Source organism: Kogia breviceps, chromosome 5 (genome assembly GCF_026419965.1).
Source record: "Kogia breviceps isolate mKogBre1 chromosome 5, mKogBre1 haplotype 1, whole genome shotgun sequence".
Lineage (NCBI taxonomy): Eukaryota > Metazoa > Chordata > Mammalia > Artiodactyla > Physeteridae > Kogia > Kogia breviceps.
The window spans coordinates 92,007,824-92,264,740 of record NC_081314.1 but is presented as its reverse complement, the minus strand read 5'-3'; the positions used below and the strand labels follow the sequence as shown (position 1 = coordinate 92,264,740).

Sequence of the window (256,917 nt, the reverse complement as noted above, 5' to 3'; positions counted from 1 at the left end):
AAAACTTTGGCAGGCACTTTTCCTTTGTTGGTATGCAAATTTTATTATTGGCCCACTTCTAATTTTGTTTTTAAAAGTTACAGACTCAACATCAATAAAATACCTGATTATAGTATATTAGATGAAGACCCTCTCAGCTTTGTCTCGCACATACTGGAATTAGTTGCACAGGCCTGCGATTCCCCAAATGAGCTGTGCATGAAATGTACACAGTCTTGTCACCCATGCTTTTCCAAGCTTCACCCTCAGCACTTCAGCTATTTGTACTAGGCTTAGGCTCAGTCCTACTTACATTCATGTTCTCATTTGACCAAGACCTCTGGCCCATGTTACTCTGAGTGGTCACCAAATGCCCAGAAACAGAATAATGTGGAGATTATGTGTTGTGCGTACAAGGAATAAATAAAAGTGGACCTACAGTTTCTGTTGGCAATGAAGATTTCAATATTTTCCTCATTCCTAATTCTTTTTAATAGAGTATCTGAGGCCACTTAGTTTTGGTCAGTTTTTCTTTTTGCCCTATCCCCTACAGAAATAATGAATTGAGGTGAAAGTCCTGCTTATGAATTTAGCAGAAATCAAATTAATTCTAAGTAATTATTCATTTCATATAGTTGAATGTTAGAACAGGTAATTAGGGATAATTATATTTCTATTCAAGTTATCATAGCAAGTGAAGAACATAGTCATAGTCAGAATTTTCTGCCTGTGTTTTTAGTTATTGTGTAGTAAATCTATTGTGTAGTACTTTGGTTGGCTTTGATAAGCACCATTTCCAGTCACTTCCATTTGGTTTTAATAAAAAACAACATAATGTAGACAGGGCTGTGTCCAAACATAAGCGAAGCAGGTATAACCTGCGTGGTGAAAGTGCAATCATTCTACCAGTCTGACTCAATTTCTGAACATACACTTGGGCTGAGACATTGCCCCTATGACAGTGGAACTGTTGCATTATATATGAACCCTTTAATATCTAATCACAATTTATCATATTACAGCTGGGTTAGAAACAGTCTATTTAGCACAGAAACTAAGAACAGGCATTTCAGAGATGCATAGACCTGGGTTTCTATCCCAACTAGAGCATGCCCTGGCCATGTGATCTTAGGCAAACTAATATCTCTAAGTATATAGGATACAGGACTAATAATACCTACTATGAAGGGTTATTGAGAAGTCCAAACAAGAAAATATATGGAAAGCATCTATCACAGAGCCTGGCACATAGTAAATACTCGAGTAACTATTAGTTACTCGAGTATTAATATTTAATACTAGAGTGGGGACTTTGCACCCGCCCCCTCCAAAGAGCACCCAGCACAGCCTCTTCTACACGGGTGACTGCTAACCATTGTGTCTACTGGTCAATGATTTGACAGACACCAATTAATGAGAGAGAAAGCAGATACATTCAGACAGTGAAAGAGCAAGTTGCACATTGCTTAGAGAGTAGGATTCATACCACTGGTGGTCTGCAAAATGATGTAAGGTGGAAAGTGGCCACATCCTAATAGCATTAATATCGTTAATCACTTAACCATTCTGATTAGTTGAGGCGAAAGTCTCAGCTTAGTGACAAAAATCTCTTTGACCCTTGTTTGTTCAGCAAAAACAAAAAAGATAATAGTATCTAGGGAACGTCAAATATCCTTTTGTATTGTATTTATCTTTTGGTTACCTTCTCTCTGTAGCAAAGTGATCCAGGGTTTTTCAAGAGTGATATAAAATTTCCTTTCAAAATAAATTTCAGTTAAAAAAAAATACTAGAAATACCCTTAAGGAGCTTACAGAAGAGCAGGGATAGGAAAAATAACTAAGCATGCAATTACAATACAGTGTGATAAGTGATACGAAAAGGTAGAAGAGATGACATACTGGCTTAAAAGTTTTCCAATGTAAGTAACCTTGACTAATAAATAGCAGTTAACCTCGCTGGGTGGAGGTGTGGGTGCAAAGGTGGGCATTTCTGTGATAAAGCACAGACACAAAAAAGAGCAAACGTAGATATGCAGATAGTTCAGTATGGCTGGAGCACAGACATACAGGGAATAAAGACTCAGTTAACAGACTGGAGAGATAGGCAGGACCTGATCTCAAGAGGTCTTATAACCCATTCTAGGAGATTTGGACTTTATCCTGAGGACAATGGTGAGCCAATGAACATTTTCAGCACATTTACATTTTAGAAAGATAATACTTGCTGTAATGTTGACATTGGTTTTGAGAAAAGATGAATTAAGCAGAGCTAACCTGATTCCTTTATAGCAGACTCCTCAGAGCCTCTGTTAATACATACTGTGAATTTGTGAGAGAATTATATAGCATAAAGCCCTTTCCAAACCTAAAAAATTTTAAAAATAATAATAAATTTAAGTTTTTTTAAAGAGTCCACTGTGAAGAAGCTATGGAAATGACCTATGTTTACAATCCTTTCCAGGCTGAAAATGATTGCAATTGACTCTACCACACTTTTGCTGAGAATTGGGTTTGGCTGGGCTCTTTCTGAACATCTTTACTATATAAATAAATACACAAATAAACTACTATTTGAGATGGGGAATCACCTCTTTTTTTCATACGGGAACTTTCTTCGTGTTTCCTGCAGAAGGTCCGCACTCAGACCATCTTCTCTCCCTGTTGTCCGGGCAGCAGTTTAAACTTGGGGGAAAGAGGTCCTGGAGTCACTCGGTCCCACAGATGGCTGTACCCGGTTAGCACACAATGCAGAGAGAAAACCCCTTTCCTCCAGCTTCGAAAATGACTCCTTTTCTGTGACTCCCTGAGGCTGGGATGCTTGGATGTCCTGGATTTTTCTTGTGTGTGTGTGTGTGTGTGTGTGTGTGTGTGTGTGTTTCCCCAAAGGAATTCTTCTTGATCAGCAGCATGTTCTTTGTTTACCCCTCTGCTAATCTGCTCACTATGACTAAAGGAGTGTTATTATCTTTAAGACTTGAAACCTTTCGTTCTCAGAGAGAGTGGAGGGTTGCAAGGGAGGGACGGTGGCCAAAGCCCATGTGCCTCAAACCTCACCCGGGATGGCCTGGACAAGTGCCAGTAAAACAAAGTGCTGGTCAGCCCAGGGTGTTTGCACAGCTGGGCAGTGTTTGGGGACAGCATGGGTGGGGAAGGGGGACACAGAAGTGTCAGACTCTGTCCAGTAGCATAATGCCATTGAGAGAAGCCTTAGGCAGAAAGCAGATGGATTTAATCTAAGGGGACTGCGGTCTAAAGACTTTCCTGCCTCCATCCCCAGTGCGTGCGTTCTCAGTCAGGGTCCAGAGAGTTTCATTTCTAGATCTCTGTGAAATATAGGACATTAGATTGCCTTTTACAAAAGCGTCCCCCACCAGCAACTTTGTGAGTGTAGAACTAACTTGCCAGACATGGTGGGGAAGCTTCGGCGGGCGTGGTGGAATGCTTTAGTAGAGCCAGAATGCACATGCACTGAAACAACACACAAAATTTTCGATGTATATGCACTTTTTCCAGGTAGAGGATCCACAGCTTTCATCAAGGAATCTATGATGCTAAAAGATTATATACCATTGCCTTTCAAGTGCCCATGAGAACGAATGATCATTTCAATGTTGTTAAGCTAGCAGAGATGGCTAATTTAGGCTAGCACTAGAAAGCCTTGGTCCTTCCTATGACAGCAAAACTAACTAAATTAAGACTCACGCATTTGTTCACTAAAAGTGCTCTCTTTCAAGACGTAAGATTGGATAGAACAAGATAAAAAGGAACAGACTAAGCCAAGTCCAAAGGATCCTAAGAGATAGTTAGATGAGCTCTAGCAAGACAGGAGGGTGGGAAAGCCAGAGCAGCCAGGCCCACTGGCAGACACGGAGAGATGACTGAGCACGAGGCACAGATCTGAGCACAAGTTCAGAGGCAGATGGGTACATCGGAGCCTCCCCAGAGAAGGGCAACCAGGAGAGTGAAGAAGCCGGAAGTCACGTCTCATGAGAAAGCAGGAATGTTGGGTTTAGAAAAGATTGAGAGAAAGGTGACAGGGATATTTATGACTGAGATTTTAGAATCTTATGATTCTAAAGGGACCAAAGATTGGAAGGGACCAAAGAACATTTGTGCCATTGCTCATGTTACACGAGAGGAAACAAAACCAGAGAGGACTGCCTGGCCTAAGGCGGAGCTGACACTCGAATTTGGTCTCTGAGTCCCTTTCCATCATTTCCAGCTGCCTCCCTGAGTGCCCGATGTGCAGGAAAGAACTAGAACTTATGCGCTGCCATTTCAGGAAGGTAGATCACGGCTTCATAAAAAGCATTCGTATGTAGAATGGGACACTGAGTGAGCTAGTGAACTCACCATCATAAAGAGTATTTCTGAGACAGTGTATATTAGTTTCCTATTGCTGTTATAACAAAGTAACCACAAACAATGGCTTACAACAGCACAAAGTTATTATCTTTCCAGTCTGGAGCCAGAAGTCTAAAATGGGCCAGCAGGGCTGTGTTCCTTCAAGAGCCCCTAGAGGAGAATCCATTTCTTTGCCTTTAATTTCTAGAAGCCAACTCCCTGCATCTTCAAAGCCAGCAGTGTAGCATCTTCAATCTCCCTCTAACTCTGGTTCTGTCATCTCATCTTCTTTGATTCTAACCTCTTAGGAGGACCCTTGTGATCCATTAGTCCCACCTGGATGATCCAGGATAATTTTCCATCTCAAAATCCTTAACTTGATCACATATGCAAAGTCTTATTTACCAGATAAGGTGGCTTATTCACAGGCTCTGGGGATGAGGACATGGACATCTCTGGGGGCTCTTAGTCAGCCTGCCATAGAGTGGACCCTGAAAGGTACGTTCACACTGATACTGAGTTTAAAGCAGGCCTGACTTCAAATCCTGGTTCCAGCACCTATTCATTGCCCAACAATTACCCCTTTGAGCCTCTGTCCCCTCATCCACAAAAAAGAATAAAATCTCAAGGTTATCATTGTGAGGGTTTGTGGCAATATATATAAAATGCCTAACATAGAGTGCACCCTCAGTAAGTGGCAGCCATATTTGTTCAAGGAACTTCCAGATGATTCCCACCAGACAGGAATTCCGTAGAAGACATTCCATTATTAAGTTCTATCAGATTTCATAAAGTGGCCTCCAAATTCTCTTCCGAGATTGCTAAAATAAAAGGGAATGAAGTAAAGGGGATTTTTCTCCCAGATATAACTGTGTTGTCTACTTCACAGATCCAGAGGCCAGCTAATTGCTTTTCTGGGTTGTCAATAGCTAACAGACCCTGCTTTTTGCCCCCTGTGGTACTGCTATCTGATTGTGTCACCTAGATCTCTGGTTGGGTTTGAGCAGGATCGACAGCCTGACCTGGTGTGTAATGATTGGCCAGACCAGGCAGCTGAGACCAGCACGGGCTCCCGCCTTCACATCTGTCAACATACCTGGCTGCAAGCAAATTGCTGCCCGTGACCACGGTGTGCAGGAGCCAGAGAGACCGGGAAAGGAAACAGAGGGGAACATCTCAATTTCACGCTTGGGGAAAAAGTAGAAGCCTGTGTCGATGCTTCTTCCGAACATCCCAAAATCTTCAGCAAGGACAGTCTCAGGCCACCCCTGCTGAACCAGGAAGGAAGCTGAGGGAAGAATCCAGATCAAGAAGCAGCAATCAAGGTAGGTGATCTGTCTGGTCACAGGCCCTTCTCTGGAGATCACAAAGCAAGCACTTGACCCAACCCTGCAGCCAGCAGTCTCGGATGATATTCTGCTGAAGGAGGTGTGGTCAATGTGGGCGTAAGTCCGGGCAAATCAAATCATTTGTCCTCCAACGTGCTCTGAAAGTGGGTTGTATTTTTCTTCCAGCTTCTCTCTCCCTTGAAAGTTGCTGCTGTTCTTCTACATATTTCGTTTTAAAAAACTCTTTCATTATAAAAAAATCCTATTTGTAATGTGTTGAAATTCTTCCATCGGGCGTGGCTCTGCAAACATGGCTTTGTTCCAGAATTTCATTTGCATGAATTCCTTTCACTTTCAAAATGCACCAAAGAGGACAGTTTGCAATTATTCTGAGGAACACACAGTCCATGCAGAGGCTGTAAACCTCAAAAGACAGGATATCCCAGGAAACCATGTGCATTTTTCTGCTTTGGAACCTAGGGAGTTAAAAGTCTTGAAATTGCTGGAGCAGAATCAAGCCTATTTACCTAAGCTTTTCACCCCAGGCAGCAGGTCAATCATTTACTGGTGCCAGGCTCTTTCCTACCTTTGGTGGAGGACCACTAAAGCCCTTGCCTGTTTCTCTCTAAAGAATGGGCACAAGGAAACTTAGAAGATATATTTCCCTGAAGCCATAGCCTGTATTCTCTCCAGACCAGAGTACATTTTTACCCTGCCCAGAGTAGTAAATGCCACAGGGTCCTTCCCAGCTCGATAATAAATGTGAGCAAGACTCACACACAAACTGGATATCTGATCAGGCATAAGAGCTCATGACTTTGGAGAGACTTCTCCTGCTGCTGGAAGTCGATAGGGAAGAAATAGACTAGCTCTAGAATAAGTTATTATTCTAGGGGGGGATTGAGGTTGTTACATAATCCTCAAAAAACATGGAATTTTCCCCTCCAAGTCTACACATTCCAGAAATATGTTATTCTCAGTGAACATGATCCACTCTTCTTTAGGCCTGAATGTAAGTCCTCTAGAAACATTGTCATATTGTCACAGCATATGTCTGTCAGGTCTGTGCAGTGGTTCCTGTTTTTTTATAATTATTAGAAGCCTGGTGGTAGGGAGGCCCTATTTTTCTGAACTCCCTTTAGGGAAGGGGCTGGGCCATGTATTTGACTTGGTAATGTTTGACACTATTTTGGGGGGCTGTGTTGGGTCTTCGTTTCCACGTGTGGGCTTTTCTCTAGTTGCAAAGAGAGGGGACTACTCTTTGCTGTGGTGCATGGGCTTCTCATTGTGGTGGCTTCTCTTGTTGCAGAGCACAGGCTCTAGGCGCATGGACTTCAGTAGTTGTGGCACATGGGTTCAGTAGTTATGGCTCGTTGGCTCTAGAGCGCAGGCTCAGTAGTGGCACACGGGCTTAGTTGCTCCGTGGCAAGTGCAATCTTCCCGGACCAGGGCTTGAACCCATGTCCCCTGCATTGGCAGGCAGATTCTTAACCACTGTGACACCAGAGAAGTCCCAATATTTGACACTATTTTTGTCAATCATTGATGGAACTGAAGTGACTCCCCTCTGGTGAGGTTTGTGGCTGGAAGTTTTAAATGGCTCCGGCAGTCAACTAGAGGCAGGAGTTGAGGCCCAGACAACTGGGAGTGTTGAGAGTGCAGCCCAGACACAAACCCCATGTGTGATTTTCGATGAATCTGGGGCTAATTCCCAGGAATGTGGTGAAGAATTATGAGAAACTGATAGATTTCTGTGACAATATTAAGCTCAGTAAAATGGTAAGTGTGTATCTGGCTGGTTTCCAGAGAATTCTTGGAGATAGCGATGGAGGTGGTTTTGAAGAGGGGGAAGGGTATCAATGCATTCAAATGCATTGGCCAGATTTAACCACAGTCCTGTAGGCTGTCTGTCCCACACTAGGTCTTACCTATCCTTTCTGTGCAGCTTCTGGCTCGAGGCCAAAACTCTGGTGGCCCTTTGAACATATACCCAGCTTTTCTTCCCTCTTCACGCATATTGGATGTTAGGTGGAGGGAGATTATTCTTGAGACCGACTAGACTAGATAGACAGTATTATTCCTTTTACATGTCAGGAAGTTAGAACTCAGAAGGTAACTAATTTGCCCAAGTTCACTCAGTCAGAGGCTGAGCCAGGATTCTACTCATTTCTGCCTCATTCCCAACCCATTGGCTTTCCCAAGTGGCCATGGAATTAAGCACATGCAGGAGCTTAAATTGGGTGGTAGGTGGGAATGTCACTGAGGAAAGCAAGGCTGACTAACAAAGTCAGTGGTTCTCCACTGGCCCTTGGATGTGCCATGCCCTGGGCCAGTTGGGTACCACCATAACCAAAAGGCCAGCATTGACTAAATTGGACCTTCTTTGAGGGGAGGTAAGGGGAGGAGTGGGTGAGGAGCAAAGGGAAGTGTTCCCAATTCCAGAGGTAGCAGTCACTGGGGTCTTCCCAGTCCTGAATATTTCCTAAGGAAACCCAGGCAATTCTCAGGCTAGATCTCTGCCCCATTCCCTTCCAGAGATTCATGAGCCCCAACTAAAATACAACATCTGCACTATTTCCAGGGAAAAATGACACCCTCTCAATCTTTCTCTGAAAACTGAAGAATTTAATTACTGTTTCACTTCACCTCAGCTAATATCCACTCATCTAAATCCAATGGATTTGGACAGAAAGACGCTTGCACTATTTTTCAGATTCATTCTAAAAATTCCATGAGCTGTCTGGCAGACATTCCAAAGCAGCCACAATTCCTGAGCATTCCCAAGATCAAGATAGAATGCCATCGTGAAATGTGGTTGGCTAAACAACTTTGAACAAAGAGTTTCTTCTTTTTTACTGACCCACCTCATACATACCTAAGAGTGTGATAGCAAAGGTATTACAAACAAGGATTGCATCACCACGTCTACTGAGTGCCCTTTTTTATACAGCTGGCCCCGCATGAACTCTACTCAAATGCTATCATTTTTGTTAACTTAGGATAAACAGGATAAATAAATGTTTTGTTAACATTAGGATAAAGAGAAAAGTTGAAGCTGAAATATAAGGATGAATAACAATCCAGTGCTTCTTAGGACCCGGAATTGAACTATTGCTTTTTTGTCCTCATTTCTTTTTCATTTAAGCCCTATAAGAAATTTACAATACTTGCTCAAGTCACAGAGCTAGTGAGATGAAAGTGAAATTTGAGTTGGAGCCTATCTGACTCCAAAGCCCATGTTGTCTACAATCCGGGAAAAATACTCACCCAACAGTATCTATACTATTTGTATTTTAAGTGTAAAAGACTAAGGAGTCCTTTCTAAATTATTTGCTTGGATCCTCAGAGTATATATTTATGACACCACCACCCTCATGGTATCCTTGATCCTATACAGGTATAAAAATCAATATCACAGTGGTTTTCCTCTCCTCCAGGAAAGTAACCACAAAACACACACACTCCAGGAAAAGTAACCACAACACACACACACACACACACACACACACACACGCACACGCACACGCACACACACGCACACGCACAAACAACTGCCCACAGGTTAGCACATTTATCCCTTTCTGAAACCGCAAGAGCAAATTGTTTTTCTCTCCTGGTTCACAAACATTGTTCAGTTTGTTTGATTTTACTGTGACATACAAACAAATTTTTTTTGCATTATACCAGGATTTTTTTGATGTTTATTTCTGTCTTTGAGAAAGCTAAGTATGTCAAAACTTTCCAGTATGGTTTTATTTAATCTTCATAAGAGCCCTGTAAGAGAAGTGTCATTTTCTGATGATGGCCTTTGAAATAAGGAACCTGAGACTCATTCAAGGTGAGTGTCCTTCTCAATATCACTCAGCTGGCACGTCCCAGAGGGTTTGGGACTCCAAATTCTTTGCTCTTTTTTTCTAATACACAAACAATTCTCTGGATTCCTAGGGCTTACAAATGATAAGAATGGGACACACAGCTATTTTCAGAAATTAAAAGTGCCGGATGACTACACAGTCTGTTCTCAGGCTACAGAGACCCGCTCAGATAGTGACTGCTTTGGGCTGGGATTCTATGAGGTCAGTATGCTGATGTTGTTACTCTAATTAGATTTTCATTGAGTACTGGAAATGAAGACACTAATTGTTACTTAACAAAATCTGCCTCAAAGGCAAAAACTTTTAAACCCACAAGCCCACAAGCAAAATAAGATCTCAAAGAAATTCTTGCTTGGAGAAATCAGTGGTAACAAATCACTGTCCCCTAATCTATTCCATGCCTGGGGACAGTGTATGTGAATAGGGCTTACAGAGCCCCCGTGGTGTCTCTTGATATACACAAGTCCTCTCTTGGTTAACTCTGTAACCAGATGAATGTCTCATGAGTCAAGCAGTTGCCAAATAGTAGGAAACCTAAGGAGGTTGAGAATCCATCCTAGATGTAGTCCCAATACCTATAGAAGCCAACTAAAGTTACAGGAGGAGTTCTTGTGCCCTATGAATTCCGTTTGTCTTAAAAGGCTATGAGGAGTCAGAAAGCCCTGCATCAGCCGTGAATCTGGGTGAGGACTAATCATTTTTTTACTCCTAATGCTTTACTGGGAACTGCACATGGTCGGTCACCTGAGTCTCCATCCCATGTGGCAGTCTTGTTGTCTGCGTCCTTGCCTTGGGGTTAATACACATCTTCATCACAACTTTTATCCTCATTTCTGTGACCTCAGAGGCTCTAAGGTTATTGGTGCCGGAGAACCTATAAACTTTGGGCAATGAGAAAACAGAAGGAAACTTCTGCCCCTGCCCTGCACCAGCTTGAAAATTATTTCCCTCCTTTCTACAGTTCCAAGGTCAAGTTTCCCTTGGGAGCAGCTAAGAAACTAAAGGTCACAAAAGCTGGCAATTCACCATGACTTGGAGGGCTTCCCAGAAAGCAAAAGGAAAATGAGATTGTTTTCACATAAGACCTCTGTATTTGGAGGACAGGATTCAAACAGTTTGAATTTGCAGTTTCACTGTGCACTTAGGTAACCCCCATAAAGTCCAGTGTTAGTTTTTTTTTTTTTTTCCTAAAGCCAAAGCAATATCAAAAACCCTTCCTGCAGAGAACTCTAACTAGGCAGAATTCTTTTTTTATCATCGCTGGGCTGATGTTTTCAAGGATTCATTTCTTAAAATAAGCCTTATATGGTGCATTTAGCTGGACCTCTTATTTCTGGATAATGATGGCTGTCATCCATGGGACCTGCTTTGTGGTGCTCTCATTAGATTTCACAAGGTAAGCAGCTGGAAACTTGTGGTTAGTATGTGAGCAGGTAGCAAGAAGAGAGAAAACCCAAAGGCCAACCAGAGATGTTGCAGAAAGCAGGCTTCTCTTTGACCAAAGGAAAACTCAATTCAAAGGAGATGCAACCTCAAGTTCAAACATACGTATTCCACAAAATTGAGCTCTGCTTCCTAGACAGGAATCCCGAATATAGGCAAGAACCAATGGCTAGACTTCCCCAAACATGACTGTTCTCTACCAAAATTCATCTCTTTTTGTTTTTCTTTGGAGAATGGAAGTGCCCCTGAGAAGAGGTATTATTAGAGAATGTAGCTGTGTTGGTAACTTGCAATCCAACAAATAGAACATAAAACATGGCCCAATGTAGGCATCTCGATCCTGACTCCACCAGTGTCTTGCTCTGCACCTTGGTGCCGGTTTCTAAAGTTCTTGCTGGTGACTCAGTTTCAACTCTTTACCATCTGCATCCTTCTTGTAAAGAACCACAAACATTTGTTAACAGGTCATCTTCACTTCTGTAATAGTCACCCACTGTTTCCCAGAAAAATGTTAGGTGCTATTTTTGAAACAGGATGAAATAATCTTAGAGGTCTTAAACTTATCAAGTGAGCCAAACCACAGCCTCCATGGAGTCCCCTGTTTGGGTCTCTTTGTGTGTATAAATACACTTCTAATTATTTGTAGAGTACTCTGATGATTACAAGTTCTCAATAAATATTCCTTGGTGATAATAAATTAGTAATTGACTGTAAATTGAGTAGAAAAAGTGATTTATTTTTTTAAAAAAGACTTTGGAATTTCCAGGGATGACTGGCAAACTAGAAGTACATCTCTGACCTCCTGCCCCTCCCTAACCCACCTCCGCTGCCTGCCCAGGTTTGCTCATCCATTGCTAACTGGGTACCTGTGCTCATGTCCCTTCCTGTAAGCTTCATGAAAGGCTATTTTTAATGAAGAGAAAGGCATAACGAGGAAGAAGAATGCATCAAAGATCTTCCCCGAGGCCCCAAACTGAAAGGGCAGTTTTCTTTAGAGAGGCTCTAACTTCGCTCTTATATTCTGCAGAGATGAATGATCATCAGGATGACGGACAGAATTATGACGTTCCATTCCAAGCACTGATATTTTTTTATTTTTAACCTCAGGTTATTTTACTCTGCTCTCCTTTTCCTATAAAAAGGAAAGAATAATGTTGCTCACTGTGACATTGTACGAGAGAAAGCTGCCCAGGGCAGTACTGTTCAAAGGAAACTGCTAATTGCACCAAGCACCAAGGCATGACGGGAAGTTCTCATAAAGAAAATGTGTAGCATCCTGGCACACACCAGTTCACTTCCTCGCCGCAGACCATGCCCAGGGAGCTCTAAGGCCCTGAAGAGCCACTCTCATAAGTAATGACAAAGAACCTCTGGTCCAACAAGAAAAGCACTCAAAGAAATTGGGCATCAGTGGTCTGATGTTTCAGCAGCAGTCAGAGACTGCATCATCTTGCTGCCCATTTTTGTTCCCTTTTAAAGATGAGGGGGGCTTCCCTGGTGGCGCAGTGGTTGAGAATCCGCCTGCCGATGCAGGGGTCACGGGTTCGTGCCCCGGTCCGGGAAGATCCCACATGCCGCGCAGCGGCTGGGCCCGTGAGCCATGGCCGCTGAGCCTGCGCGTCCGGAGCCTGTGCTCCGCAACGGGAGAGACCACAACGGTGAGAGGTCCGTGTACCACAAAAACCAAAAAAATAAAAATAAATTTAAAAAAAAATAAAGATGAGGGAGGGAAAGACAACATTAATTATAATCCCTAAGGGTTATCTGGCAATTTTCCAGGTGATGAGGGAATGGCTTGAATTCAGTCAGAATAGGCCAATTTCCTGGCAGCATCCTCAAGTGACTTTCTATTGTACTCAGCAAAAATCTTACTGAGTTTTCACATTTCTCAGTCTTGATTCTATTCCTAATATCTAATTGACTTCTTAGGTAGTCTTTTGGGGAGAGGGGTGTGTAACACAATAAATAATGCTTACCTGATAGTCTACCTACTGGCTACACTTACTATCTAGAAGCCACAAAACAAACCACGGAAAGTCACCCTTGGGTTGCCCACCATATACATTCAACTAAGGCAGGTTAGGAAGAGAATAGACTTATGATTCAACCATGAACTACCTTTTAGTGATGCCAGAGAACCAAAATGGTCTATGGTTCCACCAATCATTATCAGTGTCAAATTTTAGCTCAATGTAGACCTCAATGTACTCCCATCAAGTTAAAAAAAAAACAAAAACAGGCAAGGTGCTGAAAAAATATGGGACAATTGCATATATTCTCTAATGTTAATGAACAAGTGGCCAAACACCAGTTGGCACCTTCATAGCTTTTTTTTTTTTTTTTTTCGGTACGCAGGCCTCTCACTGTTGTGGCCTCTGCCGTTGCGGAGCACAGGCTCCGGACGCGCAGGCTCAGCGGCCATGGCTCACGGGCCCAGCCACTCTGCGGCATGTGGGATCTTCCCAGACCGGGGCACGAACCCGTGTCCCCTGCATCGGCAGGCGGATTCTCAACCACTGCGCCACCAGGGAAGCCCTTCATAGCTTTTTTTACAGGGTCAGTGAGCACACCTTGCTTCTTGAATTGAACTGAATTCCTAATATTGAACTATATTCTCTAGCCCTGCCAGTTTTCTAGCAGGAGGAAAAGTGTTTCAGAGCATGAGGCAATATGGAACTCTGTTTTCCTACTTTCAGAAAGCCATGTGGCCACATATACACTTACCTCTAGTCCTCATTCTGCCCCATGAGTATCCCATCTGTGCCTGAGAGTCTGCTAGACAGTGAAGGTAAGGAGGGGCATAGCCAGCAGAGACTTTCCAGAAGATGCAGGAACTGTTCCTGATAATCCTGTTTTTCACTGTGCATTACCTGAAAGGGAAAAGGCAACATTTTGAACAGAGGAGACTTTCATGCCATAAATCATCAGGCATTCGTAGGCACCAAGTGTTTCACTGTAATTGCAGTGGAACAAAAATAATTTACAAGTTGTGTGTGTGTGTGTGTGTGTGTGTGTGTGTGTGTGTGTGTGTGTGTACAATGTATGGAAAGAATTTTAATATGAGAAAGGCATTAGGTCAATTTTGTGAAAAGACAAATCTTTTGTCTGGTCTATTTCTCAGTGTGGGTTCCACAAAATCTAGATACTTGCCTAATTTCTGGAATTAATTAGCAAATGTCTGTCCAAATCATGGGCCTTAAAGACTTCTATTGATAGCACACCCCTTTCTTTAAAATTGCTACAACGCATTTTGATCATTTTTAGAAAAGGCAAACTACAAGAACCTTTGACATGTAAAAACTTCTTTTGAGATATCTAAATGAATGTCAGGGTCAGTTAATAATACTGGACTTCTGATGTCTTCAAGTAACTCTTGGCATGCTGAAGTTTATATCCCATTACCATCTTATTTTACATGATCTTATAAGTAAGATTAACTAATGAAATTCAAGTAAACTGATAGATTGATACAGTGGCCTGAGCATTATTTGGCTACATGTACACTTAGCCCACTCTCCAGACATATTTTTTTCTTCTACAGGCACTCTGATTATGTCTTGATCTTTGGCTGTTCTCCAGAGAGGAGAGTCACAATATTTCTCCTTTAAACCACTATCTGATACACCTCCAACTGGGATACCACTATTTTCACATGCATTTATCTCAGAAACTATGAGTTCCCACTTGACCCAAGCCAAGGTCATTATGGCATGTTAGAATCAAATATTTTCCATTGTTCTATCATAGATCCAATAAAAAGATATTTGTGGAGTGCCTAATGTACACTTGACACTGTGCTAAGCACTACAGATACAGAGATGAGTAGCTCACAGTTTTGCCCAGAGAAGACCAGCATCTCGTAGAGTAGATGAACTAGTGAAGGAGCCAAGGCAGCATGGTGTGAAGCTGTAAGGACAGTCAGTGACAACTGAACACAACCCAGAAAAGTTCTAGATAGCTGCTCAGGAAGACTTTCAGAGGAGTTGAGGTCCAAGTGATGTTTTAAAGAAAAGGAATTAGAATTTGCATCCTTCTTTGTTAAGAATTCAGACTTTGAAGAGAAAGCTGCCTCCTTTCCAGAATTTGTCTGAATATCTTAAAGAAGAGAAAGTACAGGAGTGGAGACAGTTGTGGTAGGCATGGCTGAGCAAGTTTTGATTGCACAGAGAAGGAAGGTAAGAGGGTCCAGAGGGAGCCTTCTCATTAAAAGATAAGAACTAGAACTTTGGGCTTCCCTGGTGGCGCAGTGGTTGAGAATCCGCCTGCCGATGCAGGGGACACGGGTTCGTGCCCCGGTCCGGGAAGATCCCACATGCCGCGGAGCGGCTGGGCCCGTGAGCCATGGCCGCTGAGCCTGCGCGTTCGGAGCCTGTGCTCCGCAATGGGAGAAGCCACTACAGTGAGGCCCGCATACCACAAAAAAAAAAAAAAAAAAAAACTAGAACTTTACCCTGTACCTAATTCTCAGCTCTTGAACCTGGAGCCTTAACTTAGAAATCATTCTGTGAGGTCCAGGCCCCACGTGCTCTCACTAACCCTGGGGACTTTTGCCTGGTGAACAGTAGTGTTATAAATCTGAGCTCTACTGAGTTATGATTTGAACTTCATTTATCCTGGGAGCAACTTTTAGGAAGAACAAAGAGCCAAGCACTGTAGAAATGGCAGTGAGGATTATGACATCAGCAAGCAGGCACCATTTAGGAAGCTCAGGGTTAAAGAATAGGGATGACCCACCTGGCACCCAGCCCAACAGCCTCCATTAACATCCAAATCCAACTCTGACTTGAATACCACACATTTTAAGCAGGATACAAGCCGGAAGGGCAAGCTTAGTAGCTTTCACCCTAGCCTGGTTGGAAATCCTTCTTAAGTTGGCTTAGGTAAATATTTAGTATGTAAGTGAAAACTTTTACCATCTTAAACAATCTGGCCTGTTTCCTGAAGTTGGGCCAAGAGATTGTTGAGTTGTCAGATTCTTTTAGAAACTCAGATTATAAATCAAACTTCTGATGGACCAACTTTCATGTTGGTTTCATTCTTTCATCCACTGAAATAAAGAATGTAAGTAAAAGCTAATTAGAGTAGATTTGATTACATAAATACTTATGTATACTTATCCCAGTTGAAAGTTGGGCAGAAAATGAATTGGCAATTCACAAAAGAAGAAAGGCAAATGACCTATAATCATATGAAGAGCTGTTTAGCCACACCAGAAAAGAAATAAAAGTAAATTTAAACAGTGAGATAACATTTCCATTTTATAAGATTGGAAAAAATTGGGTAACACCAGGTATCAGAGAGCGTGGGAAACAGGCACATTCACACACTGCGATGGTGGAAGTGTGAATTGTTGCAACCACTTTTTTAAAAATAAAATTTATTTATTTATTTTTGGCTGCATTGGGTGTTCATTGCTATGCGTGGGCTTTCTCTAGTTGCAGTGAGTGGGGCCTACTCTTCGTTGCAGTGCACGGGCTTCTCATTGCAGTGGCTTCTCTTGTTGCGGAGCACAGGCTCTAGGCACACGGGTTTCAGTAGTTGTAGCATGCGGGCTCAGTAGTTGTGGTTCGTGGGCTCCAGAGCGCAGGCTCAGCAGCTGTGGTGCACAGGTCCAGCTGCTCTGCGGCGTATGGGCTTCCCAGACCAGGGTTTGAACCCACGTCCCTTGCATTGGCAGGCAGACCCTCAACCACTGCGCCACCAGGAAAGCCCTGCAACTTCTTTCTTAAGTGCAGCTTGTCAAACTATATAAAGATTTTTAACGAGGGTAACTTGTGACTTAGCAAATCCACTTCTAGAAGTTATTTTTAGACAATAATAGAAGAGTGCATTGAAATTTTCCCATAGTGCACAGATATTTCTGTAAGATATTTTTATAGAAGCAAATTTTAAAAATCAGCCTAAGTGTTTATCAGAGAGGGGTTGGATAAACACACGCACATACACACTCACACACGAGGATACTGTCCAGCCATTTAAAATTATGAGATCCGTCCAGCAGCAGTGGTAGAGCTTGAACTCTGTCACCAATAGATCTATGTTTACATTTTAACTCTACCAGTTACTGGCCTACCAGGGACTTAAGGCAAGTCATTTGACCTCTGTAAGTCTTGGTTGTCATCTTTAAAAATGGCGATAATATTAGTTCCTATGTTCCTATGTCTTAAGATTGAGGTGAATTAGATGAGAGTATGAAAGTAAAGCTCCTAGCACATCACCTAACACACAATAAACACAGAATTCTTAGTGACTAAGCCTCTTGATTCAATACTGTCACTTCTGTACAAAATGGCAAACTAGACCCAAAATTCTGCCTGTTGATCTTCCCAATACTTTATTGAAATAAATGTATTTTTTAAAAAGTATAAACTAATAACAGAGAAGACACTATTAAAAAAAACAGTCTGAATAAGAACGTTCCCTTAATGATTAAAATTATTGTTGTTATTCAAAACCAATAGGCATACTAGAAAATAATGTTAAAGAAACTTTTCAAAATTTAGAGCAAAATGACATGAGTGGAGAGTAATAAAAAGGATTATTAAATATAATAATAAAAATTACAATAGCCAACATATACTAAGAGCACTAGAATATGTGCCAGGTGCTGATTTACATCCATTATTTCAATCAGTCTTCCCAACAAACTTATGAAGTAGCTAGGGATATTATTCCCTCTTGATACTTGGAGAGGTTAAAGCATCAAGAAATTAAGGAATTAGCCCCCAGCCACATGGCTAGTATATGGCAGATTTAGGGTATGCACTCAGCCAGTGTGACTCTGTGCTGGATTGTCTCTTTCACCTCGGCATCTCTGCCACACCTGCTAAAGACTTCTCTGCATCACAAAGAAGTGGAAACTACATTTCCCAGAGTTTCAGATTAGAGCCTGGAGCGGATAACTGTGATTTGGAAGGTAGAAGAGAAGAGGCCATTATTCCCCAGAACAATGGAGACAGCTGCAGGAAGATGTAGGGGCAGAAGGTGCCTATGAGGTTTGAAGCAGCTTCAAGGTGAGCATCTGGAGAATCACACATGTTGGGATTGCAGACTGAGCTAGTCAGTGACAGTTCAAGAAACTTTCACTCTCTGGCCTTTCCAATGATTATTCCTTGTATTGAAACACTTCCTACTGGGAACACACAGAAAGGCTTTTGTTTTGCCGACCAAACGCTGACTGATAAAGGTTCCGAATACTGAGATCCAATCCAGGAAGTCCCATATGTAATTCACAGGTGTCTCAGAAACAACACAGAAAATTGAAAGGAAGGAATTACCAAAAACAACCTTAGTACTCAAAAATTACAATGCTTAGATTAAAAGAGCTCATGTTCAGCTAAATGAATTAAAAAGAAAAGCAAACAACTAGGCAGTCTTATGATATTTTAGAATTCTGAAGATTAAAAATCATAAGAACTTTCAGAGAGGAAAAAGAGTAACCTACAAGGAATGTAACTTAAACTGACTTCTGACTTCTCATCAACATCACTGTATGACATAAGGCAATTGCTAACAGCTATAAGAGGAAATCGACAGTAACACAGTAATAGTGGGGGATATTAACACCTCACTTACACCAATGAACAGATCATCCAAAATGAAAATAAATAAGGAAAGAGAAGCTTTAAATGACACAATACACCAGATAGATTTAATTGATATTTATAGGACATTCCATCCAAAAACAGCAGATTACGCTTTCTTCTCAAATGCGCACAGAACATTCTCCAGGATAGATCACATCTTGGGTCACAAATCAAGCCTCAGTAAATTTAAGAAAATTGAAAGCATATCAAGCATCTTTTCTGACCACAATGCTATGAGATTAGAAATGAATTAAAGGGAAAAAAAACGTAAAAAACACAAACACATGGAGACTAAACAATACATTATTAAATAACAAAGAGATCACTGGAGAAATCAAAGAGGAAATCAAAAAATTCCTAGAGACAAATGACAACGAAAACACGATGATCCAAAACTTTGGGATGCAGCAAAAGCAGTTCTAAGAGGGAAGTTTATAGCTATACAAGCATACCTCAAGAAACAAGAAAAATCTCAAATAAACAATCTAACCTTATACATGAAGGAACTAGAGAAAGAAGAACAAACAAAACCCAAAGTTAACAGAAGGAAAGAAATCATAAAGATCAGAGCAGAAATAAATGAAATAGAAACAAAGAAAACAATAACAAAGATCAATAAAACTAAAAGCTGGTTCTTTGAGAAGATAAACAAAATTGATAAAACATTAACCAGATTCATCAAGAAAAAGAGAGAGAGTACTCAAATCAATAAAATTAGAAATGAAAAAGAAGTTACAACAGATACTGAAGAAATACAAAGCATCCTAAGAGACTACTACACGCAACTCTATGCCAATAAAATGGACAACCTGGAAGAAAAGAACAAATTCTTAGAAAGGTATAACCTTCCAAGACTGAACCAGGAAAAAATAGAAAATATGAACAGACCAATCACAAGGAATGAAATTGAAACTGTGATTTAAAATCTTCCAACAAACAAAAGTCTAGGACCAGATGGCTTCACAGGTGAATTCTATCAAACATTTAGACAAGAGCTAACACCCATCCTTCTCAAACTCTTCCAAAAATTTGTGGAGGAAGGAACACTCCCAAACTCATTTTATGAGGCCACCATCACCCTGATACCCAAACCAGACAAAGATACTACAAAAAAAGAAAATTACAGACCAATATCACTGATGAATATAGATGTAAAAATCCTCAACAAAATACTAGCAAACAGAATCCAACAACACATTAAAAGGATCATATACCATGATCAAGTGGGATTTATCCCAGGGATGCAAGGATTCTTCAATATATGCAAATCAATTAGTGTGATACACCATATTAACAAATTGAAGAATAAAACCCATATGATCATCTCAATAGATGCAGAAAAAGCTTTTGACAAAATTCAACAGCCATTTATGATAAAAAGTCTCCAGAAAGTGGGCATAGAGGGAACAAACCTCAGCATAATAAAGGCCATATGCAACAAACCCACAGCAAACATCATTCTCAATGGTGAAAAACTGAAAGCATTTCCTCTAAGATCAGGAACAAGACAAGGATGTACACTCTCACCATTATTATTCAACATAGTTTTGGAAGTCCTAGCCTTGACAATCAGAGAAGAAAAAGAAATAAAAGGAACACAAATTGGAAAAGGAGAAGTCAAACTCTCACTGTTTGCAGATGACATGATACTATACATAGAGAATCCTAAAGATGCCACCAGAAAACTACTAGAGCTAACCAGTGAATTTGGTAAAGTTGCAGGATACAAAATTAATGCACAGAAATCTCTTGCATTCCTATACACTAATGATGAAAAATATGAAAGAGAAATTAAAGAAACAATCCCATTTACCATTGCAACAAAAAGAATAAAATACCTAGGAATAAACCTACCTAGGGAGACAAAAGGCCTGTATGCAGAAAACTGTGACATTGATAAAAGAAATTAAAGATGATACAAACAGATGGAGAGATATACCATGTTCTTGGATTGGAAGAATCAATATTGTGAAAATGACTATACTACCCAAAGCAATCTACAGATTCAATGCAATTCCTATCAAATTACCAATGGCATTTTTTGCAGAACTAGAACAAATAATCATAAAATTTGTGTGGAGGCACAAAAGACCCCAAATAGCCAAAGCAATCTTGAGGGAAAAAATCAGAGCTGGAGGAATCAGACTCCTTGTCTTCAGACTATACTACAAAGCTACTATACTACAAAGCTGCTCAACATCACTAATTATTAGAGAAATGCAAATCAAAACTACAATGAGATATCACCTCACCCCAGTTAGAATGGGTATCATCAGAAAATCTACAAACAACTAATGCTGGAGAGGGTGTGGAGAAAAAGGAACCCTCTTGCACTGTTGGTGGAATGTAAATTGATACAGCCACTATGGAGAACAGTATGGAAGTTCCTTAAAAAACTAAAAATAGAATTACCATATGATCCAGCAATCCCACTACTGGGCATATACCCAGAGAAAACCATAATTCAAAAAGACATGCACCCCAATGTTCATTGCAGCACTATTTACAATAGCCAGGTCATGGAAGCAACCTAAATGCCCATCGACAGCCAAATAGATAAAGAAGATGTGGTACATATACACAATGGAATATTACTCAGCCATAAAAAGGAACAAAATTGGGTCATTTGTGGCGATGTGGATGGATCTAGAGAGTGTCACAGAGAGTGAAGTAAGTCAGAAAGAGAAAAACAAATATTGTATATTAACTTATATATGTGGAACCTGGAAAAATGGTGCAGATGAACTGGTTTGCAGGGCAGAAATTGAGACACAGATGTAGAGAACAAATGTATGGACACTAAGGGGGGAAAGCGGCAGGGATTGGGGGTGGTGGTGTGATGAATTTGGCCATTGGGATTGACATGTATACACTGATGTGTATAAAATTGATGACTAATAAGAACCTGCTGTATGAAAAATAAATAAAATAAAATTAAAAATAAATAAATAACTAAATAAAACTCCTGTGCAATTTTACAAAAAAATCACTGTATGATATTTGAAGATGTTGGAGAAATGCCTTCAAATTTCCGAGGAGACATGATTTCAACCTGGAATTCTATACCCAACCAAACTATAAGTTAGGGTTAGAGCTGGAATTCTATACCCAACCAAACTATAAATTAGGGTTAGAGCTGGAATTCTATACCCAACCAAACTATAAATCAGGACTCTTTCTGGTAGATAAGGACTCTGAAATGTTAACTTCTATGCACAATTTTTTTTTTTTTTTTTTTTTTTTTTGCGGTATGCGGGCCTCTCACTGCTGTGGCCTCTCCCGTTGCGGAGCACAGGCTCTGGACGCACAGGCCCAGCGGCCATGGCTCACGGGCTTAGTCGCTCCGTGGCATGTGGGATCTTCCCGGACCAGGGCACGAACCCGTGTCCCCTGCATCGGCAGGTGGATCCTCAACCACTGCGCCACCAGGGAAGCCCCACAATTTTTTTAACAAGGGCAATACCTTAGTTCACTTGATAAACTTTCTGCATCATGCAAGGCGATAATGTTTAATCATTTTACTACTATGAGTTTATTTCCATGAATATTAAAAAGCTGGAGCATAGCAAGCTCTTACATTCATGTATGTTATTTAGAACAAAGGTATTTTAGGTATTTACATATGAAAACTTTTAAAAAATATATAATATATGAATACGGCAGGATTGTGATGATAGCACATGAATGACTGACATTTTGCTAAAGTAAATGACTTAATGTCTTATCTCTTCCAAATATACTTAGATTTTAAAAGAAAAGACTTAAAGAACACTGCAGACCAAAAGCAAGAACTCATCAGCCACAGCAATGCCAGGGCAGAAGACCCCAGGGACCATTATTTGGTGACCCACCCCTGAAGGTGGCTGAGTTTCCATTGCTTAGATTCCATATCCATTGCCCTCCCCACGGAAGTTTCTGACTCTTTTGGGTACCCAGGTAACCCCTCCTGCAGGGAAGAGAATGTGAGGACCAGTTAAACCGAGTGTTCTCATTTGCCCACAAGTTCCATTTCTCCTTATAAAGTAATGCATTTAGCAATATGACTTACTTGCCAATATCTTTATTTTTACCTCCTCCTATTTCCCTCTACTTTTTTAATCTTCTTAGATTGCATCTTTCTGTGTAATCTCAAATCTCATTTGGAGTGAGGAAACGTTTATCTAAATAATACTAGTCACACTAATCTCAGTTTCTTGTGAGATTCACAGCCTCCAGAGCCAGATCACCTATGGGCACATGGACACACTGGAGCTTCTAGTCCTATAGTCAGGGTTCTTGGTGCCACAAACAGACAGTAACTTTGAAGCTCTAAGCAGGAAAGGAATCTATTGGAAGTATGTCAGATAGTTCACAGAATGGCTAGGAAGGCTGGAGAGAAGCACAGGGAGGAAACAGAGGAGGCAAAACAGAGCCAAGATGGCTCCCCAGGACAGTCTGTTCAAGATGCTGACACTGGTGTTGTCACCACACAAGCCCGCTACAGTTCCACCAGCCGCACCTGGTCTCTACCTTCCATCAGAGGCACCGCCCATAATCTCTAAAGGCCCTGGACATTTGCATTCCTCAGTGAAGACTCAAAGTCTCTGGCAAATGTAGCTGATAGCCTGAGCTGCCTGTGCTCTAGAGAAGGAAACCTCTGGCCCTTTGGGCCTGGGTCTCCTTACAGAAATGCCCTGACATAGGAAGCAGGGCAGGCAAACATCAGGAAAGTCCAGTTCACTTGGTGACCTTCTGTGGTTCTATCAGAGCAGCCTTCCATGCTCCTCTTTATTGTTACCTCATTGCTCTCATTAAACTGAGCAATTTGCAAATCAGGATATTTATGTTGGATTAATTAATTATATATATAATTATATATAAAAATTATATATAAATATATAATTATATATATATTTATATATATTTATATATTTATAATTATATATATATAATTAATTATATTTACATAATATGTACTTTCTATTTCTTTCAAAGTCAGACTTTAAACATAAGTTTCTCATTTAAAATTTTACTGTCTTTTTATTTGTACTTCTAAATAAACCTGGACAAGGCTGAGGAGTCTTCCCTGTTAAATTCTATTGGGACTTAAGTTGCACATTACCTGTGAGTTTCTTTCATTTAAAAAAATCCATTCTGAGGATAAATTCAGAGAGGCTGAATGGTCTAATAAAACCAACCATAAACAGTGTAAGATGCTTATTTTATGAATTCTTGAAGATTTTAAACTGTGATGGTACAAATACACTGAACTGCTTAACTTAAGAACCCAATAGATGTCGCTGGTAAATTCTGGTAAAAAAACAATCTGTGGGGAAACAAACACATCTGATTTAGTGATGTATGAAATATTATGTCAGTAAGTATAAAAAATAATTAATGTCAACTGTTGATATTCTTTGTACTAAATTATATTCCTAAGCAAGATTTTTATGTTTTATTGGGTCTGACTTCACACTGCCCTATTACAATAACATTCCCAATGTCTAGTTTAGTCTCCTTTACATTTACAACATCCTGGAGGGTGGTGGTGTTAAATTTAATTTGTCAACCTATGTTAATTTTACAAGGATCCAGATCAAACTGCTGTATAAACAAGAACTGCCTTGCAGAGGCTTTTTGGCAATATGGCTGGAGAAGTCACAGCTGAACTAAAAAATATGCCGCCGGGGTATTTTTCAATTTTTCCCCCTATGATTTTAATGGCTCAAATGAAAGAGCTGTTTTGCTTTAACAATAGAGTCCTTGTTGAAAGTCCTTTAAAGAGCTGTTCTACCACCCTGAAACAGTCTAATGAAGCCATTAATATAACAAAGATATCAATAGTTGCTAAACCAAAGAATACACTTCCATCTCACAGTAGAAATTAAAGGTGATGTTTTTTCAGCTTGTAGCTTGATTCCCAGTTTAAAGAAACCCTGTCCATTAGACTTTTTTTTTTTTTTTTTTTTTTTTGCAGAGAAACATCATTAATCTGTGAGACTTACTACAATGGGATATTATATTCCTCAACAGAGGCTGTTATTGAAACTGCATATTATCAAGACAGCTGTCCGATTAAGTTTTTATAAAGGATTAGGGGGTTATATGAGTACCTAACAGCTGCACCAGATAGACTAATACTAGGGTTCCCGAATCATATGCTTCTTGGTATATGGAATGAAAAGATATATTCTTTACCATTGCAGTGAGATATTAATATTTAAAGGGAAAATTAAATTAGAAACAAAACCTCGGGCTTCCCTGGTGGCGCAGTGGTTGAGAGTACACCTGCCGATGCAGGGGACACAGGTTCGTGCCCCGGTCTGGGAAGATTCCACATGCCGCGGAGCGGCTGGGCCTGTGAGCCATGGCTGCTGAGCCTGCGCGTCAGGAGCCTGTGCTCCGCAAGGGGAAAGGCCACAACAGTGAGAGGCCCACTTACCGCAAAAAAAAAAAAAAAAAAAAAAAAGAAACAAAACGTCATTTCTCTGAGTGCAAAGTATTGTGTGAATACAAATGAAGGATCAACAGAAGTATATAAAATGTAGTCCCTCCTCTTAAGGAGTCCACCATAGTCTCAGTAGGCATGAAAAATTTTGAAACATTAAAATATAATTAAAAGGACTTCCTTGGTGGTGCAGTGGTTAAGAATCTGCCTGCCAATGCAGGAGACATGGGTTCAATCCCTGGTTGGGAAGATTCCATATGCCGTGGAGCAGCTAAGACCGTGTGCCACAACTACTGAGCCTGCGCTCTAGAGCCTGCGAGCCATAACTACTGAGCCCACGTGCCACAACTACTGAAGCGTGCCTAGAGCCCATGCTCTTCGACAAGAGAAGCCACCGCAATAAGAAGCCTGTGTATCATAATGAAGAGTAGCCTCTACTTGCTGCAACTAGAGAAAGCCCGTGTGCAGCAACAAAGACCCAATGCAGCCAAAATTAAAATAAATAATAAATATATATATATATATATATATATATATATATATATATATATAATGTGTATAATTAAAGATTTAAGTTTGAGGCATTGAAGAAGTTAGTGCATGAGGAACTGCTGAACGGGTTAAAGAAGGGCCAGAGGTTAAAGAAAAGAGTTGATGGAATTTATCAACCAAGACCTCTGAGAAAAGCCATCAGGATTGTCTGAAGAGTAATCTGTTAAAGTTCGAAGAGACCTGGGAGATCACCTCCTATTCCAGTGCTTCCTAGACTTATCTGTTGAAAAGAATCATATGAGAAACCCCCTAAAAATGAAATTCCTGGTCTTTCCCTCAAGCCTATTGAATCAGATATGCAAGGGAATATATGAGCCCTCTCTTACATATATTTAAATAATTTTAAACTGGCTCAGAGAGCCCAAGAACTGTTTGTTTGTATTTTTGTTACTTTATTTGTTTTTTTAAAATGCCTCAGGTGGTTATTTTCAACTGGGAAGTTTGGGAAAAACTGTTCTAAGTCAACCTTGTGATCTCAGAAAGTGAAACATTAAACAAATACCAAACGTAAGAAAAAAAAATAAAAGCAGATGGAGACACAGATGTATACGTGAGTGTGTGTGTGTATATGTGTGTGTGTGTGCTTGTGTGTGTAAGACAAATAGTAACCCCCTTGGGATTACACAAGAAGAGAAAACTTGCACAAGGTCCAGGGCCAAAGAGCTCTGGCCCCAGTGTCTTTCACATAATAGACCCTCAAGAAATACTTTGTGCTGGCCGAATTGAAAATGAAGCAAGGAACAAAGCAAGCTGTAACCCTCAAGCATTTCATGACCTATTTATTACCACCCTATGTTCAATTCATTTTGTAAAACCTCTGGTTGGAGACACAGACCGTGAATCTTAACGAGTCTCTTATGGATTGTGTAGCAAGACTGGGTCGAAACATTCAGTGCCCAGGAAACATTTAAACACCAAGGAGGTAAAGAGATTTTGCTGCAAGGAGGTAGAAAGTTGAAATTTAAGGAAAGGAGACTCTGAGCTGCATCTCAGAGAACATATCCAGATGCTTATTAGATTGTGGTAGATTTTGCTAAAGCATGTGATAGAATGAATTGTTCACAAAATAATTTTAAACTGGCTTAGAGGACCTTGAAGAAAATTACTTAAAACTAGCTCAAGCCCTCAGCAAACCACAGAAACATAAACCACCCTATGGGGGATAATCTCCCTGTGGCAGGGAGGAATGGATGACCTAATGCTTCTCCACCAGCTCCCACCCTCACCGCCTTCATGCCCTGGTTCTCTCTGCATTCCTCTAGTCGGTGGGAGTTTCTAAAGTTTAGTGTGTAGATATGTATGTGCATTTTTTTTACCAAAGAAGTGCCTGTACTCATGTCCTAACACATTCTAAAATTCTAGCATCCTCTTTACCCACAGAATCCCCACTTGTTTAATATTGAATTGGGGAGGCACATCAATAAGAAGTTGATTTACAAAACAAATAGATAATGTTATGACATTAATAGTTTATTTCTTGACTTTATGAGCATATATATTTTAAATACCAGAATCAGAGTTTACTAGAAACATCAAATTGTCATTAGATTCTTTTCTAATAATATATTCCAAATGCATTTTTTACTCTGGGTATAGCTTGAATAATCCATGGCTTGACATTTTTCAAAGGATTGAATCCGTAGGATGGGTGAGTAAACAATCATGATGAAACCATGAGAATGGTTTTGTAATCTACTAGACACCGGTGAGACTGATGCAACAACCTGCATTTTTCCAATGGGTCTTATCAATGTGGGGCCTGCCAGGGCCATCTTTAGGTTGTAAGCATCACGCATGATGCCAGGAGTAAGTCTGCAGAGTTCACGGTGAAGTTCAAGGAAGAAAGAAAAGGGAAAACTTACACTTTTCAGAGCTGATTGGAGTTAAAATGTAATTTTACATATCTATTTATTATATATTTGTCTCATATATGAGTATATATATATATATAGGCAGCAGGGAATATTTTTTTTAACATGTAAGTTTACTGTTTGAACCAACTGAGTTTAAGATGGCAAATAATAATAATAATAATAATAATAACAGCTACTAAATGCCAACATTAAACATTATCCAAACCACTCTTCATAGCAACTCTATGTGGTGATTATTTTATCCCGAATTTATAGAGAAGGAAAGTAGTCTCAAAGAGGTTAACTTACTTGTCCAAGGGCACACTGATAGTAAGAAATAAAGTCAGACACTGGACTTGGATTTATCTCTCTCCAAAATTGTTAATCAAAATTTTATGTTGAGATGAAATATTTATTGTTGGTTCACAAGAGCAACAACATGCAATTTGTAACACAAGGATCTTTAGGGGCAGAGAACTTGGTGTATCTGTCAAACAGGAAAGGGCAGAGGAAGTCCCAGTTTTGTCATTCTCCCTTATTGAATTTATTCTGCAGCCATGACATTTCTGTAAATGGATCTCAGGAGAGGCATTGCTAAGCAGAGTCTCCACTTCCACTAGGTCAGGGTTTAATACCCATAACACATCTTGCCTTCATTTGTGTGTTGCTAACTCATGCTCATGACTTAAATTCTTCAGTATGTCTGCAGTGAATTAAAATAAGGCCAGATAGCAACACAAAGTGCTGAGCAAAACTCTCTTGAAACTCAAAAACAGTTTCTGGAAACAGAAACTATGTTCACATTTTAAAAATTCTTATTTTACCTTATTTGGAGATTTAAGATGGACTCCAGAGACCCCTCCAACCAGAACATAATGTTAGTAAATCTTTGTTGAGATAAAAGAAAATGTCCTTCTACCCCAAAGATGCTAAATACAGGTCACATCAACAACCACTGTTTCCATTTTTTGGCAAAGCTGAATAAAATTTCTCACTATTTTTGAATTAGGAAAAGTAGCATCTCAGATAACAAGAAAGGCTTTTGTAACAAACTAGCAAACTCGGAGTAATCTTAATTGAAAGTTATGTTTAAAAGGGGGATTTTGTTGGACTGGAGACCCATTTTACACCAGTCTCTGGAGAAAGAACTAGGGGGAAGAAAACCTTTCCCATTTTCTTGCTTCTGAGATCTGCGTTCAGTTTTCGTTTTCCCACTGAGAGCCACGTGGGACCCCTGAGCCTGGGAGGCAGACAAAGTCTGAGTCAGAGCTTACACTAACAACTGAAGCAGTGATTTTCCCCATTTTCAGCTTTAGTGGCTTCACCCTCTGTCACGAATTTTAGGTGGGGTGGGGAGGAGAGAGGAGGACAGGGCACCACTTGCTGGTACATAGCAGCACTATTCGGAACCCTCAAAACTAAGCACATTTGGAGACCCAGCCCCAATTCTGCAATTGTTCAATTCAACCTGGAACCACGGTTTTATTAAACCTTATTTTGCTCCTCTGGCATAACGGTAACTTGAAGCTAATCATCCAGACTGGAAAATGAGCAAGTGGTGCCAAAATCGGAAGGGGCTATGCATACACATGGGAGGGGATAAAGCTGAAAGTCTCCTCATGCACATCGATTCAGAAAGGAATGGACACTGTTTTTGAAATGTATCATACACGATGGGATGCGAGTAAATCCTTCATCCTAAAAAGGACAGAAACCCAGAAGGGAATGACTGGGGAGAGTGAGTCACCAGCAGCTGTTAAGAATCATAGACCTCTATTCCTGATTTAACTCTCTCCTTTATCTACCCCAGAGGCCAGTGGCTCTCAAACTTTAGCTGCATCAGAATCAGCTTGCCGACTTGTTAAAACACGGAGCGCTGAACCCCACCCTCATAGTTTCTGATTTCAACAGATCTGGGCAGGGGCAGAGAATTTACATTTCTTGCAAATTTCCTGGTGATGCTGATGCTGCTAGTTGAGGATACTGAACTATAAGAACCACTGCCGCAGGCAATACCCATTTCAGAATTGAGCCTAAGGGACCAAGACCAGTTTACCTACCCGGAAAACCATCCCAACTTTTTTTTTTTTTTTGCGGTACGCGGGCCTCTCACTGTTGTGGCCTCTCCCGTTGCGGAGCACAGGCTCCGGACGCACAGGCTCAGCGGCCATGGCTCACGGGCCCAGCCGCTCCGCGGCATGTGGGATCTTCCCAGACCGGGGCACGAACCCACGTCCCCTGCATCGGCAGGCAGACTCTCAACCACTGCGCCACCAGGGAAGCCCCCAACATTTCTTAAAAATAGGTGCTTCCATGTTAACCTGAAAGGGGCACTACTAAAAAATAGGATGAGAGGGTCAACGGAACACACTGTCAATCAAGTGATGTCCCCTATCCCACGCAACAGATTCAGCTCAGGACCAGAGCAGTGTGGCCCAAGGATGGCCTGTCCTTGGGGAGGCAGGATAAGGTATCCGTTCACTGGAGCCAGACTAGACTTAAATTTGAGACCCAACTTCATCACTTAAGGTTATGAGCTTGTTCAAGTCAGTCCTTTAGCTTTTCTAAACTGTAGTTTCCTTGGATACAAAACTAGAAAAATAATACCACTGATCTCATCGAGTGGTGAGAATTAAATGAGATAATGCTTAGAAAGCTTTAACACTGTGGCTCATGCATAATAAGGCTTCAGTAAATGCTAGTGATAAGTATTGTTTAATAATATTATAGCTAGCATTATCATATCATCATTCATACCATTTTTACTACTCTCAACAAATTCTGAGGTGTTTATCTCATCTTCCAATATTGGAAGTCACTGAGAAATTACCTCTCTTGCCCAAGGGCATTTTAGGGAGGTCTCTGAAGTTATGCCCCGTGATGCTGCTGCCATCATCATCATCCTAATCCCAGACGTCTATGTGTGATCTGATCCAGACCCTCTGGACAGCCTTCCCTGAGAACCTGGCCATACTCCTCTCAGGATTAAAGGAAGAGGTATTATTTCTTCAGGCCCTCCCGGGGTTTCTCTCTGCCTTTTTTGGCCCACATACCACTGTATGTAGTTTGTGTCTGAAATGGAAAATTTCTGTAACACAATACCCAGCTCTGATCCCCACAGACTCTCAAGTCTTTTTTTTTTTTTGGTTTGGGTTAAAATATGACTTCATGTGCAAAAAGAAGCCTCACTTCCCAGTGCTCTCAGCAGATACAGAAGCATCACAGATTCAAAACCTTCTGGTTCCTAAGAATTCTAAAGAATTAATTTCACTTTTCTGAAAAAGCAGAGCAATAACTGAGTGACAAGAGAAGTGGGAAAATTAAAACTACCTTCTCTTTGGATGCAGGATATATCACTCTGCAAGCCCAACTTCTCTTCCTGTGCCCCTCAGCCAGCACCCCACAGGCACCCCCAAGGAAAGACAGGAGAGCATAGCTGCCCTGGGATTTATGACCTTGCCTGAAACTGGGTATGTTGGCCAAGCAGGCAATGGAAACCAAGGACTTAGAGGTTTCTCTCATTGACTCACTAGCACTCTTCTCTCCTAGAGTGTCAACTCTTCACAAACTCTGTCAAATGCAAGCCCGGACCAGTCTAAACAGGACAGCGGGTTTTCTGATAAGTCACTGAGCGACTTATCTCTTTGACCACCTACTCTAGTCTTCAGTGGCCTGCACAGGTTCTGGAGCCCAATCTCCTGGCTTTGATTTCCAGCTCTGCCCCTTACCAGCACGCTGGGTGACTTTGGGCCAGGTTCTCAACCTCTCCATGTCTTCATCATCCATAAATGGGGCTTGACTCTACATTGTAAACTTTTACAAGGGATTAGTTATTTAATAAATTATGAAGTCCTAAATTATTAGGACAGTTCCTGGCACATACTAAGCTCCACATATGTTACTATTATTACTGTTACTACTGCTACTGCAAGTAAAGGAACAGTTAGGGTTATATTTGCTCTAGAAAACATAATGTCTAAATAGGAAGCAGTTTGGTGTTCTGGTAACTGGCACAACTCTGGAGTCAGACAGATCGGAGTTGGCCACCAACATTGCTATTTAAGTTGTGTGACCTTGGGCAAGTTATGAACGTAGTGGAAATCCAATTTTCTTTTTATAAAATAGAAATAATGACACCTACCTCAGAGGGTTACTGGGAGGATTCAGTGAAGCAATGTTTGAGAAGCACTTGGCCATTCGTTGGCAGCCAGGAAACGGTACTTATTATATTGTAAACTGGTCACAGGAACAAAGAAACCCTTTAACTTCGGAACCACTTACAACCTCCCTACTTGATACAACTGACTAAAATAATTCCAACATCTAAGATTCTTACCAAAAAAAAAAAAAAAAAATATATATATATATATATATATATATATATATATGTCAAAGAATGTAGGGTAAAATGGTCTTTTGTACATTTTTCTGTCTCTGGTGGTAAACTTGGTTAGCTGTCTGGTTTTAGAAGTTACTCATCACCCCCATCCCCAGCCTAGCCTCTTTCTTATCAATCCAATTTTTGTCCCTGCCTATGCATGCTGATAGGGGATTTTGCCGGGTTTCATAAGAGCACTATGATGAAAGTACTCCCCGAACCTTCAGACTCCAACCTCCAGATGATGTGAACTTCTTATGTGTTGAAATGAAGGCACTTGAGGCATCACAGGCAGGGCAGTAGCATCGCTCAATTCTAGGGGGCAGTACTCCTACCACACTGTATTAAAACTGTGCTCCAAGAATGCCTTTAACAGAAAATAGAACAGAATGGGCGCCGCCCACAGTTGTGCAACAGGATAGCTCTGACCCCAAAGTGCAGGAAATAAGGCCCACTTGCTCAGACTTGGGCTCTACCCGCCCTTCCCCCTTACTTTTCATGAGTCAGACTCAGTCTTCCAAACCTTAATTTATCCTTGCTGAGTGATAACGTGTTAATCCCCTGGTGATATAATCAAGAGGAGTTGCAGAATCACCGATTCTGAGAGTTGAAAGGCCTACACAAGTCATCAGGCCAACTCCCTCCTGTGCCCCAGAGGAACGAGCCGGTGCAGTTCTGGTTTGCCTTTTGTCAATAGGAAAAAATAATCTCTGGCAATGGCTTCCAAGGAGCATTAGTGTTTAATAACCCCTGGTTCTCCCTGAAGGATGGTGGGGGAAATGCACAGGCACAAAGCCTCTTCGCCCTTGGCTCCCTCCATCAGCACCTGTGCTTGAAGCACCTGAAGGTGACTAACGGGTTTCCTGAAGAGATGGAAGAATGCAGTGATGTTGGCACTCAAGGTGCAGTGAGCAAAAAATGGATGAACCCAAATACCAATGGAAAGTCATGACTCCAGGAACGCCAACAAAGAGGCTGTTTTTGTGCTTTTATACTTTCCCTTCCCCCATCTTACTTCTTCCACGACAGTATTATAGACAGAGCTCTTTAGAGCTAAAAGCCACCCATGAAATAATCTGGTCCTAAAGCCCTCTGTTTTCAGATGAGGAAATGAGTCCCAGATGTCAGGCAGTACAAAGCATCCAGGAAAGACGATCGATCTAGAAATCACTTATGCCTTCAGCTGCCTTTAGAAGGAGAGAGAAATGTATTGAGGTCAGAGTAAGTGGTTTTGTAAACTCTATTATATAGATGAAGAAGTTACGGCTCAAAAGGGAATGGCGATGCATCTTCTTTCCTGCTTCTTAGACATCTCTGCCAGGTTGGGTTGGACAATCTATGGAGGCATGAGGACTTGAGCTAACCAGAGCCAGCTCCCGGAGAATTAAAGCTGGTAGGTCGGTGGGAAGACAAGAACCCACTGGTTGAATCTTGAGGGGGAAGGGATCCCATCTCTAATCAGTCGTGTAGAATCCACTTAACACTTCCCTGCTGTTTCTTTTTCTGCAAACACACACACACACACACACACACACACACACACACACACACACACACACACACTGCAGATGGGAAGAACACAAGTCTGGAGCCAGAACACCAGGTTTTTAAATTTAATACCTGTGTCATCTTTCTCAATTTCACATTTTCTTCTGTAAATTAAGGATCATTTTAATGTCTTTCTCATGACACTGTTGTATAGAGCAAACAAAGTAATGAAGCATAACTGCTTTGCAAACCATGAAGCAGTGATTCTTAAATAATTTGGTTCAAGAACCTTCTTAAAAATTTGATGAATGCTAAAGACCCTCACCAAAATTCCCACACGTAGATACAAAATTTTGCAAATAATTTCAGGGGGGTTCACAGAGCGTCTGAAGACCCCCACTTACCACCCACTCTAAAAGTGCTCACCAAATATGGAATATTCCATCCTGGACAAGTACAGCATTTTCCTTGGCATAAACTAGGAAGAGGCATTTGTTTATTCGATAAACCCATACTGGGCTCTTAGTAGGTACTGGGGGCTTCAGGGGCACAGATATCCTGTATTAAAGCAAAGAAGTCCCTTCACATGTATTGTATCAACTAAGAAGTTCACCTCTGGACTTCCCTGGTGGTCCAGTGGTTAGGACGTAGGCCTGTGTTGTGGGCCTGTGTTCCCCTTGGTTGGGGAACTAAATCTCCTGCAAGGCACGTGACAAAAAAGAAAAATGAAGAAGGTCACCTCACTAAGGTATCTGACCTCAAAGCTCCCATCTGGTTATTCTGGTTAGATTGAGGGTAGTGGTCACCTCTGTTATGAGACAGAGAAATCATATACCAAAAAGTCAAGGGACTTCTAAACAATTTTAAAAAATTGAAGCATAGCTGATTTATTATATAATTATTATTATATTATTATATATTAATAATATAATTAGTTTCAGGTATACAGCATGGCAATTCATATATATATATATATATATATTCTTTTTCAGATTCTTTTCTCTTGTAGATTATTACAAAATACTGAGTATAGCTCCCTGTGCTATACACAAGGGACTTTTCCCAGGTCTATGAAGGTGTTCTTTTACCCAGGACTGAATGCACCAAAAGATTTGGGTGCAGATAAGCAGAGGAAAGCTGTGTTCAGTTTTGGGTAAAGCACAACTCCTCATGGTTCTGGGGTCTCCTGGTCTGATTCCCCTCATGCTAGTGAAAGGGTATCTGTAATCATTTGTCATTTTCCCACATTCTACAAAATACACCTCTTGTAGATTTTTGCTGCCAGACTAGCACATCAAATATTTCTGGTGACATAACTCAAAATCAGAAACAGGCATTTTCACTATGAGCAGAGTGCTTTTTTGTTTTGATTTTTTTTTTTTTTTGCTTCTAAATTCCTGCAGTCCGGGGTTTAAATCACTCTACCACTTTCTAGTTTGGTGAAGCATAAAAAACATATTTTCCCTATCTGAAAATGAGGATGATAATTGTGACTCCATTTAGTTGTTGTGAAATTCAATGACTTCTTTCAGATAAAACGCTCAGAACTGTGGCTGGCACTTAGTGAAAGCTCAGCAAATGGTAACGATGATCATTTTCATTGGTCCCATCCTCAACAGCTATATCCTTCGCTTTGTCACAGACCCATTGATTTTACCAGCAATGGGAAATATATTTTGTTGTCACTGCTATTCTCCAAGAATCATTTTTTAATATGGCTACTAATTTGTCTGTAGAGACGTTAATTTTTGTAATGACTTAGACCTGATTTTTTTTTAAGCTCCAGATTGAGAGGTATAAAAATTGGGTTGCATAGGGGAAGCGGGTGGCATTTGGGAAGAGCTGCTGGGAGGCACTAAAGGGTGAGGATCAGAAGGTAAATTAGAAAAGGAGAATCAGAAAGAGAGATGGGGGCTTCCCTAGTGGCGCTAGTGGTTGAGAGTCCACCTGCCGATGCAGGGGACATGGGTTCGTGTCCCGGTCCGGGAAGATCCCACATGCCGCGGAGCGGCTGGGCCCGTGAGCCATGGCCGCTGGGCCTGCGCGTCCGGAGCCTGTGCTCCGCAACGGGAGAGGCCACAACGGTGAGAGGCCCGCGTACTGCAAAAAAAAAAGAAAAAGAAAGAGAGATGATTGACCATATGGGGAGTGCCTGAAAAAAAATTTGGAAGAAGTGAGAGCAGCAAGTGAGTACACTGTCCCCTATTAGAAAGGACTTAGGGAAATAATTTGTGTTAATAATCTGAGTAATGTCCAAGGCAAGTTATCTCATTTAGTTTTAGGGGATTATGACTGGAAACTGGGTTGCAGGAATACAATAGAATTTCTGTATGGAGGAGAATTAGGAAATGACGCTATGTGTTGAGGAGAACTAAGGGATTTTAACATAAAACCTTGTTGAGTCAACCTGGATTCAATGGCTGAGTTACCTACGTGTATATATAGCTTGTAACAATTGTTTTTCCACATTGAAGTCAGTTTATTATTTTCTATAAATAGCAGACTCAGGTTATGATGCATTTGTAGAGGAAGACAGTGTTAAGAGACAGTTGGTGAGAGATCTGGTGCTAAAAAGATGACCTGAAGAGGACCCTTCCCTCTCTTAGACTAAGCCCTAAGCCATGAATGAAAACAATGGGACTCATCGGCCGCAAGAATTTGGGGACAGTTGGAGAGATCTGGAGACCACGTGTCCACCCATCAGCTAGCCCGTCAGTCCCCACCTCAGCACCCTCTGATCTGGCCACAAATACATGAATCACCGTCACTGCAATGTTAAGGGACCATGCTGAGTAAAGGTCCATACAACTGCCAGGGATTTAAATATCTTCCTGCGAACCCTCATCACTCCAAGCCACCTACATTCCTAGAGTTTGCTCTGTCTTGCCGGCTTATTTTGCATTGTCTAGCTGGGCCTACGTGCAGAGATCCTCAGAGACAATACTTAGATTCATGACTGGAATGCTTCAGCATACCATCCAACTAACTCCCACTCTCATTTTTGCTGGAGGAAGAGATTCACAAATGCCCAAGAAGCCCTCTGGCCGCCAATGAGCAATTTCTCGAGTATTTAATTATGCACCAATGAAAACAATGCCTTCAGTGAATGGCTGTCTCCCTTTCACCTCTGACCCATGGTCAGACATGCAGCCGTGAGTGTTGCCAGATGGAAATTGTGAGTGAAGATCCACATGTAACAGCACTTTTATTTATGACCCAAGGGCATCACTCATCAGTAACCCTGTGGGTTGGACTTTTGTTTAGTACATAAGAGACCTCAATGTTTTGTGTGAAACCCTATATGTTTGGATGTGGCTTGGTCTGTGGAAGAGAGAAAAATGTGTTCCCCCTAAGTTCCTTTAAGCACCCAGGCGAAAAGGAGGATGGGGAAGCCAGTCCAAGTTCTTAGGGCCTAGTGGTCTGGGAGGGAACCCAATGCCCAAAGAAACATTTTCACCTCAGTCCAAAGCCTTCCTTGGCCAAGTTGTTAGACACCATCCTCTCCACATATTCTAACATCCCAGAGATTATAAAGACAAGCCCTTTTACCTCACAAGCCACTGAGACCAAATTTCATCATCTGCCTATCCCCAATCTGAATATTTTGTAGCTCTAGATCAAGCTTTTGTTGGAGTCTCTTCAATATATTCCCAAACAAAACAGCCAAAGCGCTGATGGCATGCTGAAGCATGTTCAAGCGTGTTTAGGGGCCAGGGATGTTAGAGAATTGGCTTCTTCACCTTCAAGATGTCCCAGGTTGCAAACGCACTTGTGAAAACTGTAGAGAAGGTCTTAGGATCCTGGATGTGCAACACTGTCTACAACCTGCTGATTTATTTTTTTTTCCACGTTGGTTATTTATTTTAAATATAGTAGTGTATACATATCAATCCCAAGCTCCCTAACTGCTTTAGAAAGTTTCCCGTCCACCCACTGTGTTTTGTTCCATCTTGAAGCTGTATGATTTTTAGCCTCTCTGTTCAGTAAGTGTTTGGGCAGATGGATGAGAATTGATGAAACACAGATGGTTTAGAGAGACAGAGATTAAGAACCCTGCTGGGTTGGGTATATTTGACTAGTGATTACCACAGTATTTCAGCAGTTTAGAAGATAAAGATAAATTCACCCATAAAATCTATTGTTGAATTTTAGCTACTTTATTTTTTAGCCTCTCATATAAGTTCACAAAATTTACTTCACTTTCCAGTATTCCTATGTAGTACTTTAGAGAAAGGAGAAGAATCATCAATTCATAAGCGGAAAACTGAGGTAATGAGAAAGACAGACCAGAGCCGTACAGCTGAAAATCACTGGTTGTGTCCAGAGGCCCATGTTTCCCTCAGTAGAAGGTGCTTCCTCTGGGAAAGGTTCCATTACATCAACAATGTATTTATCCAGATACCAGGCTCCTTTGGGATGTAGAAACTCTGTCTGGGGAAGCATTTATCATCCCTCAGCAAGTATTTAGATCTTTGTTTACAAATCACTTTTTCTCCTATTTTCCCAGTGTGTGTGTATATGTGTAGGTACCCTTTTCCTCAGCGATTACCAATCAGTGAGAATTTGTAAATTTAGTCTGACAATTATTTGTTACTATTTTTAATGCAAATATTAAGTGGTTGCCCTCTGAGACTCTGACTTTCATGCTATATTTTCTTTCCAGAAATAACAATTCTTTTGGCTCAGGCACACCACACACACACACACACACACACACACACACACACACTCACCAGGTTATAAGACCAAAGGAACACACTTAGGAAAATGTTGTACAGTGTACAAGATACTTTAGCTTATGCTATTATAGGACTACTATGAGAGGGCTCATGTTAGTGTACCCGTTTCACAAATGGGAAAACTTATTCAAAGATATGAAGTGATTTGTCAATATTATATGGTTCTTGTATCATAAAGATGGAATTGGAAACGAAGAGTGAAAATCTGACATCTCAACCCAGGAACTTGCCAGTTTATGCTGTAAGGCTCCTTCTGGGAGACTAGCAAAGGGAGGCAATGATAAAAATCCCAGTCCCCGTGGGCTAGTCAAGGATCTGATCATCTACAGAGAGGAGAACAAAAAAATAATTGGTACGAATCCAGTAAGCTGGAGCAAAGGCTAGTTGAGGGGGCTTTAGTGGGGGTGAGCCAAGAAATGGAGCCCAACAGCCTCAGGGCACCAAGAACCTTCCCCCAAGTCCCCTCACACACCTGTGTACAATGGTCCCTTTTTTGATGGCAGTTCTGGTACAGCTCAAACCACTCAAACCAGTATCTGGGCAATCCAGGGCCTTGAGAAAGAAGATGCTGTGTCGAGGTAAATGTATTAGTTTCCTAGGGCTGCTGTACAAAGGGTTACAGACTGGGGGGCTTAAACAACAGAAAAATTTGTCTCACAGTTCTTGAGGCTAAAATTTCAAGATCAAGGTTCCGGCAGGTTGGTTCCTTCTGAGCGCTGTGAGGGAGAATCCTTTCCATGCCTCTCTCCTTGGTTTCCAGTGGTTTGCTGGTAATCTTTGGTGCTCCTTGGCCTATAGTGCATCGCCCTGATCTCTGTCTTCATCTTCATATCTTCATCTGCATCTTCACACTTCCTGGGTGCAAGTCTGTCTCTTTGTCCAAATGCCTCCTTTTATAATGACACCAGTCACATTGGATTAGGGTTCACCCTAGCAGTCTCATTTTAACTTGATCATCGGCAAAAAGCCTGTTCCCAAATAACCCATTTCCACAGGTACTGGGAATTAGGGCTTCAACATCTTTGCGGGGGATGTAATTCAATTCATAACAGAAAGAAAATGTTTCTTCTTGGAAAGCATCTCCTAAACCAAAAAGTCATCCTTAAATTTGGTTTCACCTACCTCAAACATAATGATTATCTTAATGAATATCTTACATAATGAAAACATATCTTTTTTATAAAGAAAATTTTTTTCTGTTAGGTCTTTTTTTTACTTTGTACATTTAACAAATGACCCTTTGAATTTGGTATAGAATATCCTCACCACCACCACCCCCAAGAAAGATAAATGCTCTACTAAAATAGAAGGCTATCATCATTATGAGAATTTATTCTCTCTTACTTGAACTATGAACTTCCATCTATTCATATTACCAAGAACAAGAAATATATTTAAAATGGCTCAAAATCTATGATATTATTATAATTGTTATTGTTATCATTTAAAAAGAGACTCTGGTCAGAAGGAAAGTCTTTTCCTATGTGATATTGGAAAGTTCTACAAGTTGTATCTTCAAAAGGATTTAATTTTATATTTCTGATATATTTTTTAAAAAATAAATTATCTTTATACTTTTTAAGGTAAAAGAATTTTTTTTTAAAGGGGAAAGAGGAAAAGAAAAGGAGAAGAAGGAGGAAAAGTAAACCCATGAAAGCCTGTAGCATATAAATGACGAAGCCTACAGGTTTCTGTGACTGTGGGTTCACCCCAAAGCTAGTGGATTTTTAAAGCTCTGCCAGCTGTCTGCGCTCTGGGTTGATAAGTAACAAGATTAGCCGTGTCCTAGCCAGACACTGGGAGTGTCATTCTTCTTATAAAGTTTGCGCCAGGGACGCAGCCAAGTCTAAACTCCCTTTTTTCATCTGTGTCAGCATTTTTCTTGGTTCAAATTCACAGGTAAAAATTCCCTCAAGAGAATATCCAAGGTTGCTTTCTTCATCAAAGGCCTTACCTCTACCCGAGAACTTACCTGTTTGTCTTGCAGGTCCACATGCTTCAGGGAAAGACAGGATATCATAAATGAAACACCTCCCAGACCCCCTCCCTCACGATCTCTTCAGATGCGCCACAGTTCTGCCCCCTGAAGGAGGGCTGGGGTGTATAAGGAATGTAGTTTGGGTTTTCTCCAGGGAGACATGAGAACTCTAAGATGAGGCCAAGAACCCTTTCTCTATCCACTCCCACTCATGCCAGTCAGACACTTCTGATTCCCAGCATATTTTTCCTGGGTTTAAACATAGACGCAAACAATGCAGTAAACAGGTAAGAAGCTGCCTTTTTGCTGCAAGGATTGAATTTGCAAAGGTATGAGAAGAGTCCTTGGTGAAGGAGACCAGGAAATTCAATGTTCTTGACAGCGTTAATCAAAGTACAGTCTGAGAACTACTTTTAGCAGAATCACCTGCAAAACTTGTTCATAAAAATTTACAAGGTTTCCCAGGCTCTGCTCCAAACCAAAATAATCAAAAATTCTTGGAGTGGGAACTCAGGAATCTTATTTTTATCAAGCTTCCCAGGTGCTTTCAACTCACATTAAAGTATGAAAAACACTTCATGGGCTTCCCTGGTGGTGCAGTGGTTGAGAATCCGCCTGCCAATGCAGGGGACACGGGTTCGTGCCCCGGTCCAGGAAGATCCCACATGTCGCAGAGCGGCTGGGCCTGTGAGCCATGGCTGCTGAGCCTGCGCGTCAGGAGCCTGTGCTCTGCAAAGAGAGAGGCCACAACAGTGAGAGGCCCACGTACCACAAAACAAAACAAAACAAAACAAAAAAAAACCACTTCATGACCCCAATGCACGTGAGGACAGCCAAGGGTTCTGTGCATGTGGATTCCAATATGTACCTGAGGGTCCCTTATAGACCGATAAAATCAGTCTTTCCAAGAAAGTTGCATTTTAGACAGGATTTTCCTTGACTCCTGAAATCTCTGCAAAGTGTTTTTCTGTACCTTTGTGTTTTCTGCCTCACTTCTAATATCATCTGTGCCATTGAATTACCATGATCAATTTACATGAATTTCTCTTGCAGGCAGAGACAGTGACTTATTATCTTTATGTCTTTATATATCCCTTGCTTGGCAGAGTGCCTGCTTAATAAAACTCTGTTGATTAAATATATAAACCTAGCTGCTTTACCCATCAGGAAACTAGCAAGCAAAAAGTTTATGCTTGTTCTTAATAAGCTATTGAGTTGTTTTTTTTACAGTATAGGTTTAATATCAAGCCAGGTCTGATTGGACCTTTAGCTTTATTCCTAATATCCTATAACAGAATTTTATCACAAATGCTGCCACCAACATCTCTTGAGTTGGAAACTTGTTTACGTGCCCTCTTTTCTTCTCACTCCTCATTGGAAAAGCTATGCTGATATTGGGTAGCTCAAAGGAGCCAAACTGGCCTAATTAGAGAAAAAGGTCCCAATGGTGTTTAGTTTATATATACAGTCATCCCTAGGTATCCTCTGAGGGAGTGGTTCCAGGTCCCCCTCAGATAACCAAAATCCATGGATGTTCAAGTTCCTTTCATAAAATGGTGTAGTATTTGCACATAACCCACACACATCCTCCCATATACTTTAAACCATCTCTAGATTACTTGTAGTACCTAATACAATGTAAAAGCTATATAAATAGTTGCTGGTGTGCAGCAAGTTCAAGTTTGCTTTTTGGAACTTTCTGGAATTTTTTTCAAATATTTTTGACCCAGGGTTGTGTGAGTCCACGGATGGGGAACCCACAGATATGGAGGGCCGACTGTATCCAGTACAAAAGTGACCCCTCCATTTAGCCAAGGTCTAGGAACGCCAGTTCCATGGCACCCGGCACCATGATGGTGCCGTCCTTTGCGTGCTGTTGTTCCAAGTGCACAAGGACTACAGACCCAGCAGAGAAGAGAAAGCCAGTGCCTGGGAGAGCGACCCCATTGTTAATTCTGCTCCCTCCCTGCTGAGTGCTCCTGAAGCTCTCAGGTAGGGTCTGGGAGAGGCTGAGGCATCTGGGTGCTGTGCTGCAAGAATGCATTTCACACTAGGTGTTTCGCCCAACGTGTTGTTAGGCTGCAGAGTTACCCTCTGACTAGTGACCCTTCAGGGATGGTTTAGTGGCTTAGGAAATTAATAAAGTCAGAAAGAAACAAATAAATTTGATCAAAACTTATGAGGCTAATCAACACTCTAGCTCCAGGAAATCGATGGAGATCGGACAGGAAAATGCTGGGGATGAAAGCGCTGAGTGGCTTGGCACATCTGGTTCGAGATGTGCTGACTAAAGAAGTGCCAGGACTAGAAATGTGAGAAGAAATACGGGGTCCTGGGAAAGGGCACTGGCGCCAGGGCTTGGGGTGGTTTTCGTGGGTTTTTTTTTTTTCCTGTTTTCATCCCCCCAAAATAAAAAGCTGAACTAAAGCTGACTTGAAATAATTTTAGTCATGTGGATATCCTAACTCTGGCACATTCTTTATCATGTTAACTTCTTTTTATTTCAAAGAACATTCAATTTACTAGGCCCAAACTTCATAGTGTTTTTAATTTAAACAGAGGGTTTTGCCAAACCTAGCCCTAAGAGAAATATTTTCATTATCCAGCTCTTTTATCAACTCCACAGCTCGGGTGTGGTTTCATTCCCCTGCTGGCCTTCCCTCTGTGCTGCTAGGAAACCAAACACGATGGCCATGAAATGGGAAAATACTCTCGATGGATTGGCTTCCACCTGCATGTGATGTGAGAGACGCACCGTAAGGAACGAGTTGCCGAAACAGGAGGACCAAATTAAAATTTATATTTAATAGTGTTATTGATCTCGGAGAGACAGCAGTGAGCAGTCCGGAAGAGAGATCTTAGTTCCCTGCCCAGGAATTGGACCTGGGTAGCCTGGATGAAAACCAGGAATCCTAACCACTAGACCCCCAGGGGCTGGAGGCCAGAAGCAAAGTGGCCCTGGCTCTTTCCCCCCGTTTGAAAGCAAGAATGTTTCAAGGAGGCAAAAATTGTAAAAACAGGTACAAAGTTTATTATTAAAGGCACAACACAATGTATGGGAAAGCACACAGAGAAGCAGTTTGCTTATTTAAGACAAAAGCAAGGCAGAAATACACACCCAGAGAAGATTGCGGGCGTCCTGAATGAGGAACGCAGTAAAGAGGTGATTTAAATCACTCATATAGGGCAGTCCTTCTGGGTCTTTGTCTACATTTGGCCAATTATCTTGTTTCTTTTTTTACACCTGACTGGTCCCAGGACCCTTCCCAACTTTTTTGCTAGGATGGATCCCACCCCAGAGACCTGTGGGTTCATGTCCACACTTATTATGCGTGGCACCCCCCTCCCTTTTTGACCCTCAAGGAGACTTCCTGCACATGTGCAGACAAGGAAGTTTTCCTTGACCTCTTTACTTCAGCAGAGCTCAGCTTCTGCCACTAGCTCTGTCCTTGGAGTGTCTGGGTGAGGACAGAGGCTTCAATTTTACTCCATTTGACAAACACCAGCTGTCCAGCCCAGGGGCTCACCTATGTCCTACCTCATTATGTGTGATATAAAGAAAATATGAGGGTTTTATCATAAGAACTCCTAATAATGATGATAATTATAGCTATCAGTTATTGAGCACTGACTATTGCAGGGCGCTACTCTGGTGACTTTATAGACATATGTTCCTCCTAACAGCCTTATCAGTGGACATCATCATCATCATCATTTATAAATGAAAACAAAGAGCAGACAGATCAAAGGGAGATGGCTTGACCTATCATTTGCCGGATGCATTATTGGTTCACACACTTAAAAAACAAACATTAAGAACGCTGGTCTTGGGCTTCCCTGGTGGCGCAGTGGTTGTGAGTCCGCCTGCCGATGCAGGGGACACGGGTTCGTGCCCCGGTCCGGGAAGATCCCACATGCCGCAGAGTGGCTGGACCCGTGAGCCACGGCCGCTGAGCCTGCGCGTCCGGAGCCTGTGCTCCTCAACGGGAGAGGCCACAACAGTGAGTGAGAGGCCCGCGTACAGCAAAAAAAGAACGCTGATCTAATATATTTAGTCAAGGCAGTTTCCTCCCATGGATTAAAAAGGTGAGTAACCATGGAAGAAAATCATAGAAGGGCATGTAGATGATAATTTGGGAAGACTAGTGAGTCACGAAGTAAGAGTGGGAAAATGCAGAGTATGGATGCTGAAGGTGTGATCTGAATTTGATACAGCTCAAAGCACTCTGATAGCAGAAAATGTGTTAGAAAAGGAGTTTGGAAACCCTTACATGATAGCTAATCCAGATTTTTGGCAGCCTCACCCAGATTGTCTCCTAATGTACAGTTTTTTAATGTTATGCAATTCAGGTGCATGGAATCTGGTTTATTTGGAAGGTTAAATAAAAAGGAGAGTAGAGCAATCAAGAAAGGTAATTATAGAATTGGATGTGATGAAACTTTGGCTTGAAATTTAACCCAGAGAATAATTATTTTAGATATGTTTTTCTCTACTGTATAAATTAACACAATTGGTAGATTTTTCTACAGTTGCATTTACTTTTATACTTTGTTGCTAAATTAATGAGAACCTAGAATTTGCATTGAGTTTATGGAAATGAGTACTCATTTCTCAATTAAAGTATTTAAGTATGCCTCATTGCTTTGCTGTAAAATTAGCCCTGAAGAGCCACTAATGCAAGCTTTGGGACAAATTTAGCTCTTTTTCAGAGATACTGAGCTCCTCCACAGCAATGCCGAAGGCAAGAGATCTTTAAGCATAGTGTACAGCACAGAGCAAGCCCCTGGGCTGATGCTTATGAATAACTGGAATGAGAAATCCTGATAACTGCTATTTGAGAAGGTGTTCTTGAAGAATAGGCCTTCTTTAATTGTGGACTGGGGAATTACCTATATACTTGGAGTATACTGGATCTGTGCAGGAATCCCCTTTACTATGTAAACATTCCTGAGTCCTCCTATTCTAAGTCTCTCTTTGTCATTTAAGAGGGACTAAGGGAGAGGAAAGGAAGCAGGAAAAGGAAGATAGAAAAGCAATTAGTATGGTGCAAAGGACAACATTTCCATTTATGGAAAGTCCCTTTCTACTCTTGTAACGTATTTCCAAAGTATTTATGATTTATGGGCTCTGATATCTATTTTATAAACTAAGTATTAATTTACTATCTGAGTGCACATTCCTACAATTATGCCTCACTCTCCAAGTTGATCCAGTGGGGATCTCCCACAGCATCCCAAAAGTCCGGCTTCCTGAGGGTAAATCTTTCTTTGCCAAAATACTAAATCAACTGCACCCTATCTTAGAAAACTGAAAAATGTGAAGGAAGGAATCTGTAATGATTCATACACCTGGATGCAGAGCTCAAAGAATCTAGGCCAGCATAGGAGTACAAAGTAGGCACAGTTAACCCTCGAAATTGCATATAACTTTCACCTTCCCATAGTCCTGGGGAAGTTTAACAATATGCATTTCCTTTGGATTTGGCAGCTGGCCCTGGAGCCAGTGGTAATTATTATGCTTGCTCCTTTCCAGTCTTTCTCAGGAAGAGAAGATAGAAATATATTCTGTACGAAGATACTTAGGCTGAAGACACTTAAGTACAGGAATACCTCCGAGATATTTCGGGTTTGATTCCAGACCAATGCCATAAAGTGAACATCTCAATAAAGTGAGTCTCACGAATTTTTTGGTTTCCCAATGCATACAAAAGTTATGCTTACACTCTATTGTAGTCTACTAAGTGTGCAATAGTGAAACTGTGCAACCCAGGTTGGGACTTGAACCCACAGTCTTTTAACTGAGATTACACACCTGGTCTCAGGACTTAAGGAAGCTCAGGTTCCTGGTGTCTCATCACAAAAAGAATTCATTGAGAGACAAAGTGATGGGCAAGAAGTGCATTTATTTAGAGAGGAAACACTCCACAGACAGAGTGTGGGCCATCTCAGAAGGCAAGATGCCCCGAAACATAGGGTGGTTAGTTTTTTTTTTTGGGGGGGGGGAGTTGGTTAGTTTTTATGGGCTGGATAATTTCATAGGCTAGTGAGTGGGAAGATTATCCAAATTATTTCAGGGAAGGGGCAGAGATTTCCAGGAATTGGGCCACAGCCCAATTTTATGGTTAGGCTCAGAACTGTCATGGCATTGGTGGATGTGTTATTTAGCATATGCTAATGTATTATAATTAGCATATGATGAGGCTCAAGGTCCCCTGGAAGTCAAATATTCTGCCATCTTGGACCTAGTTGGTTCTAACCAGTTTTTGTCATGTCCTATGGCTCTCTCATTTTTTTTTTTTTAAACAATCTTAGTTTTGTGTGTTTTTTAAAAAAATGTATTTATTTATTTATTTATGGCTGTGTTGGGTCTTCGTTTCTGTGCGAGGGCTTTCTCTAGTTGTGGCAAGCGGAGGCCACTCTTCATCGCGGTGCGCGGGTCTCTCACTGTCGCAGCCTTTCTCGTTGCGGAGCACAGGCTCCAGACGCGCAGGCTCAGCGGCCATGGCTCACGGGCCCAGCCGCTCCTCAGCATGTGGGATCTTCCTGGACCAGGGCACAAACCCATGTCCCCTGCATCGGCAGGCATACTCTCAACCACTGCGCCACTAGGGAAGCCCTCTCTCATTCTTTTAAAGGTTGTTCCCTGCCCCCTTCCCTCCTGTTTCAATAGTGTCTCAAAAAACGTACATACCTTAATTTAAAAATGCCTTATTGCTAAAAAATGCTAACCATCATCGGAACCTTCAGTGAATCATAATCTTTTTGCTGGTGGAAGGTTTGAAATTCTATGAGAATTACCAAAACATGACATAGAGACATGCAGTGAGCAAATAGTCTTGGAAAAATGCTGTATATAGACTTGCTCCATGCAGGGTTGTCACGAACCTTCAATTTGTAAAGAAAAAAACCACAGTATCTGTGAAGCACAATAAAACGAGGTATGCCTGTATACTGCTAAGGAAATAGAAGATAGACTCTTAGCCTTAAAGAGCTTATGGTCAAGCTAAGAAAATTTGGAAAGACTGTACAGTTTAAGAGCCAAAAGAAGAAAAGCCACGAAGCAGCATAAAAAAGAGAAGACAGAAAGGTAAGCCAAGAAGCAGTCACATGCGATGACACAGGAAGCTCAGACAGAAGGGCTTTATGAGAAGCAGCAGTATTTGCCACAGGAAGTCCTGAGAAAACGAGTCCTCTATGAAGACGGTGGTTCTTGCTAGTGGAAGAGACCTCTACTGTACAATACTAATAAGGAATTAATGATTAAAATTGAACCATTATGATGTCCTAAATAAGGATTTATGCTTATTTCTTTTCTTTCTTTCTTTTTACCTTATAAAACAATCCAAAACATGCAGAATATAATTTGAGTATTTCTTTCCTCTTGTTTTCTAACAAAGGGACATTTAGTACAGTATCATAAATCAGACCAGTCCTCTCTCAAATGCAAATATTTAGGAGAACAAAGAGGTCAGAGGCACTTTGGTTCCAGATTACTAAAACAGTTCTTTCGTTCTCTGTTCATCTTTATGTGATTTCCTTCAATTATGTGCCACATTTCTTTTTTCTTCAAAAGGATGCTGGCTTGTGGTACGCCCCCCTCACCCCGCCGTATGCATCGTATTCAAAACGTGTTGTTTGATGCCATCTGTTTAACACAATAGAACAGAAATAGGAGTCCTATCACATCATCTGATCCCCCTCCAAAGAAATATATGGCACTATTCGACTGGGCAAAAGTCACGGGTGCTAAATCCTTCAACTAGTTTCAGATGTGAAACATGTGTTTTTACCCAAGTACAAATGTTACATGTTCTTCGACATCATTGCTCTCCCTTTTTCCTGGTAAATAGACTGGCTTTTGGCAAATCCAGACAACTTGACAAGCCTTAGAAAGTATATTTTATAAGCATAGGAGTCAGCACAATCTTGTGGAGAGCTCTGGGTTTGCCTTCCATCACACAACCAACCCACTTCCTTGAAGGAGTCATATAACCTCTCATTTTGAAAATAGGTATACTGTTATGGATTGAATGATGTCCCCCCCAAAATTCGTATGTTGAAATCCTAACTCACAATATCTCCTAGTGTGACTTCATTTAGAGATAGGATCTTAACAAATGCAATCAAGTTAAAATGAGATTATTAGGGTGGGCCCAAGTTGATGTGACTGATGTCCTTATAGAATGGGGAAATTTAGGCACAGACCCACATACAGAAAAAACACCAAGTGAACATAAATATGGCTGTCTACAAGCCAAGGAGAGAAGGATGGGATAAATCCTTCCCTCACAGCCCCTTAAGAAGGAAACAATTTTGCCAACTCCTTAATTTCAGAATTCTACCTCCACAGCAGTGAGCCAGTAAATTTCTGTTGTTCAAACCACACAGTTTGTGGCACTTTGCCATGAGAGCTCTAGCCAACTAATACCGATAGTATTATAGATCCACTTCACTGGGCTGTATTAAGGATTCTAGAAAATATGTCAAATGTCCAATCCAGCTTCAGGGCTCTGAAGTTGCCCTTCCTAGAACACTGTATTTGACCAGTTTCAGTGAAATTAGGAGACAATTCATGGTCTCATGTGAAATGTGCTTCAGCTCTCATTATGGTGTCCGTGGCCTTAAAATACCTTGTACAGAGCATCTCTACTTACTACCCAGGGCTCAAGACAGGCCAGTTTGGTCCTGAGAAACCCAAAGATCCATTCTGAACACCTAAGAAAACATAACAATTTTGTAGGCAATACCTGGGCATAAACTGGAACTGAGGAATCTATGGAGATCATGCTTTCTCTTCGGTTCTTTTCAGCCATTAGATCCATTCTCCTTTCCCTATACTTTTCTTTTGCTCACACAGAGGTCCTCAGTGACTCACTTTATCTTCCATGGTGTCCATTAGGTCACTCATGCAGCCTCTCTTTGGCTACTGTTCCAATAGTGGTTCTCATACTTTAGTGGCATCAGAATCACTTGACTGGGTCTATAAAATTCAGATTACCAAGGCTTATTCCCAGAGTTTCTGATTCAGTAGGTCTGGGGAAGCACTAACAAGTTTCTAAAAGATACTCACGCTGTTGGTCTAGTGACCACACTTTGAGAACCACTGTTATATACTATGACATTTCTGCTTCAGTTTTCACTGATTACTTATCTACAAGCTTTCAGGTTCCCAAAGTCTGTAATCTTAAAAAAGATCTGACTCAGATCCTCCTTTGCTTATATATTGAAATACCCCTTCTGTAAATGTTATATGTGGAGCCAGGAGTCAAGGACTCTGACATGTGTCTAGTGTAAAATGTGGGCTAAAATTTATTTATAAGTCAGATATTTCTCACAGTCAGTTCAAATGTTAGCGTCACTAGAAACTATAACATCTCAGAATCATGTTGAAGAATGTCATGCTAAAGGAGAAACACGTTTTTAGTTCTAACTTGGGTTGCCTCTCATCTCATAGAGATTCTTCAGGTAAAATCATGACTCGTAGCTATGACTGCAAGGGAATGGGCCTGACTGAAGCAATGGCAACAGAAGTTGAGACAAAAATCTATAATGAATGTTGATAAATGTTTTTATATGTGGGTATATTAATTGAGTGTTAATCAAGAATTATCTGTGTTCTCACAAATAGATTATCTGTCTGTTTCCCTACACATACTGAATCTTGGTTTCTGCCCTGGGTCAGGCATAGAGCTATAACACATAATAGCTGCTTGTAAGAATTTGATCAATGAATGAGTGATTATCCTCCTTTACATTTGTGTAGTTACTTAGAATCTTTCCACTGGTATTATCTCTGTCATCGTCATAACGTATGGAATTTGCTCTGAAGTCATTTTTCAGTTTTTATGATTCAAGCTGACATTCCTGTGGCACAGTGACAGTGATATCACAAGTAAATAAAAGTCTAATTCTTAAAAAAATTTCAAAATAACTTCTTATTTCTGAAGAATTATAAAGGAAATCTACTGATCATGGTGATCACTTCTTTTAAATCTCCTTTTCTCTCTCCACCTGCTTTCCTCAGACTGAAACCTCTTTTGACACTCCCAGGAAAACTTCTTTCCAGCAGCTCCAACCCAGATGGAGCCCCATCCTTTTCTATCTTTCCCCTTTTCTTCCAAATTTTGTAAAAAATTCCTTATCAAGGGCCCTCCTAAGACAGGGTTGCCAGAAGAGTTTGGAATACTCATGGTTTGCCCCAGTACTGAACTTAATTTGGGGGGTTCATCAGGTCTTCCCAATGACAACAGCCTCTTCCCAAGAGCCCATTCTTCTGGGAGACTTTGCTTCTACTTTTGAAGTATTTTTGTCAAGTCACAACTGAATCTCTCCTTTGTGGACAGTCACAAACAGATCAGCCTCATGTGGATGGTAGAAATGATCAGTAATCTTCCAAATATGTTTCAATTTAAAAGCAAGAATTTTCTTCAGCTTCTGTTATGCAGAGACATTCCTTTCTCCCTACACTCTCAACTCTCAAATTCGTAAGTATAGAAGTTTTGAGGGTTTGTTTTTTAATTTAGAAAAGAATCAAGAGAACTTTGCAAGCTTTTCTTAAGTAGTTCAAATACTCCCTTTAGTGCAGAGGAAATACAGTCCTCTGTATTTGAAGTCTGAGGTGGCAGCTGTAGACCGAGACAGTATGTCCTCTAGCACAAAACTACTCTGGTCAAAGAGCTATGGTGCAACCTGCCTATTTTGAATTTATTAAACAAGGGAAGAATGACTTAGTTCTATCTCCCTCAGGCAAAAGCTCTGTTTACTCATTTAGTATCTCAGGAATGGGACAAGATCCGAGGACCAGGACCAAGATATGGTGAGAGGATTTGAAGGAGAGAGACAAATTATAAAGATAAAACTCACTATTAGCATCCAAGTGACAATAATAATAGAATTTGGAGATAGGCAATGACTGCCTTTGCACTTGATAACAAATGTCCAGATTTCTACTTAGGTAAATATGGAACCTCTTATTCTAAGTTAAATGGTCAGTCTTGGAAAGAAAGCCAAGTTCCCGGCAACTGTGTCAAACATTGAGCTAGTCCATACCTCTTGTTCCCCTGTGGGTAAAAGGAGAGATGCTCTGTGCCTGCATGAGTCCCCAGAAATTGTGAACACTCTTTGAGCTCAAGAGCTCAAGTTCAAGCTTTTATAGTCAATTGATTTTGTTAAGTTTTTGTTCTTATTATTCTTAAATCTAGAATGCTCTCCACCCTCCTTTTCACCAAAGCAAATTCTTGCCTATCTTTTTGGCTTTAGTTTAAACATCATTTATGCCAGACAGCCCTGCCCTGGTGCTCCCTACTCTCCTTTAAACTAGGTGACCTCCTGTTGGAGCCTCTGTAGCACCAAGTATTGATCCTGGCAGACTATTATGACACGTCTGTTCCTGCTCAGGGATTGTCTGTCTTTCTGATCAATGGTAAATTCCATGAAGGCAATGACTCTCTACTTTCTGCGCCATTTTATTTTATTTTATTTTTTTATTGGAGTATATTTGCTTTACACAATGATTCTGCTGTACAGCAAAGTGAATCAATATATATATATCCACTCTTTTTAGATTTCCTTCCCATTTAGGTCACCACAGATCATTGAGTAGAGTTCCCTGTGCTATGCAGTAGGTTCCCATTAGTTATCTATTTTATACATAGTAATGTATATATGTCAGTCCCAATCTCCCAATTTGTCCCACCCCTTCCTTCTTCCCTTGGTAACCATAAGTTTGTTCTCTACATCTGTGACTGTCTTTCTGCTTTGCAGATAAGCTCATCTGTACCATTTTTCTAGATCACATATAAGTGATATTATAGAATATTTGTTTACCTCTTTCTGACCTACTTCATCCTGTACGACAATCACTAAGTCCATCCACATCTCTGCAAATGGCACTGTTTTGTTCCTTTTTATTGGCTGAGATATGGTACATATGTACAATGGAATATTACTCTGCACCATTTTAAACAAGTGCTTAGCACATTTAAGACGATATCTAGAGATTTGTTCTTGTTCTCAGCCTATTCAGAGAGAAGGGAAATTTTGAAATATTTCTATAGACAGTGTCCTTTTTTAAGGCTATCTATTTATCTACATATTTTTTCATGTTATTACATAGTTTGAATTAATCTTTACAAACTAACTTTGTGCTACATATACTTTTGTCTTACTTCCAGTTTTGTTTTTCATTTTTCTTCTTAGTTCCTATCTGCTTTCCCCTCTTCTGTCCCCAGTGGCTATTCCAGAATAGCACTTTCTAAAATTCCAATGCACTCTGGTCTTCAGAATTTGAGAATTCTTGCTTTACATGTTTATTTCTAGAAAACTGTGTTTGCGGGAGTTCTGAGGTCTGTGGCTTCAGCATCAAGGTCATGGGAAAATCCTTACTGTTCAAGAGGAGATTCCTGGAGCCTTCCAATGAATATGTGCAAATCCTCTACTGAGTAATAGTAGAAGAGCTAACTCTTGATCACGGTTGCTTAGAATACTTCTCCCTGAAATGGAACAACTCAACAGGCAGTTACATCCAAAATGTCCTCTTTGTTTTGGAAATTTACTTCTACTTTTCTTAGTAGTGACAAATTCTTTAAAAGGAAAGAATAGAAGGAGCATTGCTAGGAAGGAACTGAAGCAGGAGCAAGATTAGGAGAGAACACAAAACATCTCCTTTAAGTGTGTTCAAGTCTTTGGGTACAGATTATTCTGAACAAACTTGCAGACCAATCAGGGAACTCCCAGGGAGAGAAAATGTTTGAGAGAAACATGTATAACTATGAATATACCTGCTTTCCAGAGACAGAAAAGTGTCCTTCTGATTTAGAGATTAATAAGCTTGCTGTTGATCTTTAGCAAGATTCTAGAATTGAACATTAAATCACCAATTTGTGGGCATTCGGGTCAGAATATCTTGGCTTGGTCCCAAAGGAGTTGGTTAAAATTAAGTTTTGTCAGACTGAAAACACTACATCAGGTGAATACCAAAGAGGAATTCAATTTTTATTTCAGTAAAGCTTTTGATAAAAGTTTGTTATCATATCATTAAGAACCAGAAGGTAAACTGAGGCCTATATGAAAACACAGTGGGGTAGATTCAGAGCTGATTGGACAAATCTATTAAAGGGAATTATTTAGTGGATCCACGTCCTTTGGAAGGAATAGTCTCTCTGGCATGTCATAGCGCTCACCCTGCCTGGTATCATGTTGATGATGATTTAGTTGACATTTTTTAAAACTGCCAAAAGCACCAAGTTGGGAGAGAAAATGTGTTGATTAATAAAATCAAGATCAAGATTGAGATATATTTTAACTGGTAATAAATTTAATTGTCAACATTCCACAAACTTATGATTAAGGACACATGTCTGAACAGGAATTTTTATTAATCAAGTATTTTATAGGATGATTTAGAAAAATCAGAAAATACAAACAAGCAAATGGAAGAAAAAACTTTCAGTGTGGTAGTCATCAGAAAATTTGCAAAAACTGCAGCTCTTTCCAAGCTCATTGGTAAGATGACACTTCTTTACTCCCTTTGAAGTGAGACAAGGCCTTGTGATTTTCTTTCAATAAAACAGCAGAAGTGTCATGCAGTGTGTTCAAGTTGTCCTATCCTTTATTCCTGCCTCAGTGACAATGAAAGCTTCTGGAGCCTCCATCTGCCTGTGTCTTTAAGTGGGTATGATGAGCAGGCCCCCTCTCATAGCCTGCGTTGGTAGGTAGCATGAGCAAGAACTAATCTTTTGTTGTTGAGATTTGGGTGTTGTATTAAGTCACTGAGATTTGGGATTGTTTGTTACTGCAACAAAACCTAACCTATTTTACTGATAAAACTAGTATTTCTGAACAAAAAGATGAGAAGAGATGTGTTTGCGGTGTGTTTATTTCCAGTACAATTTTAGTATGTATGTATCGTACACACATAAACTATAAAAATGTCACCACTCTAATTTGTAACATACTGGTTCACTTCATTAAATTGTGAGGTAAATATATTTCTATAACATCAATTTTATAACTTTGGACATAGAACTCATTATTCAACCAATCCCCTACTGTTAGAACTTAATTTTTTCCTATTATATGATAATTAATGCTATAATGACACTCTATCACATCTTTAATATTTTATTTAGGATAAATTTAAGAGAGTGGTATCATAGGAAGAAAGGTTGGGCTTCCCTCGTGGCACAGTGGTTAAGAATCCTCCTGCCAATGCAAGGGACATGGGTTCGAGCCTTGGTCCAGGAAGATCCCACATGGCAAGGAGCAACTAAGCCCATGCGCCACAACTACTGAGCCTACATGCTGCAACTACTGAAGCCCACATGCCTAAAACCCATGCTCCACAACAAGAGAAGCCACCACAATGAGAAGCACGTGCACCACAGCAAAGAGTAGCCCTCACTCACCACAACTAGAGAAAGCCTGGGCTCAGCAATGAAGACCCAATGCAGACAAAAATAAATAAAAATAAAATAAGTAAATTTATAAAAAACAGCAGAAAGGTTATTGCTTTATTGGGCTTTTATTATCATTTTCAAATTATCCTAAAATAACTACTACAAACATATAGTCCCACCAATTGTGTGTGAGAAACTCAATTTCACCAAATATTTTTCTACATAGGATATTGGTTATTTTTATTTTTACCAGTCTAATTTTGCCCACACTTTTGGTAGCTAGTTTGTTTGAACCTTTCTTCACATGCTTTTGGGCCGTTTTATTTCTTTGTTATTCAATTATTCATGGACTTTTTCTTTTGTTTATTTTAGTTGATTCACAAGATGTTATTTGATACTAAGTCTATTAACCCCATCATATTTTTTGCAAACATATTTCTCAGTTTTCTGTTTTTTAATATTATTTATGATTTTTTCCATATTAAAGTTATAAATTTTAGTTAACAAAATATAGCAATCTTTTCTATGTGACATGTCTTGGAAGTCAAACTTAAAATATCTTCTCAAATCTCCAAATAAAATACAATATTTTTCTCTAGTACTTTTATTATTTTTTTATATGTACATTTTTAATCCATCTGGAATTTATTTATGAATATCGAATATAATAAGAATCTTTCCTTCCCCACTCAAAAAAAGACCTGGAGTTTTTAACTGACATAAAACACAACAAGAAGCAAGTAGTGAGGCAGGACAAACAGATTAATGCAATTTTAAACTTCCTTAACAAAAATCCAGGGCACACAAAAAAGGAAGTCAGTTCTACTGCATTCTGTATCCATTAGACTGCATCTAAAATATTTAGTTTTGGGTTTTACATCTAAACTGGGATATTGGCAAATTGGAGGATAATCAGAGAAGGGCCAACAGAATGACAGAGGTCTGGAAACACTGGTTTTAGAAGAATAATTCAAGGAATGCTTTGCTTGGAGAAGAGATTCTTGTTGATGATGAAAATTATATTCAGATTTAGGAACAACTGCCATGAAGAATATAGATTCATTCTGTGTAGTTCTAGATGTCAGCATTTGTTGCATTAAAATGTATAGCAATGCTTACTTCACTTAAATAAAAGGAAGAATTTTGTGTCCATTAGATCTGTTCAAAAATAAGGTACTGACATTCCCACTACTAAAGGATTTCAAACAATGACTAAATGTCATTCTATCAGGAAGTTTGTAGAGGAGATCCTTTCCTGGATTGGACAAAAAATCTCTAAGGCCTTCCCCAAATCTAAGATTTTACCATTCTGGACTATGTTTGACCTGCCTGAAGAAAATGGCCTAATAAGTAACCCTTATGCCTTTCAGAAATTTAGGCCTGAGTTCTGAAAATGACTTAAGTTGAGAAGATAAGACAGAGCATCAGTTGAAAAGCAGGAGCATTAACTTTGGGCATTTGTGTACCAGCTCAGACCTCACCACCCAGTAATAAGCAATAGAACTTTAGGCAAATAACTTATCTTGCCTGGGGTACAGTTTGTCATTCTAAAATGAGTGAAGTGAAGGAAGATATCGTTATGAGATAATCTAAAGATCTCATCAAAGTCTAAGATGCTATAATTCCATGTTTAATAAATAGGTGGAATAAACTACATAACCAGGTTTCCAAATAGAAACCCAGATGCCTATTCTAATAAACCTCAATCCTTTCAATGCCTTATCTTATTGAGAGCCGCTACAAGCAGATCCAGAGGTTAAATCCAAGATTCATACATTCATTATTAATCAAAATTTTTAAGAATCTATTGTGTACCAGGCACTACACTACTTACCAGAGATTCAAACATGATTAAAATGAAGTCTGCATTCTCAGACCTCACAGTTTAGTAGTGATGAGAGCCTAGTAGACTAACAATTACAATACGATGTGATAATTTTGTGGAGTGTCTTTAAGTGCCATAGGTTCAAAGACATGCATCTTCTAGGAAGTCTGTAAACAGTAGGTCTAGACAGTGTCTAAACACTCTTCCAGCTGTACATCTTGCACATGCTTCTGAATCAGAAGACTAGCTTGCCATACCCACCTCACCAGGGCTAACCAGTAGTTGTGTAAAGACAGATGCTGAGCAATGCCTCCAAGGCTCAAGTCAAAGACTCAAGCACAACTGCCTGTTTAAGATTAAAGATGCCTCTGGAGTCTCAATCAAGCAAACCATAAACAGCCTCTTTATATCCCTCCTGACAATGACCTTCTGTGGACATTTTCCATACTGCTGGCTCATCTAAGATTTCATAGTATGGTATAAATAAAACTCAAAAGGACATCTTTTCTATGCTTTAGCAACCTGATCAGTAAAGGCACATTTTGTTTTAGGGAAGAGTCTAATGATACCTCTGTGGTTATATTGGCAAAGTGTACTGATACAAGAGATGTCTGGGCTGTGGCTTGTCTAGTACCTAAAGTTGACCTTTGAAGAGATAGTTATATGATCTGCCTCTTAGAGCCTATAAACTATTGGGGCAGGATTCTCACATTATATTTTGTATAGCACTAAGCCCTCAGACTCCCACATTATGAAACTCCAGGTTTTGTCTCATTAGGAATAACCTGGCAGTACCTGATTAAGAACAGAGGAAGAGAAAATACATCAACTGACAGAACAGAACATTTCAACAGGATCCTGACACATGTGATTTCTTCTCCCACTACTAGTTTTCAAATAAAAACACAACCCCAGGTATGCAGCAGCTCAGGGAAAAAAGCTCATCTTAGAATAGTGGTATCAGAATCACCTGGAGGGCTTATTAAAACATGGAATGCTGACTCACAACCCAGAGTTTGTGATTCACATAGGTCTGAGGTGGTACCTAAGAATTTGTATTTCTGTAAGTTCCAGGTGATGCTGCTGCGGCTGGTATAGGGACCAAGCTTTGAGAACCACTGCCTTAGAAGATAGCTGATACTTGACAAATGCTCTCCCATCTCAAAGAACTTCCCAAGACAAGCCAGGCCTCTATGTCTACTATGGGTCTCCCTAGAGAGATCTCTCAGAAATGCAATAAGGAAAAGAATGGAAGTAAACAGTCTTAAGAGTTTTCCTGGGGCCAGAAGAAAAGATATGAATAGATCAATGACGTTTGATGTATGGTGTAAGTGGATAGCATCCACAAGAGGTGGAACCAACAACCTCATATCAATCAACATGGAGAAGACAAGGACACAAACCGTCAGGATATCATACTTCAGACTGTGGCTGTTTCTCCCATTCCTCAGGAATATCCTAGTCCTCTTGTTTTCTTGTTGTTTATGATGACTACTGGAGCTGAGCTCTTGGGCCTTTAAGTACTCCATGTATAACCTGAGAAACTCCAAGAAATTCTCTTTGTTATTATTTTTTCATTGAAGTATAGTTGATATATAATACTATATTAGTTACAGGTGTATGGTATACTGATTCACAGTTTTTAAAGGTTATACTCCATTTATAGTTATTATAAAATATTGTTGGGGCTTCCCTGGTGGCGCAGTGGTTGAGAGTCCGCCTGCCGATGCAGGAGACACAGGTTCATGCCCTGGTCCGGGAGGATCCCACGTGCCGTGGAGCGGCTGAGCCCGTGAGCCATGGCCGCTGGGCCTGCGCGTCCGGAGCCTGTGCTCCGCAGCGGGAGAGGCCACAGCAGTGAGAGGCCCGCATACTGCAAAAATAAAAAAAAATTTAAAAAAAAATTAAAAAATAAAATAAAATAAAATAAAATATTGTTGTACAATTTATCTTTGTAGCTTACTTTATACCTAATAGTTTGTACTTCTTAATCCCCTACCCCTGACTTGCCCCTCCCCCCTTCCCTCTCCCCACTGGTAACCACTAGTTTGTTCTCTATACTACCTGTGTGTCTGCTTCTTTTCTGTTATATTCACTAGTTGTTATTTTTTTAGATTCCAAATATAAGTGATATCATCAGTATTTGTCTTTCTCTGTCTGACTTATTTCACTTAGCATAATGCCCTCCAAGTCCATCCGTGTTGCTGCAAATGGCAAAATTTCATTTTTTTTTATGGCTGAGTAGTATTCAATTGTCTATATATACCACATCTTCTTTATCCATTCACCCGTGGATGGAAACCTAGGTTGCTTTCATATCTTAAGAAATTCTTATCTTTGTGATTTCAAGTTCCTCAAGGTGGATGTGTTGTCTATTTAAACAGCTCAATAGTTCACCAGTGTGGGTATTTATTATATTCTCTATAGCATGCTATGCTATCAGAATTTCTTTAGAGAGCAGTTAATTTAAAATCAAGTGATCCCTATAAGTGAAAGATTCTTCTTTATCTTTGGATACTTTCTTGGGTTTCCAAGGCTGGAAGTAAGGGCTCTCCTCACAGTGTCATCCACAGACCCTTCCTGACTTGTCATGGTGTGTGACTGTGGCCAAGCATATGCCGCTGATTAAAGCACTTTCAAGCTGGAATTGTAGTGCTCCGTTTGCTTGTATCCATTTCCAAAAACATGGCTGGCAGCTTGGGCTGATCCTGGACTTTCCCTTGTTCTCTGGACCTTGCTTCTGGCCCTGCCATTTCCCTTCTGGTCCACCTCACCTCAAAGAAGATGTAGGCCCCCATGGGAGAAAGGGGAGGCATTCCACAGACACAACTAAGAAGAAAGTGCCACCCCAGGGTAGAACCACTGGCTGCCCACCCAGGCTATTTTGGGGTGGATCCAACCCTACTGCTTATTTCTCTAAAATAAAACATCCAGTTAAATGTACACCAAATTCTTCTTTTTCTATGATCTTTAAATAAACATAGGCTTTGTAGGCCCCCAAAATAAACCTTTGAGAATAAAGAGGTAATTTTTTTCTAAGTATATTAGAAATAGATGGTTAGGAGTCTTCTAATCTGGCAAAGATAGAAAGTGGACCAAGACTCTTGGTCACAAATAGGCTTCTCACTTAAACCAATATGATCACCTCATGCATTCTGACCCGAGCAGTTCACTGGTTTCCAGGAAGACAGTTGGTCAGATATTTTAGCCTTAGATGTGGTTAAAGAACAAGAGAAAGGACCTTAGGCAAAGAAACCAGCAGAGAGAGAATCACTATGCTTTTTTTCTTTTTAATATAATTTCAAAACTGTGATTTGGATAGCTGTTATTTTGTGTCTTTTGAAAGCCATGGGGATAGATCTGTGTGACTCTCCTCCTCCGACAGAAAACTGAAACTGACATCCAGATAGATTTTGGCCAGGTCAGAGGTAGAACTCAAATTCGTAGGCATTAGTCCTGCTATTTAATGTCAAGGTCTTCATCTTCTAAAGCTTAGAAAGAAGTTCAAGAAGAGAAAATATATGTCACTATTATTTTGAGTGACATTAATTTGATACTCCCTAAAATATTTACTTGACTCTTCTCTTGTTTACTTCTCCACTCTAGCTACCTATTATTCTTTCTCTCTAAAAATGACTGAGGTAAGGTGGTAAAATTGGAATGCATAAACCTACCACATAGGGATGCTTTAAAGATTAAAAGGATAACCTACGAGAAAGCACCCAGCAGACAGATAGTAGATGCTCAATAGAGAACTCCTTCTTTCCTCGTTGGCAGAGAGAAAGCATCGCAAGATCATGAGCAAAGAAGTGTTGTTATGAGAGCTACATTAGGTTCTTCCCTTCATTGGAGTCAAATTGGTGAGAAAGGAGCATCAAGGTTTACACATCAAATCTGTCTGTGACTCTTTTGCAGACTAACTCTATTTTCCCCAACCATCACTGCAGGTTTTAGAACAAAGCACTGAACAAAGCAATGCTCCTCACAACCAAAGAGGGTTCTGCTAAACAAAACAGGCTAAACAACAACTTTGAACATAGTTCAAGGTTCTATCAGATTCCTGGCATCAGATTAGGAGTTCCTTTGAAGAAAAGATTGCTGTCTTCAATAGAACTCCTTACTAGCCCTTTCTTAGAGGGTGTAATAATACACTTTCTATTGGAACTAGGTAGTCATTTGGTCAACCAACAATTAAGGAAACAGCATTCATATTAGGTTACACAATCAGCATATATCTTCCTGTCTGGATGATTTTAAAGGCTATAAAGAACAAAATAGTTTTGCTCTAAGTACATATAAGTATATTCTCCATAAAAAAAGAGAAAGAATTAAATGCCCTACCATATACACATGAGAAGCCATGTCTTATAGTGAATGAGAGTGCAGCTTTGGGTTCAGATGGTCCTGAGTTCAAATTTCTTTACTAGGTTTGTGGACTTGGGAAAGTTATTTGACCTTTCTGAGTTGCAGTTTTCTCATCCATAAAATGGAAATGATAATAGCTTACCTGGTAGGGTTGTTAAAAATTGCATGAGGTAATGTGAATTATGTACTTATTATGCATACAGTGTCTGACCCTATAGGGGCTCCATCAATAAACAATGGTTAATATATTGGTGATGATTACTAATTGTGCCAAGATTGGCCAAGCTACCGTCACAGAGGCTATGTGCCTTGAGTGTTTTTGTTTGACACTTACCTTTAGCCAACTGAGCAATATAAGACAGAGTCCCCAAAAGTTCTTGGGAACAATGACCTCTTTGATGATCACCACCACCATATTGTGAAGTCTATGATCTGGCCAGTCAGAGTCTATCCAGCCAAGGCCACTTCAGAACTTTGGATTGGAGTTCCATCACTGGAATAGCTGCTGTGGTGTCTCCATGAGCTTGAGGAGCTTAATGGGGTTGGGCGGGGAGGTGGGTTGTGGGCAGGAGGCTTCAAACTTCCCTGGATCTTACCATTGCCTCAGAGGTGTTTCAGCTGAGTCAACCACCAGGAGGTGGAAGCCTAGCCTCCTAGTGTTTATTCACAACCAGAAATAGGCCATAACCCAGGTTTTCATAATTCTGAAAACCTTGTACCATAGCCTGAGTATTCAGCTTCCCCCATCAAAAATAAAGACAACTCTCCATCTAGAGACTGGCCAAGCAAGAAACTCCTTCTATTGTAGGAAATGGGGACTCACTCTGTTGCCCTTTGACTCCAGGCAGGCTCTGAATGTCTCCTTTCTAAATAGACTTATTCAAACTCCTCAGGTAAATGTCTCTCCTCTGACAAGGAGCCAAGCGTTCGAAGTCCTTGAAAAGTTTAGTATTTACCTTCCAGAAGTTTCTAATCTCCATAATAGTCTCTTCACATCCTCTTCACAGCATTTAAGGTGTTAGGACTTTCTCAATGGATTGCTGAGTGATTGCAATTAAGGAGACAGACTTTGACAGTAAACTAATTTATGTTTGTGGCCACCTAAGCCATGTTTTTTTTTTTTTTTTTAACATCTTTATTGGAGTATAACTGTTTTACAATAGTGTGTTAGTTTCTCCTTTATGACAAAGTGAATCAGTTATACATATACATATGTTCCCAAATCTCTTCCCTCTTGCATCACCCTCCCTCCCACCCTCCCTATCCCACCCCTCTAGGTGGTCACAAAGCACAGAGCTGATCTCCCTGTGCTATGCGGCAGCTTCCCACTAGCTATCTAATTTACATTTGGTAGTGTATATATGTCCCTGCCACTCTCTCACTTCATCACAGCCATGGTGTTTTGATAAAGAGAGATAACTACTCGTGGATGCAGTAGAAACTTTCGTTTGGTGAGGTGAGCATAGTATAAGAAAAGCTGCCTCTCCAGGGCACTCTGGATAAAATGACATATAATGAAAGCAAAAATAACAGAACAGCTTCCAGACCAAATAGTCCTCTGCTATGACAGGATTTGTTTTTTCGTTTGGTTTGCTTCTTTTCACTTGTAGATAGATAAACAAACAAACATTGTAAGAAAGCACAATCATATAGAGAAGCAAACTAAACAAACGTTTCCTAGGAATCCACGAATATTAATGCTGTAAAATACAACCTCTTGGTCTCTTTATATATACAGTTAATCTTAGATGACTGCTTAATAATCCATTTTATGAATGTACCACAATCATTTAACCAAGGCTGAATTGTCAATATTTGGATAGTTTCCAGATTTTCAGTATTACAAAAACACTTTGATGAATGACATAGTCGATAAATATTTGTTCTTAGTCAGTATCCTTTCCTTACAATAAGTTCCAAGATATTGCATTTGTTGAGTGAAAGGCTCTGCACAGGATTTTGTTCACATGAAGAAGGCTGCTCTGAACATTCCATGCAGGACTCCTATGGAATAGATGCAACATATGTCTCCTGGGAGTGGACTTTCCAGGTCTTGGATAAAGGACCATATGGCTCAGTTTTCCCAGGCAGTCCCAGTTAATTTCTGCTGACCCAGGGACTCACCCTTTTAGTGACCCTTTTTATTCTCAAAAGTGTCTTGGTTGGGGCTTCCCTGATGGCTCAGTGGTTAAGAATCTGCCTGGCAATGCAGAGGACACGGGTTTGAGTCCTGGTCCGGGAAGATCCCACATGCCGCAGAGCAACTAAGCCCGTGAGCCACAACTACTGAGCCTGCGCTCTAGAGCTCACAAGCCACAACTACTGAGCCCACGTGCCACAACTACTGAAGCCCATGCACCTAGAGCCCATGCTCTGCAACAAGAGAAGCCACCGCAATGAGAAGCCCACCCACCGCAACGAAGAGTAGCCCCCTCTTGCCGCAACTAGAGAAAGCCTGCGCGCAGCAACGAAGACCCAACGCAACCATAAATAAATAAATAAATTAATTATTTTTTTAAAAATGTCTTGGTTTAGGCAATGTATAGATAGTCATCCTAGTCATAGGGTAGATGAATGCTTTCCTTTTAGAGATAATGAAAAACTGTTCCCCAAATTGTTGCACCCACTCAAACTGCCCCAATAATGTAAAAGTGACGCTCTGGATCCACAGCCTCTCTGACACCTGGTCCTGTCAGACTTTTTCATGTTTTTCAATCAAATGGTTGTAAAATCCTATTTTATTAAAATCATGATTTACATGTCCTGATCTTTGTTGATGTTATATACCATTTCATATTTTTGCTAGCCATATATATATATATTTTTTTTTTCTTCCTTTCCTTCGAAATGCCTGTTTATACCTATTGACTACTTTCTATTCTGATGTTTGGGTTGAGCCAACAAAAACTGAACACAACCCAAATGCCTATCAAAAGGAGAGGACATGAATGAGCTGTGCTGTATACAATGTGGTATAATTCAGCAGCCAAAATGAGTTCATCAAAGTATCATGCGACACTATGGATATCTTAGCAATATATTATTAAATTAAAAGATAATTTTGTGGGCTTCCCTGCTGGCGCAGTGGTTGAGAGTCCTCCTGCCGATGCAGGGGACACAGGTTCGTGCCCCGGTCTGGGTGGATCCCACATGCCGCGGAGTGGCTGGGCCCGTGAGCCATGGCCGCTGAGCCTGCGCGTCCGGAGCCTGTGCTCCGCAACGGGCGAGGCCACAACAGTGAGAGGCCCGCGTACCACATAAAAAATAAAAAAATTTTGTAAATATTAAATACACATATTTACATATGTATATATACACATATATACCAAAAATAAAATTTTAGAAATACGAATGCTCCCAAAAAATCTGTATAAAAGAGAAAACATTTATATGATGATGAATAAGAGATTCAGGTTACCTCAGAGAGGAGGGAAGCAATAGGATGAAATCCAGAGACCTTATGGTTATTAAGTCAGTTATCATCAAGATAAGAGCATTTGTTTAGGGTGGTGCATTCTAAGGATTTATCACAAATAAACAAGGAAGTAAACAAACAAAAGAAGACCATGTTTATGTAATGAGTCAAGATTACCATTAATTCGTCTCCAATGAGGATAGGGGAGGAAATGCAAATTTTAAGGTCATATAGAAATATTACCAGATCTGCCCTCAAGAAAGATTAAACAATTTATATTCCCACCAAAATGTATGAGTGCCTATTTCACAGTGCCCTGAATTATTCTGTAATGCTAAAGCGATTGGATTGAATGCACCCGGGCCACGGTGTATGGAATGAAATGGGAACCTCTGTCCCCAATCCCCTAATGGTGAGGCATTTGGTCCACCTTTACCGGTCTCATCTTTGCTGAAAGCCTGCCTATTTTGGTCTGCTGCTGGAAGATGGGATGTGAAGTGCGGCCTATATAGCACTGGGCTGAGGGGTGGAACCATACGAAATGTCTCTATTACCATTGTTTTTAGTGACTCCCAGATGTGAAGAGAACCACCTGCTCCCCAGCTGTTTCCTTGCTTACTCCAGCCACAGCCCCCTTTCAGCAACATTTTCTCCAAATGTATTTGCCAGTACTATTCTAAAAATGGCCTGCTGTCCATCACTAACATCATTAACAGTAGCAACTAATGTCTGGTTTTTGTTTAAGATGCCAGAAGTGTCAGGTATATAAATAAGAATACATATACTTGTATTTACCTATTAATTTTTAAATCAGATAAATATGCTTAGGCCTCTGCCCTCCAGTCATGAGACATTGCATCTCAGCAAAGTTTAAGAGCCCCTTTCCCTCCCAAAGATGGTAGGAGAATAGAAATGGCTGAAAAGGAGATGGTACTCTAACTAGAAAATTTAATCGATCGCTGAAGTGCACATGGTCCAAGCTCGTGTCCATGTGCATGTAGTTGCCTCTATGGAAAGTGGAGCTGGGGACCTATTGTTGAGGCTCATCGCACTGGCCTCCACAAGGACTTCCATCAAAGATCTGTCCATCTTCAGTGAGCCCCATGAGAGCAGAACTTGGCCCCCATCATATCTATTTGAAATAAAATATGTATTCAATAAAATCACTCACCTCCACACACCTTCAAGTCTTGGGAGATCCCAGTCTCCTTCCCACCCACACCGCCCCCTCCAAACCTTGGAGCTCCTCTCCCTCTTGGATTATCCTTCAGGCTGCCTCAGTTTGCCTGGTTGTAAAGGCCTGTTTATCTGAGGGGTTATCTTTCGGTCTTTCCAGAGTCTTCTAGAGTAGTGAATACAAAGTAAACTGATATCTTACAAAAAATTCCAGAGGTTTATGACATTGTCCTAGTGAACATATCCTCAAAGTATGTCAAAAATCTACCACTTCTCTCCAGCTCCTTTGCTGTCACCTAATTCAAGCCACCATCATTCTTATGTGGATGGTTACAACAAATATAAACAAATCTCCTTTGTTTTCTTCAGATGTATTCTCCACAGAGCAGCCAGTGGGAGATTTTAAAAACACAAATTGGATTGTGTTACAGCCTTAGTTGGTAAGATATGAAACAGTAAGAATAATAAAGTATTCAAATTTAAAATCCTAATCAAGGACAAGGCCTATAAGCCATCCAGCCTTATTCCCTGCTGCTCTTCTCTAGGTGCTAGACACAAACAGTTTTGTTTTTCTTTCTTTCCTGTTTTTAAACTGTCCCTGGCTCTTCACTACCACAGGCTTAGTCTATCCCTCTGCCTGAAATCTTTTCCTGTCTACCTCCTGCTTATGCCTTGGGTCTTAGCTAAATGCTACTTCCTCAGAGATGTCTTTCATTGATTTCAAAATCTAAATGAGTGATCCTGTTTTCATTTCTCCTTATACCCTTTATTATCCTTCCTGGTAGTTTCACAATTCATCATTATCTACAGGTTGGCCCTGACCACGTATTTCTAGTGCTTAACGAATAGTAGACACTGAAGAAATTAATGAATGAAAGAGAAAGATATGCAACCTTGAGTGGCTTAAGTTCTACTTAGGCAGACACACACACACACACACACACACACACACACACACACACACACACACAGTAGTTACAGTAGATATGGATTATTCAACAACCCCACCCTCTCCTAATTCTCGGTTCAGAAACTGAGTAACAAGAGGCCCAACCCAACCATTGTTACAGCCTTTCTGTTTCATATTACTGTTGACTGACATACTTGCAAGCAATTCAATCCATGTGCAAGGATTCCATGAGACAGTCAGTCATGAGACAAAGGCAAAAATGCCTTAGTTCTATATTTGCTACAATCTGTGCCATTTTTCATCCTTCCTATCTGTGGCTTTTTTTTCTGATGCATGGGAGACCACTATAAATCTGGCAAATATACTTACAAACTGGAATAATAGGAACATATGCCAGGAATAAATATATATTTACTTCCAAGCAGAAAGTGAGCAATATTTGTCCTTGCACTTAATCAACTTTAAGAAGAACCAGCCTCTTGGGGGACATCCTGCAATCTTTCCCCTTTCACCAAGTCTCCTCCATAACACCACTCCACCCCTACCCCCCAATTCTTCACTTTGGTGAAGCAGAAAATTTCAGCTGGTCTTTAAAAGTATACAGACTGATTAGAAATTATTTTCCTGAAAACTAGGAATTACTCTGTTAAAAAAAAAAAGTCGTACCCATTGGAAAATGTTTCTAAAAACAGTTCTAGGACAAGAATAAACAAGAATATTTGTAGTTGCCTCTAAGTCATTAAGTTGGTAACTGAATTAGTTTTTCCTTCATATCACATCAGAGAGACTTCAAGCAGTCTCACCGCTGGGAATTTATCCTGTGGATGCATTCCTATGTGAAGATATTCATTGTGCTTTCATGTAATTTCCCAAAATTGAAAACAACATAAATGTTTATCAGAAAGGGTTGTTTTAATCACCCATGTCCAATCTATGAAATATAATACTATACACTCCTGAAAAAGAATAAGGGGGATCTACAAGTACTAACATGGGAGAAGGGCTAAGAAATACTATTAATGAAAATGCAAAGGACAAACTATGCATAAATAGAATCCTATTTGTACAAAAATAAAATTATATAATACACTATTCAGAAAGCATTTCTAGAAGGATATTCAAGAAACTTTTATTGCAGATATTTTTGGGAAATGAAAGTGTGGCTTGGGGTGAAGAGAACTTTTACTTTTTAAATTTTATACTCTTCTGTACCTTTTGATTATCTTTTAATCATGAATGGGTATTACTCTTTGTTATTAGATTCTTTTACTATTACACATATATCAGTTTAAAGCTAGAGTGCTTTTAGATTGAAGTTACTTGGGAAAATGCCCTGGCTTCTTTTCTCACTGTGTATATTCAGTTTCTGTATCCCAGTTACAGTTGTGGGCTATGCATTGCCTTAGCTTGCCCCATTTCTAATAATATTATGTGCTGGCAAGTCTGAATTTTCATTTCTGCTACTGGACTCTTTAATCCTGCTTATTTTAAGAAACACTTTCAGGTTTCTTTACAGAAATCTGTTAAAATAGTGATTTTAAGGTTCCTTCTAAATTTAAGTTCAAAATCAAAATTGTATGGGATCCTTAGTCTTTCAGCTAATCATTCATTTAACCTACCTTTATGGACATAGCATTGCATATGTAGCATTTTGCAAGTTACAAGTTGATTAAGACAAAGTACCTGATTTTAAGGAGCGTGAAATGAAATGGGAGAGATAGAAACTAGTTTTACTCTATATAACCTGTTCCAAAAAGTTCTTAATGCAAAGGCGGAGTGGGACACAGAAGAAAAGTTATTAAATTACACTGGATCAAGGAAGATTTCTAGGAAAACATAGCAATTAAGATGAATCTCAAGGGCTTCCCTGGTGGCGCAATGGTTAAGAATCTGCCTGCTAATGCAGGGGACGCGGGTTTAAGCCCTGGTCCAGGAGGATCCCACATGCCACGAAGCAACTGGGCCCGTGAGCCACAACTACTGAGTGTGCGTCTGGAGCCTGTGCTCCGCAACAAGAGAGGCCGCGATAGTGAGAGGCCCGCGCACCGCGATGAAGAGTGGCCCCCGCTCGCCGCAACTGGAGAAAAGCCCTCGCACAGAAACGAAGACCCAACACAGCCAAAAATAAATAAATAATTTAAAAAAAAAAAAAAAAGATGAATCTCAAAAAAAATAAAGTAATAGTTGGTACAACGCCACTACCTTCACTAGAACATTTTACGTGACCTGGAATTAGACAATTTTAGACGTAGAGGTGACCTTAAAAGAATATGAAGTCTAACCCTCCTATTTTAAAAATGAAGAAACATTATTTTTTAAAACAAGCCCTGGGGTTTCAGATTAAGTGATCAGTACAGAGTAGACATTCCTTCCCTCCAGGACCAGCTACATAATTTACAAGACACCTTGTTCAAAATGATTAAGAATTTCAAGACAACTACAACAAAGCATTAAATCAAGCATGTGCCCTTCTGAGCACGGGGCCTTGTGTAACTACCACATGGTCCTCAGGCCAGCAATGCAGGCCTCACTCCCTCCTCTTACCTAAGTTCCTAGAAGGCTCTAGAGTCAGAATGTAAATAAGAACGCAGACCTCCTCAGGCCCTGTTTCATGCCCTGTGCTCTTCAGATTTAGAACAAATACCAATTCAACTGGAAATGCCAATATCATGTATAGAGGATAATGCATTTTAAATTTTTCCTGTGCACAATTGTACAATTGTGTTAAGAAATGTATAAAATCACATTGCAGCAGTTGCTCAAATAGCTAAATAATCCAGGCCTTTAAGCAATGGAATGGGTCATGAATTCTGCCTTCCACTTTTTCATTTTTGCGTATTATAAAAAACAGATGAATTTATAATGCTGCTTTTAAAAAATGATTACTATAAGAAAAAACCCTACAGAATAAGGAAAAGCATGCTTCTAACAAGGCTGATGGTATACTCAACCCTTACCTATATAGACAAACACTTCTCAAAATTAAAAAAATTAAAAATAATCAATTAACCTAAAGTTTTTTTAACTGAGGGGATAGGAAAGTCTTATAATGATTTGTCTATATAAATGAATAAATGTGTGCCTTCATTTATTCATGTAATAAACATGAATAAACATGAATCAATGCGCCAAGAGCCTGGGACAAAGCTAGTTCACAATAGGTGTTCACTAAAAGTGAGTGATGACAGATGAATGAGTGACTAAATAAAGAACCACAGCGGAATGTTATTTGGCCACAAAAAGGAATGAAGTACTGACACATGTTACAACTTGGATGAAACTACAAAATATTATGCAGTGTAAAAGAAATCAGACATAAAAGGCCACATATTGTATGATTTGTTTATATAAAATGCCCAGAATAGGCAAGTCTATAGATGCAGAGAGTAGATTAGTGGTTGTCAGGGGCTGGGAAGAGGAAGGAATGGGGAGTGACTGCTTATGGGTATGGGTGGTTTGGGTTTTTTAATATGATTAAACGGTTCTGAAATTAGAATGTGTTGATGGTTGCACAACTCTGTGAGTATACTAAAAACTATTTAATTGTACAGTTTAAAAAGGGTGGATACTATCATATGTAAATTACAGCTCAATTTAAAAAAATTTTTTAAAGAACTAGACCAAGATGGAGAGAGTGACTAACTTGATAAAGATCAAATATTCCGTAAGGGACTTCCTTGATGGCACAGTGGTTAAGAATCCTCCTGCCTGTGCAGGGGACACGGGTTCGAGTCCTGGTCCAGGAAGATCCCACATGCCACGGAGCAACTAAGCCTGTGTGCCACAACTACTGAGCCTGAGCACTAGAGCCACAAGCCACAACTACTGAGCCCATGTGCCACAACTACTGAAGCCCATGTGCCTAGAGCTCGGGCTCCGCAACAAGAGAAGCCACCACAATGAGAAGCCCACGCACTGCATGAAGAGTAGTCCCCCTCACCACAACTAAAGAAAGCCCGCACGCAGCAATGCAGACCCAACAGAGCCACACACACACACACACACACACACACACACACACACACACACACACACAAATTCAGTTAGTGGAATTCTGAGTCTAACATCAAGACTTCTGGCTCCTACCTAGGGCATTTCCCAGTCTATCAAGCTACCACCCAGAAATTTGCAGAGCACCACTAGTTCTCTCTCAGGTGCCATAGACATGAGACTTACACACAGGAACCACATGGACCAAGGTGTTAACCCAGTGGAGGCTGCACTCTGACTCCAGAAGCTCTGGCCTGTGAGTGGTGTAGCACAAAGCAGAGAGAAAGAATGAGGGGAGAGCTCCTTCCAAGAGGTTCCTCATTTTCTCTCCGTCTTCCTTGATATCTCCCCAGAGGCCCTTGTATCTCAGGTCTTGCTTGAGAATCCAGAATAACTAGCAATATCCCTATGGGGACTCTGCTGTATTCCGTGATATCTTAGAATATTCATTTCCTGTTTTCTCAAGTCTAATTTATTTCTAGGCTAGCATAGAGCAAGATGACCCATAACCTCTTGTGAACGCTTGATGTTTATCCTTCAGGACATATGTTAAGCCTATTAATTTGGCTAATAATAAAATGACAACAATCACAGCTTGTCCTTGCTTGTGGGTTATGTGTGACAGTTTCCTAAGGTTTCTTTTATTTTGTACATGCCTTTATATGTTACAACAGAGTGAGGCAAGCATCATCCACTGTCTCTCTTTTAAAGCAAAGGAAATAAACATAGCACTAAAACCTCCATCTCTTAACTCCTAGTTTATTTTTCTCTCTTCTTTCCTACCAAGGGGATCAAGCAGAATTTCTTACGCTTAGTATTTTTGCCTAAAGGTTGGAGTGAATTATAAGGGAGGTAGGTGATAGGGACATGTGGTTTCTGTCCTCTCAAGAAAAGTTGAACGTTATGGTCCTGCTCCCAAAATAGACAATCAATCATAGTTAAAATGGCAACATGTCACTGGAAAAGGAAAGGAAAAGCAAATATATAAAATAAAGCAGATATGTAGTATCAGGTAGCACCAAGGAGATGAAAGATTTAACTCTACATGTGTGTAAGAGGTTTTATACAAAAAATTGTATACTTACCTCGAGGCCCAAAAGAAAAAGCAGAAATGTTGTCTACATGTTCATTGTTGTTACATAGCCATCTCTCTAATTTTGAAATCAGCAGTCATTCCTTGATGCATGTGTTATCTGGGAGTGGAATTTAGGAGAACATAGAGAACAAAAGGTCTGCCTTCAAACTGTGAAGCAGAAATAACAGGCAACTAGCCAAAATTTACGTGATTCTTCAACTTTTGGTCAGGATTGGAGTGCCTCTCCCTCACTGACCAATATGGAATGGAATGTAAGGTTGTGACTAACGGGTTCTCTGCAATCCTGAGATTAGTTCTGTTCTAACCAAATCCCCTGGATTCCTCTTAGCACCAATCTATTGAGCCTCCCTGGGGACCATCCCTCACCCACTCACAGAACTCCGGGGGTATCTCAGTGACAGTGCCACCCCCCCCCACCTGCTAGTCAGCCTTCACTCAGGCACTTGAACCAATTTTCAGTGAACTCAGAATAATTGAATGGGACACCATCCCACCCACCAGCAACCAGTGTCTGTCCTGTGGAGTGTAGGAAATGACGGGTTTGAAATCCAACAAACTCAGGACTTTATCTCAACTCTGCTTTGTAACCTATGTAAAACTTGAAAGTGTTCATCTCATTGGACCATCATTTCCTCATCTACAATAATGAAGATGTCAGTATCCTTCTTTAGAAGCGTTGTTTTAAAAGAAAATGAGATAAAGAACAAAACGTTCACTTTACAAGTATTTCTTAACAAATCTTAGATTCCTTCCTTCCTTTTCCAAAGCTAATGACTTCAGTCAGGACAAGCAGTATCTTGAGAGTAGGAAGGTTCTGAGGGATCAATCCCAGAATACATGAATACATGTATTCATTAGAAGGCATTTGACTTAATTAATTCCCTGAAACTCTTTACATGGACTTTCTTGTCCTCTGTCTACTCCAGTGTTTCTAAACCTTTTGTTCATTACCACACCAGTAAAGAGCCTTTATAGATAATTTTTTAAATCTTCTCTCTCCCATGAAGTTTAATAGCACAAATATACGATTATACTTGATTATGTATCACATGTATATCTGTGTTTTTTACATAGAAAGAGCAAATTTTTTCACCCGCCCCCCAAGAACCAATTTTTATTCCCTTGGGGGTGATATTGACTCCATTGAGGATAGATGGCCTATTCTATAAAACTGAGGATTTATGAGGAGATATTTCTTAAAGATTGTGGAGGAAGACAATGTTGGATTCTATTTTGGAGCACTCTTCCCTTCATCATCTCATAACTATTAGAAGTACGAGAGAGTTAGCCAAGTTTTAGCAGATTTATTATTTCCTATGATTAGCCACCAGGGTCCAGGTCAACATGTCAGAAATAAAGAAAGAAGCCTGGGGTTCAAGAAATTAAATGCTGCTAGGCCCTAACCCTCTGATGTGTTCTTCCCCACTCAGGATATTGTGACATGCCATCTGCAGCTTGAGTACACAGATACTACGGCTAAACCTCCAAAAATTCATCCCATGTCGGTTAACTAAATGGTTTTAACTCTACTCTATGAAGATGTCCAGACTCTGCCCCATTTTAAACTTTGATTCCCCACTTAAAATTACAACTGATACCACTTTCATCTTAGTGCAAATAATTGAAGTTTTTCTGGGGGAACTTTCCTAAACTGCAGCCTTTATTTGAATTTTTAAAATAATTCTGAGGACAATTGGTAAGACTTTATTTGTACACTAAGCTTCTACAAAGTAGGGCACATTTCTTATTTTTTTGAGAAAAACCTCAAAATCTTGTAATAAAAAATTTTAATGAGAAATGGAATTTTGTCACTGTAAATAATAGAGCAATACCAAATTTAGTCAAATTCAAGGTAATAATATAAAAATTAATAAAATAGAACACTACTAAGTGTTGGGGAGACTGAAGCAACTGAAACTCTCATACACTCACTGCTGGTGGAAATCAAAATGATACAACCACTTTGAAAAACAGTTGGGCATTTTCTTAACAAGTTAAATATACACTTACCATGTTATCCAATGAATCCTAGTTATGATATTTGCCCAAGAGAAATGACAATATAAGTCCACATATGATTTGCACACAAATGTTTATAGCAGCTTTGTTCATAAATAACCAGGAACAAACTGTGATATAGTCATACAATGTAACACTACTCCGCAATAAAAAGAACGAATTACTGATAAATGCAACAACATAGGTGAATCTCAGAAACAATATGCTGAGTGAAAGAAGCCAAACACAAAAGAGTACACATTATCTGATTCCATTTTTGTGGAACTCTGTTAAAGATGAATCTAATGCATAGTGGCAGAAAACCAATCTGAGGTGCCTGGGGCAGGGTTGGTGAGTAGAGGGTAACTGGGAAGGACACAAGGGAACTTTTGTGGGGGGATGGAAATATTTTATATCTCGCTTGTAATAGTGGTTACCTAGATGGTTACCTTTGTCAAGGGTTATCAACTTAAAATGGGTGCATTAAAAATGTAGGCCAAAATAATAAAGATACAGCAGTGAAAGTTACCAATGTGAAACTGCCACAAATAGTATTTGTGGTATAAGTCCCAGCACCATTTTCTATAGCTTGATGGAGACGTAATTTACATACCATTTCTCCCATTGTAAGTGTATAGATAGATGACTTTTAGTAAATGTATAGTTATGCAGCTATCACCACAGTCCAGTTTAGAACACACCTATCACACCAAAAAGCTCCCTTGTACCTCTTTCCCAATCCATCCTCTCTCCCACCCCAGCCCCAGGCAACCACCAAAGCATTCTCTGTATACCTTTGCCTTTTCTAGAAATTTCATATAAATGGAATTTTATATAACACAAACTGTAGTCTTGTGTGATTGGGTTCTTTTTTGTGTTCTTTTATTGTTTCTTTCCCTTTTTTGTTTTCTTAAGAAGAGGAAACTCAAGTCCAGAGTGAGCATGGGACTTGTCTGAAATGTTAGTAGCAGACCCAGGACAAGAGCCCACATTTGCTGATTCTTAGTCCAGGACCTTTCCATGATGCCATGCTATTGCCAGAATACAGGGTTTTCCAGGATAGAAAAAACCTTGGTGCAGGAGGTCAGATCTGCTGTTATCTCATGCTCTGTAATTGAAGCAAATAGCAGCTTCTCTAAGGCTAAATTATCTGTATATAAAATGAGGATAACAAAATCTAATGCATAACTCTGTCATGAGGAATAAATTAAGTGTACAAAGTGCAGAAGACAGGGCCAAGCAAATATTAAAAAGTTAATAAATGATCATTATTGTTGACTAGAAAATCATTAAAGCACATTCCATCTTGAGAAAAAGGACCTAGGGAGGGAAAGTAATGCAAGTTGTAACTGAAAATTAGGGTTTAAGCCTTGACTTATATAAAAGAAAAATGAATTCCACAGATCAAAGGCAGTGCCAGTAAAACTAAGAATAAGTTGCTAAATGTAGTTAACTGAAACGTTGCTTTACTTCCTTAGTAGGAAGAACATTTTATGAATAATCCCTTTTTTTTTTTTTTTTTTTGGCCTGATGTTATGCCTAACTCAATAGTTCTCAGTCCTGGCTGCACATAAGAATCACCTGGGTAGTGTTAAAAACTGCCAGCGCCTGGGTCCTAGCCCAAAACTTCTGAGCTGTCTGGGCATTGGGGATTTTAAAGGTTCCCCTGGCAATGTTAATATATAGCCATTGTGAAAAAGCTGTGGCCAAACTAAGAATCTGATTTATTTCCTGTGATTTAGGGAACCGTTTCAAAATAGTGGATTAAACAGTCTCTAGAGTGTACCACTTCTAACACCTCAGGATGAGGCAAACCACAGAGCCTTCCTGCCCCCATCCAGGTGTTCCATCCACAAATGATCTTTCTCAATTTTCTAAGCAGAGTTGGAGGTTTGGGCAATCAAGTGTGAAGGCTTTGTATGAGTGACATTAGCTATTTCTGCTCAAAAAGGGGAGGCTGTCCTCTGCCTCCACCTCCACTGCCACTTTTCTTTTCACTCTTCAGTCAGAACTGGGTTTTAACACATATTCCTAAGCAATATGTGTGCATCTTGCATGCGTAACTATTATAAGGGGACAAAATCTGCCTGGACTATTGCTCTAATTTAAAAGCTCTAAATACCCAGAAAGCCTGGAGAAGTCCTCTACCCTCTCTGGTCTCCAAGTATTTATTTATAAAATGAATGGAGTTCAAGTTATGAACTCTAAGGTGTTTTCCAGTTACTGTGATTCAATGGTTGTAATTATCACAGCTAATACAATAAGAGCAAATTCTTCATTTACGGTCCCGTTTACGACTCGGTTGCTAGTACTGAACAACTCCTAAAGTGAGGGTTTAGATTTCTGTTAAAATCATTCGCACATACACATAAGTGATATATTTGATCTCTGAGTAGTATATTTAAATTACATTTCCCAAGAAAGACAATGGCTCAGCACATAATTTCCAGAAGGAACTGACAGATGTAATGGAGGAAATGCTACATTAATAAATTATTATCCCTGACAGATAACATAATGACAGAACCCTAATTGATGTACTAATTGGTCAACTACAATATTGCAAAGTTGTGATATGACATTAATCATTACCTGGTGAAAAGATTAAGAGCCTTTGTGTGATGCTGCATCTTCCTAGGTAAATCACTAATAAATCCACATAAACCAGAAGTACCAGAAGAAAGCTTTTGCTATGGAATTGAAGGACAGTTTGTTTAAAGAAAGGAAAACAACTCAAAATAGTAAAGTAAATATTTTCCTCTGCCTTTGGGTGACCTTACGCTCAACCTCTTTCCTTGTGAGAATGCTGTCTCCAAGCCTGTGGTTTTGTGGCATGTCAGTAATTCTGGAGAGCCTCTCTGTAGTTTGGCAATAGGCCACTTCCCAGCCACACTGGCCTGATTTCCTCCTCTTCTCTCCACAAAAACCTGTATACTCACTAGCTTCCTCCTTTCTTAAGATAGATTCTCTTTCTTTAATGCCAATATCAGCTCATTGCCCCTGAAATAACTTTAACAAGATTCCTCTTCCTAATTTCTAAGGCACAGCCTGGCAGGTCTCCCAGTTATAGAGAAACTGCTTTTGTGTGGTACGAGGTTAAAAGAAAGGAGGGTCAGTGACATAACTTATCTGCAGTAAGAGTCACCTTAAGTTCATTGGTTTAGTCACTTGTAGAGGTTTGAGGATAACAGGTAATTAAAGAAAGTATACAAATCCAAGAGGTTAGATACTGCCCTAAGAATATAAGGTAAAATTTCACTTATATAAGATAAGTAAGTTCTAGATATCTGCTGTATAACCCTATGCCTGTAGTTAACAAACCTTATTGTACACTTTAAAAATTTTAGGAGGTTTGAAAAAAAGAATGTAATATGGCACAACTCAGTGCATCGTGTCATGGCTGGCAAGTGCAGAGAACCCAGTGGTGTGTCACTGTCCCACTGCCAGGATGTCTCAAACAGGGACTGCACACACCAAACAAAGAGATGGGAAACACGTGTTCCAGAAGAGGGTCTATCTGGGGCCAGACTTCTGTGTTTCCCCGTGCATTTCTGAAACCAGACCTCTTCTTCATGACTGCCTTAATCTGCTCCGGCTGCTGTAACAAATACCATAGACCCAGTGGTTCACACAACAGATATTTATTTCTCGCAGTTCCGGAGGCCGGCAAGTCTGAGATCAGGAGGCCAGCACAGGGGGTCTCTGGTGAGAGCCCTCCTCCCGCTTTGCAGACAGCTCCCCTCACTGCATGCTCAGGTTGTGGGGAGGGAGAGCAAGGAAGACGGGCTCTCTTCCTGTTCTTGCAAGGCCACCAGTCCTCTTAGGGCTTAACCCATATGACCGCCTTTAACCTTAACTACCTATAGAATCCCATCTCCAAATACAGTGACACTGAGGATGAAGGCTTCAACAGATGAGTTTGGGGGAACACAATTCAGTCTGTAGCATGACCCAGCAACCCACACAGAATATCCCCAAAAGCTAAACTCACGTTCACTCTTTAGAGTAACATTTCACAAATGCCTTATTTTTGATAACAGAATGCTTTATCCAAAATAAATTTTTACAAAGATATCCAGGATATAATAAATAAATAAATAAATAAATAAATGGAGTAGCGCCCACCTTATCTTAGGGGGTAGATTCCAAGACCCCCAGGGGATGCCTAAAACCATGGATAGTGCTGAACCCTATAAATACTGTTTTTTTCTATACATACATACCTATGAAAAAGTTTAATTTATAGATTAGGCACCATAAGAGAGTAACAACAATAACTAGTAATAAAATAGAGCAATTATAAAATATACTATAATCAGTGTTATGTGAATGTGGTCTCTCTCCATCAAAATATCTTATTATGTAAATTTGATGCCATTTTCCTTATAACTAAGCACTTAACCACGCACTGTGGCTGTAACTTTTGCAGTTTGAGGTGCGACAGCAAAACTAGCACAAACTTCTTTTTCCTTCTTCGCAGTTTCACAGATAGAAGACCCATTCTTGCTGTAGATCTTAGCAACCCTAGTATATGACTTTTTTTTCTTATTAAGTCAAGAACTTCTGCATTTTCACTTAAAGGAAGAACTTTACAGCTTCTCTTTGGCATGGCCGAATTGCCAGATCGCTGTGCCTTTTGAGCTGTGGGACCATTATGAAGGAAAATAAGGGTTACTTGAACACAAGCATTGCAGTGCTGCGATAGTCAATCTGATAACCAGATAGCTAATAAGTAACTACCAGGCTAGAATATGCTGGACAAAGGGATGATTCACATCCCAGGCAGGACAGAGTGGGATAGCGTGAGATTCCATCACACTACTCAGAATGGCATGCAATTTACAACTTATGAATTGTTTGTTTCTGGAATTAAGCGGGTGACCTCAGGAAAGTAAAACGGCGAGTAACTGAAACCTTGGATAAGGGGGGACTACTGTAAATAAATAATGTACTGGAAGGTGAGGTTGGAAAATGTTTTCAACCTGTGTAGATGTGGACATTTGTTTTGGCACCAAAGCAGCTCTATGAGAAAACACATAGGAGATTTCTAGGAGCTGCTATCCTGGGCAAATAGCTCAAGGGGCACATACCTTGAAACCCCCAGGGGAAATTTCTTCATTGCTATCACACAGGAGAATCTGTAAAAGCAGCTGTACCTCTGTGGTTATCATGCAACATAGTGCAGCCAACATGACCCTGACTGCATGAAGAGAATCTGCCAGAGGGTGTCTCATCCTGAGTCATCAGGGTATTTGGCAGGGGGATTTAAGCAACTGGTCTAGCAAGTTAAAGCCTCTTGCAAGAATGTACACCCTTTAGGATCTTACTGATAAAATCAAAGTACCTGCAAAACTGGAAGCTTTACAAACAGGATGTAATTTTTGCTGTAGGAGAGTCCAGGTCTTTTCATCAAATCATTAAGCAAATGTCTTAGACTGGGATCAGGGGAACTCTGGTCTCATCTATATTTTGCCACCACTGAGCTTTGTTGGAGAAGTGGCCCAGTTTCCTGATGAGTAAATAAAGAGGTGAATTAGGCCAGTGAGCCTCAAACTTTAATGTATATAAGAATTAGCTGGGGCTTCCCAGGTGGTGCAGTGGTTGAGAATCCGCCTGCCAATGCAGGAGACACGGGTTTGTGCCCTGGTCTGGGAAGATCCCACATGGCGCGGAGCGGCTGGGCCCGTGAGCCATGGCCGCTGAGCCTGCGAGTACGGAACCTGCGCTCCGCAACAGGAGAGGCCACAGCAGTGAGGGGCCCGTGTACCACAAAAAAAAAAAAAAAAAAAAAAAAAAGAATCAACTGGACAGTTTATTTTAAATGTAGGCTTTCTGACCTGTAGCTCCCCCCGCAAAATCTGATTCTGTTATTCTGTGGCAACAGGAATTTGCTTTATTTACTGATAGCCTGTTGATTGTGATACAATCAAGATGCCCCCCTACACCCACACACTTTAAGAAAACACTGATGATCTTTAAAATCCTCTGCCTTTCATAGCCTATAAATCTGTGTTTCTCAGGTTCATGCTAGCAAAGTGTGGTATTAGGCCTACATTCCTGACCTTCTATCTGCATCAGAATTATTAAAAACAAGCATCTTTTGTTTACTCTAAACACATTGGACCACACCATTGTGATAAAGCCCAGGAGACAGAGGAAGTAATGATACCTGAGCAGCTTTCATTTTTGCAACCTTCATCCTGTGAAGGCTGGTGATTTTCCACTTTCATTTTTATGTTCAAAATGATGCCCCAAGGGAAAAGACTTGGACTATTCCTTTAGCACTATCTGCTCTCTTCTTTCTCACTCTACCACCAGCCATGTCCCTGTGAGGTCTTAGAACCTGAATTCCAGTCCTCAAATAAGACACTACGGTCTCCCTGCTGTCCATTATGTCCAATTCCATTTCCAAGATCACTAGTGTGTTTCAGGCCAGATAGGTTTTTTTTTTTTTAACATTCTATCCTCTTCTAGGACATTCCAAGTCATTTAGAACATCATTTGTATGTCTAGGGCATATTTCTGTGATCAGTATTTCTTTTTCAGTTAATATGAATAGAACTTAAGATCATTTTCTTGAAGGGAGGGATGGTACACATGGGTTGTGTCTTTATGAAAAGACACAGTGAGCACAGAAGCTAGTACCTTGTGAGGAAAGTACTCTGGAAGAGGAATGGAGAAGGACAGCATAAATGCATGGTGTCTGAGTTGTGTAAAGAAACCAAAATTCAATCAGTGATCCGTGGATGGACCAGGGAACTGATTTTTTTTTTTCATAATCCAAGGTTTATGGATTATGGAGCTGCTCAATTTTAGATGGAATCAGTCAAGGAGGGAGAAATAAGGACTTCATTAGGGCATCCTCAGTTGGTCTCTTCCACTCTATGAACCCATCTCTAGGCTTAGGATAAGAGTTCACTTACTATGGGTCATCCTCGGAGGGTCACTTGCTGCCTGGTTTTACCCCCACTATACTTTTGTTTTTTTCTTTGCAGTACGCGGGCCTCTCACTGTTGTGGCCTCTCCCGTTGCGGAGCACAGGCTCCGGACGCGCAGGCTCAGCGGCCATGGCTCACGGGCCCAGCCGCTCCGCGTCATGTGGGATCTTTCCGGACCGGGGCACGAACCCGTGTCCCCTGCATCTGCAGGCGGACTCTCAACCACTGCGCCACCAGGGAAGCCCCTACCCCCACTATTCTAAGCAACTCCACGGAGACAGGTCCCTGAGGAAAGGATTCAGACTGGGGATCCATCAAATACCAGTTGCCTTTGACCTTCTGGAGAGAAAGTTAATGAATATAGCTTAGAGTCAAACAAATTAATTTTTTACATTTTCTGTTTGTTTTTAAGTTGTGTTCCAAAAACTTAGAGAGACTGGTGGGAGGGAAACTAGTCGGGCAGCCTTCGGAGCCCTAATACAGAAGTGAAGCCTAAAACCAGGAGGAAAACAGTACAAAGACTGGCAGGAACTTCTCTAATAGCCTTACCACACTGCTTTGTGAAATATATAACTATCACTCATTAGACTGGGAGCATCTCTACAGGACAGACCTAGTCTTCAATGATATAAGTCTAGCAGAGAGCTTTGGTACATAGTAGTTTGTAGCAGATTCAAGTGAAAGGACTCCTGCTGGATGGAAATTTTCTGCTCAAGTATTTTAAAAGTGTGCAAGACATTTTTGGTGTTTCGGCAACTCAGAAATTTTGGAATCTTTCAACATTAAATATGATGAGAGAGATATGAGCTGGAAATGGGTTTTTGGAGCTTGTTAGCATATTGGTGGTGACTGAAATCATGACAGTTGATAAAATTGCACTCTATGCATCCCTCACAGACACCTTACCCGTGCTATTGTTGTCTGCAAAGAACTTCTCCTCCTATAGACCTTCCCCTGGTCTGGTTCACTTTTACTATTCATTGTTCAGGTCTCAGCTTAAACTGCCCTCTGTCTCCACCTGTGCCCTTGGCGTATGGTCTCATAGCCTCCTCTTTCACAGCTCCCATTGCACCATTGTTATTACTTATTTAATATTCCCAATTAGACTCTAAACTCCCTAAGGGCAGGAATAGGGTTCACAGTGGTATCCCCACCATCTGACCTAGTCTTATAGTAGCCAGCAGTCAGTCAATGAATGGATAAGTAAATGAGCGAATGACATGCAGCATGTTGTTGTAACCCATGAACATTCACCTAAGAGGCACATGGACCAGGCCTTTCTGGGCAAGCCATGAGGAGAGGTGAGAACTGGTGAGAAGAGAGAAAACATCAACCAGCTGTGGCTCGGACCAGGAGAATAACATAATGGAAGTGAGAGACTCAGAGAACATGTGGGAGAAGGAGGTGAAGTTAATCTATCCAAAGGGGTCCACACATGGGTTGGGCTTGGTCATCACTGGCTTAGGAAGTGGGTGAGGCTAGTCTAAAGCTTGGAGACACCCTTGCTAAATAGGACATTACAGCACTCAGATGTCTGCTCATTGTGTTTATAAGAGTGATCTCATCAACACGTGTGCTTTTTTATCTCCTCCTATTTGAATGACCCTCTATCCCGTGGAAGGAACTGTTGAGCCACATCCCCTCGGTTTGAAAGGGGTGCAGCTCATATAACTGAGATGAGAGGAAGCCAAGCTAAGCCTGCCTTCCCTGCCCAATTATGATGCTTCTATTAAAAATAGAGCTAATTATTCAAACAGCTACCTAAATACAAATTAATCACTAAATACAAATTAATCACAGCTACCTAAATACAAATTAATCACTAAATACAAATTAATTTGTATAAATTAATCATTTATACAAATAAATGCTTCTATTAAAAATAGAGCTAATTATTCAAACAGCTACCTAAATACAAATTAATCATTAATCTCTTTATGATCATTTCTAAAATGATCATAAAGAGAGACAGTTATGTAACTTTGGACAAATTACTTTATCGCTCGGAATCTTAGTTTCCTTATCTGTGACACTGGAATTGCAGCACTTACCTTTGGGCTGATAGGAAGCTCAAATAGATAATATTTGCAGCAATTTACAGTAAACTTTAAGGAAATACAAATACCTCAGCATACTGTGATAACCCTCTCACTAAACATTGACTCTTCTATTCCAAACATTAACCTAAACTGTGTTTTCCTTCAGATCTCCATAGAATATAACCTATTACTTTATCCTGAACATTTTTTATTTCAAGAAGCCTTACAGATTGGTATACATTGGCACCTGGATACCTTGAGTCCGTTGAGACATTCCTCTTTAGCCTAATTCTTCTCACGGTAGTAAAAGATAGCTTTTGAAGCTCACTTAAAAGGCAAGACCATATTTGTCCAGAATTCCACCTCTCAATTCCTGTTTCTTTCTTCCCCTGCAGCATCCCTTAGACCTACACTCAGAGCACCAGTTCCATCCCTGCCATCTGACTCCCTCCTGCTACCAACTGCCAAATTGGAACCTACTTTTCCCTTCTCCTGGGTTTTTCAGGGTATCATTCTTCTATCTCTTACATCAGAATCACTAGCTCCCTCACACCAGACCTTCCAACTCAAAGTCTGTAGGAGTGAGATTGGGAATTCAAATTTTAACAAGCTCCTTAGATGATACTTAGGCAGACAGCTTGAGAATCCTGGCCTTAAACCATGGGCAGCATTTCTGTGGGCTGAGAAAAGTACCTGGGGGTCTTAGAGCAGGCCTCTGCTTTTACCACTTTTCAAGCCCCGTTAGAATGTATGTGCATCTTTTCCCATTGCCTGAAAAATACCCTGACTGGATCAACTTTAAACCTGTTTTGAACTTTGAAAAACCTAGCGCAGATACTTGTACCTAATCAAGTGTAACTGTAGTAACTTGTGATGAGTTTAAAGCTTAACTAACCAGTACTTCAAGTTAATAGGTAATAGGCTCACATCAATGATTCCCAAAAGGTAAGGCACTTGCTGGTGACAGTGGGAGAGAGGATGTTAAATGGCACACTCATGTAGTATGAAATAACAATGAGTCTCAAAGTGAGATTCTTTTCGATTCTCTTTCAACATTTCTGATTACATCAAGGAATAAGTCTCAGAACAGTGCTAGGTGTCTTTTAGAACTTCCCAATCTGTTTTTTTTTAATAAAGAGAGCATAGGTTTTAGGCTACAATTTTCTCGAGCAACAATATTTAACTAGAATGGAATGAATTTCATGACTTTCTGTGTATTTTTATTCTTTCCTTTGATTTATTTTATACAATGATATAAAACTTCCTTTTGTTAATTTAAATATTAAACAATAACTTGATTTAAAGAAAAATAATGGTCTAGGTAATATATGATATGGCAAAAATCATGAAGGTACAAATGAATGACTAAGTTTTAGAAAAACTGTCTAGTATCTAGTTCTAGATAAAGAGCTATGAGCAGGTTAGAGCAATCCTTAGAGTAAGATTAAAAAACAGATTTTTGTATTGTGTCCCACGATACTGAGTTTGGTCCATCGGTGTCTTATGTGCTTTTATACACGAGAGCAGCAGTTCATTTAGCATTCCTTGGATGCATGATATGAATGAGGTTCCATACCAGCTGTCTTATACGTATGGTGGGGGAGACAAAAGACCTCCTCCTTTTTCTAGGGACCATATGTAAAAAGGCAAACCCCAAGAGCTGTTTATTGATTAAGGGCGTGAGCTACTTTTACTGCTTATTAGTTTGGGACAATTACATATACATAATACATACATACATATGTACATATATATTTAAATATATACATATATTTGTAAACTAAGCACAATGCCCAACACACAGAAAGTGCTTAATATGGACTTGTTATTCCATTGTTACTAAGAATTAGCATAGTTGCTGCTCTTTACCATTTTTTAGTACTAGAAGTGAATCACTGAATCATTTAGTACTAGAAGTGAATCATTCTGAGGATGTTTAACCCTTTAGAACTCCTTAGTTCCCAACCAGGGATTGAACCGGGCCCTTGGCAGTGAAAGCACTGAGTCCTAATCACTGGACTGCCAGGGAACTCCCTATACCCACATTTTAATTCTTTACTCTTCAAATTAGGCTGAAGAACAACTTTGATCCCTTGACCAAAATTCATTTCCCATATTTTCTAGCATTTATATTGTGTCTTCCCCAAATCTTATCTCATACTCCATTATATTTAGGACCATGATTCCCCTGGTAGAGGGAGCCCAGCATTAAGAATAGGCTCAGAATATCTGGACTCCTGGGGACCTTGTCTTCTCAAATTTTATAGACACACTAATAATAACACTGTTTAGCTGACTGAGTTATAAGAATTGATTCAGAATGAGTAGAAAGGATAGTGAATTTTGTCCAATTTATTAGGAATGTCTCTTAGGGGAGAATATAGGCTGGTAATAGATTATTTAAGTTAGTAAGTACACAACAAACTGAGTTTTATAGACCATTAGGCCTTTATTCCTTCTCTGATGAGCTATGGTGCCTTATTTTTATTTGGTGATTTTTTTCTCATTTTATACAGTAATGTTCATCTCTGAGATTGAGCTCTTGTGTAAAAGCTTTCGATGGAAAGTGTGCCTCCTGTTAGTACAAGCTGACTCATAGAAATGGGCTTTGGGAAGCCAGTCTTGCTTGAAAAGAAGTAAGAAAATCAACTGTGTGTTTGTGTTTCTCTTCTGTAAAGTATCAGAAAGAAGTGTAGTGGCCTTGCAAATGGAGATATAGTAGCGCCCCCCCTTTTTTTGCCACATGGTGCAGAATGTGGGATCTTAGTTCCCCAACCAGGGATTGAACCCATACTCCCTGCATTGGGAGTGTGAAGTCTTAACCACTGGACTGCCAGGGAAGTCCCTTGGAAGCTATATATTAAATAAATGATATAATCTACTTTCTAAACTCAGTACAAATACATTCACAATATATGGTCACATAGTTTTTTGGTTTTTTTTTTCTTGCTGTACGCTGGCTGCTCACTGTTGTGGCCTCTCCTGTTGCGGAGCACAGGCTCCAGACGCGCAGGCCCAGCGGCCATGGCTCACGGGCCCAGCCGCTCCGCGTCATGTGGGATCTTCCCGGACCGGGGCACGAACCCGCGTTCCCTGCATCAGCAGGCGGGCTCGCAACCACTGCGCCACCAGGGAAGCCCGGTCACATAGTTTTGTTTGTTTTCTTTTGTTTCTTGTTTTACCCTCTCCCCCAATGTGGGCTCTTGGTTACTGAGTCCATTTTCTCCCATTAGCATCAACTCTCAAGTCTCCTACTTCACTCCGTTATCCAAGAACTCTAGGGGTTGACTTTAGCCCAGGTGGGTTAGTCTTGCTTCTACTTCTCAGGTAAGAGTCTCATTGGACAACTACAGCCAGGTCTTTTCAATATCATACACTTTCACTGTTGAAGGTGGGTCCTACAGAGTCTAACATCTCTTTGTAGTAATGGCCTTGCTAGCTGGAGCTTTGCTAGTGCTACAGTGGTACCCAATAGTAAGGCTCCAAAGTTGTAGCTCTTATGTCATATTCCACAAAGCTGACACTAGTCCAGACTAGCTGAATTGCAAGGAAATTCTGGCATCAGCAACATGCTGTGCCACATCCTTCCTATACATCTTGAACTTTGGTCACTAGACTAGATGCTTTCTTTCCTTAAAGCTAGTTTTATTTTACAGAGCTTGTTGCATTTCCCTTCCAATGTACATTTCAATGTTCATGTCCATCCTAGTTCACAATAAAAAATCTTTTTAACTTCAGGGATGTAGAATTTCAACTCATTCTTCTGCAAGAGAATCTGTAAAATCCAGGTTAGATAACCCATCTGAATTCAAGGCTGCATAATCTTTCATGTATTATCATCTGAAGTGGAAGACCGATCTGTATCCTTAATGTATGGCATAGCCAGAGATGTCCCACTACACTGACTGCTTCCCATCTAAGGGACACTGGGTACAGGAGAATTTCATTTCAAAATCTAGTTTGTTTCTTTGTTCTTTCTTGGAGAATTTATGTAGTAGGGAATTTTGAGAACCTGCCTAAAATGTCCAAAAAGCCAAAGTGGGTGTCCTAGAAACATAATTAGTACTTTCTTTATGGACATACTATAATTCCTTTCAGGAAACAAACCCACTATTTTCTCAACCCTTATGTTGTTTATCCTTTAGAATATACCCCACTATCATACCATAGCTCATTCTGATTTTCTTTTATCTGTGTACCTCAAAGATAAATAAACCTCACTGGGGTCTGTGAATTTAATTCTCAAGATGCATCCATATTTCTCAAATTATTGAGCTGGAAACCAAGCAAGGTTGGTGAGGGCTCAGACCTCATTTAGCAACCACATCTGTCATGGCATGAAGTGTGTCTCAGGCCTTAGTGATTATGAAACTTTGCAGAAAAGCAGTGTCCAAGTAGAAGGTCTAACCAAAAGAAACTTGGACTAAGGTCAAACCATCCTTGCCCTAGTGGCTTGAGGTTGTTCCTCTATGTTTTTCTTGGGCTCTCTAGAGGAGTCTGACCGTATTCTTCTGCCTCTAACAGCTACATGTAGAATCAGAGTTGGCAGGGAACTGAGTGATCAGCTAGTCTAAAGCTTTATTTGAGTCACAAATTCCTTTACTGTTTTAATGATTGACACAGATGGCCAAGAGTACAAGTAAATACCCCATGTCTAAACATTTAAAAGTTAAAAACAAAGCTAAAAAGGGTTAAGAACAAATTCCAGAGTCAGGTAAGATTTCTGCCTTCAGAACTTAAGAGCCAAAATATGCTAGTTCAGAGAGTAAAATTCCAGAACCAGAGTTTGTACCAAGATAGTTCTCCTTCCCTGGAGACCTCCTTCCCTGAAGTTCTGAAGTCCTCCTTCCCTGGACACCTCAAAGAAAGTCTTCTTTTCGGTCTTACGTGGGTCCTATTTTAGGATCTCCAATGATTCTGAGCTTCTAGTGGAATTCTGAACCAAATCAGGTCTGCCTTCAGCAACTCTCCCAAGATAGGACCCAGAGAAACACATATCCTGCCACCTTGGTGAATTTCACATGCCTTTTCCAAGCCAGGCAAGACTCAGAACTTCTAAGACCCAAGACACTGGGCCAAGGAGCCCAACAGAGTGACTCTTCCAAGTTTCCAAAGGAAGATGTGTAAAGACTCTGCATTAGGCTTCTCCAGAGAAATAGAATATTTGGAAATTAAATATACATATACATGGGGCCCAGCCCTGCCCGCACCTTGCCTCCCAAAAGCACAGTTGTGGGGCTGCCTGGGGAATGCCCACCACAGTGCTCTCTCAGGAAACATGCACTGCAAAGAGTCCCAGAACAGGGTTGTCACAGGTTCAGGGAGGGGGCCTGTGGGCCGGTGGTGGAGTTGAGTACCAGTGTGACTGATGTCTATATCACCAGCCAGGTGGGCAAAGTACCATGAAGGAACAGCCACTGGCTTCAAGGGCTCCAACTCATGGCTGGCTGGTTGGTCCTTGAAGAGGAACATGGAATAAATATATATGATTTATTTTATCATAAAGTAATAAATATATACAATTTATTTTAAGGAATTGGCTCATGTGATTATAGAGGCTAGAAAATTCAAAATCTGCAGGGTAAGCATGCTGGCTGGAGACCCAGGGAAGAAATGATGTTGCAGCTCAAGTCCACAGGCAATCTGCTGGCAGAATTTCCTCGTCTTCAGGGGAAGTCTGTCTTTTTTCTCTTAAGGTCTCCAACTGATTAGATGAGGCCCACCAACATTATTGAGAGTAAGCTGCTTTACTCAAAATCTACTCATTTAAATGTTAATCTCTTCTTAAAAAAACACCTTCATGGTATAAGGAGCATTTCCTGAAATTGAAAAGATGTGGATGGGCATGTCTCAAAGCACAAAGAGAACTGAAGAACTTGCAGATATTTGAAAACAAAAACAAAAACAAAAACACCTTCACATCAACATCCAGACTAGTGTTAACCAAATATGTGGATACTGTAGCCTACCCAAATTGAAGCAAAATTAACCACCATAGGCTCCATGACAACAAATCTGTTCTTAGATACAACTGCAGTAATGATTCTAAAAATAAGACCTTGTTTGCCAAGTGCTATTACATTCTTTAAAGTTGTATTTGAACATGTCCATCTTACTACTTTACCTAGGAAAATATCAGTAAACCTAGAGGAGGCCCAGTAAGCTGCCTAATGGTCAAAACCTCTAGATTTTATTTCCATTCTACTGCTGGCAGGCAAAAATGTCAGTACTGAAAAGACATATAACTTCCATGGGCTAACAGTTTTACTAGGCATGACCACATTTCCACAGGAAGAGTTTGAATTTCAGTTGTCAGGAAATCCTATATTTGGCAAATTGAGGTGATATGTCAAGCCCCATAAATAAAAGCAGGCCAGGTTACTTAAACTGTACTGATTACCTTTCCAGTCCCCAATTTTTTTTTTTTTTTTTTTTTTTTTTGGTACACGGGCCTCTCACTGTCGTGGCCTCTCCCGTTGCGGAGCACAGGCTCTGGGCGCACAGGCTCAGTGGCCACGGCTTACGGGCCCAGCCGCTCCATAGTATGTGGGATCCTCCCGGACCGGGGCACGAACCCGTGTCCCCTGCATCGGCAGGCGGACTCTCAACCACTGAGCCACCAGGGAAGCCCTAGTCCCCACTTTTTGAAGACAGAACCTTAAGCAGTAAAGTTAGATATTAGTTTCTCACATGGTGCTTGTCTCTATTTCTTTTGTACTTTACACTAGAGAGGGAAAAATAGTATCTCCCCCCATATATATATATATATATATATATATATATATATATAAAATGGGTGGAGAAACATTTTTTTCTATCTATATAAATAATCTGGATTCACTAAGGATTTTAAGAATCCAGATGAAATTTACCATGCTTTATAAACACTCAAATTAGTAGTCACAGGGACTATGCCATCCATTCAATCAATATATACTAACCAAAGAAGAAAAGAGAGAGTTATAAGATGCAAAGTAGGAATATTAAACATAATAATAATAGCATGGATTCAATACCAACTGTATATGTCAAATACTGCCAGACACATTATGTATACATTATTTCTAGTTCTAAATACAAGGCAATAAATGTCATTTCTCCCAATTTAAAGGTAAGATTAAGATTCAGAAAATTTGAATGACCTGCTTGAGGTACACTGAAAACAAGTTGTTCTGCCAGGATTCAAGCAGCTACTATCTTTGCGGAAAAGTGAAAGCCAGATGTAGAAATGATGCCTCTCAGACTTCTCTCAATTCCAGGAGTGTCAGGAAACGCAAGAACTTTCAGCAGACATATAAAGTAGCATCGATTCTCAGAGCTGAAAATCCCTTTGAGCAGTTTCCAGGCCACCTCAAGTTTCTGGAATTTTCTCAGTTCATCTTAAAGAATGGGAATTTATCAAACTGCAGTGAAAATCCAATGAGAAAGACCAAAGTCAAGGTACAGAACATTTTCCTATGAGCTCTAGGAAAGATTGGCAAGTTGCAGAAGAGGAAGCCTGAGGGATCAAGTTGATGACCTGAGCTCTTTTCTTACTCTTATCTCTCTTCCTTGGTCCAAATCAGTGACAGGAACCAATACAAAAAGTCACCAAAACTTTTCTTCATTTATTCTTTCCTTCATTAATTGATCACATACTACATACCAGGAAAAGCACTACAAATAGGAGATGAAAGATACAGTCCCTGTGTCTTGAGGGACTTGCTGTCTAGCCCTGGAGAAAAACAAATATGCACATAATTAAAATATACCTGGTTAAGTAATACAACAGATTTATGTAATGGATAGTGTGAGACCATAGGAAGGGCATCAAGGGAGCAAGCAATTTACTTCCCTGGAAGGAATCTCAGAAATAGTTGTTGTGTCAGATGGTTGAAGGAGCAGCAGTAGTTGTATTAATAGCATATGGGCTGGGCTTACCTGGTGGCGCAGTGGTTGAGAGTCTGCCTGCCGATGCAGGGGACACAGGTTCGTGCCCCGGTCCGGGAAGATCCCACATGCCGTGGAGCAGCTGGGTCTGTGAGCCATGGCCGCTGAGCCTGCGCGTCCGGAGCCTGTGCTCCGCAACAGGAGAGGCCACAGCAGTGAGAGGCCCGCGTACCGCAAAAAATATATATATATAGCTATGGCCTCACCAGGTGATGCTGGGGTGCTCAAATGGTGTAACTTCCAAAGTAGTCTGTGACCAGGTGGCCTCAGGGACCAGGAGGAAGACGGGAGTTGAGATAGATCCTGATCATCTCTTCTGGGCCAGAATTCTTGGTTTAAAGAGCTACAATTCCAACAGTTCCCATGGGTGAGGTGGGAATAAGTGTTCTGTAGTTTGCACCCCATTTGCTTGACCCCAGGCTGGTACGCCTGGTAGGTTCTTATGTTTTTAGAGAGTCCAACTCAACTCAGAAATTTCAAATACAGCAGTGCCATATTGCAATGCTTGCAGAAAAGGTATTTATCATGGATTGAATTGTGGAATTGTGTGTCTGTAGATAAAACAGAGTTTAAGACAGATAATCACTGATCTCAAGTGTCCTCTGTAAAGTAGTCAATCGCTATAACATCTAGAACTGCATGAAGATCTTTCACTAGGATTAACTCCACACTGACCAAAGTCTGCCAGGCTTTCATAAACCTAGCAAAGGCTAGCTGTCTATTTACATCTGCTCAGACAGATACATTCACGGTAAACTTATTGGAGACAAATGTAAAATCACGATCAGTATGCATGAATTTTTGGGATCTGTAGAATGGCCTAGTCATCATTATGTAATAGAGAATGTGTACTGGGTTCACTTACCATTAATGGGTGTAAAGAAAACGTCTTCTTGATTTCTCTCTCTGTGACTGGCCTGATGTTCCTCACCAGCCCCCTTTCCTCTGGGTAGCAGTGTGCATGGGTATAGTGTAGTGGGTGCGTGTGCGTGTGCGTGTGCGTGTGAGTGTGTGTGTGGTGAGCTGGCAGGGTGAGGTAGGAAAGTGGGTAGAGATTTATGTCAACCCAGTAGTCTCATCTGTCTCTTTAAGTAACTTATTTTCAGCTTGGATTACTCTCAAAAATGTTCAGTCTTTCAGAGCCCCATTTCCTCTTCTTTTAATAGCCAAGATGACATCTGAGTATAGACGTGTAGCTCAAGGTAATTAAAGGAGGCATGGTTCTAGGAGCTATGCTGTGCTGCCTGGATCTTCTATGGTGGCTGATCTCAGCTGCTCCCTGGACTGACAGTTTTTTGGGCATCTGCTGCTGAAGGCCGCATCTGATGTACTTCATAATTTATGGTGGGTTTTCTCAGTTCATCTGGGCCCAGGAATTTCTCCTGATGACTCAATCCTTCCTTAGTCGCCAGTGATGCTACATGTCCCACCTGAGGTCTGACTGTTCTTCCCTAAAGATTCCCAGGTCGGGTGTTTTGTTCTATAGCCCCAGCTCCATGGCCATTTTGCCCTAACTTGGTGATTTTCAGCAAAATTTCCCCACCCCTCCCAGCGCAAGTGGGGGCTTTAGAGTCCGGCCATGCCACTTGGGAACAAAGCTAAATTCCAAGCCTGTCTCTATCTAATCTGCCCCATTTTTACTTTCATGTGACCACCTATTAAGGGTTGAATTGTGTCCCACCCAAAAAGATATTTGAAGTCCTGACCCTCAGTATCTCAGAATGTGATCTTTTTGGGAAATAGGGTTGTTGCAGATGTGATTACTTAAGTTAAGATGAGGTCACGCAGGAGTAGGCTGGGCCCTTAATCCAACATGACTAGTGTCCTTCTAAGAAGAGACACAGAGACACAAGTGTGTGAGGGGAGGAGGCCATGTGACGACAGAGGTGGAGATTGAAATGCTGCAGCTGGAAGCCAACGAACAAATGTCAAGGCTTGCCAGCAACTGCCGGAACCTAGCAATAAGCAATGAAGTTTCTCCTGTGCAGGTTTCAGAGGGAGCATGGCCCTGCCAATGCCTTGATTTTGGACTTCTAGCCTCCAGAACTGTGAGACAATAAATACCTATTGTTTTAAGAAAAAAGCATGTATCCCTGATTGCAGCTGGCGGCTGTCTTGCAGTTATGAGGACAATTGTCCTTAGGATGAAGCCTGTGTTCAACAGAGCTCAGAGATGAAATGCATCTGAGTCCATGAACTGATGCTCACTTATCCGAGTCAATGCCTTTCTGTGTGGTTTAAACTACTTTGACAGACTTGCAGTTGAGAGTATCCTAAAAGATTCAAACTTTAGTGGACATTTTAGAGTATGTACAATATGCTGGGAAAAGCCACAGATCAGCATAACTTTTTTAGTCATCGATGCATAAATTTATTCTGCCTGGATGTTCTTGGAACCATGGAAAATTTGTTCCTTATATTTCTATTTCTAGTTACATCACCTTTCTGTAGCATATCCTGATAGACTCATCTGCTCACACTAAGAACTTAACATTCAATGCATGAGTTCAAAGAATGGCTATTCCATGGTGTACTCCAGAGAAGAAGGCTTTTTAGCTTTAACATTATCAAAAATGTGTAAGTGCTAGAACAGAAATACCAAAAAGGAAAAGACTTGCTTAAGCCCACAAATTTCCATAATCTAGGTAATTGTCACAAACACAGGTCAGTGTAGAACAATTCCACCAACATACAAAAGGCTGAGATTTTCTCTGATATGCTGGACCCAGAGTCTTAACTCTGTCAATACATTTCTACTTTAATAATATATGAAGATTCTTATACCATGAAAAGGGGAGATCTGTAGGGAGACATTAAGATGTTAGTTTCAAAAGATTCTCATCTTTTAGAATGTTTTTCTTTCTTTTTTGGGGGGGTGGGGGGGCTGCACTGCATAGCATGCAGGATCTTAGTTCCCCAACCAGGGATTTAACCCGTGCCCTCTGCAATGGAAGTGTGGAGTCTTAACCTCTGGACCTCTCACCAGGAAGGTCCTAGAACTCTTAATGAAGCCAGGTGTAGTGGGAAATGCTTGTAGTAAAGTTAGATAAATAAGCATTTTCCATGGGATGGATACACAAACCACATTTCTTTGTAAATAACCCCTGAAATGAAGATTTTTTTGTACTTGAATATTCTCAATTTTTAACTCATTTAAATCATTAGTCTATAAGAGAGCTGGAAAAGGAAAGGAAGGTTGAAATATAAGCAATTAGCTTCTCTTTGGTAGTTTTAAGAAGTTTAATTTAGGAAAGAGTTTTCTGGAATGAAATCTGGGTTATCTTTATCTTTGCCATCTCTCCTTAGTACGTTTATTATTACTATATTTTATATTATATATTATAATATTTATATTATTACTATATTTAATTATTATTACTACATTAAAACTTAATACTTGATTGTCTTATTAAATAGTCTTTATTTATTTATTTATTTTTTTTTTTTTGTGGTACGCGGGCCTCCCACTGTTGTGGTCTCTCCCGCCGCGGAGCACAGGCTCCGGACACGCAGGCCCAGCGGCCATGGCTCACGGGCCCAGCCGCTCCGCGGCACACGGGATCCTCCCGGACCCGGGCACGAACCCGTGTCCCCCGCATCGGCAGGCGGACTCCCAACCACTGCGCCACCAGGGAAGCCCTAAATAGTCTTTAAATAAAGCCTCAAAACTAAGCCAGGCAGGTAAAACTTTCAACATGGTATTTGCTGGACTTATCCAATTATTCAAAGGGATAAACCTGGCACATTAGGAATAAATTTACTCACACACTCTTTATTCATGTCCAGAAAGTGTAGTCTTCTGAGGCATTTGGGTAAATTTAAATGCCTGCGCCATTTTTCCTTCCTTTGCCTAAGCATTGTGGAATCTTGGCAGCTAAAACAAGAATTGGATGCTACATTTTCTCTCAAATTGTTAGAGTCAGAACACAAGAAAGCGTGATAAAAGTAGAACAAAGGGGAACTCCTTAAAGCCCAACAGTAATGCTGTAATTTTGCTCCATTGCCAGGGGAGGAATGCAGGAACTCTGCCATCCACAGTCTTGGCAGTTCTGAGCAGGGAGGTGTGGTCACGTCATGTGGTGAGGAGGTGGGGGTGGGGGCAGGGAGTGAAGATTAGAGGAACCAGAACCCTCACCCTCTGGGAGAGAAGGCCTATCATTGGGAGCAAGGCAGGCTACATATCTGCAATTTCTAATTGTAGGCCTGATTCCAGCCAGAACTTGCTGGGTGGTTTGGAATCACCCTTGTAACTATTACAAGTCCATTCACCAAGAATGACAAGTTGTTCATTATGGTCCTTTGAGGTTTCTGTTTAAAACTGGGAGGTTTGGGATAAGTAATGCTAACATAAATGTTGAAGCACTCACAATCCTGGATAAATAGATAACTAACTTATTTATCTATGCTAATGCGAAGTGAATGTAAAGCAACACAACCACTTTCACCTTATCAACAACATGGGTGGGGGAAAAAAACGAATCTGAAGATTTCCAAGGAATAAAACTAGTAAATGTAAGGTAGTACAATGATTTAATTTAATTAATTTGATGCTTGGGCCCATACAGTGTACTTCCTTTGTTTTCTTTCACTGGATTTATTTATTCTGAAAGCAGATATTGAGGACCTCTGTACAATGGACTGAGCTGTGCTCTGCACGAGCAAATCTGAATGAGTTACTGATTATAATCCTCCATACTCTTAAAAGGAGTAGTGCATAACACATGCTAAATACTTAGTACTTTTTGAATGTTGAATGAATAATCCATAGCAAAAGATAAACCAGAAATCACTTCACCTACAATATTTTAATAATATTTTACAAAATATTTTCTTATTTACTTAAAATTAACATTAAAATTCATTCTGTATATATCTGTTTGATGGTAAGGTGAAGACATTTGACTGTTAAAATTTGGTCAAGAAAACACTAAATCAGTAATCAATGTACAAATAAAGAGCAATATATTTTGTGATTTCAAAGTATATCACAAACAATTTTCTTGAGCATGATTCTGTTAAATGAGAATGAGCTTCTCTGGACTGAACTGAAGGTTGACCTAAGGATCCTGTTAGAACTCTAGTGAGACACTGCATAAGAAAGTGCTTGGTAAAGTGCTATGAAACTTCAAAGAGCACAGGGTCATCAGAATGGAAGCTGAAGTCAGACAGGCTGGAAACTGTCAGATAGTCCCAGGTCTGCTGCTGGCTGTCTGTACACCCTGGAGCAAGTTATTTTACCCCTGAAGCCTTAGTTTTCTCATACATAAAATGCAAAAGAATACTATCTACCTTATGCATTTTTAGTGACTACAAAGTGAGCTAATGCACAGAAACATTTTAGCCCAGTGGCAGTTCATAGCAAGAACTTAACATTAGCAATCACCATCTTCTTTTTCTTCATCATCATCATCACCAGAGCTCTTACTGCTCATCCTACAAAATGTCAAGATTGCCAAAAAAAAAAAAAAGGAAAGGTAAAACAAAAGTAAGCAAAAGTGCTGCTAAATCACATTCTTAGAGTCTCTCGCCTAGAACAATCGGCAAATTGGTCTCTCCAGGCTTGTCCTCCTCAGACAGATCTTCCCAGCTATCAAAGTGTCCTTATGGACAGAAACCTGACCATATCACTCCTTTAATCTCTTTCACAGTTGCCTGTTACCCACGGGGCAGAGTCTAGGGGTTTTTTTGTTGTTGGTTTTTTTTTTTTTTTGCGATACGCGGGCCGCTCACTGTTGTGGCCTCTCTCGTTGCGGAGCACAGGCTCCGGACGCGCAGGCTCAGCGGCCATGGCTCACGGGCCCAGCCGCTCCGCGGCATGTGGGATCCTCCCGGACCGGGGCACGAACCCGTGTCCCCTGCATTGGCAGGCGGACTCTCAACCACTGCGCCACCAGGGAAGCCCTAGAGTCTAGGTTTTTAGGGAGGGTCTTTCAGAACTGAGCCCCTGCCTGCCCCTTCACCCTTAGCTCTGACCAGATAGACCAGATTTGATCAGGTAAATCAGTTACCGCCTGGCCAAATCCTACTGGGTTATGACTCAGTTAAGAAAACACCAAAAAAATGAGCAACTCAGCTTAGACTCTGTTACGTCTTGGGAAGCTACGTGCTTACCCATTTGTCAAATTGTTTTATAAATACACTATAATGTGAGCTCCTTATAGGTAGGGTCCCAGGGCTTACCATATATCTACTCGGTATATTTTAGGGGCTCCATAACTATTTCCAAATGAATGGCTGAATGAATAAATGAATACACCTCAGATAACCAGATGCAAAGTATAGATTTGAAGAGTTGCTGGAGCCAGTATAAGTACCTTATAAGGGACCAAAAAGTAACATTCTTTTCCCAATCAAGTTTGAAAATAATGAAAAGATAGACCTGGAAGTCTGGCAGAAGGAGGTTAAAATGTCATCCTCATTACTGATAAAGATAATAAAGAAGGGCGTGGCTTAGGTGCATGACAACAGCAGGCTTCCTACCCACCAGCCACAGCACAGCTTCCACTAGAGGACTTGCCTCTGCACAACTTAGAGGGAGAAGGAGCAGACCAAAATGTGTACTTCCTGAGGTCAGCTCACTCCCAACTATGCAGCGCCAGTTTATTTCTTAAAGGCACTAATGAGAGATGCCTCTTCTCTGGGACAAAGTGAATCAAATAGGGGAGAGAGACCACGAAGGTTACAGCAACTGATGTCATTTGGACTTGTAAACAGGAGCCAAGGGAAGTAGCTGTGCTCCCATCCCCATTATCCTTACGTGCACGGATTGATTTAGATGCTGGTGATATTTCTCACAAGTGACAGGAAAAGTGGATCGCAAAAATACCCCCAAATTATATATCAGTCAGTAGATTATCTTTTGACTTCCCCTCTCTAATTCTCCCTTTTCAGTTGATCTATGAACACAGATTGAATGATGTACTTAAACTTAACAAGATTTTTAAATTGTTTTTGTTTCTAAAAGATTATACCTCCTCTTTTACTCAATTAATTCAATGAAACCTAACAAATATTTATTGAGACCCTGACAAGTGCCAAACACAGTAGAATATAAAGATGAGTGTATCATAGTGATCTTCTGGTGCTTACAATCTAGTCAGCATCTACCGGATCTTTTCTCTTAGACAGAGAAAAGGAAACTCAGTCACTTATGAAATCAAAATGAACAGAGAAAGATACTCCTTTTTTTTTTCTAATTTTCAAATGTTCTGAGTAGTTAAGTGACTGTTTACCCAGAATTTAAGACATTTCTGTTCTATCATCAGCATTAGAGCCAAGATACTAGTGATAAAGTTCACAGAAACCTCTGGAGAGTCATTTGTCTTCTCACATCTCATCCACATTGCCCCATCACAGAGGCCTGCAATTGGCAAAAAGAGGAACTGGGTGAAAAGGTTTGGATGGATTGTTCAAATCCATCATCACCACTGGAAAACAACTCAAACTAAGGAATGAATGATTTCACCTCCCTGCATGAAGGCATCAAAGTTACTCTTGTCCTCTCTTATCTTCCTGGATCTTCCATTGTTCTTTTGTTTAAAAAAAATGTTGATATCTTATATTTCTAAGAATTTTATTTTATTTTTTATTTAACTAGATTCTAAAAGACTACCCACATTATTTTAGTAGATCTTAAACTCACAATAGTTTTTTAAAATTCTGTTTTATTTTTATCTCATTTTGTCTTACATCTTATCACCAACTGGCAGAACTAGTCAAAAGAAACAGGGATTATAAATGATTCTAATTCCTAAGAGATAGAGTCAGGGTCTACTCTCAACTTCAACTGTTTAGCCAAACCATATGAAAAAATGTGTAATTTGGAGCAGGCCTCCATGGTCTCAGGACTGTTCCTTATTGCCAGAAGAGCAGCTTCTTTCTTTTGCCCACTTCCATATCTCTATTAGATTAATAGCAGGAGCACAAAGTAATTTGTAAAGGAAATTGCCATTTTCACTTTGGAGTAGCTTCGCACCATATACTGCATGAGGACAAGCAGGAAAACCAGGGCTGGTATTTCTGCTTGGAAAAAAAGAGAATGACATAGTTAAAGCAATAAAAAATTCTTTCCTTGAGATAAATTTATGAAATAGCATATGGATTCATAGCAGCGATTAAAAACAAATATATATATATATATATATATATATAAAATTTGAGGGGCACATATAAATCTTTTGTTTCTAAACATTACAAATAAGGTAAATAGCAAAAAGAGGCAACACATCCCAGAGTATAAGAATATCATTGTCTACATAAAGGACTATAGGATCTTGGGCAACTAATTATACTTCTATGCCTTTTTTCTAGCTTTGTAAAGAAAAAAAGAAAAGAAAGTCATCATGACATGGTTTTTTTAATCTCTATGCCTGTTCAGATAGGATAAATAAAAGGAAACGGTAGACAGTAGAATCACAAATCTTGTAGGGACTTCACCAAATCATTTTGCATATGCATTTTAAAAAATTTTAATGTATTATTTAATAATGACCCAATGGAAGGTATATTAAACATTAAACAGATTTTAAAAGAGGATTTCATGTACTAAAAATAAAGTCATTATTGGGCTAAAAAAAAAGTCAGATAATATTCACTTAATAAAATATACAGTGTTTGTTTTGGGGTTTTTTTTGCCCAAAGCATTTTGAAGCCATGAAGGAAAATGGGATATTCCCAGGAATAGTGGCAAGCACATTTCTGGGGTTGATAAGCTAGAAGGGCATCTTTGGCAAAAATATTCTTAGAGCCGTCAATTTAAATCCATCTGGAGAAGCAATCAGTAATCCTGTAATAAAACCCTGGCTCTATAACATACCACTGTAATGCCCCATGTAATGCTCCATTTTTATAGTAAGTTTATCCTGTATTTAATATGACCCAATACCTAGTATTGTTCAAAGATAAATTTGAATAAATACTGACTATTTCATATGAGATATGAGAATATGCAGATAGGGATATCTATCTATATCTATCTAGCCAGATATATAGATAATATAGATGATGTAAATATAGATACAAATATAGACATGAATGTAGGTATAGATGTACCCCAGGTTAAAAACATAATTAAGTTCAAGTTGGGGATAGATAAATTCATAAAGACTAATTCACCAGTAAGATGTTGCATTACGTACCAACATTCATGTTAAGTTGGAAGGCCCAGAGTTAGTTATTAGGGCATCTCATAGATAGCATGAACAGGCTGTGTCAGGGAGAGTTATTTCCTCCAATTCTGGGATGGACAGAAATAGAGAAGATCTGTGGTGCTGTTTTCCATGATGTTGGCTCAGGAGTCTTGCATTTGACTGCAGTCTTAGCTGTGAGCTCTGCCCAGGTGGACCACATCTCTTGTCTGATCCTTGCCAGAGCAAGGACCCAGAAGTCTTGCTCACGTATACCTTTAACCACTGCCAACAACTACCACAACTCCCATCACAATTCAGCTCTTTCTACCAACTACATATTAACCTATATGGAATCATCATCTTTCCCCGAATCTTCAACTGTTTCTGTTAACGATACTGCTTGCTTGTATTGGTAAGGAATTTGCAAACTTAAAATGTTTTTAAGTTTTTATTAAAGAAAAAAGACTAAGAATACCAAAACGTAAAATTATACAAATTATTCAAATATTTTAAAGTCCATGCCACCCCACACCCCTACATCCCCAGTCCCCAGAGGAAAACAGCATGAATTTCAGTGTTTTTTTTCTTTTTTTTTTGCAGTTTTCATATTTATTATTTATGATGTGCATTTTATTATTATTTATTATTACTAAAATGTAATAATGTAGATGATCAGTAACTCTGAAAAAATCACCTAAGGTCTTCCCAAATAGCCTTTAATTCAGTCTTTCTTTTCTGACACTTAGGCATTTCTTCTGCTTTTAACAAAAGATGACATTATGCATATTGGTTTATAACTTCCTCTTTTCACTTGAAATGTATTCAGGTCAGTTTATTTAGATTTACTCACATGATTCCATTGCATAGATATACCATAGTTTACTTAACCATTACCTGACTGATGGTGATTTCAGTTTTTTAAAGTTGTGCTATCACACACAAGGCTGCAGTAAATATCTTGGCACATATAATTTTAAGTACTTTTGCTATCACTTCTTTATAAGATAGATTTTTAGGCGTAAAATTGCTGGATCTTAGGGTATTCCATGTGAATAATTGTTAATAGATGCTGTCACAATATTGTTGTTGGTTTTGGATTCTCTTGTCCTTTATGCTTCTCCTTTGTAGACTCCAACTCAAAGTCTATGGAAACTTCCTTTGTAATATCATCCTGCCATTTAATCCAGACCTGATATCACCCTGACTACATTTTTTTTTTTTTTTTTTTTTTGCCGTACGCGGCCCTCTCACTCTTGTGGCCTCTCCCGTTGCGGAGCACAAGCTCCGGACGCGCAGGCTCAGCGGCCATGGCTCACGGGCCCAGCCGCTCCGCGGCATGTGGGATCTTCCCGGACCGGGGCACGAACCCGTGTCCCCTGCATCTGCAGGCGGACTCGCAACCACTGCACCACCAGGGAAGCCCTACATTTTTAAGATACTATTTAGACCCTAACATGCTTAGACACTGACTTTAGCTTCCTAAGTGATTTTTCTCTATCTGGTTTCTCATTCTACACATTAGAGCCATATTAATCTTCTCAAAAAATATCTTATGTATATCACATCTCTCTAATCCCCATTGCCTAAAAAATAGACCTTAACCATGCATTCAGTATCCTTCATAATCATGTTGCAATTTTTCTCATTTTATCCTTATGTCTCCTATTTAAAAATTTGAGAGTGAGGGACTGATTGGGAGAGAGATCTACTATGAACCACAAACTCTTAGGCACTTTACATGCCTAAAGTATTTTAATAGTCATATCAGTTTCAGAAGAAGAAAACCTGATGGATTAGGAAGGCAATTTACTCCCTACCCCAGAGCTGTAGCATCTAGAGGTATGGTTTGAAATTTAGTATATCTGGCATGATAGCATGTTCTTACTATCACACTATATTTGAATTCAATTCAGTAAATATTTATTTGACATATACTCCATGTAAAATACTTTGTTATGTGCTAGAGAGCATTAAACATTTAAAAAACATGGAACATAACTGACATTTAATCATGATGACTGCCTCTCTGGCAACAACTCCTTCCAGTCAGTGAGCTTCCTGACAGGGGACCTGGTCCCTGGCAATAGCTGACTGAAACAAAGGTAGGCACCTGTTCTGGTGATCTATTGCTACCTAACAAGCCACCCCAAAATGAAGTGGCTTAAAACATGACAGTATTTATGGTGTTCACAAATCTGCCATTTAGGTAAGTCTCAGAGGGGACATCTTGTCTCTGCTACACTCAGCATCAGCTAGAGTGTATTGAAGGCCAGGAATGGGAATCATCTGCAGGTTTGCTTACTCCCTAGTCTAGAAGTTGGTGCTAACTGTCAGCTGGGTCCTCGGTGGAGACCGTCACCTGAAATACCTTCTATGCAGTCTTCCTGGCTTGGGGCCTGGGTTCCAAGCACAAGCATCCCTAAAGGGTCAGGCCAAAGCTGTTTTGCCTGTTAGGACACAGCCTTGGAAAGTATCACTTAGTATTACTTCCATTGCAGCTATAGGCCCACACAGATCCAAGGGGAGGAAATGTAGACCCCAACTCATGATGGACTATTGACATCACCTTGTAAGAAGAGCATGTGGGATGCTGCTGCCCTCGTTAGAATACAATCTGCCACAGCACCTATGGATGTGCCAGTGACCTGTTGTAGGAAAATAATCCAGGACAATCAAATTCCCTTTCAAGTGAATATAATTTACGAATAATTTAGAGACTAAAATAGCTTCTGGAGATTCATCTGGAAGGACATAACAGAGAAAGAGGAGGAGGACATGATATGGAGCATGCATTCACTGACATTATGGAGCAGTAGACACTAGGAGTAAAAACCCAAGTCTTATTCACTTTTATGTGTATCCTCAACAGAGTACAGTGCAAACACATAGTAGGGGCTCATATGTGTCACATGAAGACATACACGAATGACTGGAAAGAGGGGACACAAAAGAAGGGGTAAGTTTGGAGACAAAAGATGAGATTCTATTAGAAATATGTTGAGTTTAAGGTTCCAGCTGTAGCTCCTCCCTGAGATATGTTAACAAGCAGTTAAGAAGGTGGGTCTGTGGTTCAAAAGAGAGAGCAAGAGTTAGGAAGAGGGCTTAGGAAAGCCATGACCAAGGTCAAACTTTGGCTGAATGAGACTGTCAAGGAGGAGCATGTAGAGGAAGAGGGATGAGTAAAGCTCAAGCAAAATAATGAGCAGTTAATGTGATAGGCTTTAAATCTGAGTCAGATTTAATGTCTGTAATACCTGCTTTACTACTTTCTAACTGTGTATTTTCTTAGGCTTGGCTACTTAATCTCTCTGTTCCTCAGGATCTTTTTAAAAAATTAATTAATTAATTAATTAAGTTTATTTTTGGCTGTGTTGGGTCTTCGTTGCTGCATGCGGGCTCTCTCTAGTTGCGGCGAGCGGGGGCTACTCTTCGTTGCAGTGCGCGGGCTTCTCATTGCAGTGGCTTCTCTTGTTGCGGAGCACGGGCTTTAGGTGCATGGGTTTCAGTAGTTGTAGCTGGTGGGCTCAGTAGTTGTGGCGTACTGGCTTAGTTGCTCTGCAGCATGTGGGATTTTCCCGGACCAGGGACCGAATCCTGCATTGGCAGGCGGATTCTTAACCACTACACCACCAGGGAAGCCCCTCCTCAGCATCTTATTGAAACATTGTTATAATAATACAAACTTATTGAAACATTGTTATAATAATACAAACTACTCACAGGACTGTGCATTACCTGGAATAATGCCTGCAAAGAGTTTAGAACAGAGCCTGGTGCATAGTCAGCAATCAATGTATATTAATTACCATAACTCTTCTCAGTTTTTTGGGTTTTTTTTTCATCTAAAGTTCAGGAATAAGCAGAGGAAGAGCCAGAGAATAACACTGGGCATGAAGGCTTTATGAAACCTTGTGTAATAGTCCTAATGAATAGCTGTGGTTACATTTATCACTGAGTTGCCAAGCATCAAAGAGTTGCTGACTGTTAATAATTAAGAGGGGGTGACAGGGTGAGTCATATTCTCTAGACCAATATTTCACAAAGTCTGTGCTTTTGGGTGTGCTATAGTAATATATGTTGCATCAAGAAAAAAAGTATGTTCTATACTCAAATAAATTGGAGAAATGCTGAGTTAAAATTAAACAGACTTTTCTTAAATGTATATGCCAATATGAGTTATGGCTGGCTAAGAAGGAGATATAGAGAGCGTCATTTCCCCAACTCTTAGGTTTTTATAGGGATCATTCTGCTAAGCCAATGTGTAGAACACAACTTCTCAATGTTAGTCAAGGAAAAATCTCATGGGAAACTTCTTAAAAATACATATTAGAGGGCTTCACTGGTGGCGCAGTGGTTGAGAGTTTGCCTGCCGAGGCAGGGGACACGGGCTCGTGCCCCGGTCCGGGAAGATCCCACATGCCGCGGAGCGGCTGGGCCCGTGAGCAATGGCCGCTGAGCCTGCACGTCCGGAGCCTGTGCTCCGCAATGGGAGAGGCCACAACAGTGAGAGGCCTGCGTACTGCAAAAAAAAAAAAAAACACAACAACAAAAAAAACATATTAGTGGATTCACCTCCACAGATTCTGATTAGAAATTCTGGTGTAGGGTTAAGGAATCTGTATTTTTTAAAAAAACTCCCAGGTATCACCTTGCCTCCAGGCAGCCCCGAAGAGTAACTGACTCCTCCACAACCCCCTTCTCTCTTTCCAACCTATTCTGCGAAAAATGGCTCCCACAAAGAGGGGTAGCAAAAAAAGGGGAGTAGTAATTCTGCCACCAAGGAGATGACTAGAAAATAGAATATCAACATCCATAAACACTTCCATTGAGTTGACTTAATGAAGTATGGACCCCAGGCACTCAAGGAGATCTAGAATCTGCTGTTTATAAACAAACCAACCAAACAAAACAAAACAAAAAACCTTATTGGGAACTCTCAATGTCATTATTTACACTAGCTCAAGAAAGCTATCTGGACTGAAGGAATAAGGACTATCCAATAATATATCTGAGTAAGTTATCCAGAAAACGTAATGAGGACAAAGATTCATCAAAGAAGCATAGCATAACCATTATCTACATACCTGTTATGCTTTCAAACACCTTCAGACAGTCGACTGTCAATGTGGATGAAAGCTTATTATTTGATTATCATAAAATATAATTAGGCAAAAATAGTTGTAGGCTCTACGTATAAAGAAATTCAAGGAACTTCCCTGGTGGCGCAGTGGTTAAGAATCCGCCTGCCGATGGAGGGGACACGGGTTCGAGCCCTGATCCGGGTAGATCCCACATGCCACGGAGTAGCTAAGCCCGTGAGCCACAACTACTGAGCCTGCGCTCTAGAACCCGAGAGCCACAACTACTGAAGCCCATGTGCCTAGAGCTCGTGCTCCGCAACAAGAGAAGCCACTGCAATGAGAAGCCCATGCACTGCAACGAAGAGTAGCCCCCGCTTGCCACAACTAGCCCGCGTGCAGCAATGAAGAGCCAATGAAGCCAAAAATAAATAAATACATTTATTTTTAAAATATGTCAAATAAAATAAAAACAAAGAGAAGTAAATCTATCAAAAAAAAAAGAAATTCAAATTACTGTCCCCATGGAATTAGTGGTAATCTGACAGATTTCTAAGAATTCCTAACAGAACTTTGAGGCAGTCAGATTAGACTTTTTAAACTTACTTAGAACTCATATCTAACACAATGGGGATATTTGTGCTCTCTGTGTGCCTGTTTAAAATTTAATCTAGGAAAAAGCTCCCTAACTGAGATTTATTTGAAGATCAAAAGAGACCTGAGAATATGCTGATCTAAGAGATATACTGTTAAATCTAATTTAAGAGAGAGTGTCTGAGACCATTTGGAAACAAGACAGTTTTTTCTTGTGAACATCCTAACTCAGAAGAATTCAGCAAAGAGTGAATGGTTATATATATTTCTACTTTTACGGTCTGCTTTCAAACTTTTATGGTAAAAATAAAAGAAGATAAAAGCATAACATCACTTCCAGGCATCTCTTTACCCACTCAGGCAGTTAATCATTCTATATGTCTGACAAGATAGCATTTGGTTGCGGTCACTCTCTGCCTTTTCCAGCACCCTTGGTGCAGAGGGGATGGGAGTAAGGATAAATTAGCCTATGAGAGGCCACCCATGCTGCACTCTTCCTTCCAGACTGGAAAAAGATAAAGAGACATGAGCATTAAATGCAACACATGGTCCTATGTTAGAGCCTATAAAGAATATTATTGGGACAATTGATTAAACTTGAATGGAGTTTGTGAATTCAGTGTTTGTCAATGATAATTTACTTATTTTGATCCTTATGTTGTGGTTATCTGGAGAATGTCCTAAACTTTTCAGGAGTGATGGGCACCACATTCAAAACTTACCCCCAAATGGTTTCAGAAAGAATGTTTTTGTGTTATTCTTGCAGCATTTCTGAAGTTATTCTGAAATTGTTTGAAATTATTTTAAAATTAACATTATCTTTAGCATTTAGAAAGACTACATTCATTTTATCGTTTGTGTTAGTTTATCGTTGATTTTCTCAGGTTCTCTAGGTAAACTACCAAATCACCTGAAAATAGTTTTACTTCTTTTTTTTTTTTTTTTTTTTTTGTGGTATGCGGGCCTCTCACTGTCGTGGCCTCTCCCGTTGCGGAGCGCAGGCTCCGGACGCACAGGCTCGGCGGCCATGGCTCACGGGCCCAGCCGCTCCGCGGCATGTGGGATCTTCCCGGACCGGGGCACGAACCCGTGTCCCCTGCATCTGCAGGCGGATTCTCAACCACTGCGCCACCAGGGAAGCCCAGTTTTACTTCTTTTAAGTAAATTCCTGTACCCTTTATTGTTTTCTCTTTTTAAATTCTGCTGGTTGATAACCTCAGGACAGTGTTCAATAGTAACAGAGACAGTGGACATTCCTGACTTTTTCCTAATCTTATTAGAAATTCCCCTAGTATTACCCCATTAAACACAATTTTAACTTTAAGAAATATGCATCATTTCCTATTTTCTTGAGCAATTTTCTTTTTAAATCAGGAAGCATCTTTCAAGAGATTTTTTCTTCATCTAGGGAATAATCATGTGATTATTACTCTTACATCTACTAATGTCATGCATATTAATAGATTTCCTAATGCTGAATCATCCTCGCATTCCAGAAATGAATCCCACTTGCTCACGGTACGTTATCTTAATGTGGTATTGTGTCCTGTTTTTAAATGTTTAATCTAGTATTTTTGCATTGATATAGGATGATTGCTTGTAAGCATATTTTCATGTTAGACTCACATTCCTCTGTACTGTTGTAAGCAGAACAACCTCCATGAAACGGGGCTTGGTGGTAACAGAAATGATGTGGGAGGAGGTGTCAGGGAGACATGGAGAGACCTGGCATTAGAGTCACACAGACCTTTAGGAGGTTTCTGGCCCCTCCCCTTACTGACTGAGTGACCCTGGGAGAAATTATTCCTGCTCTTCTACCTTCTATTTCCTCATCTGTCCAATAAGAGAACCATGGGTTGTGTGAGGACAAAATGATGTCTATGAAGACTCCAGTACAAACATACATAGATACAGAGAACAGAGTAGTGGTCACCAGAGGAGAAGGGCACAACAGATGAAGGGGGTCAACTGTACGGTGATGATGGAAACTAGACTTTTAGTGGTGAGCACACTGTAACGTATACGGAAGTCAGACTATAATGCTGTACATGAAACTGCTATAATGTTATAAACCAATGTTACCTCAATTGAAAAAAAATACCAGTACAATGTCTGGCACAATGTAAGCCCACATAAACACTGGGATATTTTACTATGAAGAATTATTTTTCTTCTGCTGCTTCTCATATTATGAAAATAAACGTAGTGTTAGGATATATATAAACAGATATCATAGTTTCCTCAGGAGCCACTTAGTGCCTCAGTTTAAATGGTCCCCAGGATTCTGCTACGATTACCGAGCCCAGAGGAGATTAAGCAGACTGGCTTAGTGAGCCAGCTTTGTATTTTGTCCCTTCTTTTATAGTCACCCCATTCCAGACTAGAGGTTCGATGTAAACCGTAAGTGCCATGTGGGGGACGGGGTGGGGGACTGTAAAATGAATGGAAAAGGAAGATAAAATTTCTTGAACCCCTACTACATGCCAGGGGCTAATTTAGGTCTATTTTTAGTTAATAGGTGAGGAAAGCTGGCAGGTAGCATCTAGATCTCAAAACCTGAGAGAACCAGCTTGGGGGTAGGGGTGGGTGTCCTCTCTCTATCTAAGAGTTGAGATTAGCTTTTGTTCTTTTCTTCTTACCCTCTCCAAGCAGAGGAGAAAGGAAAGATGCATTATCTCTGAGTTGAACTCCTGGTTACTTAATCTCTTAGTCAGTGTTCTGAGCCTGGGGAAATCTCTCTGTACGGGGCTATGGTCATGCTTCTAGACTCCTGAGTGTGGAGAGGGTAAGGAGAGTGCTAATTTATTGATGCATTTATTCTACATCTCTTTATTAGCTCAGACATGAAAAGGCTGTCTACCACTTTAACACTGGTAGACAGAGAATTGTGGGCATGCTGGGGAGAAAGAGGTTGGCCTAAAGACACTGGCATTTGTGCTGAACCTAGAAAGTTGAAGCTAAATAGAAAAGCAAAACCTGTGGGAGACAGCATAGTGCAGGTACTAAGAAACAGGCTCCAGACTGACCCAGACGGGGGCTACATTTTGTCTCTTTCTTGCTGTTGACCTTGAACAAGTTCCTTATGTTTTCTGAGCTTTAATTGTATTGTCTGTAAAATGAGGGAAAAAGACCTAATATATATGAATTCGTGGCGAAATTAAAGGAAATGATGCAGGGAAATCACTTAGTCTAGCGCCTGGCATGTGAGTCCTGAAAGATAATGGCTGTTATTATTATCTGGTCTTCAGTAGTGTTCCTCAGTCTTGCCTTTGTCAATAGTCCTTTCCTCAAGTTTCTTTTTTTTTTAAACAGCTTACTGAGATATGATTCCCATAACCATACAATTCATTCATTTAAATTGTAGAATTCTGTATTTTTAAATACATTCATAAAGTTGTCCACAATGTATATTAGAACATTTTCATCAACCCCCAGAAGAAAACCCTGCCCATTAGCAGTTGCTCCCTACCCCTCCTCCACTAATCCCCACAACGAGCTCTAGGCAACGACCAATCTATTTTCTGTCTCTATAGACTTGCCTGTTTTGGACATTTCCTATAAATGGAATCATACAGTATGTGATCTTTTGTGACTGGCTTCTTTCACTTAGCATAGTGTTTTCAAGGTTCATCTATGTCGGACCATGTGTCAGTACTTCATTCCTTTATATGGCCAAATAATATTCCATTATACAGATATACCATTTTATTTTACACATTTTATTTATCCATTCACCAGTTGAAGGACATCTGAGTTGTTTCTACTTTTTGGCTATTATGAATAGTGATGATATGAACATTTGTATTCAAGTTCTGTGTGAATATGTTTTCATTTCTTTTGGGTATATACCTAAGAGTGGAATTGCTGGGTCTTATTGCAGCTCTGTGTTTAATCTTTTGAAGAACTGAGAGACTGTTTTCCCAAGTGGCATTTTACATCCCCACAAGCATATTATCCTTTCCAACATGTGATATTATCTGTCTTTGACATTATAGCCAGTATAGTGGGTGTGAAGTGGTATCAAATTGTGGTATTGAAGTGCTTTTCCCTAATGAATAATGTTCAGCTTCTTTTCATGTGCTTATTGGTCATGTGTATATCTTCATTGGAGAGATATCTATTCAGATCCTATGAGCATTTTGAATTTTAAGTTTTTTTAAATATTCTAGATACAAGTCCCTTATTAGATATATGATTTGTAAATATTTTCTCCCTTTCTGTGGGTTGTGTTTTTTCTTTCTTGGTATTATTTGTAGCACAAAAGTTTTTCAAGCTTCTTTTTAATGTAACTTATGGAAGTCTATATTTCAGCATTTAGCTCCTACAAAAATATTCCAGTTGGTAGACTTTCAATGGAAGAGTTGGCCTTTTACTTCATTGACAAGAGTGAAGCCTTCAGTATGTAAAAATCCTGTACTCTTAACTCTTTCCATCACACAGCTCTTGACCTACGTAGGTATCTATCCCCCTCTCCTTTCCTTTATTCATCCTCTTGAAATGAGGAATATATATCCTAGTCAAGGCCAACCCTCCAACTGTAAGATGACCTCGTCCCCTTCATCTTCTCCCAGGAACTTTAATATTTTAATAAAATATTTTTTAAAAAAAGATCTGCATCCTCCAAATATACATCTCCAGCCATGGTCATGATCTCTACCCTGCACTTCACTTGGATGATCTACAGATATCCCCCAACTCAACATGTCCAAAATTGAATTCCCCTCCTCACACCATATCTTAGAGTCATCATGAAAATCAAATGAGAAATATTTGGCATAGTAAGTACCAAGCAAATGGGAACCCTAACATGATGGTGGGACCACACTGTCTCCTGAGGCAGCCCTGAGTCTGCAGAGAAAACTGGACATATGAGAGCTGTGGGAGGTCTGACTTAAAGTCAGGAGCTCCGTGGGGAGCTCTTAAGAACAGGGACATTGGTTTCCTTTTCTATAATATGAGATTTTGTAAAACTTAAATGCCAAAATAAAGACAAAGTACCTAACATGCTGGTAAATAATAAGCATGGGATGAAAAATAGAAAATAAGCAATAAACCCCAAGCAGAAACTATGCTGAAAAACTGATTCTTCTCTTTGCCTAAATATTGCCCATTGATTGTTTGCCAGCATCTATTTTTTAAAAAAATCTCTAATTATTTTATCTAAAAGTGTGCTTTTTTGGTGGTGGTTGGTGGTGGTTAGTGTTGATAGTGTGAAAGTTTTGTCATCCTAAAGGATAGTCAGCAGTGGGGATATAGGATGACCCAGGATATCTGTTTTTCAATTTTGACAGCAGTTAGTGTTTCCCAGATGTTAGCTCTGCTGACCTTCAGCTTTCAGAGGTCACCTCAGCTTCCAGCTTCCCACTCATGGTACCTCTCTTTCCTTGCTGAGCACAGGCTGGCATCGATCCCAGTTTCTCCTTTGAGATTCAGCAGAAGATCCTGATGGAGGAGGATAATGCCCAGAGAGAAGAGCCCAAGGAGGACAGAGGTGGTGACGGGCAACATGTCGTGAGATCCCCCTTTGTGTGCACTTCATCCTCAGAGGTTTTCAGTAAATATTTATGAGTACCTACTTTCTGTGATGCATATTGGGAATGACCTGGCATTTCCCAGTATAAGCCCAGGAGTCCAGCAAATACCAGGAAGATAGGCTGAGGCTGTCAATTCTAACCTGGAGCTTTGATCATGTGCTTACTTACCACACTGCACACGTGCTGAGGTTTTGTTTGGACCAGATGCTGAGTGACAGGCAGGCCAAAGCAGCTGATGTGGAGAGGTCTTTTCCAGTGACTCATCAGTCATTCAAAAATCAAGATGCACACAAAAAGGGGTGGGATGGGATGCAGAGAGAAAGGCATGAAGTTAGGTGCTCTAGAAGAGCAGCTGAGCCTACTGTCTCCTTGCAGGGTCGGGGATGAGGCTCCAACTCAGTAGCTCCCCAATTCGCAAGGCTCACAGCGCAGGTTGTAATCTTTGTAATGTGTTCCCCAGCATCAACAAAATAAATAGATTCATAAAATGTGTACTTTCCTCATTATTTTTTAATATGCATCAGATGATCAAGTTACCAGGGGACGGGGAGGGGGTGCTCAGGGATGTGCTTGGGACCTGGTTTAGTTGACCTCACCAGGATTAGCTGATCATCTCTGCACTGCAAAGTCCTCTTCTAGTAAGGGAGGGTGATTTCAAGCTAGATTTAATTTTTCATTTACTTATTGTGCTAAATTTTAGACACAGGAGTTAAAATAGAAAGCTCCTGGGTTAGTGAAGTTTCTTCAGAGAAACAGAACCAACAAGACATGTATATGTATATAGAGAAATATATATATTTATATTTTATATAATAGAGAGACAGAGAGAGAGTGCTAGAGATAGAGGTAGAGATAGAGAGACAGAGAGAAAGAGAGAGAGAGAGTGAGAGGGTGGTTTAAATACTTGTCTTACATAGTGGGGGCTGGCAGGGATGAAATCTCCAGGGCAGGCCCGAAGGCTGGAAATTCAGGCAAGATCTGATGCTGTAGTCTTGAACACAGGTTCCAGGGGACACGCTGGAAAGTGCTGTAGTGTTTCTATGTTAAAATCTTGAGAATTCCTTCTTCTTTGGGAAACCTCTATCTTTGCTCTTACGGTCTCAACTACTGGATGAGGCTCAGTCATGTTATGAAGGGTAATTTGCTTTACTCAAAGTCCACTGATTTAAATGCTAATCATATCTAAAAACACCTTCACAGCAACATCTAGTCTGGTGTTCTACCAAAAAACTGGGCAGCATAGCCTAGCCGAGTTGCTATAGAATTAACCATCACAGCCCTCTAACCTGAGGGCGTTTATGTCTTGAGCAGAGACAGATGATAAAACAGAAAATTTGCAATCCAATAACATGAACTACTTTAGCTCCTAACCAAGACCTGGGTGGAGTTAGGAAAAGCTTTCTAGAATGTGTGATTCCTGCACTTACTATTGCTGGTTATGAGGAAAGAGGTGAACGAATATGACACTTGTGAATAACTGCAAGTCGTTTATGATGATTGAAATGTCCCCTCCTTGCAGGGAGAGGGCAGAGGAAACAGTGAACTACTAGTTAGGAAAATAACTTGGAGTAACCAGATAACTTACTTTTTTATTTGTTTAATGTAGAACAAGGATTCTGGATTGTTTTATCTCACGTCTTGGAGGAGTCACTGAAGAATTCTTAAGTGTTGAAGTGATGAAATTAGATTTTCAGTATTCAAGACCAATTTATGTAATTATTCAACAAATCTGTCACATATGAAGTACTGGGGGAGGCACTGGGCATATAATGGTAAACAATGTAGAAGTTCCTTGACCTCACAAAGCTTAGAATTATAGGGGTGGGGGAGGTGAGGGAATGAGGAGAGAAAAAAAAGACAAATAAAATAATTACAAATTTTAATTTGTGTTATTGAGAACAGAGCCTTGATTTAGAAGATTATCATTTCAATGTCTGCTTACTCCTGTCATCCCCCGCCATCACATCCCTGCCATAAGTGCAAGCTTCAAATACTGAGTAATCCCTCAGCAACTGCCCTATACCTCATCCTGTCCTTTCTTGTACTGAAGGTGGGAGCAGTTCAAATGGAAAACAAGGGATTGATATATCCAAAAGGATCAAAGCATTCAACTGTTTACAAAATCATAGGGAATTTAACATGGATACTAATAGCCCATGAGAGAAAACTTTCTTTTGGAGACTAACTACCAGTGAATTATCCATTAGAAGTAATGTTGCCCTCCACCCATATGAATCCTTCAAAATTGCCTGTGTAAGGAATTCTCCACCTGGATCATCACTTCGATTAACTCAGGAGCCAGATAGGATGAAGGACAAAACTAGCTTGTGAGACAGGAAACCAATAAACCACATCAGGGCTTGTCTTGATAACATTGCCAATGAATGCTCAACAGAACAGAGGAATGAAGAGCATGTAGGTGATTTCCCTCCACCAGCACTCCAGCTGTTGGGGTCCTCAGACCTTATCAGGGTTTTTTGGAGAGGAACCAGCGGGAGAGCCACAGAAAGCTCTGCAAGCAGGGGTGGGAGAGAGGGAAGGAAATGCACTCTTTTTTTTTTTTTTTTTTGCGGTACGCGGGCGTCTCACTGTTGTGGTCTCTCCCGTTGCGGAGCACAGGCTCCGGACGCGCAGGCTCAGCGGCCATGGCTCACGGGCCCAGCCGCTCCGCGGCATGTGGGATCTTCCCAGACCGGGGCACGAACCCGTGTCCCCTGCATCGGCAGGCGGACTCTCAACCACTGCGCCACCAGGGAAGCCCCGCTTAGAACTTTTTGCGCACTGATGCTAAATATCTAGTCAGAGATGGGTGGTATGTAATAATGTTTTACTAGCTCTCTTAACAACTCCCCTGAGAGAAATTACCCCCATAATGTGAAATATTTAAGAAGGTCAAGCACAGACGAATGAATAAAGAAGATGTGGCACGTATATACAATGGAATATTACTCAGCCATAAAAAGAAATGAAATTTAGTTATTTGTAATGAGGTGGATGGACCTAGAGTCTGTCATAGAGAGTGAAGTAAGTCAGAAAGAGAAAATCAAATACCGGATGCTAACGCACATATACAGAATCTAAAAAAACAGTACTGGTAAACCTAGTGTCAGGGCAGGAATAAAGACGCAGATGTAGAGAACAGACTTGAGGACACAGGGGAGGAAGAGGAAGCTGGGACGAAGTGAGAGAGTAGCATGGACATAAATATACTACCAAATGTAAAATGGATGGCTAGTGGGAAGCAGCTGCATAGCACAGGGAGATCAGCTCGGTGCTTTGTGACCACCTAGAGGGGTGGGAGGGAGACGCAAGAGGGAGGAGATATGGGGATATATGTATACATATAGCTGATTCACTTTGTTGTACAGCAGAAATTAACACAACATTGTAAAGCAATTATACTCCAATAAAGATATTAAAAAATAAATAAATAAAAATGTCAAGTAAGTAGCCTTAAGTCCCTGGTGACACAACTGGTTCACTGGAATATTAAGTCACTGAATTTCCAGTTCAACACTTGACCATAATAGTCAAAAGTTACCTGTTTCATACTTATTTCTGTGAGAACTCAGGATCTGTAACTATGGAGTCATCCAAAGATTAAAAAAATGGATGGCAGTCAGGAGTGGGCAGAAATTCAGTATTTTAACTGGGCCCTTAGTGAAAATTCAATTGAGCAGCTTTTTCTTGGACTGATAGCTTTGTTTAACATATTAGGAAACAGAATCTGGACCACTTTATTGGAGTGTTTAAATTCTGTGGCTGGAGCTCATCTTTCTCTTTCATCCTACTCCTATATAATCAGTTTCCACTTCCCACATAGCCACTGGCTCTTCCTGTATTTGTCAGGCAAGGAGGAGCCAGTGCAAGTTTAGAGCAAGGAAATGACATAATTAAAATGGTATTAGACGTAAAATCTAAAATTCAAGGCCCCATCCCTTCCCTCCCCACAATTCCCCCACCAGCTCCCTTGATCTTATCTCCCAAGCCTCCCTCCATGTACTGTAGGTTCAGGCAGGCTGCATTACTCACCACTTCCCTAACCTGCCTTTACCATCCAGCTGCTTTGTGCATGTTGTCTCCTCTGCTGGGAGGCTGTTCTTTCAATATGAAGGCCACACACGTTGTCTTCCCTGAGATTCACTGGGCAGAGATACTCCTTCTCTGAACTCCTTTGTATCATTTTCTTTAGATTTTGTATTACATGATCACATTAGTTATATGCTAGGCAGTAAATTCCTTATGTATAGACACACAGTAAATGTCTTGTTTTATCTCCACTTCCCACCAATCTAGGCATATTGTGTAGAACAGAGTAGATGCTTAGTAAATCTGCCTCTGTGTTTAACATGCCTCATGATCTGAATCTTGGCCCCTGCTCTGAGTTGTCAGAAGTCTCTAGTGCATTGCTCTGGCACATCAAACACTTATCCCTGTAAAACATGGCTCCAAAATAAATACATAAATTATAGTATATTATATTATGGGGGAACTTGAATTCAAGGTATGAGATTACTGGAGGGATGGTGAGAGTCAGATGAAAGAAAAATTAAACAGGATCAACAGAGAAGAGAAACTGAGTTCCCAGCAATATCAAGGATTACCACTGATAGAGCACTGTTTTTTTCTGTGATGAGCAGATAAGCTACAAAGAAAACTCCTCATTTTAAATCTGCCATGCAGGAAAAGTAGACCATCTCAGGGTCCTCAGATGATTAGAAAAGTAAACCAGATAAGCACAGCTGGGATAGGTTAATCTAAATGGGATACACACACACACACACACACACACACACACACACACACACACACAGCATCCTTTTCCTGCCTGATTCCAATACAAACTCACAGAAAAAACTGGAGACAGATCAGAAAGAAACATTTTGATGCAGAAATTCATCAGATGTTCCAAATGTATTTAAATTATTCTCATAATTAGAGAGCCTGTCTTATAATAGTTTGAACATAAGGAAGCACATGGGGATAAATTTCCACTTTAATTTTGATTAATTTTCTGATGTTAATTTGATGAGCTAATGTGTTATTTATACTTAATATATTTGAATATATATATATATATATATATATATATATGAGAACACAGAGTAAAATCCAAGTATCCAATAAGATTATTGGAATAAGAATGCATTGAAGGCATAAAAAAAGAGTAGGAAGCAAAAATCTTTAGTACAATAATTTAATAACTTAATTTATAGTAGTAAAATTATATTACATTATACATTATAATATAGTACATTAAATTGTGCTACTGTATATTAAAAATTATAATTTATAATAGTACAATAATTTAATAGTAAATTTGACACTGTGCTTCCTTACAAACAGGATACAAACGGAAATATTGGTTTACAGTTTTCCTTAACAATGATTGCAAATCCAATGTGAAAATAGATGAAGTTACCTTTTCTAAGAAATGAAAGTACTTGGATTTTTTTGAGAGAGAAAATTTATCCTAGCACTAAATTCTTTTTTTTGAAATTTTAAAATTTTATTATATATATTTTTATTTTTGGCTGCATTGGGTCTTCATTGTTGCACAGACTTTCTCTAGTTGCAGCAAACGGGGGCTACCCTTCGTTGAGGTGCACAGGCTTCTCATTGCAGTGGCTTCTCTTGCTGCGGAGCACAGGCTCTAGGTGTGCAGACTTCAGTAGTTGCAACACACAGGCTCAGTAGTTGTGGCTCGCGGGCTTAGCTGCTCGGTGGCATGTGGAATCTTCCTGGACCAGGGCTCGAACCCGTATCCCCCGCATTGGCAGGCGGATTCTTAACCCCTGTGCCACCAGGGAAGTCCCTAGCACTAAATTCTAAAAGGAGTTTATGAAGTGGAACTCAACGTCTATAAGGCAATACAACACAATGGTTGATGTCATTAATAACAGTTCCAGAAAAAGGCAAGTGTGGTTGGAAACTACTCGTTTGATGAGGACATTATGCTAAGTGAAAGCCAGGCACAGAAAGAAAAAAACTGCATCATCTCACTTACATGTGGTACCTAAAAAAGTGGATTACAACACATAGAAGGTAGGTGTGGAAAGGTGGTTACCAGGGGCAAGGAGGTGGGGCTGGGGGTGGGGGATGGGATGATGTTTGTCAAAGGGTACAAAGTCGCAGTTAAAGGATAAATAGGTCTAGAGATCTAATGTGACAGCATGACGATACTGTGTTGAATACTGGAAATTTGGTGACAGCAGATATCAGGTGTTCTCATTATACACATAAAAAAGATAACTGTGAGAAGGTATGTTAATTAGCTTGACTGTTACAATCATTTCATTATGTGTATGTCCATAAAATACTCATGTTGTCTACCTTAAATATGTACTATTTTCATTAAAAAAGAAAAGAATAAAAAAAAAAAAAGAAACTACACTTTTTTTTTTTTTTTTTTTTTTTTTTCGGTACGCGGGCCTCTCACTGTTGTGGCCTCTCCCGTTGCGGAGCACAGGCTCCGGACGCGCAGGCCCAGCGGCCATGGCTCACGGGCTTAGCCGCTCCGCGGCATGTGGGATCCTCCCGGACCAGGGCACGAACCCGTGTCCCCTGCATCGGCAGGCGGATTCCCAACCACTGCGCCACCAGGGAAGCCCGAAACTACACTTTTGAGTAATCCCTGGGTGCTATCTCCTGTGCAAAGAGTGGTGCCTACATTATCACATTAATTCATAAACATATGGGTTGGGTGTTATCAGTCCCATTTTCCAGAATAGAAGTATGGTCCTCAGTGAAGGTAAGTAACACCCTTTACCTGACTGGTAAAGGGACTGAGTCAGGGTTTAAATCCAGATCTCCCTGACTCCAAAATCAATGATCTTTCCACTGCACTCTGCAAATAAAAACTTTTTGATTCTTTTTATAGGCATAACATTAAAGATAACTTTAGTATAAACAGTTGTTCAACAAATTGGACTGGAGTTGAGAATGACCAAGTTAACAGCTTCAAAGATTTTTTAGGTTATTACTGTAGAGAGAGGAAAAGATGTACAGATTCAAGACATGAGCTAATCAAGTCCAACCAGCCATTTGGAAAACTAATTCCAAATGAAATAATCCATAAATAATTCATTATATTACTGTGTGCAACAAACATTTCACCTTTCCTTAGCTGAGAGGGGTGGCTAAAGAAAAGTACCATCAGGTACTGTAACCACTACAGATCCTACTGAAGGGAAGAGGGAAGGAAGTTCTTCTGTGTAGTTTACAACAGAATATCCCTGGTGGACAACAGGGAATGGCAGACAGAGGTAGGTGTGGCTGGATCTGTGATTAAATAGGTGACTTTGTTTTAAAGAACCCAGGACATAGAAGAAGTAGAAGGACAGAGCTCATTTCTTTTTATTTTTTCTTTCCATTAAAAAAAATACCATCGTAACGATAAAAAAATTCTGGTAATAACAATTATTGCAATAATAATAGGTGTTAAATTCTGAGTGCCTTCTATACATTTTAAGATGTTGGGGTCTGCTTTTCACATTTAACATAACCCTTGTACCTTGTTGATCTCTTCTATCTTAGGTTGCCGTGGCATTATGAAAACTATTGAAAACCATACTACCTCATTGGAAGTGAGATGTTTTGCTGAGTTTAGTCACTTTTAAAAATCACATTAGGGCTTCCCTGGTGGCGCAGTGGTTGCGAGTCCGCCTGCCGATGAGGGGGACATGGGTTCGTGCCCCGGTCCGGGAGGATCCCACGTGCCGCGAAGAGGCTGGGCCCGTGAGCTATGGCCGCTGGGCCTGCGCGTCCGGAGCCTGTGCTCCGCAGCGGGAGGGGCCGCAGCAGTGAGAGGCCCGTGTAACGCAAAAAAAAAAAAAAAAAATCACATTAAATGAATACTCTTTGAGCCCCTTCCATGCATCAAGTCTTGGAGTGTAGGTCACATAAATGTGAATAAAATGACCCCTCTAGCCTTCAAGGAGCTTGGCTATAGTAAAAGAGACAGAGATGTCAACAAATAAAACAGGACGGTGAAGGAAGGTCAATGAGGATCATTTTTTTTCTGGTCTAGTGATTTGGAATTACTCATTATACAGGTGTTTTCTCTGATATCATTCCTATTTAGAGAAGAGGTGGAGGGAAGTATTGAAGAGCATGAACTCTAGAACCGGGCTGCCCTGTGTCCAATTCTGCCTCTACAAACTTATTAGCTGAGTGACCATTTACTTCTCTGTGCCTCACCCTTTTCACTTATAAAATGGAAGTAGTAACAGTACTTACCTCAAAGCGTTGTTATAAGGATTAAACTAATTAAGACTGTAGTATATTTGGACAAACACCTGGCACATACAGTAACTATTGCTCTCAATAACTGTTAGCTATATTTTCTTAGGTATGAATATTGTCAACCTAACTATGGCCATTCTAGGTGTGTTGTGTTGGTAAACATTCTCCTCAGAACCTTAGAGGGAGAACGACTGTCTCTGAGATGTCTGTCTAGTCAGGAGTCTTGCTGGTATCGTTCAAGGCCAGGAAATGTTTGCACCCATAGTGCTTTGGGTCAAAGTCATTCATTTTTGAGCACCAACCACATGCCAGGCATCGTTTTAGGAGTACTGTGGCTATATCACTGGAGAGAGCAGACAAAAATCCCTCCCTGCACAGAACTTACATTCTAGTGAGGTGAGTCAGATAATAAGCACAATAGAGAAATACATTTTATAATATGATCATTCTGTCATTAAAAATAATAAAGAAAGCTCACCAGTATGTGGAACGCCTTTTAAATTTTAAGTAGAGTGGTCAGGGTAAACCTGAGGAACATGGGACGTTTGAGCAGTGTCTTAAAGGAAGTGAGAGAGTAAGCCATACTGGTGCTTGGGGTGGGGGAGGAATTCCAGGCAGAGAGGACAGCTAGCACAAAGGCCCTGGGATGGAAGCATACTGTCTAGGACTCTAGTCCAGGAATATCGAGGAGGCCATTATGGCAGGAGCTAAGTGAGTGAAGTGAAAGAAGTAGGAGCTGAAATCAAAGTATGCCACATCACGTATTGTCCTTCTGGGCCATTCTATAGCCTTTAGCTTTAGCCATGATTGAGATGGGGACCATTGCAGGGTTTTGAGCAGAGGAGTGATATGAGTTGTCTCAATGTTTAAAAACGATCGCTCTGGCAGTGTGTTGAAAACTTCCTTCATGGGGACAAAAGTTGAAACAGGGCAAGGATAAAGTCAAGATGTGATGGTAAATTAGGGTGTTAATTAACAGTGGAGGTGGTTAAGTAGTTGAATTTTGGATTTATTTTAAGAGTAGAGCTGAAAAAATGTTTTCTGATGGATTGGATTTGAAATGTGAGAGAAACAGAAAAGTCAAGGATAACACCAAGCTTTTTGGCCTGATATGAGGAAAACTTCATTGGGGACAGGGTGGTTGGGAGACAGAAGGAGGAATTTCAGGATTTCAGTGTCAGAAATGTTATGTGGGAGTAGCCTAGTAGGCATCTAACTGGGCAATAGCCTGGAGCCTGCAGTTCAAGAAGAGATGGTCAGGCTGGAGTTAAAATTTGGGAGTTATTACCACATATGTGATATTTAGTGTTGTGAGATCACCAAGGGTGTGAGTGTAGATAGACAAGAGATCCAAAGTCCGAACTCTGGCGACTCTACTGCTCAGACACTGGGAGAAGAGAAGGGACCAGCAAGCAATCTTCTTCCCAAAGAAGACTGAGAAGGAGCAAGCAATCGGGCAGGAAAAAACAAAAACAAAAACATGAAAGTTGTGGAAGTCCAAATAAAAAAAGGAAAAAGTGTTCCACAATTGATTTCTGATGATAGTTCGAGTGGGATGAGCCCTGAGAAAATGTCCAGTTTAGGAGTTTGACCTTGACAGGAGGAGTTCTACGGGACAGAGTAGAAGCAAAAGCCCAATTGGAATAAATGGGTAGAGAAAGCTTGGAGATAGCTTTTCTTAACAACTCTAAAGGAGTTTTGCTCTGGCTGAGCAGAAAAAAAGGGGCAAGTGGCTGGAGGGGGAAGTGGATTCAAGAGAGAGTTTTTGGTTTTTAAGATGGGAGAAATAACACGATTTTATGGTGACGGGGTGATCCAATTGGGGAAACTGCTGGAGCACTTAAGTGTTGGATTGATTCCTGTATGTTTCTGTGGGGAAAAGAGCCAAGACAGGGGAAACTAATTCCTATAAAATACCAAGCAGTTCATAGGTGAGCCTTTCCTTTGAAATAGAAGTCAGACTTTTACTTGCACAAATGAAAAGTGCATTATAAATCAGCTATTTGTTGAGTGCCTACTGAGTGCCACTCGTGGTGTCAGGGACTTTGTATACATATCCGGAAGCTTACTAACCATCCTGAACATCAGCTATCATTGTCACTATACTGTTAATGACATTGTTGCTAGGAGCTAAAACGACTTGGCCAACCAAAGCCACAGTGATCATAAATTAGTCTGCACTTTATTGTGCTCTTTCTTGCTGTTGTGAGTTCCGCGAGGGCCGACGACCTGCCTCTTTGTAAGCCCAGAGATTCACCCAGAACTTGGAAGAGGTTCACTCACACTCATTCGTGCGGAGATCGACTGAGGCCGCCCTGGGTCCAGTTGGTCCCTTTCCGTGGAAACACCCGCCGTTCGCCTCAGCGTTGTTTTCATTGGTTGCGGCAACGAGAAAAACACGTTGGAAAATATAGAAACTTTCAAGAGAAGTAACTGAAAGGACATCAGTACAAGTTAGTTTAAAATCCTCCGCTGAGGCCGTTCCCCAACAATTTTGCAAAACTGCTTTTCTGACGCATTAGGTACCTGCCCGCGGGCGAACTGTCGGGAGGAGGTGCGGTCACCTGGAGTTTCCCGGTAGAAACCTCACCGTCGGGCGAGGAAATCGTCGCTCGAGGACGTGTACCCACCCGCCCTCTTCCAGCTCATTAGGAAAGCCTGCCACGAGGTTTCTACCACGCGGCTGTAAACGCGGCTCCGAGAAGCTGGCGCCCCGTGATGGGGCGACCAGCCAGACCCCTGCTGCAGCAGTAAAAGCCCCAAATGCAAACTGCCTGGCACCTTCACCGACTTCACTGCTCTGAGTCCCTCGGTGCCCGCCGCGGTGGTTACGAAGGGGGCCGGGGCACAGGACCGAGCCGCGCGGAGCCCACCACCGCAGCCCGAGGGGGACCGCACCCGGCGGCTGGGTGCCCGCAGCGCGCCTTCCCTCCCTCGCCCTGGGGACCCGGCCGCGCCGACGCGTCAGGTGAGGAGGAGGCGGCGGCCGGCGGGGTGGAAGGGGCCGCGCAGGCTCCGCGCGTCCGGGCCTCATCCCCCGGGCGCTGCCTCCCCCGCCGCCGAGTTGGTCGCCGCCCGTTTGCGCGGCCGAGGGTTGTGGGCGGAGAGGAGGCAGTGGCCGCCGGGGCCAGGAGGGGCGCGCTGGCTGCGCACCGCGCGTGCAGAGTGGCCGGGCGGCTGCGGCTGGGGCTGCGGCGGGGCCGGGGGTCCGGGGCCGGAGGGAGGGTGGGAGGGAGGCGGGGCGAGGGCCAGACGAGGGCGGCTGGGGCCGGCGGAGAGCGGCGGCGCGGAGGGAAGATGAGACGGTGAGTGGGTGCCGGGGACGCAGAGTTTCTTGCTTCTCTTGTAGGACAAAAGCCTGGGCTGGGGTTAGCAGAACCTGGGCTGAGCAGCCTCTGTGGCCCCGAACCCCAAGAATGGGTGGACCTCGGTTGAGAGGATCCTGGGGAGGGAGTGGCGGGGTGGAAGAGCAGCTCACAGAACGGTTGTAGGAAACGGGCGGGACCTGGGGGAGCCGGAGGCAACTTTTGCCGAGAAGTCTGGAATACCCAAGGAGGGAAGGATCGGGATCTTGGGGCTAGAGCTGCTTTGTCGCCGTGGGCGGAGGAAAGAGAGTCCGCTGCTGGACGGTATGGGCGCGGAATTCAGAAAAGACCCCCTCCCCCAAATATCTAGCTAGCTGCCCTCCTGGCTCACTTTGTTTGAAGAGTGGGGCTCACTAGTTTGAACCGCCCATAGACTCAAATTCCTATTTGGCCTTGGGTGCCCCCCCAAATTTATGGTGGGGCGGTCTCCGCACCCCTAGAGATAGCGGCTGGAAGTAGAGAATGTTTTGAACCCCTGTTTCACCCGCGCCCGGCACGGCCGAGGCGCAGCTGAAATGTTCGCTGGTACATTGAATAACTTAGCTCAGCAGTCATCACTTATTAAAGCGCCGAGGACCTGGCTGACTCCCGCCACCGCCAGGAAATTAAAAGGCTGACAGGCTGTCGCTTCCAGACTTGGGGTTTCCTGTTTGAAAGAGCTTCGGAAGTCGAACCTGCTACCCATCTACCTTTCTCATGTAAAAGCGGGAACTGCGCCCTCAGCCTTTCATGTCGGTAGACTTTCCCGGGGCTGGAAATTCTCTCTCCTGGCCCTGCCCTCATCCCTAGAAGTCTTTCTCCTGCTGCTCTAAAGAAGCTCTCAAGAATTCTAGAATGCACAGCTAGTCACAGCCAGACGCAGCTGGGAGTGGAACTAGGAGAGGCATAAAAATGTGGCGTGCTTTTAGTGTAAATATATGTCAGTCACATTTCCCATCATTGTATGAATGTATTAATTACAGATATTTATTTTCAAGTATTGGACGCGTAACTTTAAGCTTCCTAGTTTGGCTTAATTTAGGCGTTCGAGATATGTCTCCGAGATTCTAACATCTGAATTTAGCTGGGAGAGGTCTAAATGAAGTTCACAGTTTCAGAGTGTTAGTTAAACTTTTGCCCTGAGAGCTCTTGAATTCTTGGTTCCTGGTAGGATAGCAACAGAGTAGTTGGATTTGGGATAAATAAACCTTTAGAGTTGCCCACTATTTTAACAGAATGGCTACATCCCCGGTACCATTGCCCTCAATTGTGTAAATATTTGTCTGAATAAAGAGCTAAGGTTCTTTGAAAAGTAACAGTTGTGTCTATTCATGATTCCCTTTTCATATCCTGGGCTTAACTTATTTAAAAGGTTTTGTGTTTTATTTTATTGTTTTAGTTTTACATATTTAATGTTGAAATGTAAACATTATATGTACTTGAGAAACTCTGTAAAGTCCCCAAAACGTTTATAATTCAGGTTTCCTTTAAAAGTGAGGGGGAATAGAGCTTTTGCTCTTAGTTGACTAGTGTAGCCTTCATCTCCTGAGACCCAGAGGTTTGCAAATCCCAGCCTTTTTCACAAATGAAAAAATGAGATGTTTGGCTAGGAGTAGCCATCATTTCAGTTTGCAGGCTTCAATCTGTTTCATGCAACTGGCAGATGCTGTTCTTTTGGGCTGAGGACTGACTTTAGGGGGTGTCTCTTGGATCCCCATTTGAAGTGAGGGAGGAAAAGATACCTGGGAAATTTGCCTAAGAGCTTGCTACCTCCTATCTTAAAGAACACCAGACGAAAGCTGGAACTCTTTAGCAACCTTTTCAGAAATAGTTTATTTACTGGCTTTTGCACAAGAGAGGGAAGAAAAAGCTGAAGTGATAAACCCACCACTGGCTTTTGCTGTTTTCCTCAAAGCCCTATTTTGAGGTCTGTACTGTAATGCAGGGGTTGATTCTGGAGTGCACCAGAGGACTTGCTGTGAAAAACGTGATTGCTTTTAAATACTTTTAAAGAGCAGTTGAGGTTATGACTCTATGCTAATTCTCAACCCTTAGCAGAAAGGCGGTTGGTTCTATGAATAACTTGGAAAGACAGTGGTTTTGTACATCTTCCAAGTGGAATACATGTGCTTTATAAATCTGACTCTTAGATCTTGATGTACTTTACTTATTAACTGTGTGAATGTCATCTGTTTGAAACAAAAACAACTTTTAAGTGAGGTGCTTTATTATAAAGTCCTGGTGTACACAACAGCTGTGGTTCTGAATGGAGGCGGGTGGAGTGGGGGTAATTTGCTCCCCAGGGGTTATTGGCCAGTGTCAGGAAACATTTTTGGTTGTCCCAACTGGGGGCAGGGGACAACCGCAGTTGCCAACTGGGGCTGGCCTCTAGTGGGTAGAGGCCTCAGATGCTGTGTAATAACCTGTAATGCACAGGACACACAAACAATGAATATCTAGCCCCAAACTCTTCACTAGGGTATTACCTTGAGGGCATATGTTAACAAGATTAGGGATCTTAATCTAATTTGGATCTTCAAGAAACTGACTGTATTCTTGCTCAACACAGAGAGACCTTTTTGTCTGCAGCAGATTCTTTTGTCCTTGGCATTAAGAGTCTTAATATACCGTAGATGTGAAGGAACTTGTGTTCACTGACTTTGAGTTGGATTAAAATTACAGAATTTTGGAGTGCTACAGTGCAAGGGAGCCTCAGAGATCACTGAGCTCAACCTTTTTGTTTTATAGACACAAAAACTGAGATGCCCAGAGATAGTGACTGGTAAAGTCTCAAGTGTGTTAGTGACAGATGTTAGTTTTAGATACAACCCAGCATTAGAGAATTTAGAAACTGATATTCAGGCAAATGTAAGTTTTTAAAAAATGGACCTGACCCTTTGTGAGAATTTAGGGGTCACATTCTCTGTGAGGAAATAAATAAACTCTTTGATGGGGGAAGGGTAGCATTAGCCATGGTGACTGTGGAGCATATGCCTGGGTGTGTCAGCCCCAAGAAGAACATAATTCTATTGTGTGACCTGTGACACTCCACGTCTGATGCCTGCACCATCCTTCCCATGGCAAAGTGGGCAACAGATGGTTCCACATTCATAGCAGATGCTATGGTACAAAACAGAACATTTGAGGTTTTTTGTCCCTCCCTGCCTTATGGGTTAAGAGTAGAGGGCATGAATGGATAGGGTTGTCTTGGACAGAAGAGAGGATGAGAGAGGCCTCCTGAATACAGAGTTAAAAGAGACACCTGGCATATAAGGAAATGAGCATGCTTTGGGGCAGTTGTGAGGGATATTCATAAGTTGATGAGTGGATATGTAAGATAAATGTGATATTTGCGTAGAACTTGGGTTAGGAATCTGAAGACATTTCAAGCTTGGCACTTCTTTGGGGGAATAGGGCAAAATAATAATGGGGTTAAAAGGAATCTCAGAAATCCTCTTATCTGAATCTGCTCACTTGGCTAGTGAGAACCTCGTAACTACTGTTTCATTGTACTTTCTTGTACAACCCCCAGTCTGTATCTTTCCATCTGTTTACTTAGTGGGGAAGAAAATGATAGTAATATAAAGTTTTTGTTCATTTTCTGGGAGAGTGTAAAAAGCATGTATTTGTGAATAGCTCTGCTTATAGAAAGGAGTTATCTCAAAGAGCTTTTGACGATCAGAAAAGTTGTGCACATATGGCTGCTCTCACATTTTACGTTACTACGATTACCCATTAGTCCTGTGATTATGGATTTTAGTTGTGTGCTAAGTGGTCCCACCATGGTACTTATAATCCTCAAATCTGGGAGGTTCTGGAAATATAGGAGAAATTTTTAGTGTGCCTTTCTTGGAAGAGCTCCGAACCTCGCTGTGGTAGGTTCTTATCATTTTGACAACTAGCCAGTGGGTGTACCTCAAAGCCGAGTACATAGTAGTATATTTAGAAATGATTCAGAAGTGATGACTTTTTAAAGAGGGCTGCTCTCTGCAGGTGCTGCAGTAAAGGGGTATAGCACCCTTTTCATGATCACCTTTCATGTAGTCATTCTTGTTACTTATTTTTCAGGTGATGGAAGAGAAGATGGGTTTGTTTTTTTATAATTGTTGGCTGGAAATACTTGTTGGCATTTGATTAATGTGACTCTTCTCTTTTGAAAGTGAATAAAACCGAAAAGGGTAGCTCAGGTTTTCAAATCCCTTCAAAATGAGTATTTAGTAAAAGGCAGAACTTGTTTCTGCCGCCCCGAAATTCGAACCTCCTAAGGGTTAATTTTCAGAGTTGTTTTCATGATATTTAGGAATGTTTTTAGATGTTGAAAAGGAAGGTTTGTGCTGTATCTGCTTTAAAGGCAAGATTGTTATCTATAGCAGCTAATGATCAACAGGGGAAACCCAAGTATAAAAATCATTTTTATTGAAATTCAGTGGGAAGGCTAGGGGCTGGAGAAGCTTGCCATGCAAAGAAACAGGTAAATAAGGTATAGAGTAACAGGCTAAGTTATCTGGAGACTTTTTTGAGAGGTTTTTTACAAGAGATATTTGTTTTGCTTACTGTGAGTGGGTTGAGTTTATTAGATGAACTCCTTTTCCTTACTTTGCAAATTAAGGGGAAGAAAAAGTTTGCTCATGCCTATATTTAATATTGTTACCTCAAGCAGGGTCAGCTTTTTCCAAGATTTGCTGCTAAATCTAGAGTTCAGTGGAAATCAGTGTTGATCATCTTAGAATATTTTGTTTGCATGCAGCATGTGACCTCTCCAGATGGCAATGTGCTTGTGGAATCAGCATAAGGAATGGCAAAAAAGCTAAAAGTTACAATCTTTCTCCTCAATTTGTTTCTTGAGCACTGTATTGCTAAAACAAGGGCAGGTAAAAGCAAAGGAAAGCCAGCTTCTGCATTCGTTTGCTCAGTTCAGATGCAGCCTGAGTAGTGCTTCATAGTCAAGAGATATTCATAGGGGACTGGGAAGTGAGGTCTGGCTGCCACACTGCTTACATCATTGCAGAAGTAGGTTTATGAAAACATATTTAGTAAGGAAATTGCAAGCCATGGGAATGTAGACAAAATATTTCTTATACATCATGCTGAATCAAATAGCCGTATTATATTATACTAACATAACTCTGACCAGGCCTTCTTCCCACTATGTTATGCTGAAATAATTTACCATGCCCTTGGAATGTCATGGGCAACCGCACTGGTGCAATCTCTTCCCAGTTAGGTAGCTGCCACCTTATCACTAAAACATGTTTCTGTTCTGTAGTCATTTCCATTTCCTGCGTTGTATAACTGGCACTCCTGTGTTATTTAACCTGTGTCTATGGGAGCCTAGAAGGTTGGAGCAGAAAGAACATCTAGTTCACCCTCACCATTTTAAATATGGGGAAACCTCTGCTAAAACAAGGTGAAGAGAGGCCAAGGGATCTGCTCTGGCTCTTTATTCTGTTGGTTATTTTGGCAGAACCAGGACGAGGGTCAGGTATCGTGACTCATGTTCCTGGCAGTCTGTCCCGTATTTTTTGCACTAGATTGGCCATTACAATAAAAATAACATCCTAATGTAACCATGTCCTTTATTAGGGCTTTTGGTCAGATATAAAATACAGCACTGATTAAATTTAGTGTAGTCAGTTGTTTACTGACCTCTGCTGGTTCAAGTCCTTTTTCCTTTTCCTTCCAAGCAAAATAAATGGTTAAAAGGTAGGTCGCAGCAAAGGGAAATATTGTCTATAACACCCACTTTGCATAACCTACAGTTAAGTAATGAAGAGATGGTATCATTATTGTTTTGTTTACTTTAGAGTATTTTTAAAACCCATCCACTCAGTTTTTGAGTTAAAGGGAAAAACATTATGACCATGGGTGATGTGGTCACCTTGTGTTTTTTCCATCCCTCCTGAGCCTACTTATTCCCTGACTATTCCCAATAAGTATTGGGTAAGGGAATGGAGAATAGTACATTTGGATTTGGTGAATGTTACCTTGAAAAAATAGAAGCTGACTCTGAAGAGAATGTATTTTGATCGGTAGTGTGGAATGGGGACAGGATGCTGTAAAGATCAGAGTTTGCTCCCACCAACTCTCAGCTTCCAATTCCAGCCCATAGGGGTGGTTTCAGGGTCAAGAGAGAGCATCTTCACCCCATGTGATCCCAGAGTCAATATTTTTCTTGCATAAATTGGTTTTAGAGGATGCTTTTTCCTGGAATACCCCTCTGCTTCAGGAAGTAAATCTGAAGCACAGGTGCACACAGACATTCAAGACCTCCAATTTAGTTATTCCATGACTCTCTGCTTCTTGGCTTTGTCTCACTGTGGTGATCACATAATACAGGAGGTTTCTTCAGAGGCTACAGTCAAAATCACCTAAACCTGGGGATGAATTATGCCAATGATCAGGAATAAGAAACATCTGAAAATATTTGCTTTACTTGGGAAAATTTTAGAAACCTTTATCTTCAACTAAAGCTATCTTAGGATTCTATAAAGAACCCTGAAAATATGGGTCTGTAATTTCCTACCTAAAAGACTCTCCCACTTTCAGAGAAGCCATCACATAATTTAAGAATCTATAAAGTGTGTTGGTCTCTGTCTTAACATAAATATGGAAGGGTGTGTGTGTGTGTTTTAATGGGTTTTTGAGGCTGAAATTCTTCAAGATATGGCAGGTTTGTCAGTTTTTGTGTTTACATTTTAACTTTCTTAAGAGGTGGGTTTTATTTGAATATGCATAGTAATGAAATTTAGATACTGTGACCTACCATTATCTTGCAAGTATCTGAAATATAATGGCCTGATACTTGTAATCTAGACAATGCATTTCCTTTCAGATTTCTCCAAGGTACTTAAAAAAAAATCCGCTTTTAGGAGCTTAATTCAATATGATAGAGGGTTAGTATTTTGTACTTTTTAAAAAATCAGAAAAAAATAATAATAAAAATTAAAAAATCAGGGCTTCCCTGGTGGCGCAGTGGTTGAGAATCCGCCTGCCGATGCAGGGGACACGGGTTCGTGCCCCGGTCCGGGAAGATCCCACATGCCGCTGAGCGGCTGGGCCCGTGAGCCATGGCCGCTGAGCCTGCGCGTCCGGAGCCTGTGCTCCGCAATGGGAGAGGCCACAACAGTGAGAGGCCCGCAAAAAAAAAAAAAAAAAAAAAAAAAAAAAAAAAAAAAAATTAAAAAATCAGCCAGGAGCCACTGCATGAACACGTCCTTCTTTGTAAAGTGAGCCACTATCGTTTTTAAGTCAGTATATATTCATATATTTTTATTCATATTGGTTTTCGGAATGCACACATCTTTTACTTTTTAAATATTTTATTATGGAAAATTTTAAACATGCATAAAAATTAAAAGAATAATGCAGTGAAATCCCATGTACCCATCATTCAGTTTCAACAGTTATCTATATATGCTAATATAGTTTCATCTGTAGACCTTACTTCCCCCCAAACATAGATTGTTATAAAGCAAATTCCAAATACTGTAGTATTTTATTGATAAAAAATTTAAAATATAAATCTAAGAGCTTAGGATTTTAAAAAATACAGCAAATCATTATCGCACCAAAAAAAATGGCAGTAATTAAAATATCTTTTTTCCAGTAAGTGTTCAGATTCTCTGATTGTCACATAAAATTTTTGTTTAATAGTTGGATTGTTCAAAACAGGATCCAAACAAGGTCTACATATTGCATTTAATTGTTAATTGGTGTATCTCCTGGGTCTTTTTAAATCTAGAACAGTTCCCTCTCTTATTTTTTTTCCTTGCCATTTGCTGGTTGAAGACATTGGTTATTTTTCTGTAGACTTCCCCATGTTTTAGATTTAAGTGATACTGTCTCCATAGTGTTATTTAATGTATTCCTCTGTTCTTTGTATTTTCTGTAATCAGAGACACCATGCTTTTTTTAAAAAAAATTTATTTATTTATTTATTTTTGGCTGTGTTGGGTCTTCGTTGCTGCACACAGACTTTCTCTAGTTGCAGTGAGCGGGGGCTACCCTTGGTTGCGGTGCGTGGGCTTCTCATTCCAGTGGCTTCTCTTGTTGCGGAGCACGGGCTCTAGGCTCGCGGACTTCAGTAGTTGTGGCACGCAGGCTCAGTAGTTGTGGCTCATGGGCTCTAGAGCACAGGCTCAGTAGTTGTGGCACAGGGGCTCAGTTGCTCTGCGGCATGTGGGATCTTCCCAGACCAGGGCTTGAACCCGTATCCCTTGCATTGGCAGGCGGGTTCTTAACCACTGTGCTACCAGGGAAGTCTGGAGACAGCATGCTTTTAATTTGAGAACTTCCCTACCACATCATTCTGTTGAACTTAATTTATAATATATATATATATATATATATATATATATACTTATTACATTCATATTGTGTGTCTCCTTCAAATATTGCTAAAGCTGTTTTTTAGATTTTATTTATTTATACAGCAGGTTCTTATTAATCTATTTTATACATATTAGTGTATACATGTCAATCCCAATCTCCCAATTCATCCCACCCCACCCCCATCCCCCGCTTTCTCCCCTTGGTGTCCATATGTTTGTTCTCTACATCTGTGTCTCTATTTCTGCCCTGCAAACCGGTTCATCTGTACCATTTTTCTAGATTTCACATATATGCATTAATATACGATATTTGTTTTTCTCTTTCTGACTTACTTCACTCTGTATGACAGTCGCTAGGTCCATCCACATCTCTACAAATGACCCAATTTCGTTCCTTTTATGGTTGAGTAATATTCCATTGTATATATGTACCACATCTTCTTCATCGATTTTTCTGTTGATGGGCATTTAGGTTGCTTCCATGACCTGGCTATTGCTGCAATGAACATTGGGGTGCATGTGGCTTTTTTCTTTTTTTTTTAACATCTTTATTGGAGTATAATTGCTTTACAATGTTTTGTTAGTTTCTGCTGTACAACAAAGTGATATCAGCTATATGTATACATATATCCCCATATCCTCTCCCTCTTGCATCTCCCTCCCAGCATCCCTATCCCACCCCTCTATGTGGTCACAAAGCACTGAGCTGATCTCCCTGTGCCATGCGGCTGCTTCCCACTAGCTATCTATTTTACATTTGGTAGTGTGTATATGTCAATGCTACTCTCTCACTTCATCCCAGCTTACCCTTCCCGCCCCCCCCCGTGTCCTCAAGTACATTCTCTCTGTCTGCATCTTTATTCCTGTCTTGCTCCTAGGTTCATCACAACCATTTTTTTTTTTTACATTCCATGTATATGTGTTAGCATACAGTATTTGTTTTTCTCTTTCTGACTTACTTCACTCTGTATGACAGACTCTAGGTCCATGCACCTCACTACAAATAACTTAGTTTCGTTCCTTTTTATGGCTGAGTAATATTCCATTGTATATATGTACCATATCTTCTTTATCCATTTGTCTGTCAATGGGCATTTAGGTTGCTTCCATGACCTGGCTATTGTACATAGTGCTGCAGTGAACATGGGGATGCATGTGTCTTTTTGAATTATGGCTTTCTCTGGGTATATGCCCAGTAGTGGGATTGCTGGATCATATGGTAATTCTATTTTTAGTTTTTTAAGGAACCTCCATACTGTTCTCCATAGTGGCTGTATCAATTTACATTCCCACCAACAGTGCAAGAGGGTTCCTTTTTCTCCACACCCTCTCCAGCATTAGTTGTTTGTAGATTTTCTGATGATGCCCATTCTAACTGGTGTGAGGTGATATCTCATTGTAGTTTTGATTTGCCTTTCTCTAATAATTAGTGATGTTGAGCAGCTTTTCATGGGCCTCTTAGCCATCTGTATGTCTTCTTTGGAGAAATGTCTGTTTAGGTCTTCTGCCCATTTTGTGATTGGATTGTTTGTTTTTTTAATATTGAGCTGCATGAGCTGTTTATATATTTTGGAGATTAATCCTTTGTTGATTCATTTGCAAATATTTTCTCCCATTCTGAGGGTTGTCTTTTCATCTTGTTTATAGTTTCCTTTGCTATGCAAAAGCTTTTAAGTTTCATTAGGTCCCATTTGTTTATTTTTGTTTTCATTTACCTTACTCTAGGAGGTGGGTGAAAAAAGATCTTGCTGTGATTTATGTCAAAGAGTGTTCTTCCTATGTTTTCCTCTAAGAGTTTTATAGTGTCCAGTCTTACATTTAGGTCTTTAATCCATTTTGAGCTTATTTTTGTATATGGTGTTAGGAAGTGTTCTAATTTCATTCTTTTACATGTAGCTGTCAAGTTTTCCCAGCACCACTTCTTGAAGAGACTGTCTTTTCTCCATTGTATATCCTTGCCTCCTTTGTCATAGATTAGTTGACCATAGGTGTCTGGGTTTATCTCTGGGCTTTCTATCCTGTTCCATTGATCTATATTTCTGTTTTTGTGCCAGTACCTTACTGTCTTGATTACTGTAGCTTAGTAGTATAGTCTCAAGTCAGGGTGTCTGCTTCCTCCAGCTCCATATTTTTCCCTCAAGATTGCTTTGGCTATTCAGGGTCTTTTTTATCTCCATACAAATTATGCAATTTTTTGTTCTAGTTCTGTAAAAAATGACACTGGTAATTTGATAGGGATTGCAATGAATCTGTAGATTGCTTTGGGTAAAAAAAAAAAAAGCTTTTTCTGCGTCTATTGAGATGATCATATGGTTTTTATTGTTCAATTTGTTAATATGGTATATCACATTGATTGATTTGCATATATTGAAGAATCCTTGCATCCCTGGGATAAATTCCACTTGATCCTTTTAATGTGTTGTTGGATTCTGTTTGCTAGTTTTTGTTTTTTTTTTTTTGCGGTATGTGGGCCTCTCACTGTTGTGGCCTCTCCCATTGTGGAGCACAGGCTCTGGACGCGCAGGCTCAGCAGCCATGGCTCATGGACCTAGCCACTCCGCAGCATGTGTGATCCTCCCGGACTGGGGCATGAACCCATGTCCCCTGCATCGGCAGGCAGACTCTCAACCACTGCGCCACTAGGGAAGCCCTGTTTGCTAGTATTTTGATGAGAATTTTTTCATCTATATTCATCAGTGATATTGGTCTGTAATTTTCTTTTTTTGTAGTATTTTTGTCTGGTTTTGGTATCAGGGAGATAGTGATGGTCATAGTGGCCTCATAGAATGAGTTTGGAAGTGTTCCTTCCTCTGCAGTTTTTTTGAAGAGTTTGAGAAGGATGGGTGTTAGCTCCTGTCTAAATGTTTGATAGAATTCACCTGTGAAGCCATTTGGTCCTGGACCTCTGTTTGTTGGAAGATTTTTACTCACAGTTTCAAATTCATTCCTTGTGATTGGTCTGTTCATATTTTCTATTTCTTCCTGGTTCAGTCTTGGAAGTTATACCTTTCTAAGAATTTGTCCATTTCTTCGTGGTTGTCCATTTTATTGGCATAGAGTTGCTTGTAGTAGTCTCTTATGATGCTTTGTATTTCTTCAGTGTCCATTGTAACTTCTCCTTTTTCATTTCTAATTTTATTGATTTGAGTACTCTCCCTCTTTTTCTTGATGAGTCTGGCTAAAGGTTTATCAATTTTGTTTATCTTCTCAAAGAACCAGCTCTTTGTTTTATTGATCTTTGCTATTGTTTTCTTTGTTTTTGTTTCATTTATTTCTGCTCTGATCTTTATGATTTCTTTCCTTCGACTAACTTTGGATTTTTTTTGTTCTTTTTCTAGTTGCTGTAGGTGTAAGGTTACATTGTTTATTTGAGATTTTTCTTGTTTCTTGAGGTAGGATTGTACTGCTATATACTTCCCTCTTAGAACTGCTTTTGCTGCATCCCATAGGTTTTGGATTGTCGTGTTTTTGTTTTCATTTGTGTCTAGGTATTTTTTTATTTATTGTTTGATTTCTTTAGAGATCTCTTGGTTATTTAGTAAGGTATTGTTTAGCCTCCATGTGTTTCTGTTTTTTACGTTTTTTCCCTGTAATGGATTTCTAATCTCATAGGGTTGTGGTTGGAAAAGATGCTTGAGATGATTTCAGTTTTCTTAAATTTACTGAGGCTTGATTTGTGACCCAAGATGTGATCTATCCTGGAGAATGTTCCATGTGCACTTGAGAAGAAAGTGTAATCTGCTGTCTTCGGATGGAATGTTCTATAAATATCAATTAAATCTATCTTGTCTATTGTGTCATTTAAAGCTTGTGTTTCCTTATTCATTTTATGTCTGTATGATCTGTCCATTGGTGTTAGTGACGTGTTAAGGTCTCCCACTGTTATTGTGTTACTGTTGATTTCCTCCTCTATAGTTGTTAGCGTTTGCCTTATGTATTGAGGTGATCCTATGTTGGGTGCATAAATATTTATAATTGTTATATCTTCTTCTTGGATTGATCCCTTGATCATTATGCAGTGTCCTCCCTTGTCTCTTGTAACATTCTTTATTTTAAAGTGTGTTTTATTTGATATGAATATTGCTACTCCAGCTTTTTAAAATTTTCCATTTGCACAGAATATCTTTTTCCATCCCCTCCCTTTTAGTCTGTGTGTGTCCTTAGGTCTGAAGTGGGTCTCTTTTAGACAGCATATAGATTGGTCTTGTTTTTGTATCCTTTCAGAGAGCCTGTGTCTTTTGGTTGAAGCATGTAATCCATTTACATTTAAGGTAATTATCATTATGTATGTTCCTATTACCATTTTCTTAATTTTGGGGGGTTTGTTTTTGTAAGTCCTTTTCTTCTCTTGTGTTTCCCATTTAGAGAAGTTCCTTTAGCATTTGTTGTAAAGCTGGTTTGGTGGTGCTGAATTCTCTTAGCTTTTGCTTGTCTGTAAATCTTTTGATTTTTCCATCAAGTCTGAATGAGATCCTTGCCAGGTAGAGTAGTCTTGGTTATAGGTTCTTCCTCTTCATCACTTTAAATATATCGTGCCACTTCCTTCTGGCTTGTAGAGTTTCTGTTGAGAAATCAGCTGTTAACCTTATGGGAGTTCCCTTGTCTGTTATTTGTCATTTTTCCCTTGTTGCTTTTAATAATTTTTCTTCGTCTTTGATTTTTGCCAATTTATTACTATGTGTCTCAGTGTGTTTCTCCTTGGGTTTATCCTGCCTGGGACTCCCTGCCCTTTCTGGGCTTGGGTGGCAATTTCCTTTCCCATGTTAGGGAAGTTTTCAATTATAATCTCTTCAAATATTTTCTCAGGTCCTTTCTTTCTCTCTTCTCCTTCTGGGACCCCTATAATGTGAATGCTGTTGCATTTAATGTTGTCCCAGAGGCCTTTTAGGCTGTCTTCATTTCTTTTCATTCTTTTTTCTTATTCTTTTCCACAGCTGTGAATTCCACCATTCTGTCTTCCTAGTCAGTTATCCATTGTTCTGCCCTAGTTATTCTGTTATTGATTCCTTCTAGTCTATTTTTCATTTCAGTTATTGTATTGTTAATCTCTGTTTGTTCTTCTAGGTGTTTGTTCTTTAATTCTTTTAGGTCTGTGTTAAACGTTTCTTTTTGTTGTTGTTGTTTTTGGGTTTTTTTTGTGTGGTACGTGGGCCTCTTACTGTTGTGGCCTCTCCCGTTCTGGAGCACAGGCTCTGGACGCACAGGCTCAGTGGCCATGGCTCACGGGCCTAGCTGCTCTGTGGCATGTGGGATCTTCCCGGACCAGGGCACGAACCCATGTCCCCTGCATCGGCAGGCGGATTCTCAACCACTGCACCACCAGGGAAGCCCTGTTAAACATTTCTTGCATCTTCTTGATCTTTGCCTCCATTCTTTTTCCAAGGTCCTGAATCATCTTCACTATCATTATTCTGAATTCTTTTTCTGGAAGGTTGCCTATCTCCACCTCATTTATTCTTTTGTGTGTGGGAGTTATCTTATTCATTCATCTGGTACATAGTCCTCTGTCTTTTTATTTTGTCTCTCTTTCTGTGAGTGTGGTTTTTGTTCCACAGGCTGCAGAATTGAAAAGCTGTTTTAATAATGATATAAACACAAATGTGAGTCCAATTGGTAAAAGTCACATCTTGAATATTTAGATAAAAGTCAGGACTTTTGCAAGTGGAAAGGGAATTTGAATGACCCAAATGCTTTTTGAGGTTTTTCCTGTTTTCTGTCCTTCTTCCCCTACCTTCCTCACAGGCTGAAAAGAGTTATCACAGGAAGCATGCAGCCAAATTCCTTGGGTAGTCTAAAGTATGTGTAAAGTTCAGGCAGACAAGTCTTATTCAAGGGACTAGCACAAAATTGTTTAAACACCCTATAATTGATGTTTTACCCTCTTTACAAGAGTCCTCTAAGATTCTTAAGAATTCCTAATATAAAACAATCTAGACTTATTTAAAAGGAACCTCTGTCACAGGAGATAAAGATCCTCATTTGAATATGGTTTTTGCTTTTGATTGTGATTACCTTTAGGAAGCATTGGATACCATCTGGACTTCTTTTGACACAGCTTAGACTTCAGTGGGCTGGAGATGACAGAAAGGAATGATATCATGGGGTAGACTGATTTATTGTGATAGGAAGAGGCTGAAACTTTTTTCTTTTTCTTTTACTTTTTGTCATCACTTCTTCCATCTCTCATTTCCTCCTCCTATTCCCCATCACGCCCCAGTCCCTTCTGTGCTCCCTTCCTCCCTGTGGCATCATCTGATACTTTTGTTCTTTCCTTAATTATCTCCCTTACCTCTTCTTTTAGTTTTCAGAACATAATAAAGTAAAAATTCAAAAGGGAAAACAAGAAAACCAAGAAAGAAACTGTGTAATCAGTGTCCTGAGATCATATTGGCATTCCAGTGGTCCTCCCTTTCTCCCCAGCCTGCCATGCATCACCCTGACACCTGGCAAATTCTGAGGATGCCTCAACTTGCCTGGGTTCTGAAGAGCCTCCTCTGGCAGTCACAAAGTCTTTGTGCCTTTTAGACTGCTATGGGCATGTGGGCAGTGTATGTCTGTCTCTGTCTGTGAATGTGTGTCTGTCTGCATACAGTAAAATTTATTGTTGTAACAGGCTCAGTCTGCAAGAACAAAACATCCTCCTTATTCTTGGGTCTTTCTGAGAGATAAAAATGCCCTCCTTGGAGATTATCAATGTATGTACATGTATCTAGTAGATAATAATTATTTTGTTCATAAAGGCTGATCTTTAAATGACAGAGAACATGGCGCAAGGAATGAGGAATGAGAATCCATTTGGTGCTCTGTTTATTTGCAAAAAACCATTAAGGGCTCAGTGTCCACTAACAGAAGTTTGGTTTTTTGGTTTTGTTTTTTTCTTCCCTGCGCTGAGACGTAAAATTTTGAGTGTGGAGGAAGAGTTTAAAGGAACGGAGTTTAGGAGGCCAGGTTGCATGAATGGGAGATGAAGTTCTGTGGGGATGGATGTTGAGACAGTGGGAAGGTCCAGATTTAGGGATGCTTGCAAAACCTATGCATGGGGGCTTCTCTGGTGGTGCAGTGGTTAAGAATTCACCTGCCAATGCAGGGGACATGGGTTTGAGCCCTGGTCTGGGAAGATCCCACATGCCGCAGAGCAACTAAGCCTGTGCACCACAACTACTGAGCCTGCGCTCTAGAGTCCACGTGCCACAACTACTGAAGCCCACGCGCTTAGAGCCTGTGCTCCGCAACAACAGAAGTCACTGCAACGAGAAGCCCACACACCAGAACAAAGAGTAGCCCCCACTGTCTGCAACTAGAGAAAGCTGCACACAGCAACAAAGAACCAAAGCAGCCAAAATAAATAAGTAAAATAAATAAATTAAAAAAAACCAAACAAAACCTGTGCGTAGGAGGGGATATCTGATGAAGAGAGGATCTGGGAAAGTGTTTGCCAGTGGGTGTGGGGTTGTGTGGAGAGGTGTGGCTTGTGTGCAGAGAAGCAGGAGGCTGAGGATTTAGTGATGAAAGGAAATATTTGTGAAAAAGGAGGGTATATTTGCAAAGGCGGAGTTGAGAGGACTGAGGGTTTGTTTAACTGAGGATGGTGTTTGGATAACGGAGGGTGGGGAAAACAGGCTGCTTTTGGATTTCTGAAATGAGAATATTGCTGGAGAAGGAAGGAAGTGGTTGTTCCTGAAGCTTCTAAGTAGTCCCCCTCCCCCTTCATCATGTTTTCATGTTGGGATTAGTGGGAAAAGAGGGAGGTTTTTGTGTCCATTGTTCTCTGTTCTTAAGCTTGGAGTTTGGGGCTGAAATCGATTTCTTAGTTTTTCCTATTCAGTCCTCTAAAAGCTTCTTCCCTCAGGCACCACTGGTTACCACAAAATTCCCCCCCTCCCCTCCACCTCCCCAATGGCACTGCTTCTGACAGACTGCTCTAAGCTGGTGTCTGAATTCAATTACGTGTCATCAGTACGTGCTTTAAAACATTGCCATACGGTAAACATCAGTGCTGAAAGAGGCCAGCCTGTGGACCACCAGTGTGCTGGGAGAGCTTGAAACACCAGGCATCAACCACTGTCTGTGACAAAATATGCTCCCAGAGCCAGCACCTCAGCTCTAAGTCCCCTCATAAGAACGATAGAGACTCAAACTTTTTCATAAAGTGGAAATTTTCACCTAAACCCTCCTGATTTTTTTTTAAGATTCTTTTTCTGAATTTACTTCTGTAATCTACATCCATCCCCTTTCCCCAGCAATATGAAAAGATTTCCACTTTCCTATCACTTGCTCTTGCACTCCCCCTTCGATTAATTCCTGCTATATTGGATGATCCTGAGAAGTGTTTGCGCACGGTGATGTAAAATGACAAGTAAAATGTTGTATAATTTAAGAATTCTCCAAACTCTTGGTATAAATTATCTGGAAAACTGCATTTATATATATAGGCCAGACTTTAAGACTCCTACTTCTAATGCAACACACACAACACAACACAGTAAATACTTCATTTTAATTTGTTCATTTTTTAAAACTTTGCTCCCTGGGTGTGTCTTCATTGTCTTGAAACCAAGATCCCTACAACTCTGGCCATCACAGTGCTCTGAAGTCACCATTTGTGACTTACAGTTTGGATGGGATTAGCTTCACTGTGGTGTTACTTGGTACAAATGGAGCAGGAGAATTATATTTTAAAACATATACCAGCATTGTGCCAAAGAAGAAGATTCTACCAAGAAACTTTCAAACATGATCCCTGAGATTAGTTTTTCCAGTAATTTTCTTCTTAAGGGAGAATGTACTGTGACTGTACCACTTTCCGTGGTACCTTCCAGAGATCTCTAAATGACTCCTGGCATTTTCTAATCGACAATGAGATGATATACATTTCAGGTGATAAAATAACAAGAGAGCTCGGGAGGGATTAAATTTATGGATTGGAAAGTAAACACAAATGTTTCAACACACATTAACTTCTTTCCTGTTTAGACGACCTGGTGTTGTCTCTTCTTTCAGATGGGCACCAGATGCCTTCTTCCCTTCTCCACACCAGTTCTGTTTCTGTGTGTGTGCGTGCAGTATATGGAGCCATTAGTGCCCTTGGGGCTGTTTTGCTTCCACGATAACATAATGCAGTGATTTTATAATTTCCCTGAGACTTCTTTTTTGTTTACATAAAATCTACAGGAAAGCAAAAAGAAACACACCGGCGGAGATCAAGGAACCAGGCTAGAAACCTCGGAGAATTCTTCACCTTTCTTTTTTTTTTCTTTAGTTTTTTAATTTTTTAAAACATCTTTATTGGAGTATAATTGCTTTACAATGGTGTGTTAGTTTCTGCTTTATAACAAAGTGAGTCATTTATACATATATACATGTTCCCATATCTCTTCCCTCTTGCATCTCCCTCCCTCCTACCCTCCCTATCCCACCCCTCTAGGTGGTCACAAACCACCTAGCTGATCTCCCTGTGCTATGCGGTTGCTTCCCACTAGCTATCTATTCTACGTTTGGTAGTGTATATATGTCCATGCCACTCTCTCACTTTGTCACAGCCTACCCTTCCCCCTCCCCATATCCTCAAGTCCATGCTCTAGTAGGTCTCTGTTTCCATTCCCGTCTTACCCCTAGGTTCTTCATGACCTTTTTTTTAGATTCCATATATATGTGTTAGTATACAGTATTTGTTTTTCTCTTTCTGACTTACTTCACTCTGTAGGACAGACTCTAGGTCCATCTACCTCACTACAACTAACTCAATTTCGTTTCTTTTTATAGCTGAGTAATATTCCATTGTATATATATGCCACATCTTATTTATCCATTCATCTGTTGATGGACACTTAGGTTGCTTCCATGTCCTGGCTATTGTAAATAGAGCAGCAATGAACATTTTGGTACATGACTCTTTTTGAATTATGGTTTTCTCAGGGTATATGCCCAGTAGTGGGATTGCTGGGTCATATGGTAGTTCTGTTTTTAGTTTTCTAAGGAACCTCCACACTGTTCTCCATAGTGGCTGTATCAATTTACATTCCCACCAGCAGTACAAGAGGGTTCCCTTTTCTCCACACCCTCTCCAGCATTTATTGTTTCTAGATTGTTTGATGATGGCCATTCTGACCTGTGTGAGATAATATCTCATTGTAGTTTTGATTTGCATTTCTCTAATGATTAATGATGTTGAGCATTCTTTCATGTGTTTGTTGCCAACAGCAAGATTCTTTTTGACCCACCTCCTAGAGAAATGGAAATAAAAACAAAAATAAAGAAATGGGACCTAATGAAACTTAAAAGCTTTTGCACAGCAAAGGAAACCATAAGACAACCCTCAGAATGGGAGAAAATATTTGCAAATGAAGCAACTGACAAAGGATTAATCTCCACAATTTACAAGCAGCTCATGCAGCTCAATATCAAAAAAACAAACAACCCAATCCAAAAATGGGCAGAAGACCTAAATAGACATTTCTCCTCACCTTTCTTACACATGTTAACACAGACCTCTCTCCGGCCACCCTCCCTCTTGTGTGTCACTTTGACAACATCTCTTGCAGTGTGCCCTTTCACCTCCCGCAGCCCTAGTTCTTCCTCTGCTTTCTTTTCCTAACTTCAGCTGCAGTCTCTAATACATTGTCTGCTGGGCTTCATCCGTTGCTGTCTCCCTCACTGCTGGAAAATTAAACCCAGTCTCTCCCATTGTATCCTCTGCCCTCCTGCCTCTATTCTCCTTGCCTTCACTCTCATCCTCATTCAGAGTACATTACTGCTTCCTGTTCTACATTTCCCTATGCTTTTCCCACCTCTGGGCCTCCACTCGTGTGATCTCACCCGCAATGAAAAGAACACCCTGGAACTGGGGAAGGAGAGAGAGGTATCATGAACCATTATTGTCACTCCTAGGGTCAGAAAGACCACCTGTGTGATTCTCCACCTTTTGAGTTGAATTGATTTATGGGATTAAGAGATCTCAAATTGACACAAGTATACATACGTATGTACTCAGCTATGACCTGTAAACTCAGCTTCAGGAAAATGAGTGAATTACATGTTTATACTTGATGATAAATCTTTAAGTGTACAACTTTTTACACATCCTTAACAGACCCAGTAAGTTTGAACTGAAAAACCGAGGTATCAAACATGAATGTCTTAAAATATTCTCTGGAATGTTCTTCCATCCAGATTATCTGTAGCTTTCTTCTGCAATATGTGTGGTGGAGAAATGTTGCATGGCTGTTTCTCAGATGTGGTTTATTATTTGCAAATGTCCTGCTTGTCTCTTCCCTAGAGACTGTAAAGCTGATCTTTCAGCTAGTACTACTGTGGAATATTTTGGTGTTGTATTTTGTTTGGCCAACTAAACTGCATCAATAATTACATTTTTTCGTGGTGGCGGGTTTTGGCTGAGCTGCGAGGCATGCGGGATCTTAGTTCCCTGACCAGGGATAGAACCTGTGCCCCCTGTAGTGGAAGCATGGAGTCCTAACTACTGGACCCCCAGGGAATTCCCAATAATTAAATTTTTTGATTAAAAAAAAAAAGTGTATGTGAGGAGGAGAGAGGGACCAAGTGTTGCCACCCTGTAGGGTAGTAAGGATACCCTATAGTAGTTTGATACTATGTAGTTTTGTTGGAAGAGGGAACGGTATTTGGTAATATTTTGTTCGGGTGATTAAGTAGCATTTGCAACTGCAAACCAGTTGAAATACATTAATACATTTTATCATCTAAAATGACATTAATGTCCTATGCTACTGAGTCAAAAATTAAACTTCTCACTGCTGTGGCCTCTCCCGTTGTGGAGCGCAGGCTCCAGACACGCAGGCTCAGCGGCCATGGCTCACGGGCCCAGCCGCTCCACGGCATGTGGGATCTTCCCAGGCTGGGGCATGAACCTGTGTCCCCTGCATCTGCAGGTGGACTCTCAACCACTGCGCCACCAGAGAAGCCCCAAAATTAAACTTTTAAGTATCCTTTTTGACATAAACCCTCAATTCTGTACAGTTAGAGCAAATATTGAAAATGCAGAGTTTGGGCTTAGTGCTTAGCTTCTGACTTCCATTTAACAGCATCTGCTCTGCCTTGCTTTTTGGATGGCTAACTGCACTAGCTTAGCTCTGTTTCCTATTTTGTATGCACTACTTTATAACCAAAGTCTTCCCCACTAACTGGCTTTCGTTTCTTGTTATTCTAACATCTTACTTATGGATTTCCCTTTGTATCCTTATCTAAAATATCCTAAATGGTTGGAGGATTGCTGTCCAATTTAAATCACACTTAAGATAAGTGTAGACTTGGACCCCAGAGAGCATATCTTACATGGTGGTGGAGATGGGAAAGGATTTAGAGAACTATGAGAGAGAAATACATAGTTATAGAAAATAACTGTTGCTTTTTTCCTACACAATTTTTGTTATTAATTCTGTCAGAGACAGGATGTTTGCTGGATGTACCAGTAGTCTGACCTCAGCTGGGCTTGAGATTTTGTTTATATTTTTAAAACCACAAAATTTTAGGTGTGGAGGTGGCTTTATGCTACCATTGGATAATACCCATCAGATTCCCTTTCTTCAATAGAACTTAACTCCATTGTCATTTCTTTCTATGATAACTTCCCCAGACTACCAGTCTCACTGGGTTAGCCCCTCTCCATGCTCCTTTACCAATCTGTCAATCAATCCTCTATTAAGGCATGCATCACACCATATAGCATTTATTCATATGTGTGTTTTCCCCTTTGGACTGTAAGCTATGTGAAGACAGGAAAAGGTATCTTTGACCACATATTTTCCAGGGCCTAGCTTAAAGCCTGCTTTATAGTAGGCACTTAATGAAGATGAACACCTTCATAGCAACACACAACTCCCAAATCTCAGTGGATTAAGACAATCTTGGATTGGCAAAGACCCTGCTCCCTATTGTCCTCAATGAGGGAGGTAGGCTAAGGAAGCCTCTACAGACTTGGATGCAAGTGAGTTATCTTAGCAGGGGATGGAAACAGTGAATCATGCTCCAGCTCTTGATGGTTCAGCTTGGAACTGACATGTCACTTTCTCTCCTATTTCATTGATCAAAGCAAGGGACATAGCCACACCTAATGTCATGGGAATGAGGAAGAACAGCACTGCTTTGTTTCTGAAAGGAGAGAACAGTAATAATAGTGAGCAACACTAGTTCCTGTTAAACCAAAATCTGATACATGGTAGGCACTTAATACCTAGTTAATGAATGAGGTACCTAAAACTACCTGTTAGGATTTTAATTTTTTTCTGTACAATAAGCAGAATCACTCCAAGTAATGAAATAATCTAATAAATACATTTAAAAATGAGCATACTAAATATATTATCTAAGCCATATTCAGCAAACATCTGGAGACTTTTTTTGTAACCACTCTGTTCACTTTATTCATATTAGGGAAGGTGTTATGTTTGATTTTGCAGTTTTTCAGAGGCATAAAGTATGGAATGGGTAAATTTGCCTAATTGTCATTTTTGCCTGAGTCATTTAGAAGATTTGGAAAAAATGTTGAAGTCTTCAAATATTTACATATTCAGTCTGATGAAGAAGTTCTTTAAAGTAACCTTTTTCGGAAGAGTTAATATCTGGATCAAAAATTGGGCAAGAGCTTAGGAAAAAAGATAGTTTAATCAACTTAAAAATGAAGTATTGCTGCAGATTGTATGCTAATATTTTACACTGATTTTTTCTTCATTGTTAAGGTAACCCAAACACATTGTATAAAATCTGGAAAATACAAACTAGTTTGAGAAAGGTGAATTAAAAATCACTGGTGTGATTTCTTTTATTCCATTGTTCTTGTTACAGAATAAGCATATAGACAAGGGAAGAGAAGATATTGGCTTGTAATGAGGGGTAACAGTGGAAATATCAAGAAATGATCAGATTGAGACTATGGATTAAGGACAATATTGATAAGATTTGTTGATGGATAAAATGAGGAAGGAGGGAATAGAGAAGTGATAGAGATGGTAGAAGATAGAGGATATAGTGCTAGAGGAGATCAGTGATGATTCCCCAGATTTTGGCTTGAACATCTATGTGTAATCCATGTGTATAGGTGGGTGTATATATAAGACTGCACTCATTGTATGTGTGGTTTTTAAAATTTACTTAACATTATATTAATGTATTTTTAATGCTATAAACATAACTTGAAATAAGATTTTAAATGGTTTAATATTCACTCATATGATATGCTATAGCTTTTGATTTTCTCCCTATTTTAGGGGCCATTAAGGTTTTTTTTCCCCATTAATAAATAACATGGTAATGTTCTTAGGATCCACCTACTTCCTTGTCTCCTCAATTCAAAAATATTTAACTTGAGGGAATTGACCAAGGTTTGCTGGAATTTCAACGTAGCAAATCAACATGTGATAAAGTTAGTCAGGAATAGAAGGAACCAAGTCTAGAGGTCATCATGGTTTCAGTCTTCCAAGGGGGCATGGTGAGATATAGCTCAAACCAGACTGGTGTTGCTTTTGAGGTCAGAATTGGTAGTGGTAGATTCACTCCTGGAGGAGCTTCAAGATGGTGGAAGAGTAAGATGTGGAGATCTCCATTCTCCTCACAGAGACATCAGAAATACATCTATACGTGGAACTTCTATAGAACACCCACCAAACGCTGGCAGAAGACCTCAGACCTCCCAAAAGGCAAGAAACTCCCCACGTACCTGGGTAGGGCAAAAGAAAAAAGAATAAACAGAGACAAAGAATAAGGACGGGACCTGCACCAGTGGGAGGGAGCCGTGAAGGAGGAAAGGTTCCCACACACTAGAAGCCCCTTTGCGGGTGGAGACTGCAGGTGGCAGAGGGGGCAAGCTTCGGAGCCGTGGAGGAGAGCGCAGCCACAGGGTGCGGAGGGCAAAGTGGAGAGATTCCCGCACAGAGGATCGGTGCCGACCGGCATTCACCAGCCCGAGAGGCTTGTCTGCTCCCCGTCCAGGGCAGGCGGGGGCCGGGAGCTGAGGCTCGGGCTTCTGTGGGATCCCAGGGAAAGGTCTGGAGTTGGCAGAGTGAAAACAGCCTGAAGGGGTTAGTGTGCCACGGCTGGCCAGGAGGGAGTCCGGTTGAAGTCTGGAGCTGCCGAAGAGACAAGAGACTTTTTCTTGCCTCTTTGCTTCCTCAGGTGCGAGGAGAGGGGATTAAGAGCACCACGTAAAGGAGCTCCAGAAACGGGCGCGAGCCACGGCTGTCGGCACGGACAGTAGAGACGGGTGTGGGACGCTAGGGTTGCTGCTGCCGCCACCAAGAGGACTGTGTGCGAGCACAGGTCACTCTCCACACCGCCCCTTCTGGGGGCCCGTGCAGCCCACCACTGCCAGGGTCCCGGGATCCAGGGACAGATTCTTCGGGAGAACGTGCGGCGCGCCTCAGGCCGGTGCAGCGTCATGCCAGCCTCTGCCGCCGCGGGCTCTCCCCACATCCATGCCCCTCCCTCCCCCTGGCCTGTGCCAGAGCCCCCGAATCAGCTGCTCCTTTAACCCTGTCCTGTCTGAGTGAAGGGCAGATGCCCTCGGACAACCTACACGCAGAGGCAGGGCCAAGTCCAAATCTGAACCCCAGGAGCTGTGCGAACAAAGAGGAGAGGGGGAGGTCTCTCCCAGCAGCCTCAGAAGCAGCGGATTAATGCTCCACAATCAACTTGAAGTTCCCTGAATCTGTGGAAAACCTGAATAGACAACAAATCATCCCAAGTTGAGGAGGTGGACTTTGGGAGCAAGATATACTATTATTTTCCCCTTTTTTCTTTTTGTGAGTGTGTATGTGTGTGCTGCTGTGTGAGATTTTGTCTGTATAGCTTTGCTTTCTCCATTTGTCCTAGGGTTAGACCGACCTGTTTTTGTTTTTTTTTAATAGAAATTTTTCTTCTTAATAATTATTTTTTATTTTAATAACTATACTTTAACCTACTTTATTTTGTCTTCTCCCTTTCTTTCTTCCTTTCTTCCCTCCTTCCCTCATTTCTTCCTTCCTTCCTCCCTTCTTTCCTCCCTTCCTTCCTCTCTTCCTTCCTCCCTTTCTTCCTCTCCTCCTTCCTTCCTTTCTTGCTTTCTTCCTTCCTTTATTTCTTCTTTCCTTCCTTCTTCCCTTCCTTTCTTCCTTCCTTCTCTCCCTCCCTCCTCCCTTCCTTCCTTCCTTCCTTTTCTTTCCTTTCTATTTTTTCTCCCTTTTATTTTGAGCCATATGGATTAAAGGCTCTTGGCGCTCCAGCCAGGCACCAGGGCTGTGTCTCTGAGGTGGGAGAACCAACCTCAGGACACTGGTCCACAAGAGACCTCCCAGCTCCACGCAATAGCAAATGGCGAAAATCTCCCAGAGATCTCCATCTCAACGCCAAGACCCAGCTTCACTCAAGGACCAGCAACGAACAGTGCTGGACACCCTATCCCCAACAAAGAATTAGACAGGTCTACAGCCCCATCCATTAGCAGAGAGGTTGCCTAAAATCATAATAAGGCTACCAAAATCCCCAAACACACCACCAGACGTGGACCTGCCCACCAGAAAGACAAGATCCAGCCTCATCCACCAGAACAGAGGCACTAGTCCCCCCAACCAGGAAACCTACTCCACCCACTGAACCAATCTTAGCCACTGGGGACAGCCACCAAAAACAATGGGAACTACGAACCTGCAGCCTGTAAAAAGGAGACCCCAACACAGTAAGATAAGCAAAATGAGAAGACAGAAAAACACACAGCAGATGAAGGAGCAAGATAAAAACACACCAGACCTAACAAATGAAGAGGAAATAGGCAGTCTACCTGAAAAAGAATTCAGAATAATGATAGTAAAGATGATTCAAAATCTTGGAGATAGAATAGACAAATTGCAAGAAACAGTTAACAAGGACCTAGAAGAAATAAAGAGGAAGCAAGCAATGATGAGCAACACAATAAATGAAATGAAAAATACTCTAGATGGGATCAATAGCAGAATAACTGAGACAGAAGGACGGATAAGTGACCTGGAAGATAAAATAGTGGAAATAAATACTGCAGAGCAGAAGAAAGGAAAAAGAATGAAAAGAACTGAGGACAGTCTCAGAGACCTCTGGGACAACATTAAACGCACCAACATTCGAATTATAGGGGTCCCAGAAGAAGAAGAGAAAAAGAAAGGGACTGAGAAAGTATTTGAAGAGATTATAGTTGAAAACTTCCCTAATATAGGAAAGGAAATAGTCAATCAAGTCCAGGAAGCACAGAGAGTCCCATACAGGATAAACCCAAAGAGAAACACGCCAAGACATATAATAATCAAACTGTCAAAAATTAAATACAAAGAAAACATACTAAAAGCAGCAAGGGAAAAACAACAAATAACACACAAGGGAATCCCCATAAGGTTAACATCTGATCTTTCAGCAGAAACTCTACAAGCCAGAAGGGAGTGGCAGGACATATTTAAAGTGATGAAGGAAAAAAACCTACAACCAAGATTACTCTACCCAGCAAGGATCTCATTCAGATTTGATGGAGAAATTAAAACCTTTACAGACAAGCAAAAGCTGAGAGAGTTCAGCACCACCAAACCAGCTCTACAACAAATGCTAAAGGAACTTCTCTAGGCAAGAAACACAAGAGAAGGAAAAGACCTACAAGAACAACCCGAAACAATTAAGAAAATGGTAATAGGAACATACATATCAATAATTACCTTAAATGTAAATGGATTAAATGCTCCCACCAAAAGACACAGAGTGGCTCAATGGATACAAAAACAAGACCCATATATATGCTGTCTACAAGAGACCCACTTCAGACCTAGGGACACATACAGACTGAAAGTAAGGGGATGGAAAAAGATATTCCATGCAAATGGAAATCAGAAGAAAGCTGGAGTAGCAATTCTCATATCAGACAAAATAGACTTTAAAATAAAAACTATTACAAGAGACAAAGAAGGACACTACATAATGATCAAGAGATCGATCCATGAAGAAGATATAACAATTGTAAATATTTATGCACCCAACATAGGAGCACCTCAATACATAAGGCAAATACTAACAGCCATAAAAGGGGAAATCGACAGTAACACAGTCATAGTAGGGGACTTTAACACCCCATTTTCACCAATAGACAGATCATCCAAAATGAAAATAAATAAGGAAACACAAGCTTTAAATGATACATTACACAAGATGGACTTAATTGATATTTATAGGACATTCCATCCTAAAACAACAGAATACACGTTTTTCTCAATTGCTCATGGAACATTCTCCAGGATCGATCATATATTGGGTCACAAAACTAGCCTTGGCAAATTTAAGAATATTGAAATCGTATCAAGTATCTTTTCCGACCACAACGCTATGAGACTAGGTATCAATTACAGGAAAAGATCTGTAAAAAGTACAAACACATGGAGGCTAAACAATACACTACTTAATAACGAAGTGATCACTGAAGAAATCAAAGAGGAAATCAAAAAATACCTAGAAACAAATGACAATGGAGACACAACGACCCAAAACCTATGGGATGCAGCAAAAGCAGTTCTAACAGGGAAGTTTATAGCAATACAATCATACCTTAAGAAACAGGAAACATCTCGAATAAACAACATAACTTTGCACTTAAAGCAATTAGAGAAAGAAGAACAAAAAACCCCCAAATTTAGCAGAAGGAAAGAAATCATAAAGACCAGAGCAGAAATAAATGAAAAAGAAATGAAGGAAACAATAGCAAAGATCAATAAAACTAAAAGCTGGTTCTTTGAGAAGATAAATAAAATTGATAAACCATTAGCCAGACTCATCAAGAATAAAAGGGAGAAGACTCAAATCAATAGAATTAGAAATGAAAAAGGAGATGTAACAACTGACACTGCAGAAATACAAAAGATTATTAGAGATTACTACAAGCAACTGTATGCCAATAAAATGGACAACCTGGAAGAAATGGACAAATTCTTAGAAATGCACAAGCTGCCGAAACTGAACCAGGAAGAAATAGAAAATATGAACAGACCAATCACAAGCACTGAAATTGAAACTGCGATTAAAAATCTTCCAACAAACAAAAGCCCAGGACCAGATGGCTTCACAGGCGAATTCTATCAAACATTTAGAGAAGAGCTAACACCTATCCTTCTCAAACTCTTCCAAAAGATAGCAGAGGGAGGAACACTCCCAAACTCATTCTATGAGGCCACCATCACCCTGATACCAAAACCAGACAAAGGTGTCACAAAGAAAGAAAACTACAGGTCAATATCACTGATGAACATAGATGCAAAAATCCTCAACAAAGTACTAGCAAACAGAATCCAACAGCACATTAAAAGTATCAAGTGGGGTTGATCATACACCATGATCAAGTGGGGTTTATTCCAGGAATGCAAGGATTCTTCAGTATATGCAAAGCAATCAACATGATACACCATATTAACAAATTGAAGGCATAAAACCATATGATCATCTCAATAGATGCAGAGAAAGCTTTTGACAAAATTCAGCACCCATTTATGATAAAAACCCTGCAGAAAGTAGGCATAGAGGGAACTTTCCTCAACATAATAAAGGCCATATATGACAAACCCACAGCCAGTATCATTCTCAATGGTGAAAAACTGAAGCCATTTCCACTTAAATCAGGAACAAGACAAGGTTGCCCACTCTCACCACTCTCATTCAACATAGGTTTGGAAGTTTCAGCCACAGCAATCAGAGAAGAAAAAGAAATAAAAGGAATCCAAATTGGAAAAGAAGAAGTAAAGCTGTCACTGTTTGCAGATGACATGACACTATACATAGAGAATCCTAAGGATGCTACCAGAAAACTACTAGAGCTAATCAATGAATTTGGTAAAGTAGCAGGATACAAAATTAATGCACAGAAATCTCTGGCATTCTTATACTCTAATGATGAAAAATCTGAAAGTGAAATTAAGAAAACACTCCCATTTACCATTGCAACAAAAAGAATAAAATATCTAGGAATAAACCTACCTAAGGAGACAAAAGACTTGTATGCAGAAAACTATAAGACACTGATGAAAGAAATTAAAGATGATACAAATAGGTGGAGAAATATACCATGTTCTTGGATTGGAAGAATCAACATTGTGAAAATGACTCTACTACCCAAAGCAATCTACAGATTCAATGCGATCCCTATCAAATTACCAATGTCATTTTTTACAGAACTAGAACAAAAAGTTTCACAATTTGTATGGAAACACAAAAGACCTCGAATAGCCAAAGCAATCTTGAGAACGAAAAATGGAGCTGGAGGAATCATGCTCCCTGACTTCAGACTATACTACAAGGCTACAGTAATCAAGACAGTATGGTACTGCCACAAAAACAGAAATATAGATCAATGGAACAAGATAGAATGCCCAGAGATAAACCCACACACATATGGTCACCTTATTTTTGATAAAGGAGGGAAGGATATACAGTGGAGAAAAGACAGCCTCTTCAATAAGTGGTGCTGGGAAAACTGGACAGCTACATGTAAAAGTATGAAATTAGAACACTCCCTAACACCACACACAAAAATAAACTCAAAATGGGTTAAAGACCTAAATGTAAGGCCAGCACTATCAAACTCTTAGAGGAAAACATAGGCAGAACACTCTATGACATAAATCACAGCAAGATCCTTTTTGACCCATCTCCTAGAGAAATGGAAATAAAAACAAAAATAAACAAATGGGACCTAATGAAACTTCAAAGCTTTTGCACAGCAAAGGATACTATAAACAAGACCAAAAGACAACCCTCAGAATGGGCGAAAATATTTGCAAATGAGTCAACTGTCAAAGGATTAATATCCAAAATTTATAAGCAACTCATGCAGCTCAATAACAAAAAAAAAACAACCCAATCCAAAAATGGGCAGAAGACCTAAATAGACATTTCTCCAAAGAAGATATACAGATTGCCAACAAACACATGAAAGAATGCTCAACATCATTAATCATTAGAGAAATGCAAATCAAAACTACAATGAGATATCATCTCACACGGGTCAGATTGACCATCATCAAGAACTCTAGAAACCATAAATGCTGGAGAGGGTGTGGAGAAAAGGGAATCCTCTTGCACTGCTGGTGGGAATGTAAATTGATACATCCACTATGGAGAACAGTATGGAGGTTCCTTAAAAAACTAAAAATAGAACTATGTTATGACCCAGCAATCCCACTACTGGGCATATACCCTGAGTAAACCATAATTCAAAAAGAGTCATGTACCAAACTGTTCATTGCTGCTCTATTTACGATAGCCAGGACATGGAAGCAACCTAAGTGTCCATCAACAGATGAATGGATAGAGAAGATGTGGCACATATATACAATGGAATATTACTCAGCCATAAAAAGAAATGAAACTGAGTTATTTGTAATGAGGTGGATAGACCTGGAGTCTATCATACAGAGTGAAGTAAGTCAGAAGGAGAAAAACAAATACCATATGCTAACACATATATGTGGACTGTAAGAAAAAAACAATGTCATGAAGAGATTAGTGGTAGGACGGGAATAAAACAGACCTACTAGAGCATGGACTTGAGGATATGGGGAGGGGGAAGGGTAAGCTGTGACGAAGTGAGAGAGTGGCATGGACATACATACATTACCAAATGTAAATTAGATAGCTAGTGGGAAGAAACCGCATAGCACAGGGAGATCAGCTAGGTGGTTTGTGACCACCTAGAGGGGTGGGATAGGGAGGGTGGGAGAGAGGTTGATGCAAGAGGGAAGAGATATGGGAACATATGTATATATATAACTGATTCACTTTGTTGTAAAGGAAAAACTAACACACTATTGTAAAACAGTTACACTCCAATAAAGATGTTAAAAAAATTAAAATTAAAAAAGAAAAAGAATTGGTACTGGTAGACAATTGCTGAGACGGACATTTGTCTTGGATGCAGAGATGGCACTGTCCCTGAGGAATGAAAGACCTGGCAAGAGCCAGATGGCAGGGCCAGATCCCAGCTGGGAGGCAATTCTAAAGGAGAATCTCAAAAATTTTTTTGAGGTCCACTTCAAAAGACAATCATGCTTTTATCCATCAGGGTAGGGCTTTGGGTTGGAGGATAAGGTACCCAAGGCAGAGCTTCCTGTGGGAAGCTGCAGCTTTGAGGGGTATGAGGACTCAGCCCATCTCTAGGATTTAAGCAGCCAAACTCTTTCTTTCCCCCACTCTCTGGGTAAGAAGCAGTTCCTTACTGGGATGCCTGCATTTGCCCAGGAAATCTCTGAGGCTGAGCAAGGAAGGTGAAGGTCCTCCATCTGTGGCTGGGAGGGAGTGGGGAAGGCTGTGATGGACATTGAAAACTTGCATCCATTGAGTGTCTCACCTGTGGGGCGATGGGAGTCAGGAGGGGCTGGAGATACGATAGAAATACTAGAAAGCCTTAAACTTGTGTCTTGGTCACACATTATGATATTAATTGCTAACCATAAGTAATACTGTTTATATATAGTGCAGAGATGCAGTAACCAGTGTTTGAGGTGCCTAAGGAGTTGGAGGACTGTCTTAGCAGTACCTGAGTTCAAATTTATGTTTAAATTGTGTTTTTACTTTGATGATAACTTAAAATATTTTTTATCAGTTTGAAATATAAGGCTTCACATTTACAGTGATAATTTGTGATGAAAAAGACATTTTCATAGACTAAAACTGCAGTTTCTTAAGTTAATATTGTTCAAACTAGGGTCCAGAACATATTCTTATGGGTACATCCATTAAAAACATTTTCTTTTCATCGTGGAAAATAGAATCCTAATCTGATCCTCGAAGAATGGGTGGGTTCGGATGGATGCAAAAGGAGAAAGGAGTTTCCATGAGAGGAGAGAGTTAGATCAAGGATGATCATGGTGCCTCTGGGATGCTCGGAACTTGAAGGATACGTCAGTTTCAGGTTTTTAAATACTCCACCCCGACCTTGATATGTCAGGAATATGGGGAACACTCCTTCCTCTACTGTTAACTACCTTTCTCTGATGGATGCGGGAGCTTTATTAAGTCTGTTTGTTGAGAAGGTAACTCTCATAGTCCCTTTTTAAAGAATCATCTTCTAACCCTCACGTTATTGATCAGTGTCTAACACAAAATTTTCTTTCTCTGCCAGAATGTGAATTTTGTTTCCTCAGGACTTAACTTCTGAGCGGTTAATGATTCTTGCAGAGACATCTAAAGGAAGGCCCATTGCAGCATCCCTTTGGGTGTTTGCTAGGTACTCAGGAAGCAGGTGGTCCTCCAGGGACTAGAAAACTAAAGGGACATTGTCTTTTTTAGGTACCCACCTCATCTTGCACTTGTACTTGGTTAGGGATTTGTTCCTCTCAAATTTCATTGATGTCCTCTTGAGTTATTTTTCTTTTGTACAAGAAACATCCCAGATCAGCGGTCTTTATTCATCTTCATTTTGCAGGACAGCTTTTCTAGGTTTATTACTAAAACAGCGTTTGTGTTTTTTAATTACAACAGATTGGACTGCAAACCTATTTGTACTGATGTAGGCTAAAAAATGTGGTTCGTCTTTTTAAATCTTCTTTGTTAAGTAAAGCTTTCTCTTTTTTTTTTACCTTTACAGATTCCAGCAAAATTATGGCAGAGCAGAGCCACATGCAAAAGCAGCTGGATTTACAGAATGGTAGCTTAGAGGCGGGCTTTGTGGCGAATTCCCTCGAAAACGATTCCCAAAACATGATGGAGAGCCTGAGCCCGAAGAAATATTCTTCCAGTCTGAGATTCAAAACCAATGGAGACTATTCTGGTTCCTATTTAACCCTCTCACAACCTGTGCCTGCTAAAAGAAGCCCTTCTCCTTTAGGAACCAGTGTCAGAAGTAGCCCCTCCTTGGCCAAAATCCAGGGAACCAAGCAGTTCTCTTGCGATGGAAATGACAAAAATATTTCGGTGAAACCTCCCACCCCTTTACGCAGCACTTCACCCTCCCTTAGTGGATATCCACTTGGGAGAGCAGACTTTGATCATTTTACAGGCCGGGACACTGAAAGGTCCTTGAAGCTTTCAGAGAAACCTCCCTATTCCAAATATAGCTCAAGGAATAAATCCCATGACAACGTCTACTTTCTCGGAGGGCTGGAAGGCCGAAAAGCATCTGGCTCACTCCTGACCATGTGGAATGGAAGTTCCCTAAGTGATACTGGCTCCTTGCCCGTCAGTAGGTCAGGGGCAGCCAGCATGCCTTCAAGCCCAAAGCAAGCCAGGAAAATAAGCATCCAGGACAACCTGACACTTCAGTCCAAGTTGACCAGACACAAGGATCTGGCATCTGAAAACATCAGTTTAAGAACTAGGAAGTACTCAAGCAGCAGCCTGAGTCACATGGGCGCCTATAGCCGATCTCTCCCCAGGTTGCACAGAGCCACAGAGAATCAGCTGGCACCTCTCAGTTTGCCTCCAAGAAGCTCTCTGGGCAATTACAAACGAACAAAACTGGGGGAAAAGGATCTACCTCATAGCATCACAGACAATGACAATTACCTGAATTTTTCTTCTTTGAGCTCAGGAGCTTTACCCTATAAAACCTCTGCCTCTGAGGGCAATCCTTATGTGAGTTCCACCCTCAGCGTCCCTGCCAGTCCTCGAGTGGCTCGGAAGATGCTTCTGGCCTCCACCTCCTCCTGTACCTCTGATGACCTTGATAGGGCTTCCTACTTGGGGACCAGCCCAGGTCATTCATTCCCTCCCGGAGAGCTTGACAGAGCGTTTGCGGCCAGGAGGAACTTCTCATGTGGGTCTGTTGAGTTTGATGATGCAGATCCGGACAGCCTCAGACAGGCCTCAGGAACCCCCCAGCCTGTCCTTCGGGAACGGAAAAGCAGCATTAGCTCCATTTCAGGACGAGACGACCTGATGGATTATCACCGGCGACAGAGGGAGGAGAGACTCAGGGAGCAGGAGATGGAGCGATTGGTAATCTTCTCATCTGACTTGACCTCACTGTTTCATTGAATAACTGCTTAGAGACAAACCCCAAGGATATATGTGTAGAATTTCCATGTGCACTAGCCACTGGTCCCTTCCTAGATTTCCTCCTGCTAACCTTCCTCTTCCCAGATCACTATTATTAGTCATAGATGGATAGTTTGAAGGCCTACATATGCCTAATGTTATATTAAGTTGCTCTGCAGAGGTCTCACAAGTATAAATTCTTGATAAATCTAACAAAGATAGTTGTGAATTTTACTGAATTTCTTTAAAAGTCTTACAAACTTCTCTCTTAAGACTATGAAGAAACACTGATTTGTATTATTTATGTCATCAAATTTGCATGTATATGCTATGATGGTAATAATCAGTGAAATGACAACTCATTGGAAATTAGGCAGTAAGTTTCTCTGTATAGCAAGTTGTCTGTAAAATTGAAAGGTTGCCCCAATGGAGCTCAACCATTTTTCTGCACTGTATATAGACACACACACACCATACTCCCTTCAGCCATGTCTTAATACATATAGTGACTCCAGACTACACATGCTCAAAAAAAATTACTGAGTTGTCTTTTTCTATGGATTTATGATTACTGTAAAGACTATTGAAAATAATAAGAAAAGACAAAACAGGAGAGTCCCACTAATGAATGAGAACAAACTGCTGCATTTTTCTATTTTCTTTTAAGCATAATTTTTTAGGGTGAATACCTATAAGATTATTTTGATTCATTAATGGTTATAGATTTCCTTAATGTGGGAAGCTGCAGGATGGTAAAGCTGATTTACAGAAGTATAGGAGTATCAATAGTATTTTAGTTACTAAAAGAAAGTATGCTGGAATAAGATTTCTGAATCACATACAAAACTAGTTAATGCCCTACAGGACAATAAAATTGTAACTTCTGGATTATAATGAACAGAAACTTTTGCATCTATACAGGACAGAATTTGCTTGAAATTTTAGAAAAATTATTATTCACATCACTCACAGTTTTTGATAAGTTAATGTCTATCCTTACAGAGTTTCTAAATATCCTAATCACTAATAGTGAATGAAAACAAATGTGTATACCCCTAGAGAATTTGGTATTCTGTGGGTGGGTATGTTAGATGGTTCTCCAGTATGGCAGTTCCTTTGTTATCATAAATCATCTCCAAAGATTTTTCATGATCACAAAAGGCATTGTATTGGGGCCTGATTCATTGACATAAGCTAGAAAAACTTTAAATTAGCATATAAAAGCCTTCTTGTATATAGATAGCAAATCTAGTGCTATACTGTACTGAACAACTGTCATTGATAAAGCCAGAGAATCAACTTCTATGATTTATTAAGTTACCTAGGAGAGCATTTCAATGGCTTCATCACTTCAGAGGTCTTCGTTAAATGCTTTTATTTACTCTTCTGTTCTAAGGGTCGGAAACCAAACTCTTATTTATTTATTTTTATTTATGGCTGTGTTGGGTCTTTCTTGCTGCACGCGGGCTTTCTCTAGTTGAGGTGAGAGGGGCTACTTTTTGTTGTGGTGCGCAAGCTTCTCATTGTGGTGGCTTCTCTTGTTGCTGAGCATGGGCTCTAGGTGCAGCACGTGGGCTCGGTAGTTGTGTCTTGCAGCCTCTAGAGGACAGGCTCAGTAGTCGTGGCACACAGGCTTAGTTGCTCTGTGGCATGTGGGATCTTCCTGGACCAGGGCTTGAACCCGTGTCCCCTGCATTGGCAGGAGGATTCTTAACCACTGCGCCACCAGGGAAGTCCCAAACTGGTTTCATCTTTAGCACTTATAAGAGTTGGTGAATTTTTCTTTCCTCTAGTTTTCCCAAATCTGCTAAGGTTCCTGGCTATCCAGTAAGTGACCTTTTTACTGCCTACAATGTTGGTGCTCTGTAAGCCACAAACAGGTCCTAGTTAAACTTCTTGGGAGAAGCTTTGGGTATTAGCTTCAGATATGAAGTTATAACCCTTTCTCCTTAATAAGGGGCTTGTCATATCTGATGAAGTGAGGCTAATTTTTAAGTAAGACACTCTACATTTGGCCTCTGTTGTATTGTCTATTTGCCTGATTATATTCCAGTAAAAGGGAGGACAGATTCTTATTGAGCCCATGCAAATAATGTTATTGCCATTAAAAAGTAAAATGTCTCAGAAAAAAATGTTTCTTCCTGAATCTGAAGGACCGAGGAGAACAAACTAACTTTAAAAGAATGTTTCATTTAGTTTGCAACATCGGAGTCAACTGAATTGATGGGTTAGAGATAGATCAGCATGAATGCTAAAAGGGTTTTCCCCATCAGAAAATAGAACATTAAGATAATGCCAATAATTTTGCAAAACACATGTCCACATTTAGAAATTAGATTTCCAGTTTCAGTTCAATCTGTTCTATGTAATTAATTCTTATTCCTCTAACCTTGGGTCATTAATTTGATTTCATGAAGTTATCTATTTCTGAACTAAAAGAAGTCCTGAAAATCTGATTTAGCCTCTAGTACTATCTCATACTTGTCTATGTAATGTCAGCTCTTCTGTCAGCCTCTGACCCTAAGTCCATTCTTTGAAATATCAAGAGTAAAGAGTATCTGGTAAAGTTCTGTCCACGAGGCTCTGAGACTGTCTTTCTTTGTTAAAGGCACATCCTCACCTATAACTTAAGCAGAGTGTTGAGGAAATCGTGGACTACTCGGTGAGGGTAAGAGTAAGTGGCTATGGTTAATCTATGGTTAATTTATCAAACAGTATCAGCAAGAAGGAGAATTTAAATCTATTAGGCAATAAGATGTTGATCTTATTTTTTTTAATAAATTTATTTATTTTTGGCTGTGTTGGGTCTTCGTTGCTGTGCGCAGTCTTTCTCTAGTTTTGGCGAGAGGGGGCTACTCTTCGTTGCAGTGCGAGGGCTTCTCGTTGCAGTGGCTTCTCTTGTTCTCTTGTTGTGGAGCACGGGCTCTAGGCACACAGGCTTCAGTAGTTGTGGCATGCAGGCTCAGTAGTTGTGGCTCACGGGCTCTAGAGCACAGGCTCAGTAGATGTGGTACATGGGCTTAGTTGCTCCACGGCATGTGGGATCTTCCCAGACCAGGGCTCAAACCCATGTCCCTTGCATTTGCAGGTGGATTCTTAACCACTGCACCACCCGGGAAGCCCATGTTGTCTTATTTAATCAGTGTTTCTCCTGAGGGTGAGAACGTATTACAGAGAGTGAGGACGTTGACATATATCCAGGGCCTATCTGTAAAGTATGCAATCACTTAACTTTACGTTATAATATTTTGCCTGTACAAAATTAGCCTAGGGAAGGCTGACTTCTCATTCGATTTGACAAATCTTCCTATGCATTTCTTGATAGTGTTGAGCTATTTATCAAGAAGGGGCTTAACAAATAAACCTAATTATTTCTAGCATTCTTCTTTTTGTAAGGTTAAGAAAAAAAATCTTTGTCATTGCACAATAGTCCTCTGGGAAAACTTAAAGACAGTTCAGATGTACAAGTTATCTTGGAAAAAATTTGTTTTCCTGAATTTAGGGTCTGATCTTGGGAAGGCGAAATCAAATATTAATCAGAAATTATGTTATTTGAATAATATAGTGTGTGGATGCCTGAGAAAAATGAATGTTTGCAGTTTGGTTAACTAATAAAGTGAGAATAAGTTATTTATTATAAATAATAAATCTTAAAATAATCAAATGAGGAACTGTTTTTGGTCATTTTAAATATGCAAGTATATATCCCAGTTAGGACAAGGCACAAAAGATTACTCTTGTGAGATACTGAAACTCTTCTCTCTGGGCAGATTACAAAAAAAATATAAACTTTTGCTATCTTTTGTAAGCACAGGCTGATTTCTCCAAGATAAGTAAGTAGGTAATTTCAATAAGAGATCATTGCATTTTAGTTTTACATTAATAGGATACTTCTCACTAAAAAATTACTTCATAAATAAACTCATCAGTGTTGTTCAAACTTTGCCAAAGTTTTAACATTTTATTACATCTTTACAGAATTAACTATTTGCAGATATTATAAAGTAAGTCAAATAAGCTCCCTCTCTGCAAATCTAAAATTTTTAATGTAACTTTATTTTATTACTGTACAGTTGATTTATAGTATTATATAACTTTCAGGTATACAACATGGTGATTTCACATTTTTATAGATTATACTCCACTTAGAGTTATTATAAGATATTGGCTGTATTCCCTATACTGTACCATATATCCTTATAGTTTATTTATTTTATACATAGTAGTTTGTACCTCTTAATTCCCTACCCTTCTATTGCCTCTCCATCCCTCTCCCCACATGTTATCACCAGTTTGTTCTTTATATCTGTGAGTCTCTTTCTGTTTCGTTATGTTTTATTGTTTAGATTCTACATGTAAGTGCTAACATACAGTATTTGTCTTTCTCTGGCTGACTTATTTCATTAAGCATAATATCCTTCAGGTCCATCCATGTTGTTGCAAATGGGAAAACTTCATTATTTTTTATGGCTGAGTAATATTCTGTTGTCTGTATATACCACATCTTCTTTATCCATCTGATGATGAACTCTTAGGTTGCTTTCATATCTTGGCTATTGTAAATAATGCTGCTATGAACATTGGGTGCATATGTCTTCTCAAATTACTGATTTCTGTTTTCTTTGGGTATATACCCAGAAGTAGAATTGCTGGATCATATGAGTTCTATTTTTAGTATTTTGAAGCATCTCCATACTGTTTTCCATAGTGGCTCTGCCAGTTTACATTCCCACCAACAGTTTACTAGGGTTCCCTTTTCTCCACATTCTTGCCAGCATTTGTTATTTGTGGTCTTTTTCATGATAGCCATTCCGGCAGGTGTGAGGGGATATCTCACTGTGGTTATGGTTTGCATTTTTCTGATGATTAACAATGTTGAGCATCTTTTCATGTGTCTATTTGCCATCTGTATGTCTTCTTCGGAAAAATGTCTTTTCAGGTCTTCTGCCTATTTTTAAATTGAGTTGTTTGTTTTTATGATATTGAGTTGTATGAGCTGTTTATATATTTTCGATATTAACCCCTTATTGAATATATCATTTGCAAATATTCTCCCATCCAGTAGGCTGTCTTTTTGTTTTATTGGTGTCCTTTGCTTTGCAAAAGCTGTGAAGTTTAATTAGGTCCCACTTGTTTATTTTTACTTAGGTCCCACTTGTTTATTTTTGCTTTTGTTTCCTTTGCCTGAGGAGAAAGATCCAAAAAGATACTGCTACAACTTATGTCAAAGAGTGTTCTGCCTATGTTTTCTTCTAGGAGTTTTATGGTTTCTGGTTTTACATTTAAGTCTTTAATACATTTTGAGTTTATTTTTGTATATGGTGTTAGAGAATGTTCTAATTTCATTCTTTCACATGTAGTTGTCCAGTTTTCCCAGCACCACTTGTTGAAGAGACTGTCTTTTTTCCATTTTATATTCTTGCCTCCTTTGTCACAGAGTAATTGACCATAAGTATATGGGTTTGTTTCTGTGCTCTCTATTCTGTTACATTGATCTATGTGTATGTTTTTGTGCCAGCATCATACTATTTGATTGCCATAGCTTTGTAGTATAGTCTGAAATCAAGGAGTGTGATTCCTCCAGCTTCGTTCATTTTTTGTCAAGACTGCTTTGGCTATGCAGGGTATTTTGTGGTTACAAATAAGTTTTAGGATTATTCATTCTTATTCTGTGAAAAATGTCTTGGATATTTTGATAAGGATCACATTAAATCTGTAGATTGCTTTAGGTAGTATGGACATTTTAACAATGTTAATTCTTCAGATTCATGAACATAGGAAATCTCTCTATTTCTTTGTATCATCATCAATTTACTTCATCAGTGTTTTATAGTTTTCAGAGTATAGGTCTTTCTCCTAGTTGATTAAATTTATACCCAGGTATTTTATTCTTTTTGATGTGATTTTAAATAGGATTGTTTTCTTGATTTCTCTTTCTGAGAGTTCATCATTAGTGTATAGAAAAGCAAGAGATTTCTGTATATTAATCTTGTATCCTGCAACTTTACTGAATTCCTTTATTAGTTCTAATAGTTTTTTGTGGAGACTTTAGGGTTTTGAAAATATAGTGTCATGTCATCTGCAAATAGTGACAGTTTTACTTCTTCCTTTCCCATTTTGATGACTTTTATTTCTTTTCTTATCTGATTGCTGTGGATAGGACTTCTAATACCATGTTAAATAGAAGTGGCAAGAGTGGGCATCCTTGCCTTGTTCCTGGTTGTAGAGGAAAAGCTTTCAGCTTTTCACCATTAAGAATGATGTTAGTTATGGGATTGTCATAAATGGCCTTTAATATGTTGAGATATGTTCCCTGTATGCCAACTTTGTGAGAGTTTTAATCATGAATGGTTGTTGAATTTTGATAAATGCTTTTTCTTTGTCTATTGAAATGGTTATGTGATTTTTATCTTTCTTTTTATTAATGTGATGTATTGCATTCGTTAACTGTGGATATTGAATCTTTGCATCCCTGGAATAAATCCTACTTGATCATGGTGTATGATCCTTTTTTATATATTGTTGAATTTGTTTTCCTAATATTCTGTTGAGGATTTTTGCACCTCTGTTCATCAGAGATATTGGTCTGTAATTTTCTTTCTTTCTTTCTTTTTTTGTCGTGTCTTTGTCTGGTTTTGGTATCAGGGTAATGGTGGCCTCATAGAATTCATTTGGGAGTGTTCCCATCTCTTTGGTTTTTTGGAATAGTTTGAGAAGGATAGGTATTAGCACTTCTTTATATGTCTTTTAGAATTCCCCGTGAAGCCATCTGGTCCTGGATTTTTGTTTACTGGGAGTTTTTTTTAATTCTTCATTCAATTTCACCACTAGTGATTGGTCTGTTCAGATTATCTATTTCTTCCTTATTCAGTCTTGGAAGATTGTGTGTTTCTAGGAATTTATCCATTTCTTCTAGGTTGTCCAATTTGTTGGTTTATAACTGTTCATAGTATTCTATTATGGTTTTTTGTATCTCTGTGATATTGGTTCTTCTCTTTTGTTTCTCATTTTATTTGTGTCCTCTCTCTTTTTTTAATGAGCCTGGCTAAAGGCTTATCAATTTTATTTATCTTTTAAACTCAGCTCTTGGTTCCATGAATCTTTTCTATTTTTTTTGGTCTCTATTATATTTATTTCCTCTCTGATATTTATTATTTTCTTCCTTCTGCTGCCTTTAGGCTTTGTTTGTTCTTCCTTTTTAAATTGTTTTAGATGGCAGTTTAAGTTATTTATTTGAGATTTTTCTTATTTCTTGAGATAGTCCTGTATTGCTATAAACTTCCCTCTTACAACCACTTTTTCTGTGTCCCATAGGTTTTGGAAAGTTGTGTGTTTTGTTTTTTTTTTTTAATTAATTATTTTATTTATTTTTGGCTGTGTTGGGTCTTTGTCGCTGCACATGGGCTTTCTCTAGTTGCCTCAAAGAGGGGCTACTCTTCATTGCAGTGTGCAGGCTTCTCATCGCGGTGGCTTCTCTTGTTGCAGAGCATGGGCTCTAGGTGCACAAGCTTCAATAGTTGTGGCATGTGGGCTCAGTAGTTGTGGCTCGTGGGCTCTAGAGCTCAGTCTCAGTAGTTGTGGCACATGAGCTTAGTTGCTCCACAGCACGTGGGATATTCATGGACCAGGGATTGAACCTATGTCCCCTGCGTTGGCAGGCAGATTCTTAACCACTGTGCCACCAGGGAAATCCCTGTGTATTTATATTCATTTGTCTCAGGGTATTTTCTGATTTCCTCTTAGATTTCTTCATTGGCCCACTGGTTTTTTAGTGGCATGTTGTTTAATCTCCACATGTTTGTGTTTTTCCCATTTTTTTCCCTGTAATTGATTTTTAGTTTCATACCATGTGGTTGAAAAAGATGCTTGATATAATTTCTAGACTCTTAAATTTGTTGGGATTTGTTTTGTGTCCTAGCATGTGATCTTTCTTGGAGAATGTTCCACATGCACTTGAAAAGAAATGTGTATTCTGCTGTTTTTGAGTGGAATGTCCTGTAGTTATCTGTTAAGTCCAACTGGTCTATATGTCCTTTAAGACCATTGTTTTCTCATGATTTTCTGTTTGGATGATCTGTCAATTGATGTAAGAGGGGTGTTAAAGTCCTCTACTTTTATTGTATTATTGTTAATTTCCCCCTTTATGTCTGTTAATATTTACTTTATATATTCAGGTGCTCCTATATTAGGTATATGTTAACTAATACAGGAGCACCTAAATATGTTAATGAGTGTTATATCCTCTTCTTGTATTGATCCCTTTATCATCATATAATGCCCTTCTTTGTCTTTGGATATAGGCTTTGTTTTAAAGTCTACTTTGTCTGATATGAGTATTACTACCCTAGCTTTCTTACATTTCCATTTTCATGAAATATCTTTTTCCATCCCCTCACTTTCAGTCTGTGTGTGTTTTTAGCTCTGAAGTGAGTCTCTTGTAGGCAGCATATAGACGGGTCTTGTTTTTTTTTTTTTATCCAATCAGGTATCCTATGTCTTTTGATTGGAGCATTTAGTTCATTGACATTTAAAGTGACTGTTGATAAGTGTGCACTTCTTGCCATTTTGTTACTTGTTTACTGGTTGTTATTATAGTTCTTCTGTTTTTTTCTCTTCCTTTAGTTTGTTCCCTTGTGGTTTGATGATTTTCTTCAGTGGTATGCTTGTGTTTCTTTCTCCTTAGTTTTTGTCTATCTGTTGTAGGTTTTGATTTGTGGTAACCATAGGGTTCATATGTTGACCTATAAATATATCTACTTGTTCTAAACTGATAGTCATTTAAATTCAAATACATTCTAAAAGATCTACGTTTTTTACTCCCCTCCCCCACTTTTGGGTTTTTGATGTCATAATTTACATCTTCATGTCTATCCCATAACTGTTTATTGTAGTTATAGTTGATTTTACAATTTCTGTCTTTTAATCTTCATGCTCAATTATTTAAGTAGTTGATCCACAATCTTTACTATGTATTTGCCTTTATCTGTGGGATTTTTTCTTTCCTATAAACTTTTTGTTGTAGCCTTTTCTTTTCCTCTTAGAGAAGACCCTTTAACACTTGTTTTAGGGTCACTTTAGTATTGCTGAACTCTTACTTTTTGCTTGATTGAGAAGTTCTTTATCTCTTCTTCACTTCTGAATGATAACCTTGCTGGGTAGAGTGTCCTAGGTCTTAGGTTTTTCCCTTTCAGCACTTTAAATATATCATGCCACTCCCTTCTGGCCTGCAAAATTTCTGCAGAAAACTGTATTTTTGGTGTGTTACTTGGGGGAGATGAGCTCAGCGTCCTCTTTCTCCACTATCTTGATCTCCCTGACATCCAAATATGTAATTTTTTTAATTTTTAAATTTCCATCAATTTTTGTTCTTCATGGTCTTCTTTCACTTTCTGGAACAATCAGACACTTCAGATAGAAGCCCTTAACTTAAGATATTGTAAACTGTGTTTAAGCTGACACATCACAGAACATAATTACTATTGATATTAAAAGGTTTGTCATAGTTACACAAATTTTATGTTTTTCTTAATCTTACACTGTATATAGAAGTAATCTTAGCTTATCTTTTCAGTAAACTAGTAAAGAAGTTCAGAGAAACTAATCACTTTATGATAAAACTAATCCAAACTTATTTTAAAGATGAAATTAAACTTGTATTATTCTGTACACTGATAAGACAAGGCAAAGACATATAGCTATTTTTTAAACCAAATTATCAAATCAGTGTTTGATAATTTGTGTAAGGATCCACTTTATTCATCTAAACTTGTTTTCTAAGGCAAAGAAAAGTGCTTCTGAACTCAATAGTTTTGAAGAGGAAGGTCTTTTCTAAAGGAGAACACATTTAAATTTTTAGAATTTCCTTTTTATTTTTTTGGAATTTTGGGAATGTTAGATTTATTTAAATGCTTATTAGTCTCTATAAACCAATTATAATAGAGGTCCTTTATCTTAATGTATTATTATCCTCAGGAAATAGGAAAATATTTCACTCACACACAGTGATTTTTTTTTTTCTCAGTTACAGAGATTAGGTAAAAAAAATTGTCCTGATTTGAATTCACAAACAGAAAAACAACAAACAAGTGAGAAATGACAACAAATAAATGCTCAGCCATCTCTCACCAGAGCAAGGGTAGCTTCCAGTTCTACCTGACAGTTCACCAAGTGGTCAGATCATAAAACCAGATTCCCAGTCATTGCACCATCAATGCGGATAACTATTGATTTTGTGCAATCCAAAACCCTGATCAAATGTAGACACGAATCAGAAACCCAGAGCAGGAAAACAAAAATTTCAGAAGATAGTGAGTCAGTGAAGGTAAAGTTCTACTGCCATATGGGGTTTACTCCAGGAGCCAAGAAAAGCTGTGCCTGGGCTTCCAGCCCATGAGCTATTCTTCATGAGCAATACAGTTTATTTGACTCTAGAGGATGGGTCCACTGGGACCTCGAAATTGTTAAAGCATAATTTTCAAAAAATAAACCCAACTCTTAGACAAATATAGAATTAATAGATGCCAAAGATTTATTGAATTCATTAATGAGGAAACCAAGCAGGATAAAGTTGATTCACTAAGCATAATTTCTGTAGTATTTTTTAGCTTGACTTGTGATTATCCCAGTGTTTCATTTGGATTTTTTTACTTGTGCAATCTTTATTTGAAAACTCAAGGTAATTATATTGAGTATAAAAGGCTGAACCCTAATCATGAATCTCGAAGGACCTACTAATGGGGTACAACTATCCACAGTGAGTCAACATTAAATAGCTTCCAACTGCTGTGCTAGTTGAGTTGTTTTGTTTTTTATAATTTTTCTTCTTTCTTGCTCTAAGCTGCCAATTTTTCTTTTGTCATTAAGCCAGCCTTCTTTTTAAAATTTATGATTTTTAGAAACCAGATATCAAGACTTGTTTAAGAATACTGCCAACTAAGAGTTACTAGGGGTAAGTGAGGTCTTAAGAGGGTCCTGTGTGCACGAAGTGTGTGTACTTCAGCTCATAGACCTTGTGACATCCTTCTGGGCTGGCCAGTGGTCATTTAAACTTCCCAGTTCTGAGCTGTTTTCCAAGTAGGGGAATGGATAAGGTACCTCTAGTGGGCTGGGATGCTGATCCTTTGACCAACTAGATGCTTGAAATGCTAAAGAAATCATTACAAAATAGACAGGATATTCTTTTATTCATCTCATTTGATACCTGCCTCCCTTCCAGTAATACAGAGGTAGTGATGTCCATCTAGTTCATCTTACGGTCCAGGGCAGTTAAAGTCACTTTAGGAAGAAAAGGGGAAAATAAAAAACTTAAAGCAAACCCTACTGCTATTAAGAGTATTCATTTGGTTACATCACCAAAAGCATCTGTGTGCTATTGTGGAGAACTAATAGATTCCCACAGACTGAGTTGTAGCAATCCATTATTTTCTTTCTGGCGGATGGCAGTCATCTGTGGTACCTTGATTAACAGTATTGTCACTGTTTAGAACTATGTAGGGTCACACTTGGTGTTCATTTCTCCAGCAAGTTGTAATATGATGCCAGCTCTCATAAGGCACCATGAAATAAGGTTTTCTAACTTTTTGCATATTCTGCCACCCTGGAGATGAGGTTGACTTTCTTTCAAGACATGTAATAATACTTCCATGGTATTTATTATGTGAATAGGTGAAATGTTTGGGACAGCAATTCTCTACAATTTAGAAGATGTTTTGTTCTAATAGCGTTTCTGAAAGTGCCTTACAACTAAAGAATTTTAAGTTGCAAAGGGCTGGGACCATGCCTGTCTTGCTCACTGCTGTGCATCCACCTTGTAGCCAGATGAGTAGAGTATGGGAAACATTGTACACATGTTTTTAGAAAGAGTGAATGATATTCATTCTGGCTTTCCTTATTCTGTGGCCATAGGCTGCTCCCCTAGTTCCCAGACATCTCAAACTTAAGTTTACATACTTAGTTCTCAGTAACAGTGAAGCTCTCCACAAAAGAATGCAAATATCTGAGCATAAATGCATTCTTTTTACTTCCAGAAACAGAAAATTCTCTTTCACTTTTCAATTAAAAATAAAAAGATGAGAATGAGTTATTTTTCTTTATGCTGAAAAATTTGTAGCATTCTTTGTAAGAATTGGTGCTCTGCAGAATCATACAAAACCAAGGCTTGTGTACTTTTGAGTAGACAATAGATCTAATGTTTCTAAAATTAACTAAAAGTATAATTGAGCATATTTAAGGAATTATATAAAATGGAATTTTATAAAATAAAAGTGTATGTTCTCTAATCTCCTTAAGGTGGTAAGACTGATACTATTTTAAAGACCAGAGAGTAAACAGATTTAAAATTCAGTTCTATAATTAGGAAAATTTGGGAACTCAAGAAGAGTGAGCATTGTCAGGTGAGAATTAGTCTACCTGTGGATGTGTTTTGCTTTTATATCTGCTTCTTGCTGCCTCTACTTCCTAGTGACTCCTGACCCCAAAAGACAGTTTGGTCATTCAGACCTTTTTGTACTGTAAATTTGACAACACCTCTTCACTGGAAGCAGAAAGGACAGTGTTATAAGAATGCCTATGGTTTCCTAGCCATCTTCCTTTCTTCCTAAGAAGAATGTGTTTGAAATGTGAAGGCAAACTTAAGTATTGAAAACTATTTTGCACTCCCATCTGACTTGAAAGGCATCTGCTTCCTGATGTGGCCCTTCCTCTTGCTACATCCTGACTATAGTTTTAATTAAAAGAAAAAAACAAGGGTTGCAGTAGTGGGAAGTGAGTCAGTTAAACTGCAAATGGGGTGACAGGTTGGTTTACTAACCAAATAAATTTGATGGCTCACACTTTATAAAGGGATATTTCAAAATTATGACTCTCTTCCTGTATTCTGAGTCAGAATGTCCATTCATTAATTAATTGATTTAATCTTCAGGTTTGACATAAGCTTTAGAATGATTTGTTTCTGTGGAGCCTTGCTTTTCCTAGCTCTAATGTTTAAAACAGCCAGTCAGTTCTCTGCCATTCTCTGCCCCCTTTACTTTCATGACTTGTTTGGATGGTTTGTAGAGTCTGATGCAGAAATACAATGTGAGCCATAAATGTAAACCATGTATTTTAAAATTTTCTTACATTGAGAAAAACTACCAAAAAAAGATGAAATTAATTATAATATATTGGATATTGGTCAGCACAGGATTAGATTGGTAATACTGTCTACTTTCTAAATAAGCTATCCATTCTCTAAGACAACTTCTCTAATTTCTAATAAAATAAGAGTAAATCTATAACTAGTAGATAATATAAAGTAGACTGTTATCTATGGTCAGATCACCTTGGGTCATTAGAGAATAAAGACTTTATCTTTTAAATAGCAAATTGCTGGCATAAATGTAGATGTTCAGTAAATACTGAAGGAATTAATTCTTAGCAAATTAGAGTTGCCAACTGTCTCCAGTTAACTGAGAATAAAAAGTCTTTTCTTTCTTCTTCAATTGGAGGGCTAGATGGGTAGAAGAGGAATGGGAAGGGAAAAAATAGCATTTAGCAATAATCTAGTGACTCCACATTGGGGAAAAACTGAGCCAAAGTCTTAGTGTAATTTTGTGTTAAAATAGTCCCCTATACTTGAGAGCAAACCCTAGGTTCTTGTTACAGTGACAGTACAAGCTCTTGCCTCTTGATGGTGCCACACATTTAAAAATCCCTGCTTAGAACTGAGGGATGTGTACTGTTCATCTTATGTAGCATAATTTAGCATTCTCGGTCTGAATGCTGAAATACAGAATGTAACTTAGACTAAAAGGAGGCCCTGTATGCCACTATGTCTGGGAAAAGTCATATTCTTTTTTTAAAAAATGATAAATCAGTATAGAAAAATGTACAAACTACATGAACATTGAAAATACAGTATATCAATACTAACAGGTACATGGGAGAGGGGCGATGAGGGAGGACTATTGATTCTTCATAGGAAAAGTGATCCCCATATTTGTTGTTAAATTACTTAGTATTTCTAAATTAAAAGCCATTTATTGACCTGCCTTTTAAAAATCTCTCATCAAAGATTAGATTTAGCGACTGTGCTGGCTAATTCTTATAATGAGAAATTTTCTTCCTTAGTTCTAGAAAAATGTATGGGAATATTTGCTGTGAAGACTATTTTTAAAGTTTGAGATTGATTCTTCAAAAAAAAAAGAAAAAGAAAAACATGAAGAAGTCCAAAATAAGTATTAGAAATCAAACACATTCATCACTTTTTCAATGGAAGAATTTTGATTCAGCCATCTCAATGTGTACATTAAGACATATTAGAAGGCACTTTTAAAAAAAGTTAATCTCTATTTTGCGGTAACTGTAGATTCCCATGCAATTAATTATAAGAAATATTGATAATTCAGAGAGGTCCTGTGCACCCTATACCCACTTCCCTCCAATGGTAACATCTTGCACACTTGAGTACAGTATCACAAACAGTGTTACGGAGTCCAAGCTCATACTGCTTGCCTCATGGTAGGCCAGTAAATCAAGAGACTAGTGGTTGGAGCAAGGAATAGCAACTTTGTTGAGAAAGGCAGCAGACCAAGAAGATGGTGCCCTAGTGCCCAGGAGACTCATCTTACCCCACTTAGAATTCAGGCTTCTTTTATACTGAAAGGGGAAGGGGGTGGTTGGTTGTTGCATACTTCTTGGTGTTGGAATCCTTTGGTCTTGCAGCTGTCCATGTAGGTCAGTCATTATGTTCCTGTAAACCTCCAATAAGACAAATGGTATTCAGTGTTCTGCAACTTTGTATCTCTATATGAATGGGAAAGTATTATATTTTTAAAAGTCATACCCTTGAGAATGGCCTGTCATGTGTATTTCAGGCTATTGGCAACATTCTTAACTTGTTGCAAAAGCAATAAAATACAAAGGTTAAAGTAAAAGAAACAGATCTAATATGGAGTCAGATTTGTTCTTCCCTATTACACCAGGATATTCATGATGATGCAGTCAAGGTACAGAACAGTTTTAACACCACAGGGGTTTCTCCTGTTGCCCTTTTATAGCCACTCCTACTTTCCTCCTACCCTCATCTCCGCAACCCCTGGCAACCACTGGTCTGTCTTCCATTTCTATAATTTTATCATTTCAAGAATGTTACACAAATGTAATCACATACTATGTAAACTTTTGTCTTTGTCTTTTTTCACTGCATAATTCTCTAGTGATTGAGCCAGGTTGTTGATGTTGTTGCCTCTTCTTCAACTCTAAGTCTGGGATTTATGAGGCAGAAGAAAATCCCAGGGAACCTGTCTCTGTGCTTTTCCTTGAGTACCTACTTTCCTAACTGATCTGCTGCCTTCTCTCTATTTTTCAGGGTCTTATGCTTGTCTTATATTTAAAATGTCCAAGGTTCTTAGTATTACTTAGTGAGAAGAATAAGGAAAAGGACCTCTACACCATCTTCCCAAAAGCAGAAATCGGTGAGACTGGTTTTTGAAAGTTCAGAATAGCCAAGAACTTTGCTCTGGTGAAGTCTAATTGACTGCAAGGGGGAAATATTTCTGTGGGGGCATGTTTTAAAAAAGAATTTTGGTTTGGAAAAATTGATGTTTTTCTCATTCAAAATGGCTAAGACCCTATCCCAGCTCTGGGATTGTAATTTGGATTTTGAAAAAAGATAATTTTAAGAAAATGCTAAAAGTACAGTTAAAAAGAACAAGTTTCTTCAGACATGTATTATTCTTTCATTTTGATTATAGAATAACAGAGCCAGAACTTTGAAAGTTTGTCTTTTACATCAGCTCATGAAGACCAAGGCCTAAATCATGTTAGACAGAGATTGCAATTTTTGAAAGTTGCCTTGGGAGAAAGGAAAATATTGTTACTTTCCTAACAGCTCAAATAAAGAAGACATGTCATTGTTTATTTTGAATTTCTATATATAAAACTTGCTAGCATGCTTTTAAATTTTTAACACATAGTATTTCCCATGAGATGTATCTCCCATCAAAAGTTGCATTGTAGTACTTTCAGTTGATATGTGATAGCCCAGTCACTTTTTTTCACTTGTTAGACTTTCTTACTTTTTACTCCACCAACTTCTTTGTGCATTAAAAAAAAAGAGAGTTTATTTTTTGTAGGATAGATTTTCAAATGTGAAAACTGAGTTTTGATACCTCTCATAAACTGGTTTTGATTGAACAAAATAAAATATTATATAATATTCTAAAAGTATTTCAATGGATTGTATATTGTAAACTGTGTTCTTTCAGGAGAAACAACAACAAAACAAAACAAAAAGATCCTGTGGAACTTAGTTAAGCCAAGGTGAAAATGTAAAGAAATGACAGTACTATTGGACTTTTGTTTTGTCATGTTTTCTTTAATGGTATAGAACAATAGCATAATTTCTTTAACAGAAGGGACTCAGACACCATGTAGATTTTCTTCCAAAACCCTGTCCATGTAAGAGGAAAAATACCTGGCATATTTTTCTTACACACGGTGGAAATTATGATTATATTGATCATATGAATTTCATTTCTTTATAGCCAATGTTTTTCAGTCTATAGGGAGAAGTGTATTATTTTCCCCCTTAAATTTTCTGAGTAGCATCAATAATGTTATGCAGTCATTCAAAATGGGCATTTTCTTTCAAATGGCATCTTGTAATATTTTAAGAGTAGGTCACCACAAGACTGATTTTTTTTTTTTGTGGTACGTGGGCCTCTCACTGTTGTGGCCTCTCCCGTTGTGGAGCACAGGCTCCAGACATGCAGGCTCAGCAGCCATGGCTCACGGGCCCAGCAGCTCCGCGGCATGTGGGATCTTCCCGGACCGGGGTATGAACCCGTATCCCCTGCATCGGCAGGCGGATTCTCAACGACTGCGCCACCAGGGAAGCCCAAGACTGATATTTTATAAAAGTAAAACTTATCAAAACTTGCATGTCTGTCAGTTGATTTTAAATGGCAAAACGATGCAAAAAAGGCATCAGGAAAGGAGTAAAATACAGAAGATCCTAGTTAGATGGTCAGGGATTAACGAGTCTGCCTAGCAAATGCAAGGAATAAATACAGGTGGAAAAAGCAAGTTGAGAAAACATTCTTGGATTAAAAAGTAACAGGATTTGGCTTCCCTGGTGGCGCAGTGGTTGAGAACCTGCCTGCCAATGCAGGGGACACGGGTTCGTGCCCTGGTCCAGGAAGATCCCACATGCCGTGGAGCGGCTGGGTCCATGAGCCATGGCCGCTGAGCCTGCGCGTCCGGATCCGGAGCCTGTGATCCGCAATGGGAGATGCCACAACAGTGAGAGGCCCGCGTACCGCAAAAAAAAAAAAAAAAAAAAAAGTAACAGGATTAATTTAATCAAGTGGTAGTATTTTAGGACATGCCTGATATAAATGAGAATAAAAATAAACGTTATCTCAGCATACACATGTATTATATGTAGTTCATATAATTATAATTAAGTTATGAAACTAATATTTAAATATATTTTATAAATGTGTTAATAATTAAACATATTATATACTTATATTCATGCATATTTTTTAAAGTATAAGCTCTTTCTAGGAGAGGGACACAGCTAAAAATAATAGTAGAGGCAAGCAGGTTTAAGGGAGCTGTAATAGTAATTTTTAAAAAAATGATCAGGAGTGTGAGGATACATTTATGAAATGAGATGAAAAGAACTGAATTTCTTTGGGTATGAGCAAAGGCAGGATGTGATCAACTCCTCAGGTATTTGAATGAGGCATGTACTCACAGGGCAGGGACAATGATTATCTCTGGCATTTAAGGTGGAGCCAGGGGCAACCTGGAATAGAAACCTGGGTTTTATGTCAAGGATGAAGTGTGCACTGGATAGGAGATGGATTTTTTGGAAGGTAGTTCTTTCTAGAAGCTACTCCACTGGACTTATGCTATAGGGAATATATGTTGCTCTGTAACGGTGGGGATAGAGGGACCAAATGGCAGTGAGTGACAGAAAAAATTCCTTCCTCCCTGGGTTACTATGGCGACTGGGCTCAGGCACATGATCTACCATGGGGAGGCATTTTGGGCAATGAGGGCGTTCTCTCTGTTTCCAGATTGGCAAAGGAACCCCATAGATTTGTGAATTTTCAGGGAGCCATTTGGCTGCATAACATATTTTTCCTGTATTTCCTTTGCCTGAAAACAATTGGATTTGTTTTGCAGGTTTGTTTGTTGACCAGGATTAGAGATGGTTCCCCAGGACCCACAAGATAATTGTCTATTTCACGTCATGTTTTAATGGGAACCATCTCTAGTCCTGGTTAACAAACACTGAGGACCTGCTCAGGCACCAATTGTAAACTTTATAGTATAAAGTGTATGAAATGTTCTCATACACAAGCTCTTATCAGTTTCTCCAAGAACTAAAGGGTAGGCGCTAATTTTACAATCTCTGTTTTACAGACCAGGTAAGATTAGAAAGATTGAGCTTCTATGTTATGGATCTGCTAAGTCCAGAACTTCAAATGCAAATAAATGTTCTTTCCACTTAATCAAATTTAACACAGATTCTGCCCTGAAAATCCAGTGGTTCTGTGAGAGGGAGAAGCCATTTTACCCCACAGATCATTAAAATATAAGATGACAGAGAGAGTTACCAAGCTCTCTTCATGAAAATATCTTTATTTCAAAGTGCTTCCCCTGTTTCTGGTCACTTTACCCCTAATTTTCCTGGAGAAGTAGGAGGTACCCCCTTCTCTTACCGTGTGTCCAATCCACACAAATGAAGGACACGCTGTCCCAGACTGCAAAGGGCTGGGGTTGATGGGAAGTGACGTGTTGAACATTGGCAACTTCTTTGAGATTGGGATTGTGGGGTGGTGGGGCATGAAGGAAGGAAGGGAAGTAGAAGGGTAGAGCTGCTGCGTCATCTGATAAGGATAATTAGTTGTTTAATTGATAATTGTTACTGGGGGTGTAGGGAAGGGGTTTGAGTACATTTTCAGACAGAAGAGAAGGAGTCAATAGAGAGGAAATCAGAGTGTAGGAGAAGGGATAATTAATAGACCAAAGCCACAAAGAAGGTGGGAGAGAAATGGATGCAATGGCGCAAGCAGGGGGCTTTGCCTTGGAAAGACTGAGGGACGATCCTTAGGTAACTGAGCTAATTCTTTTATTGTGTTTACTGTGTCCCAGACAACATTCTAAGTGCCAGCTATCTATATATATTTTTTAAAATCTTCGCAACCACCCTATAAGGTAGATACTCCAGTAATCCCCTGTTCTATGCATGAGGAACTAAGACTCACAAAAGCTAAATGACTTGCCCAGGGCCACACAAGTAGCTATGGAAGCAGCATTCAAACCCAAGCAGCCTGGCTCCAAAGTTCATGCTTTTAACCACTATGGTACAGTGAGGAAAGGAGGACCAGCTAGATAAAGATGATAGAGGAGGGAAGTTTAGGGAGTTTAAGCAAGATGGCCTTGATCTCCTTAGGCAGTGTTTGTGCATTTGAGTGTACTGAGTATATTTGAGAAACAGGTACTGAAAACTAACTGAGTGGTAAGTGTTGCCATAGTTATTTGCATATGTCTTACTCTCCCTCAGTACTGAGTTGTCCGTTACTATGGAAGGAGAACAGGTGTATGTGATGCGAGGTCCTAATAGTAATCTGTGTGTAACAAATGTTTGTTGATCAATTAGTAGCTGTCACATTATTAGCAACTCTAAATAACTTGAAGTTGCCTCCAGAGAAAATACAGTCACACAAAACCATTACTCTTTTGTTTGTCAGATGTGCCTCTTTCCAGCTCAGCCCTTCTGATGGCACACACGCACATCTATTTAAACTCACGGTGGCAGAATAAAGTACTTTCCTGACCGCAAGCCTGAAGTAGACTTCCTGGCCAGTCTATAAAATAAAATAAAATATTCTTAGCTAGACATTAAACTGACTTCCATGAAGATAATTTGTAAAACCGAACAATAAAAACTCCTTACTTATGTATACAATTTCTTAATCAGATCTTTTGTCCTCAACGGATGAAAACAATACTAAGGCAATGTTTGGGTAAGTGTAAGGCCAATTACAAGGTTAAAAGACACAGTCTCCAAGACCAGTCCTCACTTCTGACACTAACTGCAAGTTCAAGGTGTTCCCCAGACCACTCTCAGATTCAATAATTCCATAGAAAGACTGACAGAACCCACTGAAAGCTATTATAGTCATGATTATTGTTTGTTACAGGGAAAGGCTACAGACAAAGATCAGCCAAAGGAAGAGATGTATAAAGCAGAGTCAGATGTTTCCAAATGTGAAGCTTCCACTGTCCCCTCCCTTTGGAGTCAGGATGCGTTACTCTACTTTCATTGGTGTGTGATAGCACACATGGCGTAGGCCACCTAGGAAGCTTACCTGAACTTTGGTGTCCAGGGTTTTTATTGGACTTCATCACACAATCCATAGTTGATTGATTGCCCACGTTGTTAATCTCTGTCTCCAGGTCGATTGATACCACATGACCCAAAGCACCCACACAAAATCACATGGTTGGTGTTTCTGGAGTGTCCAGTCCCCACCCTAAGATTATCTGGTGTGGCCAAACTTGCCCTAATGAACAAAAACACTCATATCAGGTATGAAATAGATTACCTTCCAGAAGCCAACAGCAGAGGCAGACCTCTTTGGGCAAAGTCAAATTCTTTATCATACAGCAAGTGTATCTCAAAAGCTTGATGCAACATAGATCTGTTTCTCCTTCATACCCCGTGGCCAGCTTGGGATGAATGAGGCCTCTGCTCCACAGTTCCTCACTCAGGGCCCAGACTGATGGAACCAACATCATCTGGAGTGTCATGCTGCCATGACAAAGTCAGGCATGTAATGAATCATGTGCTGGCCATTCAGGCTTAAGTGACACTTGTTGCTTCTCACATTTCATTGGCTGATGCAAGTTTGACAGTCACATCCAGTTTGGGGGTTGGGAAGAGAAGCATCATTTTATTCTGTGCCCAGAAAGAAGAGGACTGATCTTAAAAGCCCCAGGGATTTATCTCGACCCTAAGGGATTTATCTCTAAAAACAAATAGACCCACAGGAAAGACTTTTAGCCATTGCTTCTGTTTTTCCTCCTTATTGACCTACTTAATTGAGACATCAGAGTTGGATCATGGAATCCTGGAAATTCTGCTTACTTGCTGTCAGCTCCAGCTCTTCTCATTCTGCCATCCACTTTTAGACCAAGGTCTCTGACTCTTGCTGGTATACCCTATGAATTTATTCCCAAAGTTTATTTAGGGTATTGGGATCTAACAAGTCCTGATATAAAGAAAAATTTGGCCCATTTCTTGCATGTACCTCATCCTCTTCCTCCAAAGAACCCCATCTCTCTAGCCACATAGAAGTTGCTGATCTCTGAGCATACTATGAGAATCCATGATTCTATGCCTTTGATTATATGGTTCCTTTACAGAAATGCCCTGCCCACCTGTTGAACAGACCAGACTCATATTTATCAGACCAGACTCATATTTATCCTTGAGGACTCAACTCACATTTGTTTTTCTATAATTTTTGTGCGTTGCTTTCCCGTAAAAGAATCCATTGGCTTTCGGTAAACCTCTGTTATCACTGTTTCTTTAATCGATTGACTATTTGTGCCTCTTGTTAAAGATTTGAGGGTAGAAATGCTGTCTTTTTTCCTCTTTGTATCCCCAGTACATTACCGGGCAGAGTAACTTAATAGATTGTTATTGAACTGAAGATATGGAAACATTGAATCCCTAGAGTTAACAAAAGAGAGAGGTCTTTTTTCTCAGTTATAACAGGTCCTCTTAACTAGAGAAAAATCTCCTTTCAACTAAATTATTGCTAACCGTTAACCCTTTGTTTCATGTAATAAATGACCTGACGTATATAATTATTAAAGAGGGATTTTTTTCTTGAGGTTTTTTAAAATTGAAGAATAGTTGATTTATAATGTTGTATTAGTTTCAGATGTACCCAGTGATTCAGCTTTATATATATATATATATATATATATATATATATATATATATATAATATGTAATATATATATTCTTTTTCAGATTCTTTTCCCTTATAGGTTATTACAAAATATTGAGTATAGTTCCATGTGCTATACAGTAGGTCCTTGTTGGTTATCTATTTTATATATAGTAGTGTGTATATGTTAATCCAAAACTCCTAATTTATCCCTCCACCCTTCTTTCCCTTTGTTAACTGTAAGCTTGTTTCCTATGTCTGTGGGTCTATTTCTTTTTTGTAAATAAGTTCATTTGTAACTTTTTTTTCTTAGAGTCCACATATAAGCAATATCATAAGATATTTGTCTTTGTCTGACTTACTTCACTTAATATGATAATTCTAGATCCATTCATTTTGCTGCAATATGAATTTCATTCTCTTTTATGGCTGAGTAATATTCCATTGTGTGTATACACCGTATCTTCTTTATCCATTCATCTGTCGATGGACACTTACGTTGTTTCCATGTCTTGGTTAATGTAAACAGTGCTGCAAGGAATATTGGAGTGCATCCTTCTTTCCAAATTATAGTTTTCTCCAGATATATGCCCAGGAGTGGGTTTGCAGGATCATATGGTAACTCTATTTTTAGTTTTTAAAGGAATCTCCATACTTTTCTCCATAGTGGCTGTTAAAAGAGGGATTTTAACAAAGATTTCACCTGTGCTTAAGTATCAGCACTTGATTTTCTCATAATTTATTACTATATTGTATTCACAGTCCTAGGGCCTAGACTGGCTGCTGTTGATTACGAGGGGACTGGATGGGTTCAGGAGATGGAAGAGTTTCCTGACTGAGGACTGTGAACTGAAGTGGGTCAGTGCCAGACACATTCCTCTGAAAAAGAAAGAAAGCTCTGAGGTCAAAAGACATACACTTGGCCCACAACATTTTTTTTAACCACTAAGGAAAAGAATTGTGCACCATTTTCTTCAGGTATATTTGTGTTTTGTTTTTGTTTTTTTAAACAACTTTATTGGAGTATAATTGCTTTACAATGGTGTGTTAGTTTCTACTTTATAACAAAGTGAATCAGTTATACATATACATATGTTCCCATATCTCTTCCCTCTTGCGTCTCCCTCCCTCCTACCCTCCCTATCCCACCCCTCCAGGTGGTCACAAACCACCTAGGGGATCTCCCTGTGCTATGCGGCTGCTTCCCACTAGCTATCCACCCTACGTTTGGTAATGTATATATGTCCATGCCACTCTCTCACTTTGTCACAGCTTACCCTTCCCCCTCCCCATATCCTCAAGTCCATTCTCTAGTAGGTCTGTGTCTTTATTCCCATCTTACCCCTAGGTTCTTCATGACCTTTTTTTTTTCTTTTTCTTAGATTCCATATATATGTGTTAGCATACGGTATTTATTTTTCTCTTTCTGACTTACTTCACTCTGTATGACAGATTTCTTTCTATGGATGAGTAATATTCCATTGTATATATGCGCCACATCTTCTTTATCCATTCGTCTGTTGATGGACACTTAGGTTGCTTCCATGTCCTGGCTATTGTAAATAGAGCTGCAATTAACATTTTGGTACATGACCCTTTTTGAATTATGGTTTTCTCTGGGTATATGGGATTGCTGGGGTGTATGGTAGTGGGATTGCTGGGGTGTATGGTAGTTCTATTTGTAGTTTTTTAAGGAACCTCCATACTGTTCTCCATACTGGCTGTATCAATTTGCATTCCCACCAACAGTGCAAGAAGGTTCCCTTTTCTCTGCACCATCTCTAGCATTTATTGTTTGTAAATTTTTTGATGATGGCCATTCTGACCTGTGTGAGATGATATCTCATTGTAGTTTTGATTTGCGTTTCTCTAATGATTAATAATGTAGAGCATTCTTTCATGTGTTTGTTGGCAATCTGTACATCTTCTTTGGAGAAATGTCTGTTTAGGTCTTCTGCCCATTTTTGCATTCGGTTGTTTATTTTCTTGTTATTGAGTTTCATGAGCTGCTTGTAAATTTTGGAGATTAATCCTTTGTCAGTTGCTTCATTTGCAAATGTTTTCGCCCATTCTGAGGGTTGTCTTTTGGTCTTGTTTATGGTTTCCTTTTGCTGTGCAAAAGCTTTGAAGTTTCATTAGGTCCCATTTGTTTATTTTTGTTTTTATTTCCATTTCTCTAGGAGGTTGGTCATAAAGGATCTTGCTGTGATTTATGTCATAGAGTGTTGTGCCTAGTTTTCCTCTAAGAGTTTGTTAGTGTCTGGCCTTATATTTAGGTCTTTAATCCATTTTGAGTTTATTTTTGTGTATGGTGTTAAGGAGTGTTCAAATTTCATACTTTTACATGTAGCTGTCCAGTTTTCCCAGCACCACTTATTGAAGAGGCTGTCTTTTCTCCACTGTATATTCTTGCCTCCTTTATCAAAGATAAGGTGTCCATATGTGTGTGGCTTTATCTCTGGGCTTTCTATCCTGTTCCATTGATCTATATTTCTGTTTTTGTGCCAGTACCATACTGTCTTGATTACTGTAGCAGTGTAGTATAGTCTGAAGTCAGGGAGCCTGCTTCCTCTAGCTCTGTTTTTCTTTCTCAATATTGCTTTGGCTATTCAGGGTCTTTTGTATTTCCATACAAATTTTGAAATTTCTGGTTCTAGTTCTGTGAAAAATGCCAGTGGTAGTTAGTTAGGGATTGCATTGAATCTGTAGATTGCTTTGGGTAGTACAGTCATTTTCACAATGTTGATTCTTCCAATCCAAGAACATGGTATATCTCTCCATCTGTTTGTATCATCTTCAGTTTCTTTCACCAGTGTCTTATAGTTTTCTGCATACAGGTCTTTTTTCTACTTAGGTAAGTTTATTCCTAAATATTTTATTCTTTTTGTTGCAATGGTAAATGGGAGTGTTTTCTTAATTTCACTTTCAGAATTTTCATCATTAGTGTATAAGAATGCCAGAGATTTCTGTGCATTAATTTTGTATCCTACCACTTTACCAAATTCATTGGTTAGCTCTAGTAGTTTTCTGGTAGCATCTTTAGGATTCTCTATGTAGAGTTTCATGTCATCTGCAAACAGTGACAGCTTTACTTCTTCTTTTCCAATTTGGATTCCTTGTATTTCTTTTTCTTCTCTGATTGCTGTGGCTGAAACTTCCAAAACTATGTTGAATAAGAGTGGTGAGAGTGGGCAAACTTGTATTGTTCCTGATCTTAGTGGAAATGGTTTCAGTTTTTCACCATTGAGGACAGTGTTGGCAGTGGGTTTGTCATATATGGCGTTTAGGAAAGTTCCCTCTATGCCTACTTTCTTGAGGGTTTTTATCATAAATGGGTGTTGAATTTTGTCAAAAGCTTTCTCTGCATCTATTGAGATGATCATATGGTTTTATGCCTTCAATTTGTTAATATGGTGTATCACGTTGATTGATTTGCATATACTGAAGAATCCTTGCATTCCTGGAATAAACCCCACTTGATCATGGTGTATGATCAACCCCACTTGATACTTTTAATGTGCTGTTGGATTCTGTTTGCTAGTACTTTGTTGAGGATTTTTGCATCTATGTTCATCAGTGATATTGGCCTGTAGTTTTCTTTCTTTGTGACACCTTTGTCTGGTTTTGGTATCAGGGTGATGGTGGCCTCGTAGAATGAGTTTGGGAGAGTTCCTCCCTCTGCCATCTTTTGGAAGAGTTTGAGAAGGATAGGTGTTAGCTCTTCTCTAAATGTTCGATAGAATTCACCTGTGAAGCCATCTGGTCCTGGGCTTTTGTTTGTTGGAAGATTTTCTTTTTTTTTTTCCTGTACATGGGCCTCTCACTGTTGTGGCCTCTCCCATTGTGGATCACAGGCTCTGGATGTGCAGGCTCAGCGGCCATGGCTCACGGGCCCAGCCGCTCCGCGGCACGTGGGATCTTCCCGGACCGGGGCACGAACCCATGTCCCCTGCATCGGCAGGCGGACTCTTAACCACTGCGCCACCAGGGAAGCCCTGTTGGAAGATTTTAAATCACAGTTTCAATTTCAGTGCTTGTGATTGATCTGTTCATATTTTCTATTTCTTCGTGGTTCAGTCTCAGCACGTTGTGCATTTCTAAGAATTTGTCCATTTCATCCAGGTTGTCCATGTTATTGGCATAGAGTTGCTTGTAATAATCTCTCATGATCCTTTGTATTTCTGCAGTGACAGTTGTTACTTCTCCTTTTTGTTTCTAATTCTATTGATTTGAGTCTTCTCCCCTTTTTTCTTGATGAGTCTGGCTAATGGTTTTTCAATTTTGTTTATCTTCTCAAAGAACCAGCTTTTAGTTTTATTGATCTTTGCTATCGTTTCCTTCATTTTTTTCATCTATTTCTGATCTGATCTTTATGATTTCTTTCCTTCTGCTAACTTTGGGGTTTTTTTGTTCTTCTTTCTCTACTTGCTTTAGGTGCGAGGTTAGGTTGTTTATTTGAAATGTTTCCTGTTTTTTAAGGTAGGATTGTATTGCTACAAACTTCCCTCTTAAAACTGCTTTTGCTGCCTCTCATAGGTTTTTGGTCATTGTGTTTTCATTGTCATTTGTTTCTAGGTATTTTTTCATTTCTTCGTTGATTTCCTCAGTGATCTCTTGGTTATTAAGTAGTGTATTGTTTCGCCTCCATGTGTTTGTATTTTTTACAGCTGTTTTCCTGTAATTGATATCTAGTCTCATAGCATTGTGGTCAGAAAAGATACTTGATACGATTTTAATTTTCTTAAATTTACCAAGGCTTGATTTGTGACCCAGGACATTATCTATCCTGGAGAATGTTCCATGAGCACTTGAGAAAAATGTGTATTCTGTTGTTTGGGGATGGAATGTCCTATAAATATCAATTAACTCTTGTTTAATGTATCATTTAAAGCTTGTGTTTCCTTATTTATTTTCATTTTGGATGATCTGTCTATTGGTGAAAGTGGGGTGTTAAATCCCCTACTATGATTGTGTTACTGTCGATTTCCCCATACTAACATGGCTGTTAGTATTTGCCTTATGTATTGAGGTGCTCCTATGTTGGGTGCATAAATATTTACAATTGTTATATCTTCTTCTTGGATCGATCCCTTGATCATTATGTAGTGTCCTTCTTTGTCTCTTGTAATAGTTTTTATTTTAAAGTCTATTTTGTCTGATATTAGAATTGCTACTCCAGCTTTCTTTTGATTTCCATTTGCATGGAACATCTTTTTCCATCCCCTCACTTTCAGTCTGTATGTGTCCCTAGGTCTGAAGTGGGTCTCTTGTAGACAGCATATATATGGGTCTTGTTTTTGTATCCATTGAGCCACTCTGTGTCTTTTGGTGGGAGTATTTAATCCATTTAAGGTAATTATCGATATGTATGTTCCTATTCCCATTTTCTTAATTGTTTTGGGTTTGTTATTGTAGGTCTTTTCCTTCTCTTGTGTTTCTTGCCTAGAGAAGTTCCTTTAGCATTTGTTGTAACACTGGTTTCATGGTGCTGAACTCTCTCAGCTTTTGCTTGTCTGTAAAGGTTTTAATTTCTCCATCAAATCTGAATGAGGTCCTTGCTGGGTAGAATAATCTTGGTTGTAGGTTTTTCTCCTTCATCACTTTAAATATGTCCTCCCACTCCCTTCTGGTTTGCAGAGTTTCTGCTGAAAGATCAGCTGTTAACCTTATGGGGATTCCCTTGTGTTATTTTTTGTTTTTCCCTTGCTGCTTTTTTTTTTTTTTTTTTTTTTTTTTTTTGCGGTACGCAGGCCTCTCAACTGTTGTGGCCTCTCCCGTTGTGGAGCGCAGGCGCCAGACGCGGAGACTCAGCGGCCATGGCTCACGGGCCCAGCCGCTCCGCCGCATGTGGGATCCTCCCAGACCGGGGCACGAACCCGCGTCCCCTGCATCAGCAGGTGGACTCTCAACCACTGCGCCACCAGGGAAGCCCTCCCTTGCTGCTTTTAATATGTTTTCTTTGTATTTAATTTTTGATAATTCGATTAATATGTGTCTTGGCATGTTTCTCCTTGGGTTTATCCTGTATGGGACTCTCTGTGCTTCCTGGACATGATTAACTATTTCCTTTCCTTAGGGAAAGGAAAACTTCCTTAGGGAAGTTTTCAACTATAATCTCTTCAAATATTTTCTCAGACCCTTTCTTTGTCTCTTCTTCTTCTGGGACCCCTATAATTCGAATGTTGGTGCATTTAATGTTTTCCCAGAGGTCTCTGAGTTCTTTTCATTCTCTTTTCTTTATTCTGCTCTGCAGTAATTATTTCCACTATTTTAACTTCCAGGTCACTTATCTGTTCTTCTGCCTCATTTATTCTGCTATTGATCCCTTCTAGACTATTTTTAATTTCATTTATTGTGTTGCTCATCACTGCTTGTTTCCTCTTTAGTTCTTCTAATTCCTTGTTAAATGTTTCTTGCATTTTCTCTATTCTATTTCCAAGATTTTGGATCATCTTTACTATCATTATTCTGAATTCTTTTTCAGGTAGACTGGGTATTTCCTCTTCATTTGTTAGGTGTGGTGGGTTATTACTTTGCTGTTTCATCTGCTGTGTGTTTTTCTGTCTTCTCATTTTGCTTATCTTATTGTGTTGGGGTCTCCTTTTGGCAGGCTGCAGGTTTGTAGTTCCCTTTGTTTTTGGTATCTGTCCCCAGTGGCTAAGGTTGGTTCATTGGGTTGTGTAGGCGTCCTGGTGAAGGGGAATAGTGCCTGTGTTCTGGTGGATGAGGCTAGATCTTGTCTTTCTGGTGGGCAGGTCCACGTCTGCTGGAGTGTTTTGGTGTGTCTGTGGCCTTATGATTTTAGGCAGCCTCTTGCTAGTTGTTTGGCATAGGGTGTCTAGTACTGCAGCTTGCTGGTCGTTGAGTGAAGCTGAGTCTTGGTGTTGAGATGGAGATCTCTGGGAGATTTTCGCCATTTGATTTTACGTGGAGCTGGGAGGTCTCTTATGGACCAGTGTCCTGAAGTTGGCTCTCCCACCTCAGAGGCACAGCACTGACTCCTGGCTGGATCACCAAGAGCCTTTCATCCACACGGCTCAGCATAAAAGGGAGAAAAAATAGAAAGAACGAAAGAAAGAGGATAAAATAAAATAAAATAAAGTAGGATAAAATAAAGTTATGAAAATAAAAAATAAAATAATAAAAAAAGAACAGACGGACAGAATCCTAGGACAAATGGTGAAAGCAAAGTTATACAGACAAAATCTCACCCAGAAGCATACACATAGACACTCACAAAAAGAGGAAAAGGGGAAAAAATAATATATCTTGCTCCCAAAGTCCACCTCCTCAATTTGGGAAGATTCGTTGTCTATTCAGGTATTCCACAGATGCAGGGTACATCAAGTTGATTGTGGAGCTTTAATCCACTGTTTCTGAGGCTGCTGGGAGAGATTTCCCTTTCTCTTCTTTGTTTGCACAGCTCCCGGGGTTCAGCTTTCGTTTTGGCCCCGCCTCTGCGTGTAGGTCACCTGAGGGCGTCTGTTCTTTGCTCAGACAGGACGGGGTTAAAGGAGCAGCTGATTTGGGGGCTCTGGATCACTCAGGCTGGGGAGAGGGAGGGGTACAGATGTGGGGCAAGCCTGCGGTGGCAGAGGCTAGCGTGACATTGCACCAGGCTGAGGCACACTGTGCGTTCTCCCAGGGAAGTTGTCCCTGGATCACAGGACCCTGGCAGTGGCGGGCTGCACAGGCTCCCAGGAGGGGAGGGGTGGAGAGTGTCCTGTGCTCGCACACAGGCTTCTTGGTGGCGGCAGCAGCAGCCTTAGCGTCTCATGCCCATCTCTGGGGTCCACGCTTATAGCCACGGCTTGTGCCCATCTCTGGAGCTCCTTTATAAGTGGCACTCTTAATCCCCTCTGCACGAGCACCAGGAAACAAAAAGGCAAGAAAAAGTCTCTTGCCTCTTTGGCAGCTCCAGACTTTTTCCAGGACTTCCTCCCGGCTAGCTGTGGCGCACTAGCCCCCTTCAGGCTGTGTTCATGCCGCCAACCCAGGTCCTCTCCCTGGGATCTAAGCTCCGAAGCCCGAGCCTCAGCTCCCATCCCCTGCCCACCCTGGCAGGTGAGCAGACAAGCCTCTCGGGCTGGTGAGTGCTGGTCGGCACCGGTCCTCTGCGGGAATCTCTCCACTTTGCCCTCGCACCCCATTACTGTGCTCTCCTCCATGGCTCCGAAACTTCCCCCTCCGCCACCCCGTCTCCGCCCATGAAGGGGCTCCTAGTGTGTGGAAACCTTTCCTCCTTCACGGCTCCCTCCCACTGGTGCAGGTACCGTCCCTATTCTTTTGTCTCTGTTTTTTCTTTTTTCTTTTGCCCTACCCAGTTACGTGGGGAGTTTCTTGCCTTTTGGGAGGTCTGAGGTCTTCTGCCAGCGTTCAGTGGGTGTTCTATAGGAGCAGTTCCACGTGTGGATGTATTTCTGATGTATCTGTGGGGAGGAAAGTGATCTCCACATCTTACTCTTCCGCCATATTCTCCTGGTCCCCCCTGCAGGTATATTTGTTAAGCTTTTGTGTCCCTTTCAAAGCTTTCTTTGATATATGGAGTTGGAGGAAAGGGAAAATGGAGAGACAAAAAATTAAAATGTATGTTAAATAATTTAATTCAAAGGGACCTACGTTCTAAACTCTGAACACCAGTGTTTTGGGCCATTTATATATTTGGGCTATTTACTGGTGCCTTTTCAAGAGGTTGCTCAGTGGATTGCTGGTTTGGAAAGGTGGGTAGGAATTGGAGATATCAAAGAGGGTAGCCTCCTAATTCAGCAGGTTGTTAGGTGAAGTGTCAAAGAAAATTGAATTTTAGGAAGAGAGCCACACATCTCAGGTTGCCAGTCCCAGTTTGCGCTTGCTGTCCCAGCGTAATTATTAATAGTGACCTATTTGATTCTCAAAAGTGTCCTGTGTGGAATGGCCGCCTTCATTTTTGGTCATGCAGAGTGGAGAATATTGGCCTGATTAATGGGAAAGATGAAGAGGTCTCAAGGGAGAGTTATGAGGGTAATTTCTGTGCAGGGTTTCCTTAAAAGGCTTCTTGTGCTTTCTGAAATGCCTCGCAGACTTTCTTCTGACGCACTTCTCATCATCAGTTTATTTTTCTTTGATGCAGTTCTTACAGGGCCAGTGTGTCTCAGCACGGCCTGGAATTCTGTGAGACTCGTGGGCAGCAGTGCTGCATCCATGTGTGATTCAAACCTGAACAGATTGGCTGTGAATGGGGTGATAAGAATAGAGAGAAGCACATAGCAGTAGACCAAACTTCCTGTGTACCGCCTTTGAATACTGTTTCACTGTCTGAAATAGCATTCATCTTTTGGCTGGGATCATTTATTCCCTCTGGAATTAAGCAATGGCATTGGCAGCAAAAGAAACTATTTTGGGAAGGAGATGTGGGAGGAATTTTGCTGTGTATGACAGGCTGGGCAGAAGTACCTTTCATGCTTTTGAGGGCCGCACTGTTCATTAGTGCCCTGGTAAAGAGAAACTGACAACTTTCTGATAATCCCAAATGTAATGAATGTTGAGGTGAATGCATACACACTGTCATCTATGAAGATTAACAAAGACTGAGTTTAGTTGTTTCAACTTAATTCACCTACATGACAGAAAGAGAACTTTTCTTTGGAGATTAGCCTCTAATGCAGATGCTTTTGAGAAGGGGTAAAATATAACATCTTGTTCCTGTCCCCTTCCTCACATACGCCCTTGCAGTTGTCTTTGCATATTCACATGCAGACTTTTCTAGATTGTTGGAGTTTAAAATAAGGCAATGAACGCTGTGTGTGTCCCTCCCCCCCTTCCCCACAAAGCTGAGGTGGGTAGGGCTTGGCAGCTGGTAGCAGCTACAGAGATAAATAAGCATCAGGACTCCTGGATGGACAGGGTGCAGAAGCGCCTGGGATGAGGTTGTGCATCCGAGTGCCTTCCGTGGGACGAGGCCATGAGGATGGAGCTGCAGCTGGAGTCCAGAAGTTCAGGCAGTAAAAGGGAGGTGGGGCTTATAAGAACCCGTTTAATAGTCCTTTTGATCAAACTGTTGCATTTTTGGGGTGGGGAGAGTACTTCAGAGGACAGATGAAAGTCATTTATGCCATTTTGTCATTTAATGGATGTATTTAATGAAAACCAGGGAATTATTTTAGTCTGTTCCTATTTGACTTTTCTATTTCATAGTCTTCCGCTAATAAAGAGAACTACCTTCAGAATTTTGTTTTTACAAATTTTCTGCAATTAGATGTTAAAAACAGCAGCCCAAGGCTGCTTAACACTTTTCTATTTTGTTACTGATAACCAGTTTGGAAAACGTTTTTCTTTTCTTTTTTTTTTTTAAATTAATTTTTATTGGAGTACAGTTGCGTTACAATGTTGTGTTAGCTTCTGCTGCACAACAAAATGAATCAGCCATACATATACATATGTCCCCTCTCTTTTGGATTTCCCTCCTGTTTAAGTTGGAAAACATTTTTCTATGGAAGGCTTTTGAATTCTCTTTTCAATGTGGTAGATGTAATAACCAAAGATGTTTTTTGCTATTTTATTTTTTTCTTTTCACTTCGGCAGTTGGGCTGATGTGAAAGGTAAAGATGTTGAGATTCCTCAGTCCAAACAGTGCTGTCTAGGTTTATGATAAGCATTTTGTAAACTATATCCCCTTGTTCGCAAATGTATAGTAAGTTTACTTAAAGTCAAAAATCATAAATACCTATGTGTTTTACATGGGGAGCTTGGTGAAGTGTCAGTTAGTGGTACCATTATAGACATCAAGGGCCTTATATTAATTTTTTTTAGACAAATAAACTATCATTTTATTTTCTAGCTAAATGATTCAAAGATTTAATGATCTCAGAATTTGAAATATGTTGCTGTCTTTGTATCTGGATGTGACGTTAAATGTTCTTCATCTTCTTGCGACATTCTCTTTTTTAAAAAATCATTTCAATTTTTCATTTGAGAAATTGGTGGGAAAGACCTTTATATGGTGACAAGACATAAAAAAGAGTTTTAAAAAATTTGAAGCATTTCAAGAAAAAAGTTGAAGACCTAATTATTATGCCTTTCAAATTAAGCCTTTTCTAAAGTAGCACTTTCCTTTTGTGTGTCTAAACAGTAGAATGATATTTCTGTAGGAAGTTAGAGAATTAATATTTTTTAATAGTTTTTTTAAAAATTTATTTATTTTAGGCTGTGTTGGGTCTTCGTTGCTGCATGCAGGCTTTTTCTCCGGTTGCGGTGAGCAGGGGCTACTCTTCATTCGTTGTGGAGCATGGGCTCTGGGCACATGGGCTTCAGTAGTTGTGGCACATGGGCTCAGTAGTTGTGGCTCGCAGGCTCCAGAGCACAGACTCAGTAGTGTGGTGCACTGGCTTAGTTGCTCTGTGGCATGTGGGATCTTCCCGGACCAGGGCTCGAACCCGTGTCCCCTGCATTGGCAGGTGGATTCTTAATGACTACGCCACCAAGGAAGCCCTAGAGAATTAATTTTAAACTCAAATATTAAGTCTACAGTGATGAAAGAGCTAGATATTGTTGAAGGTGGATAGTAGAGGGAGGGAAGGGGATGAAGATTTTAAAAAGGAGATTAAACAAAAACATTTGAAGTGTTTGGAGAATTGATAAATCAAGAAAGGTCTCACTGAGTGCTAGTTTGTGCTAGGATCAGCACTGGGATATACAAATAAAGAATTGAATTTGAGAGGAAAATCAGGCATTGTTAACCCAGGTTTCATCTGGATTTATAAATGGGTTCATCAAAGATGATGAAAAACATCACCAGCCAAGTATCTGTGAGATTATGTGTGGGTTGAATTCACCAGGGGTCCTTATGTCTTTTTATTCGGAGTTGTCTCCTTCTCACAAACTCACTGACCTTCCCTCCTCTGTGTTCTAGGAGAGACAGCGTCTGGAGACCATCCTCAGTCTCTGTGCTGAGTACACAAAGCCTGACAGTCATGTGTCCACTGGCACCACCGTGGCAGATGTACAGAAAATCAATAAGGAACTGGAGAAGCTGCAGCTCTCTGATGAGGAGTCTGTGTTTGAAGAAGCCCTGGTGAGCCCTGACACCAGATACAGGTGCCACCAGAAAAGCTCTCTCCACGATGCAGACCTGGCAGGCTTTGGGAGCCTCAGTCAGAGTAGCGCCAGCTTCCTTTCCCTCAGGAGCTCCAGGAATGATGAACTGATCAGGGACCTCACCAGGACTCCCCCACCACCCTCTGCCTTTCTGAAAGCTTCCAGCGAGTCTGCTTATCTAAGTATCCTACCAAAGGTAAAGCGGGCCACACACAGAGATTAAATTTAGGGCCTGGACCATGCATCTGCACTGGCCTAGACACTAGAGGTTTTATCCTGGTTGTTTTCCAAAATGTTTTCAGTGAAGCTTCAATTTAAGAGGTAATTAGCTAAGCAAGGTGCAGCAAATTAGGGTGTTTACTAAAGTAACAAATTTGCACTCTACAAAATGTAGCAGTACAGAAAAGTAAAAAGAAAAACAATTTCTCTTCTCCCTACCCCCTCCAGTTGTACACCTGAGAGAGAAAAACACAAAGTGTCTTACATGCCTTCCCAATATTTCTGTGCATATATGGCCATATATTATAAGCATAGACATACATATATACAAGTATAGTATTCTGTATGATTTTTTTTCCCTCACTGAATGTCTGGAGCATCTTTGCATATTACTATACACAGTTCTGCCTCATTCTTTTGTTGACTAGTATTTTATTGTTTGGAAATCCTATTTAAATTGTTTCCAGTATTTTATCAACAAAATATGTATACAACAAATATTCTGGAAAATATATATGAGCACAATTGTGCAAATGTGTCTGTAGGATCACTTACTAAAAGTGGAATTGGTAGGTCAAAGAGTTTGTATATTATTCATTTTAATCAATATTCCCAAATTATACTCTCAAAAGGCTGTGTATTTCCAGGTGACACTGAGTAAGAGTTTATCCATGCACCTTGTTATTCATACACTTGCCAAAGTTATGTATTATCAAAAATTTTTAATATGCTAAGTTAATGATGTTTTAATTTTCTTGCCTTTAATTATGCATAAAATTGGACATCTTTTCATATTTTTAGTTGTTCATTTGTATTTTGACACATTCATGTTCTTTACCCATTTTTTTGTCTTTAGGACACCTTTATTTATTATTATTTATTTAACTTTTTAAAATTAAAGTATTGTTGATTTCCAATATTATATTAGTTTCAGGTGTACAACATAGTGATTCAATATTTTTATAGATTGTACACCATTTAAAGTTGTTATAAAATATTGGCAATATTCCCTGCATTGGACAATCTATCCTTATATCTTATTTATTTTATACATAGTTGTTTGTACCTCTTTATCCCCGACCCCCATCCTATGCCTCTTCCATCCCTTTCCTGTTGGTAACCACTAGCTTGTTCTCTATATCTGTAAGTCTGTTTCTGTTTTGTTACATTTGTTTGGTATTTTTATTTTAGGTTCCACATGTAAGTGCTAATATACAGCATTTGTCTTTCTCTGGCTTACTTATTTCACTAAGCATGATATCCTCCAGGTCCATCTATGTTGTTGCAGATGGGAAAATTTCATTCTTTTTTATGACCGAGTAATATTTTGTTGCCTATATATACCACATCCTCTTTATCCATTCATCTGTTGATGGACACTTAGGTTGTCCATTTCTTGGCTATTGTAAATAATGCTGCTGTGAACATTGAGGTGCCTGTATCTTTTCAAATTACTGTTGTTTTTTTTTTCTTCAGATATATACCCAGGATTGGAGTTGCTGGATCATATGGTAGTTCTGTTTTTAGATTTTTTTGGTGAACCTCCATACTGTTTTCCATAGTGGCTCTACCAGTTTACATTCCCACCAACAGTGTATTAGGGTTCTCTTTGTTCCACATTCTTCCCAATACTTGTTATTTGTGGACTTTTTGTTGTTTTCTGACAGGTGTGAGGTGATATCTCACTGTGTTTATGATTTGCATTTTGCTGATGACTAGCAATGTTGAGCATCTTTTCATGTGCCTGTTTGCCATCTGTATGTCTTTTTTGAAAAAATGTCTATTCAGGTCTTCTGCCCATTTTTTAATTGAGTTGTTTTTCTGATATTGACTTATATGAGCTGTATGTTTTGAATATTAACTCCTTATTGGTCATATCATTGCAAATATTTTCTCCTATTCAGTAGGTTGTCTTTTCATTTTGTTGATGGTTTCCTTTGCTGTGCAAAAGCTTTTAAGTTTAATTAGGTCCCATTTGGGGAGTGGTGGAGGAATCCAGTTAAATTTTGGTGGAGACTTAAGGGTTTTGTGTATATGGTCATGTCATCTGCAAATAGTGACAGTTTAACTTATTCTCTTCCAATTTGGTTGCCCTTTTGTTTCTTTTTCTTGTCTGCTTGCTGTGGCTAGGGCTTCTAATACTATGTTAAATAGAAGTTCTGAGAGTGGGCATCCTTGTCTTGTTCTTGATTGTAGAGGAACATCTTTCAACTTTTCACGATTGAGTATGTTAGCTGTGTGTTTGTCATAAACGGCCTTTATTATGTTGAGATATGTTCCCTCTGTATCAACTTTGATGAGAGTTTATCATGAATAAATGTTGAATTTTGTCAGATTCTTTTTCTGTGTCTATTGAGATGATCATGTGATTTTTATCCTTTATTTTGTTAATGTGGTATGTCACATTGGTTGATTTGCAGATATTGAACCACCTTTGCATCCCTGGAATAAATCCTACTTGATTACGGTGTGTACTTATTGCCATTTTCTTACTCATTTACTGGTTGTTATTGTAGTTCTGTTTTTTCTCTTCTTTTAGTTTGTTCCCTGTGGTCTGATGATTTTCTTTAGTGGTATGCTTGTGTTCTTTTCTCTTTAGTTTTTGTGTATCTATCGTCGGCTTTTGATTTGTGGTTACCATGGGGTTCATGTATTGACCTATAGCTATATCTACTTGTTTTAAACTGATAATCACTTAAGTTCAAACACATTCTAAAAGGTCTACATTTTTACTCCCTTTCCCCATGTTTTGTGTTTTTGATGCCATATTTTACATCTTAATGCATATCCTTTAACTGTTTATTATAGTTATAGTTGATTTTACAATCTTTGTCTTTCAATCTTCATGCTCACTTATTTAAGTGACTGATCCACAGCCTTTACTGTATATTTGCCTTTACCTGTGGGATTTTTCCTTTCTTATAAATTCTCACTTCTTGTTTTAGCCTTTTCTTTTCCACTTAAAGAGACCTTTGTCTTTTAGGGTCACTTTAGTATTGATGAACTTTTAGTTTTTGCTTGTCAGAGAAATTCATCTTTCCTTCAATTCTGAATGATAACCTTGTTGGATAGAGTATCCTAGGTTGCAGGTTTTTCCCTTTCAAGATTTTGAATATATCATGCTGCATCCTTCTGGCCTGCAAAGTTCCCACAGAAAAATCAGCTGATAGCCTTATAGGGATTCCCTTGTACGTGACTCTGTTTTTCTTTTGCTGTCTTTAAAATTCTCTTTTTATCTCTAGCCTGTGCCATTTTAATTATGATATGTCTCAATGTGGGTCTCTTTAGGTTCATTTGTTTGGGACTACCTGTGCTTCCTGTACTCGAAATCTGTTTTCTTCTTCAACTTCAGGAATGTTTCAGCCATAATTTCATCAAATACATTTTCTATCCCTTTCTGTCTCTTTTCACCCCCTGGGACCCCTATAATGTGAATGTTATAACACTTGATGTTGTCCCAGAGGTCCCTTAATCATTTTTAAAAATTTGTTTCTCTTTTTGGTGTTCTGATTGGGTCATTTCATTATTCTCTCTTCCAGATTGCTTATGTGTTCTTCTGTATCACCTAATCTGCTATTAATTCCTTCTAGTGTATTTTCCATTTCAGTTATTGTATTTTTGAGCTCCGTATGGTTTTTCTTTTTTTTTTTTTTTAATATTTTCTGGTTCCTTGTTAAAATTCTTCCTGTGTTCATCTATTTTTTTTTAACCAAGCTCAGTTAGCATTCTTATTACTAATGCTTTGAACCCTTTATCTGGTAAGTTATTTATCTCTTTCATTAGGGTTTTCTTCAGGTTTATTTCCCTGTTCTTTCATTTGAAACAATTTCTTCTGTCTTCGCATTTTGTTTAACTTTCTCTTTCTCTATGAAATTAAGTGAAATAGTTACCTATCCCAGTCTTGAAGGAGTATCCTTGCATGGGAGTGTCCCTATGCAGTTTGCACGTGCCCAGTGGCTTTGGTGGGAAAGCTGAATCTGAAGTGAGCATGGGTCACATCTTCTCCTGGCGTGTGCAAGCAGCTGTCACCTTGGTGAGAGGTAGGGCTGGAGATGGAGGGGCTAGAGCCAGAGCCAGGTGCCAGCCAGCTTCTCCTATGCTCAGTGGCTGTCACTGCGCTATTTGGGTGTGATCAGAGCTCAAGGTGATGGAACAGAAGCCCTGAGGGTCGGGTCCAAGCTGGTTCATTTCCTCTTAAGTGTGCACTCCCCCCACCTGCTAAAGCACTTCCATCCTTGTAGAGAGTTGCACGGGAGCAAGAGCAGCTGGATCAGGCACTTGTTGCAGACAGGAGCAGTTGTGGGAAACCAGCCAGAGCCCCACACAGCTTTAAATCTGCTTCCTCCCCCTTGTTCCCTAGAATAGGCAAGCATGTGCACCTGCTCATCATGAGCAGAGTCTCGGCTTCTTACAACACTCCTCTAAGTCCCATTGGTCTTCAAATCAGCTAAGGGGGACTTGTCTTCCTTGTGTTGGACCCCAGGGCTGGTATGCCCAATATGTGGTTCAAACCCCTAACTCTGCAGGGAGGATCTCTGAGCCCAACATATCTCCCTTCTCCTCTGTGTCCTGCTGAATGTGTGGGTCTTGCCTGATTGATTCTCCTCTCTTCCTACCCAACGCCATGTGGATCTTTACATCCTTGTTTGTAGAAGAGCCTTTCTTGCAGACTCCTGTTTGTGTGTAGCAAGAGTTTCTCCACATTTAGATGTATTCTTTTTTTTTTTTTAATTGGAGTAAAATTACTTCACAATATTATGTCAGTTTCTGCTGCACAAAAAAGCGAATCAGGGCTTCCCTGGTGGCGCAGTGGTTGAGAGTCCGCCTGCCGATGCAGGGGTCACGGGTTCGTGCCCTGGTCCGGGAAGATCCCACATGCCGCGGAGCGGCTAGGCCCGTGAGCCATGGCCGCTGGGCCTGCGCGTCCGGAGCCTGTGCTCCGCAACGGGAGAGGCCACAGCAGTGAGAGGCCCGCGTACCACAAAAAAAAAAAAAAAAAAAAAAAAAAAAAAAAAAAAAGCGAATCAGCTACATGCATACCTACATCCCCTCCCTCTTGGACCTCCTTCCCATCCCTCCATCCCACCCATCTAGGTCATCACAGAGCACCGAGCTGAGCTCCCCACTCTATATAGCAGGTGGGAACTAGCTAGCTATTTTACACATGGTAGTGTATTTATGTCAAACCTAATCTCCCAATTTGTCCCACCCTCCCCATCCCCTTCTGTGTCCACATGTCCATTCTCTACATCTACGTCTCTATTCCTGCCTTGAAAATAGGTTCATCAGTACCATTTTTCTAGATTCCACATATATGCATTAATATACAATATTTGTTATTCTCTTTCTGGCTTACTTCACTCTGTATGACAGACTCTAGGTCCACCACATCTCTATAAATGACCCAATTTTGTTCCTTTTCATGGCTGAGTAGTATTCCATTGTGTATATGTACTACATTTTCTTTATCCATTCATCTATTGTTGGACATTTAGATTGTTTCCATGTCCTGGCTATTGTAAATAGTGCTGCGATGAACATTGGGGTACATGTATCCTTTTGAATTAGTTTTTTCAGAGTATATGCCCAGTAGTGGGATTGCTGGGTCATGTGGTAGTTCTATTTTCAGTTTTTTAAGGAACTTCCATACTGTTCTCCATAGTGGCTGTTTCAATTTACATTCCCACCAACAGTGCAAAAGGGTTCCCTTTACTCCATGCCCTCTCCAGCATTTGTTGTTTGTAGATTTTCTGATGATACCCATTCTAACCAGTGTGAGGTGATACCTCATTGTAGTTTCAATTTGCATTTCTCTGATAATTAGTGATGTTGAGCATCTTTTCATACACCTCTTGGCCATCTGTATATCATTTTTGGTGAAATGTCTATTTAGGTCTTCTGCCTATTTTTTAATTAGGTTGTTTGTTTTTTTGATATTGAGCTCCATGAGTTGTTTGTATATTTTGCAGATTAATCCTTTGTCTGTTGCTTCATTTGCAAATAGTTTCTCCCATTCTGAGGGTTGTCTTTTCTTCTTGTTTATGGTTTCCTTTGCTATGCAAAAGCTTTTAAGTTTCAGTAGGTCTCATTTGTTTTATTTTTGTTTTATTTTCATTACTCTAGGAGGTGGGTCAGAAAAGATCCTGCTGTGGTTTATGTCAGAGCATTCTTCCTATGTTTTCCGCTAAGAGTTTTATAGTGTCTGGTCTTACATTTAGAACTTTAATCCATTTGGAGTTTATTTTTGTGTATGGTATTAAGCAGTGTTCTAGTTTCATTCTTTTACATGTAGCTGTCCAGTTTTCTAAGCACCACTTATTGAAGAGGCTGTTTTTCTCCATTGTATGTTCTTGCCTCCTTTGTCATAAATTAGGTGACCATATTTGTGTGGCTTTATCTCTGAGCTTTCTATCCTGTACCATTGATCTATATTTCTGTTTTTGTGCCAGTACCATACTGTGTTGATTACTCTAGCTTCGTAGTATAGTTTGAAGTTGGGGAGCCTGATCCCTCCAGCTGCATTTTTCTGTCTCAAGATTGCTTTGGCTATTCGGGGTCTTTTGTGTTTCCATACAAATTGTAACACTTTTTGTTCTAATTCTGTGAAAAATGCCATTGGTGTTTTGATTGGGATTGCATTGAATCTGTAGGTTGCTTTGGATAGTATAGTCGTTTTCACAATGTTGATTCTTCCAATCTAAGAACATGGTATATATCTCCATCTGTTTATATCATCTTTGATTTCTTTCATCAGTGTTTTATAGTTTTATGAGTACAAGTCTTTTGCCTCCTTAGGTAGGTTTATTCCTAGGTATTTTATGCTTTTTGTTGAGATGGTAAATAGGATTGTTTCCTTAATTTGTCTTTCTGTTTTTTCGTTGTTAGTGCATAGAAATGACAGAGATTTCTGTGCATGAATTTTGTATCCTGCAACTTTACCAAATTCATTGATTTGTTCTAGTAGTTTTCCAGTGACATCTTTAGGATTTTCTACGTATAGTATCATGTCATCTACAAACAGTGACAGTTTTACTTCTTTTCCAGTTTGTATTCCTTTTAGTTCTTTTTCTTCTCTGATTGCGATGGCTAAGACTTCCAAAACTATGTTGAATAAGAGTGGCGAGAGTGGCCATCCTTGTCTTGTTCTTGACCTTAATGGAAATGCTTTCAGTTTTTATCCATTGAGAATGATGTTTGCTTTGGATTTGTCATATATGGCTTTTATTATGTTGAGGTAGGTTCCCTCTATGCCCATTTTCTGTAGAGTTTTTATCATAAATTGGTGTTGAATTTTGTCAAAAGCTTTTTCTGAATCTATTGAGATGATCATATGGTTTTTATTCCTTAATTTGTTAATATGTTGTTTCACACTGAATGATTTGCGTATATTGAAGAATGCTTGCATTCCTGGGATAAATCCCACTTGATCATGGTGTATGATCTTTTCAATGTGTTGTTGGATTCTGTTTGCTAGTATTTTGTTCAGATTTTTGTATCTATGTTCATCAGTGATATTGGTCTGTAATTTTCTTTTTTTGTGATACCTTTGTCTGGTTTTGATATAAAAGTGATGGTGGCCTCATGGAACATATTTGGGAGTGTTCTGCCCTCAGCAATTTGCTGGAAGAGTTTGAGAAGGATAGGTGTTAACTCTTCTCTAAATGTGTGATGGAATTTTCCTGTGAAGCCATCTGGTCCTGGACTTTTGTTTGATGAGAGATTTTTAATTACAGTTGTAATGTCATTACTTGTGATAGGTCTGTTTATTTTTTGTATTTCTTCCAGGTTCAGTCTTGGAAAATTGTACCTTTCCAAGAGTTTGTCCTTTTCTTTGTGGTTGTCCATTTTATTGGCATAGAGTTGTTTGTAGTAATCTCTTGTAATCCTTTGTATTTCTGCACTGTCAGTTGTGATTTCTCCTTTTTCATTTCTAATTTTATTCATTTGAGTCCTCTCCCTTTTTTTCTTGATGTGTCTGGCTAAAGGTTTATCAATTTTGTTTATCTTCTCAAAGAACCAACTTTTAGTTTTACTGATCTTTGCTATTGTTTTCTTCGTTTCTATTTCATTTATTTCTGCTTTGATCTTTATGATTTCTTGCCTTCTACTGACTTTGGGTTTTCTTTGTTCTTCTTTCTCTAGTTGCTTTAGGTGTAAGGTTAGATTGTTTGAGATTTGTTTGCTTCTTAAGGTGAGATTGAATGGCTATAAGCTTCCCTCTTAGAACTGCTTTTGCTGTGTCACATAGGTTTTGGGTCATCATGTTTTTGTTGTCATTTGTTTCTATATATTTTTTAATGTCTTCTTTGATTTCTTCAGCAATCTCTTGGTTATTTAGTAGTGCACTGTTAGCCTCCATGTATTTGTGTTTTTTGCAGTTTTTTTTTTTGTAATTCATTTCCAATCTCATAGCATTGTGGTCAGAAAAGATGCTTGATATGATTTCAATTTTCTTAAATTTTCCAGGAATTGATTTGTGACCCAAAATGTGATCTATCCTTGAGTATGTTCCATGTGCACTTGAGAAGAAAGTGTATTCTGTTGTTTTCGGATGGAGTGTCCTATAAATATTGACTAAATCTATCTGGTCTGTTGTGTCTTTAAAGCTTGTGTTTCTTTATTCATTTTCATTTTGGATGATCTGTCCATTGGTGTAAGTGAGATATTAAAGTCCCCTACTATTATTGTGTTACTGTTGATTCCCCGCCCTTTTTTTTTTTTTCGGTATGCGGGCCTCTCACTGTTGTGGCCTCTCCCGTTGTGGAGCGCAGGCCCCGGACGCGCAGGCTCAGCGGCCATGGCTCACAGGCCCAGCCTCTCCGCGGCATGTGGGATCCTCCCGGACCGGGGCATGAACCCGTGTCCCCTACATTGGCAGGCGGACTCTCAACCACTGCGCCACCAGGGAAGCCCTGATTTCCCCTTTTATGGCTGTTAGCATTTGCTTTATGTATTGAGGTGCTCCTATGTTGGATGCATAAATATATATAATTGTTATGTCTTCTTCTTGGATTGATCCCTTGATCATTAAGTAGTGTCCTTCTTTGTCTCTTGTAATAGTCTTTATTTTAAAGTCTATTTTGTCTGATATGAGAATTGCTACTCCAGCTTTCTTTTGATTTCCGTTTGCATGGAATATCTTTTTCCATCCCCTCACTTTCAGTCTGTATGTGTCCCTAGGTCTGAAGTGAGTCTCTTGTAGACAGCATATATATGGGTCTTGTTTTTGTATCCATTGAGCCACTCTGTGTCTTTTGTTTGGAGCATTTCATCCATTTACATTCAAGGTTATTATCAATAGTATGTTCCTATTACCATTTTCTTAATTGTTTTGGGTTTGTTTCTGTGGGTCTTTTTCTTCTCTTGTGTTTCCCGCCTAGAGAAGTTCCTTTAGCATTTGTTGTAAACCTGGTTTTGTGGTGCTGAATTCTCTTAGCTTTTGCTTGTCTGAAAAGCTTTTGATTTCTCCAATGAATCTGAATGAGATCTTTGCTGGGTAGAGTCATCTGGGTTGTAGATTTTTCTCTTTAATCAGTTAAAGTATATCCTGCCACTTCCTTCTGGCCTGCAGAGTTTCTGCTGAAAAATCAGCTGATAACCTTATGAGGATTCCTTTGTATGTTATTTTTTGCTTTTCCCTTGCTGCTTTTAATATTTTTTCTTTGAATTTAATTCTTTTTTGTTTGATTAATATGTGTCTTGATGTATTTCTTGTAGAATTTATCCTGTATGGGACTCTCTGTGCTTCCTGGACTTGATTGACTATTTCCCATGTTAGGGAAGTTTTCCACTATAATCTCTTCAAATATTTTCTCAGACCCTTTCTTTTTCTCTTCTTCTTTTGGGACCCTATAATTTGAATGTTGGTGCATTTAGTGTTGTCCCAGAGGACTCTGAGATTGTCTTCAATTCTTTTCATTCTTTTTTTCTTTATTCGGCTCCTTGGCAGTTATTTCCAGCAGTTTGTCTTCCAGTTCACTTATTCATTTTTCTGCCTCAGTTATTCTGTTATTGATTCCTTCTAGTGTATTTTTCATTCTTTTCATTCTTCTTTCTTCTGATGACTATGTTTGCCTTACTTAATCTCAAGGAAGAGTAATTCTGATAGGACATCTGTCCCTCTTGCCAGAAAGTTGCAACTGTTAGAAACTAGGATCTGGGGTAGAAATCAAAAGTTGTTGGTTTCAGGCAAAGTAAATGACCCATCATTTGAACATTTGAGCTGTTGTCATCAGCTATTGGGCTTCCTGCCCTGTCTTTTGTCTTAAATTCTTTCCCTTTCTTCCTTCACAGAGATCTGCCAGACTTTTGCTGAAGTGGTGAGCTGTGTACTCTAAGGACTAACTTTTGGGAAATAGGTTTCCTCCTGAAGAGGGCTTTGACAAGAAAGCTGTTGGGTGTAAATGAGCAGATCATGACAGATGTTTTTCATTGCTCCAGTATGCTTTTGTGAAATAAGAGGCCTTTGAAGCTTGGAGCAGCTCCCCTGTGGCATGCAATAGAAGACTGTGCCTCTGTTAGACACAGGGAACATCAAGGGCACCTCTGGGTACCACACGGCAGCTTAGACAGAGTGCAGCTGAGAGGCAATGGGTTTTTCATTTATTACTCTTTGAAGACAGACATATGTTACCTCGAGACAGAAGATAGAGGAATCTTATAAAAGAAAAAGATTATTTGTTTTAGATGCTCTTCCTCTTTGAGTAATCTGCTCACTGGATTAGTTACTTAACAAAGTACAGTGTTGGTAAGATTAACAGAGAAGAGAAGAATGTGAAGAACACTCTAAGCTGGTTTAATGAAACAAAGATGTTAATGACATTTAGGAAGCCTGAGATTTACCATTCTAGACTTTGCTTTACCTAAGACTTAAAGATGTAGATGACCTTGGAAATACGCTCATTTTAATTGGCTTTTGTGAACCTGTCTACCATGACCTGAGGTGAAAGCCGAGAATAGTTCACTCTTCTCTTTTTTTTTTCCTTGCAGTTTTACTGAGATATAATTGACATACAGCACTGTATAAATTTAAGGGGTACAACCTAATGACTTGACTTGCATATTTTGCAAAATGATTACTGCAATACATTTAGTTAACATCCATCACCTCATATATTTGCCAAAAAATGTTTTCTTCCCTTGTGATGAAAACTTTTCCACTCTTCTCTTCTTGAGTAATCATTCTGTCTGCAGTGGAAAGCCCTCACACTCACAAACTTCTCTGGTCGCAAGAGGTTTCTAAGAAGAAATCTGCAAAGAAAAAGAAAAAAGGTTGATGCAAACTGTCTTGTCCCTACTGTCTCTCCTTTGTGTGTGTGTGTGTGTGTGTGTGTGTGTGTGTGTGTGTGTGTATCAAATTACCTCAAAGACAGCATATTTGTGGATGCACATATATGTGCTTTCATTAAAACACATCACTCTCAGTAGTACCCTATACATTACTATAAAAAAAAAAAAAAAACCCGGAAAGATCAAAATTTCACTTTTCTCTGTCACCATAAACTATTCAGTGGCTACCACACCCTTGGCTCTCTATTGTTTTTTTTTATTGGATATAAATGATATTACAGTATCCTCATCCCAGTCTATTACAAACCAGAGTTTTAGAATGCCTCTTGAAGATTTTGCTTTTTATAAACAACTTAACAATAAAAAACAGTCATTACCTAGATAACATTTATTGCTACAAACAGACTCTCCAGTGTTTATTATTAAATATACCTATTGTGATAAATTTTCTAGAAACTTTGAGCTGTACAGATACTTATAATTGCCACTATTATCTATCTTTATAGTTTTGCAGATTGTTCAGTTTTTGTTTTCTTTTGATGCTTTGCTTCCACCAATAAGAGAAATATTTTTAAACCATGCTGGAAGTTGAAACCTAATATGAAATGTTGACCTGACAGGATACTGGCCTTCTTGAAGCTTTCCTGCTAGGATTACTTGTCAGTGATTTAGGAATGCCATTCATTGTTGTAGGCATTCCTCATGCCCTAAAACAGGCACCCAAGCATTAGGACAATGAGATTCATTGTATGTGAAGAAAGGTCAGCAGTTGTTTTACTAGTTCATAAGATACTGGAATTAAGATGACAATTTAAAAGCTAAATGTCAACAAACAAACAAACAAAAGCTAAATGTCAAGGCTTGGAAGACCTGCATACCTTTGTTCTAGTCAACCTGAGATACTTGACTTCTCAATGGTTTAATCTTCAGGAGCAGCGAAGTAGGGTAAAGAATACAGAATATGAATAAAGAACCCAACATGATGCCTATCGTGTTACAGTAATTTTTAGGATCGTTAAACACTAAATGAACTTAGTAAGGAACACAGAATGTTAATGGTTTCTTCAGTTAATTTGAATATTCCTTTCAGTGGTTAGTGAGTAATCTTCAATAATTTACTTAACTAGGCTGCTGTTTCCAATTTCCAATTGTGAAATTATATAATTATTGACTTACTGGTGTAAAGAAATTACTTCTTTTTCAAAGAGAGATAAAATTAAATAAATAATATACCAATACAGTGCCCCTTCACTTACAGAAAGACTGGTCTCCACGAGGTGATATCCAAAACAACTAACCTGAAATTCTTAAGAGAAGAAGCTGTTTTCAGTTCACTGTATTCTCTTCTTAAAATAATTGGTAGTCATATTTTGGCTGTGTGTATCATCTAAATGTTCCTTTCTTTCCCGGGCATTTGTCATAACTCTGTTTGGGGTATAAGTATGCCCTCTATCACTTAATTTCTTTCCTGACTTTCTCATTCCTTGTTAAGGATCTCAGTTTTTCCATGAAATAATTTTATGAATAATGGTCAGTATTCTATCTCATGTCACAAAAGCGCATTGGCCCAGTTAGTGTTTTAATCATTACATAGGATAAAGACCGATAAGTAGTGTGCTAATGCAAAAACTGAAACATGAATTAACTTAATATTAAGTGTGTAGCTTTAAATCATTTGGGGAGGTCACTAAAGTAATAAAGGCTTGTGTTGTCCTGGTTATTAACTTTGGGGAACATTTCAGTGAGGTGAGGCCAAATGCCATGTCTCTCTTCTCCACCTTGTGTTGGAAAGGAAATAAATAAGAGTGCTTGCTCATTTGCAGATAACCTTAGCAGTGGGACCAAACAGAGATTCTAGAGATTGTGGTAGGAGATGTACTCACTTGGAGACGGGAGAGAGTATGGAGCTTGTGATGAAGGTAGCAGCGTGCCCAAGAGACATTCCTAAGGAGCTTGTTGAAAGTCTAGTCCAGATTCTAGTTCTCTGCTCTGCTGAACTTTGTCTATAACCTGCGAGAAGTCACGAAAATCTCTGTGGACCACAACTTCCTCATCTATATAACCTCTTAGTTATTTTGGCTTTAAAAGGACATGAATTTGTACACTGAAGTTGGTTTGTAGGAGTTAAACTAAGCCCCTATGTACTGAGGGTCTATGGGAAAATGCAGAGTTCCAAATAAACAATCACAAGGATGCTTTTATTATAGAATCCAAATAGACACAGACTGTGAAACGCTAGACTTGTGACTGGTTTATTAACTGGGAAATTCTGGAACTGAAGTGTGACTAGCCCTTTTCTGTGTTGATTAATCACAGACCCCAGAGGGTATAAGTGAAGAACAAAGGATTCAGGAGTTGACTGCGATGGAAGAGTCCCGGATAGCAATTCTGAACAACCTCGAGGAACTTGAACAAAAAATCAAAGATATAAATGACCAGATGGAGGAATCTTCCAGAGAGGTATAAACCACAAGTTCACTTATTACCCTCTCTCATTTTTCTTTCTTTCCTTTAGCTTAAAATATATCAATGCCTATTAGGGCTCAGGCCTTGGGGGGCAGAATACATAGAGGTCAACATGAGCAATTTGTAGCTGTGTAAAATGGGTACATATGTGGGGTAGAAATGCCTTTTTAAATGTTTCTTCTTTCTGGGTGTTTTTTTTTTTTCCATCCAATGAGATGAACATATGAAGCCATTTTTAATGTGTGTTATATATAACTGACTTTGTCTTAACTAGTGTATGCTTTCTGAGCTGCTTCAAGATCTGTCAGCTGAGGTACCGTGTATTTAGTCGTTTAAGTTCAAATCCAGCAAACATTTTCTTTTTTTTTTTATTAATTTAAAAAAATTTTTTTTATTTTTTTATTTATTTTTTTCGGTATGCGGGCCTCTCACTGTTGTGGCCTCTCCCGTTGCGGAGCACAGGCTCCGGTCTCGCAGGCTCAGTGGCCATGGCTCACGAGCCCAGCTGCTCCGCGGCATGTGGGATCTTCCCAGACCACGGCACGAACCCGTGTCCCCTGCATCGGCAGGCGGATTCTCAACCACTGCGCCACCAGGGAAGCCCCAAGCAAACATTTTCTAAGCATGTTAAGTATGAGTTGGGTATCATCTTGGCACTGTGGGGGGATTTACATAATTAAAGAAAGGGGCAATTTTTTAATACCTCCATGGAATGAGAAGAAGCAGCTAACTCTGCCTAAGAAGGATCTGCATGTCTGTACTCACGGATGATGCAGTCAGCCCATGTGTGGAAGGGGATTGCTCACCTGTCATCTTATGCATAGACCCTGGGAAGCCCCTCCTGCTGGCATTGCTACGAATGCAGCACTTGCGTGCTGGGCTGAGTATAATTTTCATTTCCCATGCTCTAGGGACAAACAGAGACGTGGCTGCTCCCAAGATGGTTCACGCTTGAGCTTGAATCTAAGCGAATAGGCAAAATATCCTTGAGAAGTAAGCAGAAAAGGGGTCATCATAGAAAAATTAAATGAGAAGATAACTAGTGTTCTTAGCAAATATATTCTGGCCTCCCCACTTTCTCATATAGGAATCCTGAGTCTCACATGGGTTCTCTGGAGTGTTTTCTGGACTCCATAATCTGACTGATAATGGTAATACTTTTTGCAATTTGTAGCTGTTAAAAATGCCCCTCTAAAGGGGGCAGCTGAAAATTTCCCTGAAGGCGAAACACCTCTGAGCTTTGTTTTGTGTCCTCAGTTGGATATGGAATGTGCTCTCTTGGATGGAGAACAAAAATCAGAAACAACTGAACTTATGAAAGAGAAGGAGATTTTGGATCATCTAAACCGGAAAATAGCAGAGCTGGAAAAGAACATTGTTGGTGAAAAGACCAAGGTAAAAGAAAATTATATTTGATACAAATTTTACGGGCAAAATGGTGCTTCCATTTGATTGAATTTAAATGTTGTATGAATTACCATGGTTTTGGGTTTGTGTGTCATGTTCCTGGAGACAGTGGCACTGGAAAAAAGTCTTAAGATGAGGTAAGTTGTTGCAAATTAAGAACTGTCAGGTGCAGAGCAGCTGATGCTAAGATAGTAGAGCCTGTTTAGTTTTTGAGCCAGTATTCATGGCAGCTTATTCTGCTTGAGCTGAGTGAATTGCTTTTTTCCAATCAGCCTTTCTGCTCTTCTGATTCTGCTTTGTTTTTAAAGAATCATTTTAGTACTTTGGAACTTCTTTCCAGCAGTGCCCTATAAGGGTGGCTTAAACATATTCAAATATGGTTGCCTCATTTCTCTTCATTTTTCTGTTTATTAAAAAGATGAATGGGAACCATGCATTTCATCTGTCTCGCCTTGCCATTGGCTTCAATGCAAGTGCACTGCTCTTTGAAAAATGCACTGCAGTTTTCAGGGGATCCTCACACACTGCAGAGTGAAAACTGAAACACAGCTGACACTTATTTTGGAAAAGAATATTGCTTACACATTTCAGGCCACAACCTGAATGTCAGCCGATATCTCCTAGGGAGTATGAAGAATTACTTGCAGTTTTTAGAATTCAGGGTGGTAGTGGGGTTGTTTTGCTTTTCTGTTTGTCTATTTTTTGTGGAAAATATTTCACTTACTCTCCTCTCAAATTCTGAGTTAGTTACAGCTGAACTAAGCCTAAATTAAAAATTAAAATTCCAGTTTGAGAAAGAAAAACGAATGGGCTTGAACACATTCCTTTCTTGCTCATCACTTTCTCCACTAAGCTGAGAAAAAGAAAAAAAAATTCAGTCTGAGTAAACTCCACTGGTAATATATGGAAAGGATTTCTGCTCAGTGTGGCTTCCTTTTTAGGCTTCTCTTTGTTTGCGACCTATAAAGAAGGGCATTTGATCTTGGTGCCAGAGAATGAGCTCAAAAAGATATTGTCAGAAATTGAAGTCAGATTAAAAGCTACATATCAATATCTTGGTTGCCTGCTTATCAAGATTAAACTGCACATCTTTTTCATATTAAATTTTATGTATGTGCCTTCAAGCTCTAGACTTTGAAATAGTAAAGAATCCATTTGGGTAGTAGCTATATTTTTCTTTAAAAGCTCAAAACCATATCAAAGGATTGATTGTCTAGTTCTGCTGTACAGGAGGATTATGGTTTTCAAAGTTTCCGCACTGATAGAGCAAGAAACTTTCATTGGAGGCATCAGATGTTTTTGTTTTGGTGCTTACTAGTATTTTACTATTTATGTCATACTAGAAAGCTTGCGGGACATAGGAATGGGGTTTCAGGTTCCCTGTGAACCTGTCTGCCTTCCCCATCCATGTAGTTGTTTATCTTTGTGTAGCCCGCATATGATATGACCTATAAATTCTATTTGTCTACCTGTCATTAGCATCAGATTCTACACAAAAGTGAAGCAAGTTGAGTCAATGCTAAATCTCACTTCCCAGGGACAGTTGTGTTATATTCTCCAGACCTAAGTAAGGTAGAGTCAGAACTCCAGGAACATGAGTGGAAACAAGCAAGGAGGAGGCTACTTCCATCCTTCCTATTATTGTTTTGGTGGCTTGATAGAGGCTGTGCATAGGAGAGAGGACGCTGGGGGCTTGAAGTATACAATCAGCTCATGCAGCTGTTAGGGGATTAGTTGGTCTCGGAAGGTGGGATTATTGTCTGTCATCACATGATATGAAAAATGGCAAAAACTGGCTCTGGGTGAGGGATTCCAGAGGAGAATGAGGGAAGTGAAAGCAGACTGAGGTGGATGATGTTACTGTATATTCTTGACAACCAAACTCAAATAGAGACCCATTACTGCTTGGCAACATCTCTCTGTTTCTCAAGCACAGTTACTCTATCATTTTATAGCATGGCTATTTCATACCTTCACTCTGTTCAAACTTCTAGTCCACTTTCATTCCCCTGGCTCTGAGATGATCTCACCACCTACTTCACTGAGAAATTAGAGCATCTCATCTTCACAACTAAGGAAGGCTCTCTTCCCCTCAAATACCAGTCCCTTTGGATGTGCCCAGGGTACCGTCCCACCATCTAGAGGTCTACAGTCCTTCTGTTCCAAACTGCCCCCAGCCTCTCCCTCTTTATTGGACCTGTACTGTCAGTATGCCAATATTATTATTTTTAAAAATTATTATTATTTAAAAATAAAGTTCCTTCCAGCACCTGCCTTAGCTAGTTTCTCTTCAGCATAGCCACGCTTTTCAAACAGTTTTCTCAGTATACTGTGTGTTCTCCTGCTTAGTTCACCATTCCTCCCATTCTTGTTCCACTGCTCTATCAGATTTGCTCCTGTTAAGACCACTAAAAGCTGTGGTGCTGCCTAACCCACCCACTGGGTGCTTTTCAGCCCTCTTATGATCAGACTTCTTCGCAGCATTCAAGACAAGGGACAACTCTTTTCCTTGACATTTCCCCTCCCCCACCCTTTGCCTTCATGTACCACACTCCTCCGGTTTGCCTTCCCTTTCTCTTACTTGTCTCTCTGACTTTTCCATCCGAGTTCCCGTTCCTTCCTCCTCTGCCTCTATCCAGCCAGTTGTTACAGTGTCTTGGATCTGAACTTTCTTCTTCTTTTTTTTTTTTGAAGCAAGCTCAGACTTTCCCAGAAGTCCACAGAAAAATTCTGCTTGCTCTCACTGGTCTGAATTAAGATATATGCTTTGAATCATTTGCTTTTTCTTTTTAAAATTGAGGTGTAATTGACATATAATATTATATTAGTTTCAGGAATACAACACGATTCGATATTTGTATACATTGTGAAATGATCACCACAATATTTCTGGTTAACATCTGCCATCTCTTGTTGAGAACTCTCTTCCCTTATGTTCTCACATTCTTTTATAGCCATGGTTTCAAATAACATGTACATGCTGCTGACTGCCAAATGTATGTCTTTAGCCCACAACCCTTTCTGTACTTCTGACTCATATCCTGTAGCCTACCTGATATCTCCACTGAGATATTTCTCAGGTATTTCCAGCTGAACACTATGTAACCGAACTCTTGATCTCATCCTTCCCCTGGCCTTCCATACACTTCCCCTGCCTCTGATCCTGTTCTTCCTCTAGTTTTCCCACCAGGACATAGGTGGCATCTCTATCCACCTATATGTCCAAACAGAAACTTGGAAGTAGATCTTGATACTGCTTTCTCTATCACCGCCACTTCTAATTGATTACAAAGCTATTTTTCAATTACTTTAACTTCTCCACATCTCCCCTAATAGCATTCTCTTCTAAATCATCAAAATTTCCTTTTGAGTTCCATTTCCATTTACTTACCTTCAGTCTGTTTGCTTCACAGCAACCAGAGTGATTTTTCTTTTAAAATTAAAATTAGGTCATATCACTCTGGTTTGTGTTCCCCTGTATTTTATATAAATTTAAACTCCTTACCTGTCCTGACCCTTTCTATCACCTTTCTCCCCTCTTCACACCACTCTCATGGTGGCCTGCCTTCTGTTTGTTTAAAGATCCATCCCACCCTCCCCCCATGCCAAGGTCCCTGGCAGACCAACGTGCCCTGCCTGGAATTCCCTTTCCTATGTTCCATGCCTTGTTGGTTGCCTGTCTTTCAGCACTTAAGTTCAGTGTTAGTTTATCAGAAAAACCCTACTAGCCCTTTCCAGCTCAGATTACATTCTCTCTGTTGTTCTTTCAGTCCTTTTACAAATCACATTTTATACTTTATATTTGTTTTGGGCTTGTTAGATATTTATTTCCCTCTCTAGCCTGTGAAATAGAGGCAGGCACCGTTATCCACTGTTTATCCAGCTCATAATAGGTGCCAGAATACCGCCCAATGTTCTTCGGGAATATTGTACTTGGATCTCCTGCTAACAGTGAGTCCTGGCTGGGTCTGAACAGAAACATTGAGCCAAACACCTGCCTGAGAGCTACGTGCAGCCAAGTTTCAGGACAGCTGGGGTGGTCTGTCCAATGCTCATGCCAGGGGCTTGTAATCACGCTGCCCGTCGAGCCAGAGCGTAAGACAGAAGAAGGAAATGGGCCTTTGCCCTTTTGGATCTCGTTTCCTTTTCCATACACCTGTTGCTGCTGTCAGATATAAACTGTGGAATGAGAAAACCAAAACGTGAAAAGATATCCCTGTTGGGGAAGCTCCAATTCAGATGTCATTAGCACATCCTGTAAGCCTGGCCCTCTTTTTTCTTTTTTTTTTTTTTTTGTGGTATGCAGGCCTCTCACTGCTGTGGCCTCTCCCATTGCGGAGCACAGGCTCCGGACGCACAGGCTCAGCCGCCATGGCTCACGGGCCCAGCTGCTCAGCAGCATGTGGGATCCTCCCGGACTGGGGCACGAACCCGTGTCCCCTGCATTGGCAGGCGGACTCTCAACCACTGCGCCACCAGGGAAGCCCTGGCCCTCATTTTTTGGAGACAAGGCCTGGAGCCATAGGAAGAAAGTTCAGTAACACCTCAGAGTTCAAATCCTGGTGTGAAATTAATGACATTGTTTCCTTGGCTCTCAAGACCAGTCTTTAGCATTGTTTCGTTTAGCTGATTGGGGGGCTATCATTCTATTTTACATATTTAGTATAAATTAATGTATTTCATAGGTGACCACTATTTATTGTATGCTACCATATAAAATATGAACTATAGACATAATTACATATACAACATAAAATATAGACATGTATTTAATTGTGTATTCGTTAAACATTTTTGCAGTGGCTCCCTGGGCTGACCTTTCACCGTTCTTATGGGGACCACTGTGAGGAACATCAGTGCACCTGTTTCCATGCGGCTCTGAGCTAGATGCCACCTGCCTGTTGTGTTCTCACACGGTAGCCACATCACAAATAGAGTCTCTATGAACTTACAAACCCTAAACAAATAGAAGTATCAGACTCGAACATGAACCCAGAGGGGATGTTTATTTGAAGCAGTAAGCAATAATCCATAGTGTTTTCTTAGGGCAAGAGAAAGGAGAGAGACTTGTTAACCTCTGTGCTGGTACACTGTTTTAGGTTGATGGGCTTGGTGACTGGGGGTGGAGAAGCCACCAGAACTATGAAGCTCAGTTCGGGCAAAAGCTGGAAGCGGCTTCCCTCCCCCTGCCCTTCTCCTCTCCAAGGCAAAGCCTCATTTGGGGCAACTGCTGAAAAGTGTGAAAGAGTTCCTGCATTTGTTTATGTACATTTTCCTTCTGTCTTTGTCTATTTCTGACTACATAAAAAATTCAGAACTAAAAATAGTTCTTCAGTTTCTCTATTTTTGGATTATCTGTCTCATTCCTGCTCCTTAGTATATGACAATGAAAAGTTAGCTGTACTGAAATTAAATAAAATGGTTAAGGAAAGGCTCTGCTTACCTAGTATTGTTGAAGAGTCTTTCCATCACCTAGGTGGTGATCACAAAGCTCAAACCATCCTTCTGTTTAAGGATCTGTCCTCACACAGATAGGTTGTGATATTTTGTAGCTATACTGGTCTGCACACTTTTATAGCTAAACACACTTAAAGGTGTGAGCTGAAGTTTAAATCACTCTACGTCGTGCAACACGTTCCTGGGTGAAATCTTGAATTAGTTGACTAATTTTTCTGTAATAAGCATATAGCTTTGTGTCTTAAGTGGTTAAATTGTATTCTCCATTATTATCTTGCCAGAGTACCTGTTACTTCCTCCCCATCTTTCCTTCAGAGCCAGGGGAAGACAGAGAGCCTGCCCAGAATTCCTCAGCAAAGTGTTAATGCCTCTTGAGTGCAGTCTTTGCCAAGTCACAGACAGTGTTCAGAAGGGACCCAGCCCCTCCCGTGCCTCTTTCTTATATTTCAAAGTTAGCTCCCTGGTTAGAGGAAGTGGAAATATATCACGGGATTTGGGGATTAAATCAACAGGGTTCCAGATTAGGGTGATTTTTTTCTGGTGGTTGTTTGATTGTGTAAATCCTTAGTGTTCTGATTTTCCAATGTTTTCTACACTAAACATCCATCAACTGTGCAATTAAAATGTCAAAGCCAATGGTGAAAAAAAGCCTAGGAAAGTAACATAAAGATGTGCCTCTTTAGGGCTTCCCTGGTGGCGCAGTGGTTGGGAGTCCGCCTGCCGATGCAGGGGACACGGGTTCGTGCCCTGGTCCGGGGGGATCCCACATGCCGCGAAGCGGCTGGGCCCGTGAGCCATGGCCGCTGGGCCTGTGCGTCCGGAGCCTGCGCTCCGCGGCGGGAGAGGCCGCGGCAGTGAGGGGCCCGCATACCGCAAAAAAAAAAAAAAAAAAAAAAAAAAAAAAAAAAAAAAAAAAAAAGATGTGCCTCTTTAGAGCAGGCAGAAAATGGGTTTTCAGCAATAACCGTCTGGGGACACAGGTCCGCAATCTTTCCCCTGCAATTCTGAAAAGTTTTGTAGAGGGGAAAAAATTTTTTATAAGGTTGGCATCAGAACTTAGTTGGTTTCAAAACCTGACTTGGACTGATATTCACACTCAATATGAATATTCATAAGTAGCTGCAGAAATAGAAACATGTTTGATTTCAGGGTTTTGCCCCAGACCTCAGTGGAAATGCCATACAGTATATGCTATATGAACTGTGTTACCTCTATCAAATGCAGAATATTCTGAAATCTAGAACACATCTGGCCTTAAGAATTTCAGATAAGTGATTTTGGGTCTAAAACAATTGCCTAATCTTGAACCTCTGAGGATGCCTGCCTCTCAAACCACTGGAAGGAAGGGGACTCTCAGGGTATATGGAAAGGACTTTGGATGGGCTACCCTTAAAAATGATGGCTTAGGTACTATGAATTTTAACATATAACTGCATCAATTCCAAACCTGACCCAGTGTTTCAATAAACATGGCCTGAGTACCTAGTGCGTGCTGGAGTCTATGCTGAACAGTTTGGAAATTACAAAGATGAATCTTAACTTTTAAGAAAATCTTTATCAAGCTAATAAGGCTGCCAAATTAGGAAAAAATATATAGGATGCTTGGTTAAATTTAAATTTCAAATAAAGAGAATAATTTTTTGGTGTAATTATGTCCCATGCATTATTTAAGACATACATTTAAAAAAATCATTTGTTGTTCATCTTAAATTCACGTTTAACTGTGTGTCCTCTATTTTATCTGGCAACCCTATAAACTAATGAAGTAGGCATCTTTTCAGGGTAACCTTGAACCATCTGCTTACCAAATATTAGTTAAATGTGGTAAAATTATTTTTTTATAGGTATTCAAAAATTTTCCGTGTAGTATTGGAATTCAAATAGAGCCAGCAAGTGAAATTTCAGTTCCTTCCTTAGAGAATACATCTTAGAGAAAATTTATTATTGTCTTTTAACCATGGATCTGGCAAAATAAGTGGTCCTGAGAAAGCCTTAGATTATTAAGTTTATTCAAGATTATTGGCAATTCTTGTGTACATGTTCAAATTATTTAGGGTAAATTTATAACCACTCCTGATCATTTGTATGATTAGAAGCGAGTCGTTCTACCTCTGAAAGTGAAATACATCATTCCTCTCGGAAAGCATATTGGATATTGGAATCTCACAGTTCTTTTTTTCTTTTGGTTTACTTGAGGCATTTAATCTAAAAGTAAAAGTTTTACATTTGGGGTGTTACCTGTAAGAGAGGACTTTTATACTATGAAGGAAAGGTGCTAAGGCCAAATGTCTTCAAGTTTGGGTAGATTCTGTATTAATGTCCTATGTCTTCATTACAAAAATCAAATTGTAATTAATTTTGCCTTTGCCTCTCACATTATTCTGGGTGGCTAAATCAGTGATTCTGATTGCATATGAGAACACCTGGAGAGATTTTTTTAAAAGCTTGTTCGCTAGCCTTATACCCCCTAGATTTCTAAGTGGAGGCCTGGGAAATAGTATATTTAAAAGCTCACCCAGCTTATTCTAATGTGGTCAGGGCTAAGAACCACTGTACTTCATGAGGACAGTGATCAAGTTACCTCGTTTCTCTGTCTCTATTCCCCTTATAAATATTTATTGATTGAGTGAATGAACAACTCACCATGGAAGTAGATGTAGGCCCAATTTTATATACTGCTTTTTACTTTCATTTGCTGGTGAAAAATTTACCTTTGGCACTATATACACTTTAGAAACATCAGTCTTTTCTTTTCTTTTTTTGGCCATGCTGCATAGTTTGCGGGATCTTAGTTCCCCGACCAGGGATTGAACCCTCCTCAACAGTGAAAGTGCGGAGTCCTAACCACTGGACCGCCAGGGAATTCCCAGGAACATCAGTCTTAAATATGCAAAATAGGCAGAATCTTGCAATGAACTTGTGACCCAACTGGATTTTTGCTGGCCCATCAAGAGAGGACAAGTCAATTCGAGAATGATGGAGGTGTCTGTGTGTCTAGGGAAGTCATGTTCTGGTCTTTGTTTTATAAATACACCCTTTACATCTGGATCTTCCTGGAGTGTTCCAATTCCTTATAATCTTATTCTTTCCACAAAGTTAAATTTGTTAAATATATTAAAAATGCATTTTAAATTCATTTACTTCCTGAAAACAGATTTATGAATCTTAAGAAAAAACTGTTGTGCTCTCTCCCAATTTGATGTTTGGAAAATATTGCCGTGTCTCTAGTAGTTAGAATAGGCGATTTTAACAAATTTAAATCTGGGGGGAAGAGAATAACACCCAGTGTTCATATTTTACATGCAAAAAGCTAGAATCCCTGAACCCTGGAATGTCATCTAATTTGTCCAACTATTTTACCTTCGCTGTAGAAGGTGATACTTTCAGCTCTAATTAGCTGCTTGCCTACAGCTAATTTTTCTTTGAAAACTTCCTGGACAGTAAATAGAAGAGAGGTATATTAATTTCTTTCTGGCTCAGAGGTGGTCTAATTTTGGCTCTTGTAGGAGTGATATCACGTCTGTGGCCCTCTGTGGTTTATGGCCAGGCCCATCTGCCACTAGTCCCTCTTTCATCCTTCCCCTCACTTCCTTTGCCCTAGCTTCGGCCCCACTGAGCTGTCACTCTGAGAGCCAGGTAGTGGGCACAGAATTACAGATAAACCACAGAGAAGTTGCAGAAGGTCCTGATGGTGTCTGCTTGCATAATGGTTCTAACTGCGCCCTTGTATGGAATTGCAAAACGTTTTGAGCACCTCAGAAGGAAGGCACTATGTAAACATAAGGTATTTTTTATTAGTTGTTTATTTGTGCTTATTATTAGCAATTTAAAAATTGAGAACATCAGAGGAATAGTTTGGTTATTTCTTCAGAGTTGAGACCTGTGTTTTAGGCCAGTGCCTTTCCATATTATTAAATATCGTATCAGTGTTTTCTGTCAAATCTTATTTAAAATTTTAAGTCTTTGCAGCTTTGCTATTTGACTGGAATGAATAGTTTTCTTATTTATTTAACTTTCTGTTTGAAACTATAATGGCTGCAAATTCTGGTGATACAACACCTAGATATAGAACTCTGTGGACAAAATTCTTTTGCTGTGTAATAGGGCAATCTTAGATCTGCACGCAAGGGAAATAACACGTTCTTAGCCAAAGACAACAGGTGTTCTGTATTGTTGGTTTTATTAAGGGAAAAAAATTAGTAATTCTGAAGTTAAAGACTAAATCTAACTGGCACTAGTATATTCAATTTTACTGTGAGGTAACACTTGAGAATCCTTTATTCTGTGAATGATGCCATAGCTTTTTCTCACTCCTACACAGCAGCTGTGCACAGTGAGCACACTTCACAGTAAAGACTGAGGAAACTTTCTTTCTTTCTTTTTTTTTTTTTTTGTTCATCCACATAGCTTGTGGGATCCTAATTCCCTGACCAGGGATTGAACCTGGGCCCTTGGCAGTGAAAGCTCCAAGCTGTAACCGCTGGACCGCCAGGGAATTCCCTTTTAGGAAACTTTCGTTATCGTCTGCTAAATTCTAAGTGTAGAATCATTTTTAGGTTGATATATACAGTAGAATTCTCAGTTTTCTCACTTCTAGATGTAATCATTTTGAGAAAAAAAAGTGCTTCTAAATCAAAATATACATTTCTAAAATGCCCTTGACATTTTAAAATGTAAGCCAAAAGTGGAGATTCAAGTGTACTTGTGTAGGTATTGATGTCATATAGTTTTAGACTTAAACTCAAACATCTTTTATAAAGAATCTATGTATATGTTTACACAGGAAATCATGACCATTTGGATAAAGAAATGAGAGTAGTATAAATTTATAGGGCTACTTCAAACCTTCATCCTTTAAAAAATTTTTTCTGTGATATGCTTAGAAGCCAGTTTTATTTCTACCAAATCAATAGTGAACATAAGAAAGTCAGGTGATGGTAAATATTTTGCTTATTGAAGGGGTCAAAGGGTGTTGGTGCTTCCATTCCACTAAAGTGCTTTAGTTTAGGTTGAGAATGTTACACAAGGAGAGAATTAGGTCTGAAATTTACTTCAAGGGTTCAGAGTATCCTAAAGCAAACATAAGATGGGAAAACTGTCACTAAACGCATTGAAGTTTTGTTTCTCAGTTTAAGAGGCGACCTTGGAAGACCGTGTGATACTGTATTATAGTATTTGCTTGTTATACCCTGGAGAATGTCCAGGGTCACTTTGGAGTGTGTGACTTGGGAGGGATCTAGTGTTATCTTCTCCTTTCTTCTATTTTCTGACCCTTTCGTTTTGTCCACGGTCCATGTTTCAATTATTTTTTTATGTCAGTCACTGTAGGAACATCCTTATCGCCACAGTAAATGTCACACCTTTGGTGCATCTGAGCTGTCTATTATGCCTTCCTCTTGCTGCTTTGTCAGTCTTGCATTTTTACTAGCTCTCTCAGTGTCTGAATTAGACACTCTCCCGGGCAGCAGATTTTCTAATTGCTTAAGCTCTGAAGTTTGCCAAAGAGCTAGAACTGTGCCACATGACCAGGGTATCAACTTGTGCACCTAATGTGCCTCTAACCTGAGAACAAAATTTCAATAATTGCCAAAGCTTGCTTAACACATGCCTTCAGCAAACTGGACTCTGACAGTGCTTGAGGTAAATGCCCGCTATCCTTTGTCTGGTTCCCTGCCGAGTGACTCTGCAGTACAATCTTAGGAATTCGGTTGGCATTTCTTTTGTTCTTTGTTGACCATTGACCAATATGACCATTGCTTCCCCTGCTTTTGTAACGTGGTGGCAGGAAGGAAGGGAGGAAGGAAGGACAGGGGTCGTTGCCAATACCCGATGGAGTGCACTGGGTTTGGAGAATGTAGAAACGGGGCCCCTTGTCCTTACTTCCACTTATACCCCCTGATCCTAGTCACTAAAAAGATACGTTTCTACATTCATAGGATGTCTGGAGTTCGTGTGTGTTTGCTTGTTTGTGTTATCCTTGGGAAATGTTCACTAACGACTGCTTAGGGTGTGAAGGTAATTTCTATTCTTCTATTTTCTGATTTCTGAACTTCAGGAGAAGGTAAAGCTTGATGCTGAAAGGGAAAAACTAGAGAGGCTTCAGGAGCTTTACTCCGAGCAGAAGACCCAGCTGGACAATTGTCCTGAGTCCATGAGGGAACAGTTGCAACAACAACTGAAGAGGGTCAGTAGCAAACAGGAATGTGCTAGTTGTTTTTTGTTTTTTTGGTTTTTTTCAATTAAGTTCCACTTACCTATGACTTCCTCCTTCACATAGCATAAATTTGCATAAATTCTGGTCGTTAGATACGTTTTAAATAGAAATATGCATGCTGACCATATATATTCCATGCTAATCAGTTGAAAAATTCCCTGTTGGAATCCTTTGCCTCATTAATAATGCAAAAACATTTCCCAAGTCCTTTTTTGTAACAAAAGAGAGCTATTCCTGACATGTAACCAACAAGACTGTAGCGTTTAAATCAGCTGATGTCTTTTCCTGCATTCTGTTCTCTGCTGCATCTTGAGTCCTGTTTGCCCTCGAATGTTTTTTATTCCTCCTCTTGATTTTATACTCCTGTCCACAAATTTTTCTATTCTCTGATTTGCTCCCCACCACCACTCATCATTTTGTTTTTCTTTTCCTTTCTTCTTCTTAGTGACCTTGAACTCATTAGCATGATCACAACAATCAAACAAGACCCAAGATGCAGGGCATTCAACATTTTCTCATACAAGCTTCATATTTTTTAAAACTTCGTGCAGCATAGATCTTCTAGTTGAACTTTATCAGGTTATTCTTCGATCTTTAATTTTGGCAGTGTTGAAACGACCTCGATACTTATCTTCCTAGGTGGATAGTTTTGCAGACACTAGCAAGGCCACTTGATATTTCATAGCCACTTGACAGCTGCGTTATTTGCTCTAAACAGCAGCCCAAATAGACTGTGACTCTGGGGAGGCAGCCATTAACAGTCTTGGACCTCTAAAGGAGCCTAAGAGTAATTAGTCCTAAGTCAATAGCAACTTATGATTCCACGTGAGTAGGAAAGAAGACTAGTTTTATTCATATTGCTATGTCTGTACCTTCTCGGGCAACTGGGACAAAGTCAGTTAAGATAGCACACCCCTGAAAATGTTTAAGATGACCGTGAATGCAAATATGTTTGATATCTCTGAGTATCACTAGGTTATGAAAACTTACAGTTGAAACTTTTCAATGTATTGTACAGGTTGAATAAAGAGTACCCAGTACAGACAGGTGAAACTACAGTGTAACGGTTCTAATATTTTTAAGTTTTTACAATGTTGGATCAAAAAGAGTTTCAAAAGTGTTTCTTTCCCTTTACTCATTTTATTGTGTACAGCTTAATTTGCTATAAGAAGATAAAACTTCCTGTCCCTCAGTGTCCCAAAGCTCTGAAAAGTCTTATGATAAAAAATGTTTGGAAAAAGAATAGTATTTGTAAAATTATTTTAGCTTGTAATTTTTTTGTGTTTATGCCAGTTCACAAAAGAGATTGGGAAACTGATTTTTTTTATATTTGTTTACTGTTTTTCAACTTTCCTTATTGCTAAAGATTTTACACAGTCGCCATAATGCTTTATGTAGAGTCAGAAGCATGGTTATATATTTTGTTCTTCCCTTCCTTTAGGTATCCAGTTACTGTTTGTATTCTTCATAAATATTGCTTCAAATAAAAATTGATAGATTCTATTAATAACCTGGAGTCAGCATGATATGAATAATTACTTAATTATTTTGTAATTTTGTAATTAAGTAATTACAATTGTAATTACAATTGTAATTTTGTAATTAAGTAATTACAAATTAATTTGCTTAATCTGTTAGATTCTATAGGATAACTCATAAATTTGTATATGTTCCAAGGATTTTGACTACAAACGAGGAAAGGAAATAATACAGACAGCCTATTCCACTAATTGAAGGCAAAGACTCCTTCCTTTTCCTTTCCAAGCAGAGTGCAAAATTCTTATCATAAAACCCCTTTCCTTAGGAGAGAAAACTGGTTCGTGCTAGCTTCTGTTCACCTGATATTAAGAGAACTACTAATTCTGTTTTCCAGGGAAGGATGATGACCAAAATAACTCTTCACCAGTCCTTTGGCTTAATCAGTAAAAAGTTCACTTATTTCATGAGAAGTCCATTCATACTGGAACTTCCTGTCTTATCACAACTCATTTCCCTTCAGACTTTCGAACACTCCAGAATAGCACTTCATTACAAAGCTTTCCCCAAGGCATTTAAGCTAGAGTCAATAAAGTTGATTTTATTACAAGTAACTTCATTAGGCAGCAAGTCAGACAAAATAGAAAATAAATGAATAGGAAGAAAATCATTTTCTTAAACTGTATGCTGTCTCAAATACACTGAAATTATAGAATGATTCTGTGCATGCAGCACTATGGATTTATGACTGGGCTTCTGACCCCTAAATCATTGCTTTAGAAGCAGAATACAGTTTTCATCCGATGTTGATTTCATGGCCCATGGTTTAATGTAGTTGACAATGGGCTCACCAATCGAATTGTTCCCTGGAATACAAGTAGTGTGAGAAAAAAACCCCTGAAGAAAATTGAGCCTTTCATCTGCTGGAGAGGACTGGCTAGGATAGTATTGTTGTGTTTTGGTATTTATTTACTCAGCTGAATGGTTGATTTCGCTCTCTTGGTTTTTAAACAGTTCTGTTCAGTGATATCTACAATTAGGAGCCTTTTTTTTTTTTTTTTTTTCTCACTAGCTCTACAATGAGTTTATCCTTTAACCTTGGACAAGTCATTCAACCTCAGTGGGCCTCAATATCCTCATGTATAAAATGAGAAGATCGTACTACATGATTTCCATTGTCTTTTTCCAGATTCCAAAAGTATGCAAAAAAGTGACTGTAGCACATAAGATGGAGAAATAGTAACAAACCCTGATCTCTGTTTAAATTTGCTTTCAAAATTGACCTTGAGTTGTCATAAGATTATTCTTGTAATCTCTCCTGGCCATTCCACATCTAGTCTCTTCTTTCTGTTCCTCTACTAGGCAAAGAAAACATAAAGTTGTACATGTAAACGTCTGCCATGTACATTCTCAAAAAAGTTATTGGAAGGAAAAAAGGAATTCCGTTGAATTTTCTTTAGCACAGCTGTCTTATTTCCTTTCACGCCTGGCCTTTGAACTTGCCAGCCAGTAGAGATTTGTCTTTTTTTTTTTTTTTTTGCGGTACGCGGGCCTCTCACTGCTGTGGCCTCTCCAGTTGCAGAGCACAGGCTCTGGACGCGCAGGCTCAGTGGCCATTGGCCATGGCTCACGGGCCCAGCCGCTCCGTGGCATGTGGCATCTTCCCGGACCAGGGCACGAACCTGCGTCCCCTGCATCGGCGGGTGAACTCTCAACCACTGCTCCACGAGGGAAGCCCTTGTGCCCTTGTCCTGTTCTTTTAGTGGAGAAGTTTAGTTAAAATTTTCACTCAACTAAGTCATACACTTGACTTTGAGCTTCCTGTATATATTATTCTGTGCTCAATTAAACTACTTCTGCCCCCAAATTCCATCTCTTGAATTCTTATTCTTATCTAAAATCTTGTAAAAGTTTTTTCCCCTCCCAAGTTGTTTTTCTTTCACAGTGTAAGTTTATATACACACGTTTTAATGGTTTAGATAACTTGATCAGATGATTACACCAGAGAAATCTGAGTGCTGAGCTAAGCTTTAATTTTCAACTTTCCTGCCTAGTGTGCTATTATTTTCATGTAGTGGTTTAAATATTTACTACAAATAAATTAATGGCTCTGTGACCTTCATGTGGTTAAAATAGCATATGTTGCACATTAACCAGATGTGGAGTAAGCGACTGCTAGCATAGTGTATATATTGTGAGCCATATGCCCACTTTGAATGAAGATTCTTTATAAACTAAAAAAAAAAAAAAAAAAGCCTATTAAAATTTTTATCTCAATAAGCTTTAGCTGCAAACCAAGTTTAACGGAAAAACCTTAAAAACTTGAGTATGGAGGCCTGTATGAATAAACATATCACTGATGTTTTAAGACTACAGATATTTTGTTTCAAGACATAACACTAGTGTTATGTCTCAGTTCCTTTAGCAGTGACTAGATTTGGTCCACATTCATAAATTCCTGTAGAAGTTATAAGCATGAAATGTCTGGTAAACTTGAAATGTCACCCAGTTACTTGAAACCAAGACCACTTTACATTTGGCCAATTAAAATATAAAGAAGCTTTAAGAAATGCTGAATATGTTTTTCAAATTGTCTTTCCTGTTCTTAGGCTTTGAGAATCCACTGTCTGTGTTGACATAATAATCTTGTTGCTATAGTGTTGGTTGTAATTTCATGGTAGCACATAGTCCTTCTGTGAATCATCCCCAGAATAAACTCATTCCAGAAGATAGAAAAATTCCATTTGATTAGAAGACTTATATATAAGTTTATCACTTATATAAAAACCAGGGGAAGGGGTGGTGTGTTTAAATACTGATATAGATCTAATTTATCATATATTTATCTAATTTATCATATATTTATTTATCGAACTCTTTTTAATGTGTCGATTGAAAAAAATGCCCTGGCACTTTTACCCATGTAGTGCTATGAGCCTTTTTCTTTTTTGGTCATTAATTATTTATAAATTATATTTTTTAAAAAATCTTCTATACATACCACATTTACAGTTCTGTCAAAGGCTCCCAAAATAAGGAGGTTTTTGTGTGTGTGTGTGGTTTTGTTTTTTTGTTTTTTAAGTAGATGGGAGAACAACTCATACAACATGCAGCAGTCTCTGCTCAGATGCAGATTCACTCCTGTCTTCAGACATCTCATAGGTTGGAGAATGCCTCTTCTAGACTATCTGACTTATGTGATTTCTGTTTGTTCTTAAATGTCCTGAAGATTATTCCTAGAATAATCTTAACCTTTCAGTTAACCTTTCGAGTGCTTAACCTTTCGAGTCATTCTTTGTGCTTGATGAATGCTGTGGTTCCTACCGTTTCTAATAAAAAGAAAACAATTTTAAGGGATTCACAGAAGCCCAGTTTAAGAACTCCAATCTTCAACTCCAATCTTCAAATGTTTTTGGTGACTTCTCCCTTCATTAAAATTATTTGAGCATGCATGCCTACATATACATACATATAGGTCATTTATATTATACATTTATATTATAAATGTATATATGTATTACATACGTGCTCAAAATATTCTTTTAAAATAATGTACATATACTACTCTACTTGAAAGTACATTAGAGAACATTTATTGAGAATTTGTAAAAGAAGAGGAAAAACTAAAAAAAATGTAAAGAAGCCCTAATATTCCTTCCTCACATCCCAGTGCCTTGTGTGGTATGCCATTTGGGCATATATATTCCTCTTAGAGACCTCTGATCTGTATGTATGCCAACTTTTGAATCTTTTTTTTTATAGTCAACAACTTTCGAATATTTAATTTAATCTTTATACTAAAGTCTCATTTCATTTGAAAATTTGTGGAAAACAGGAATTTTTCTCAAGAGATTATGTCACGCCTTTGATCTGCAGATAATGTTTAGGTTATTTATTGAATTCTTTTTATAATTCATGATCCATTTGAAAGCCACCTGGTAGCAAGAATTCCTACAACCACAGAGCAGTCTGAAACCAATGGTGAAATAGATGCTGCCCTCCCACCCCTAACCCAGTCCCTTTCAATTTCATCCTAAAGTCACTGCTCTGGGGTTTAACTCCAGAGAGAGGATTATCATGTTCTAACCCTGGTCAGTGTTGTAACTGGAAAAATATTTTGGTCTTTTTGCTTTTAATAATTTTTTCTTCACATTAAGAATGCTGCAGCTATTCTGGTGTGTCTTGTTTTCATTCTCTTTTCTCCAAAGGATGCTGATCTGTTGGATGTGGAGAGCAAACACTTTGAAGACCTGGAATTCCAGCAGCTTGAGCGTGAGAGCCGTCTAGATGAGGAAAAGGAGAACCTGACCCAGCAGCTCCTGCGTGAAGTGGCTGAATATCAACGGAACATTGTTACTAGAAAGGTACTTTTGCCAGGTGTTGTTCAATGTGAAAAGTCAAAATATACCCCTTGCTATGTGACAGTAATCGTTATTAATATAGCTATAACATGTGTCCATCTGTCTGTATATCTGTTATATATGAATATCTTTGTGTGTTTAACCACATGTCACATTTGGCAGATTATGGAGGCTGCCATTTACATGCCAAATGGTGCTCCCAACTAGGTAAACTGAGACCTGCTATAGTCATTGTTGCTTGATGCATTTATGAATATCAATGTGAAAACCAAGGTAGAGAAAATCAGAAATCTAGATATTTGTTTTAAATTACTTGCTTTTGCAATCATAGTAACTGGATTTAGAATAATTCTACGAACAGTCTCTTTTAGAATTCCTCTGTTCCCATTGCCTAGTAGTTCTCAAAGACGGCTGATAGTTTACTACTACTAGAAGCAGCCTCATGGAACGCTATGTAGATGACCGCCTCCATCCAGCCCTGAGCACCCGGATGTCCAGTCCGGAATTCAGCTCTTGTTCCAGAATTTAGAATCGCACCCCTGTGCTCTGTACTAAACTGATAAAGTTGAGGGAGAGGACAATGGAGAAGGTGACTTCTTAAGCTTTCGGTTTAAATAAGAAATTCCATTGTTCTTTCTCATGAGGAATCTCCCAAAATGATGCCAAAAATTCATTTATATTCTAACACAAGATTTCCTGTTGACTTCCAGGTTCTTGAAATAGATTTTGAATCACTTGGCCTTAGGTAAAGAAAAGCCTTGAGCTTGTCAGTTCAAAGAAACTGCTCATCATCTCTGGGTAATAATCACTGCCTACCTACCATCAATGAAATGTGGTCACTGTGCTTCAGGTTATAACACTTTTTCTCCCTTTCCCAGGACAGACTGGAAAACCTTTGAATGTCTAATGTACATCTCTATGGTCGTTTTTTTGTTTTTTTTTTTTCTTCCAGGAAAAAATTTCTGCATTGAAAAAGCAAGCTAATCACATTGTCCAGCAGGCTCAGAGAGAACAAGATCATTTTGTGAAAGAAAAGAATAACTTAATAATGATGTTACAGAGAGTAAGTATTTCCTTTTCAGCACTGGTTGCAGTAAAACACAGGTTCCAACTCAGGGAAAGTTGCTTCCATCAAAGTAAGTACCTTTTAATAAAGAATAGTGAATTATGGGCTTCCCTGGTGGTGCAGTGGTTGGGAGTCCGCCTGCCGATGCAGGGGACGCGGGTTCGTGCCCCGGTCCGGGAGGATCCCACGTGCCGCGGAGCGGCCGGGCCCGTGAGCCATGGCCACTGAGCCTGCGTGTCCGGAGCCTGTGCTCCGCAACGGGAGAGGCCACGACAGTGAGAGGCCCGCGTATCACAAAAAAAAAAAAAAAAAAAAGAATAGTGAATTATAATTTGAGGAAGAATTTTTTATGAACATTTTTATTTAATCCTCCACATTAATGAGCTGATGCTCTGAATGATTAACTATAATACAGAAAATAAGCAAAGACATTTTATTCATGCTTTTCCATGGTGTGAAAATCCAAAGTATGAAAAATCTGTATGTTTTCTGATTTTCTTCTTTTAAAAAAATCATATTTTTCATCAAATAGGTAAAACATATTCTGCTCTTTTTACTGCTCTCAAACATTTTGGCTCAGTTGCTCTGGTGTTTTGAACTCCAATTATTTGCATGTGGGTCTTCCTGGCGAAGGCCCAATAAAAATTCTAACAGATTTTTTTGTAGAAATTGACAAGTTGATGCTAAAATTTGCAGTTGATCTTCATTATTCATGGAGTCTGTATTTGTGAACCCATCTGCTCACTAAAATTCATTTGTAACCCTAAAATTAATACTTGTCATGCAGTCATTGATGGACAGGCAGAGAGCAGTGAAAAATTTGAGTCACTCAACGGACATGCATGTTCCCAGCTGAGATTGAACAAGGCACTTCTCTGCCTTCTAGTTTCAGCTCTTTTACTGTAAACAAGTGTCCTTTTTATGGACTGTTTAGTGCCATGTTTTCACATTTTTGTGCTTTTTGGTGATTTTGCTGTTTAAAGTGGCTCACAAGTGCTAAAGTATTGTCTGGTGTTCCTAAGGGCAGGAAGGCTGTGATGTACCTTATGGTGAAAATACATGTGTTAGATAAACAGCTTTCAGGCATGAATTATGGTGCTGTTGGCTATGAATTTAATGTTAATGTATCAACATTGTATATTAAATAAGATGTCTTTAAAAACAGACACACATAAAACAAAGTTATGCATTAATGAGTTGATGAAAATATTGTGACCAGAAACCCAATAGTTCAATATTCTCTAGTTCAGTGTTCATGGCAACATTATAGTACACAACTACTGCAGATAATGAGAATCAACTGTATATGAAAATGTAAAGGGTATAGAATAGCTGAAACAACTTTGAATAAGAACAACAAAGTTGGAGGATTTATACTATTTGACTTCAAGTTTTACTATAATGCCATAGTATTTAAGAGGGTGTGGTACTGGCATACAAATAGACATATAGATCAAAGGAATGGAACACAGTCCAGAAATAGACCCACACATATACTGTCTATTGATTCTTGACAAAGGTTCTAAGACAATCCAGTAGGGAAAGGACAGTCCAGCATGTGGTGCTGGATCAACTAGGTAAACATGGAAAATAATGACTCTCAATACTATTCATCCTCACACCATGCATATAAATTAATTTGAGACAGATTATAGACCTAAAAATTAAGGTGAAAAAGTTTCTAGAAAATACAGGTGTGCAAGTACACCTTCATGGCCTTGGAGTAAACAAAGATTTCTCAAAGAGGAAATGACAGAAGGCTTGTATCCAGAATATATTAAAAACTCCTACAAACTCAAAAATAGTAAATAAACAACCAATAAATAAATTTTTAAAAAACAGACAAAAGACTGGAATTGAAACACTTCACAAGAGAAGTTATGTGAAGAGTCAATAAGTCCCATGAAAGAATACTCAGTTGTTAGTCATCAGGGAAATACAAGGTTGACTCAGTTTAATAGATTTTGTGTTCCTTCAGGAAAAGGAAAATCTTTGTAATTTGGAAAAGAAATACTCCAGCCTCTCTGGGGGCAAAGGGTTTCCTGTCAACCCTAATACTCTAAAAGAGGTAAGCTGTGGTTTTTCTTGTTTACTCATATCACCTTAGAACTCAGGAGATGTGCCTCAGTTTTATGCGATTAGCTGACTAGGAAAAACACTAACTGAAGTGACTTATGAAAGCACTCAATGCTTTGATGGTTTTCCTGCCTTTTGTTATTCGTTCTTTGAGAATTTCAGGGATTATCTTTGTGTCTAATGCAGATTCACTCTGTGTGTGTGTGTGTGTGTGTGTGTGTGTGTGTGTGTATACTTTTCTCAACAGTGACATTGTGGATTAACTTGAAGTTTCAAAAAATTTAGGATCCAGACCAAAGCTAGTCTTAAATTTTCTTCTTTCCTTCCTCCATTTTCCTTTCTCAGTTTCTCCTCTTTCCTACTTTCTTCTCTTTCTCCTAAGTCTTCTAGAACGTGAAAATGCCCCCAAACATCTCTGTCTCCTTTTTCCCCCAATGTTGTCTATGCCCCCAAATCGGAAAATCTTGTTTACATTAAGTTGTACACTCTCTTTATCCCAACAGCCATCTTTTCCCAGGCCCCATCGCCACCCTTTCCCAAATATCTTTTTACAGAGCTACATTGCTATAATGGTTAAATATTTTAACTCGGATTTGGAAAATTAAAACCCTGACTGAGAAAGAAAATAGTTTTATTTTTTTCAAAAAGCTAAAGAAAAAGCTTGCTTCTGCATAAAATTTTTCATAATGACAAAAAACCCTTTATTTATAAACTGCTTTAAAAAGACAGCAGAAAAAAAAAAGACAGCAGAGTTAGGAATTCCTTCATAGAAAGCAGTGTGTGTGTGTGTGTGTGTGTGTGTCTGTGTGTGTGTGTGTGTGTGTGTCTGTAGGTGTGTGAGGTAAATGCTCATCACATAATAGGAGTGAATAATATGTCCCTTGGAAGCATTTGTGAAATGTTTCCAAAAAACTTTTTTAGACCGTTCAGTTTCATAGTTTCTCTCCATTATTTAGAACACAAATCCAGCAGATTCACTGCATACAGGGTGGTTGTGAATGGAGTGTAGTGGAATAAGGTTGTCAGTTAGGTGGGCAAGGGCTGGTCTTGTGAGTCATGTTAAAGAAATTTGGTTTATTTTATGTGGATGGGAAGCCACTGAGGGATTTTAAGCAGGGAAGTGACATTATTTGAGGTCCATTTGTTAAAGATCACTGTGGGCTGCTCTACTGGATTATAAAGAGGAGATGCCAGGAAACCAGTATAGTGGTGATTGCAATAATATAGGCTGGAGGTGCTGGTGGCTTGGATTTGAACAAATGAAGAGAGATGGAGAAAATTAACTGGATGCAGAAATACTTTGGAGACAGAGTTGACAGTTCTTGTTGATAGATTGGATGTGGGGATGAAGTAAATTGAGGGTATTGTCAGGAATGCTGCCGTTATTCCAGTTTGAATAATGAGGTTGATGGTGAGTAGCTGTTACTGAGATAGGGAAGACTGGGGAAAGAATAGATTTGAGAGGGAAATGCAGTTTGACTCTGGACATACTGAGTTTGAAGGGCTTGTGGCTTCCAAATGCATTAGATAAGCTCTAAGGTCACTTCACCTCTTAGAAGAATAAAATCTTTCCCTTTCTATTCAAGAGTTGTTCTTATTCTCTGCAGCCCTCCTGTTGTCAAAATCCAATTTGCCTTTTTGACTGTATTGGTGTGTCTGCAACTCTTGTGTTTGTTGAGTGGCTGTGTGTCCTCCTTCATGTCAAGCAGACTTGGCTCAGAAGATGTTTTGATTTTCTCCTTTCTTCCTCCCTCCCTCCCTTCCTTCCTTCCTTCCTTCCTTCTTTCTTTCCTTCCTTCCTTCCTTCCTTCCTTCCTCTCCCTCCCTCTTTCCTTCTTTCTCTCTCTCTCTCATTCTCATTCTGTCTCTTTTTTTAAAGAGTGATGAATTTATATCCAACTCTTTTAAACAAGCCCCACTTTTGGCAAATGACATACATTTTTGAAGCAATTAGTTAGGATATATGGTTATGACTCATATAAAGAATCCAACCTTGGTTTTGAAAGATTCTACTATCAACTTAGCAAAAGAATAACTCAAAGCTGTTACTCTTCACTGTCATTCATTATCAAAGATAAAATAAATTTGACAACCTATTTGTCAACTTCCTTTCTTCAATTTAATCTTATAAAACTTTACATAGTATCTATTGCCCCTTTCTGAAGTGCAAGACTGAATTCGGCAGCATTTTGATACCTCTAATTTATAAACAGTCAACTCTGGCTTTCTCCACTTTGTCAGAATTATAAATTCTCAGTGAAAACCTTGCTTGCAGCCTGCAATTTTTGCTTCACCTACATAACAATATCTTGCCTTTCCTGGAGCCACTGTTTGAAAGGATTGATGGGCAAATAGAAGAATCCAAGTGTTAAATTTAACTCAGTTTACTTTTAAAAGAGAGATATTAATTTATACCCTTTATTCTTTTTTTCATACTGTTTTATTAGTGTGGTGAAAATCATGAACGGTCTGTACAATTACTTTCCATGGGAATTTACAAGTGCCTTTTCCTCAAATGTAAATTCAGGAGTTTTGATTCTCATCAATTTTGATTCATGGGTATTTTCTCTAAGCTGAAGCCAGAACCGAATCATTGAATTTAAAAGTAACTGGAAATTCTCTGACCTAGGGGTAGAGTTGGGAGTTGGGCAAGCTGCCTTAAATTGAAACATCCTCAAGCTGCAACTTCATCTTAGGGATTTGTGTGTATGTGTGTGTGTGCACGTGTGTATACACGTTTCTCTTGCTAAGGAAGGCTCACAAGAGAACAGTGTCCTTTTTATTTTCATTTTGTTGAGACATCTAAAAGCAAGTTTCCATTACGAATAAATTACTGCTTTATAAATGCCTTAGTGCAAAAACCAGTAGCCTTTAGTCTACATTTATTCACTCTGTAATTTGTCAGGAAACAGAAGAAGGAAAAATCTAAAAATAAAGATTTATGGAAAAGGCTCTTGAATTAGAGAGTGATAGCACTGTCGATTTTATGTCTCATATTTATTTTTGCTTGTGATGATTTTAAATGCTGTGTAGTGACAACCTATTCAGTCAATAGAATGAATGCCGATATGGATGGATATTTAAATCAAAGGTACTGGGTTATTTACAATGAAGTCATTTTGATTTTATCTGAAAATTTACTTTTAATGTTTGAAATATCATTTTTCAAGATTAAGCACCATAAATCCATTTTAATAGTTGATGACTGCCTTAATGAAACATCTGATAATACCACAGATATCTGGCTGTGATGCTCTAAGCTAACTCCATTGTACCGGAGCATTAATACTCTCGCATGCCTCAGCTCTTGCTTTCCTTGTGTTTAACTTCTGAATTCCTCCTTTTAGGGCTATATCATTGTAAATGAAATTAATGAGCCATGTGGCAATTCCACGAATCTCTCCCCTTCCACTCAGTTCCCTGCTGATGCTGATGCTGTTGCCACTGGGCCTACCACAGCTGTGCTGGTGAGCCAGCCACAAAATAAAGAGGTGTGTTGGCATGCCATTTCATTCATTCACTGCTTTCCTCATGTCAAAAATTAACCCATGGTTAACTGAAAATAAGGGTGTGTGAGACAAATATTTGTTTGGTTGACCAGAGGGCCAGAGTGATGGTGAGATGAAAAAACAGACCGATTTGGGGGTAGTGCCCTACCAATGATAATACTAGAAACCATGAAATATATGGTACAGAGTATAGAGTACTAGGAGAAGTAAGTTCAGAAAAATGAACGATACATATATATATATATATACACACACACACACACACACACACACACATATATATCTCTTAGCACTTTAGCCCAACCTACTTTTCTCAGAAACCAAAAAGCCTTTCTAAAATTGTTGGTTTGAATCACCTTTCCAGTTTGATTTCATCTTCTATTTTGTTTTGCAGTATGGATTTCTTTTGAATATTAAGCTGCTTTAAAATATCTGGGGAGGCATAAATAATAGTAAATTAAAATACCTCTTACGGATCCAAGTTGCTCACAGTGTGGAATCTTAACAAGAGGCTAAATTGAAAGATACTGCCCATTATTTATGCCTCCTTGAGTAACATATAAGAAAACAAAACAATCAGATTATCGATTTCATTTCTTTGTCTTATTCTTTCATTTCATATGGACACATATATAGTTTTTCTTTCTTCTATAAAGCAAAGAGCACCTGTCTGTTCTGGATTTATGTTTCCTTCCACCCTTTCTCCTCATCCTATCACTCAGCCTCCATCGGCCCCTTGGCCTGAAGTCATGGCTACATCTGTCGATTCTTTTCCTTTAAATGACACACCACCTCCTCTACCAGCTAAGAAACACAGAAGGCAGCAGCAGCAGGACCAGCAGGTAATTAGGAACCCATGTTTAGTTTCACCTTAACAGCAAACTTACTGATGTGAAATCTTCAACTTTTCTGAAGGTATTTTTTAAAAAGATAAGATGCATACTCCTGTTTTTTTTAAGGACATTTATTATGGCCTAAGAGCGTGGGGATTGTTAGAAAGTTTGAGACCTTGATTGTCCTCTCCTGGCTTTTGATATGTTTGAGCTAGTTTCACATCCTCATGCTTCAGTTCCCATTCAACGAAAATATTGCAACTTACTTCAGGTATTTTTCAAAATCATAATAATTATGTCCATAAAATCCATGGTGTAAAAAGTTGCTGTGTCAACACAAAATATTTTCCTTACACATTATTGAAACCATAATAAAAGACATCATTCCTCTGCTATGAGCCAAAATTTCCTCAACATTTTACAAATGTCTCATTTCTTCCTTCTAACAATCCTGTGAATTACGAACTAACTCCATATTGATATTTAGGGAACTGAGGTTCAGCATTGGTAAGTAGCTTGTCCAGGGTAACACCACAAGCAGTGCCTTTGGTCCATAGAACAATAGTTTTTTATTGCACTTTTTAAAATAGATAATTTATTATTCCAAAAGTGTTGCCCTCCTTTTGATACATTCTATGCATACTCATGCTTGGGTATTCAAAAAATCTATTTTGAGACTCCTTTCCACCTATAATCAAATCCTTATGTGAATTTGGCCTTAGAAGATCCTAAGGAGTCAGTCAATAGACACCCCCCACCCGCCAAAGTAGGTGAGCTCTGGTTTCCTATGCCCAGCCCTTACCTTTCTTACAGCTACCTTTACTATCTATTACCTTTGGTTAAAGGACTACATCTCCTCATTACTTTTAGGTTAATAAATATCTAGTATAAACAGATAATTATAAAGTTAAATTGCAGATATTCTTCATGATTGGCATGTTTGGAGATTGATAGTAAGTTTGATAACCCAAAGTTGCATTAATTTTTACATATTTCAAAAGCCTGAGTTCAGTATAAAAATGATCAAACCTAAAGAACCTCTAATTAGGAAATAAATTTACTATTGAAGACATTTTGGGGGAGGCCAAGAAAAATTTGGATAAGTTTCGAGTTGGCAAAAATTTTGCCTTAGGAATCTGAAAAAAAAAATGAAATAGTCAACAGGAGGATTTTTAAATGTGAGGGATTGCTATAGAGGCTCCTTGGCCAAGATCTTTTTTCAATCTAGAAGGATGCCTTATATGGAAACGTTATGTGGATTTGGAGTGTGTTTATGTGATTGAAATATGATTCTAACTTTAAACCCACTTCCCTGTTTATGCTTTCTCTTCATTTCTTCCTTCTCCCTTTTCTTATTCTCCTCACACTGGGATCTGTGCCATCACACAGAACTGTCCAGACAGACAAAGGGAGAAACTGCTTACTTGCTTTGTCCACTGGCTGTTCCGCCATCCACATGGCAACCATCATAATAATTTGTAAGTTGTCCTGAGGCCCCAAGGCAGCAGGCACTACTACAGAAATGACAGGTGGATCTTTCTGAATTTTTCTAGGTTCAGTAATAAATTCTTCCAGTGTCTATGTACCTTACCAAATGCTAGCCCAATTTTCTTAGTGAATACAAGTCTAAGTTGAACAATTTTTTAAAATTCTGTGTTAAAATTCCAAAGCTTCTTTGTAAATGCATACCTCTTAATTACTTCAGTGACCTGTTGCAGTTAGTCAAGTTTTGCTATTCTGCTTTACATTTGCATTTAAAGCATTTTAGAAGTCTGGAAGAAAGGAAAAAACAGCACCAAGAAGGCCTCTATCTGAGTGACACTTTGCCTCGAAAGAAAACCACACCTTCCATATCCCCTCATTTCAGCAGTGCTACTATGGGGAGAAGCACCGCCCCAAAGGTAGGACATGGGGAGAACCACGGGCTTCACCTTCAGTGAGTCTTTGTCCTTATGTTCACCGACATGCAAAGGCCCCTAAAGAACATGCTAAATGATAAACCATTAAGTTTGCTTGTTGGGCAGACGTCATAACTAAATAGCATTTTCTATCCTATTCAGAGGACATTTGGAATTATACGCTCTGGGACCAAAGCACCTGGTCCAGGGTATTTTCTACCACCACACAAGTGGTGAGTAGCTTTCACTTATGTGACACACTCCCATAGCTGTATCCCAGATATGGAAATTGGAGGACATAAGCTCTGGATTCCAGGAATAATAGCAAAAAATATTTATTGAACCATTTCTTGGAGCCTGACACTGGGCTAAGCCTTTGACGTGGATTGTTTTATTGTAAAACCCAACAACACTAGGTAGTAGAGGTACTAATTAGTATCCCCATCGTACACATGGATAAAACTGAGGTGGAGGGCTTCCCTGGTGGCGCAGTGGTTGAGAATCCGCCTGCCGGTGCAGGGGACACGTGTTCGTGCCCCGGTCCAGGAAGATCCCACATGCCGCGCAGCAGCTGGGCCCGTGAGCCATGGCCGCTGAGCCTGTGCGTCCGGAGCCTGTGCTCCGCAACGGGAGAGGCCACAACAGTGAGAGGACCGCGTACCACAAAAAAAAAAAAAAAAAAAAAAAAAAAAAAACTGAGATGGAAAGAAGCTAGGTGACTGGTCTACCTGGTCACCTGAAGCTGGTCGGCCCTGAAGCTAGAATGTGGATCCACGTGGTCTGATGCCTGAGTTGCCCTCACGCCTGTTTTACTGCCTTACTGAGGGGTCATGGCAGGAAGAGGGGAAGGGCAAGTGAGAAGGAGGTTTTGAGTGGGACAGACTTTGGAGTCCTTCCCTTGTCCTTAATCACTTTGTTTTCATCTATTTTATAAACTGGTGTTCCAAGGAATTCGCTATTTTGAAAGTGTGCTGAAACTACGGGGATAGTTACTATTAGGGGTCTCCAGTTTTCAGCCCACTCGATCACTTGGAGCAGATGGAAATTGGTGCCCTAGTAGCGTGTGTAGATCTCCTCTGTCCTTGTGCATGATGTGCATGCGTTCTTGTCCCTGCATCTGCTCCTTGTGCATGAAGGACTTTGAGTTGTTCTCTAAGGTGGTTTTGGACAGTGTTTTCCCTATCTGTCTTCACTTTTGGAACTGCTGCCACTGGAGGAATGGCTGTGATGTTGAGACTGCTGTGGAACTCCTGGGGAGGGACAGCGACTGGCCTTTACCATTTAGCATCAACACAAGGGGTGCAAAGACCTACCTTTGCTGCCTTCTGTGCTTAGATAGGAGCTAGGAAGCAGCGATGTGACCGTGTCCAGAAGGACCATTGGGCCTGCAGTTTGCCTGAGTTTTTCCTCCTGTTTCTCACAGGGCCACCTGCCCCTGGGACAGAGTAACAGCTGTGGCAGTGTGCTCCCCCACTCACTGGCAACCATGACCAAAGACTCAGAATCTCGGAGGATGTTCAGAGGTAGGTACCTTTTAAGCCCAGTGTCATGTCCTTTGTCAAGCATTAGAATTCCTTAGGGAGAGGGAGGCCAAACAGAGTTGGGGATCGTTAGGGAGGGGATCAACCTAAGTCCTCAACTTTACTCTTTTTGTTTTTTTTAATTTTATTGAAGTATAGTTGATTCACAATGTTGTGTTAATTTCTGCTGTACAGCAAAGTGATTCAGTCAGCTTTACTCTTAATGTGTCCATTTAGGGGAGGGATATACATATGTATACTTCCTTATTGTTGTACTGAGATAAGTTTTCCTATATGCACATTTGGCTGGTACATACCCATTGTACTTTATAAATTCAGTAGACTTCTCCAATCAGAAAGGCCCACAGAGAATTACTAACCTTCCCATTTGATTGGGAGAAGGAAAAAAAGACCCCTGAGATCCTGAGAGATTACCAAGGCACTTAACCAAGTCAAATCACTCCCCTGGTTTATGGCTGAGCCACCCTGTTGAACACGTGCTAAAGACTCATTGAGCTGACACAGAGCACTAGTGGCCCAGGACAGACTTCCCTTAGGCCTTTTAAAGTGGGTTGAGCTTTTATTCTATGTGGTTGTTAGGTTTCAGGTAGACTTGGACTCTCAGCATGTTCTGTTTCTTTGTAATAATATGTTGCATTTCTAATGGGGTTCTCAAGTAGTCTTTGTGGGGCTAGAAGAAAATACTGTAAGGCATTTCCAGAGGTGAACTTCTCGTGCAGATTAGATTTATTGTGTTAACACGATAGTTTAGGTCCACTTATATTGGCCCTAACTTTTGAGCAGGCATGGTGCTAGACAGCAAAAATGCAAATAAATTCCATGATCTTTGCCCTTGAAATGCCTAGAATCTCATGAGGAAGAGAAAAACAAAACAGATGCTTTCAATAAAATGTGGTAAATGCAGTGATGGATGTATGCCCGGGATGTGAATGGGGATGCTGACAGAGTGATTAGCGTCTGGCCTTTCAATGTGTTCATTAGTGGAATTGAAACCCTTCCCTCTAAGCCAGCTTAGAGGCAATTCTGACTGCTAGGCCTCTTTGCTAATGTCACCAGGGAATAATCACGAGTATCATTAGAAATATGTTTATATATTGGTGTATATATATGCATGTATACATAATGTGTATATGTGTATGGATAAGTGAGCTATATATATATATATATATATATATATCACTTAAATGAGGATTTCATATCATTACCAGAGTGATTTAAGAGTTAATAGAAGCTATGGTGTTCATAAAAGTGGTTTATAATATATGAGAAGTTTACAGTGTTAACCTTTGAATAACAGATACATTTGATTGAACTTCTCTTTTATTTTATCATAATTTCTTAAGAAACTAAAAATAGCTCTTATGGTATATAAATAATAAACATAAATGAGTATATTTTGGCTCTCATTAATCACTGTTCTCTCGTGGGTCAAGTCTGTTTTCCGTTGAAGCATTTCTCTGTGATATTTGTAGACTTCTTTTTAAAAGTATTTTTCCCACTGCTGAAGGCATCAAAGTTTGGACTGGCCACAGCACCATACTTTATGTTGAAAGTTTTTGCCTTAAGATAGAGAGTGAGAAAAACTAGTCCTTTATACCAAACAAACCTGTAAACAATACTGTGTAAGAGGATTCTTGTGAGAATATGGTGAAACTGGAGGGATGTTTGCTCTCTATTTTTCTCGTCTGTGTTCCCCTCAAATAATGGGAATCCCCATGTTAGGTCCATGAAGAAGAACTGAGCCAATTCCCTTAGGTCACATTAGGTACCCATCACAAAATCTATTGTCTTTGACCTGTCTTTTGTGCTCCTGTTCTTCACTGTTGGGTCTTTTGTACACCCCAGAAGTCTGCAGCCTGTCTTTCCCTGCTGCAGCTCTGAGTGGTGTTCCTCTTAAAGAGTTTTATGTGGTTGGGGCTTCCCTGGTGGCGCAGTTGTTGAGAGTCTGCCTGCCGATGCAGGGGACACGGGTTCGTGCCCCGGTCCGGGAAGATCCCACATGCCGCGGAGCGGCTGGGCCCGTGAGCCATGGCCGCTGGGCCTGCGCGTCCGGAGCCTGTGCTCCGCAACGGGAGAGGCCGCAGCGGTGAGAGGCCCGCGTACCGCAAAAAAAAAAAAAAAAAAAAAGAGTTTCATGTGGTGATGATGAGACAGCTTCTGAGGAAATAGAGAAGCCTCATATGTGTGCTGATCCAAGAGGATGTGATGTATCTTGTGAGGCCAGCCTGCCACCCTTGGCTTCCCCGCCCAGAGGAGGAAGGGTCAGGGACTGCAGTTTTTAGAGCTACAACGGACCATAAAATTGGCAGGATTTTCTACTAAGCCCATACAGGTGGCCCACAAGGACCAGGAAGGATGAATCATAATTTCATTTGGAATTGTTTCACTACTACTTGTTGGCTCCATTAAAATAGCAAACACCAAGTAAAAGTCCATGGTTTTGAAAAAAAGCAGACCTCGCACATTTTTTATTAACTCAAATTAAATAGATCTTATCATTTTTATGACTTACACAAATTAACTTAAATGAACTATTTTTTTGCTGCTTATTCATAATGGATACATCAAGGACAATGGTGTAAGTATAAGCCTTCCTTCAATAAGCACTTTTTTAATAGACCTGACGGCATGAATCATGCAAACAAAGATCTCGGAGAGTTTAAAGCAGAGTCCAGAGACTCGGGTCCTAAAGTTGTAATGTTATCGGCTTTTGTACAACTTGTGAACTATTCCTTTGTAAGCTTTAGCATGAATGAAATCTTTGTCCTTTTGTCTTCTGTTCAATGCAGGAAAGTCCAAGAAAGGTATGACAACCTCCCTGTGTGGTGTTTTTGTTTCCAGCAAATAGTGAAAGGTCATTGTCATCTTTAAGAAATTATCAGATTTAAAACTGTACAATGGTGGACTTTTAGTTTAATGATTATTCCCTTTTACACATTAGAGGAAAATTGTTTCACATTTGCTAGAAGCACAATGCTGCGTGCAGCTGCTGTTCATTCACCGGCAGCTGCATGACCCTCTTTGTTTTGATTTTTTTATTGCAAGGTCAGACCATGCAGGAAACATGGTGCTTCGGAAGCACCATTTTGTAAGACTCAGGATCTAGATAAAGAAAAGTGTGGGCCTTGTGATGTGTATAGGCTAAGTGTAAAATATGATGTTTCCCCTTTATAAAGGCCAGGTATAAATAAGGCAGGTGGCAGGCTATGTGAGAGGATGGAAGGATTTAGGAGGCTCCTACCTATTCATTCCATTTAAGCCTTGAGACTTAGTAAAGAGTGAAGAACAGCCTAAATTGCTGGCTAGAATAAATGATTCTTATGTGGCTGGGTGACAGAAATGTAGGGCATTAAAAGACCGACTTGTCACAAAGTTTGATGGACTGTGCTTCAAATCATTGAATGGCATTTTACAAGTCTTAAGCCTTAAAAACTATTTGTTAATGTCTTCTTGGAAAAAAGAATTGTTTTATAGATACAATCTTGTTTTTATTCTCCCTGTTTTCTAGTTGAACATGTGTGAAAGATTTTCCTGTAACAAATCATTTTTGACTGTGTGCATGTATCAGAAGCTTGTTTTTGTTTTGTTAACTTCTTGAGTTCGTCTCTATTAACTCAAATTTAATCTAAAAATGTGAATATCTTATCTTGTCAAGCTGGTATTGTTACTAACACCGTCAATGACTGCATGTTGGAAGAGGTTTATTTTTCCTGTCCCTTTGTCATCCTTTTTGATTTTTGTATCTTTTTCCCTTTCTCTATCATTCTCCTCCTCATTCCTGACTTGTCCTGCACCTTCATCTTCCGGCTGTGGACTATGGTTAGGAAGAATGAATGTCTCAGCAGGTGAGAAATTGTCAGAAATACTGATTAATTTTATCCTCTTAAACCGAGGTTATAATTTTAAGTCATCTCATTTTCTGTATTAAGGCCCAGATAACCCTTTTAAGGTATATAACACACATTTGGAAAATATTGGCAAGATTATATATCCCACAATGGTTAACTCACAAAGCACTTTTCAGGTACAATTAGGCAGAATTCATAGAGATTGACATTAAAAATTATGATAACAATAATAGTCATAAATGGGCCTTGAACGTCCAACCTATTGGCTCCTCTGGGGCAGTGAAGAGAATTGAGTTGATTTGGATTCCAGGTACGTGCTATGCTTAGCAACCAGCCTCAAATATTATCAGGTCTTACTTTATAAACTTAATAAAATACCCTACTCAAACAGCAATTTCTATCTGGACAGGAAGGATTTAGAGCATTTACAAGGCCCTTTTTACTTTTCAGATGCTGTCCCACTGCTGAATGTTATTCTTGCTACATAATTTAAAAACAAAAACAAAAACCAAGCAGTCTCAGGGATTTGGGGAAGTCTCATTTTTTCCAGTCCACTTACTTTGCCCCACCCGAAACAGTAGATGCATTCCACTTCCTTATTTAGTCACTAATATATTGGGTTGGCCAAAAAGTTCATTTGGGTTTTTCAGTAACATCTTATAGAAAAACCTGAACAAACTTTTTTTGGAATTTATTGAACAAGTGAATTCATTCAGTGTCTCTTTATTTTGTGACATCTGAATGCTAAACAAGTGGGGATTCTGTGGTGAACAGGACATATATGACCCCCTCCCTGATAATTTATACTTGAGCAGTGGCTTAATCCAGCTCACACCTGTTCTGGTGCTGCTTCATGCACAGCAGTTCTTCTTGGGCCTCCTACCAGGAACGCTCTTTCCATCTCCTGTGCTCCTATAGTGTCCTTCTGTTGGAAGTATATGTACCTTTAAATGGCCAGGCCAGAGCCTGGATCCTAAAGCCAGCTCTTAGGAATCACGCTGGTGCAATTCTGGGGTCACGAGGGAGAGGTCCATGCCCTGGATTGTAATTGCAGGGGTAACTTGTGTTTTGGGAATTGTTCAGGAGGGAGGAGGCTAAATCAGGTGACAGCTGAGTTCATCGTGATCAGTAAAATATTGCTGGTTGCGGGGATAGAAGGGACTGCATAAGATGGACATTCCCACTCACACTGGATCCACAGGAAACTAAAATCTTGCCTTGGAAGCTACTTGTTAGCAGCAGCCTTTTTCGTTTAAGTTGCCATGAAAATGCAAGGTGCTTATCCTACCGCCAGAGTGATGCAAGGTTTTCTCAGATGTAGAGCAAAGAAATGAAATAAAAATAAAAAACATAGTGAGGTGATCTAGGGAATTTACGTTCACAGTCCTTAGCACAGCACACATTGTAACAAGGCTCTCCCTTATGGCCGCATCCGAAAACTTGGAGTCATTTTAGTTTACTGTCTACCTCACCTGAAGGTGGTAAGTTCATTTTCTTATTCTGTGGTACTTTTGGAAAAAAAAAAAATCCTGGAACATCTGAGGAGCAGGGCATACAGTTGCTTTAAGAAGAAATATGTTCTCCGTCTTTTCTGCTTTTCCAAGAAAGTGTTAATTGCATTGTAGGAACTGGCTTTTCCTCATAGTGAAAAACTGAAGGGAAAGGAGGTTGTGGCACCTGTCATCACCAAGGAGATAAGTCTTATATGTTTGAAATGACAGGGTTGTCTTTTAGGGATGTGTTGTTCATACTAAAACAAGGAAATGTCTTCCATGTCGTTGGTGCCAGTGTGAAGGTTTCTTTGGCAATGAACCTTTTTTGAAAGTATAAGGAAAGATATGTGTGTGAGCTTTTCAAATAATTTCTGGTGTTTTTTTTTTTTTAATTGTCCCCCTTTATTTTCATAATGAATAACTGGAAACGATTTAAAAGGACCAGTTAGCAAAACCAAAAGTTCAAGTATCAAAGGTAAATATTTGAGTAATGAAATATTATTTATATTTTAAATATAAATATTAATAATAAATATTATTATATTTATAATAATTATATTATTATTTTGCCATTCTTAAACCAAAAAAAGGCACAAGCTCCACGCTTATGAATGCACTGGCTTTGTGTAATGCTTTATGCATTAATCATTACAATTAATAATATTCTCTCTATAGTCTCATGGTGTGCTTTTATGTTTTGCATCTTTCCTTAGCAAAGTGATATGTATTTTTTATGTACGTGTATATTTATAATTTATAATTACATCTTATATCAAGGAAACTTATTTTCCCAGAAATGCCTTAGCCTGAACTAACATATTTTCACTTAGATATCTAAAACTGCTCTAAATACTAATGGCATGCAAACTCCTCATGGAACTCAAATCATTTTACAGATTTAGTTTTGGTCTATAATGTTTTGTTAAAGCATCATGGATGTGGCTTCCATTTTTAAATGGAAATATTTAATCAACAGCTGAGGAAGCTATTTGGAATTACTTGCCTTCTTCTGCCCTCTGGCCTGCTTTTTGCCATTTCGTTACTAATTAAAAGACTCACAGAAAAGTAGGTAAAGTACAAGAAAACAGGGAAAATCTAGATGGTCCAACTGTAAACTCTTAATAGGTCTGGTAAGTAAATTTGATCAGGGAGAAAGTGATTGCAAACTATGGTACTGGTTAGAGAAACATCTTTTTAATGAATAAAGGGATTTGTTTATCACTATGATCCCTGATTCCTGAATACATGCTAAATAGAGAATTAAAAGGAAGAATAATTCGATTTGTGATGCCGAAAATCAGCTACCAGAAGAAAGCCATAGAATAACACAAAGTCAAGCCAATGGCCTAATGTGCCAGCTGACCAGGTACCAGGGTAAGGAAAACCCCTCTTACTAGTGGCACTTTTGCTCCTGTTGATGTGATCCCTATGTTTTCATATAGTTGATATCACCAACTAGCTGAAGGCTGACTGTTAAGGCAGAAAAAGAAGAGAGCTATATATACACTAATTAGGAGGAATACAGCCTTTAGAAGGATTGCTGATTCTGAGTGTTTTAAATAAGTAATTGGCAGACAAGGGAATTTGAAAAAAAAGAATGAGAAAAATGTCAGTTTGAACATTAACCAGATTAAAAGTATTAGTGATATGAGTGAGACACAGGTTTCTCAAATCTGACACCTAGATGATCCACCTGCTATTTTATGACCAGGCCCAGTACCCTTTAAATTGCAATACCACTGAAGAAGTGACTGCCCGAAAACCTTGCTGTTGCTTGTCACTAAAGTTATCTTGCTTCACTTAAACCCAGCTATTATCGAAGGATTCAGGGCCTTTAAATGTGTTTCTGTTTTGGTTTTGTGTGTGTGCTGATGTATTATTCTCGGTTGTGCTGAGATGTAGAAATGGCATAGGAAAGTGTCAAGTGATCTGCTGACAGAAAAGATCATTCACAAGACCACTTCTTTGAAACTCTTCCTTGCACTGAGCATTATGCCATTTCTTTGATCTTCTCAGCTTCAAAACAAATTAGACCAAGGCCCCAGTTTCATAGGCAGATGTTTTGGGTTCCTGGTTTAAGTCTTAGAAGATCTAAGACTGAAAAAAATGAGGCATACGAATGTATTTATGACTCTCTCCTTAGGATATAATCACCAACAGATGAGTGAAGGACAAAGGCAGAAGTCTTCTGAATTTTACAGCCGCACAGCATCTGAATCAAATGTCTACTTGAACAGTTTCCACTACCCAGATCACAGCTACAAGGACCAGGCCTTTGATACTCTGAGCCTAGACAGCTCTGACAGCATGGAGACAAGCATCTCTGCCTGCTCACCTGACAATATCTCTAGGTGAGATGTATTCCTGGGGAAGGTTTCTGGTTTGGAAAAGCACCTGTCAGTTTCAAAAAGTAAAGCCATCTATTTGGGGCCATGTATATGTACAAGCCCAAATTTCTGAAACATAAAGAGTCTGTAGTAGAGAAGAGGGTTGGGTGTCATGGTGGTCATGGTGGTCTTTGAAAGTAGTTTCTTTGTATCCTGTGTGACTAAGCCAGTCACACACCATCTAATCCATTTTCTCCTTTACTCTATTCTTTACTTTTGACTTCATGCATATACTGCACTTCAAAATGGATTTGCCTCTGTTGGTTGACTCCAACTTCATTAGGACTGCTTTTGATTCAATAAAGAAGTAATTTCCAACAACAGAGTAAGAATTTGAAGGATATCTTACCCTTATGTTTTGTTGAAAGGAAGGCTTTAGCTGTTCTGCATATTAAAATTTTGTAAGAATTTAACCATTCACATTTGTGTTCATACTTTGAGGCAAGCAAAGGTGGTCTTAGGGGATTATGGCCAAAGGTGCTTCTAAAATATGGATCTAGTCAGAGTGCTCCTTCAAAATCTTGTGATGGGGACTTCCCTGGTGGCACACTGGTTAAGAATCCGCCTGCCAATGCAGGAGACACGGGTTCGAGCCCTGGTCCGGGAAGGTCCCACATGCTGCAGAGCAGCTAAACCTGTGCGCCACAACTACTGAAGCCTATGCACCGAGAGCCCATGCTCTGCAACAAGAGAAGCCGCTGCAGTGAGAAACCCGCGCACCACAACGAAGAGTAGCCCCCGCTCACCACAACTAGAGAAAGCCCGCACATAACAACGAAGACCCAATGCAGCCAAATACTAATTAATTAATTAATTATTTTTAAAAAAAGGGTTGTGATGATGCCCTACTACCTTTTGAATAAAGTCAGACCCCAGAGCCTGGCATTCTAGATCTAGCCCAACTCCCGATTCATTCTCTCCTCCTGATACACCTCCCAGAGCTTCTTAATCATTGAGAGGGCAATGAATTCTCAGATCTCTGTGCCTTTGACCATATTGGTTCTAGCACTGGGATCATGTATTCTGTTCTTTCTTTTATTTATATGCTCATTCATTCCACAAATCCTTATAGAATATTCTACAGTTAACAGTGAGCTGGAGTCGGTCCAAACCGGCTGACAAGAGCCAAAGGTGCACATCTCTTCCTAACTCTGTGATCAGTGATGTCATGTTGGTACCTTGAAATTGGCCATGATGGGAGTATTTACGCCACATAAATAGAAATTTGCTGCATATCAGGGGTTTTGTTTTTCTCCAGAGAGCTAGTTTACCAGCACACCACTATCTAGAGTCAATTTATCCTCTCATTTGTTTATTCCCTCAACCTGTACTTACTGAGCATTGAGAGTGTCTGGCATTGCAAAATGTCTTTACCTTCCCCCAACCCCTCCCATTTTAGCATGGAGAAAGTCTCCTCATCCTTTAAGCTCAAACTTAAGTTGGAAACTCATGAGAATTTCTCCTTTCAGAGCATTTTTCTTTCATGTTTCCATGGAACTTGATACTTTTTCCTGTTATATCACTGATCACATTGCAGCATACAGTTTTTTTCTTCAATAATTAATTGGTACATTCCTCAATGTCAAGGAGGATGTCTAATTATCTTTTGGTTTCCACAATCAGCAGAGATCTGGGCACATAGTAGGCATTCAGTAAGTGTTGACTGAATAAATACCTCGGGATATTTGATTTTTTTCTTTGTTTGATCTATTTCAATTGGCTGAGGAACGATTATGAGTTCAACCCCCAAAGCATCCAATATTTAATCAATGTTCATTGAGCAATTGTGTGTCTCAAGTGAAAATGTCTAGTTGAATAATGGCCATCAAAAAATCTTTCCTCTATTGCAATGAAGTCACAGGCTGGGACAAGAGCTTTGGGGGCTCGACCTGACAACTGATTGTGCTACTGGAAGCAGATCACAGAACTCTCTCGATCCTGATTTGCTAATCTGCTAAATGGAGGATTGTTTCTTGAATGCAAGAGGATGATGGATTTTAAAATATTTTGGTGGAAAATTTCCATCGTGTATATAGAATTTCTTTCTTTACAAAGGTTTGAATCATTTGCTCCTCACCCACGCCCCCCCAAAAAGGAGTGACAGAGACGGAGGGAAAGTAATATCAGCAAGGTATACTTAGCTTTGGGTTAGTGTCTCATAAATGAAAAGAATATGAGAGACCTAAATCTAACCAGATATTATAGCCAGGAAATTTGGGGAGTGGAAGAAAAGAAGAAAAAAATAGATGCTACAGTTTGTGGTAAATAGAATATAGTGTATTTTAATTCTGGCATCATAATGTTTGAAATATTGATATTACTGGATATATCCTGTCAGAGAAGGAAATGAGTCCCTTGGGAAAAACACTAACGCAACCATGAGAATTATAGGTATTTCTCCTTGTTACAAGGGAAAATTTAATTCAATTTAAATTTAAGTAGGGAGTTATGTAATAATAAAGATGATTTTTTGCTGCCATTATTTTTTAATGTCAGAAGGGTTAGTAATTCACTTCATTCAATATTAGAAGATACGGTATCTCACTTTTTAAAAAATGAAAGACACTTGAGTGTGTGGAACAATTGGGCATCAAACCATCCATCTCTTGCTGTGAAGGAGCTCTTGTAATACCCGCTGCTCCCAGGAGGATGTCAGAGAGTCATGCAGGGGTGCCGGGAGCTGATGTTCTCAGGATAGAAAGCTTAGAGCTTTGAGTACTTATTCATAGTTGCCAGTAAACCAACCAATTAAATGTGTTACTTTTGAATAACAGGACACAAACAAAAGCCAGCAACTCAGCAACTATTGTATAATGATGATGGAAGGAATAAAAGTTGATGGTGCAGCCATTTCATTTCCCGGTATAAGGATCTCAGAGGGGTTTCTTAGGCACTCTGCACTTTTGCAAGTTGTTATTTTGAAAACATCAGACTACTTTCCCAAATAATTGTGACCATTTTAAAGCAATATTCCTCTGGTGAACTCCTGATAGCTTGACCATTTTTTGGTCTATTTTTGAGCCATCTTTAATAAATAAATACACTCTATATTATAGTTTTCCTATCTTGGTGGCTTTTTCTGCTCCTTGCCTCTTCATCTCCACCAAAAACTGAAAGTAAATATGCATTCCTCCAAATGATCACTCCTCAAACCCCATCTCTCATATTTAAAGGTGGAAGGTAACAGCAGCAGTGCAGCAATGAGTACAGGAAATTAGCTAAAAGGGAGCCACTTCAGTTAGATTTACCAAGCATTAGAAGTTTAGGTCTAGAGACTTAAGTACAGTGGCCACCAACATCTTAATTTAATTTTATTTGTTCACCTACTTACTTTTTCTTTAAATGGTTTCCAAAGGTAGAAAATGAGAATTGACTCCACTAAATGTGCCATACTAAGAGGATAGCATTATTGCAGAGTGATCATTCCTGGAAGGTAGCTACATGTGACCATGATCATTTTCCATAGTTACTTCACAGAGAACTGACCCAGTGCTGCTAGCAGTCATAGATAACTAACCAATCATCATGGTCAGAAATTACTAATAGTATTTATTTAAGTATGCTTTCAGATTCTCTGAATGTCACAAAATTGAAGCCAAAGTAGAAGATGCCTACAAAGGGTCTAGTATAAATAAAAGGGACAGAGAAAGAACAAACAAACAAACAAGCATTTCTCTTCTGTGCCGCCATCTACCTAAAAAAAATTCATGCTGCCCTAAGATAAGCTTGTACCTATTTTTATGAAGGAAAATAATGTGATAAACATCAGGAAAATGGTAATAGGGGACTAATGTTCGGCATGTATAGTATGACAGCACATCCTAAATGGGAACTTTTTGAAGATAGGTAGAAAAAGAAATAAAGAACCAAAAATTTTTCTCTTTTTTTAGATTTTTAAAAAATTATGTATTAAAATATCCTAAAATTATACACATTTTAAAGAGGTAATTCCACGCTGAAGTTCTAGCAACATAAACTTAGTCTTGTGGTTTATTATGTCACAAAAAGCCATTGGTAGAATTATCGAATTACTCAGAGTTGTGGGTACCTTTGCCTTACACTTTTTGTTGAGACATCATTTTCGTGTCCAGCAGAAAGTTCTTTTTTTTTTTTCTTTTTTTTTTTTTTCCAGCAGAAAGTTCTTTGAGTCAGACAGTGTTTTTGCTTTTTCAACGTCATTACTTACACTGTCCACAAATATAAAGCTAAGAAAACAGGTCTTGGGTCTTAGAAAACAGCAGCTGAAGGTCAATTCTGCATAAAGTCTGTTTTCTGCTAAAATTATTGAATGAGCTCATAGAGTGTAGTGTTCTGAATACCACCTAAAATTATATGTTCTTATTACTATTGCCAATAAGCCCTGACCTTGTATTCATGCTTTGAGAAAATGTTAAGGAAGTTGATCTCTCATTATAGCTATTACCCACCAGCAGTGTGTGTGCAGAGTGGGGACAAGACTGGGTATGGGGTTGAGGGCATCCAAGGCTTAGCTTGGTTTTAAGAGATACATCAACCAGAATTTCAGATACTTCTAATCCCTTCGTTTCAGGAAAAGGTTTGTATTCTGCTTTCTACCCTAGATAGTCAACACCCAATGTTTGCATTTTATTCTAGGGAATTCTTTCAGAAGAGATACTGAAAACCAGAGGATTTCAGAGGAGGGCAGACAGCTGTCAAAGAGACCAGATAGTCTAGTCTTTTTGAATAGAGAGAGATTAGACATTTTATAAGGAGTAATAATTTGCTTAACCTGAAAAAGTGCTCGAGAAGATGAATTGAAAATAAATATTCTGGGACACTGGCTCTTCATTTAGTGGCAATATTGGTATGCTGAAGGCAGTCTTGGAAAAGTTTTATGTAGTTATGGAGAATTTTGTTTTGTGTTTTGCTTATTTATTTGTTTGTTGTATGACAGTGTTCTTGTTTGCTTTTTTTTCTTCCTTTTTCTGTTTTTGCCTTTGCCCCTAAAGTGAATATTCTAAAAAGCAAATTCAAATTTTGCTGAAAGGTATTATTCAGCACTGAAAACTAAATCTGCTATTTAGATTCCTTTACACTTGACTGAAGTATGAATATGGGTTTTTACCAAAGTTGGTCACATAAAAAAAGTAATCTTCAGTTGATAAAATAGAATATGGCTAAGTAGAGAAAGGAGGCAAAACTAGTCATCTTTATACCATTAATGACCAAGTGATTCAGTATTATTCAGTATCATACAGTAATTACATATGAGATCAGAAATGTGCCTGCCTTCTGAAGAAGGTCAGAATTTGGAGCAATGGGAGGAAGTATTGCTCCTCTTGTAATTTAGGTGGGCGGGAGAAACCAATGATGAGTGTCTTGTGCTACAGGTAATGCATTACAAAGTGTATCTTCAGTGACTTCAGGCTTTCCCTTGGCATGACAAGTGCTAGCCAAATGGCATTTCATTTGTTCCATGCTATTGTATTGACAAGTCTTCACCCTAATTTTCTATTGCAATTGCTTTTGCTTTTCACTGTTCGTGCAGTTCTGATCCCCCCAAAAGTATCAGGTAGTAGCAACACAGTATCACAGAGCAGCAAAAATTTTGCTGAATAAAAGTGGTTTACATGTCAAGGAAATAGTAAATCAATAGCAAAAGTGTAGCTATAGAGAACAAGTAGGTGTCCATGGATAAAAATTAATTATTTTTTTAACAAAATAACCAAAGTAGCTTTTAAAGTATATAAAATATAATTTTTTTTTACTGCCTCCATAGTTTTGTCTTTTCCAGAATGACATATAGTTGGAGTAATAAAGTATTTAGCTTTTCGGATTGGCTTCTTTCACTTAGTAATATGCATGTGTAGTTTCTCCATGTCTTTCCATGGCTTGATAGCTCATTTCTTTTTAGTACTGAATAATATTCCATAGCCTGGATGTAGTATGGTTTATTTATTTATTTACCTACTAAAGGATATCTTAGTTGCTTCCAAGTTTGGCATTTATGAATAAAGCTGCTATAAACATGTGTGCACAGTACTGACTTTAAGATAAACCATATGTCCTACATTACTGTGGTCATGTTTCTCTTCAAAAGAACTCTTAGCCCTCAAACATCCTAGGTTTGAGTTGATCAACAATATGATTTAGGGAGACTATACTAATGATTATCTTATTCATTTTTATATGAATTAATTTTTATATGAATGTGTGTAGCAAACATGAACCCCTACTGTGTGCCAGTCTTTACACTATGGAGGATACAGGCACAAAAGCCTCTCTATAGCTGAGAGAGTCTAGAAAAGAAGATACATTTAAGTGACTATGTTAATAAACATGCATAAGAAATAACACTGGTTCTCCATGGCTGGAACATCAAAATAAATAAGTTTTGACTTAGGCCATGGTCCTTTTTTTCCAGAATAGTAAAATAAAATGTAAACAAGGGAAAAATAATATATTTTGTTTAATGTTAGACATTTCTAAGTTCTTCTCCTTCCCTGTTAGTTATCCTATCTGGTCTTGTAGCTTTCACTCCCTTTGGTTTTTTCCTTCACGTGTTTATGTGATGTCTTTCTCAAGATGCATTACTTTTGAAGCTCTTGAATCCCTTAATGCAGTTTCCTCATTCGTACAGTGGATGGGCTTTATTGGCAAAACTGGCCACTACCCTTCTATTGCACCTGTAAGAGAAGTCATTTTTTCACTTGGCCATCTTAAAACACCATTTAAGAAATAAAATGTCCACAAGAAAAAAACCATAACCAAAAAGTAGCTGGTGATACATGATCCCAGACCAAATAAAGTGACTTACAAACTTAGGGGTCATCTACACAGAACTTTGGTGATAGTGTTGATCTGGCATCCCTGAATAATTAAACTAATGAGAAGACTTCCCACAAGCCAAAATTTTTAGACTTTGGAGGAAACATTTTGAGAACACACTTTGTAGGAGTTGGTTTTGGTTTATTTATGTGTAAAGCACTTTATTTGGTATTATTTTCCTTGCCTATGTTTTATCTCTTAAAACTGAGGTAAGTTAAGTTTCACCTACAGTTTTCAGAGTTGAATTGACTTACCTCTTCATACCAGTGATTCTTGTAAGTAACATCCTTTAAATTGTATTGGATCTTGTCGTGTGTGTGTGTGTGTGTGTGTGTGTGTTTGTGTGTGTGTTTGAAGAGACATCAGTAAGAAGCAGTATTCTTGAAAGGCTTTTGTGTTTTCTTCAGTGCCAGCACTTCAAATATTGCCCGAATAGAAGAAATGGAGAGACTTTTGAAGCAGGCTCATGCAGAGAAGACAAGGCTTCTTGAATCCAGGGTAAGCCTAATATCTTTGATGTAGTAGTTCAAGATGCCCTGCACTTGACACTGGGAAACTGTTTTCAGGCCTCAATAAGCAGCGTGATCTTGGAGTAGTCACTCCACCTTTCTTGGCCTCATTTTCTTTTTTTTTGGCCGTGCCACATGGCTTGTGGGATCTTAGTTCCCTGACCTGGGATTGAACCCCAGGTCCTCGGCAGTGAAAGCACAGAGTCCTAACCACTGGACTGCCAGGGAATTCCCACTGGCCCCATTTTCTTTTCTGAAAAGTGAGGGTGGGGCTTCCCTGGTGGCGCAGTGGTTGAGAGTCTGCCTGCCGATGCAGGGACGCGGGTTCGTGCCCCGGTCCGGGAAGATCCCACATGCCGCGGAGCAGCTGGGCCCGTGAGCCATGGCCGCTGAGCCTGCGCGTCTGGAGCCTGTGCTCCACAACGGGAGAGGCCACAACAGTGAGAGGACCGCATACCAAAAAAAAAAAAAAAAAAAAAAAATGAGGGTGTTATAGAGATGTTCTCTACGGCTCTTTACTGCACTACCATTTTTCATAATGTAAAATGTATATTGTGTGGACATAAACGGAAATGAATGCTTTGTATTACATTTTCCCTTCAATGGCGCCTTTGTTTGCCTGCCGGGGAACAGGAGGAATGGCAGGTCTTTATGCATTCTCCCTGCCTTGCCAGTTCGTGGTAAAGACACTATTGTAATATTAAAACTCCCATGTTATTGTGACTGTATTTCAAGCCAGAATCTGAACTTCCTTAGGAATTCCCCAAATGCCTTTGCATCCTGCCTGAAAGGGCACCTCCTTTCCTCTTCTAACTTCCCTGGGCACTTCCTCTGTGACCGTGGGCCAGGAAGCCACAGAGCAACAACAGGAATTGGAAGGACCTACGGCCATCAAAGAAAGGCCGAAAGTCGTGACTGGTGTTGGGTCACACTTAGTGAGCCTTTTTTATATTAAAAATGGAGAGTTTTTAATATATGGGGTCATTAGTATGAAATGACTAAATAGAGTCACAAGCTGTGTTTCACTTAATACTTAATTTTTAATTAAATGTAGTGGTTGCATTTCTGCACAGGATGCTTTTGAAAGTTCTGTGAATGGTGATTACGGGTGTTTTAGTCTTAGATATATACTGGGCTATAAAATCAGGAATTGTCTAGTGAGAATTATTTGTTTTCACATTGGAATCATTCAAGTATAACCAGTGTGCCTGAACATATTTTCTGCATAATGATATTTAGGAACGGGAAATGGAAGCCAAGAAACGAGCTCTGGAAGAAGAAAAACGACGCCGAGAACTCCTGGAAAAACGATTGCAGGAAGAAACCAGCCAGAGGCAGAAGTTAATTGAAAAGGAAGTAAAAATAAGGGAGAAACAAAGGGCACAGGTTGGTTGGTCAATCTGGATGGATTGGAGTAGGTTGCCCCCTGGTGGTCGTTTTTCAGAAGACGGTCGTGCTATGTCTGAGGATGCCTTTGGTTGTGCTGCCTATTAGCCCTTGACATGTAATGGCTAAGAGAAAGATGTGCATTAATGGGCCAAAAAAATGTGTGTTTATTTCAAAACCCACTGGGAACTACTAACAAAATGACATTTTTCTTTAGTTATACGTGGTACATTTTGATTGGAGAGGCACTTTTTCTTCTACCCATTTTTTGGGGGAGTATATTTAAAAGGAGAATGTCTTCTTGAGCAGCTTTGAAAATGCAGCTGGATTCATTACTGAAAACAAATACAACACCCAAACTAAGCTGAGGAAGAGAAGAGATTCTATTAAGACATCTTTTGGAAGCAAACACTCCAGAACAGGATACTTTTACCAGCCCGGTTTTTTTGGTGGTGGTGTTCATGTTTTGGGGTTGTTGTTTTTTTTTTCCTAACCACTGTGTTGTCACACGTTTCCCCTTTGCTGCATCAGTCCACACACGTGTGCAGGACTCCTGAGCTCAAGCAAAACTCAGGAAAACCATCCACTTTGACTTCCTATGTCAGTCAGTAGAGTGAGTCTCTGTTCTTGTCACTAGAACTATTTACATAATGTATGTTTTCTGAGAAACTAAAATAAAATTTTAAGTGCCATGTAATTTAAAGTTCAAATCAGTTTTACCAAAGCTTACTAGACTTAATGGTAAAAGGTACCAATTCCCTTATTCCTCACAGTTGCTGGCAGTCTGAAATACGACAATTGGAGACTCGCCTTAAGACTTCATGTGCTTTGAGGGCTCAGTAAATCGGTGGCATCTGTCTAACGTCAAAGTACCACAGAATCAAAGGCAAAATAAAGGAAAAATACAACGTAGAACTTGTTCATTTTATTTCATTATGCCAAACCTCTGTCACATATTGATTTAGTGTAAAGGTCATCCATGCCCGTTTGATATCTGAAGCCAAAACCAAAAGGCACAATTCTATTTTAATCCCAATTATAACTTTTGCTTCCAAGTGTATGATTTGGTTATTTTCCCCCAGGGCAAAGGGGTGGGGTAATTTAACAGGATAAAATAAAAGACTATTTTAGAAATACTACCCGTGGTGATATGTGCTTCCTAGATTAGATGAACCTCTACTCCAGCCATAGTAAAATAAAAGACATCTATGTACATCTCTTCAGTGTCTCATCCTGGACAGTTCATTGGGTACAGCTTTGATTCCACTTCTTACCTTATTTTAGCTTCGCTTTTCAAAACATACATCTCTGCCTTCAATTTCTGTCACAGGGTGTATGCAGGCCGGCATGTACATACGTCCTTGGGGGCTGGACTTACTAAATAATGTTCAGTCAATTATGTCATGTCTGCAGTTATTTAAGGAGAACTGTTGTTGAGCTGTGGCAGGGAGAACTCCTGGATACGTTACAGAGGAGGAGTCCTCATCCGTAAGGAGCAGCCCAGATAACTTCATGCCTTAATTCCCTGTGTTTTTCAGTGCTAAGTACCTCTGTTAAAGCTAAGGTAAATGACATATTTCCCTTTTCTCATCTGGCCATTTCAAGGAATAGAATCTGTTGGCCTGAGTTTATCCACATTTCCCCCTCCATACCATAGCATCCTTCTTAAAATGCCATTCACTTTTTTAGATTCCAAATGACAATGTTTAGCTTAAGTTCTCATAATCACATGGACATTTTAACACTTAGGCTTTTCAGTTCATTTTCACTTCTAAACATCTGTGACCTAAAACAAAACAAAACATTAGCTATAGATGAGATGGGCTTGTGCTTTTCCAGGCTCGACCTCTGACCCGTTATCTGCCTATCCGGAAGGAAGACTTTGATTTGCGCAGCCACGTGGAGACTGCTGGCCACAATATTGATACCTGTTATCATGTGTCAATCACAGAGAAGACCTGCAGAGGATTCCTCATCAAAATGGGTGGAAAAATTAAAACTTGGAAAAAACGTTGGTTTGTTTTTGATCGGAACAAGCGCACCTTCTCTTATTATGCAGGTGGGTGATTAAAAAAATCTGAGTGATATATTCAAATCAGGAATTCTCTGTTAAAGAACAAAGGCAATAAAATTCAGAATAAATAATTAGTGATAAGTAATAGAATTAATGGCAATATTAGCTTGATAGATGCATATTATTTTCTATTCAGATTATATGGTCCACCTGATACGAATTTCCTCTAGAAATAATAAAAATTATGTTATTTAAAAAGTGTGAGTTAGTCTATTCTAGTTCTGAAATAAGGTCAAGCCCCAATAAATATTAAATGGAATTTATTTTTTAAACCAAAATATTATCTTTTAAACCATGAAATCAGAAAAAAAAAGGCTTCTATTTATTTCTCTATGGTCATATGCTCTAAAGTCACACACAATTACACAGCTTAACTGACAGTCATTCAACTGTAGTTTATATACTAGAATGACAATTTTAGCACAGAGAGTAAAGCTCATCAGTGAACTAGTGAATAAGTATTTATTAAGTGACTGAAATATTTTTGGATTCTTTAAATGATGGATTATGAGAACCATATCCTACTGAATCTTCTATAAATACAGGAGTATTTGTGTAAGCGGTTTACTTATTAAGAAGCCCCTATGTACATGTAGATCACATATGAAATATGTCCATTAGCAGCATAAGAATAGCTCTGCTCTCTTTTCAACTACTGAGTAAGCGTAGAATCAGACTAGAGGTTATGAAGAGACCCTGCCTTGGGGTGACTGTATCAGCAGTTATGAGCATTGTTGGGAATTGTTACAAAGTGTATCAAGGTAATACAAAATAACAGTCCAGTCATTTAATCTGTAGTGTGAGGTCAGGATATGTTTATGAAGAGGGGTGTGAGCAACAAGAAGCATATGGAAGAAAGGAAACACTGGCAATGAAGCCCCAGAATCGGGGTGAGAAAAGGGCAGGGGGTGCATGCCTTTCAGTTAGAGGCTCTTTGGGTGGGGTTCCAGTTGCTACAGAGGCAAGTGGCCTGAAGTAAATGGTCTACTAATCCTCACAGGTTGCCTCTCTTGGGCTTTCTGACCTTGGGTTTTAGAAGAATCCAGAGACAGTCTCTTTAGTTAATACAATAGAAAAGATGCCTATGTAATAAGAAATGCCAATTTAGTGTCTGCAAAATGCATAAACAAAACTTTGCTACGTGCTAGTCTCCAAAGACAACGTCAGCCAGAATTTTCCAAAACTAAAATTTTAAAATAACCCAGACAAAACAGCTTCACTCTTTTCTGCTCCTTTTCTCTGGGATTTGTATTTCATTCTTATGCTTGTATTTTTCAGATTCTTTCTCATATCTGAAGTGCCCTACAAACAAAAGTTTTCTTCCCCAGTTTTCTGCCTGCTTTGAAACACTGACAAGGTTTACTTTTATCTCCAGATTTTATTTTACCTGTTTCCAAAAAACAAAGTATTATTGTTTTCCCATGAATTCATTATTGCAGGACCATTTCCACCAAATGTTTGAGAGACACATTGACCTTCTCTTTCACAGAAACTGGTGGAAACCCACCGAACATGGTATTAATTAAAACAGAGTTTCCCTAGGAACTATGTCTATATAATGAAAGTAAGTCTCTTCCCATCACAAAAGTTCTACCTTTTCTAACACTGTTAAGCCTGAAACATCCTTTCAGACTTTCTCCATTCCTTTTCATGTATGTTTCAGTCTATATAGGTGTTCTTTCTTCTTTAATACAGTTAGGACCAAATTATTCACTCTGTTCATACCTTTCTTCACATAACAGTATTTCAAGATTTTTCTCTTTGAGCACATGCAGATTTACCTCAGTCTTTTCAGTGGCTGTGTAGATTGCAGTGTACAGCTGGTCTAGAATTAAATCAGTACCCTATTAAAGCTCCAGCAGATCTTTTGCAGCCTGTGCTCTAACAAACCCAAATACACGTGCACATGCATGAGTAGGTCTTATACGATAGTTTTAGAAGCAGAATTGCTGAGTAAGAATTCTGGCATTTTTCATTGTGTATGTTTTACCAAATTGACTTCCAAAAGAGACTTTCTCATTTGCATTTCCACCAACAGGGTATGATAGAGTCTCTTTCTGTATCCTCATCCATAATTTTGAGATTCTTTAATGTGCTTGCATGTGTTATCATCCCTGCAGAGTTTAAATTACAAAATGTCTCGAACATATTGGTGTTATTAGTCACCACAGAGTGATGCTGTTTGGTTGGTGATTTTGTTGTTTGTTTTTGTTTTGTTTTATGCTCTGGTTTTTATGGAAAATCTGACGAAATCTTTGGAAGCAGTTTGGAAAACACTGCACTGAAAGGACATTAAATTATTGACATGAAACTCCGTTGAGAACAGGATAAAATATCAAGTATACTAGACAAGAAATTTGATAGGAAAGAAACATAAGTAGAATATTATTTTAAATTAGAAATAAAAAAAACACTTGTTACAAATTTCATTGCAACAGAGCTGCATATTAATACTTTCATTACAACTACTGTCTTGGAGAATGTGGGGAAATAATTTATCTTGATGTCAATGATGTTTACACTTTGTGTGTAATACTGACAGTCAGTATTCTGGGTTACCTTTTGACTGCTAATTTGTGAAGAGCCTTGAGTAAAGTCACTTAGTCTCTTTTGTTTAGGGTTGCTAATTCCGACCTTCTTTTTTTTTTTCTTTTTTCAGGATAGAGTGTGGCTAATGTACTAACCTAGGTTATCTTAATTAATCTTAGATAATTGAAATGCTAGATAAATATTTTAATAATGATAGTTATAATGAAATGATAATTTTTCCTGTCCATCAGTGGTGATAAAGTATTTAACACTCATCTACCATTGCAGACAAGCATGAAGCTAAATTAAAAGGAGTAATATACTTTCAAGCCATTGAAGAAGTATATTATGATCACCTCAAGAATGCTAATAAGGTAAACATTGAATTTCAGATTCCTACAATTTGAATGCATAATTAAGTAGGGGAAAAGGTATTTTTTGAATTCTAATTTCGATTTGTTATTCTGACATAATGGATAAATATGATCAGAATGGTGTTGGAAAAGTAAACATAGAAGTAAAGTAGTAAGTGCAGCTGATCTTTTTGTGAAAAAAATAAATCATGACAAAATGAGAAAATACTCTGGATGTATTGGTTTGGGAGACTCTGCCAAGTAACTCTTTGCTAGGCTTCTAAGAAGGAGCTACTACCTACTTATGAGGAAGATCATAAGGAAACATCTTAGTAGGGCTAAGAATAACATTTATTGAGCTATTTTTAGAGCACCCACTATCAGCTAGATACCCTGCTGGAGCTTTACAAGTAGCTGCTAAAACGATTGGTGAGCTCACTGTGAGAATTCTTGTGCAGAAAGGCCAGAAATATGGTCAATCTTGAGAAAGGTGTTGAGGGCGAGGAAATAGCTTACATTAGAACAGAAGTAATAGCTACATAGAAGCCTTCACATATCTCTGTGTTATATTTAATGTTATAATTTCTAGATTTTGTTTTATGTTCTTTTCCTTTTTTTTAGAGTCCTAATCCATTACTCACCTTTAGCGTCAAGACGCATGACAGAATCTACTATATGGTGGCCCCATCGCCAGAAGCCATGCGGATCTGGATGGATGTTATAGTTACTGGGGCGGAAGGTTACACTCACTTCTTGTTGTAGTGAACTAACGCAATAGTCCACTTCAGGGCAGACTGCAATAATTTCTTACATGAATAAAGCCATATTCAACACCAGGTGGAAAGACCCAACAGACCCATCCCTTTAACTATGGATACTCAGAACTGTTTTTATATAAACAGGAAGTCATTTGTAAAAGGGAAAGAAGGGATTTTAATTCAAAGCTTGAGCATAAATAACTCAAAGCTTGATCATAAATAACAAAGAATTGAAGCACCTAGGAGAAAGAAAACACTATTTTGGTAAATAGCATCACTTATAGGAACATTTCTTATAAATTCTTTTTTATCAATTGTTGATTTTGGTGAAATAAACTAAACCGTTTACAAATGTCTATACGTACTTGGAAAATATGAAATTATTTTAGCACCGAAATCATTGGCATTGACTTTACTGGTAATCAACTGGCTTTTTTGAAAAAGGAGTATTTTGCTGAATGTTATTTTATAAATATAAGCAAATAAGGGCTTGGAAGGGACTATATTGTACGAGGAGTTTGGCCCTACACCAAAACCAAAGACTTGATATCACCTCTGTTTAACAGTAGTAGTTTCAAGTGATGAACTGCAATTAGTGTTATTCTACATTTTTAAATGGTACTTTGATGCCAACAAGTGCCCAGGAAGTTGACTTTGAAGAATCATCACCAACATAAGCTACTGTACATATATAGCAAACTACTCTTTGTAAAAGAAGAACAAAAAGCTGTGTGTTTTCGGAAGAAGCAGTCTTAGACATTCTGTCACATTGGGCAATTTAAAATAAAGAGAATACTTAGGATCTATTTTGATGAAGATTTCTCCATTCCCAGTACTGAGAATAAAGGCAACCAGTAGCCAATTTTCTTTATATTATCTGATTTCTCTTTGTTGCAGCCTCACATGACATAACTATGAAATACAGCTGTTTTCACCAAAGAACAGATCAATTAAAATCCTTATTTACAGAAGTATTGTGATTCCATTAAAAGGCAAATGAAGTTCAACTTAATGTACTCTGTAATGTACTATTTTATTATGTATTTTCTTCACAATTAGCCTTTGTTTTTTAGAGTTAAATTAATTTTTGTTGAATGAAATGACTTCAGGAAAGTCCTTTTATAATGATTTTCAAATGCCATTTATCCTGGTCTGTCATGTTGTGTGCGTTTGTAAGTATGAATGTACTCTTTCTACACATTGGCAAAAGAATAGAAGCAGAAAATAATGACATTACTTACTAGTACAAGCAAAATGATTAGATCAGAAGTGTCTGTAAAATCTTTGTCAGGCCTGCCTGGGTACAATTTTTTTTTTTTTTTTTGCAGTGGTTTGTATACATGTTGCCAATAATAAGATTTTGCAACTGGATGACACATGATTTTACTTGAACGGTGAAGGACAAAATCACAATTGCAGAAGACATTTTTATAATCTGTTTTTTCAGAGATCACCCCTAAACCCTGTAATGAGAGTGAAATACAATTGCTAAACTTTTGTTGGTTAATGTAAAGATATAACTTTTCTGAACTGTACTTTACCTTCTTCATAGGATTGTAAAGGTATTCTAATCAACTTTATGCCTTGCATGATATAGTAAACCTTTCCAATATGTGTGTTAAAATATGTTGAGTTTGGATTAAAATATTGACCAGATTTCACATTTGAAAATAAACTCATCTC

At 39.5% G+C, this 256,917-nt stretch overlaps 1 protein-coding gene across 43 annotated transcripts; it reads left to right on the top strand.

Annotated features, from left to right (window-relative positions):
- Positions 1-120,781: 120,781 nt before the first annotated feature.
- Positions 120,782-256,605, top strand: PHLDB2 (pleckstrin homology like domain family B member 2). 43 transcript variants are annotated; one of them, XM_067034659.1, is made up of 22 exons: positions 120,782-121,593; positions 153,881-155,229; positions 189,112-189,492; positions 203,121-203,264; positions 204,528-204,665; positions 216,190-216,318; positions 222,033-222,188; positions 223,138-223,248; positions 225,230-225,319; positions 228,744-228,818; positions 229,493-229,678; positions 231,430-231,570; positions 232,991-233,090; positions 235,898-235,912; positions 236,933-236,953; positions 238,889-238,924; positions 240,593-240,800; positions 248,033-248,123; positions 249,374-249,520; positions 251,360-251,579; positions 254,412-254,497; positions 255,098-256,605. In XM_067034659.1, exons 1-22 carry the CDS (start codon positions 121,389-121,391, stop codon positions 255,236-255,238), a joined length of 4,170 nt encoding a protein of 1,389 aa, XP_066890760.1. In that variant the 5' UTR covers positions 120,782-121,388; the 3' UTR covers positions 255,239-256,605. The 43 variants fall into 43 exon arrangements, with proteins under 43 accessions (XP_066890760.1, XP_066890759.1, XP_066890753.1 ...); XM_067034658.1 differs by having other exon boundaries at positions 228,675-228,818; positions 229,559-229,678; XM_067034652.1 differs by having other exon boundaries at positions 228,675-228,818.
- The last annotated feature ends 312 nt before the right edge of the window (positions 256,606-256,917 follow it).

What these genes read in the sequence shown, in the direction of transcription:
- PHLDB2 (XM_067034652.1), top strand. Translation starts at nt 121,389, where the DNA reads ATGCAAACTGCCTGGCACCTTCACCGACTTCACTGCTCTGAGTCCCTC. An exon ending in AGCAGCAGCAGGACCAGCAG is followed by an intron (nt 229,679 to 231,429) that starts GTAATTAGGAAC and finishes TTGCATTTAAAG; the next exon opens with CATTTTAGAAGTCTGGAAGA. An exon ending in TCACCTGACAATATCTCTAG is followed by an intron (nt 240,801 to 248,032) that starts GTGAGATGTATT and finishes TGTTTTCTTCAG; the next exon opens with TGCCAGCACTTCAAATATTG.